General features: G+C 52.3%; 1 protein-coding gene across 13 annotated transcripts; it reads left to right on the top strand.

Moving 5' to 3' along the window:
- Positions 1-57,246: 57,246 nt before the first annotated feature.
- Positions 57,247-254,592, top strand: ZNF618 (zinc finger protein 618). 13 transcript variants are annotated; one of them, XM_071574239.1, is made up of 17 exons: positions 57,258-57,790; positions 145,170-145,213; positions 167,956-168,212; positions 174,195-174,290; positions 177,320-177,397; positions 184,834-184,872; positions 201,046-201,129; positions 206,707-206,796; positions 210,038-210,115; positions 211,080-211,169; positions 219,446-219,634; positions 222,981-223,064; positions 224,093-224,149; positions 231,356-231,400; positions 238,604-238,681; positions 243,993-244,094; positions 245,535-254,592. In XM_071574239.1, the coding sequence occupies exons 1-17, from the start codon at positions 57,728-57,730 to the stop codon at positions 247,046-247,048; spliced, it is 2,988 nt and encodes a 995-aa protein (XP_071430340.1). In that variant the 5' UTR covers positions 57,258-57,727; the 3' UTR covers positions 247,049-254,592. The 13 variants fall into 13 exon arrangements, with proteins under 13 accessions (XP_071430345.1, XP_071430349.1, XP_071430350.1 ...); XM_071574240.1 differs by lacking the exon at positions 231,356-231,400 and having other exon boundaries at positions 57,259-57,790; XM_071574244.1 differs by lacking the exons at positions 174,195-174,290; positions 201,046-201,129 and having other exon boundaries at positions 57,247-57,790.
- The last annotated feature ends 28,296 nt before the right edge of the window (positions 254,593-282,888 follow it).

Genomic DNA, 282,888 nt, shown 5'->3' with positions numbered 1-282,888 from the left:
CCTGTTTGCTCCTATGATGTTCTTCCTTTCCTCCCCTTTCCTTTCTGAGCACTCCCAGGGGTGGCAATGGTGTTTCCAAGAATTCTCTGTAACCATTAAGTCTCTAAACATCCTCATGTTACAGCTTTATGCACCTTTCTGTCACACTTGGCGTGGCCCATGCCCACCCTTGAGTTAACTCTTCCCTGCCCTCCCACCACAGTGCCCACCAGGAATGCCCCCCAGGCTGCCCCGAGTGCCCAGCGGTGCCCTGAGCTGGGCCCTGTGGGGTGGGCTGGTCCATATGGGGTGGGCTGGTCCATATGGGGTGGGCTGGTCTATATGGGGTGGGCTGGTCCCTGTGGGGTGGGCTGGTCTCTGTGGGGTGGGCTGGTCTATATGGGGTGGGCTGGTCCCTGTGGGGTGGGCTGGTCCCTGTGGGGTGGGCTGGTCCATATGGGGTGGGCTGGTCCCTGTGGGGTGGGCTGGGCCCTGTGGGGTGGGCTGGTCTCTGTGGGGTGGGCTGGTCCCTGTGGGATGGGCTGGTCCATGTGGGGTAGGCTGGTCCATATGGGGTGGGCTGGTCCATATGGGGTGGGCTGGTCTATATGGGGTGGGCTGGTCCCTTTGGGGTGGGCAGGTCCATATGGGGTGGCCTGGTCCATATGGGGTGGGCTGGGCTCTGTGGGGTGGGCTGATCCCTGTTGGGTGGGCTGGTCCATATGGGGTGGGCTGGGCTCTGTGGGGTGGGCTGGTCCCTGTTGGGTGGGCTGGTCCATATGGGGTGGGCTGGGCCCTGTGGGGTGGGCTGGTCCATATGGGGTGGGCTGGTCTATATGGGGTGGCCTGGGCCCTATGGGGTGGGCTGGTCCATATGGGGTGGGCTGGTCTATATGGGGTGGGCTGGGCCCTGTGGGGTGGGCTGGTCCATATGGGGTGGGCTGGGCTCTGTGGGGTGGGCTGATCCCTGTTGGGTGGGCTGGTCCATATGGGGTGGGCTGGGCTCTGTGGGGTGGGCTGGTCCCTGTTGGGTGGGCTGGTCCATATGGGGTGGGCTGGGCCCTGTGGGGTGGGCTGGTCCATATGGGGTGGGCTGGTCTATATGGGGTGGCCTGGGCCCTATGGGGTGGGCTGGTCCATATGGGGTGGGCTGGTCTATATGGGGTGGGCTGGGCCCTGTGGGGTGGGCTGGTCCATATGGGGTGGGCTGGGCTCTGTGGGGTGGGCTGGTCTCTGTGGGGTGGGCTGGTCCATATGGGGTGGGCTGGTCTATATGGGGTGGGCTGGGCCCTGCAGGCTGGGCTGGTCTCTGTGGGGTGGGCTGGTCCATATGGGGTGGGCTGGTCCATATGGGGTGGGGTGGTCTCTGTGGGGTGAGCTGGGCCCTGTGGGGTGGGCTGGTCCATATGGGGTGGGCTGGGCCCTATGGGGTGGGCTGGTCCATATGGGGTGGACTGGTCCATATGGGGTGGGCTGGGCTCTGTGGGGTGGGCTGGGCCCTGTGGGGTGGGCTGGTCCATGTGGGGTGGGCTGGTCTCTGGAGGGTGGGCTGGTCCCTGTGGGGTGGGCTGGTCCCTGTGGGATGGGCTGGTCCATATGGGGTAGGCTGGTCCATATGGGGTGGGCTGGTCTCTGTGGGTGGGCTGGTCCATGTGGGGTGGGCTGGGCCCTGTGGGGTGGGCTGGTCCCTGTGGGGTGGGCTGGTCCATATGGGGTGGGCTGGGCCCTGTGGGGTGGGCTGGTCCCTCTGGGGTGGGCTGGTCCATATGGGATGAGTTGGTCTGTGTGGGGTGGGCTGGTCCATATGGGGTGGGCTGGTCCCTGTGGGGTGGGCTGGTCTCTGTGAGGTGGGCTGGTCCATATGGGGTGGACTGGTCCCTGTGGGGTGGGCTGGTCCCTGTGGGGGTGGGCTGGTCTCTGTGGGGTGGGCTGGTCCCTGTGGGATGGGCTGGTCCATGTGGGGTAGGCTGGTCTATATGGGGTGGGCTGGTCCCTGTGGGATGGGCTGGTCCATATGGGGTGGGCTGGTCCATATGGGGTGGGCTGGTCCCTGTGGGGTGGCCTGGGCCCTGTGGGGTGGGCTGGTCCATATGGGGTGGGCTGGGCCCTGTGGGGTGGGCTGGTCCATATGGGGTGGGCTGGGCTCTGTGGGGTGGGCTGGTCCCTGTGGGGTGGGCTGGTCCATATGGGGTGGGCTGGGCCCTGTGGGGTGGGCTGGTCCATATGGGGTGGGCTGGGCTCTGTGGGGTGGGCTGGTCCCTGTTGGGTGGGCTGGTCCATATGGGGTGGGCTGGGCCCTGTGGGGTGGGCTGGTCCTTATGGGGTGGGCTGGGCCCTGTGGGGTGGGCTGGTCTCTGTGAGGTGGGCTGGTCCATATGGGGTGGGCTGGTGTATATGGGGTGGCCTGGGCCCTGTGGGGTGGGCTGGTCCCTGTGGGGTGGGCTGGTCTATATGGGGTGGGCTGGGCCCTGTGGGGTGGGCTGGTCCATATGGGGTGGGCTGGGCCCTATGGGGTGGGCTGGTCCATATGGGGTGGGCTGGTCCCTGTGGGGTGGGCTGGTCTCTGTGGGGTGGGCTGGTCCCTGTGGGGTGGGCTGGTCCCTGTTGGGTGGGCTGGTCCATGTGGGGTGGGCTGGTCTCTGTGGGGTGGGCTGGTCCATATGGGGTGGGCTGGTCCCTGTGGGGTGTGCTTGTCCCTGTGGGGTGGCTGGTCTCTGTGGGGTGGGCTGGGCCCTGTGGGGTGGGCTGGTCCATATGGGGTGGGCTGGGCTCTGTGGGGTGGGCTGGTCCATATGGGGTGGGCTGGTCCCTGTGGGGTGGGCTGGTCTCTGTGGGGTGGGCTGGTCCCTGTGGGGTGGGCTGGTCCCTGTTGGGTGGGCTGGTCCATGTGGGGTGGGCTGGTCTCTGTGGGGTGGGCTGGTCCATATGGGGTGGGCTGGTCCCTGTGGGGTGTGCTTGTCCCTGTGGGGTGGCTGGTCTCTGTGGGGTGGGCTGGGCCCTGTGGGGTGGGCTGGTCCATATGGGGTGGGCTGGTCCATGTGGGGTGGGCTGGTCTCTGTGGGGTGGGCTGGTCCATATGGGGTGGGCTGGTCCCTGTGGGGTGTGCTTGTCCCTGTGGGGTGGCTGGTCTCTGTGGGGTGGGCTGGTCTCTGTGGGGTGGGCTGGTCCATATGGGGTGGGCTGGTCCATATGGGGTGGGCTGGTCTCTGTGGGGTGGGTTGGTCCATATGGGGTGGGCTGGGCTCTGTGGGGTGGGCTGGGCTCTGTGGGGTGGGCTGGTCCATATGGGGTGGGCTGGGCTCTGTGGGGTGGGCTGGTCCATATGGGGTGGGCTGGGCCCTGTGGGGTGGGCTGGTCCATATGGGGTGGGCTGGGCCCTGTGGGGTGGGCTGGGCTGGTCTCTGTGGGATGGGCTGGTCCATATGGGGTGGGTTGGTCCCTGTGGGGTGGGCTGGCAGGAAGAGCCACCCCAGGGAAACACAAGCCAACGTCCTGTTGCACCCACTGAACTGCACTGCCCAGAGATGCTCCCTGGCTCTGCCCCATCACTGTTGTGGGCACAGTGCCCTGGCTCCAGAATTACTCTCTTAAGACATAAAGATTTTTCCTCCTGAGATTTTTCGTGCCATTCAAAGGGCCATTACACCATATAAGGAGCTTTCCTGGTATCCCACAACTGGGAAAACTTTCTTTGAAAGCTTTTCTGGAAATTTAACTACTGAAGGGACGTCTGTTCTTCCCTCCGGGCTCCAGAACTGCTCTGTTGGTCCATTTTGGATGATGTAACACCTTGTTCTGCCTCATACCTGCTCATTTTGTTCTTTATTACAGTGTCTTCCAGATTTCCTGGTAAAAAATCAGGTTCCCCATTTCACAGCTTTCTGTATTTCTCCTTCAAGTCTTTGTAATAAATTGGCAAGGAATTCTCAGCCTTCTAATTTCTGCTGCATAGGTAGATTGAAGTGACAGATTTCCCAGCACAGTTAATAGACTGGAATTTCATTTTTTCATCCCTTTGCAGCTCTTTGGAAAATACCATCTGGTTCTGATGAATTTTTATTATTCAATTTTTAATTTCAAGCCTCCAATATAAAACAATTCCTCATCCCCATCTCTTGTAATGAAAATTCCCTGTGTGGGAACATGACTAAATTCCTGTGTTTATTTAAATTTCCTGCTGTGCCCTTTCACAGTTCTCCCACTGAATTCTGATCTTCCATGAGCTGTACCATGGCACACACTCACCTTCTAAGGCCTGAAAAATAAATGTTAGCATTAGTTTAATGTCTTTAGCAAGTTCTTTCTCTTTGGCCCACGTTAATGTGGGTTTACATTAACTTGCCAGAGTTATCCTTTGAGTTCCAGTTGCTCCTTTTCTGCTGCTTTAGAACTATGGCCACGATGACTTTTGTCCATTTAAAGCTTTCTAATAATGTTTCACAGTTTATTTCAAAAGCATCTCCACCACTTTCAATCATTTTGCCCTTCTAACCATTCCCTTGAAATTCCCTTTTAACTGGTCTCCTCTTTTTTTTTTTTAATTTTTTTTTTTTGTAGTTTCCCTTTAAACTTTATCAGAGCAGATTCTGCTTTCCCCCCCCCTCTCCTACAGAGTAATGAACTTCAGTCTATCACAGCCACTCTTCTGTGCTGCTGGTTTTTGATGGTGAGACCTTGAACCAGATCTCCTGGATTGCTCCACACTAAATCAAAGGTTGCTGCTCCTCTTCCCTCCACTCTGAGGAAACGGCTCTTCTGCTGCCTGGAGATGAGGTCTCAGCCCCTCATCCTTTGTACCAATCACTAATCACCACGGGGGCAATTGAAGACTCCTTTTATTTAAGTGTTTTCAGCCCTGAGAGACCAAGGAACACTCCTCAGGGCTCGATGGCCTCGTGCACCATCACTGAGTCGTCCCACGGAGCTCAGCACAGCCACCACACCTCTTCTGACCATGTCTGCATGAGATGCCTGTCCACAGGAATTGCTGCCTGTTGACACCATGAACTTCTTTACTTCCTGGTGTTTAAGTTCTCCCTGGTGTCTCCTCCCTCCTGTTGTTACTACAGGAGTTACTGAGGAGCTGGGGCTGGTCGTGCTCCAGAGGAGACTGTTCAGAGGAACCTCCCAATGTCCATCAGTGCAGGCAAGGAGGGAGCAGAGCACAGACCAGGCTCTGCTCGGAGTGCCCAGCAATGGGATGAGGCCACAGAAAGTTCCAAACATGAGGAAGAACTTGTTTGTTGTGCAGTGACCCAGCACTGAACAGGCTGCCCAGAGAGGGTGTGGGGTCTCCTCCCTGGGGATATTCCAGAATCACATGGACACAATCCTGTGCCATGAGCTCTGGGATCATCCTGCTGGACCACCCACTGTGGTGCCTCCCAGCCTTGCTCATCCCGTGATTCCATGGCTCTGTGATTCCATGACTGATTCCATGGCTCTGTGATTCCATGACTGATTCCATGACTCTGTGACTCCATGACTGATTCCATGGCTCTGTGATTCCATGGCTCTGTGATTCCATGACTCTGATTCCATGACTTATTCCATGATTCTGTGACTCCATGACTCTGATTCCATGGCTCTGTGATTCCATGACTGATTCCATGGCTCTGTGATTCCATGACTGACTCCATGACTCTGATTCCATGACTGATTCCATGGCTCTGTGACTCCATGACTCTGATTCCATGACTGATTCCATGGCTCTGTGACTCCATGACTCTGATTCCATGACTCTGACTCCATGGCGCTGTGACTCCATGACTGACTCCATGACTGTCTGATTCCATGATTCAGTGACTCCATGACTCTGTGACTCCATGACTCTGACTCCATGACTGATTCCATGACTCTGTGATTCCATGACTCTGATTCCATGACTGATTCCATGACTCTGATTCCATGACTCTGATTCCATGACTCTGTGACTCCATGACTCTGATTCCATGACTGACTCCATGACTCTGATTCCATGACTCTGATTCCATGGCTCTGTGACTCCATGACTCTGATTCCATGACTCTGACTCCATGACTCTGATTCCATGACTGACTCCATGACTCTGATTCCATGACTGACTCCATGACTCTGATTCCATGACTCTGATTCCATGGCTCTGTGACTCCATGACTCTGATTCCATGACTCTGACTCCATGACTCTGATTCCATGACTGACTCCATGACTCTGACTCCATGGCTCTGACTCCGTGACTCTGATTCCATGGCTCTGTGACTCCATGACTCTGATTCCATGACTCTGACTCCATGACTCTGATTCCATGACTGACTCCATGACTCTGATTCCATGGCTCTGTGACTCCATGGCATGTCCCACTGCTCACTGTCTCTCTGCTGGGTATCTGCAAGGCCTGGTGAGTCAATGCCTTCCTTTCCAGTTGAGTGTCCAGTCCACCTACCTTACTTTTTTTACTGATAGGATTCAGTTGCTGCATTCAGGTATCTGGCATTGGTTCAGCTCTTTGGTTTATTTCTGTGATATCATTAAATTCCAACTCCAGCCAAGGTCTGTTTTGGCCATGTGGGATCCTGCCTCTCATAGACCTGTTCCACCAATTCCCAAAATGTATCCTGGCAGGTGCAGATCCTGTTCCCAAACACATTTTTCTCTGGTGTGTCCCTTGAGACTTCCCCTTCATCTGGTTTGTGCCCAGTTGTGAGAGCATTTTGGAAATGATACTGTTGAGATCTTCCATCACATCCTCATTAGCAAACGAAACTGCGTGTCTCAGACTTGTGTCCTGTTCCTCCCTGGGCCCATGGGACTCAACCAGACTCTGCCATGGACCTCACTCAGCAACAGGAGAAGCTTCATGAGATCTGCACCTCTGTGTCTCCCCCCATGGTCCTCCCAGAGCAGCTTCCAACCATCCAGCAATGGGACCCTCCCAGCTGCATCCTCCATCTGGGAATTCCATCCCACAGCCAACACTTTGGGGTGTCCATTGGGCAGCTGGTTGGGTGGTTCCATTGGGCAGGTGTCCCTCATCTCTTGGATCTCCACACACATCTCTGACAGAACAAAGCAGAATTCCAAATCCTACTGAAAAAAACAAAGATTTGGGTTGGATTTGTTAAAAGCTCTTAGGAATGAATGTGACAAATCTGAATTAATCCCCCCAATGAGCAGCTGCAGCTTTCTCAACAGCTCTTGATAAGATTGCTTGAGAATTGGGCCAACTTGTCATTCTTCTTTTCCAGCAGAAGAAAATTCAGAAATTGAGCCAAACCATTGTAGAAAATTCTGTAGTGAACTATTTCTAATAGTTTTGTGAATCTCAGAACCTTAACCAGCCTCTCTAGAGAGAACACTCTTTTCTAATACCTCTATTTTTGTATTTTTAATATTAGGAAATGAACTTGTGGTTTATCTGTCCCAAATACCCAAGGAGCAGAGATTAACCCTGGAGACCAAGCAGCAGAGAGCAGATGAATTTCCTCCTCATGTCAGAACCACAGGAGGATCAGCTGCAATGGAGATGGTGGAGGAACAGGATTCCCAGGGAGCTGGAGAAGCAGCAAATGATGCCCTTAATGTGCCAAAACACTAAGATTTAAACAGAAGATTTTTATAAGTGAAGATCTGTGCACCCAGAGTGGCTTTAGACTGAAAACAAAATGGGTTTAAACTGAAAGAGGGCAGGGTTAGGTGGGATATTGGGAAGGAATCCTTCCCTGGGAGGGTGGGCAGGCCCTGGCACAGGTGCCCAGAGAAGCTGTGGCTGCCCCATCCCTGGAAGTGTCCAAGGCCAGGCTGGACAGGGCTTGGAGCAACCTGGGCTGGTGGGAGGTGTCCCTGCCATGGCAGGGGGTGGCACTGGATGGTCTTTCAGGTCCCTTCCAGGTCCCTTCCAACCCAACCCCTCAGTGATTCTGTGATTCCGTGGAAATTCATGCCCAGACTTGGTGTCAGGAATGGAAATGGTCAAAGACTTGAGCAGGTGGGACGTTGCCTCTCACGAAATCTGCCTTGGTTAAAACAATACTTTAAAATTCTGGTGCTGCCCTGCCCTTTCTGCTGGCCCAGCACCCACTGCCACCTCTCAGGCTGGAGGAGAAACTCTGGGATCCATCCCTGGATTCCTGCAGGGATGCACAAGGCTTGTGGCAGTCCCCAAAGCACCTGCAGTGACACAAGAGCAGCCACCTCCTCCCTTAGTGCTGGGTGCCTTTTCCTCTCCCAAATGAACTCTGAGCAGTTTGGTTTGTATTAATGTGCTCTGTTATTACAAAGGGACTGATCAAGGGAACATCTCTGGAGCCACTGAGGGCTTTGGGACTCCTCCCAGGGGTGTTTTTGTTCCACTGCTCCTCATTTCTGGTGAAAAGCCATGCCCTGGCTCACTCTGGCTCTGTGGATGGGGGACTGGAGTGGGCATGGGTTGGTGAGGGATGGCAGGGTGTTTCCAAGAGGCCAAGAATCCCCACATAGCACAAATGTCAGTCCTTGTGTGCTGGGAAGGGACTCAGGGTGACATTGCTGCTTGTTGGGAAAGAAACTGGGAGATTCACTGAAAATCTCAGCACAATGAAGACAACACCCTGCATACAATCTGGGCAAGAAAAGCTCAATAAAAGCTTCTTTTTCCCCCCTTCCTTTTTAATAACAGCTGATTTTGGCATCAACCAGTGTGGAATTAAAAGGGGTCACCAAAGAAAAACAGGAATGGGATGAATCTGGGTCTCCAGGTGGTGAGAACAAGCCTGATGCAGTCCATGGCCACATCTCTGGGGCTGGGACTTGGGAGGGGACATTTTCATCATCTTGCAGAGTTCAGGAGAGATTCCACTTCAGAGGACACCAAATCATCCTGGGTGGAAGAGGAGGAACCTCTCTAAGCCTGACACCAACATGTGGCAGTGCAGGAGGAAGGTCTGAGCTGGAGAAGGGATGGGAAACGAGGCACTGAGGGCACAGGAGAGCACTGAGAGAGGGGCCTCAGGTGCTGAGCTGCATCCCTGTCCCTGAGACCTGGGCTGGAGCTCCTCAGCCACCCCAGCGGCCACGTGGCACCCAAATGGGGTAATGACATGCCTTTCATTAGAAGGGATCCCTTGAGCCTTGGCACATCCAGGAGGGAAAGCAATTTTCCCAGCAGTTTTCAGCCAGGAGGACCCACTGCCTGGCTGAGACCCAGTCCTGACTCTGAGAAAGGGCTTTGCCCCTGCAAAAGGACAAGTCTTTGATGTTTGGGAAGAGCAGGTCCTCCAAAAGGGAAGCTCTCAGGACAAAGAGGACACTCACCTTCCCTCAGGACTTTGTTTCATCTCCTCCATTGTTATTGTGGCTTATTTAGTCTGAGTTTCTGCAGCTTCAGCTCCAGCCATTAGTTCTTATTATGTCTTTCTCCATTACATTAAGGAGCCCTTCAGTGCCTGGTGCTTTCTCCCTGGGCAGGGACTCAGGTCACCTCTGCCTCTTCCTTTCTGCAATCCAAACACATTGGCCTTTTAAAAATCATTCACTTTAGGGCAATTTCTCCCATTCTCAAATTATTTCTGTGTCTCATTTCTGAACCTTCTCCTCTTACCAGCACAAACACCAGACTGGCAGCTCAGAATCCAGACTTGATGGGAACGTTTCCTGTGGAGGGAAGAAATCTGTCCTTGCCTGTGTTATGGTGCACAACATTAACTCTTTGTGCACTGGCAGCTCATTTGTCCTCAGTGATCTTCCATCCATTTTTGGAGCCACTGTTTTCCAGGAGGTCCTTTTTGCCTTTAGATGTGTTAAGTTTGCCTTTGGCTTCACACCCATCCCTGTGGTCCCACCACTCAGTTATCTGCCAGGTCAGGTGCATTGCAAACATCTGCTGCATCCAGGCAATGTGCCTCCCAAACCCACCTCCAGGTCCAGCAGAGAAGGAAATCAGGCTTGTTTGACAGGATCTAATTGCTATAAAACCATATGGACCAACATTTGTTGATTTTTGAGGTGTTCAATTTGTGCTGGAGCTGTTATTTTGCACAGGACCAGTGCCAGGCTCACCCACCTAGAAATGATACTTATTATCCCACCAACCCAGTCTGAATATCAACAAGTATTAAAAATTCACAAGTGGAAGAAACCTCCTCAACCTGCTATTCTAAGATGCTGAAATACAAAGTGAAATGTTCAGATCTAACAGATGTTGCTTAATATTATCCTGACATGTGAAGGGACAGAAAAACTACCTCTGCAAGCCCTGACAAACACTTGCACTGAGGCATTCAGGGCCCACTCCTGCCCTCTAAGTGCCATTTGGATGTTTGAGTGCATATTGTCTGGGCATCTGCAGAGGAGAAAGGCCAACTGGAGACTGTGTTTGCATTTTATTAACAGTTTATTTGCAACCCCTGGCTGGCACAGCTCAGGGCATGACAGAGGGGGTGTCAGACAGGCTCATGTGCAGGTCATGGTGGGGGGACCGAGACTCTGGAATGACCTGCTGGTTGTGGTCAATATTATAACAACAAATATATATTTATAAGGCCAGGTTGGACAAGGTTGAATTAGACATTGGGAAGGAATCCTTCCCTGTGAGGGTGGGCAGGCCCTGGCACAGGTTGGGCAGAGAAGCTGTGGCTGCCCCATCCCTGGGAGTGTCCAAGGTCAGGTTGGACAGGGCTTGGAGCACCCTGGGCTGGTGGGAGGTGTCCCTGTCCATGGAACAAGGTGTGCTCTAAGATCCCTCCCAACCCAAACCAGTCTGGGATTCTCTGAGCTGAGCAGCTCCTGGAGGATCAGGTTTTCATGCAGTGCTGCTGCTCTGAGTCTCTTCAGACTCCTCTCTCTCTCTTCAAACAAAAAGTGTGTGTATGAAAAGCATTTGTAATTATCACACAGTGCAGCACATTAGCACAGATCTGGCTACACTTCTGTCACTTTGTAGTGATAATGGGGGATTGTTGGTGTTGTGTTTCCCCTACAGTGACAGCACCAGAGGAACATTCCTGCCTGGCAGCCCAGATGCAAAGATACAGCTATTTTCCTACAAATATGGGGGTAAAGGGAACAGCCTTATGGTGTGTTCAATGTACACTGTTGGATTAGAGCACAACAGTCCTTTCCTCCTCATGGCAGGGCTCAGCTGGGGGAGGAAATGTGACTATTCCATGTGTTATAGATCCAAACTACTGCAGAGTAACAGCAGAATGAGGTCAGTATTGACCACACTGATTGCAAAATAAATGCAGGTTATGCAGCAACACTGACAGGAAAGGTCCATGGAGGCAGCTGGAGAGGAGAAAGGCTGTCACTGTGGAGGGGCAAATAAACCCACAGTGACCACACCTCACCCCCCCTGCCAGGCAGTGCCACCAGCTCTGTGCCTCTCTTGGGTCAGGAGGCTGTGGGGTCACTCCAGTTCCCCTTTCCCTTTTGCTCTGCCCTCTCTCTGCTTCTTCTCTCCCTTTCTCCTCCTGCAGTTGGTGTTGTTGGTCACCAGTCAGACTGTGGAGAGGACCCCACTGCTCACCTGGGCACTTCCCTGACCTCTGAAAGGTTCTTCAGGGATCTTCCAGGGCATCTTCTGGGATGGCAAATTCCCACCCCAGTGCTGGAAATCACACTCCTAAACAGGCTGTGGGATCTTCACAGGGTGGTGGAACACCATCTGTGCAGAGCTGCTGCCTCAACTCCTGCTCTTACTGGAACAGCCCCTGCTGAAGGAGAAGCAGCTGCCCATGAGCTCGGGGTGAAGCACAACACGACTGTGCCCATTACCTGCTGTGCCCACGGAGGGCATCCCACGAGCAGAGATTTGTCCTGCAACCAGCACTGCTGTCCATTTACCATCCTGGCACCAGGAGTCCTCAGGGCTGGCACCTGTGGCCTGAGGGAGGAAATTCTAAGCCTGACCCAAGTGGCAGAGTGGCCACTGGTGAACAGGAGTTGCTGCACAGAGCTGGCCCCAGTGCCAGGCTGGGTCAGCTGCAGGACCCCCTGGGACAGCTCAGGAGGACAACACCAGCATGGAGAACCTGCAAGGGAACCTTGCTTGGATTTTGCCAGACTTTCTTTGCTTCTTTTAGCAACAAGGTGAAATCCCAACAGCCCTGAGGGAGCACCTCACACCTCCCTCCATCCAGACCTTCTCCAGCCCAGCCACCACTCTGCCAATGACTGAGGAACATCCACCTACTCTGCCAATAACTGAGAAACATCAACCACATGTTTTTACAACAGGGAGTTCAACTGTGTCTGATCCAAATTTCCTACAGCCACAGAAACCCACCTGGAAGCAGAGACAGAGCATAGAAAACAACAAGCCTAAAGCCTCTGAGCCATGTCCAGCTGCAAGGCTGGAAACGGGGTTGGAAAGGTCAGAGATCAGTAGCCTGGTTGCTCTCCTGGGTGGTTCTACTTGCTCTCTACTCTGTGGACTCTGTTTGCCTGATTTAGGGTGACACAAAAGTCACAATGTGTCGGGTCCTGCCCTTTGGCCACCCCAACCCCCTGCAGCGCTCCAGGCTGGGCACAGAGTGGCTGGAGAGCAGCCAGGCAGAGGGACCTGGGGGGACTGAGGGACAGGAAGCTCAACAGGAGCCACCAGTGTGCCCAGGTGGCCAAGAAGGCCAAGGGGATCCTGGCCTGGATCCAAACTAGCGTGGCCAGCAGGCCCAGGGCAGTGACCCTTCCCCTGGACTCTGCCTTGGGGAGGCCACACCTTGAGTGTTGTGTTCAGTTCTGGGCCCCTCAGTTGAGGAAAGAGATTGAGGGGCTGGAGCGGGGCCAGAGACAGAGAATCCACCTCCAGGGACAGACAATCCACCATGTCTTGATCCAACCCCACTGTGATCACCAGCCCTGGGCACGGAGTGCCCAGGGCTGGTGATCACAGTAGGGTTGGATCAAGAGTTGGATTTGCTGATCTCAGAGGTCTCTTCCAACCCAACTGAGAAGAGAAGAGCAACGAGGCTGGAGAAGGGACTGGAGCACAAGTGCTGTGGGGAGAGGCTGAGGGAGCTGGGGGTGTTCAGCCTGGAGAAGAGGAGGCTCAGAGGTGACCTCAGCACTGTCTGGAACTGCCTGAAGGGAAGTTGTGGCCAGGTGGGGGTTGGTCTCTTCTCCCAGGCACTCAGCAATAGGACAAGGGGGCACGATGGGCTCAAGCTCTGCCAGGGGAAATTTAAGTTGGAGAGCAGAAAGAAATTCTTTGCAGAGAGAGTGCTCAGGGATTGGAATGGGCTGCCCAGAGAGGGGGTGGATTCCCCATCCCTGGAGGTTTTTCAGCTGAGCTTGGCTGTGGCACTGAGTGCCATGATCTGGTAAAGGGACTGGAGTTGGACCAAGGGTTGGACTTGATGATCTTGGAGGTCTTTTCCAACCCAATCCATTCTATGACTCTGTGATGCCATGATTCTAAAGCAGCAGAAAGAGGTGAGGAAAGCAGACAGCTGCTCTGCCCAGCTGTGACATCTCCAAGAAAACCCTCCCCAAACCATCACTGATGGCTCTTGGCTCTTCCCTCTGTTCCCTGTACATTCCCCATCACTGCATCTGCCTGACAACACCATGGGCCATTGGCTGAGGCAAAGGAAGGGAGAATAAGACAACTGAAATCATTTGGCTCTTTGATATTGGGTGAGTTCTGCCTCTTGTGCCCCTTGAGCTGGGTCATCTCTCTGCACCTCACCTGCAAGGGCACAATGAGCTCCTCTGAACTGCTTCTTTATGGGAGTTTTCCATCCCTGAGGAACATGGGAAGATGTCAGCTGAAGTTCCAGGTAAAAAGAGGAGCCTTGGCATCCTCAGTTGTGAAGGTTGTATTTGTTAGTGGCAAATTATGAAGATTGATTGATCTCATTCTTGTGGCATTTTCCAGCTGCTTTGGCACCCAAGGTCACTGGCACCCTCCTGCTGGGCCTTTCTGAGGCACTGCTGCCAGGAAAGTCATCATTCCATGAGCGAGTTTCAAAGCAGGGTCTGGGGTTCCCTTGCTGGGTTTTCCAGCCAGCTGGTGACATTTTCCTCCTCAGGAAAGCTGCAGAGGGAAAACCACCAGGCAGCTCTCCTGGCATGGGCTGTCTGAGCTGCCACAACCTTCTCCAGGTTTCCAGGTTCAGGGAGGACTGAAGGATTGGAGGTGCTCCTTGGCAGACTGGCAGACCCCCACCCTTCACCCTGGCACAGCCCAGCAGCAACTTTCATACCTCTCTCAGTTGGAGCCTGGTGACCTCTGCATGTGTTAAAGATGACCAGGAAGCAAAGAAGGCTCAGATTGCACCTACTGAGGGCTCTGGGGTGCTTGACATCACTCCAGGTACCACGTGACACCACCATCACCACCACCACTATTCCTATTGCCACGGGTGGGCACATTGTCATATTTGAGGACTGTCCCAGAGACCTTTCCCACCCGTGTCCCCCCTGGCTGTTGCCATATTCCAGGGTGCAGCCACTGACTCATTTTGCCAGGCTGGGGGAGATCAGGGCACAGGTCAAAGTGCAGGGCAGGTGAAACCAGCACATGGTGTAAGAGCTACAGAGGTGGCCAAGCTCCCCTGGGACACCCTGACCAACAGTTGTGTCCCAGCAGGTCTTGCAACCTTCCTGACCCCCACATGTTCCACGACTCCCATGTTTTCCCTCCTCCACAGTGCAGTTGTTGCCAACACACACGTCTCCCCCCTCCCTGCCCAGCCACAGCACCCCAGTCCTGGGAGGCTGAGACCTCACCCATTCAACATCTGGAGCAAAATGCAGCTGTTTGGTGCTGCCCACCAGGTTTCCTTGTAACTTTGGCAGAAAGATGGGGCAGAAAGAACAGCTGAGCTGTTCCAGACACCTTTCCTTACCCTCAGGCTGCTGCCTGGGTGGGGTTGGCCCATGTGATGTCTGACTGCTCAGTGTCCTTGTGGGGATGGTCCCTGGAGGGGCAGAGCCTTCTGAGGTCAGGCCCTCACCCCCAAATCCCACTGTGGTATTTGGGGAGCCGGAACACTCAAACCTCTGGGATTCATTTCCTCCCACCACAGACCTGGCCTTCAGCACAGGAGATGCCCTTGGCTGCTCTGTCCTCTCTGTGAGGGGTCAGGTGAAGCCCCTTTGGGGTTTGTCTGTGCTTGGACTTGTGCCCATTTAGCATAAGGTGCCACGTTGGCATGACTTGGTTCAGCCCAAGGGAGGGTGTAGCATGTTCTCTCTCTTCCCCAGCATTCAGAACACTTCAGTTTGCTGGAGATAACTGGGAAAGAGCTTAAGCTCTTTTCAAATAAGTCACTGCAACCACACCAAAAATGCCTTTGCACTGGTTGAATTGGTTTAACTGGACTGGTTCAACTCTCCGTGTTATCAACCACCCAAATCCTCCAGAGGGGGAAGTTTTGTTTCCACAAATCACAGAATCACAGCCTGGTTTGGGTTGGCAGGAACCTTAAAGCCCAACTTATTCCATCCCCTGCCATGGGCAGGGACACCTTCCACCAGCCCAGGTTGCTCCAAGCCCTGTCCAACCTGGCCTTGGACAACTACAGGGATGGGAATTCCAATATTCCAGAGCAGAGGCAAATAAGGAAGGGGACACATCTCAGGGACCTTGAGGCAGATGTACCTCCTGAAAGGACTCTCTAGTCTAGAAGACACTCTACTGAGCCACGGAGTGATGGTGTCCCCTGTTGTGCTCCTGTAATTACAGTGTTTCCATAGTAAACTCAGTTTTTGTGGGCTTTGAACCTTCCTTAAGGCAGTGAGAAGCACTGACCTGTTTCTGCATTCTGAGCAGGTTTGAAGGTCATTATGTGAGTGTTAACTCTCTGCTCAGTATATTGGAATGGAACGAGTCTTTCAGAGTGAAAGCATTCCACAGCATTGGCAAAAATGAGCAGATTCATCTTCATTTTCTTATCCACTTAATTTCAGGAGATTTTATAATTAAATGTTTGGTTGCACTGGCAAATAGAAGAAGCAAATCCTTGCCATCCTGAAGGCAATCCTATTCCATCTGTGTGCTCTGCTGGGGAGGAATGAAAAGAGCTTGCAAAGGAACTTCTCCTTAAAAAGGTAAAGGATGATTTTTCCATACTGGAAGAGCAGATGGGGGTTGTGTCCTCAATGTACTTTCTCCCAGGCCTTGGATCCTGCTCTCCAGATGGTCTCCAGTGATCACCTGCTGGAGAACATGCTCCTTTCTCTGACTGCTGCATTGAGTTCTGCAGCATCAAGAGCAGCCAAGCAGTCCCAGGGATCTTCCACCCTGGAGCTGAAACTGAGCTGGGAGTGAGGAGCAAAGTGGTGACCATGGGGATGAAGCTCTTTATGGGTGCACAGGAGGGCCAGGACACACAAAGTCTTCTGCTTCCCACAGGGGAAGGGTAGGAGCCACCACACACCCCACCCTTCCACAGACAGGTGGCTGCCTTCTTTAGGAAACAAAACTGCCCAGGAGACCCCAAAATCCACTGAGAAGAGTCTGGTTCACAGTCATTGCCTTTTTCCTAGAAAGAGACCATCCTATTTTGTGGAATTCCCTTTGGGGTCATTGCTCAGGTGCACAACTGCAGAACAAATCAGGACAGTGCTCAAGTTCAGCTTCTCTCAGGTGTCTGACTCTGGCTCCACCTTCCCTTAGAGCCAGAATTTGTATTTCTTTAGGAAACCACCACTCTGGAGTGGGAAAAGTGCATTGTTCCCAGAGATCCAGGTCTGCATGTGGTCACCCACCTGTGGCTGGTGACTCCACAGCTGGAAATCATCTCCTGTTGGGGAACTCCTCTGTCAAAACATTGTTGACACTCTGGACATGTGGGAGAGAATGAGAGTCATTCCAAGGCTGGAAAATGGTATTTTAATAAAAAAATAACCACTTGGCCTTTCTTATCAGCCCAAAAGATGTAACTCTAAAGTTTCAAGTTCTTCCATGGGTAGAGGAGCTCCAAAGGGGGATGATTCTTGGACAGAGGAGGAACAGGCAGACTGAGAGCCAACAGTCAGAGCCAACAGTCAGAGCCAACAGTCAGGCAGATGTGAACAGTTTGTAATAGTGATGTTTGTGGAGAGACAGGGACCATGAAAGCAGCATGTGGATGTTTTATCACTTGGAGCCCTTAAATCCAAACTTGCCACCTTTTCAGAGGCATTAAATAGGAGTTATGGATTTGAACTGTGAATTACTGCTGAGAGTCTCTGGCCTCTGTTAAGCAGTTGCTGGTCCTTTGTGGTCTGAAGTCCATGAATCCCTTCCTTTCAGAAGCTTTTTCATCCAATGATGAGCATGTTCACGGCTTCCAAAGGAGCTAAACTTCCTAACCCCTGTTCTGGATTGCTCTGCTGCTACTCCTGGTGGGAGCAGCTGAACTGAGGGACAGACAGACACAGGAGAGGGCAGGAGAGAGCTGCAGGGTGAGATTCCTCAGAAACACGTCCCTCAATGTGCCACAGCAGCTCCAGCCTCCCCCTGCAAACAGAATCTGGGGTGGGGTGGGACAGGAGGTCCCTCCAGCCTCTGCTGCAGTGGGGGCAGCACTCAGGACAGTGGGGACTGCTGTAAAATCATGACTAGGGGATGAGGAGCAGCAGAGAAGGTGACAGGAAAGAGGGTTTGAACGGTGTCAGATGCAGCTGGTGGACTATTTGTTGAACTGGGCTGTGGGTTCTCCTGTGCTGGTTTAAAGGGAAACCTGCAGGAGAAATGAACCCACCACAAAAGAGATTATAAGTCAGAGTTACAATTTAATAACAACATTACAATAAATGCAATGGCACAAAGAGAAATTGGGTTTAACCCCCAAGCCCAGCAGTGTAACCCACCCCCTGGGGCACAAACACAGGGGGGTTTGGTGGCCCCTGTGCTGAGCCCCACGTGGTTCCCTCGAGTGCAAAGGAAAAGGAAGGGACAAACCTGTTGGTGCAGATGATGGCACAGTCTGGTGGAGAGTGGGGGGCTCCTCCTGGCCAGGGGCTGCTCCTCCTCTGGATCCCAGGAGTGGTTCCCCAAGTCCCCAAAGCCCCAGATTGTCTCCCCTGAGGTTTGGGTGGGAGCCCCCAGTGCCTCCCCCAGGGCAGGGAGTTCCACAGTGGGGGATGTGACTGTGGGAGTCAGGGGGGATTTTGGAATGGTTGGTGGCCCCTGAGCAGAGCTGAGCCCTCAGGTGGGTGTGGAGGTGCCAAGGAGTCCCTGGAGGGGAGTTGTCCCAGCTCCTCTGCCAGGCTTCTTTCCCAGCCAGCTCCCAGCCTGAGGGCTCAGCTGTGCCCTGGGCAGCTGCTGCCAATGGGCCATTGGGAACAGTTGCTGGGCAATGGCCCAGAGGGTTTAGAATGCCCAGCTTTGGGCACCCCCACACAGGGACAAACTGGGCCCATCTGCTGAACCGGGACATCCCCTTGCTCAGGTTCTGGAGAACATGCGCTCAGAGCTGCCAGGGAACAGAGAGCCTTTCCTACAGGAATGAGCTGGAAACCTGGGTCTGAGCTGGCAAAAAAGGATTTATTGTTTGTGAATCTGCCTGGGGGGCATCAGGGAGGACGAGGAGGTGCTGTTTCAACACAGTTCTGTGGTGACTCAGGACAGGTGGACTGGCAGGAGAATGGAGCCTGTAACCAGCAAGATCCAACCCCCAGGGAACTGGGGTCATAGAATCATAGAATGGATTGGGTTGGAAAAGACCTCTGAGATCATCAAGTCCAACCCTTGGTCCAACTCCAGTCCCTTTACCAGATCATGGCACTCACTGCCATGGCCAAGCTCAGCTGAAAAACCTTCAGGGATGGGGAATCCACCCCCTCTCTGGGCAGCCCATTCCAATCCCTGAGCACTCTCTCTGCAAAGAAGTTTTTTCTGATATCCAACCTAAACCTCCCCTGGCAGAGCTTGAGCCCATCGTGCCCCCTTGTCCTATTGCTGAGTGCCTGGGAGAAGAGACCAACCCCCAGCTGGCCAGAACTTCCCTTCAGGCAGTTCCAGACAGTGCTGAGGTCACCTCTGAGCCTCCTCTTCTCCAGGCTGAACACCCCCAGCTCCCTCAGCCTCTCCCCACAGCACTTGTGCTCCAGTCCCTTCTCCAGCCTCGTTGCTCTTCTCACCTGGGTTGGAAGAGACCTCTGAGATCATCAAGTCCAACCCTTGATCCAACCCCACTGTGATCACCAGCCCAGGGCACTGCGTGCCAGGGGCTGGTGATCACAGTGGGGTTGGATCAAGACATGTTGGATTCTCTGTCCCTGGAGGTGTTTCAGAGGACACTCAGTGCCACATCCAGTCCCTTCTCCAGCCTCGTTGCTTTTCTCTGGCCCCGCTCCAGCCCCTCAATCTCTTTCCTGACCTGAGGGACAGTCTGGGTGGGACAGGCAAGAAATCAAACTGAGTTCCAGATGGGAAGGAAAACTTTTATGAGCAGGAATGTCATGACCCTGTGTTATGGGTATAGCTGGGTGCAGGCCTAAATTTAGGCTTCAGATTTGAGAGTAGGCCTGAGACATCAGCTGACTTGAGCTGGGCTGGGCCAGGTGACACTACTGGCCAATGGCATCCATACCATATTCTGATAGCATCTTAAAATATAAAAGCCAGAGTAGGAGTGGCTCAGTTCAGTTCCTTAATGGCTTCTCATCTGGGCAGGACACACTGTGCTGTCCCAGGAGGAGCAGGCCAAGCACAGCTCACCACCATGTTACCTTAGGGATTGAAAATGTTTGTTCTTAGTCTTTCTCTCTGCTTGAGTCTGTCCCTCTGGGGATTGAGTTCTCTGGAGTGATCTGTAGCTAAAATAGTGGGATTTGTGTTCGATGGGGAGTTATTTTTTGTTATTTCTAACTTGTGTAAGTGTGTGTGATATTGTAGTTTTCTTTTAATTTTCTCTTTTCTGTCTTGGTTTTTTTGGCTTCCCAGCCCCTGAGCTGCCTCTCCTTCTCCCTCTGCTCCTCAAAGCAGGGGGGAAAGGAAAGGGAAAAAAACCTGAAAGGAACTGAATTAAATTGGAGTATATATGTGTTTTCTAAATGCTTACAATTGTATATGCACGATCTGCAGCCAACACAGGGAGACTTCTGGGGGAAAAGGAAAGGGGAAAGGGAAGGGGTGTTATGGGTTTAGCCAAGTAGGCCAAGAAGTCAGGCTTTAAAGTTCAAATTAGGCCTGAAATTGTCAGATGACTTGAGCTGGGCTGAGCCAGCTCACAGCTGACTTCTTCCAGCCAATAATCTTGTATTCCATACCACACTACATCATCTCAAAGGGTGTAAAATCCAGCCAATAATCTTGTGTTCCATACCATACTACATGTTATGGGTTCACCAAGGTGGGCCTAAATTCAGGCTCTGGAGTCTGGACTAGGCCAAAGCTGTCAGCTGACCTGAGCTGGGCTGAGCCAACAGCTGAGCTGAGCTGGGCTGAGCCAACAGCTGACCTGAGCTGGGCTGAGCTGTCAGCTGACCTGAGCTGGGCTGAGCCAACAGCTGACCTGAGCTGGGCTGAGCTGTCAGCTGACCTGAGCTGGGCTGAGCCAACAGCTGACCTGAGCTGGGCTGAGCTGTCAGCTGACCTGAGCTGGGCTGAGCCAACAGCTGACCTGAGCTGGGCTGAGCTAACAGCTGATCTGAGCTGGGCTGAGCTGTCAGCTGACCTGAGCTGGGCTGAGCCAACAGCTGACCTGAGCTGGGCTGAGCCAACAGCTGACCTCTTCTAGCCATAACTTTGTATTCCATACCACACTATGACATCATCTCCAGGGAAGCAGGAACCAGTGTGGGAGTGGTTAAGGCAGTCACTTCTCAGCCTCCTCTTGGGAGGACTCACGATGCTGCCCCAGGGGGGATGGAGAGGACCAGGCCCACCACTGGCTCACAGGGTACCTCAGGAAAGTCAAATGTGTTGTTCTGGGTCTCTCCTTTCTGCTTGAGTTTGTCTCCCTGGGGAATAAGTATTTTCTTAAGTAATGTGTAGTTAGGACAGTAGAATTTGTGTGTTTGTTAAGAAGTTGAGGTGGGGAACTTGTTGTTCCAGACTTGTGTGAGTGTATATTTGTACTCTCTTCTAATTGTCTCTTTCTTTCTGTGAAAAAATATATGTAGATTTAGTATAAATGCAGTTTGAAGTGTTTTTTTCCTTTCCCCTCTCTTTTCCTCCCTTTCCCTGGTGTTAGGAGGGAGGTTTTTCTCTCTGTGCTTGGGGGGGTTGGCAGTTGCTTATCTCAAACCAAGACACTACATCATCTCAAAGGGTGTAAAATCCAGTGTGTGGCAGTGGCTTGGTCAGTTCTGCCATGGCCGAGGTACAAGCTGGATGTGACCCAGCTTCTGTCTTGGAGCAGGCCTGGCTCTGCTCCTGTTGCCTGTGCTTGCATTTTGTTTGCATTCAGGGAAGTAGAAATATTTTCTTGTTATACTTTCTCTTTCTTGCTGAGTGTCTTTTGGAGTCCTTATGAATTTAGAGTAATGGGCTTTGTATTAACTGGGGAGTGGGGAGTTATTCCTTGTTATATATATATAACTTGTGTAAGTGTGTGTTACATTGTAGTTTCCTCTTAATTTTCTCTTTTCTGTATAAATACATGTAGTGAGTTTCAGCATAAAGCTGGTTTTGAGGGTTTTTCTTTCCCTCTTCTTTTTCCCTTGGCTGGTTGGGGGGAGGAGGAACCCTTTCATTCTGTCCTGGACAGTTGGTGTTTAGCCAGCTCAACCCAGGGCAGGGGGAAACAGGGACAACAGAGGGACAACACAGAACAAAGAGGTACTACCAGACACCCCCACCCACTCCCCAAGCAAACCAGTACAACACAATCCCACCAACGACTCTCAGAAGAAGGTCAGCTCTTTCTCAGGTCCTCTCTCTGATCTCCTGCGTGGCTCTGACAAGGGAACACAAGCAGCAAACTCCCTGCACCCAAACCCTGGCCAGAAGAACAACACCAGCCACTTCCTCTCTCCCTCTCTGATATCCTCCCTTGTCACATGGGAGGGAAACAACCAGGTGGGGAATACCTGGGAGATGAGCCCTTCTCTAGTTACACCTGGTTACCAGGGAAGGGCTGGATTGAAAAAGAAGAGCCCAGACATCCTGGGTTTGTGAAATTTCTAATACTGCTTTGCAAAGTGTTGTTTGCAGGGCAGGGCCATGGACAGCATGAAGTGCTGGAGCCACTTTATTCCAGGACAGATTGTCTGACAGTTATAGAAACAAGTGTACCATGGTTAGAATCCATACATTAAACTAAGCTGGACACTTCAATAGGATGAAATGGGAAAGATCCAAGATTGTGTGGAGTTAGAGCCAAGGTTTGACAGGTTTGACAGGTCATGTCACTGAACAAACAAAAGGCAGAAGTCCAACAGTGATGAAGATGCTTCAAGACCACCCTGAGGGATGAAGTCAGGAGAGCACCACCCAAATTCAAGGCCAAAGGAAAACTCTGCCCAAGATTCTGCCCAGTCATTAATATGCAAATTAGAAGGTGTTAACTGTGAACTTAAGGCTATAAAATGGCTGATTTTACACAAACAACTGGGCAAGTTTTTGCCCAGTCTGAGCTGGCTGTGCCTCCAACGTTGTCAATAAATACTTTGCTGCTATTAGAATAAAACTTTCTCTTAGCAGTTATTTTTGTGGTGTTTTCACTTATCAGGACCGAAACTATCACATCTATATATGATCAGTTTAAGTTTAAACCTGTTTTGAGTTTCCAGGTTTTTTCCTTTCTCCCTTTTCTCAGTGGGAGGGGAGGGAGACTGGCACTCTGTATTGGGCAGTTGGCATTCTGTCAGCTCAGCCCAAGGCACCACAGGACACTCCTTGTGCTGAGGGACACATAGAATCCTACACCAGTTGGGGCTGGAAGGGACCTTCAAAGCCCATCAAGTCCAACTGGCTCAGTTTGCTCAGAGCCCCATCCAGTGTGGCATTGCATGTTCCAGGGATGGGGCACCCACCACCTCTCGTGCTGAAGATCCTTCCATTGTATGTTCTCTGCTCCTAAATTTCCCAGTCCCCACGAACAGAGAGTCCCCTGAAGCAAAGGATCCCCTCCTTTAATGCAGCTCAGCAGCAGAACAGGAGAAGCAAAAGAGACACAGCTCTGACCTCAAAAGCCAAGGGGGTCAGAGATGGGGGGAAAGAAGAAGAAGAAGGTGTTCCTGAGGCCAAAGAATTCAGCACTTCTGCCAAGAAGAACCCACCAACAGGGCCAGGGCACAGAGGTGCCTGTTGGTGGCAGGGCTGGCACCAACCCACCTCCCAGGACAGTCTCCCTCACAGTGATGCTCCCCTTGCACCCTGGACCCAGGTCATAAATGTCCTCCTTGTAAAGGAGATTGTGACAGGACACACATCCCAGCATCTTTAGAACAGACAATTTTACCAGTTTCACCAAGAGAAAATTAGAGTTTTTTGATGTATCTCCAAGACAAAGCACTTCCTGAAAAAATGAAGAGGTTTCCTGACAGATCAGCTGGAAGCAGGCAGAGAAATGCTGGTTCTTCCAGTAAATAAGGAAAAAAGTGTCAGGCTGGGCTGAAAGCAATGCAAAACTCTTTTCCTCTCCAATTCTGCAGCCCCTGTGTTGGTGTGCACAGAGCCCTGAGGTCATAGTGAGGGTTTGCAGGATGAGGGTTAGTGAGTGGCTTGTGAGAATTTGGGTTTTTCCAAGGGAAGTGAGAGGAAAGTGTTTTCTGAGCCCTCCCCTCCACTGCCTCCCACTGCCCTGAGCTTCATCCCTGGAGCATCCCTGCTCTCAGCTCAGGTGGGTGTTTCTGCAGCCAGGGGAAAACACCTCACTGGGCAGAAGTTCTCCTGGTTGCTTGGAAAACAGAGGAGGGAGTATGGAAGAGACTCCCTGTGCTGGGGCTGTCTCAGCCTTTCCTGCCTGCTTTTGGAGGAGTTCCCAGCAGTGCCCAGGATGCAGATGGGGAGCAGGCAGAGAACAGTCTCCCTTCAGCCCCTTATCAGAGTTCACAGGGTTAACTGGAGTATTTCTGCTCCTACAGCTTTAATTCATTCAGAGTAGTTCAGAAGCTTCTGATAATAAGACCTAATTTATAATTAGGCTTTATCAGTAATCAGTTAATTTATAGAACCCTAATTCTCATGAAGGTATTTCAGAGGCTTTGCTTATTCCACTGTGGAGCCAATGCCCACAGACAACCAAATCACAGGGGTGGGGTGGAGACAAATTTCAGGGCAATCTGCTCTGTAACTCCTGCAGTTATTTACTCTGCATTTCAGGCAGTGGTGGAATGGGGGGTACCATCTATGCCAAGAGCCAGGGCCAAGGGACTCCACTCCCATGCCAGGAATGGTGCAGCAGGTGACCTTCCCCCTGCCTTTAGCCCTGCTGGGCATTCCCAGAGGGCTGAGACCTGCTGGGAAAGGAGCCCCATGGTAGGGAAGGGAAGGTGCTGGTGGGGAGGGAGGGAGCCAGGGCTGGATGGTGGGACACATCTCCTACAAGGCTGAACCAACAGCCCAGAGAGAGACACAGGAAGCTTCTCATCAGCCTCTGACCTGGTGGTTCCAACACTGCCAGTCTGGATCAATAAGACTTCCCCAAAATTCCCTGGGGAGGGTCAGGTTGGATCTGAGGGAAAGGTCCTTCCCCCAGAGGGTGGTGGGCACTGACCAGGCTCCCCAGGGCAGTGGGCACAGCCCCAAGGCTGCCAGAGCTCCAGGAGGGTTTGGATGATGCTCTGAGGGACAGGGGGGATTGTTGGGGTGTCTGTGCAGGGCTGAGGGTTGGACTGGATGCTCCTTGGGGGTCCCTTCCAGCTCAGCATATTCTGTGATTCTGTGGGATATTTCTGTGGAACTGACTCCCTAAATGGATGGTCACAGCTCTCCTCTCTCTCCTTGTGATTCAATCCCAAATTGTTCCAGCCTTTCCTGCAACCCTATCTCCCTGCAAACCCATCTCCACTTCCCATCAGCTCTCCCCAGGCCTTCACACCTCCCCACAGCCCTGACTCCTGGTTTCTCACCCAGGGAGAATGTTGCTCTCCCAGCATTTCCTCAAAAGCACTGAGAAAAAAGCCCTCTCTCTCTACTTCTCTTCAAACCCCATCTCAGTCCATTCATGCTTGTTTCTCTGCCAAATGAAGCCCAATCCACAAACATCCTTGCCCTGTTTGTTTTCAGGGAATTGATAACTACTTTAAGACCAAGGCCAGGCCCTGGTAAGCCCAGAGTGGTGTCGTGCAGTCCAGTGCTGGCCTTGGTGGACTGTCATTTCTCCAGTCCTTAAACCCTCTGAGAGCTCCCAGTCAACCAGTTTCAATTAAATTTCAATTAACATATCTGAGCCAAGTGTCCTGTGCTGTGATGCCTCCAGGAAGGTTGGATTGAAGCAGGAGAAGGAGCAGCTCCCCCCTGAGGCTCTCGCTTATAGAATCATAGAATCACTTGGGTTGGAAAAGACCTCTGAGATCATCAAGTCCAACCCTTGATCCAACCCCACTGTGATCACCAGATCATGGCACTCAGTGCCACAACCAGTCTCATCTTAAAAACCTCCAGTGATGGTGAATCCACCCCCTCTCTGGGCAGCCCATTCCAATCCCTGAGCACTCTCTCTGCAAAGAATTTCTTCCTGATCTCCAACCTAAACCTCCTCTGGCAGAGCTTGAGCCCATGCCCCCTTGTCCTACTGTTGGTTGCCTGAGAGAAGAGACCAACACCCCACCTGGCTACAACATCCCTTCAGGGAGTTGTAGAGAGTGATAAAGTCTCCCCTGAGCCTCCTCTTCTCCAGGCTGAACACCCCCAGCTCCCTCAGCCTCTCCCCACAGCACTTGTGCTCCAGTCCCTTCTCCAGCCTCGTTGCTCTTCTCTGGCCCCGCTCCAGCCCCTCAATCTCTTGCCTCAACTGAGGGGCCCAGAACTGAACACAACACTCAAGGTGTGGCCTCCCCAAGGCAGAGTACAGGGGAAGGGTCACTGTCCTGGGCCTGCTGGCCACGCTAGTTTGGATCCAGGCCAGGATCCCATTGGCCTTCTTGGCCACCTGGGCACACTGGTGGCTCCTGTTGAGCTTCCTGTCCCTCAGTCCCCCCAGGTCCCTCTGCCTGGCTGCTCTCCAGCCACTCTGTGCCCAGCCTGGAGCGCTGCAGGGGTTGGGGTGGTCAAAGGGCAGGACCTGCACTTGGCCTTGTTGAACTCCATCCCATTGGAATCAGCCCATCTCTCCAGTCTCTCCAGACCCCTCTGCAGAGCCCTCCTGCCTTCCAGCAGGTCGACACTCCCTCCCAACTTGGTGTCATCAGCAAATTTGCTGATGATGGACTCAATCCCCTCATCTAAATAATCAAGAAAGATGTTAAACAGGACAGGACCCAACACAGACCCCTGGGGAACACCACTGGTGACCAGCTGGATGCAGCTCCGTTCACCAGCACTCTCTGGGCCCAACCCTCCAGCCAGCTCCTAACCCAGCAGAGGGTACACTTGTCCAAGCCATGGGCTACCAGCTTCTCCAGGAGTATATTATGGGAGACAGTGTCAAAGGCCTTGCTGAAGTCCAGATAGACACATCCACAGCCTTCCCCTCCTCCACCAGGTGGGTCACCTGATCGTAAAAAGAGATCAGGTTGGTCAGACAGGACCTGCCCCTCCTAAACCCATGCTGGCTGGGTCTAATCCCTTGTCCACCCTGAAGGTGCTGTGTGATTGCACTCAGGATGAACTGCTCCATAATCCTGCCAGGCACCAAGGTCAGGCTGACAGGCCTGGAGTTGCCAGGGTCAGCCTTGCAGCCCTTTTTGTGGATTGAGGTGACATTGGCCAACCTCCAATCATCTGGGACCTCCCCAGAGAGCCAGGACTGCTGGAAGATGATGGAGAGTGGCTTGGCAAGCTCTTCTACCTCATCACTCTAGGGTGGATCCCATGTGGTCCCATAGACTTCTGAGGATCCAAGTGTTTTAGTAAGTCACTAACTGTATCCTCCTGGAATTTAGGGGGATTATTCAGCTTCCTGTCATTGTCTACCAGCTTCAAAGGCCAGTTGTCCTGAGGGCCACCTGTCTTGTTGGTGAAAACTGAGGCTTCTGGGACCGTGTGGCCACAGGAAAACCTCCCTTTGCTCCCCAAAGTGGGGCTGTTCCCGTGGTGTGGCCTTCAAGGGAAGGGTTGGTGGGAGTTGAAAGGAGTCACCACCCCACCACGGACCACCTGCCCACAGAACTCCTGGACCACCACGTGGGGGTGGCCTTGCCCATGTGGGACAGCGTGGCTGCTGTGCCAGAGCGGGTCCTGCCCAGCCTGGGGGGCTGCAGAGCCCTGCACGGGCACTGAGCCTTGGGCCATGTGTTCCAGTGCCACCCTTGGGCTCCCACATTACCTGGTATTGCCACCTGCAATACTGGGGCAGTTGTGGGCACCACAATATAAGGAAGATCTGAGGCCATTAGAAAGTGTCCAAAGGAGGGACATGGAGATGGGGAAGGGCCTGGAGGGGCAGCGTGTGAGGGCACTGAGGGCACTTGGTGTGTTCAGCTGGAGAAGAGGAGACTGAGGGGAGACCTCAGTGCAGGGACAACTCCCTGGGGAGGGGCAGAGGAGGGGCAGGCACTGAGCTCTGCTCTGTGGGACCAGGGACAGCACCCAGGGAATGGCTGGAGCTGTGCCAGGGCAGGGACAGCACCCAGGGAATGGCTGGAGCTGTGCCAGGGCAGGGACAGCACCCAGGGAATGGCTGGGGCTGTGCCAGGGCAGGGACAGCACCCAGGGAATGGCTGGAGCTGTGCCAGGGCAGGGACAGCACCCAGGGAATGGCTGGAGCTGTGCCAGGGCAGGGACAGGTTGGATCTCAGGCAAAGGCTCTTCCCCCAGAGGGTGGTGGGCACTGACCAGGCTCCCGAGGGCAGTGGGCACGGTCCCAAGGCTGCCAGAGCTCCAGGAGTGTTTGGATGATGCTCTGGGGCACAGGTGTGATTCTTGGGGATGGTCCTGTGCAGGGCTCAGGGTTGGACTGGATGGCCCTTGTGGGTTCCTCCCAACTCAGCATATCATGTGGTTCTGTGACTCTGCCTGGTGAGCGCCTCACTCATCACTGGTACTTGTTTTGCTGTTACCTCCATTGTGAAGAGAGACTTTCATAAAGCCATTCTGGGTCTCAGCTCCAGCTGCTGTGACCCACCACCCATTTCACCTTCCTTCTGCAGGCACCTCTTTCCCCAGTGTCCTTCTCCTGCCCCATCAGCCCATGGGTTATTCTGTTCTGCAATGGCAGCAGAGCTCGTGCTGTTCTCCAGCCCCTGCCTTCTCCCTCTGAACTCCACCATTCCTTGCTCAGAGCCCTCCCACTCCCCAGCCCACTTCTAGAACAGGTTTTCTTTTATCCTCAACTCCATGAGCTGCCTTTTCCTGGTGCCACATCAGCCAATTCTCCTTCCTCCTAAGTGCAGGGGAGCTGCAGTCTGTTGTGCTTTAATTAAAGTGTATTAATTGTGGCATGTTATTGATTTACTACACATTTGCATTAGCTGAGTACTTTATGCTCTTATCTGATGGGCAAGGGATTGATTTGGAGCACGGAGCCTCCCCTGATGAGACATGAACAGGAGATCCACCAGGCCCACCTGGGTGGCTGTGTGAGCTCTGTCTGCTTGGCACTGCCCCCTGTTACTGCCAGACTCAAATGCAGAAGGTAAGGCATGAAGTTTTATTTAGACTGGCAGAACTTCCCAATCCAAATCGTTCACATTTCATGCTCCCGTCTGTATTTCCCAGCTCACAGCACACAAAATGCTTTGCCTTGTGCCCCTTCACACAGGGTGGGCACTGCCCAGCACAGTAAAACACACAGAAATTGCCAGTCCATCCCTTCAGAGCAGGGTCACAGAGTGTGGCAGCCACATCAGCAGAGCCTTATGGGCTTGTGAGCAGGAGAACACCCTCCAGGTGTGCAGGGACATCTGGGATTGTCCCCACCTAGACCAAAAGGTGCTCCTGTGTGTCCCTCCAGAGGAGCCAGTCTTGGCACCACCCCATGAAATGGGGCTTTCTGCTCCCTCCTTCCATCCCAGAGCCTTTGAGAGGTGGGCAATTCTCAGGCAATGTCTCTTCTTGCCTGGTGAATGTGTCCTCCCTTCTCCAGCACATGCCACACTCAGCAGCCTGGTCGTGTGGCACAGGGAGGAAGGGGACATGGCACAGGGAGGGAGGGGACATGGCACGGAGAGGGAGGGGAAATGGCACAGGCAGGGAGGGGACATGGCACAGAGAGGGAGGGGACATGGCAAAGGGAGGGAGGGGACATGGCAAAGGGAGGGAATGGAAATGACACAGGGAGGGAGGGGACATGGCACGGAGAGGGAGGGGACATGGCACAGGGAGGAAGGGGACATGGCACAGGGAGGGAGGGGACATGGCAAAGGGAGGGAGGGGACATGGCAAAGGGAGGAAGGGGACATGGCACAGGGAGGGAGGGGACATGGCAAAGGGAGGGAGGGGACATGGCAAAGGGAAGAAGGGGACATGGCACAGGGAGGGAGGGGACATGGCACAGGGAGGGAGGGGACATGGCAAAGGGAGGGAGGGGACATGGCAAAGGGAGGGAATGGAAATGACACAGGGAGGGAGGGGACATGGCACGGAGAGGGAGGGGACATGGCACAGGGAGGAAGGGGACATGGCACAGGGAGGGAGGGGACATGGCAAAGGGAGGGAGGGGACATGGCAAAGGGAGGAAGGGGACATGGCACAGGGAGGGAGGGGACATGGCAAAGGGAGGGAGGGGACATGGCAAAGGGAAGAAGGGGACATGGCACAGGGAGGGAGGGGACATGGCAAAGGGAGGAAGGGGACATGGCACAGGGAGGAAGGGGACATGGCAAAGGGAAGAAGGGGACATGGCACAGGGAGGGAGGGGACATGGCACAGGGAAGGAGGGGACATGGCAAAGGGAGGGAGGGGACATGGCAAAGGGAGGGAGGGGACATGGCACATCTCAAGGAGCTCAGTGAAACAAATCCTTCAAAAATGAGACAAGTTTGGCAAGAGAAAGTGTGGAAATGGGACACTCTGCTGCAGTTTCAGTTCCCGGGTGGGTGAGGGCATGGAATTGGAGAATCATTGAGGTTGTAAAAGCTCCTTACCCGTGGTCATGATCAACAGGCCCCTCAGCACAAGGAACTTGGGCTTATTCTCAAGGAGGGGTCCCAAAACCAGCATGGGAACAACCTCAGCTTGCCTAGATCTAAGGCACAGGGGGGTTGTGGCTGCTCTGGAGGTTGATCCCAGCTCTGAGCACAGGAACAATCCCCTGCTTTGGGGCCACTTGGCCTGAGGGCACTTGGGGTGTTCAATTGGTGGAGAGAACACTAAGGGGACCTCATTGCAGGGACAACTTCCTTGGGAGGGGCAGAGGAGGGGCAGGCACTGAGCTCTTCTCTGTGGGGACCAGGGACAGCACCCAGGGAATGGCTGGAGCTGTGCCAGGGCAGGGACAGCACCAAGGGAATGGCTGGGGCTGTGCCAGGGCAGGATCAGCACCCAGGGAATGGCTGGAGCTGTGCCAGGGCAGGGTCAGCACCCAGGGAAGGGCTGGAGCTGTGCCAGGGCAGGGTCAGGTTGGATCTCAGGCAAAGGCTCTTCCCCCAGAGGGTGGTGGGCACTGACCAGGCTCCCCAGGGCAGTGGGCACGGCCCCAAGGCTGCCAGAGCTCCAGGAGGGTTTGGATGATGCTCTGGGGCACAGGGTGTGACTCTTGGGGCTGGTCCTGTGCAGGGCTGAGGGTTGGACTCGATGGTCCTTGTGGGTCCCTCCCAGCTCAGCACATTCTGTGGTTCTGTGAAGCTGAAGCTCTGGCAGCTTCAGATCTCCAGGGTTTCACATGCACCTTTTGCCTCAGGGAAACAATTTTGCAGCAGGAGTGAACCCCACCCTGCTGGAAAACCCCATCACACATTTGGGAAGTCCCATAAAGCAGGTTACCTGCACCAAACCTTGTTTGGCACCATTCAGTGGCTCCCTGGAGAGTCTGTTCTGCTCCCTGGCCCAGTGGGCACCTTGCCCACCCCAGGGCAGCCTCCTCCCATCCATGGCATTGCCACACTCACCCTGTCAGTGCCCATCTAAGCAGGCAGGAGATGCCTTAGGCAGTGTCCTGAGCTCTGCCTGCTCCTGGAGACATGGCTGGGAAGGAGGTGGGAGTTGGTGTCCAGCCAATACCAGTCCACAGGTTGGCCAGAGCAGCTGTGGCTGCCCCATCCCTGGAAGAGTCCAAGGCCAGGTTGGACAGGGCTTGGAGCCCCCTGGGCTATGGAAGGTGTCCCTGCCCATGGCAGGGAGTGGAACCAGATGGTGTTTAGGGTCCCTCCCAGCCCAAACCATTCTGGAATTCCATCACTGATCCCACAGACTCTTCTGACACACAAACCTTAGGGCTAAATAAGCAGCAACCAGGTACCTTCCTGCCACCCCCCGAGATGTTCTGCTGCCCTCAGGCAGACCTGTGGGAGCTGTAACATCTCCTGCCTACCCAGCTTGGGCATCTCAGCCCTGTGGTGCCCTCCCAGCTCTCTTTTTGCCAGTTTCCCCTCTGGTCTGCCAATGCACATCCAACCCTGTCTGGTTTGCTGTGACTGTATTCAGACAGTTGTAAATAAACAAATCTTCAGGGTAATTCAAAAACAAGCTGAAATGAGAGAGAGTTGGCCTATATTAATCTCAACTAGTTCTCAGCAAAAATGTAGGCAAAGAGCACATTTCCATATAGAGGCAGCTCTGTCAGCTGACAGAGATGAGGTAAATAACTCAGGTTGTGGCAGCTACTGCAAGTGTTTGGAGTTCAGGGCTATCTGTCCCTGCCCCTTTGTATCAATTCATTTGCAATGGGCCTTTACTGACCTTGCTGCAGGAAGCTCAAAGAACAGAAAAATGTCAACCCCTCCTTAGGAGATGCAGAACAACCTCAGCCAACAAGATGAGCATTATCCCTCCCAGCACCTGGAGCCAACTCCAGCCTGGGGCTGCCTCTAAATTATCCCTTCCCTGGTGTTCATTCCTGGGTGAGGGGATCCCACCCCACTCCCACAGGGAAGCCCAGACTGGGCAGTGCAAATGCACCACTTGGGTTTGCAGTGCACACAAAAACAGGCCTGGGAAAGCATCCAGCCTGGAGCTCTGCTGGGATATTGGCTTATCCTTACCCTTCAGCCCAGCTCACCTTCCTGCTCATCCCTGTGCTGCTGCTCCTCTGGAGCTGCTTCATAGGATGCTGCTCTGCCTCATGGTCCCCTGAGCTGAGCCACCCTCTGCCCTCTGTCCTTCCAGGCAGAGATTCCCCATCCCAGTTTCAAACCCTGCCTTTCACAGCCCATCTGCCATCAATGTTCCAGCTAAAGGAACTCTTTCAGCCTCCATGAGGACGCTCTGTCTTCTCAAATTTGTACCTTTCCCCAAAATTCTCCTCTTGGAATGGATCTATTACATGGAAAGTTGGAGGGAAATCAATTTAGCCACATTTGCATTAGGGAAAAATTCCCAAACCACGACATTAGAGGTTCTTTGCAACCTAAATGACTCTGATTCTTCACAGAATGCAAAGAGCTCTTCAATCCTGACAATCTGCATCCCACCTAAAACATAGAGGAGAAGGACATGGAGCAGAAATGCAGAGGAGGAAGAAGAAACCTGGGGCTGGGCATTGTGACATTGTTTGTTGGACACCAGTGAGATCAACCAGCATTGGAAAGAAACTGTGGAACAGATGAACAAACCTTTTGAGGCCCAGGTGGAGCACGTCCTCCCAGCTCCAGAATTCCATCAGTGTACAGTCCACATGATTCCAAGGATTGCTTGTCCTACCTGGAGCCCAATAAGCAGGTAAAATAGACTAAACCCAGTCCCTTCCCAACTGTCAGAGGGAAGAAGGCAGGGAGGGATTCAGAGAAGCCCCCAGTGATGTGCTGGGCTGTGGGGAGGTGGAGGGGGATGCAGAGGAACCACCACGAGGACAAAGCTCCAGCTGCCCCAGTGACAACAAGGGTGACTTGGCAGATGAACTGACACTGGTGTGTCTGCACAGCAGGGCCCACCCAGCTCACTCTGAGTCTGTCACTGAAGGTTTACATTTAGTTCAAACCAATTTCTAACGGGCTAAACCCCAAGGAGACTTGATCCCATATTTAAGGAGAGGATCTCTGTGCAGACTTTCAGCACTTCAAGTGTTTCCAAGCCACACAATGCTGTGTATGACTGGATTTCATCAGCTTAATACAACTCAAACCTTTCAGTTTGGAAAAAAATGGTTCACAAAATGTGATGCTCCAGCAGAAGTAAACACAGACCTGCCAAATTACTGCAGCTTAATGAGCTCCTGCTCGTCAGCTGAGCTCCAGGAACTGGCCCTGTGTGCACCCTCTTTGAAGTCTGATGTGCTCATGGAAGCACCTTGAGAGGCTTCAGGGAGGGATTCTTGTTTGGGCAAAGCTTCACAATGGCTGGTGCTGGGATTGTCAAGAATTTGGTGGCTGCTTTGCTAATATTTTCCTCCTGTCCTTGCCTCCAGTTGAGTCTCTACTTCACAGCCTGGCTCTGAACAACATCCCTGAGCTTTTATCTGCAGGTGACAAACAGAGGCATACAAACTGGATTGGCAGGAACACAAAGAAGGCTTTCATCTCATCATTGCACGAGGCACTTACAGTAACTTCTCAAGGAAAAAAGAGATTATGCATCAACATTGTGAGCATAAAGACAATTTAAAAGGGATGTTAAGAAACTTCATGTCAGGAAAATATAGAACATCTGCAAACAGACGAGTGTTCAGTAATAAGCTACGTCAAAGATCTTGGGGGAAAGAGGCTGTTTGCTTGCAGTGACAAGCCCCAAGAATACCCCAAAGGGGATCTGAACAAGCCAAAGTGCTCCTTGTGGTCAGAGAAATGAGTTGGCTTCGTGCTGCAGCTGAGGTTGTTTGCCTGGCTCTGTGTCACCTGCTGCAGGCTCTTTCTGTGCCTGTCTCTGTGGGGCTCCCTGCTGGTGCAGGGGGGGGAGGTCTGTCCCAAGGCTGGGACAGGGAACTGTCCCAGAAGATTTCTGGACTGGACACACCCTAACACTCAGTTTCGTGGCAGTTCATGGTATTTTGCCACCAGGCTTGGCAAGAGCAAGTTTCCCAAAGAGCAGCAGGACAGTGGCAGGCTGTGCTGTGCTCCCCTCTGGGTGACACTGTGGCTCTGCAGGAGCACACACAGGGATTGTTATTATTATAATAATCCAGGATGACAGGGAAGACTCACCTACTAAAGAACAAGCTGGTTTAGCTTGTTATTAGTCTCCTAATTAATGGCTAACTAAGGGGCACACGTTTATTCCAAGCTGTCAGAAAACACCACTCACCCTGTGCAGCTGCTGCTTTAGAGGTGCCACAGCCACGCAGGAGGCCCCGAGCTGAACCCACGTCCTACAGCAAACACTGCCAGACCTGCCAGGGGACTCACTGCCTGGGTTTCCCTGGCTGTCCTCACCTCTTCAGGGCTCTGTGCTGCTGCCTGTGCCAGCTGGATGCAGCAGGGGTGCCAGCTGGATGCAGCAGGGGTGCCAGCTGGTGGGGTTCTGCCTTCCCTGAGGTGTGGCTCCATCTGAGCTTGGTGCCTTCTGCTGTGTTACCAGGCAGCAGAGAGCTGGCTCAAAGCTCACTGTGGGCCAGGATGGCACCACTGGGACACCCTGAGTTGGGCAAGGTCCCACTGGTGACTGTGAGAAAGTCCAAAGTGTCCTCCTTGGGTGAATCAGCCAAGTGGCTGCTGCTTTTGCAATGTTGTCCATATGCACTTGCTCTCATCATCAAATCATAGAATGGATTGGGTTGGAAAAACCTCCGAGATCATCAAGTCCAACCCTTGGGCCAACTCCAGTCCCTTTACCAGATCATGGCACTCAGTGCCACGGCCAAGCTCAGCTGAAAAACCTCCAGGGATGGGGAATCCACCCCCTCTCTGGGCAGCCCATTCCAATGCCTGAGCACTCTCTCTGCAAAGAATTTCTTCCTGATCTCCAACTTCAATTTCCCCTGGCAGAGCTTGAGCCCATCGTGCCCCCTTGTCCTATTGCTGAGTGCCTGGGAGAAGAGACCAACCCCCAGCTGGCCAGAACTTCCCTTCAGGCAGTTCCAGACAGTGCTGAGGTCACCTCTGAGCCTCCTCTTCTCCAGGCTGAACACCCCCAGCTCCCTCAGCCTCTCCCCACAGCACTTGTGCTCCAGTCCCTTCTCCAGCCTCGTTGCTCTTCTCAATTGGGTTGGAAGAGACCTCTGAGATCATCAAGTCCAATCCTTGATCCAACCCCACTGTGATCACCAGCCCTGGGCACGGAGTGCCCAGGGCTGGTGATCACAGTGGGGTTGGATCAAGACATGGTGGATTCTCTGTCCCTGGAGGTGGATTCTCTGTCTCTGGCCCCGCTCCAGCCCCTCAATCTCTTTCCTCAACTGAGGGGCCCAGAACTGAACACAACACTCAAGGTGTGGCCTCCCCAAGGCAGAGTCCAGGGGAAGGGTCACTGCCCTGGGCCTGCTGGCCACGCTAGTTTGGATCCAGGCCAGGATCCCATTGGCCTTCTTGGCCACCTGGGCACACTCTTGGCTCCTGTTGACATCTTCACATTCTCCAGCTTCTGTGCTGTGCTGGGGTGACCCCTGGGACAGGCTGCCCTGCACCTTGTCCAGCTCCTCATTTAGCTCAGGGCAGCATCAGTGTCCCAAGCAATGAGAACCTGGTGCATTTTGACCTGTGCTAGTGCAGTGTTTTACCCCTTGGGCTTGGTGCCAGCAGGTGGGCACTGTCTCTGCTCCTCTGGTTTTAAGATGAAACCATGTGAGATGTAGGTCTCAGCACAGTCTGGAGCCTGTCCCACCAACGTGACCATCTGCACCCCAAGGAAGGCAGTGAAGTCCAAGGAACATCCTGCTCTTTGCAGTCCTGTTGAAGGAGGCAGCTCAGGGCTCAGTCAGGGTGTTCCTGCCTGGCACAGCCTCGGAGCTCTGCAGTGTGGGCATCTACCACAGCATTCCTAAATCCAGTCCAGGTGCTAAATTTCAAGCACAGGTTGTTGCCTTGAGACCTGTTGAGCAGCACATGCCCTTTTTCTGCAGAAGACACTGAGTGACTCCAAGTACTGTCACCTCCAGCCACTTGTCACTCCCTGTCTGCCCCTTCCACTGACCCAGACAGAAAGGTGTTTGCAGTGCCCATGGGAGTGATGCCACTGTCCCTGCACCTGGCAGGGCTGGGGCATGGGCAGGTGGCTGGGGCAGTGGCCACAATTTTCATCACTCTGTCCCTCTGAAGGGAGCTCCCATGGTGCAGGGAGGACCTGGAGAGCTGCAGGAGCAGCAGGAGGGGGGTCTGCCCAAACCATCTGAGCACAGGCTGCCTCCTGCACGACTTGGCTCAGCAGAACACAATATTTTCAAGTGCAATGTTTGCAACTTCAGTGGGCATGAAGTGTGTGAATTGCCTGAGCCACAGCAGATGCCTGGTGCTGTTTTTAGCACCTGGATGTTTGGCAGGGATTGCTCCCAGCCACGCCGAGCAGCAGGAGACGCTGCTCCTGGGAGGGGCTGTGTTTAGCACACCCTGAGCACAGCGATGTCCACACCAGCTGCCTCGGGCTGTGCACAGCCCAGGGGTCTCCTGGTGAGAGCCACCTCCTCAGCTGTCCTCCAGGCCCTGCTGGTGGTCCACCCACATACCACTGTTTGTGGGAAATAGCCATTTCTCCCCAAATCTGTTTTTTTTTTTAACAAAAGGAGTGCCTTCCAATGAGCTTGGGCTGCACAAACCCAATCTGCTCCTGAACCAGAGTCACACAATATGCTGAGCTGGAGGGGATCCCTAGGGATCATCGAGTCCAACTCCTGGTCCTGCACAGGCCCATCCCCAGGAGTCACACCCTGTGCCCCAGAGCATCATCCAAACCCTCCTGGAGCTCTGGCAGCCTTGGGGCTGTGCCCACTGCCCTGGGGAGCCTGGTCAGTGCCCACCACCCTCTGGGGGAAGAGCCTTTCCCTGAGATCCAACCTGTCCCTGCCCTGGCACAGCTCCAGCCATTCCCTGGGTGCTGTCCCTGCCCTGGCACAGCTCCAGCCATTCCCTGGGTGCTGTCCCTGCCCTGGCACAGCTCCAGCCATTCCCTGGGTGCTGTCCCTGGTCCCACAGAGCAGAGCTCAGGGCCTGCCCCTCCTCTGCCCCTGCCCAGAAAATTGTCCCTTCACTGAGGTCTCCCCTCAGTCTCCTCTTCTCCAGCTGAACACACCAAGTGCCCTCAGTGCTGCCCCTCCATGTCCCTCCTTTGGACACTCTCCAATGGCTCAATCTCTCCCTTCCATTGTGTCCCCCCAAACTGCCCTCCCCCATTGCAGGTGAGGCCACCCCAGAGCAGAGCAGGGATGCCCCCAGGACAGGGATGTCCCTCCTGGCTCCAGGGCACTGCCAGGCAGGCATGTGCCTTCCCAAGGCTCCCCAGGAAGGCAGGAGCTGTCCATGTGCAGGGTGGGTGTGTGAAATCAGCCCCCCAGCCCCACCCAGCCCCACAGCAGGACAGATCTGAGCTGCAGGAGGGAGGGGGATGCTCAGCACACAGAGATGGCAAAGCTGCACCTTTGCTTTTGACATGGTCTGATCATGCCACCTCCCTCCTGCCATGGTACTTGCTGCTGGTGGGCTGTGTGTGAGCCCTGGGACACAGGGAGACACATCTTTGTGACTTGGGTGACTTAGGACAGGTGTGGTGGAGGAGGGGGAGTGTGAGCAGAGGAGAAGGCACAGGAGCCCCTGTGTGCTCATCTGTGAAGGGCTCCACTGACTCCTGATCATCCTGAGGGCAGCTACTACATAGAAATAGCAACTAATGTCCCTTTGAAACGAAGTGTTTGGCCTGCATGGGAACCTGGACAGCTGGAAAGTCTGTTGTGGAGCAGCTGCTCAAAACATCTGGACCACAAACAGGCATCTGGTTTGGAAAAGTCATCTCACTCCTTGGAGAGCTTCCACCCAACACACACAGGCACCGAAACAAGTGTATTCACCTCCTGCCCTACACTGATTGTTTGGGGCCAAAATGGCACAGATGTAACAGAGAATCAGAGTCATTTAGGCTGGAAAAGATCTTTGAGGTCATCGAGTCCAACTGTCAGCCCAGCACTGTTCACCACTACCCCGTGTCCCCAAGTGCCACATCCAAGTGGTTTCTGAACACTTCCAGGGATGGTGCCTCCACCAGTGCCCTGAAGAGCCTGTTCCAATGCCTGACCACTCTTGGAGTGAAGAAATTTTTCCTAAAATCTAACTTAAACCTCCCCTGGCACAACTTCAGGCCATTCCCTCTCCTCCTGCCAGTGTTCCCTGGAGCAGAGCCCAACCCTTCCCTGGCTCCCCCCCACCCTGGCAGGGACCTTCTCACTCTGGAAGGCCCCCCCTGACCCTCCTTTTCTCCAGGCTGAGCCCCCTCAGCTCCCTCAGCTCCTCCTCATCAGACTTAAGTACATGGTCCTTCCTGCCATCCACTGCCTTTCCCAAGTTTTGCCTGAATTCCCACTGAATGAATCCAGCTTTGTTGTTTCAGGGCTGTTCCAGCAATCAGATAAGACAAGGTGTGAATTATAGGACAGTAATTCCTGCCTGGAGCACTGTCAGGCACAAGGCTGAGAGTCCCTGTGCCTCGGTGTGAATTATGGCACTGTAATTCAGGCTGTGAGGACACACTGAGGGACTGGCCAGAGTCCACCAACACCAACAAAAAAGGGGTGTCCTGGTTTAAAGGGAAACCAGCAGGAGAAATGAACCCAACACAAGAGAGATTATAAGTCAGAGTTACAACTTAATAACAACATTACAATCAATGCAATGGCACAAAGAGAAATTGGGTTTAACCCCCAAGCCCAGCAGTGTAACCCACCCCCTGGGGCACAAACACAGGGGGGTTTGGTGGCCCCTGTGCTGAGCCCCACGTGGTTCCCTCGAGTGCAAAGGAAAAGGAAGGGACAAAGCTGTTGGTGCAGATGATGGCACAGTCTGGTGGAGAGTGGGGGGCTCCTCCTGGCCAGGGGATGCTCCTCCTCTGGATCCCAGGAGTGGTTCCCCAAGTCCCCAAAGCCCCAGATTGTCTCCCCTGAGGTTTGGGTGGGAGCCCCCAGTGCCTCCCCCAGGGCAGGGAGTTCCACAGTGGGGGATGTGACTGTGGGAGTCAGGGGGGATTTTGGAATGGTTGGTGGCCCCTGAGCAGAGCTGAGCCCTCAGGTGGGTGTGGAGGTGCCAAGGAGTCCCTGGAGGGGAGTTGTCCCAGCTCCTCTGCCAGGCTTCTTTCCCAGCCAGCTCCCAGCCTGAGGGCTCAGCTGTGCCCTGGGCAGCTGCTGCAAATGCTCATTTTAACCCCTTCCCTGCTTTACATATTCAGCCCCTGTCACTGGATCCCAGAGCACTTCCCAAGGGCAGCCCAAAGCAGGAACATGGATCTGTTCCCCTGCCAGGGAGCACGGAGAGCTCGGAGGGGCCACGAGGCAGAGGCTGGACAGTGTGACACGAGGTGGGACCTGGAGCTGGTCACACCCCATGGATCTGTGGAGAGTTGTATCTACTGCTGAACCTGAAGACAACCTGCCCCTTCACCCAGGCAGAAAAACCCCAGGGAGGCTTTGGAAAGTGGGCAGTTTGCAGCAGCAAAAGGGACATCCCAACACACCTCTGGCTGAGCTCAGCTGTTGGGCTGCTTCTGCTTTTTACTGCTTTTGGTGCCCACTTGGGTACAGGCCAGAGACTAGAACAGCTTTGCTGAACATTTCAAAGGCTGGGTTTGCAGTTTTCATGTAGTCAGCCCACAGAAAGTCACACTTGTGTAATTTATTTTTTTTTCAACCTGAGAAAACAGGCCCCAGTGATATTCATCCCTTCCTAGGAAGCTGCTACAATTCAAAAATAAACCCACTGGTTCTCCAGGGCCCTGTGAGAGATGATCTGCCTCCAGGAGCCCCCCTGACCACTCTGCTTGGCAGTAGACCTGATCTGGCTTGTCCCTGTTTTGGGGCTCCAAACATACATGTTCTAAATTTTCTTTCCTGGATTTCTTCTGTTGAACAAAGAGGCAAATCCTGACACTTAAAGATGAGCTTCTTTACTTATGTTTCTTGACTTCTCTGTAGGGGTGTCTCCTCTGCAATGACAGACCTGGGACACCCCTGAAGAAGAGGAAGGTCCCTTCATCCCAGGGCAGTTGGTGAGTCAGGGGTGGCTGCTGATTGCAGTGGGCTTAAGGCAGAAGACAATTTAAGGTTATTCAGGGCAAATTTTCAGTCATTATTAGGGCTTCAGTTGTGCAGACAGTGTAGAACTCATTTGGAAATGTCTCCAGGTTAATTGATTGCTGTTTCAGACAGCTATTGATTTTCAAATAATTATTCTAATTATTTTCCATCCAGCTGACTTTCTGTCCCTCTGCTCAGGCAGTCTGCAAACATTCCCTTGCAGAGCCTCAAACAAGAGGCTGATGGTGGGACACTGAGGCAGCACAAGGCTCAAGGAGACACCTCCTGCTCTGCCCCTGGAAGGGACACAGGACCCCCCACGATGTCCACCAGGAGGGGACGAGCCCATAGCCCCTTCCACAGGGCTCTCAAGGCCCAGCTGCAGTGTTGGCACGAGTGGAAGGGGGTGTGACAGCTCTGGGGACACCCAGGACAGATGCTCTGCATGGTGGTTTCCACCAGCCTTGGGAGGACCCACCTTCTAGAAGTTGGAGAGCCCTGTAGGAGACACCAGGTCTATTCCAGCCCTGGCTCTGCTGATGCCAAAGGGCTCCCTGTGGAAATGAGTGTTACAATTGCACATTTATTTGCCATTTCACTTACAAATCCATCTAAATATGCCACACAGAAACAGGAATCCTTTCCCAGGATCTATCCATGCAGAAGATGCAATCCTAAAAGACTAAAGACAGTCTGTTTTCAGCCTAAAACCAACCAAGAGGAAATAATAATGGACAGAAATACAATGGCAATGTTGATTTAAGAGTCAGTTCTATTCAATAAGCTTGATTTTTTAAATCATAGTTTTCATTACACTTCTCAAAATTTTAATTTACTCTAATTGATCAAAAATATTTCAAACCATCTTTATAACTTCCCTCATTCCATGTGGGCTGGGTGGCATTCCCTGCATTACTCCAGTGGGGACACAACCTGCTCCCCTGGCACTGCACAGTGAGGGGCTGGGTGAGCTGGAGAGGGTCTTATGAGGGGTTGGAAAATCTCTGTAAGAAGAAATCCAGGAGGTCATGAGAGTGTGGAAGAAAGATAGGAAGGAATATAAAGAGAAGAAATAGCTGAGGTATCTTCTCAGGCCGTAAATGGCATTGACGGAGAGATCAAGTGCACCCTCAGCAAGTTGGCAGATGGCACCAAGCTGAGAGGGGCAGGGACACACCTGAGGGGGGGTGACATCCAGAGGGACCTGGACAAGCCCAGGAAGTGGCCTATGGGAATGTCATGAGGTTTGACAAGACCAAGTGCTGGTGCTGCACCTGGGCTGGGACAATCCCCGACATGAGGAACACACGTGGACAAGAACTCAGCGAGGGGAGAAGCACGTGGGGGCTCTGGGGGATGGACAGCTGGACATGACCTGGCCATGTGCTCTGGCAGCTCAGGAGGCCAAACACATCCTGGGTTGGTCCCACAGCATGGGCAAGGAGGGGCAGGGGAGATCCTGCCCCTCTGCCCCTCAGGTGAGATGCCACCTGCAGAGCTGCTCCAGCCCTGGGGAACAACAGAAGGACATGGAGCTGCTGGAGAGAGTCCAGAGGAGGCCACAGGGATGCTCCAGGGCTGAAGCCCCCTCTGCTCTGGAGCCAGACTGGGAGAGCTGGGAGGGGTCACCTGGAGAAGGAAAGGCTCTGGGAAGACCTGAGAGCCCCTTCCAGTGCCCAAAGGGAGCTTATAGAGGGAGAGCAGACAGTGGTAGGGAAAGGGGTGTGGTTTTAAACCAAAAGAGGAGAAACTGAGATTAGATGTTAGAAGAAAATCCTTCCCTGTGAGGGTGGGCAGGCCCTGGCACAGATGCCCAGAGAAGCTGTGGCTGCCCCATCCCTGGAAGGGCCCAAGGCCAGGTGGGACAGGGCTTGGAGCAACCTGGGCTGGTGGGAGGTGCTTGGGGAAGGGGAAGGGAGTAAGGGGGGTTGGAATGAGATGAAGTGGCAATTCCTGCTCTTTTAATAAGCAGCAGCAGCCTGGGCACAGTGCAATGTGTTCACTGACACTGTGGGAAGAGGCTGAATGTGCCACCAAACCCCGTGCCCTGTGCTGGGGGCACTTGGCTCTTGGGTGGCCAAAGAAAACTCCCCCTTTTCCGCAGGACATTCCTGTGGGAGGTGAATGCTGCAAATCTCCTGCAGGCAGTAATAAAACATCAGTGGCATCTCAAAAATTATAGATGATAATTTTCCAACACAAAAGAGATGGCACCTAACGTGAGGTAATTCTAGTTTAGATCTTATTCTGATGGATAAAGATGAATTGATCACTGAACTAGAAATCGGTCGTTGCTTGGAGACCAGTGATCATGACCTGATTACATTAATTATGGGATAATAAAAGACAGTCCCAACCAGTAATATATACCTGGAGCTTCTCCCTGGTTCTGGGAAGCTGAATAAAGTGATGAGTGAAACTCACTGGGAAGAAAAATAAACACGTATGTAAATGAGTGAAAAATAAACAGCTCCCACTACGAGTTCTCAACTTGGCTCAGAAGTTCTATTTGTGCCATAATTTTAAAAGAATAGTGTTTGATTTTAAGCTTTTTTGAGGTGAAAATGAAAGCAGCAATTAGGAATAAGAAACAGTGCATAAAGAAAGGGGGGGGGGAGGAAAATCTAGTAATCAAGGTAATTTAACATTTCTGAGTGGTAGGAAATTGATAAGGGAAGCCAAATGCATTAAATAAAAATCTTACTGATGAGTTATAGGCACCAAGAGCTGTTATTATCAACAAGAAAAAGAACCCTAATTGTAGTCTCTACTGACTACTTGAAAAAGATGATAAAAATGATAAAATTAGACCATAAAATTAATAACAGTGTCACAGGGAAGATCCAAAAATGTCAGAGTGTCATTATCTTGGTCAAGCAGCTCATAAACTCCTCGGGGCATTGGAGGAAACTTAAATTTAGAGTGTACAAGAGACTTTTTCCTCTGAGGGCTTTAGGGCACTGTAGCAAATGGTCCATGGCATGGACTCACTGAAATACAGCATTTCCCACCCCTGGGCACGGGGAGAACCTGGCACAGACCCCCCTTGTTCCTGAGCTCCCCCTCTGTTGCTGTGCTCACTGTGTTCAAAAGGAATGTCTTTAAAACTGATGCCAGTTGCCCTCTGTGGCTTTGGATGGGTCTGGTCTGGGCACAGCTGGTGGCTCAGAGCCTGCTGTGGAGAGCCCTTGGTGGAAAGCAGGGTCATGGTTATAGAATCATAGAATGGATTGGGTTGGAAGAGACCTCCGAGATCATCAAGTCCAACCCTTGGTCCAACTCCAGTCCCTTTACCAGATCATGGCACTCAGTGCCACGGCCAAGCTCAGCTGAAAAACCTCCAGGGATGGTGAATCCACCCCCTCTCTGGGCAGCCCATTCCAATCCCTGAGCACTCTCTCTGCAAAGAATTCCTTTCTGATCTCCAACTTCAATTTCCCCTGGCAGAGCTTGAGCCCATCGTGCCCCCTTGTCCTATTGCTGAGTGCCTGGGAGAAGAGACCAACCCCCACCTGGCCACAACTTCCCTTCAGGCAGTTCCAGACAGTGCTGAGGTCACCTCTGAGCCTCCTCTTCTCCAGGCTGAACACCCCCAGCTCCCTCAGCCTCTCCCCACAGCACTTGTGCCCCAGTCCCTTCTCCAGCCTCGTTGCTCTTCTCTGGCCCCGCTCCAGCCCCTCAATCTCTTGCCTCAACTGAGGGGCCCAGAACTGAACACAACACTCAAGGTGTGGCCTCCCCAAGGCAGAGTCCAGGGGAAGGGTCACTGCCCTGGGCCTGCTGGCCACGCTAGTTTGGATCCAGGCCAGGATCCCCTTGGCCTTCTTGGCCACCTGGGCACACTGTTGGCTCCTGTTGAGCTTCCTGTCCCTCAGTCCCCCCAGGTCCCTCTGCCTGGCTGCTCTCCAGCCACTCTGTGCCCAGCCTGGAGCGCTGCAGGGGGTTGGGGTGGCCAAAGGGCAGGACCTGCTCTTGGCCTTGGTGAACTTCATCCCATTGGAATCAGCCCATCTCTCAAGTCTCTCCAGATCCCTCTGCAGAGCCCTCCTGCCCTCCAGCAGGTCGACACTCCCTCCCAGCTTGGTGTCAGCAGCAAATTTCCTGATGATGGACTCAATCCCCTCATCTAAATCATCAATAAAGATGTTAAACAGGACTGGACTGAATGGGGTGGTGATGGAGCACAGATCTCTTACAGTGCTGGCAATGGTGTTCTTGCCTAGACCTGGCATGAGGAAACACCCCTGGAGCCTGCACAATGGTTGGCATTGTATCTGTGACCCCACACCTCTGTCACTGTCCCCCTGTGGTGAGTGCCCTGTTGCAAAATGAGTGAAGGTGGATCCCACCCACAGCAGCCACAAAACTCCTTTGGAGTTACAATTTTAGTACTGTCTTACTTATTGTTTGCATTTCCCCAGTATCAGGAGATCCCCTTGGGAGCAAGGGCCTCCTTGCCAGCCTTGGCACACACAGCAAATAAATGCCCAGGGTTTCAGGGAGCCCCCAATCTCTCCAGCACGTGGAAAAGGAGGAAAGACAACTGCTTCAGAAATTGTTTGCATTTAGTACAATTTACAGCTGCTGATTTTTGCCAAGCTGTTCAGCTGCCTGGGGAACCCAAATGAATCCAGAACATCTCAGGTTTCAGTTCCACTTGCTGCAGGAGGAGCTGGTGGTGATGCTGCCCATGGGTCTCTGCTGGATGCACCTCCCAGCCCAGAGGGAAGTGTCCAAGTCAGCAGCTTGGAGATCCCCAAAGACATCAACTGTGGCTCTGACTTTTCAGCTGGTCCCACATCAGCAAATCATCGGATGTTGGTATTTTGGAGTCCTGCCTTTTTTTGGAAAAGACCTTTAAGGTCAAGTCCAACTGTAAACTCAGCACTGCCAAACCCACCACTTAGCCCTGTCCCTCAGTGTCACATCTATATGGCTTTTAAACACCCCTGGCAGGGGTGCCCAGTATGAACAGGGGCAGAGATGCTTGGCCTGAGCTCCCTGGCCATGGCACAGTGTGGGCCCTGCAAATGCCCCCTGTTCACGTTGTCCTCCATGGGCTGAGCTGGGCACAGAGGTTTGTAAATACTTGTTCTGGTTTCTGAGCTAGTCATTCATAGAATCACAGAATGGTTAAGGTTGGAAAAGGCCTTTAAGATCAAGCCCAGCTGTCAACCCAACACTGTCCAGGCCATCACTAGCCCATGTCAAGTGCCACATCTAAACATCTTTTACATCCCTCCAGGAATGGAGACCCCTCACTGCCCTGGGCAGCTGTGCCAGGGCTTGGCAACCCTTTTGGTCAAAACATTTTTCCTAATACCCAATATAAACCTTCCCTGGTGCAATTTGAAGCCATTCCCTCTCCTCCTGTCCCTGTTCCCTGGAGCAGAGCCCGACCCCCCCCAGTTCCCCCCTCCTGGCAGGGATTGCAGAGCCAGAAGGTCCCCCCTGTGCCTCCTTTTCTCCAGGCTGAGCCCTAATGCTCCAGTCCCTTCCCCAGCTCTGTTCCCTTTCCCAGACACATTCCAGCCCCTCAATGGTTTTTTTTGTCATGAAGGAACCCAGGACTTGAGTTGGGGCCTCACCAGTGCCCAGCACAGGGGCCAGTCACTGTCCACACTACTGCTGGTACAGGACAGGTGCCACTGGCCTTGTTGCCCACCTGGGCACACCTGGCTCACATTCAGCTGCTGCAACCAGCACCCCCAGGGCCTTTTCTGCCTGGCAGGTTTCCAGCTGCTCTTTCCTAAGCCTGGAGCCTGCCTTGGGGTTGTGCCTGTCCTAGTGCAGGACCTGGTGCTTTGCCTTGTTGGACCTCACACAATTGGCCTCATCCCATCGATCCAGCCTGTCCAGACCCCTCAGGGTGCTGCAGAGGCAGGAAAGCTCCCATTTCTCAGGGAGCCCAGCCCTGGAGCCAAGTGCTGCCAACCTCAGCATCCAAAGAAACGCAGGATCTTACAATCACAGAAGGCTTGGCTTGGAAGAGACCTGAAAGGTCATCTTGTTCCACCTCCTGCCATGGGCAGGGACCCCATCTGCTAGACCAGGTTGTCCCTGGCCTTGGACACTTCCAGGGATGGGGCAGCCACAGCTTCTCTGGCCAACCTGTGCCAGGGCCTTACCATCCTCCCAGGAAAAAATTCCTTCCCAATATCCCATCCATCCCTGCCCTCTGGCAGTGGGAAGCCATTCCCTGTGTCCTGTCCCTCCATCCTTTGTCCCTGGTCCCTCTCCAGCTCTCCTGGAGCCCCGTTAGGTACCAGAAGGGCTCTTTGGTCTCCCTGGAGCCCTGTCCTGTGCAGGCTGAGCAGGCTGAGGCTGGAGCCGAGCCGCAGCCCTGGGTTCTGGGATCCGCCCCTAGAGGGGATCGGGAGCCGCGCGGCGCTCCGGGGGCTGCGGGGCCGAGCGCGGCCGTGCCCGTGCCCGTGCCCGTGCCCGGAGCTGCCGCGGGGGCTCCGCGCTCCGCACCGAGGGTTTGCCTGGCTCGGCAATGTGAAATACAGGTTTTACAGAATGCCGGAAAGGTAATTTGAATGTTAAAACATTTGTGATTGCATAAATTGCATGTATTATTCCAATTGAATTGTAGTGGGATTAATCTGACCTTAATAGAATACTACTAATAATTTATATTATTATCTTTAATAATATTAATTCTACTTAATTTTTTTTCCATTTACTTTGTTCATTTAAGGGCAGCTCCATTGAGCTCTGGAGCGTTTAGCTCGTGGTGTGCAGCAGTCACTTATCATTTGCACAAGTGGGGATTCCACCAGGCAATTTTCAGAGAAATAAAGATCATCTTTCAGTGAAAGGAACTTAAAAAAATTACAGTATTAAATGAGTAGATATTAATGTGTCATATTTAGAATATAAAACAACCCATAATCTGTTCTGAAGTCTCTTCCACCTAAACATACACTTTTTTTTCCTTCTAGAGGGATCTTTTATTCTGCTGTTCAACTTATTAGGCACAACCATTCCAAGTGTTAGAATAAAATTGTTAAGATCATGATGTCAGGGAAATAAAACCCCTGGCAGGATGATAGTGCCTTCTGAGCAGAGCATCACAGTTTGTTGGGGATGAACTGGAACTGCACATTTCATTAGAATTTATATCACAAGCCAAGGGATGAAGCATTATTTCATTAAGTATCTGGAAATTTCACCAACCTAATGAAGCTGTCAAAATTCTATTAATAAAGCGCTGGAAAATATTTGTTTGTTTGTTTGTTGGGATGCATTTGCTATTATTTAATGTTGTGTTTGCAGTTTGTTAATTGGTGAGCACAGGCTCGGTGGCGCAGCAGGAGGATGAGCAGCGAGGGCTGGGGCGGGGCTGGGGCTGATTCCGGGGGAGAGGGGCTGATCCCGGGGGAGAGGGGCTGATCCCGGGGCAGAGGGGCTGATCCCGGGGGAGAGGGGCTGATCCCAGGGGAGAGGGGCTGATTCCAGGGGGAGAGGGGCTGATCCTGGGGGAGAGGGGCTGATCCCAGGGCAGAGGGGCTGATCCCAGGGCAGAGGGGCTGATCCCAGAGCAGAGGGGCTGATCCCAGGGCAGAGGGGCTGATCCCAGGGCAGAGTGGCTGATCCCAGGGCAGAGGGGCTGATCCCAGGGCAGAGTGGCTGATCCCGGGGGAGAGGAGCTGATCCCAGGGCAGAGTGGCTGATCCCAGGGCAGAGGGGCTGATCCCAGGGCAGAGGGGCTGATCCCAGGGCAGAGGGGCTGATCCCAGGGCACAGGGGCTGATCCTGGGGGAGAGGGGCTGAGCCCAGGGCAGTGGGGCTGATCCCAGGAAGAGGAGCTGATCCCAGGGCAGAGTGGCTGATCCCAGGAAGAGGAGCTGATCCCAGGGCAGAGGGGCTGATCCCGGGGCAGAGGGGCTGATCCCAGGGCACAGGGGCTGATCCCAGGGGAGAGGGGCTGATCCCAGGAAGAGGAGCTGATCCCAGGGGAGAGGGGCTGATCCCAGGGCAGAGGGGCTGATCCCGGGGCAGAGGGGCTGATCCCGGGGCAGAGGGGCTGATCCCGGGGGAAAGGGGCTGATCCCGGGGCAGAGGGGCTGATCCCAGGGGAGAGGAACTGATCCCGGGGCAGAGGGGCTGATCCCAGGGGAGAGGGGCTGATCCCGGGGGAAAGGGGCTGATCCCGGGGCAGAGGGGCTGATCCCAGGGGAGAGGGGCTGATCCCAGGGAAGAGAGGCTGATCCCGGGTGAGAGGGGCTGATCCCAGGGGAGAGGGGCTGATCACAGGGGTGGAGCCTGAGGGTCCCCAGGGCTGCCAGTGGGGCTGGGGCAGGGGCTTCTCCCAAGGGAGAGGGGCTGCTCCCAGGGATGGAGCCTGAGGGTCCCGAGGGCTGGGAGAGTGGCTGGGGTGAGGAGCTGATCCCAGGGCACGGGGGCTGATCCCAGGGCACAGGGGCTGCTTCCAGGGATGGAGCCTGAGGGTCCCCAGTGCTGGGATTGGGTTTGGGGTGAGGGGATGGACTCAGGGGAGCAGCCTGGGGGTCTCCTGTGGCCGAGGAGCTGCTCTGGCCTATGCTGAGATCACAGAACCACAGAATTCCAGAATGTGCTGAGCTGGAAGGGACCCACAAGGACCATCGAGTCCAACTCCTGGCCCTGCACAGGCCCATCCCCAAGAGTCACACCCTGCGCCCCAGAGCATCATCCACTCGTGGAGCTCTGGGGAGCCTGTGCCAGCAGCATCAGACTTACCTGAGGTGGGTCAGCTGTGGCAGGATTACAAATGACCCCATGTTCCTTTTTGACCATGCTCTCTGTCCTGAATGAGCCCAGGGAAGGGCACAGGCTGTTTCAGAGGCAGCTCAGAGGGTTTTGCTGGCGTGTGTCTGAGGTGGACACATTACTCACAGGTGAGTGGATGGTTTGGAGCACCTCAGGTGAGTGCAAATAAAGGTAATTATACCAGTCCAGTCATGTATTATTTAGAACATTCCATCTGTGACAGTAAAAAATAGTCAGGAAGTCTTTCACTTCTTCAACCTCCCGCCCCATCACCCACATGCAGTGCACTAAAGGGGTTATAGCAATGTCAAAAGAGAGTTTATGCTTGTTAGTCAACCTGTGGCTTGTGGCCTGACTCTCCCATGTGTTTGGATGCTTTGTGGTGATCCAGGGCAGCAAGAACCCTCCCGAGCTCCCTGCTCCTGAAAGCTTCACTCTGGCAGAGCAGCATGAGCAGCCCAGGCTGGACTGGCACTGTGACTCTGCTGTTGGAGCTGGAAGGGAGGCAAATCCTTAAGGAAAACTGAAGGAAGCCCCTGCAAACGAGCCTTGCTTAATAAACTTTCAGTTATTAAGTGTAATCTTGTAAGAGACCATTGTCAGATAAATTCTGAGAGTGAAATTTATGTGTAAGATTTCCGTGAGTATTAATTACCCAGGAAGGTTGCAGGGGCTGCATTACTGCACTAATAGGATCTTCAGGAAGAAAAAAAGACAGGTCTGACACAGTGCATTAGATTTGTTAAAGAACCAATTTTTAATTAGTTTTAACGGATAAGTTAATTAATGAATTTGCAAATACATAGCCAGGACATGTATTGGATGGTCAGAAGTAGATGCTGGGGGTTTGCAGGGAATGAAGGGATGCTGTTCCTGCCTGAAGTGCAGAATTCAACACAACCCTAACTACGGATCCCTAAACAGTGATTTCCATAATTACACAATTAAAGCAGAAAGACTCAATTTTAGGCATGCAAATATTCTTAATTCTGCTTCTGCCATGCCACTGTAAAGAAGAGACAGATGAATCTGATTATGGGCCCAGGAAGCTCCAATTCCTCCCTAATACTCAGTCAGTGGGTGCCTGTTATGGCAGAGCCGAGTCAGGATTTGCTCAGGGAAGTGCCTGCACTTCTTCTAAGTACAACTTTAACTTCCCATTTCTTCCATTTATACTACTTAGCATGGGGATAACTGCAAATCACTTTAATCTAATTTACCCCCAAATAGTGATGATACATCTCTCAGTATAAACTCCTCCTTAACATAACATCTCTCTAGGAATATCAATACCACATACGATTTTTCAATTAAAGCAGAAACTCAACCTTTGCTGTCTGAGGAATGCTTTGTTATCTTTCTCTAAGCTTTACAGCACCTGATGTGTGGATAAAAAATCCGTCTTCTGGGGATTTTCAGCTAAATCTATTATTTAAATCCCATTTATTAAGGTTCTTTGCTTCAGTGTCTGAATTTTCTTGGACACCTTTTTGCTGGCAGACACAATCCTTGGCATAATGTGCATCCTGAGTTGTGCCCCGGGCACACAGCCCTGCTGTGAGTGCAGCAGTGTCCACGTCCCAGCCCTCATTGCCTCCACTCTCAACCAGACACCTGGGGGCTTCTTCTTCCACACAGTGTCCTCCTTCAGTCCAACACGTATTCCCAAAACAAGGCAGAGCTGCCCAAGCTCTGCTTGGAGCTCCAGCACCCAAATATTGCCCCTGGTGCAGCCCCCAGAAGGACAGGATTGCTCCAAGCATCCTCCTTCCATAAAGGCAGGTGGACAAAGACTTGCAGCTGCCACCACCCCTGGTGGACCCACAAGTGGGGATCTGCTGCCTGGCACCTCCAGGTATAATTCTGGAATGGTTTGGGTTGGAAGGCATCTTAAAGCTCATCTTGTTCCACCCCCTGCCATGGGCAGGGACACCTTCCACCAGCCCAGGTTGCTCCAAGCCCTGTCCAACCTGGCCTTGGGCACTCCCAGGGATGGAGCAGCCACAGCTTCTCTGGGCACCTCTGCCAGGGCCTGCCCACCCTCACAGGGAAAAACTCCTTCCCAATATCTCATCTAACCCTCCTCTCTGGCAATGGAAAGCCATTCCCCCTTGTCCTGTCCCTCCAGGTGCTTGTCCCAGGTCCCTCTCCAGCTCTCCTGGAGCCCCTTTAGGTTCTGGAAGCTGCTCTAAGGTAAAGGCAGGGCAGATTCCCTCACTGGGAGGTGTCTGTTGCATTATTTGTTGGAGGCAGAAGGAAGCTCTTTGTCGTAGCAATAACCCTCTGCCTGTCATCAGAAACGTGTTGTGTGGTCACTCAAGGGTGGGTAAGAGGCCCCATGGTTTGGGATTTTATAGCCTTGCAGTGTGCTCTGGAGACCCCTGTGTTTCTACAACCCTAATGCTTTTTTAAAACCAAAGGTTTCTTCTTTATATAGGTAAAATAGGTGCTCACAGGCTTGTAAATGCTCCCACACCCTTGGTGTGCTCCTGAAATGCCACCACATCCTGAGCCATGCACAGCTCCAGCCCCTTCACAAGCCCCTCAGAGCAGGAGCAGCAAAGCCCTCTGCTCATCCCACTCACACCATCAGCTCTGCACTGAGGGGATGCCCTTCCAGGGCTTCCCCAGGACATGGATTTATTGGCATCACCCAAACAGGGCCAATCCAAACGACTGTGATTTGGGACAAGGCTTTGATGCAAGTGAAGAGCTTGTTAATCATCCTGCAGGGAAACACATTGGACCCGAATCCAGACCTTTTGGGGGCTCCTGTTGCACACAGCTGGTTATTCAGGGCACTCAGCCCGTTGCACAGAGTGCCAGCCTGTGCTGGATCTCAGAGCAGTGCAGAGGGACCCACGGGCACTGCCAGCCAGTGCTCAGGGCACAGTCCCGGCAAAGGAGGGGACAAAAGGGACCACAGCTGGAAAAGGAATGAACACCTCGGTGCTGACAAGGACAAATGCAATCCAACACTTCCTTTGTATCACCATTGGCAAACATTTCTGATGAGCTTTAATGCCTCAGAGGGAAGCAAACAGACGGCGCCGGGGTCAGGAAGAGTGAAGTGGGGATTTATTTTTTTCTGCTGGTCTCACAAATATCTTTGCAGATAGTGGTGATTATAAATAGTCCTTTGGCCATTTCCTGGCTCTGGTTTGCAGACTCTGCCTTATTTATGGCAACAATAAAAATTGTTCAGCATTTTGCCCTGGCACAGTTTGGACACAGAGTCCAAACTTCAGCATGGGCACTGAAACAGAGGGATCCCCACATCCCACAGGGATATCCTTCTGGCCAGATCAGTGAGCCTTGTGATGGGATTAAGGGGATCCTGAGCTCTAGATTTACTTAGGCTGCTATCAAGGATGTCCTTCCCCAGACAGTTGTCACATACCCCACAAGGAGATTTCTCACTGGAATCAGCACCCCAACCCCCTGCAGCGCTCCAGGCTGGGCACAGAGTGGCTGGAGAGCAGCCAGGCAGAGGGACCTGGGGGGACTGAGGGACAGGAAGCTCAACAGGAGCCACCAGTGTGACCAGGAGGCCAAGAAGGCCAATGGGATCCTGGCCTGGATCCAAACTAGCGTGGCCAGCAGGTCCAGGGCAGTGACCCTTCCCCTGGACTCTGCCTTGGGGAGGCCACACCTTGAGTGTTGTGTTCAGTTCTGGGCCCCTCAGTTGAGGCAAGAGATTGAGGGGCTGGAGCGGGGCCAGAGAAGAGCAACGAGGCTGGAGAAGGGACTGGAGCACAAGTGCTGTGGGGAGAGGCTGAGGGAGCTGGGGGTGTTCAGCCTGGAGAAGAGGAGGCTCAGAGGTGACCTCAGCACTGTCTGGAACTGCCTGAAGGGAAGTTCTGGCCAGGTGGGGGTTGGTCTCTTCTCCCAGGCACTCAGCAATAGGACAAGGGGGCACGATGGGCTCAAGCTCTGCCAGGGGAGGTTTAGGTTGGATATCAGAAAAAAATTCTTTGCAGAGAGAGTGCTCAGGCATTGGAATGGGCTGCCCAGAGAGGGGGTGGATTCCCCATCCCTGGAGGTTTTTCAGCTGAGCTTGGCCGTGGCACTGAGTGCCATGATCTGGTAATCAATGTGGGGTTGGATTAAATGTTGGACTCAATGATCTCAGCGGTCACTTCCAACCCAACTGATTCCATGATTCTATGATTCTATTATTCTAAGTGCCTTCAGAGAATCCTCATCTCACTGGGCTCTTCCTTCACTGTGTCCTATCTTCATCCTCAGGTGCTCCATCATAGAATCACAGAATCTCCTGAGCTGGAAGGGACACACAAGGGTAGAATTATAGAATCATAGAATGTTGAGGGGTTGGAAAAGACCTTAAAGATCATCTAGTCTCAACCCTTCATGCCATGGGCAGGACGAGGTTACTCAAGGTGTCATCCCACCTGAGTTTGAACACTGTCAGGGTTGGGACATCCACAAATCCCACTTGTCGAACCCATGGCTCTGCACAGACACCCCAACAATCCCACCCTGTGCCCCAGAGGATCATCCAGACCCTCCTGGAGCTCTGGCAGCCTTGGGGCTGTGCCCACTGCCCTGGGGAGCCTGGTCAGTGCCCACCACCCTCTGGGGGAAGAGCCTTTCCCTGAGATCCAACCTGACCCTCTGCACTTTTGTGAAATAGAGTCAGTTGTGCACCGTCCCTGGTTATAGGAGCTGAGTGACATCTCCCCTACTCGCTTGCCCAACTGCCTGCTCCTGTTACCAACACCCCTGGCACCACAGCCCAAGCAGGAGTCTCTGGCACAGGAAACCAACCCCCAGGGTGCTCCATCTCCCAATGGATGCTGTGCAGGCTGGGACACTTGTGCAGAAGAGAAACTGTGAGTGCTGCCTGCTCTACAAACAAGCCAGGGCAGTCCCTGGGAATCCAGCAAACCAAAAGATTACCAAGCTTGCCAAACCAGCCCTCATATGTATGTGCATTATCCCAGCCTTTAATCACGTTATCATATTGGTTATTGCAGACTCCTACCAGCACATGGGAGGTGGGTTTCCTGCCAGGAACCTGCTCCTGGTTCCTGCCAGTCTGCCATGACTGCAGAGCTCTCCTGGGAATGGAGAAGCTTTTCTACTGCCCCATTTTATAGGTAGGAAAGCAGAGAGAAGTCACTGAGGGACTCATGGCAAGGTGAGTGCCATACAGATACTGAGGCCCCACAGGAATTCACAGCTTCCAGGCTGGGAATCCCACAGAGGCTGGGAGTTACTTTCCCCTCTGTCTACAGGCACCAGGAACTGGAATAAGAACTAAAAAGATTGATCTTCTTTGGAAAGTCCGTTATGAAATGTGTGGGGAAGAATTCCAGGCTGGAAAGGGCCTGTCAGTAGCTGTAACCCAAGGAAGGGCTCAGGACACTTCAAATGTAAGGATGTGAGTTTTCAGGCTCTGGTCTCCGATCATTGGAAAGTTTTAAGAGATAAAGCCAAAGCTTGGCACCAGTCAGGATGGAAGAGCTCACCAGATGCCATTGGAGTGGCAAGGCTGGCATGGCCAAAATGTCTGTCCCAAAAAAGCCACCTCATCCTGAGGAACTTCAGCCTGAGTGACCCAACAGATATGTCACTCTGCCAGAACCAAAACATCCTTGGAATTCCTTAGGCTTAATCCATAGAAGTTTCCTAACCCACAATGTCTCAACTTGCAGCATTTCTGTGTTAGACCTCACCCCACGGGAGGAGAAGGGGCTGTTCCTCAGGCAGGAGGGGTCAGCACCTGATGGTGCTGTTGGGTGTAATCAGCATGAAATCAGCAGCAGAAACACCAGTGGGGTTTGGAGGGCCAGTTTCTCCAAGCCAAGACCAACCAGCAACCAAATCCCTCAGGAGGGAGGCTTTGAACTTCGAGATCTGACCCAGAACTGGGAACTCTCCCCTGTGGGGCCCAAGCCCCCACCCAGCACAACAGCCAAATTACCTGGACAGCCAGAACAGGGTGCAAGGTCATTTCACAGAGGGGTCTGAACAAGGTCTGCTCGGTGTCCCTGCAAGTTTCCTGGTTGCCACTTGTTTTCTGTATCCATTCTGTCCTTGATCAGAAGAAATGGGAGAAGGTCTGGGCTGAGGAAGCTTGGAGAGTTCCAACACAGCCCTCCCAGAGGGAAGAGAGACTCCAAAGGAAGGTGAAGGTGTGATTTACCTGCACAGCTCAGGGACATGGGAGGGTACAAGGATCTTCCACGTTACGAACGAACCAAATGGAAGCAAAACAGGCTTTGGCTCAAAGCCAGTCAGGTCTTTCAGCAGCAGAGGTGACAAATGGTTGGCCAAGTTCCTGTGAGCAGTGATGGGTCCTCCAGTGCTGAAGATGCTTCAGAGCTCACAGGGACAGCTCAAAACGTGCCCTCAGATGTCATGGGGCACAGCAGGGTGGGGATCTTTTCCCCTCAGCCTTTGGCTTAGGAAGGAGGGCATTGAGAAGGTTTCCCAGGGGTTGGTGAGAGTATCTCCAAGCTCCTTCTCATTCTGCAAAATCCAACTTACCCAAACCTTACTCAAATGTTATTATTTGTTAAACACTCGATTTCACTTTATTCTGGTCCATGGGGGAGTCCCTCTGCTTCAGGCCAACCCTGGGGCTGAAAGAGCCTCGTGAGTGGGTTTTGCCTCTTGACTTCCCACATCCCTTCTAAGCTCATTGGGAAAACATCTTCCCTTGCCCGACGTCTCCACCAATTCCCCTGCCCCTTTGTTTTTATTTAGCTCTGTAATTACATTATCTGACCATACAGCATTTGGGAATGAAATCTGCATAAAAGATATTAAGAAAAATAAATCTGTGTTTTGCAATACCTTTGAAGTTATCTTTAGGCTGGGCAACAAGAGCAAGATCAGCGTTTGGCTCTCCACAAATCTCTACTTTTGTGGAGATCTTGGGAAAGAGGGTTTTGTGGGCCAGGGTAGGGAAATTCTCAGGTTCAGATTATTTTATTAATACTATTAATAACTATTTTTGGCACTGCTTCACAAGGGAGAAAAACACCAGGTATGCATGAGATGTAATTATGTTCATAGTCACTGCTGTGTGTTTTCCAGGAGAAGAAAAGCAACACTCTTTTTTTTTCCCGTTTTTGAGGAAAATAACGAAGTTGGCTGTGCAGCACTGAGGACTGTGAGTGTGTGGTGAGGAAAAGCTCTTGGAGCAGGGACAGGGTGTTGGGATGAGTTTCACGTGAGGATGGGGAAAGGCTTTTCTATGTTTTGCATTGTAGTGGAACAGCTCTTGGGTGGGGAGGACCAAGAGCTGGAGCTTTGGGGATAAACAGGCAGGGGAGATTTGAGCCATGGGTGTGCTGGGGCAGGGGGGAGAAAGAGTGGAGGGAGCTTGGGCAGGGGCACCACTGCCCAGGCTCTTCATAGAATCCTGGAATCACAGAACATCATCAGGTGGAAGGGACCCACAAGGATCACTGAATTCAACTCTTGGCCCTGCACAGACACCCCAACAATCCCACCCTGTGCCCCAGAGGATCATCCAAACACTCCTGGAGCTCTGGCAGCCTCGGGGCTGTGCCCACTGCCCTGGGGAGCCTGGTCAGTGCCCACCACCCTCTGGGAGAAGAACCTTTGCCTGAGATCCAACCTGACCCTGCCCTGGCACAGCTCCAGCCATTCCCTGGGTGCTGTCCCTGCCCTGGCACAGCTCCAGCCATTCCCTGGGTGCTGTCCCTGCCCTGGCACAGCTCCAGCCGTTCCCCTTCTGCGGCCCATCCATCCCCTTACACCCTTTGGGGTGCCGCTTCACCCCCGGGCCATTCGCCTTCTGCTGTGCCAGGTGTCCCCATGAGGGAGCCGTGCCGGGCTGTGCCCCCCGGGCTGCCCCGCCGGGCCGGGACCACCTCGCCGCCCCCGGGGCCGCGCAGGGAAGGCAAGGGGGGCTCTGCCCGGCGCCGTGCCCAGGGCTGGAGGGGTGTTGATCCGCACGCCCCTCGCACACACACACACACCCCGCAGGACACCCCACCGGGGGCGCCACGGCGGGCGCGGAGCGGAGCGACCCCAGGGCGCGGAGCAGCCCCACTGAGCGGAGCGGCCCCAGAGCTCCGAGCGGCCCCACGGAGCGGAGCAGCAGCCCCACGGCTCGGTGCAGCACGAGCCCCACGGCGGCCCCACAGCTCGGAGCGGCGCCACGGCTCGGAGCAGCAGCCCCACGGAGCGCACCAGCACGAGCCCCACGGCGGCCCCACGGAGCGGAGCAGCTGCCCCACGGCTCGGAACAGCATGAGCCTCACGACGACCCCACGGATCAGCAGCCCCACGGCCGGGAGGAACAGCAGCCCCCCGGAGCGCAGCAGCTGCCCCCCGGCTCGGAGCGGCCCCGCGCCCCCGGGGCGGCGGCCGGGCCGGGCCGCTCTGCGCGGTGCCCGGCGCGGGGGCGGGAGGGCAGCGCGGGGCCGGCCGGGCGGCGGGGCTGCCGCGCCGGGCCAGACTCAGCCCCTTTCTCCCGGCGCCGGCGGCGGCGAGCGCGCTGCGGCTGCGGCTGCCCCCAGAGCGGCTCGTGATGGCGGCGGCGGCGCGGGCTCGGCGGCGGGAGGCGCCCGCCCAGCCCTGCTGTTCGCCGCGCCGCTAGCGGCAGCGCCCGTGCCCGCGGCGGCCGCCCCGGCCCATGCCCCGGGGGGAAGGGGGGGCTGCAGCAGCCCGGCGAGCCGCCCACCCGCGCAGCGGGGGCATCGCCCCCACTCGCCGCTCCTGGGAGGGCGGAAAGGAGGCAGCGGCGGCGGCGGCGCCGGCTTTGTGCGCGGCGGGCGGATCGCAGGCCCCGGCGGCGCGGGGCTCGCCGGCTCCCGCCCCAGCCCCATGAACCGGCCGGACGGCTCCGCTCCGGCGGCGGCGCCGGCGGCGGCCGAGGCAGCAGCGCAGGTACGCGGCGTGTCCCCGGGGGGAGGCGCAGGGAGCGGGGAGGAAGGCACGGGAAGGGAAGGGAAGGGAAGGCACGGGAAGGGACGGGAAGGAGGGCGGCCGGGCGGGCGGTCGGTCGGGCGGCAGCCGCAGCCGCCCCGGCGCGCAGCGCACGGAGCCGGCGGCGCTTTGCGCAGTGCGAGGGGGCAGCGGCGGCTCCGCGGCCCCGGAGCGCTCGGAGCGGGCGGACAACAAAGCGAAGCGGCGCTGAGCGGCCATGGCGGGGACAGCGGCCCGGGCCGGCCCCGCTCCCGCTCCCGCTCCCCGCTCCGCTCCGGCCCCGCGCCCGCCGCGCCCCCGCCCGCTCCGCGCCCCTCCGGCCCTTCGCTTCTCCTTTCCCCTCTCTCCTTTTATTTTCCCCCTTTTTTTTCCTTTCCCTCCTTCTCTAATTTTTCCTCCCGAACGTTTCTTTTTTTTTTCCCTTCAATTTTTTTTTTCCATTAAAACGACGCCACCTAGAGGAGACTATTTCGTAAATTAAAAAAAAAATTAAAATTGAAAAAAAAATATTCTGCTATTTGTAATTTTTTTTTTTTGCAGAAAGTTGGGGCAGGGTCTCTCCTCCAGGTGGGGTTCGCCCCGCAGCCCCCGCAGCGCCCCAAAAATTCCCTGCGTGTCCCTCTGGAGCCAAAGCGCAGCTCCTAGAAATGAAAATTAAGCAGGAATTTGAATGAATTCAGGTTTTTCTCCCCCATTTTCTGGAGGAAGGCAGAGCCTGCGAGCAGCAGAGTGCCGGGCGAAGGAAGTGATCCAAGTTTTTGGGGGCCCCCCCGGGTGAGCTGCAGGGAGGGATTACTTTGGGAAAGTGGGAATTGCTGTTCCGGAGCAATTAGGAATTGGGCTTCATTGTAATTTTGAACTTGTGCAGCTCACGCTCTGCCAAAACTCAGGGTTATTTCATTTTTTTTTTCTCTTTTTTTGCTGCAGTGCTTAAAGTTATTTGTTTGAAATGAGGAGTTTTGCAGGAAAATGAAGAGCTCAGAAAATTTGCTGTGGACACACCCAAATTTTTTTTTTTTTATTTAATTTTTTAATTTTTTTTTTTTGTGATTTTGGATTTCATGCAAAACTGCTCTTAAACAATGAGGTTTTAAACCCAGTCCAGGAAAACACGAGGACAAGCAAAATTGAGAGTCGAATGTCAGTTTTATTTTAGAATTTCTTGGCTTTTTGGATGGTTTCTCCTGGCATAATTAAAACAGTTTCCAGCATTTAATTTCCTAGTTCTTTTGTAAAGAAAAAAAAAATTTCCATACCAGGGTTTTTAGTTGGTTTTTTTTTCCCCTTTCTTTTTTTAAACACACTGTAACAACTCCTGGTTTTGTGGCTCATATAAATCTAATATTTACACAGGTTTATTATAAGGTCCGCCATGATATTATGAATGTGCATAATTAACAATATTGTGAAAAAATAATTGCAGATTTAGTGATTTTGATTTTTTTTTTTTAAACTAAAGTGCCTTTAAAGGATTTAGCCACGATGCTTTTCACAATTTCAAAATCCTTTTTCTCCTTGACTGTTCAAACCTTGCTGGAGTTTGAATTGAAAATATTTTTTTTTTCTCATAATTTTTTTTAAATTTTTGTTTGTTTGTTTGTTTGTTTTAAACGCTGTTCCCTCTCTATTATTTTGCTGCTACAGAGAGCCTGTGAGTTCTGGACTGTGCACACACTGGTTTATTATTGTAGGGTTGCCCTTGAATACTGGGGTCTTGGTATTGATCTTTTTAAAAATAAATAACAAAAGAGCACTGAAACATACATTGTTTCAAGAAAAAAGCAATTTAGGAGAGACCCACGGCCTTTCCACCCCAAAGTGGGGGAGGGAGAGGAAGGGAAGGATTAGGTCAACATTGAGTTTTCCCAACCTTGACACATTCTCCTCTCTAAAATGGGGACAAAGTAGCAAGATGGCTGTTTCACAGCTGCAGCACTTGGGTCTCTGCTGGGTTTTTTTGGTTTTTTTTTATTTTATTTTATTTTATTTTATTTTATTTTATTTTATTTTATTTTATTTTATTTTATTTTATTTTATTTTATTTTTGTTTTTTTTTTTTTTGAAAAGGCATTTTGAAATTCTCCACACTGAATTTTGAGCCCCCACCAGCCCAAATTAGGAGCTGCAAAAAAAAAAAATCAATTTAAATTTCCATCCCAACCGAATTTTTAATTCTGAATTTGAAACCCCTGAAAAGTTGGTTTGGGTTTTTTTTTTTTTTTTTGGTTTTGTGGTTCGTTTTCTTTTTTTTTTTTCGGTTTTGATTTTTATTTCAGTGTAACTCGATATTTGCTGCAAATCACCTGGGAGTGGCTGGTGAATTCAGGTTTCGGGGGCTGGTTTTCACTTTCTCCCCCTTTATTTGTTTGGTGTTTTGTGGTTTTCGAAGGGGAGGGAATGGGAAAAATCTGCAGAGGAGGAGAACTCCTGGGTGGAGGAGCAAATACTCTGCAATGGCAAGCCAATATTTTTATTTTTGCCTTTCTTTGCCCCCCAGCCTCCCCCAAAAGGACCCACCCTCTTCCTGAAGCCCTTTTTCGGCAGCTCATGGAGCGAGTGCCCAGTGCAGCTGGCACAGGGTGGCACAGATGGGGCAGAATTCCACACAGTGCTCCAAATTGGATTCAACAATCCCAGGGAATATTTGATTCCTGCTTTCATCCAGGAAGCTGTAGCCTGGTGGCTCTTCCATGTTCTTGGACTCCAAGAATTCCCTTCCTTGAGCTGCCCCTGGAACTTCCATGTACTCTGTGATTATACCCAGACAGGCTATTTAGCTGTAATTTTTGGGGGGTTTTTTTGAGGATTTCATACATTTTTTCTTTTGATGCTGCTTTTCTTCTGCCTTGGCCCCACAGCTGGAGCTCTGGGAGCAGCCAGAGCTGTGCTTTGGGCCTGGGGGGACACGTTTGGGGTGCTGCATTTTAATGCCAACTACTGACAAATATTCACTTTGGGGCTCACAACGCCAACATTTGACAATGTCTTTCAGTGACATCTTTGAAGTTCCTGCTGCTGTCCTAAACCAGAGGAGCTGAGGCTGGGGAGGCTTTAGTTTGGGTGTGTTTGGGGCTGTTCTCAGCCGGGTGGGTGCTGGGGGAGTTTTGGGTGGCTGTTGGAGGAGGTTTGGGTGTTTGTGTCTCGCTGCAGTGGTGGGGCTGTGCTGGGGGGAGGCTGGCACTGGGCTGTGGAGCTCCAGCCTTCCCTTCTGTAACTCCCTGTGGATCAGTGTCTTTGCAGCCCCGGCTCCTCTCCTGTTCCTCCACTGAGGAAACGCTGCTGGAGGTTGTAATGGGTGGCTGCATCTCACCTTTCTCTGTGTCCTTCCAGCACAAACCTCCTTCTGCCTGAAAAGGATTCCATAATTTTTCATTGCAGTCTCCTTTCCTGGGGATTTTTTTTTCCTTCTTTTTTTTTCCTTCTTTTTTTTTCCTTCTTTTTTTTTCCTTCTTTTTTTTTTCCTTCTTTATTTTCTTTTGTTTTTCTTCTTTTTTTCTTTTTTTTCCTTTCCTTTTTTCTTATTTTCTTTTTTCTTCTTTTTTCTTTTTTTTTCTTTTTTCCTTTTTTCTTTTCTTTTTTCTTTTCTTTCTTCTTTTCTTTTTTCTTTTCTTTCTTCTTTTCTTTTTTCTTTTCTTTTTTCTTTTCTTTTTTCTTTTCTTTTTTCTTTTCTTTTTTCTTCTTTTCCTTTTTCTTTTCCTTTTTCTTTTCTTTTTTCTCTTTTTTCTTTTCTCTTTTTTCTTTTCTCTTTTCTCTTTTCTTTTCTCTTTTCTTTTCTCTTTTCTTTTCTCTTTTCTTTTCTCTTTTCTTTTCTCTTTTCTTTTCTCTTTTCTTTTCTCTTTTCCTTTTTTCTTTTCTTTTTTCTTTTCTTTTTTCTTTCCTTTTTTTCTTTTCTTTTTTCTTTTCTTTTTTCTTTTCTTTTTTCTTTTCTTTTTTCTTTTCTTTTTTCTTTTCTTTTTTCTTTTCTTTTTTTCTTTTCTTTTTTCTTTTATTTTTTCTTTTTTTTTCTTTTATTCTTTTTTTTTCTTTTCTTTTTTTCTTTTTTTCCTTCTCTTTTTTTCTTTTTTCTTTTCTTTTTTTCAGGAAATTTGATCAATATTTTTTCATTTTCAAAATAACTGTTGGCAGCCTTGAAGGGGGCGAAGGGAGGGAACCCAGCTGAGTGATACCAACAGCTTTCTTGTGACATAACTGAAATGTATTTTTTAAAAAAAAAATCCCAAAACCTCATCCTTAGAGAAGTTGAAAATAGACATGTTTTCATCCTTGAATGAAAACAGACATAATATTATTAAAGTGGTAGATAATATTTGCACAAATGCCATATAAAACCTTAGGAGGTTATTGATGTGACTCCAGGATAATTTAAATATCCACCAGTGCCATAATGCAAGGCTGGGAATAGTTCAGTGCATGGTGCAGTCAGTGCTGGTGATGCTCAAGTTTGCAATTGCACAAGTGCAGTAGTGAAATTAGTGTTCTAAAAATTAGATTAATTTAATTTTTTTCCTTTTCTTTGAGACAGAGAGGGTTGAAACCCACTGCAAGGGTCATGCTGATACAGAGTCAGGATTTGTGCCCACTGTGCCAGGGCAGGGTCAGGTTGGATCTCAGGGAAAGGCTCTTCCCCCAGAGGGTGGTGGGCACTGACCAGGCTCCCCAGGGCAGTGGGCACAGCCCCAAGGCTGCCAGAGCTCCAGGAGGGTTTGGATGATCCTCTGGGGGACAGGGTGGGATTGTTGGGGTGTCTGTGCAGGGCCAGGAGTTGGACTGGATGGTCCTGGTGGGTCTCTTCTAACCCAAGATATTCTGTGGATCTCTGAATCTTTGGGTACCATCCCTGGTGAAGGAGATCAATCTTCCCCACCATGGTGTGGCATGACTTGGTATCTGGTGCTGGGTGCTGGTCCTGAGTGGTCCCTGTGGCACAGCCCCATCATGGCACAGCCCCCCATGGCACAGGCCCCCATGGCACAGCCCCCCCACAGCCCCCCCATGGCACAGCCCCCCCACGGCACAGCCCCCCCACGGCACAGCTCCCCCATAGCACAGCTCCCCATGGCACAGCCCCCCATGGCACAGCCCCCCCATGGCACAGCCCCCCCACGGCACAGGCCCCCATGGCACAGCCCCCCACGGCACAGGCCCCCATGGCACAGCCCCCCCACAGCCCCCCCACGGCACAGGCCCCCCATGGCACAGCCCCCCACGGCACAGGCCCCCCATGGCACAGCCCCCCATGGCACAGCCCCCCCATGGCACAGCCCCCCATGGCACAGCCCCCCATGGCACAGCCCCCCACGGCACAGCCCCCCCATGGCACAGCCCCCCCACAGCCCCCCCATGGCACAGCTCCCCACGGCACAGGCCCCCCATGGCACAGCCCCCCCACAGCCCCCTCATGGCACAGCCCCCCACGGCACAGCCCCCCATGGCACAGCTCCCCATGGCACCTCATGGCACAGCCCCCCATGGCACGGCACCTCATGGCACAGCTCCCCATGGCACCTCATGGCACAGCTCCCCATGGCACCTCATGGCACAGCCCCCTATGGCACAGCCCCCCATGGCACAGCCCCCCATGGGGTCACACTGGCTCCGGGTGGGTGAGTGGTGTTGGCAGTGGCACCTCTCAGGGTCCCTGGCATCGCCAGCTGAGCCTCTGGTGGCCTGTGCTTGAGCATCCTCCCCTTGAGCATCTTGGGCATGTCTCAGATTTCGGGGATGGCCCCATGCAGACCATGAGGTGGCCCAGCCCAGGGCTTTGGTGGGCTGGGTGTGTGCAGGGGGAGTGTTGTACGTGCCCAAGGGTTTGGTGCTCCCTCTGTGCCCAGCTGGTGCTGCTCCAGGCCCTGCTGGCATCCACATCAGCAATTCTTTGTGTGCTAATCGTGATGGGGACTGTAACAAGGACAGAGTTGGCCCTGCAGGCAGGGGGAGCCACCCTGAAATGGGAATTTTCACAGAGTTTGGCAGGATTAGGCCCTTTTTGCCTATAATGTGCCAAGAGGGGAGTGAGGGGAAGAGGTGGCTGAGTGGGGGCTGCCAGCACAGCTGGGGGCTTTGGTGAGGGATGTGAGGAAATGGCACCAGCAGATATTTATTTTGTGTCATTTCTAAATTTCCGTGCATGGAGCATTGCATGTGTTTGGAATTTCACATTTATCCTTCGCTTTGGCCACACCGTGTTTTCCGGGGAAGAAGTTTCTAATTTTTAAAGGTCTTTTATGGATTAATTGCTAGTCATCTGCCTCCTTTTTGCTTTTGTTTGGTTCCTTGAATGTCTCTTGATTATTTTGTACTATGTGATGCCAATTTAGTGGTTAACTAGTATGCAAACTACATCTGGACGTGTTGACTTTGCATTAACAATCATTGATTTGTCTGGAGCAAGGGAATAGAAATGAATGCTGCTGTTTACCAGGGATAGGATGTGAAAAATACCCATTTACGAGGTGTCTCTCAGCAGTGGCAAAGGCTCTGGTGTCCCAGCAGCTCTGCCTTGTCTGCTGAGAGCTGAATGTTCAAACCATGGCACCAGGAGTGGCAGCAGGGACTGGGGAAGGCAGTGCCATGTGGTGTGTGGGGCAGGGGTTGAATGTGTGCCCTGGTGCCCTTGGTTAGCTCTGCTGACAGAGGGAGTGGGGTGATGTTGTAGCAGAAAGGGAGTGGAAAGAAATGAATACCTATAAAATCAGTAACATGTAACATACATAATATACAACACGTATATGGAGAGAGCTTTTCACCTGGAGACATAATCAAGAGGATGCCAAGGTTAATAATCATAAATAATAAGCAGCAGATTGGGTTGATGGGGGGGTTCAGTGGCAGCTGGTCCTCCCCAGGAACTGTGGCTGCAGCTGTGGGGTTGGCTCTGGGGGCAGCAGAGTTTGGGGGCTTGCTGTCCCTGCTTTGGGGAACTGTGATGTGCCTGTGGCTGCTGCACGTTCAGGTGAGTTGTGAGTGTGGGCAGCATTGCTACACCTTTTTGTCTCCTTTGGAAGAAGGCTGGAGGAGATGCCCTTTCTGTGGAGAAGGTCTTTTCCCAAGACATGAGTGCTGGAAACATGGAAGCTGCCCTGCACCCACTCCTTGGCTGTGTATACAGAGTGGCCCCTTGGTTGGCATTCCATATTTAGACCTTGAATCCATCATCCCATTGGATCCCCCCATCCCTGGATCTCTTTTGCTGTCTCCTGTTGAGTCTCTCATTGCTGTTGATGGGACTGTGCTGGGGTGTGATGTTGGTTGGGAGTGTCATCCTTGGGGCTGGGGTCAGTCTGGGCTCTTCCCTCACAGAATTGCTTTGCTGACTCCAAAATATGTGATGCTGCTCAGATCCCAAAATGATGGGCACAGGTGACCTCCTGTACTGTGGGTTTTGTCCACCAACACTGCTGAGTGTGTAAATGCCCGTGGAGGTGCTGGGCAGGCTGTGTGGTGGCTTTCTGAGTTATTCAGGTATTCATTGTTGGAGTCCTGGTGCTGCCAAAGTGAGCAGTGTAAGATGTGGTAGGAAAGCCCAGGTCTAGTAGGGAAAATCCTCCCCTGTGCTCATTGAAAGTGCAACTGCACAGAAGCTTCTTATTCTGAACATTGTGTTTGGGGAGGGACACGGCATGGAGGGTGTGGGTTGGGTGGGAGTGGGACAGGTAGATCAGAACTTGTACTCCTCCTAAACCACCTCTGTACCCATTGGGGGATCTGTGCTCTGTGGATTGTAGGGGGTTTGGCAGTGACTGGTGGTTGGCTCAGCTGCTCTGTGAGGGCTGTCCCAGCAGGCTGGAAGCTCCTGCTCCAGCTGGGGTGCTGTCTGAGCAGCCCAGGGAGTGGGGCAGTGTGGGGGCACATGGGACATGCTGTGCCTCCCCTGGGGGGGTCAAACCAGCTGAACCCTGTGCTTGTGCCCCCGTGGGTTTGAATGGCACAGGTGACTCCTGGATGAGATCAGGGACCTGCCAGGTCATGAGACTTGTGGTTGCTGGAGTTGTGCTGCCCCTGGCAGAGCTTGGCCCTTTTGGGATGAGTTGCTGGGCCCTGGGTGAGCCCGGCAGGGCTGGCATGGGGGGCTGTGTGTGCCCCATGGCTGTCCCCTGGGAAGGGCCTGGCACAGCCACACATCCTGATTTTTGGTAGGTCCTGTGTCACCCCACCAGTTCCTCTTCTGGAATAGCTGTCCTTGGGAGTCTCTCTCCTCCACCTTTATTTCCCTCACCTGCATTTCCAAGGCTCTCCAATGAGCACTTAGGAAGGTTTCACTGCTCTCCTGTACCTGCAGAGAAATAATTAGGCAAGGCCTTCCTTGCTGTAATTTACTGCCCTCCTGCTTGTTTCACATCTATATTTGGCTGGTGGGATGTGGAAAATAAGTCTGGAAATGGAAAAGGAGAGACTGGAGATCCTGCCAGTGCTGATAACCCAGGGAAATGTGAATGTTGGTGTGTGGAGCAGAGGCTGGAGCAGCTGAAGACACTGAGGACTTGTCCTATGGATTTGAGGGATCTATAACGTGCCTATATGGGTGTGTGAGAGACTCATTGATGGAGAGTGTGATCTCTGGTGGGTCTGGGGTGATGTGGGGGCTCTTGGTCCCACACCAGCAAGGGGCTGAGCTGTGCTTGGGTCAGGTAACACAGGAGCCATCGGTGTCTGCAATGGCTTAGAAAGGAGGATGTTCTCACACAAGGTTCCACTGGCAGAAGTGAGAACAGCCTCGTCCATCAGACCTTGCCATGGCCAGGGAGCAGAGCCAGGCCCATCACTGGTGTCCTGGTGGCACCACTGTGTCTCCAGACTCTTCAGCTTTTAATGCTTGTGATTTCCTCTTACTAGTTACACACAGGCAGCAGTAATTTTATGAAAGTTAATTTTTTACTCAGTGTGGGTGTAGGTATCCTTTCCTGCCCCAAAATAGCAGCAGGAGGCACTTTCAGGAGAAGCTGGGTGTGCTGCATTGAAGGCCCATCATTTAGGTTCTGCTTCCAGTATGTTGACAGCAATTTTAGTACAAGTATTTAATTGCTTTAGACCTATTTTTAGAAGTATTAAACCTCAGCTTTCAAAACTGCAACCAAAGGCAGCAGCTCTGCTGATGTGGGAGAGCTGGGAAGGGAACCTGGAGGGAAACCTGGAGCAGTGTGGGTTGGCCCCACTGGGGGCAGAGCATGGCCATGGCCCTTGGCCAGGGCTTGGGGGGCTGTGGAGCCCTTGGGGTGCACAACTGAAATGGAGTTGTCTGTGTTTTAGTGAGGTGTTTCTGTCCACTACTGCTCTGCTGACTCGGCTGCATGAGGGGAGAATGAATGAAACCCAGTTTAGCAGATTTGGACAATTTTCTACGTGAAGTCTGCGGGGTGGGGGTGTAGTTTGGGAGCTGAGCTGGGACTGGTTTGGATGCTGAGCTGGGACTGGTTTGGATGCTGAGCTGGGACTGGTTTGGGAGCTGATCTGGGACTGGTTTGGGAGCTGATCTGGGACTAGTTTGGGAGCTGAGCTGGACTAGTTTGGGAGCTGAGCTGGACTAGTTTGGAAGCTGATCTGGGACTGGTTTGGGAGCTGATCTGGGACTGGTTTGGGAGCTGATCTGGGACTAGTTTGGGAGCTGAGCTGGACTAGTTTGGGAGCTGAGCTGGACTAGTTTGGGAGCTGATCTGGGACTGGTTTGGGAGCTGATCTGGGACTAGTTTGGGAGCTGAGCTGGACTAGTTTGGGAGCTGAGCTGGACTAGTTTGGGAGCTGAGCTGGGACTGGTTTGGGAGCTGATCTGGGACTAGTTTGGGAGCTGAGCTGGGAGCATCCCAGTGAACAACATGCAGGCAGCCCTGGGAGGTCTCTGGCTTGAAACCCAAGAACAGCTTCTGCTTTCTGGGTGTAAATCTGTCACTTGAGGTCTGATGTGCTTTAGTCTGTGGGCTGCAAATCCTGAGCTTTCACTGGCATTTGTGATATTTGTAATTTTGAGGGTGGGAAAGGAGGGTTGGGAGAATGTGGGATAATTACTGTCTGGAAATAAAACACCTCTTGAATTTCTCTCTGCATTTTGGAAACCTCTGTAGGGAGGCACAGCTGGATTTGGATCAGGCTGGTGGCAGAAAGGGTCTGAAAATCCCCTTGGAAATCAGCAGGGTTTCTCCTTGCAGTCAGTTGGTGGAAGCCCACACTGGACTGTCCAGATGCTCCAGGGCATCCTTGGGACAACACTCGTGGCAGTGACACCAAGGGACAGGCTGGAACCTGGCAGTTGGTGGCCCTGGGACTGCTGGTGGGTGCTTAGAGGTGGGCATGAGACCACCAGTGGGGGCTGGCAGGGCTGGAGATGGACTTCTGGGCACTCAGCAATAGGACAAGAGGGCACGATGGGCTCAAGCTCTGCCAGGGGAAATTCAAGTTGGAGATCAGAAAAAATTCTTTGCAGAGAGAGTGCTCAGGCATTGGAATGGGCTGCCCAGAGAGGGGGTGGATTCCCCATCCCTGGAGGTTTTTCAACTGAGCTTGGCCATGGCACTGAGTGCCATGATCTGGTAAAGGGACTGGAGTTGGACCAAGGGTTGGACTTGATGATCTCAGAGGTCTTTTCCAACCCAATCCATTCTATGATTCTATGGATGTGGCACTGAGGGAGAATCCACCATGTCTTGATCCAACCCTACTGTGATCACCAGCCCAGGGCACTCCGTGCCCTGGGCTGGTGATCACAGTGGGGTTGGACCAAGGGTTGGACTTGATGATCTCGGAGGTCTTTTCCAACCCAATCCATTCTGTGATTTACCAATGGAGGGATCAATAACTGCCCCCAGCAAGGCTGTCCCAGGGTGTGTCTGACTTGGTTCTGGGACACGTGGCTTTGGCTCCCTGGTTATGGATAACACCACTGAGGCAAAAAGTGCATATTAACTCCAGGGGAGGGATTTTTTTGCCTTCTTATCTGTCTTTATTTTAGAGGCCTTGAAATTTGGCTGATTGGTGATAACCAGTAGTTAGAATTAGCATTTCTCTTTAATTGAGTTGATTAGGATGTGCCAGAGGGACAGCCTTGGAGGGCACTCACTGTGCCACGAGCTGGGGAGGGCACTGGGCAGGGAATGAAAAATTCAAATGTATGCAAATAGTGAGTGTTTGGTGGAGGCACTCAGCAATAGGACAAGGGGGCACGATGGGCTCAAGCTCTGCCAGGGGAAATTTAAGTTGGAGATCAGAAGGAAATTCTTTGCAGAGAGAGTGCTCAGGGATTGGAATGGGCTGCCCAGAGAGGGGGTGGATTCCCCATCCCTGGAGGTTTTTCAGCTGAGCTTGGCCGTGGCACTGAGTGCCATGATCTGGTAAAGGGACTGGAGTTGGACCAAGGGTTGGACTTGATGATCTCGGAGGTCTTTTCCAACCCAGTCCATTCTATGATTCTCTGGATGTGGCACTGAGGGAGAATCCACCACATCTTGATCCAACCCTACTGTGATCACCAGCCCTGGGCACTCCGTGCCCAGGACTGGTGATCACAGTGGGGTTGGATCAAGGGTTGGATTTGGTGGTCTCAGAGGTCTTTTCCATCCCAATCCATTCTATGATTCTGTGATTCTGTGATCCAAGGCGAGTTTGCAAGGTTCAGGTTCAGGTCTGGCAAGTGGTCTGAGGGCAGTGAGGCAATACCTGTCCTGGAAGTGCTGACAGATGTTGGAGGGGTGTAGGCACGAGTCCATTGGGGCATCTGTTGGAGGTTGGGAAAAGGCTCTTCTCCCAGAGGGTGGTGGGCCCTGACCAGGCTCCCCAGGGCAGTGGGCACGGCCCCAAGGCTGCCAGAGCTCCAGGAGGGTTTGGATGATCCTCTGGGGCACAGGGTGGGATTGTTGGGGTGTCTGTGCAGGGCCAGGATGTTCCTCCTGGTGGGTTCCTTCCAGTTCAGGGTATTCTGTGATCCTCAGTGGGAATAGTGGTGTCATCCTTAAATGAAAAAAACACCCCAAAATCGGGAAGAACAGGAGTCCCTTTTCCTGAAATCTTGCATTTATTTAATTTTTTTTTTCTTTTTCCCCCTCTCTTTGTAATCTTATGTCTTTTAGTTGCCAAAAAGTGGATTTGCTGAAAATGCTGCATTTGCTTTTGGTTCCTGATAAGGTGGAGGAGATAAATCCCACATTGGGGCTGTTTGTTTGTATCCCTGGGAAATGTTTGTGCTCCCTGTTTGGAGCTCCTTGGCCTCCTCCAGCATAAACACTCCTTGTGATTGGAGTTCATTTCGTGAGGTTTGAAATGTATAAAATGAAATCTTCCTGTCTACTTTAAGCAGACATATGTCTACGTTTTGCAAATTAACCTAATTAAATATATATGTAGAAATTTATGATATTCAGCTCCCAGCACAAGGTTTGCAACCAGCAGCCATGGAGCCAGGAAGGAATTTTCCATTTCTGCCTTGACTTTTCCTCATAGGATTATGTGGTTTGGGTTTTTTCTTTTTTTTTTTTTAATTTTTATTTTTAATCTTCAATCTTTAATTTTTGTTCTGTTTAGGAATTCACTTAGGAATGAGTCCTGTGAGGATTTAGGCTTGTGGTTTAATTTGCCCACCAGTGGCTTTGAGTGAAGTCAGTGACTGGTCCCTCATTGCTCCAGACTGTCCCTTTGCCTCTGCAGGACAGCAGCAATTTGTTTTGTTAGGAGAATATCAGCAGCAAAATATCATTCTGGAGGAAAAATTGTATTAGAATATTTACATTTTTCAAGCCTCTTCCTTCCTCCCACCCAAAAATAGCAAAAAACTTCTCTGTCTCCTCTGGATTTATGTGATTTTCAAGTGTTTGGCCAACATTGTTTCCAAAACTCTGTCCCTCTACCTGAGTTGTCTCTGGGACAGGAGAGCCCTCGTGCAACAAGTACAAATCCATTCACACAACCTTTCATTTAGCAACATTCTGGCAGCAGAAAAACTGCTTTTTAGTTTCTTTTCTGCCAAAGATTTTTTTTTAATATTTAAAATTCAATGCCATTATAATAGTCTGTTATATAAATACTCATTTGGTCTGTTTTGCATATCAATACTTGACTCCACTTTATCCACAAAAGGCCTTTTTCCCCCCATAAACATCCCCCCTGTTCCAGCCCAAAGTTGCTCTTTATTAACCAAACCAAGCAAGTGGATGACGTTCCCAGCTCAGCTATTTTAATGATCCCACAAACCCAGGGAAGCAGCAGTAGGAAATTTTTCAGGAGCAAACTGCAGGAACAGTTTTTTTGGGGGGACATGGTAACTTTTTGATTTTTTGTCCAATTAGTTTCCTTACATTTTTCCAAGCTCCAAGCTGTAAACTCCAAGAATTTAGGGCAGTTCTTTCCTCCTGGAGGTGGTTTTGGGTGTCAAAGGTGCCCCAACATGGAGTGGAAGAGGCTCTCAAGTGGAGCTGAGAGCCTGACACACACTCTGGCTCCTCTCCTAATTTCTGTGCAAGGCCTATTAATAATTCTGTGTGGGGAAGGTGTGATGTTGGATCATGACCATTTTTCCTCTCTTGGACTCTTGTACAAGTCTGTCCTCCAGGATTTTCCTTTGCCTTGCTGCTGCCATCTCTGGATTTTGAGGCACAGGAGGTTCTGCTCTCAGCCCTGCCCCAGCTCTGTCCCTTTAAATCAGAGAATCATAGAATGGATTGGGTTGGAAAAGACCTCAGAGATCGTCAAGTCCAACCCTTGATCCAACCCCACTGTGATCACCAGCCCAGGGCACTCTGTGCCCTGGGCTGGTGATCACAGTGGGGTTGGATCAAGATGTGGTGGATTCTCCCTCAGTGCCACATCCAGAGAATCACAGAATGGATTGGGTTGGAAAAGACCTCTGAGATCATCAAGTCCAACCCTTGGTCCAACTCCAGTCCCTTTCCCAGATCATGGCACTCAGTGCCACGGCCAAGCTCAGCTGAAAAACCTCCAGGGATGGGGAATCCACCCCCTCTCTGGGCAGCCCATTCCAATGCCTGAGCACTCTCTCTGCAAAGAATTTCTTTCTGCTCTCCAACTTCAATTTCCCCTGGCAGAGCTTGAGCCCATCGTGCCCCCTTGTCCTATTGCTGAGTGCCTGGGAGAAGAGACCAACCCCCACCTGGCCAGAACTTCCCTTCAGGCAGTTCCAGACAGTGCTGAGGTCACCTCTGAGCCTCCTCTTCTCCAGGCTGAACACCCCCAGCTCCCTCAGCCTCTCCCCACAGCACTTGTGCTCCAGTCCCTTCTCCAGCCTCGTTGCTCTTCTCTGGCCCCGCTCCAGCCCCTCAATCTCTTTCCTCAACTGAGGGGCCCAGAACTGAACACAACACTCAAGGTGTGGCCTCCCCAAGGCAGAGTCCAGGGGAAGGGTCACTGCCCTGGGCCTGCTGGCCACGCTAGTTTGGATCCAGGCCAGGATCCCATTGGCCTTCTTGGCCACCTGGGCACACTGGTGGCTCCTGTTGAGCTTCCTGTCCCTCAGTCCCCCCAGGTCCCTCTGCCTGGCTGCTCTCCAGCCACTCTGTGCCCAGCCTGGAGCACTGCAGGGGGTTGGGGTGGCCAAAGGGCAGGACCTGCACTTGGCCTTGTTGAACTTCATCCCATTGGAATCAGCCCATCTCTCCAGTCTCTCCAGATCCCTCTGCAGAGCCCTCCTGCCCTCCAGCAGGTCGACACTCCCTCCCAACTTGGTGTCATCAGCAAATTTGCTGCTGATGGACTCAATCCCCTCATCTACATCATCAATAAAAATGAAGGAGAAGAGGACAATTGTGCCAGCTGGTTTGGGGGTTCCTTGGGAGCCTGCAGCCTCTGCAGGGCAGGAGCTCCTGCACCCATGGCCTGTGTGGCTCCAGCTGTGGCACAGATGGTTTCCTGCTGAGCTGTGGTTTCCACTCTGGCAGTGTTGGCACCCAGCTGTTTCTGTCTCCCCTCAGTGCTGTGCCCACACTCTTGAGGCTCCTGGTGTCTTTCCTAGGACGTGCTGCAGCCCCTCAGGCTGTGGATTTTCCATATCCCAGCATTACTCACCAGAGAGGCAATCACTGGGATAATTGCAATGTCTACAATTTATTTAGGCAAATAGGAAAGTGAAAAATATTTGCTTTCCCGTGGTCCTGGGCTTATTGTTAGGGTTTAGCTTTGTGCTTTGGAAGCAGAGATCAGCCATCCTGTGTCCCTTCTCCCTGCTGGCCCTGAGGTGCTGCTCCTCCCTGTCCATCCCATGGAGTTCCTCTTGCTGGATTGCCCTTCTTGCCCTTCTTTGCTTCCTCTCTTTCCATTCTGTGTCTGGAGTCCCTTCTCAGGTGGGATCACAGATGTCTGTGGGATCCAACTGTGAGAACAACTATTCCTGCCCTTAATTTGCTGTCTTTTAATCAGTGGGTAATCAATGAGGTGACTTCTTCCTTCATCCCATGCATATGAAAGTGTTTTGGGTGCACTTGTCTTACAGCCTTCATAGAGCAAACTTGTCTGAGGCTTTTGGAAATCCACACCACTCACAGAATGTGCTGAGCTGGGAGGGACCCACAGGGAACCTGGAGCCCAACCCTCAGCCCTGCACAGACACCCCAACAATCCCACCCTGTGCCCCAGAGCATCATCCAAACCCTCCTGGAGCTCTGGCAGCCTTGGGGCCGTGCCCACTGCCCTGGGGAGCCTGGTCAGTGCCCACCACCCTCTGGGGGAAGAGCTTTTCCCTGAGATCCAACCTGACCCTGCCCTGACACAGCTCCAGCCATTCCCTGGGTGCTGTCCCTGCCCTGGCACAGCTCCAGCCATTCCCTGGGGGCTGTCCCTGCCCTGGCACAGCTCCAGCCATTCCCTGGGTGCTGATCCTGCCCTGGCACAGCTCCAGCCATTCCCTGGGTGCTGTCCCTGCCCTGGCACAGCTCCAGCCATTCCCTGGGTGCTGTCCCTGTCCTGGCACAGCTCCAGCCATTCCCTGGGTGCTGTCCCTGCCCTGGCACAGCTCCAGCCATTCCCTGGGTGCTGTCCCTGTCCTGGCACAGCTCCAGCCATTCCGTGGGGACTGTCCCTGGTCCCCACAGAGCAGAGCTCAGAGTCACCCTGTCCTACTTGCACACAGACTTGGCAACAAGTGCCCACAGCTGAGTGACTTAGGACTCTGTGCAGGAACCATATTGACTCCTGGTGTTCCTTTTATCTGTGTGAGCACTGACTTTTATTTTTAATTGCTGCTTACAGTAATTTTTCTGCTACAGAAATGAAGTTCTGCAGTTCTTTGGAGCTTTTCTAAAAGCAGAGTGACATTCCTCACTCACTGTTCTGTAGGTATGAGGTGAATTTAGTAGCTTAACAGCTTTCAGATTTTGGGTACTGTTTGGCCCTGGAGATTTTCAGTGTTTTGCTGTTAGTTTTGCCAGACAGGGCTGCAGCTTTTTCTGGTGGCCCCACAGTTTGAGGTGGATGCTCAGCTCATTTCTGGTGAAGGAAGAGCCCAGAAGGGGATTTGCTGAGCCCTGCTGTAAGTGAGCAGTGGTACAAAGAAGTGGAGTTTTATCCTGTGGTTTTATCTTTCTTCAGTGCTTGATTTATACCAGAATCTGGCAGACTTCTGCTGCTTCTGTGTTTTAATTATTATTTTTCTTTTAAATTAGGTTTGATTCCCTCAGTGGCTTGTTTCTCAAAACATTTTTTGCTTTTTTACTGCTTTATGTGTAGCTTCCTTGAGTTTACATTCTCACAATTTTTATTTCTTTCTGAGATTGTTTTTTTCTTTCTAATGGCCTTTTGCCCTCTGCTGTTCAACTGGGCTTGTTTGGTTAACAAACCCCCTTTGGTAGGTGATAACCATCCTCTCCAACTGCAAGGCCTTGCAGCTGCTCCACTAAAACCCTTAACAAATTTTCCCATCTATAGAATCATAGAGTGGTTCCTTCTCTGAGGAAGAACTGAGAGAATTGGGTTTGTTCAGCCAGGGAAAGAGAAGGCTTTGGGGTGACCCCCTCCAGCACCTGATGGGAACCTGCAAGAAAGATGGAGAGAAAAGTCTGGAATGCCAGGACAGGGGGGAATGGCTTCCCACTGCCAGAGAGAAGGTTCAGATTGGATTCCAGGAAGGAATCCTTCCCTGGGAGGGTGGGCAGGCCCTGGCACAGGTGCCCAGAGAAGCTGTGGCTGCCCCATCCCTGGAAGTGTCCAAGACCAGGCTGGAGCAACCTGGGCTGGTGGGAGGTGTCCCTGCCCATGGCAGGGGTGAAATGGATGATCTTTCAGGTCCTTTGCAACTCAGGACAAGGAGAATGACTTTAAACTGAAGGAGAGGAGATTTGGTCAGATATTAGGAGGAAACTCCTGGCTGTGAGGGTGGGCAGACCCTGGCACAGGTTGGGCAGAGAAGCTGTGGCTGCCCCATCCCTGGGAGTGCCCAAGGCCAGGTTGGACAGGGCTTGGAGCAACCTGGGCTGGTGGGAGGTGTCCCTGCCCAGGGCAGGGAGTGGCACTGGATGAGCTTTAAGGCCTTTCCCAACCCATCCTGTGGCTGAGGATGCTGTGCCAGGAGGGAGCTCCTTGGCTGAGGATGCTCTGCCAGGAGGGAGCTCCTTGGCTGAGGATGCTGTGCCAGGAGGGAGCTCTTTGGCTGAGGATGCTGTGCCAGGAGGGAGCTCCTTGGCTGAGGATGCTGTGCCAGGAGGGAGCTCCTTGGCTGAGGATGCTGTGCCAGGAGGGAGCTCCTCTGTGGGACCTTGAGCATCATTCCTGCCTCAAACTCACTTCCACATCTGCAGGTCTCTGTGGGGTTAACTGACTTCTCCTGTGGCTGCAGTTGTGGTTCCTGCCTTGGCACAGACCTGGAGCTCTGGTGTTCTGTGGCATTTGGAGCATCCCTCTGTGCTGCCCATGCTGTAACTCTGCTCTGCCTCTCTCTCATGGCCTTCCAGGCCATAAAAGTTCTCAGACCCTACTGGCATAACAATCATGTTTAATTTATTGCACTTTGTTTCTCTGTCAGCACAACCCCATCATTCCTCTGTAGTTGGATATGGACTGTAATGCCTTGAGCCTTTCGTTTCCTACCTGAAATTTCAGGAAGCTTTTCAGGGATACAGTACATTTATGACCTCATCAATAGAAAATGCTCCACTTAAACTGGATGTTCCTCTGGCCTTGTTTGATTTTCTCAGGCTTTAGTTTAAATAGGCTTTTATATGTTGGCATCTGTTTTCATTTTGGCTTTGATGGGGCCTGGTGGGATTTCACAGAAAGGCACCATGTGGGTCCTGAGTTTGACTTTTCCAGCCTCTGTTGTCCTCTGTGTCCTTCACAGGTGCTTTTTAGCAAAGGGTGGTCCCCACCCTGAAGTGAGAACCATCATCTTGGCTTTAAATTGGTCTCCCTGTAGGATGCAGGACCCTGAGCCCCCTGTGCTGCCTCCCCTCCCCAGGAGCAGCCTCAGCTCCTGCCTGAGCCAGGCACTGCCATGCTAGTGAGAATTAAAAAAGAGTAAAAGCAGAAAAAAAAGGAATAATAAAAGGAAAAGATGACAGTTATCCTTGAGTTAGAAGTTATCAAGTGCAGAAAATTGGTAAAGGAAGTTAAAAACACAAGGGAAAAAAATCTGTGACTGTCAATGCAAGGAACAGTGAGAAAGTATTTGTATTAGGAACAAAAGAAATTCTAATAATGGTTTGTGTAGACTTATCACGACTGAGGAGAGGTAAAATGCATAATAAAGCAGAAAAAACTCGACATGTTTAATAAATATTGCTGTTCCCTATTTGTAAGGAGGACTCTCATCCCCTTCCATGAGCACAGGAGCTGCAGAGCCAGCCCTGACTCAGCTGGGCATTGCCAGCTGGGCAGGTGGGTGAGGTGCCCCGGGGGCTCCTGCCCACTCTGCCCAGACCTTTCTGTCCTTTGTACCTCCTGTGAGATTTGAATAAAGTGGAGAATATTCCAGAGAGTTTGGTGAAAGCTGCTGTTGTGCTGCCTTAGCCAGGCCATGGTGGGGCTGAGAGGATGGAGGAGGAGGAGATGGGAATGTCAGACTGCATTTGGCCTCCAGCAGAAGGGATGGAGAAGGTGTCACTGCCCAGGCTGGCAAAATGTCTGGGTTAGTGCATGCCCCAAACCCCCTCTGGCAGCACCAGGCTGGTGTAAGCAGGTTGGGAAGGGGCCCTGGATGATCATGTGCTTTGGCAGTGGCCCCAGAGGGTCCAGCCCCTGGTTGTGCCTGGTGGGTTTGGGGGGAAGGAGGGAACAAGCCCTGCAGCTGCTCCCAGGGATTTGGACTATGGGTTGATCTCTGCTGGGTGAGCTTTGTTTGGTCTGAGCCACAGGATTTGTGCATCTGCAGAGAGTGGTTTTGGGCTGGGGAGACCAGAGGGGAGCAGAGGGGCCAGGCCAGGCTGTGGGGTGGGAAAGGGGCAATTGCTGCAGCCTGAGCAGTGACCCCCTCTGGGAGTGGGTGATGCCAACCCTGGGGGTGTAGAGAGAGGGGGAGCAGCTCTTCTGTCTTCTGTTTTCAGCTCCATCACTTTTTTAAGACATGTTGAAAAGCTGGAGAAGGCACAGACCATGTGAGTGGAGTGAAGCAACTCGAGGAGCCAAAGGAAATGCTCGTTGGGGTTTGCTCTTAGGCATTTGTGGACGTGCACTGTATTTCTGGAAACTATCTGCCAATAGGAGTCTGAAAAAAAATCTTACTGGTAGATTTTTATCTTCATGGAGCCACTTCTCCATGGGCTTAAAAAAGAGACTAAAAAAGCAGGTAGCAGAGCCCTTCATTTTAGCAAACTCTGTAGCCAGAAACAATACCTGGAAGCTGGATCCAAACATTCAGATGACAAAATGATAAAAATATTTTTCAGAGCAGGAGGTGGAAATTTTGACCAGCAGGGCACTTCAGCTGTTGGAGCAAACCAGGAGGGCAGGCTGTGCCTGTGGCATATCCTGGTGCTGCTGCTGATCCTCTGCATCTCTGGAATATGGGTTGGAGAGTTTTGTGGCAGAGCTGAGCTGGGAACCAGGAGAGAGGGGCTGTCGTGGTGCAGGGAAAGGCTGTTCTGTGCCTTCACCAAAGCATTGTGCTTTCTGTCTCTCTCCTGGTATCCTGTTTCTCAGGGTCCAGCAGCAGATGGCTGGGGAAGGATTATAAGGAGCAGAGGAAATACTGACTGAGTTTCCCTTTAATATACTCTCCAGCTCCTGCTGAATGGTCCCTCAATTATTCTCACTCCCAAGCCCTGTGGGATGCTCCAAACCCTCCTCTGCCAACGTTGGGCCATCCCACGTGTTCACACACACCCTGGCATGAAACCAAAGGGCTTGCAAGTGGTTTTTTCTCCCTAGAAGAGATACAACTCATGAATTTCATAGGTAATCTCCTGTAACACTGAGCACAAAAGGCTATTTGTTTACTTTTTCAGGCAGGAAATGATAATGAATAAGGTAGTTAGGGAACACATGGGACACAGTCATTAAATAATCTGCTTAATATTCCTAATGCAGAAGCCATAGGCAAAGCAGCAGAGAGGGGAGTGCTTAGAGCAATATATAAGAATATGGGTTTTCTGAGTGCTTCATCTACAGGAGACTTCATTCCCTCTCCCAAGAGGAAACCTGTTGTAGGAAAGGGAACCTATTGTAGGAAACGTACTGTAGACCAAATGGGAGGTATTTACAAACTGCTGCAAAGATCAGAGAGGAGATTTCCCCTGGTTAACTCTGAAATCAGGCAAAAAAAAGCAGCAACTGAGCTGAGGTGGCTGAGTGAAGATGTAAACAGTATTAGGAGCAGTAAGCAGTAGGCTTTTGAAAAATATAAACAGTCTGGGAAGGAGTAGGATAGGAAGATCTATTAAAATAAGCAGAAGGCAGTTAAAAGGATAATTAGGGAGGCAAAAAGAAATAGAGAAGATCTAATTGCTAAGAATATTTTGACTTCAAAGGATTCTTTAGATATATTCAGAGCAGAGGAAACTTCTCCACTGAAGGAGATGCTGGGGATTGGAGGCAGGAGATCTGGGAATGGTGTGTTTGTAAATGAGCTTTGCAATGCCCCTGGCTGGAGCTCAGCACACCTGTGGCCAGGCCAGCAGCTCCGTGCTCAGCAAAGGGAGCTGCAGAACACCAGGCACGTTCTTTTGGAACCAGGAGGTGTGTGCAGCTTCCAGGAGGCTCAAAGCCTTTGTGTGGCACAACAAAAATGCCTTGTTGCTGCACTCACCCGCTGAGGGTGGAGGTGACCTCATGCCACAGCCAGGCCTGGAGCTTTTGCTGATGCCCTTCATGACTGAGGTGCATAAATAAACACGTGTGTGTGTTACATATGCATGTTTTTGTATATAGGCTGTGAGTGTGTGTATAGAAATATTCTGCACAGGAGCACAAAGCTTGTGATCCAGAATGGATGTTCCTGGTAAAAATGACTCTTTTTGTGTATGTGTTTTTTTATATCCCTCACCTCCAGAATCACAGGATTACAGACTCAGCAAGGTTGGACAAGACCTCTGAGATAATCGAGCCCACCCTGTGCCCGATGCCCACCTTGTCCCCCAGCCCAGAGCACTGAGTGCCACAGCCAGTGGTTCCTTGGACACCTCCAGGGATGGGCATTCCAAACCTCCCTGGGCAGCCCCTTACAGTGTTTAACAACCCCTTCCATGATGAAATGCCTCCTGCTGTCCAACCTAAACCTCCCTGGCACAACTGGAGGCCATTCCCTCCCCTCCTGTCCCTGTCGCTGGGGCAGAGCCCGACCCCCCCCAGCTCCCCCCTCCTGGCAGGGATTGCAGAGCCAGAAGGTCCCCCCGAGCCTCCTTTTCTCCAGGCTGAGCCCCCCCAGCTCCCTCAGCCCCTCCTGCTGCTCCAGCCCCTTCCCAGCTCCATTCCCTTCTCCAGCACCTGGAAGTCTCTCCTGCAGTGAGAGGCCCAGACCTGGGCACAGCCCTCAGGGCGCTGCCCCACCAGTGCTGGGCACAGAGGGACAAACCACTCCCACTCTGAGTCCAACAGGTGTGAGAATCAGAAGGAAAGGTAATGCCACAACTGAAACACATTCTGGCTGGAAGTTCTTGAGTCTTGTGCAGAAAAACCTGGGGACAATTTGTGCAGTTTCTCGGGCAGCTCACCCGATTTGGATTTTGTAGCTTTGATCAGAGCTGCTTTTCTCAGCAGCTGCCCTTGCAGAGAGCTGGAGTGTTACAGACTCCTTTGTGTGTGTAATTAAAAGCAGTCTTGTATCTTGATATCCCACTGTGGTTAACGTTTCCTACAGAAAAATGGGTTGACTTTAACAGGTTGAGAAACTTGGGGTTCCTTCTGGTGGCTGATGCTGAGACAGATGGTTCTGTGGGCTCCTCATTGCCTGCTTGCCCTGGTTTGGAGAGTGGGATCAGCAATGGCAGAAGATCTTATTTTGTGTTTATAAGGGTGGATTCCGTGTGTCCCACACTAGAGAAGTTTTCCCAGCCTGAGGCAGGGAGACTGTCCCAGTGTGGACACTTCCCCCAACGTGCCTCATTGCTGTGTGGTCACAGGCATTTCTGGAGTCTGAATTCCCACTTGTCACCCAGCTGCCACCACAGGCTGCCTTTCAACAAGTCTGGGAGGAGATGAGCAGTGTTTGCAGAACTGCAGCCCATGCCCTGTGGTTGCACGGGCAGTGCCTCACCAGTGCCCCGTGTCCCCATGTCAGTGCCCCGTGTCCCCATGCCAGTGCCCCGTGTCCCCATGCCAGTGCTCCCCATCCCCATGCCAGTGCTCCCCGTCCCCATGCCAGTGCCCCACGTCCCCATGTCAATGCCCCATGTCCCCATGTCAATGCCGTGTCCCCATGTCAATGCCCCCTGTCCCCATGTTAATGCCCTGTGTCCCCATGCCAGTGCTCCCCATCCCCATGCCAGTGCTCCCCATCCCCATGTCAATGCCCCCTGTCCCCATGTTAATGCCCTGTGTCCCCATGCCAGTGCTCCCCATCCCCATGCCAGTGCCCCACGTCCCCATGTCAATGCCCCACGTCCCCATGCCAGTGCTCCCCATCCCCATGCCAGTGCTCCCCATCCCCATGCCAGTGCCCCGTGTCCCCATGCCAGTGCTCCCCATCCCCATGCCAGTGCCCTGTGTCCCCATGCCAGTGCTCCCCATCCCCATGTCAGTGCCCCACGTCCCCATGTCAATGCCCCGCATCCCCATGTCAGTGCTCCCCATCCCCATGTCAATGCCCCGCGTCCCCATGCCAGTGCCCCCTGTCCCCATGTCAATGCCCTGTGTCCCAATGCCAGTCCCCTCTCTCCCCATGCCACAGTGCCCCGTGTCCCCATGCCAGCCAGCGCCAGGAACCCATGGCAGTGCCCCGTGTCCCCATGCCAGCCAGCGCCAGGAGCCCATGGCAGTGCCCCATGTCCCTGTGGCAGCCAGTGCCGGGTGCCCGCTGTCACCTCTCCCCTGGAGGCCGCACTCCTGCTCGGGAATGTGAGCAGGGCTGATGTTCAGAGATCAGGACTTGTGCCTTAAAACATCCCACCAGTCACACAGAGTGGTTCAGACCCACAGCCTCGTGTGTGTGGTTAGCTGGGGGTTGCCAACTCGTCTGCTTGAATGAGGTGCCCAGCTGTGCCCAGCATCCATGCTGCTCCTGGCACAGCCCACGCTCTCTGTCCTTGTCCCAGAGAGGCTTGTGGAGTCCTGGTTGCTGTTCCCTTGCACAGCCCTTCCTTTCTGTGCAGCAACATCCCTTCCGTGGTATGAAGGAGGTGGGTGGGAGAGCAGCAGCCCCTGGAGTCACACCCTGGGGCTCAGGTGGAACCAGCATGCAAAGAGTTACCCCATTTGGGGATGGCAGCAGGATGGTGTTCTCAAAGCTGTTACATTTCTAATGGAGTGGAGAAATGGCCTAAATATTGAATGCTTAAGTTTTCAAATGGAATTTGAGAGGTTTCATATTGAATGTTATTAGCCCAGATAAGGAGTTACAGTCTTAGGAGTCAGAAAGCTCCTTGTATAGAGAAAGAGCTCAGCAGAGATATTGGGCAAGTTCCAGCAGGTCTGGGGTGGATGTTTTCCATGTGCCCACGCTGTTTTAATATTAAACCCCTTTATTTTCACCTGCATTAAGTGCTAATGAGAGCAGGGTGTCTGTGGGGCTGAATGGGAAACAAAGAAAGACAAGAGAGTGCCACGTCTGCTGTTGTTGTGCTCTGCTTTCCTCAAATCTGATACCCTCCAACTTGCTATTTCAGCCAACCAAATTATGATCAGAGGAAAATGGTAATTTGATTCAAGGGGAGAAAAGTTAAATTAAAGTCAGAAACCAATATGTGGGAGATATTGGTGCAAAAGTAACATAGATCTTGAGGAAAAGCTTTTGTGCATCAGCGGATGTAATTGGTGGCAAAGGAAGTTGCATTTTGTACTGGAGAAGAAAAGGAGGACTATGGAGTTCTGGAACCATCAGCCCAAAGAGGAGGAGAAAGCAGGAGATCCTTCCTGGTGGAGGGAAGGGTTTGCTGATGTGATGGGGTTACCACACCAAGCACTGCTGCTGTTCTCAAATGCCAGCCTGCTATGGGGAGGAAGGTGAGCTCTGGGGAGGAAGGTGAGCTCTGGGGAGGAAGGGGAGCTCTGGGGAGGAAGGGGAGCTCTGGGGAGCAAGGAGAGCTCTGGAGAGGAAGGGGAGCTCTGAGGAGGGAGAGCTCTGGGGAGGAAGGGGAGCTCTGGGAAGGAAGGGGAGCTCTGAGGAGGAAGGAGAGCTCTGAGGAGGGAGAGCTCTGGGGAGGAAGGAGAGCTCTGGGGAGGAAGGGGAGCTCTGGAGAGGAAGGAGAGCTCTGGGCAGGATAGTGAGCTCTGGAGAGGAAGGGGAGCTCTGGAGAGGAAGGGGAGCTCTGGGGAGGAAGGAGAGCTCTGGGGAGGAAGGAGAGCTCTGGGGAGGAAGGTGAGCTCTGAGGAGGGAGAGCTCTGGGGAGGAAGGAGAGCTCTGGGGAGGAAGGGGAGCTCTGAGGAGGGAGAGCTCTGGGGAGGAAGGTGAGCTCTGGGGAGGAAGGGGAGCTCTGGGCAGGATAGTGAGCTCTGGGGAGGAAGGGGAGCTCTGGAGAGGAAGGGGAGCTCTGGGGAGGAAGGGGAGCTCTGGAGAGGAAGGGGAGCTCTGGAGAGGAAGGGGAGCTCTGGGGAGGAAGGGGAGCTCTGGAGAGGAAGGGGAGCTCTGGAGAGGAAGGGGAGCCCTGGGGAGGAAGGGGAGCTCTGAGGAGGAAGGAGAGCTCTGGGGAGGAAGGTGAGCTCTGGGCAGGATAGTGAGCTCTGGGGAGGAAGGGGAGCTCTGGGGAGGAAGGGAAGCTCTGGAGAGGAAGGGGAGCTCTGGAGAGGAAGGAGAGCTCTGGAGAGGAAGGAGAGCTCTGGAGAGGAAGGAGAGCTCTGGAGAGGAAGGAGAGCTCTGGGGAGGAAGGGAAGCTCTGGAGAGGAAGGGGAGCTCTGGGGAGGAAGGTGAGCTCTGAGGAGGAAGGTGAGCTCTGAGGAGGGAGAGCTCTGGGGAGGAAGGAGAGCTCTGGGGAGGAAGGGGAGCTCTGAGGAGGGAGAGCTCTGGGGAGGAAGGAGAGCTCTGGGGAGGAAGGGGAGCTCTGAGGAGGGAGAGCTCTGGGGAGGAAGGTGAGCTCTGGGGAGGAAGGGGAGCTCTGGGCAGGATAGTGAGCTCTGGGGAGGAAGGGGAGCTCTGGAGAGGAAGGGGAGCTCTGGGGAGGAAGGGGAGCTCTGGGGAGGAAGGGGAGCTCTGGGGAGGAAAGGGAGCTCTCAGGGAGGAAGGGGAGCTCTGGAGAGGAAGGGGAGCCCTGGGGAGGAAGGAGAGCTCTGGGGAGGAAGGTGAGCTCTGGGCAGGATAGTGAGCTCTGGGGAGGAAGGGGAGCTCTGGGCAGGATGGGGAGCTCTGGGGAGGAAGGGGAGCTCTGGGGAGGAAGGGGAGCTCTGGGGAGGAAGGGGAGCTCTGGGCAGGATGGGGAGCTCTGGGGAGGAAGGGGAGCTCTGGGGAGGAAGGGGAGCTCTGAGGAGGAAGGAGAGATCTGGGCAGGATGGGGAGCTCTGGGGAGGAAGGGGAGCTCTGGGCAGGAAGGGGAGCTCTGGGGAGGAAGGGGAGCTCTGGGGAGGAAGGTGAGGGTGCTGTCTGTGGTGGCTGCAGCACAAGACCTGCTCTCCTTCCAGCTTCTCCAGCGTGGCTTTGTGGTGCAATCTCAGACTCTGTACCTGCCTGGATGGAGGAAAGGGAGAACTTGGGAGTGTTCAGGTGTGGGATGTGGAAGCCTCAAGTCCTGGTGTCTTATGTAGCTTGTCAGACCTCGGCTGTTTTGGAGGGAAATCACAACTATGTCCTGTGGGCAGTGGAAACTTCACCTTTTGGCAGACCTGATCTCCCATTCTGTGTTTGCCAGCAGGGGATCCTGGGGTGGCCTGGCCATGCTGCCTCCACTCCAAGCTGCAGCTCCCAGACTGGTGCCAGCCATCAGATGGTTTCCTCTGAAAGAGTGAGCAGGAGGTGAAGGTTCTCACCTGACACAGGAACCAGAGCAAAGCAGAAGAGGTGCTGAAGTCATGGTGTGGGGGAGAGGTGGCAGGGCTTGTTGTGTAGCTTGCCCTGGAGGTGCAGCAGTGCAGGACTCTCACATCCAACCTTTCTGCTTCATTACACGGAAAATGAAAATTATGAATAAACCCTAGAGAAAGTTTCAGATATTGTGACCTGCCTTTGTTCTTCTTTGTGGAAGAAAACTTCAAAAGGAGATTACCTGTTTGTGTAGCCTCCTGAGAAGGGCATCCTTAGTATTTGCTGTGGGATTATGACACCAGAAATGTTCTGGGAAGGGGCACCTTCTGTCCATCAGGCGAATGCAGAAAGTTCTCCACCAGAATACCAAGATGCTTTTCTGAGTCCAGCAGGGAACTTTGAGGCTGTTTCTATCATGGTGCACTGAGGCTGGGAAGTTTTATCCTTGTTCACAGATGGACTGCAGGAAGTGTCCAAGGAAATCTGTGTGATTTGGTGAGATCTGAAGACCCTGTGTCTCACAGTAGCCCAAACCTGTCCATGTGTCACTGTAGCCATGAGCTGTGTTGGTGCAGGCTGGGCCACTGAGGTTCAGGTTGGGCAGGCCACCTTGGCAGGTCAGTGGAGGATGAGTTTGTTTCCACCTGCAGATTTGCCTTTCTCAGACCATGCAGAGACTCAACTGGGCCACTTTGTTAAGGCCCAGGTCACCCCAAAGCTCCAGCTCCTTGCTCTTTGGGGCAAGATCCCAACAGAGGATGGATTTCTGGGAGCTTCAGGATCTTTCTGCTGTTTAAGTGTCTGGAGTTGCTGCCAGTGACTATACAAGGTGGGCTGAGACTTCCTTTGGAGTCTGAGTGGTATTTCATCATAGGAAGTGGCATGAAGCAAAGGAAGAAGTGGGAGATAACAGTCTGTGTGTGTCTCCAAAGGGCTGAAGCACAGGATGCTCAGGGGCTCTGTCAGGAGGAGCAGCACACTTGCCATGGTGTGAGGGATCTCAGGGTGGGCAGGCTAGAAGGGATATCCCTCAAGGTGGAGGTGCAAGGAAACTCAAGGTGAAAACTCAAGATGAGCTGGATATGCAACTCTTCCCCAAACTGGGTATGTAATCAGTATTTTTGGGGTCAGCCTTGTCTGTGGAACTCCCTCTTCTCCCTCCACCCACTCTGCAGTTGGGTGCATCGCTGCCACCAGCCCACATGTCAGTGAAGGGTGAAGGAAGGAGATGGCTGGAAGGAGTCACTTCCATGCCTTTGGGATCATGGCAGGTGGCAGAGGCTGCAAGAGCAGCATCTTGGGGTGCAGGACACTGTTGTGACTCACTGCACTCAGGAGCCCTTGCTGTGGAAAAACATGTCCCTGGAGCTCAGGTCCTGGCAGAGAGGAAGCTGCACAGACCCTCTGTTGTAGGAGTGGTTGTGGTGGTTGAGACCACCATGTTGCCTGTGGTGCCTCCCATGAATTGTTCTGTCACTTCTCTGTTTTGTTCATGAGAGATCTTCCAACAGTCCTTCTTTCACACTTAGTTTGTGGTCTTGCTGGTTTTGATCTGTCCCAGTTGCAGGATTGGTAGTGAAATGTTAATCCCAAAAATAAGAAATTCTGTTCTTTTACCTCCTAGAAAGTAATCCTTTTTCCTTGCTGGTTCTTCCAGGACAGGATTGTTGGGAGCCTTCAAAGGCTGGGTAATGTAACTTTCAGTAAAATTCTCACTCCAGTGAGCTTTCATCAGATGACCTGTTCACATCAACAAGTGAAGACCAGCCACCCCCAGCCCCAGGTGCTGCTTGGTGTGACGTGGGCAGTGCCATAACAGCCCTCAGTGCTGTCAGTGCTGCCTTGGGCAGCTCTGACCTCCAGGAACAGCTGATGAGTCCCCTGGAGATGCTCCTGCCAAGCTCCTGGCCGTGCTCTTGTGTCTCTTGGCGAGCCCCGGCAGGCCGTGGCTTTGGCCGGCTCTGCAGCCCCGTTGCTGCTTGGCTGCCGCTGCTGGAGGGCTCTGGAGTCACCACCACATCCAGCCCGTTGCCTCCTGGCTTCATGTACCTTTGCTGCTGCCTTCGTGTTCAGAGGCATCCAGGATTGCCTTTAAAAATAGCTGTGTGCTTTTCACGAGGAGGATTTTCCGAGTGCAGGCTGGAGGCAGAGCAGCACGGCACAGGCTCAGGGCTGCCCAAGAACTCGAGGTGTGAACTCCCTCAGCCCTCCTCAGGTGGATGTGAACGACCCTGAGAGTCACCCCTGGCACGGGGAGGGGGTGGCAGGCACAGCCTGCAGGGTGGGGAGGGAGCCTGGCCAACAGCATTCTGCTGCCAAAAGTGGAGCTGATGCTCCTCTGCCTTCTGGTGCTGGTCTTCTGCTGCTGATCCCGTGGGCTGGTGTTTGCTGGAGCCTTCTGGGAGCTGGTTTATCTCCCTCACCTCGGAAAAGCACATTAAAAAAAAAAAAGAAAAAAGCAGGGCTTTGTGGCAGGTTAGTGAGTAAATTGGCTTATGGAGGGGAGCAGTGAGTGGGGAGCAGGCCCAGGGAGAGGAGGAGGATGGTGTGAGGAGGAAGGCAGCACTGTACCATTAGACCCCTTCAGCCCCTCTGGGTCTCACCTCTTCTGTGGTGTAAGGGGATCAGCATTGTGGTGTTTAAAAGAGGATTGAGGTCCAGCAGTGGTGCAGATGTGAAGGGAGAAGTTCCCTTCTGCAGCTTTCCCTGGTCAGCAGCTCATGTGGCTGTGGCTGAACCTGCTCTGAGGCTGCTCTGGGGTTGCTGTGACCTGGGTGGGGATGGTGCTGCAGAGCCAGCTCCGTGCAGGGCTCAGCTCCTTCCCCCTCATGCTTTAGGGTACAGCAGGATTCAAGCTCAGCACCGAATCTGGAGTTATCATGTCTTTGTGGTCACAGCATGGGGGTGCAGCCCTGTCTGGGGTCACAGCATGGGGGTGCAGCTCTGGCTGGGGTCACAGCATGGGGGTGCAGCTCTGTCTGTGGTCCCAGCATGGGGGTCCAGCCCTGTCTGTGGTCCCAGCATGGGGGTGCAGCCCTGTCTGGGGTCACAGCATGGGGGTGCAGCCCTGTCTGGGGTCACAGCATGGGGGTGCAGCCCTGTTCTCTGGGGTGATGTGATAGCAGAGCCTCCTGGGGTGTTTATCAGTGCTGCTGGCTGAGCTCTGCTCTCCTGAGCTGACTCCAGTCACAGTTTCCAGCCTGGTTACAAAGAGTTGAAGAGTAACAGTTTCTAGCCTGGTTACAAGTAGTTGAAGAATAAACTGTTCCCAGGGTTGGCAGGGCCCTGGAGATGGGCAGCACCTGTGTTTTTTGAGCCCTGGAGCAGTGCCAGGTCCCCCCTGCCATGCCCAACCTCCACCTGGGTTGGACCAGAGGCCCTGGGAGTTCCTCTCGTGCCCAGAGTCCTGGGACAAAGCCACCTCCAGGCAGTGCAGGCACCCTGCCAGCTGCTGCCAGGCCTCCACTGAATTTTTATCCCAGTCACTGTGTTCTATGCCTGCAGACAGGCAGTGTAACCAGGCAGTGGCCAGGGAGGACTTTGCAAAGAAGCAGGTGGACCTTCCTCCTGGGATGAAGAATATTTTGTTTTAGAACATGCTATATAAAAGATTTGTGTCCTGTTGTCCTGCTCCCTGCAGTCATTGATGTGCCAGGTCTTGCCAGGGCTGTCTTGGAGACTCCTGAAAAGACACATGGAAGGAAACCCTCAGGCTCCTTCCCATGCCCCTTTCCAGAAACCCTGCAGCCCTTTGCACCTTGGCCTTGTACTCATCTGCACAAGTGGTTCTTGAGCAGGTTCCTTCAGCCAGTTTGGCTCACTCAGAGCAGAGCTGTTGGCTCTGGGGTCAGAGGGGCTCTCCTGTTCAGCAGCAAGAGCCCAGCACCCCTGTCCTTCTGCACTGCCACCCACTAATGTGGAGCCCCTGGTATGAGGGGGACCTTCATGTCCTGTGATCTGACCTGTCTTCTCCCAAGGCACTGGAACAAGGCTTGCTCTGCACAGCTCCAGCTCTGATGCTCCATTTCTTCCAAAATTTGCAAAATTGACTTTTATATTTTATTTTTATTTCCCCAAAAATGTTGGTGCCCAGAGCTACTTGTGTCTACTCCAAGTGGACAATACCTTAGTATTGTGTCCAGTGTTTTATGAGCATTAATTTACATGAAGATTTTACCCTGTTACTGGGGTTCTTGAGGGCTCAACTGAAAAATGGGTAAAAAGATATTAGTGTTTTAAAGTAATACTGTGCAAAAAAATTGTCTTTTTTACAAGTTAAATGATCTGCTTGCATATTGAAGAAAACATCTCTGGTACTTCTGTGCCCTGTCCCCCTGTGCTCCCCTGTCTGCACCAGGCCCAGCAGAAATCCTGGCACTGTGGCTGGCAGGGCCTGAGTGAGGCACTGGTGAAACCTGATGGATTTCTGTTCCCAAGGTCACACAACACAGAATTCATCCCCTGCTTCCTCTCCCTCCAACTCAAGGGTGTTCCCCAACCAGCTGTTAATGGACTGAGGGGTACAAAATACCAAAATACTGCCCCTCTCTCCAAGTGAAACAGAACCACAGAATTGGAAGGGACCCACAAGGACCATCCAGTCCAACCCCTGGCCCTGCACAGACACCCCAACAATCCCACCCTGTGCCCCAGAGCATCATCCAAACCCTCCTGGAGCTCTGGCAGCCTTGGGGCCGTGCCCACTGCCCTGGGGAGCCTGGTCAGTGCCCACCACCCTCTGGGGGAAGAGCCTTTCCCTGAGATCCAACCTGACCCTGCTCTGGCACAGCTCCAGCCATTCCCTGGGTGCTGTCCCTGCCCTGGCACAGCTTCAGCCATTCCCTGGGTGCTGTCCCTGCCCTGGCACAGCTCCAGCCATTGCCTGGGTGCTGTCCCTGCCCTGGCACAGCTCCAGCCATTCCCTGGGTGCTGTCCCTGCTCTGACACAGCTCCAGCCATTCCCTGGGTGCTGTCCCTGGTCCCCACAGAGCAGAGCTCAGTGCCTGCCCCTCCTCTGCCCCTGCCCAGGAAGTTGTCCCTGCACTGAGGTCTCCCCTCAGTCTCCTCCAGCTGAACACACCAAGTGCCCTCAGCTTTGTGCTGCCAGGAGAGGACCTGTGGCTGTGCCCTGGGCTCTGTGCCAGTGCCACGGTGCTGGTGCTGCCATGGATTCTGCCCTTCCCCACCTTGACAGGAGGCTGCTGTGCTCATCACCATGCCACAGGCTCACATCTTTGCCATCTGAGAATCATGAAGTCAGTAAGGTTGGAAAAGACCTGCAAGACCATCATTTCCAACCCTTTGAAGGTTGGACTTCCATCAAGTCCATGTTGGTGGTGTCCAGGCTGAAGAGGAGATTGCTGTGAGCCCCACCCCTCCCATGCCATCCTGAGCTCATATCTGCAGTGCTAGAGGAGGAATTTCAGCATCTTTCACCCATTTCAGGGTTCCATCTCCTTTCCCAGCTGCTTCCTCTCTGCTGAAAGCTTTTCATTCATTTTAGCTCTGCTGTGAGTTGTCCTGCTCACTGTCTCCCCGGGGCTGATCTAGTTTTGGGACAGGATGGCCCACCCTGCAGGCTGTGGCAGGGCTGTGCAGGTGGCACAGTTGTGGTTTCTGTTTATTTTGCCTTTTTAAACAATTCCTTCCCTTCCCTCTGTGGCTGGTGAGCTGCCCTGAGCTGCTGCTTTCCCTGCACGCCCAGGCCAGCTGAGGTCACATTTGACCCTTTCCTAACACAAAGCTTGGATTTGCTGGATTTTGTCTAATTCTACTCTGATTTGAGCAGTTTGCTTGACTGTAGTGGTTTCTGCTTGTTCTCCCACTGGTGGTCCTTGGTGCCCCTCACCTCCACCTGCACAGCTGTGAGAAGGTCCCTGGGTGGGGTTGCACCTCCGAGAGCATGGGCAGCACAGGGGACCCTCACCCATTTCATCTTTGCTTCCCCTGAGAGGTTTTGTTCAGTCCCATCTGGTCTTGGCAGTTTCTTACTGGTCAGTTTACCCAACTCACTCTGGAACTCGAAGATCTGTGATGGATTTTATGGGCAGAAGTGGTTGGTGCTTGTAGATGTGAGGGGGCAGAGGAAGGGTGAGCCAGGGGAACACAAGCCCCACAGAGACCCAGACCATCAATTCACAGGGTAGTTTGGAGCCTGGTTTGCTTATGCCAAGGAGAGGTTTGGCTTCCAAGCCCCTGGAGGTGGCCAGGTCTGTGTGGGAAGGAAGCATTTCACACCTTCTAATGCAGTAATTAGAAATGCCTTTGGGGGGCTGAAGGCTCATCAGCCCATCTCCATCCACAGTGTCAGTGGCACCGGAGGTGCTTGGGACCCAATGGCTGCCCCATGTCACTGCCAGCTGGGAGAGGACTTGGGCAGTGCCAGAGGTCCTGCTGCTCCCTGCAGCTGGCTCTGGGCTGAGGGAAGGTCTGGGTGATAAGTTGGAGCCCATCCCATCACTGAGCTCTTGGTGGCTTTTGGGCTGGTCATGACCAGACCTTGATCAGGCAGCACACGTGGCTGCACATTCTGGCAGCTGCTTCTTCAGGTAAGACATTTCTTGGAGGGCCCAGGAGACTGGAGAAACCCCCACCTCAGGCTTTGCTCCTGCTCATCCCTGCCTGGGCCAACAAGCTCTAGGTGGCCTTCACAGCTGGTTGCTTTGCTGTAACTTGCCGTTTGCTCTGTTTAAGATGAGGATCATGTGTGGTCACATCAGTGGGGTCCACAGCAGGGGGAAGGTGCTGAGATTTTCTGCGAGGAAATGAACCCTTGAAAACTGTGGGTCCTGGAGTTCTTGTTTGGATTTTTAGGAGGTGTTTGGGCAGGTGAGAGGTGGTGTTGGTGTCCTGCTGCCTGAGCACCCATTCTGGGGGGTGCAGCCCCTCAGGTGTCCCCTGTGTGCTCCTCCATCTCTGACACCTCTCCAGTGGGTTTTGAGGCAGCATCTCAGACAGGGTTGGAAATGCAAACTGCCTTTAGCTGCTGCCCTCAGTGGTGGCTGGAGCCCCCCAGAGAGTGGATGGGTGTTGTTCTGGAGCAGCCCTGCTGGTGGAGGAGCTCCCTTCGGTTAACTTGGGCAGCATTCCTGTGTGGTGCTGCTCTCAGCAGCGGCCCTTGGTTTCCCTGGAGCAGCCTTGTGCTGCTGGGGCTGTGCTGGGCTCACTGGGACAGTCCTCCAAGGGCCTGTTTGTGCCTTCAGGACGTTGGGAGGCACTGCCAGAGGGGCACACACTGCAGGTGTCCTGGGGCAGCCTGGCAGGGCCCAGGTGGCAGGGCAGTGATGGTGCAGCAGGAGCTGCCAGCTTGTTCCACGTGAAATGGGAGTGAGTGTCCAAAGGGGGGAGCTCCCACCAGGTCATCCAACTGCTGCCCTCAGAGACCTCTTCCCTGAGCCTCTGCTGGGCATGGAGCTGTGGGAGCAGGTAGTGAGGGAGCCCCAGAGCACCCCTGAGTGTGCCAGGGTGCTGCCAGTGGGAGCAGTGAGGGAGCCCCAGAGCACCCCTGAGTGTGCCAGGGTGGTGCCAGTGGGGGCAGTGAGGGAGCCCCAGAGCACCCCTGAGTGTGCCAGGGTGGTGCCAGTGGGAGCAGTGAGGGAGCCCCAGAGCACCCCTGAGTGTGCCAGGGTGGTGCCAGTGGGAGCAGTGAGGGAGCCCCAGAGCACCCCTGAGTGTGCCAGGGTGGTGCAAGTGGGAGCAGTGAGGGAGCCCCAGAGCACCCCTGAGTGTGCCAGGGTGGTCCCAGTGGGGGCAGTGAGGGAGCCCCAGAGCACCCCTGAGTGTGCCAGGGTGGTCCCAGTGGGGGCAGTGAGGGAGCCCCAGAGCACCCCTGAGTGTGCCAGGGTGGTGCCAGAGCTGCAGCTGCTGCCCAGCCGTGCTGGTGAAGGGGGTGGCACCTGACCCTGCCTTCCCTTTGGGCATTGCCAGGGGCAGCCTTGCCCAGGGCTGAGCAGGGGAGGCAGCTTGAGGCCATTCCTGTTCTCCTGGCAGAGCAGATGCCTGTGCCCTCTCCCTGAGCTGCTGTGGCTGTGGAGCAGCTGATGGTGTCCTGTTTGCCAGGGCTGGGATGCAGCTTGTGCCAGTTGTAGCTAATCCACCCTTGGTTGCACTTCTGTGCTCTCCCACAGTAGAGAAGATCTTAGATCTTCAGATCTTAGATGGGCTCTCAGATCTCAGCAGATCTCAGGCTCTTTGGGTCTCAGACATGCCCAGGAAAGGGAGTGATGCTTTCCTGCTGACCAGGACATGTTACTCCAGCTGGGAGCACAGCTCACCATGTGGGACCACCCACAACCCTCATTGGAGACCTTGGAGTCTCAGCTCTTGTCCTGCTGGTGCCAGGGGCTGCTGTGGGAATGGTGGTGGCACCTTCCCTGGTGGGAACCAGGCTGCCACCCTCAACCTGCATGCACTTTGTGAGCTCACACTGAAGGATGTGTTGCAGAGGGGGTTTCATGTCTCCTTGCACTGAGGGGTGGTGAATGAGAAGTTGGATAAAGAAGTTGGTCTAGTTGATAAGGTGGAGATTGGTCAAAGGTTGGACTTGAGGATCTTTGAGATCTTTTCCAGCCTGTCTGATTCTGTGCTGGCTGTCCAGAGGAGCTGGGCTAGCAGGGATGGTGGTGAGTGGGGCAGGGAGAGGAGGCATCTGCTCCAGGTGGCTGCTGTTTGTTTGGGAAGGGAAGTGCTCCAGGTCAGGTCCTGCCCTTCAGGAGTGTCCCTGTGTGGGTGAGGGAGGCTGCTGGCAAGGCTGGGCTTCTCTGGCCTGTGCTCTAAGTGCTTGGAAACTGCACTTCAAGTTTTATTTGACTGGAAAGCATTTAGGAAGTGATTTTGAATCCATTTGCTTGATTCACTGCTATTCCTGCAGTAGGATGCAGAGCAGTGATTCTGTAATTAATTTAATTACATGCTTATTCAATCTTTCCTAAACTGGTAAAATTTCAGAATGCTTTTGAATCCAATGAAATGTGATTTTTCAGGGCCAGGAGGAAGGGAAGGCAGGGAAATGTTGAGTTCTGTTTGTTTCCCTTGGTGGTTGTGCCAGTGCTCCCTCCCTGGCACTGGGCAGCCCTTGGCCCCTCTGTGCCCACCGAGGCCTCCTCTGCCCCCACAGCCTTGGGCACCCCCAGCCAGAGGTTGGTTATTTCCCAAATTCCTGCTCTGCTCGGTGCTTCCCTGCCCAAGTGGAACCTTCACAAGAAGCTCCAGGAATAAATTCTGAAAAAGCCTTTTCTTGTCCTCCTTTCCTCCACCTCCTCCATCTTTGGAGGTACCAAATGTTCCTTTCTCTCCCTCCTTTTACTGCCTTTGAATTTGGCCCCAACTCTTCTGTAACTGGGTAATGAGCCCCACCCCACTCTCCATGTCCCACCATGGCACAGCAAGAGCTGATCTCTTCCCACTTTACCTTTTCCCCCCTTTTTTTGTTGTTCATCTCAAAGTATCAGTTCCAAACCTGCCACTCCTCCTCGCTGAGGCTCCTTTTTATTTATTTTTAAACTCTGCTGAAGGCCTTGAATGAGTAACCCAATATCTCCTGGGCTCTGGAATTTAACAGTCTTTGCCCTTTGTTCCACTGGGTCAATGCATGAATTCACAAGTTACTAAATTAAAAAGGAGAAAAAAGGCCAAATGTCTGATTAAGGATTGCATTGGATTTTTTTTTTTCCCTGAAGAAATGAAATACAAAAAGGAACTAGTATTTTCAAATAGTTTAGAAAATAGCAATTTATTTTAAAATCTTGTACCAAGGCCAATTTTTAAGACAGAACTAAACACTGAACTGTTTTTTCCGAAGGGAAAGTGGTCAAATCCAACTTTCTATATTTAAGAAGGTAGAAAATAAAAATCTCCTTCAGCATAAACATGGGGAGACTGGACAAAAGTTTGATGGGCAGAGGTTACAGCTGGAGCATAAAATTATCATCATGTCAAGATGGTTTCCTTAATTTTCTGTGCTTGAAGAGGGAAGTCCTGCCAGGCCTTGCTGCATAAAAGGTCAGTGTGGAGCAGCAGAGCCCCAGAGCACACAGGTCCTGTTTGCCACAGCCTGGCCCAGCTGAACAGACCTCCATTCAAGGTTTTATGAGTGTGTCTTTATAAAAAAAAGAGTGAAGTTTCCATTAAAAAAAAGAATTGAGGGCAGCAGCTCTGGCTGGTGGGAATGGGTCTGGGTCACACCAGCTGAGGGGTTGGCCTTGGCTGCAGCTTTAGCCCTAAACTGGGAGAGATTTCTTGGCCAGGAGGGCTCCCATGTGGGAAAGGGGCTGGAATGGTGATGGGAGCAGGAAAATGGGAGTTGGGAGTGCTCCATCAGCATTGCTGCTGCTCACAGACATGAGGGTGCTTTGGGGTGGAGAGCTGCTGTCAGACCTGCCCTGGGAGTCCCAGGACAAGTTCAGACCTTTCAGAGGGTGCTTTTCCATGCCCTGGGATGGAGAGCTGCTAATCTGACTTTCCCTGGGAGTCCCAGGAGGAGTTCAGACCTTTCAGAGGGGTCCTGCCATTGCACAGGGTGGGCTTTGGAGTGCTGGAAATCTCCCCAAAGTGACTTATTTCCAGGATTCATCCATCTCAGCAGGTGGGTCAGGGGGTTGGGTGTTTCTGAGAAGGATCACTTGAACTTCTGTATCTGCTCTCTCTTGTGTGGTCATGTGGAGTGGTTGCACTTTGTGTTGGGGCTGTCACAGTGGCTGGAGAGCTCCAGCAGTATCTTCCAGGGCTGGAGAGCTCCAGCAGTGCCTTCCTGGGCTGGAGAGCTCCAGCAGTGCCTTCCAGGGCTGGAGAGGTCCAGCAGTGCCTTCCAGGGCTGGAGAGCTCCAGCAGTGCCTTGGAGAGCTCCAGCAGTGCCTTCCAGGGCTGGAGAGGTCCAGCAGTGCCTTGGAGAGCTCCAGCAGTGCCTTCCAGGGCTGGAGAGGTCCAGCAGTGCCTTCCAGGGCTGGAGAGGTCCAGCAGTGCCTTGGAGAGGTCCAGCAGTGCCTTCCAGGGCTGGAGAGGTCCAGCAGTGCCTTCCAGGGCTGGAGAGGTCCAGCAGTGCCTTGGAGAGGTCCAGCAGTGCCTTCCAGGGCTGGAGAGGTCCAGCAGTGCCTTCCAGGGCTGGAGAGGTCCAGCAATGCCTTCCAGGCCTGGAGAGGTCCAGCAGTGCCTTCCAGGGCTGGAGAGGTCCAGCAGTGCCTTCCAGGGCTGGAGAGGTCCAGCAATGCCTTCCAGGCCTGGAGAGGTCCAGCAGTGCCTTCCAGGCCTGGAGAGGTCCAGCAGTGCCTTCCAGGGCTGGAGAGGTCCAGCAGTGCCTTCCAGGGCTGGAGAGCTCCAGCAGTGCCTTCCAGGCTGGAGAGGTGCAGCAGTGTCTTCCAGGCTGGAGAGGTCCAGCAGTGCCTCCCAGGGCTGGGTCCTGCTTTGTGGCTTTGCAATATTTTCCAGGTTGGTTGGAGACATCTCCCACCCTCCTCCCCATGACCTTTGAGTCAGTTCTGTAACATGCCTTCCTCTGCTCCAGCTGCTCAAGGAGATGATTCCCATGCTGCCTCCTCTTCCTCCTCCTCCCTCTCATTGTCACCTCGAGGTTTTTAAGCTCAGAGTGGAGGATTTCCAGGGTTTGAGCTGGCTGGTGGTGGCAGGTGGAGCTGGTGGCCTTGGTGCCCAGTGCCAGTGCCCAGAGGGGTTCAGTGTGATTTGAGGGCTGTTGGATCTGCCTTGAGAGATGATTCAACCCCAAATTTTACTTTGTTTCACGAAGCAGTGGCAGTTGATGTGTGGCAAGAAGAAACTTGGGGCCTGGTTCTCTTAAACTGAAATGCATTTTCATGTATAAAATTGGCAGCTGTCCCCACTTTGGGTGACTTTGGCCCTTGGGTCCCTTAGTGGTGCCTTTGCCTTGGAGAACTTTTTGCATTCTAAATGATAAATGCAACTCGAGGCCTTGAGTGACCTTAATTTCTCCCAACTGGATGTTTTGTGCCCAATGTGACAGTCTCAGAGTTAAAATTAATACAAATTTTGTAAATCAGGAGAGTGACCTTTTGGTGAACTGGAAAGAAATGTCAAATTTCTGTTTCCCCCCTCCCCTTGTAATCAGCAGTCTGTAATGAATGAATTATTCCTAACTTCAAGATTGTATCTCAAAAGGGCACTCAAATGGCTGAAATCCCACAAGAAGGAGTGACCTTTTTGTTGCCTCTGATGAAAATTCCAAATTTCCCCTGAATTTAGCAGTGTCTGATGGACTGCACGGGATGTTCCTGTGGCTTGGTGGGAGCAGCTCCCCATTTATTGCATTAATACATTTAGAGTAGCCCTGGATGATCCCCCAGAGCACCTGCAGTGTCTCTGAGGAGCGTCCAAGGTGTAGTTAAGATGCAGTGCCAAGACTTCTCCTCGGGTACAAAGCAGCTCTGAAATCAGTGATTCCCCTCCTGCTCCAGCAGGAGTTGATTATTGGCCATCCCCTGGGTTGTATTTTCCTGGGCTGCTCCAGGTCATGCTGTAGGATTTGGTGGTGCTGGGAATGTGCAGGAAGGTCCACAGGACTTTTGAGGTCTACATGGAGCAACAAATCTGTGACCCCACGAGACAACACCAATGATTGAGGATCTGGTTTTGCTCAGAAGCTGCTGGAGACAGTTCTGTGTTTGGGAAAGGTGTTTATCCAAATCCAACATGTGCCAACAGACCTTGGGGTTGGTCTGCCTTGGGTGCTTCTTTCTACAAGGGGTTTTTTCATGGCATCATAGAATGATTCTACATCCAGCTCTGGGATCCTCAGCATGAGGTGTGGACCTGTTGGAATGAGTCCAGAGCAGACCATGGAGATGCTCCAGGGCTGGAGCCCCTCTGCTCTGGAGCCAGGCTGGGAGAGCTGGGGGGGGCTCACCTGGAGAAGAGAAGGGTCTGGGGAGACCTGAGAGCCCTTTCCAGTGCCTGAAGGGGCTCCAGGAGAGCTGGAGAGGGACTTGGAATAAAGGGATGGAGGGACAGGACACAGGGAATGGCTTCCCACTGCCAGAGGGATGGGATATTGAGAAGGAGTTCCTGGCTGTGAGGGTGGGCAGGCCCTGGCACAGGTTGGGCAGAGAAGCTGTGGCTGCCCCATCCCTGGAAGTGTCCAAGGCCATGTTGGATGGGGCTTAAGGTCCCTTCCAACCCAAACCAGCCTGGGATTCCATGGTGAGCAGACAAGGAATGACATGCTGGGCCTGCACAGCTTTTTCCACCATCCTCTCCCCTGAAGGAGCTCAGTCCTTTAGACACAGAAACAAGTGTTGTAATGGAAAATGTCTGGGTTTAAATGACAGAGAGAAGTTCCATGAAACTCCAGGAGTTGGGAAACTCTGGGCCCTGGGGTGGGAGGAGCTGCCAGCTCTGCTGGCACCGTGCCCATTGTATTGCCGAACCCAGGGCCACCAAACCCCGCCAGGGCCACCAATCCCCTCCAGGGCCACCAATCCCCTCCAGGGCCACCAATCCCCGCCAGGGCCACCAATCCCCTCCAGGGCCACCAATCCCCAACAGGGCCACCAATCCCCTCCAGGGCCACCAATCCCCGCCAGGGCCACCAATCCCCGCCAGGGCCACCAATCCCCAACAGGGCCACCAATCCCCTCCAGGGCCACCAATCCCCGCCAGGGCCACCAATCCCCAACAGGGCCACCAATCCCCTCCAGGGCCACCAATCCCTGCCAGGGGCACCAAACCCTGCTGGGGCCACCAAACCCCGCCAGGGCCACCAATCCCTGCCAGGGCCACCAAACCCCACCAGGGCCACCAAGCCCCAACAGGGCCACCAATCCCCGCCAGGGCCACCAATCCCCTCCAGGGCCACCAATCCCCAACAGGGCCACCAATCCCCAACAGGGCCACCAATCCCCTCCAGGGCCACCAATCCCAGACAGGGGCACCAAACCCTGCTGGGGCCACCAAACCCCTCCAGGGCCACCAAACCCTGCCAGGGCCACCAATCCCCTCCAGGGCCACCAATCCCCGCCAGGGCCACCAATCCCCTCCAGGGCCACCAATCCCCGCCAGGGCCACCAATCCCCTCCAGGGCCACCAATCCCCGCCAGGGCCACCAATCCCCTCCAGGGCCACCAATCCCCAACAGGGCCACCAATCCCCAACAGGGCCACCAATCCCCGCCAGGGCCACCAATCTCCGCCAGGGCCACCAATCCCAGACAGGGGCACCAAACCCTGCTGGGGCCACCAAACCCCTCCAGGGCCACCAAACCCTGCCAGGGCCACCAAACTCTGCTGAGGCCACCAAACCTTGCTGGGGCCACCAAACTCTGCTGAGGCCACCAAACCTTGCTGGGGCCACCAAACCCCACCAGGGCCACCAATGCCCCCTGGGGCCACCAAACCCTGCACCCCGCCAGGGCCACCAAGCTCCGTCAGGGCCACCAAACCCCTCCAGGGCCACCAATCCCCTCTAGGGCCACCAAACCCTGCCAGGGTCACCAAACTGTGCCAGGGCCAGCAAACCCCACTGGGGCTGGCCCCAGGCAGCGCTTGGGGCCTCCCTGCCTGGGACAGTCATGGTTGGGCATCACTGAACCTTGAGGAGAAGGGCTCCAGATTTCTTTGGGGAGAAGCCAACTCTGGAGTGCACTGGAGAGCTCCTTCCTTACGCTGCTGGCACAGACACAGGTTCCTAAAAGCAAATGAGGCAACACATCCATCTATAAACCTCTCACTTGCATCCCTTTCACAGATGAAACCAGGCTGAGATCACTTTGACTTTCCGTTTTCTGGTTCTCCTCCACTCTACAGCAGAGCATTGGAGGCAGTGATGTGAAAGCAACGTTTACACTTGTACCCAGTTTTCCTTTTAATTTTATTAAGTCATGAAAATATTTCTAGGAGAAATAGTCTTTGAAATGGATTTTGCAAACTGTACAACCAACAGCTTTAAAATAGTAAATATCAAGTGTCACATTCTTTGGCACCATTTCTGAATTGCCCAAATCACAGAATCCCAGAAAATGCTGGGTTGGGAGGCACCCACAAGGATCATGGAGTCCAACCCTCAGCCCTGCACAGGCCCATCCCCAAGAGTCACACCCTGTGCCCCAGAGCATCATCCAAACCCTCCTGGAGCTCTGGCAGCCTTGGGGCCGTGCCCACTGCCCTGGGGAGCCTGGTCAGTGCCCACCACCCTCTGGGGGAAGAGCCTTTCCCTGAGATCCAACCTGACCCTGCCCTGGCACAGCTCCAGCCATTCCCTGGGTGCTGTCCCTGCCCTGGCACAGCTCCAGCCATTCCCTGGGTGCTGTCCCTGCCCTGGCACAGCTCCAGCCATTCCCTGGGTGCTGTCCCTGCCCTGGCACAGCTCCAGCCATTCCCTGGGTGCTGTCCCTGCCCTGGCACAGCTCCAGCCATTCCCTGGGTGCTGTCCCTGGTCCCCACAGAGCAGAGCTCAGTGCCTGCCCCTCCTCTGCCCCTCCCCAGGAAGTTGTCCCTGCACTGAGGTCTCCCCTCAGTCTCCTCTTCTCCAGCTGAACACACCAAGTGCCCTCAGTGCCCTCACTCGCTGCCTCTCCAGGCCCTTCCCCATCTCCATGTCCCTCCTTTGGACACTCTCCAATGGCTCCATCTCTTCCTTCCATTGTGTCCCCCCAAACTGCCCCCCATTGCTGGTGAGGCCACCCCAGAGCAGAGCAGGGTGGGACAATCCCCTCCCTGGCCTGGCCATGCTGGGCCTGATGCCCCCAGGACAGGGATGTCCCTCCTGGCTCCAGGGCACTGCTGGCTGGTGGCCAGCTGGCCATGACCAGGACCCTGAGGGCCCTTTCCCAGCACTGCTTTCCAGCCTCTCATTCCCAGTCTGTCCCTACAGTGCTGGGCAATGGGTTAGAACCTGGTGGCCCATCAGCCTGTCCAGCTCCTCTCTCAGGTAGTGGAGCCACGAGCTGTTCAGCAGAATGTTCTGCTCTGTTCAGTGCTGTCACACTGGGTCTTGAAAAATAACAGTGAAAACCAAAAAGAGCAGAAAGTTTCACGTCCTCAAGTTTATGTAGGTCATTTAAAATTTGCAAAAAATTTAAAAATTGTACATTTTTTGAGCCTCCTCAAGTTGCTGCTGTGTAGCAGCACACTCAGGGCTGGGCTGCTCCATGCCTTGGCTGGTGCCTCTGGCAGCCTGCCAGCTTGGAATAGTGTCTCCAGGCTGAACATTGGGTTCAGAAACATTGCTCAGCTCACCTCCTCACACGTCCCAAGGGTTTGGTGACAGGCAAACGTGCCACAAAACTTTTGGGTTGTGCTTTTGGAGTATGTGCCCCTCTTACAGGGCCAAACCCCAAACTCTGAACCCCCTGTGTCTGTGCAGCCAGTGAGAGAGCTGTGTGTGCCTCGGGAGGAGTGGCAAAAGCAGAGAGAGCTGTGGCCATTTCTGGGACTGAGGGTGACTTTGGCAGTCACAGGTGGCACTGCCAGTGGAGCAGCACCCGGTGCCCAGCTGTGCCCTCACCCTGCAGCCTCCTCACCTGCTGCAAATCCTGTCAGTGCTTCCAGTGATACCCCCAGGCTCAGGTTTGGGTGTTGGGCAGGATTTGTCAGCTGTGTGCAGAGAAGTGGGTTTTGCTGGCTCTGCTTCATGATCTGGCTGTGCAGGAGTGATGGCACTCAGTGATCTTGGAGGTCTTTTCCAACCTTAATCACCCTGTGATTCTGTGATTCTGATTCCATGCCTTGTCCAAGTTGCCTCCCAATAGCTCCTTCCCTCTTTGTTTTTTGGGTGCCATGTGTGGCACTTTGGTGGGTGTGTTTGAAGTGCCTTTGGTGGGAGTGCTTCGAGTGTCTTCCACCCTGCCTGGTTTTGGGAGCCTGGTGTTATGTTTTGTGTTTATAAAGTAGTAAAAAAGCAGCAACTGGATAAATTCATTGAAGAAATTTCTGCCAAGAGCAGCCAAGCATGGAGATGACACCTCTAGACTGTGAGGCCCCTGAGCTGCAGCTCACTGGAGGGTGGGAGATTGTCCTGGAGATGTCAATTTAGGCTTTTCCTGCTTTCACACACTTTTCTAACCCAGCCACAGCCAAGGACAGGGTAGGGGCTCCTGTAGGTCCATGGTCTGAGCCTGCTCAGCTCTCCTCACTTACCCACTCTTACAGAGGGGTGGACCAGCTGCTGTTCCTGTTTCCCAGGGCTGGATCCTGCATGAAGCTGAGTAAGGAAGAGGACACAGGAGCCAGAGCGTTTCACCCTCGCTGTGTGAGGACTGGCAGGTCTGGAGCAAGGCCAGGAGTGCTGGCATCCTGCTGGCACCCTGGGCCAGGCTGTCCACCTGGGCTGTGTAACACAGTCATGATGCTCCTCTTTCTGAGAAAGGCTCTTTTCTTCCAAGAAATGCTGGAACAACCAGAGAGGTGTTTTCCATTCAGGTGTGCTGGGCTGTGCAGCATCTCATGCTTCCACTTGCTCTGCCTACAGCCCTTGGAGGACACTGCTGGAACCAGGGAGGAGCTCAGGTCTCCATCTGTACCCAGGAGAGTGTAAGGGTGGGGTTGGTGTGTCCACAACCTCAGCTGGACCAGCAGCTTTCACTGTGGGACAGGATGTGTCCAGTCACCTCAGTCCTGAGAGTGAGGGTGGCTGTGGATGCAATCACAGCATCACAGCCTGCTTTGGGCTGGAAGAGACCTCAGAGCTCACCCCATCCCACCCCCTGCCATGGGCAGGGACACCTCCCACCAGCCCAGGTGGCTCCAAGCCCCATCCAGCCTGGCTTTGGACACTTCCAGGGATGGGGAGTTCACAACCCTCTCTGGGCAACCTGGGCCTCACCACTCACAGGGGAGAATTTCTTCCTAAATTCATTCCTTCAGTCCATGTACCAAACTCTTTGCTGTTGTCCAGCTGCAAGGTTTTATCTTCTGGGGAGTGTGGATGTGGTGTAGGGCTGAGCTGTGCTCAGGAGGCTGAGGAGGTGGGTGCTGTGCAGGAGTGGAGCTTGGAGCAGAGGTGTGGCCTCTGTACCTATTCGGGATGTAGCCTGGCACCCCTTCCCTTCCCTTCCCTTCCCTTCCCTTCCCTTCCCTTCCCTTCCCTTCCCTTCCCTTCCCTTCCCTTCCCTTCCCTTCCCTTCCCTTCCCTTCCCTTCCCTTCCCTTCCCTTCCCTTCCCTTCCCTTCCCTTCCCTTCCCTTCCCTTCCCTTCCCTTCCCTTCCCTTCCCTTCCCTTCCCTTCCCTTCCCTTCCCTTCCCTTCCCTTCCCTTCCCTTCCCTTCCCTTCCCTTCCCTTCCCTTCCCTTCCCTTCCCTTCCCTTCCCTTCCCTTCCCTCCTTGTATGACAAGGAGCTCCTGCTCAGAGCTGTTCTAACACAGCCTCCAGTTTTCAAGGAGGCTGAGAACTTTGGCTGCCTGAGGGCCCTTTCTGTTGGCCCCACAGCTCCCCTGTGTGCCCCGGCAAGGGGTGTCTGAGCAGTCACAGGGTCACTGGCAGGAGGGCAAGGACCACCCCTGTCCAGCAGTCTGGAGTCCTGATGGCTGCAGGGTCATGGGAGAACGTCAGAGAGGCAATAAAGGCTAAAGACCTTTGAACCAAAGTGTGGCATTCTGAGAACACCTTCTGCTGAAACAGTTTGGGTTGGGTTTTGTAGGCAACTTCATAGTAGTTTCCATCACTTTTCACCTGTTGGAATGAGCAGTGGCTGGAGTGGACAGTGTAGTGTCACTGTGGGACTCCTGGGCCACTGGATGGAGGAGTTTCTCATCTGGTGTTCAGAAGCTTTAAAGACAGGAACTTTGGAGTGCTGGAAGTTGGACTTGATGGTCTTAGAGGTCTTTTCCAACCTTAATGATTCTATTCTATGCTTTTAAGTTAAATACATAAAAACACAGCATGGAGTATCTGACTCTGGAAATAAGTACATGGGCAAGATGCTGAGGAGGGCAGGGCTGTGTGCCTTGGGTAGTTGCCCTTTCCATCAGCTTCTTTTGGTTGATATGTTGTACAGTTCATTAAACACTGGATTAATGCTCATTCAGACTGACATTAGTCAGTGCCACCCAGAGTTACAGCCCCTCAAAGCTGTGGGTGGTCTCAGGCAGTGGGAGCTGCTCATGGTCTTCAGCAGCATTTCCCATTTAACTCAGACCTGTGCAAGATGGCCAAGGAAAAATAACTCTTGTCTCCAGCAGACACAAGTGGGTTGAGATTTATGTGTTGTGTCCAGATTTGATGTTTCCTACACGTTGCTGGAGGAAGACAGAAGTTGCATTGGCTTTGCAAGGACACAGATTAGAGCCTGAAGAGCAGAAGTTGGGATTATGCCAGACCCATGTGTGTTGGGCAGCACTGATGCCTGGCACGTGCTTGGGTGCTCGCCCACCTCTGCCAGTCCTGTGCCTGCTGTTGCTGGCAGAGAACTGTCACTGCTGCCCACAAAAGCTCCAAGTTGGGTTGTGTGGCTGGGCAGGAACTGAGGAATCCTCCAGCTGCCTGCAGAGCAAATCCACTTGATTGATTACCAGAAGTGTCACTTCTGTCCCAAGAGGTTGCTCTGTCAGGGGGTGATGTTGGGGCTGGACTGTTTGAAGATCAGCCCTTGATGGAGAGCCAGAGAATGTGAGCTGGGTGGGTTGGGGGATCCAGGGGGGTCTGCACCCTTTGCTTGATGGGTAAGAAGGAGGGCCCAGAGCAGGCTTTGGGTCTTGGACATTGAAGCATTTTTGCCAAGTGCAGCTGTGATGTTTGGTAGGAGCAGGAAGCTGTGGCAGCTTTTGGATGTGCCACTTGCTGAGTCTGTGGTTCTGCTCACAGCTGCACTGTGGGAACACTGCAGGAAACCTTCAGTGTTTCCAGAGAGCAAACTCTCAACAGATCCCCAGCAGCAGTCCCTGGTTGTGTTGTAGTTGCCTGAGTGTGAGTCTGTATGAACACTTTGGAGAGTGTTCCCCATCTCAGAGTTCCCCACCTGGATCCCTCCATCCTGGAACACCCTTCTTAGCTTTGGAAAGAATCAAGTGACCCTGTTTTCATTTACTAATAATTGCAGCAGCAGTCAGTGGTTTGGAGAGCCCTTAATATTGTTCCTTTCACTGGCCAGGCTGTGTCTCTTGGCTGTTTGATGTTTTGACTACCCAGGAGAGGCCCTGGATGATCCTTGGCACTCAGATAACCTCTCCAAAACAAAGGAATGATTTTGTGAATAAAATGTCAGACTGAAATTCAAGAGATAAGTGTCTGGTTCTCACAAACCCGTTTCTGGGTGAGTTATATGGTCTGTCTTAGATTTTCCAGCACAAGAAATGAAGAGAAATGACTCCATTGGCTCACACTGAAATTGTCAGTATTAACTGGTGTTTGGGAGACAACTGGATGTTTATGATATTTTGGTTGGTGTTTCTCACAGCTTTGAATGGTTAGAGCGATTGAGGGAGATTTTCTTGAGCCTCTGGAGCCCTCTTGCCATAGAGGAGATCTTCATTTGCCTTGTCCTCTTCAGAGGTAGAAAGGCATTTCCATCTGACAGCTTCAAGGTGGCTTTGTCCTGGTAGACCTGAGCAAATTTCTGGGTGCTGTAGGTCAGCAACCAGTGGAGCATCAGCCAGCAAACCCAACAGAGGTGCAGGGGATTTTGGTGTACAGGCAGATCAGTTGCTGTGTCATCATAAAGGTGGTTATTTCCAGGTCAGAGCTGAGGTACCCACAGTAAATTCTGAACACCTCGAGTACATTGTGCTCAGTGTGATAAAGTCCTTCCTTGCTGCCAGGCCCAGAGAGTGCTGGTGAACGGAGCTGCATCCAGCTGGTCACCAGTGGTGTCCCCAGGGGTCTGTGTTGGGTCCAGTCCTGTTTAACATCTTTATTGATTATTTAGATGAGGGGATTGAGTCCATCATCAGCAAATTTGCTGATGACACCAAGCTGGGAGGGAGTGTCAACCTGCTGGAGGGCAGGAGGGCTCTGCAGAGGGATCTGGAGAGACTGGAGGGATGGGCTGATTCCAATGGGATGAAGTTCAACAAGGCCAAGTGCAGGTCCTGCCCTTTGGCCACCCCAAGCCCTGCAGCGCTCCAGGCTGGGCACAGAGTGGCTGGAGAGCAGCCAGGCAGAGGGACCTGGGGGGACTGAGGGACAGGAAGCTCAACAGGAGCCACCAGTGTGCCCAGGTGGCCAAGAAGGCCAATGGGATCCTGGCCTGGATCCAAACTAGCGTGGCCAGCAGGCCCAGGGCAGTGACCCTTCCCCTGGACTCTGCCTTGGGGAGGCCACACCTTGAGTGTTGTGTTCAGTTCTGGGCCCCTCAGTTCAGAAAGGATATTGAGGTGCTGGAGCGGGGCCAGAGAAGAGCAACGAGGCTGGAGAAGGGACTGGAGCACAAGTGCTGTGGGGAGAGGCTGAGGGAGCTGGGGGTGTTCAGCCTGGAGAAGAGGAGGCTCAGAGGTGACCTCAGCACTGTCTGGAACTGCCTGAAGGGAAGTTCTGGCCAGGTGGGGGTTGGTCTCTTCTCCCAGGCACTCAGCAATAGGACAAGGGGGCACGATGGGCTCAAGCTCTGCCAGGGGAAATTGGAGATCAGAAAGAAATTCTTTGCAGAGAGAGTGCTCAGGGATTGGAATGGGCTGCCCAGAGAGGGGGTGGATTCCCCATCCCTGGAGGTTTTTCAGCTGAGCTTGGCCGTGGCACTGAGTGCCATGATCTGGTAAAGGGACTGGAGTTGGACCAAGGGTTGAACTCGATGATCTTGGAGGTCTTTTCCAACCCAATCCATTCAATGATTCTATGATTTTTCAGGGGGGTTGAATTGCCTTCCAAACCAGCAATAAATAATAATAACAATAATAATAATAAAAAGTTGCTTGTATTTTCTGTTCTGACCCCTGACAAAGCCTTTGGAAGAGTCCAGTGTTCTTCCCCAGAGGTCTCCATGGCTACTCCCCATGCTGGGTTGAGCAGCCCTGGCTCATGCAGCACAAACACACTGGGCTTTTCCTCTGGGCTCTAATGAATAGCAAACTGCTGTGGATTCATTAGGAGAAGCAACTTGCAGAGGTCAAGTGCTTGATTTCTGGAGCTGCCATCTAGGGCAGTCAGCAAAACCAAATTGGGCAGCCAAGGAGGAAAAGGGGGTTTGTAAGACAGAAAGTGGGAAGAAAATAATTGCTACCTCCTTCCTTTGTTCCTGTCCTTGGGTTTTGCAGCTGTAAGTCAGGATCTCTAGGTCCAAACTGGGCAGATTTTTGTTAGATGTGACCAGATTTGCTGGAGAACGAGCTTTGTTTCTGACAGGAACCCATCTGACTAATTGAACAAAAATAAACAGACTCTTGGGCTGCAGTGACCCAGCTCAGGGTGGAGAAAAAGGGGCCTGACTTCAGGGTCTGAGCAGCATCACTGTGAGGCCAGACAATGCTCTGTGAACCTTCTGTGGGCTTGGGAAGGCTCCTCATCATCCAGGCCCCACCTCCTGCAGCAGCTCCAGAGTCACAGAATCATAGAATGAGTTGGGTTGGAAGAGACCTCTGAGATCATCAAGTCCAACCCTTGATCCAACCCTACTGTGATCACCAGCCCAGGGCACTCTGTGCCCTGGGCTGGTGATCACAGTGGGGTTGGATCAAGACATGGTGGATTCTCACTCAGTGCCACATCCATAGAATCACAGAATCATAGAATGGATTGGGTTGGGAAAGACCTCCCAGATCATCAAGTCCAACCCTTGGTCCAACTCCAGTCCCTTTACCAGATCATGGCACTCAGTGCCACGGCCAAGCTCAGCTGAAAAACCTCCAGGGATGGGGAATCCACCCCCTCTCTGGGCAGCCCATTCCAATCCCTGAGCACTCTCTCTGCAAAGAATTTCTTCCTGATATCCAACCTAAACCTCCCCTGGCAGAGCTTGAGCTGTGCCCTCTTGTTCTCCTGCTGGTTGCCTGGGAGAAGAGACCAACCCCCACCTGGCTGGAACTTCCCTTCAGGGAGTTGTGGAGAGTGATGTCAGACCCACAGGGTTTGTTTAGCCCAGAGCTTCTCTTTGGAGGGAGTTCTGCTTTCAGGGCAAGGGGAATGGTGTTGGGCTCTGCCAGTTTTGGATGTCCATGGTCTGCAAGGAGGGATGGGCACAGTGCAGGGACCTGCTGGAGCACAGTTGGGTGGTGAATGTGCTTCTTTCTTTCACATCTTGGTTGGGTTTGTTGTGCATGAAACGGAACCAGCACAAACTGACAATGTCACTGGTGGTGTCACCTCCTGGTCTTCTGCTGCTCCATGGCCTCACAGGGAGAGCCTTTGGGGCTCCACACAACAAGTGAGTGGCTCCCAGCCCTTTTCCCAGGAGAATGTCCTTCTGCTACACGTTGCTTTGGGCTTGGGTTTTTTTCCTCATTGCACAATCTTCTGTTTGGCTGCTTAAAAATGCATCTTGTTTCAGTGAGTGCAGCACCCCATCGATCCAGATGGCATTGTATTAGTGACCTGTCCTCTTTAATTATGTGCAGCTAATTTTTAATTTTATGTTCTCTGCAAACATGACTGGGAATGATTTTCTGGCTGCTTGTAAATTGGTGATAGATATTGAATCCTTTCAGGGACTGCTTTCTCCTGGAAGAAATGAGGATTCTCTCATTACAGTTCGTTTTCAAAATTTATCAGATGGCTGTTCTTTAATCCACTTAGTGTGTGTTTACATTGATTTCTGGGTTAGGGCTGGTTTTTTCTTTTAATTTATTTTTTTGACTTAACATCTTGTGCAGTAGTAAGCCCTGCAAAATTCTCAATCTCTTATTCTAAAATAGTTATCTTTGTCAACCAAACCCATAAATCTTATTGGGAATAACACAAAGTCTGTTTGACAGGACTGGTTTTCTTCCTTCTTTCCCCTATGAAGATGCACAGGCTGAATTTCTTGCTAAGCTGCTTCTCTCCAGGTTGCCACAGGATGTTCCTACCTGCAAAACAATTAATTAATTAATCCTTTCCCCACGTTTGTGTGTGTGAGGTGTGTGTTGGACCTGCTGTGGGCATGGCAGTGTCTCTCTTTGTCTGGCACCATCACACAGGGACTGCCACTTCTTCACAATTGTATTTTTTCCACCTTTTTTGTTGAGGAGGACAATGCTCTGTGGTGTTTACAGAGGGTTAAGCTGTGAGGTGTTTGGAAACTCTGTTAAAAGTCTCTCTTATATTTCTTGGTGACCTGACCATGTATTTGCTGTGCCAGCACATGGTAGGGACATCCATCCAAACCCCAGTCCCTGTTTAGGACTCTCCAAGGAGGCTGAGGAGGAGGACCTGGACCGAGGAATTGTTTAAGGACCATGGAGGGGTGGATGTTCCACCACCTGCTCATGGTCAGGGCTCTGTTTGCACAGATGGATCAGCCCCAGCTGTTCCATGGCCATGAACTGTCTGGACATGGGGATGTCATGGCTGTCCCTGAGGCTCGTGGCATTTGGGACAGTCAGAGCACTCAAGAGCTCTTGATTGGATTGGGCTGAGAGTGGGATGGGAAGTTTAAGGTATCTTCATGGCTCCTGCCCAGATCCATGTCTTAGATCCCTCTGTTTGCAACTCCTCCCAGCACTGCTGTGCCACCCAGAGGGGATGGTGTGCGTGGGGGCCAGCTCTGTGCCACCCCCTGGGGTGCTCCATTACGGGGTTTCAGTGCCAGGAGTGAGGTGCCACCTGGCAGCACTCAGGACTTGAGTGACTGCACAGTCATGGGATGGCCCTCCAGGATGAAGTTCCCCCTTCAGTGCTGCTGTTTGGGATTTAGGTGCTTCTCTGGGTGGCCCTTGAAGTGTTTCCTTGGGGAGAAGAGCATGGTTGGTGCTGGTGGGTGATGTGTGACCCACACAGGCAGAGTCCCACGCCCCTGCCGTGTGCCAGGCTCTTGGGTGGTTGGATCAGCACGTTGCCCACAGAAGGTTTGTTAGACAAGAGCTGCCTGTGCCTCAGAGCACGAGTGGAAAGCTCAGGAGCCTTTTCCAAAGGCCATTGTAGTCAAAGGTAAGACTTGATAAGCTGAAAAGGCTCAAGATGAGATTTAGAGGGGAGTAAGAACCTCTGAGTGTGTCTGTCAGAGTTTGGGGGTCAGGCAGAGCTGCAGGTGAAGAAGAGGAGGGATGGGCAGTGGGGATGCCATGGGTGTGTTTGGGAGGAAGGTGAGGAACAGGAGAGTGCAGGAACCATAGCCCAGCAGGCTCCATTTCAACATGTTTGGTGTTTCTCTGGTGGTGCTTTTGGGCAGGTCCTGTCTGTGTTACTGCCCTTGGCAAATACCCAGCTGTGGAGGGCATGGAGGGCCTGTGTGTGCCAAGGGGAGGTGGCAGAGTTGATGTGCTGGAGCAGGGGTGGGCCCTGCAGGGTGTGGGACCTCACAGGTCTGTGGGGAGCAGCTGCCCCAGCCCAGTGCCAGGAGCCAGCCCTGGCTTTAGGTCAGCCCCTCAGGCACCAGGGAGCTTGGCAGCAGGTGCCAGGCTGAGGCACAAGCCCAGTGTGTGTAAATTCTGGGAATAAGCATTTATTTTTTGTGCATTGGGCTGAAATCTTGCATTGCCTTTATGGGTAGGGTGAAGCCTGGTGGTGGCTCAGTCCCTTCAAAGTCACCCCCAGGGCTGTGGATCTGGAGCCTCCTGCTAGAAAGAGTGATGGTAAGAGTGTCAGAAACTTGAAACAGCTTCCTTTGGATGCTGAAGGGCTCTGTGGTTATTAGAGCTCGGGGATAAGAGAGAACCCTCTGTAGTTCAGGGAAGAAGCCAGGCCCCAGCTGTAGTGAACCTTTCAGAGGTTCTGTGGCTCTCTGTGCCTTCCAGCACAGCCACAGGTGGGGCATCAGCTCTGCTGCTGCTGCTGCTGCTGCTCCTTGTCCCCTCGTCCCTCTGGGTCAGGGGCAAAGTCTTGGGAGGTGGGTTCTGGTGAGGCTTTAGAGGAGACATAATTGCCTTGTGGGCTGGAGAGACAGAAGAGCAGGGGGGAGTTTGAAGGCAAAAGCAGTGATTAGTGGGAGAGGAGGCCCTGGAGGCATCCAGAGTGGGCAACACAAAATCCTGATTGGGCAGAACTTTGGTTCCCAGTGACCAGCAGAGCAAGAGCAGATCCGTGTGGAGCAGCACAGTCTGTGGGGGAGTTCCTGTTGTGCTCCTTGGAATGTTGCCAGAGATGGGCTGGATGATGAGGAACTTGGAGAAGGCTTTAAAACCAGGCTTTGAGTGTTTTGTCAATGAATCAGAGGGAGAAATGCTGAAGAATTTAAGAAAAGGAGAGTTGCAACATTGGCATGGCGTGGTATGACGCAGGAGAGGGACGGTGGCCCCTCGTGGGAGCTGCTCAGGAGGTGCTGATGCCTGGGGGGATTCCCAAATCTGTGCCTGACATCAGTGCTAAAGGAGCCTGGGAATGAGCTGAGCTTGCCCATCTCCTCCTGGTGGGATGGAGATGGTGCAGATGCTCATCCTGGTGCTCTTACCCGAGTCATGAACAACACTTTGCCCTATTCAATTTTTTGCTTTACTAAAATGAATATCATGGACTTCTTAATAGTCATAGGAGCATAAAAATCTCAGTGTATCACAATTCATCATGCTTTAAAAATTGAATTTCTGTTGAATTATGCCCAGCCACTGCAGTGCTGGGGAAAAGCTCTTATTATTCAGAGCTATAAATACAGTGATGTCGAGATTTAACTGGTGCCTGAAGGCTTTATATGCTGTGCTTTGGTATTGACAGAGCAAACACTCCCATGGATCTCTCTGAGTTTATGGAGCTGCTGGAAGCAGCTATCCAGGAATGCTCCTCTCCACTCCTGAGCTGCCTGTGAGGAGGCAGGAGGGCTGTGGTCACTTCAGCCCTTCAGGACTGAGATAAATGACCACCAAAGAAAGGGAAATTTAAAAACAAAGAGATAAAATCCCGGTGGGGTGGGTGAGGAAAACTCTTGGTACCAGCTTGGGCAGCTGCTGGAGGACACACTTGAGGACCAGCACCAGCATCAGGGAGTGCCTGGGGCTGGGAGGGGGGAGAGCAGGTCCCATGGACTGAAGGACAAGGAGGAAGAGTTGGAGAATGAGGTGAATGCCCAGAAACTGCCCAAATGATCTGGGTCTTCATCTCCATCAGCACAGAGGATGGACATCAATTAAAGATTCCTCCCTGTAGGAAGGTTCTCACCTGCTCTGCTTGGTGGGCACCAAGGAACACTTTGGTGTTGAAATGTTTGATGTCCCTCCTTGTCCCAGCAGGACATTCAAATGTCCCCATCATGTGAGGACAGACCTGGCTGGGCAGAAATCTGCTCAGGTTTATGTTTTGCTTTTTCAGCATCTATTTTGGGCCTGAAACACAGAAAAGTCCCAGAATTTGCTTCTCAGCTGAGGCTGAATTTGAGGCCTTCACGTGGATTTTACTGTAACACAAAAGAAAAGGCACTTAATCTATTACAGGAAATAATTAACATATGGAAACAATTCTTAAAAGCAGGATTGGGTAAATTTGGCCTCTAGGGACAAGGTGGGAGAGACTCTGATTGGATTTGGAAGGAATTTTTATTTTTTTTTTGTGGTTATAATTAGAAATTTGCACATAGCAGAAGTCTTGCTGTTGGATGTTGGTTATCATGGCCTGTAGGTTGCTTGGAGTTTTGTTTGGTTTATGAACTCTTTTCTTAATATAGCAATTGGGCCTTGCAGAAGTTTGGCAGTGACATGTTTTAACTTTTGCCTTAGTTTGGACATTCAATATTTTTCTTACAAAATAACTCTGATGCATTTTTATTTTTAAGAGCAAAAATTAATAATCTCTTGGGGACTGAAATTCTGTATTTGAGAAATTGCAAAGCCTCCATTTTGGGCTTTGTTCCACTGAAAGCAAGAAACAAAACTGGTGATTTCATGGTGGGTGTATTTTCTACTGCATTTCCAACCTGTAGGCATAAGGAGCTATGGAGAAAATGTTTTAAAGATGAGATACCTCCATGCAGGGCTGGAGGATCCTCCTCTGCTCTGGGGACAGGCTGGGAGAGCTGGGGGGGTCACCTGGAGAAGAGAAGGCTCCAGGGAGACCTGAGAGTCCCTTCCAGTGCCTAAAGGGGCTCCAGGAGAGCTGGAGAGGGACTTGGGACAAGGGATAGAGGGACAGGACACAGGGAATGGCTTCCCACTGGCAGAGGGCAGGGATAGATGGGATATTGGGAAGGAATTCCTGGCTGTGAGGGTGGGCAGGCCCTGGCACAGGTTGCCCAGAGAAGCTGTGGCTGCCCCATCCCTGGAAGTGTCCCAGGCCAGGTTGGACAGGGCTTGGAGCACCCTGGGCTGGTGGGAGGTGTCCCTGCCCATGGCAGGGGGTGGAATAAGATGATCTTTAAGGTCCCTCCCAGCCCCAAAGCAGTCTGGGATTCTGTGATTCTATGACTGTTTTGCCCTTCAGGAGGTCAGAACGTGGGCCTGGGTGTTCAGTGCTGGTTGATGTGCTGAGCCCCTGCAAGGGAAGGGCCTCAGTCCATGTGTTTGCCTTGGAGTTATTTGGAAATCTCACTGAGTGTTCTGGGGGGCTCCTGCCAGCCCAGCACCCTCAGGCCAGGGCTCGGGGCTCCTCTCCATCCTGGGCTGAGGTCTTGGGCTCACCCTGTGCACAGGTCAGGGTTGTTGAGATGTGTCTGGAGAAGGACAGGGGCAGTGTCAATGTCTGGGCAGGAATTCCTGCCTTCACTTTTTCAGGAAGATTGGATTTGTGCATGGAAATGATGTCTACAGAAACCATTCCTGTGCAGGAGGTTCTTTCCTGGTGAATTGAACCTGTTGGGTGGTGACTCCTGAAGCAGAGCAAGGGGGCTGGGCCACTGTAGCCTTAATTTAATGAGATGCTGCTCAACCAATGGGATCCTGGCCTGGATCCAAACTAGCATGGCCAGCAGGACCAGGGCAGTGACCCTTCCCCTGGACTCTGCCTTGGGGAGGCCACACCTTGAGTGTTGTGTTCAGTTCTGGGCCCCTCAGTTGAGGCAAGAGATTGAGGGGCTGGAGCGGGGCCAGAGACAGAGAATCCACCTCCAGGGACAGAGAATCCACCATGTCTTGATCCAACCCCACTGTGATCACCAGCCCTGGGCACTCTGTGCCCAGGGCTGGTGATCACAGTGGGGTTGGATCAAGAGTTGGATTTGCTGATCTCAGAGGTCTCTTCCAACCCAACTGAGAAGAGCAACGAGGCTGGAGAAGGGACTGGAGCACAAGTGCTGTGGGGAGAGGCTGAGGGAGCTGGGGCTGTTCAGCCTGGAGAAGAGGAGGCTCAGAGGTGACCTCAGCACTGTCTGGAACTGCCTGAAGGGAAGTTCTGGCCAGGTGGGGGTTGGTCTCTTCTCCCAGGCACTCAGCAATAGGACAAGGGGGCACGATGGGCTCAAGCTCTGCCAGGGGAAATTGAAGTTGGAGAGCAGAAAGGAATTCTTTGCAGAGAGAGTGCTCAGGGATTGGAATGGGCTGCCTAGAGAGGGGGTGGATTCCCCATCCCTGGAGGTTTTTAAACTGAGCTTGGCCGTGGCACTGAGTGCCATGATCTGGTAAAGGGACTGGAGTTGGACCAAGGGTTGGACTTGATGATCTCGGAGGTCTTTTCCAACCCAATCCATTCTATGATTCTCCTGCTCCTGCTCCTGCTCCTGCTCCAGCAGCACTGGCAGGGCCCAGCACCCACCCCCTGCCCAGCAGACCCTGGGGCTGCAGACTCTGCTTTGGGGTGGCCACGGGCACATCTCTGGGCAAACAGGACATTGGTGCTCCCAGGAGCTCCCACATTGGCACGGGGACCTGAGGGGTGGCAGTGGCAGATGGCAGTGACCACTTTGATGTGTTGGCTGTGTGGGGCAGGAGGTGCTGGCACAGGCCTTGGAAAGTGGCATGTGGTGCCCCCAGAGGTGATTCCTGCAGCGTTTCCCACACAAACCCTCGGGAGATGCCCCACTGAGCTGCACCAAGGCTGGGGCTTCCTGCAAACACCCAGCCTGGCTCTGCCCTTGGAAGGGACCATTCATTTGAAGGAAACAGGAAAAACTGGTTCAGTGCACTTGGTAAACTTGAAATTTAGAGGACAAATGTACCTGTGCCCTGAGATGGGGGTCCCCAAGGGCTGGGCCTTCCCCAGTCCCCCCTGGTCACACCCAGCTTTGCACAGACTGAGCTTCACCCCTGGCTCAGCCCCTGCCACCATTGGGACATTGGGGTCAGCTGAATGGGGACATGGTACAGAAAGAGGGGCTGGGGCTGCTCCCAAGACCTCACTGGGGCTTATTACAATTTTTTTTTTACCTGGGCAGATAGTGATAGGACAAGGGGAAAGGGTTTAAACTGAAAAAGAAGATATTTAGATTAGATGTTAGAAAGAAATCCTTCCCTGTGAGGGTGGGCAGGTCCTGGCACAGGTGCCCAGAGAAGCTGTGACTGCCCCATCCCTGGGAGTGTCCAAGGCCAGGCTGGAGCAACCTGGGCTGGTGGGAGGTGTCCCTGCCCATGGCAGGGGTGGAATGGATGATCTTTAAGGTCCTTTCCAACCAAACCCAGTCTGTGATTCTATGATTTTTTTCAGTAAAAGACAAGGGACTTCTGACTTTCCAGTCTTGGAGGCCCCTGGAGCTGTGGGTGCAGAGGAAGGCTGAGTTGGTCAGTGAATCCCCAGTGAAAGGGGAGATGCCCTTTGCTGTCCCTTTGCTGGGCTGGGGCACAGCAAAGCACAGGGGGGAACACTCTGGTTCCTGTGGGCAGCCCATGGCACAGGGACAGTCCCCAAGGCAGGGACACAGCCATGCCAGTGCTCTCTTCTTCTAAAGCCAGGGGAAGGCAGTGGGTCTGTGCTTTGCTGGGGTTTTCCATGGGAACAGGCCCTTTATCACAGAATCAGCCCCTCTGCGGGTGGTGAGCGCTGCCAGTCCCTTCAGGGTGTCCTTTCCCCTGACTTTGCCCACCAGGGCAGGTGTGTGGGTGGGCCCCCCCAGTCTCCCTTGTTAATGATTGCCCATGGCTGCTCATGACTGGCCTTGGTGAGTGCCTGGAGCGAGCAGGGAGCTGAGCCTGGGCGAGGGGAGCCCGTCCTGGTGCTGCTCCTGCACCCTGAGCAGCTCTGGGGCTGCACCAGCACCCTGGGTTGGTCCATCCTCCTCCCATAATCAGTCCTGGTCCTCTGGGCAGGTTCAGAGAGTCTGAATGTAAGACCCTTAGATTAGCTCAGTCAGTTAAAACTTGGCTGTAATAATGCCAAGGTCATGGGTTCAATCCCCTGTGTGGGCCATTGACTTGAGTTGGACTCGATGAGCCTTGTGGGTCCCTTCCCACTCAGAATAGTCTGTCTGTCTGTCTGTCTGTGAAGGGAATTGGAGAAGGTGGAGAGCTGAGCCTCCCTCAGGTGGTGCCCCCTGGGGTGCTGCCCTGACCCTGGCACATCAGCAGGAGGAGGGAGGGAAATGCCCCTTTGCCTCAACTTGTGGTATTTAATTTAAAGCCAGACTTTGCTCATTGCAAATCTGCCTCTTGCAAAGAAACTCCAGCCTGGAGGCCCAGACCTCCAAGGAGATTTTTTTTATTTATTAAATAAATTGGTTGTTGCTAAAAAGTGCTTATAATTGTGTGTTTCTTATACACCTACATCTGTCTTGGTGCTCTCAGAGTGCAGAGGTGTGTGGTGGGACCCAGAGCAGCTCAGCCACCCTCCTGTGCCAGCACCAGCCCCCCAGAGCCCCCACCCAGCACAGCCTTCAAACTCCACCTCCAAAGGCTTTTGATTTTTGTGCCTTTCCCACCAAAGCAGCTCTTGCAGCTGCTGCTCTGCCCTTCCTGCTGCCCAGTGGCTCCGTGGGGTGGTTTAATGATTGCACACCTTGTGCTGGTTAAATAGTGCTCAACAGGGAAAGGGGGAAACCCACGCTGGGATAATGGAAGAAAAACACGGATTATCAAAATGGCTGGAAGCAAAACCTATTTCGTGGGGTTGTTGCTGCTCCTTTGCTTGGAAAAGGAACAAAATTGGAGCAGTTGTTGTGCTGGTTTCTCAGCAGATGGGCAGTGCCATCAGGGCACCTTCACCCGCCTGGAAGGCAATTATGCTGCTTGGCCCAGGCTTGATTTGCACTTCTATTAGCACAGGCTCAGCTATTGCTGCCTTTGGAGGGAGCTGGAGTGATCAGTTCCCCTCGAAAACAAAACCAGTCAAAATAAAATCAAGCCCATGATGTGCCACAGAAATGTTTCTTTAAAAGAGAAAAAAAAAATTCACCATTTTGATTCAAAATGTTTCAAAAACTGCTGTAAGGTGACCTTAAAATTCAGGTTATTGGTGCCAGTGCAGGAAAAAATTTAAAATAATATAATGATGAGTGGTACTGGCCCCATGGCCTTTTTTACAGCATTGTCAGCCATGGGAAGTTCTCCTGGTGTAGGTCAAGAAAGTCACTGTTAATGTTTTATGTTGAATTCTCTCATTATAGGGAGGGACACCAATCATGACATTGGCACTCCCGTGGTGGTGGGAAGAGCTGGTGGGAAAAGAGCTGCTCTTGGCATGCTCAGGGTCCCCACAACGGGCCTAAGGCAGGGGAGGGGACAGGGCAGGGACAGGCACAGGCACAGGGACAGGCACAGGCACAGGCACAGGCACAGACACAGGCACAGGGACAGGCACAGGCACAGACAGAGGCACAGGGACAGGCACAGGGACAGGCACAGGGACAGGGACAGGCACAGGCATAGGGACAGGCACAGGCACAGGCACAGGGACAGGCACAGGGCAGGGACAGACACAGGCACAGGGACAGGCACAGGCACAGGGACAGGCACAGGGACAGGCACAGGGACAGGCACAGGGCAGGGACAGGGACAGGGACAGGGACAGGCACAGGCACAGGGCAGGGACAGGCACAGGGACAGGCACAGGCACAGGGACAGGGACAGGCACAGGGACAGGCACAGGCACAGGGACAGACAGTCACAGGGACAGGAACAGGCACAGGCACAGGCTCAGGCACAGGCACAGGCACAGGGACAGGCACAGGCACAGGCACAGGCACAGGCACAGGCACAGGCACAGGCACAGGGACAGGCACAGGGACAGGACTCTCTCCTCTCCCATCAGGCAGAGCAGAGTTTTCTCCCCCAAAGAGCCCTGCACTTCTGTCTCTGGTGTCAGCCAAGAAATCCAGGTGTGGGTGGCTCAGGACATGGATCTTTCATGGGGGTGAAGCTCTCGGTCACTTATTTTAGTCTATTTGCCAAAACTTTATTAGGAACTACTAAAAATACCCCATTGACTGTTTTCTTCAGGTTTTTTTTTTTGAGTGCAAGGTTTTATGAGCTTGAGGTATTGAAATCTTTCCTGAAATTCAAATGTGCTGGCATGTGGGGTGGCATTTGCAAAGCACCTGTGCTGGCTCCTGGGTGGCACTGCAGGATGGCAGTGCCAGGCTGTGGGGGGTTGCACCAGGGCTGGTTGGGTCAACTCTTCCCCAAGCCTTTGCTTTCTGCTCTCTGCCAGTGCTGTTGGGAAGGGCAGGGTTTGGTGATGCTTTCAGATTTCTTTCCTAGTTCTCTTTGGAAAGTAAATGGGTGGGAGTTGCTGGTGGCTCCACAAGGTCATGGGCACGTGATGGGGCCGTGATTCATTGATGTGATTCCTTCTTCAGTTCATCCCAAAAGAGTGACAAACAGCAGGGAAAGGCTGGTTTGGAGTTGGTTTGTGCCAGCCCTGCTGCTGCTGGCTGTGCCATCCTCTCTGCCTTGCGTTGCTGCAGGTAGTTCAGCTGGAATGAACTGCTCCCCTGGGCAGCCCCAGGCTGATTTGGCTGCCTGTGCCATGCTGAGGGCACAGGAGGTAGCAGGGGAGGAGTGCATGGGAGGGTCTGCCCAGGGCTGGGTGCTGCTGTGGTGCTGGGTACTGCTCCAGCACTGGGTGCTGCTCAGGCACTGGGTTCCTGCTCCAGTGTGGGTGCTGCTCCAGCACTGGGTGCTGCTCAGGCACTGGGTTTCTGCTCTATTGTGGGTGCTGCTCCAGCACTGGGTGCTGTCCTGGCACTGGGTTCCTGCTGCAGTGCTGTGTGCTGTTCTGGCACTGGGTGCTGCTCTGGCACTGGGTTCCTGCTCTATTGTGGGTGCTGCTCTGGTGCTGGGTAGTGCTCTGGTGCTGGGTGCCCTCTCTGGCACTGCATGCAGCTCTGACTGGGTGCCCCTCTGTGCTGGGTGCTTGCCGTGGTGGCTACTGCTGCTCCAGGTCTCAGGGGTGCTCTGGTGCTGGGTGCCCTCTCCAGCACTGGCTGTTCTCTCTGGCACTGGAGCAGCAATGACTGTGTGTTCCTCTGGTGCTGGGTGCCAGCTTTGGCACTGCGTTCCTGCTCTGGTGCTGAGGGCTGTTCTGGCACTGGGTTGGTGCCCAATCTGGTGCTGGGTGCTGCCTTGGCAGTATATTCCTGTTCCAGTGCTGGGTGCTGCTCTGGCACTGGGTGCCCGCTGTGGTGCTGGGTGCCCATTCTGGTGCCAAGTTCCTGCTCTGGTGTGTGGTACCTGCTCCAGTGCTGGGTGCTTCTTTGGCACTGGGTGCCGTCTCTTCCTGTGCCCTGCAGTGTCCATGCCCTGCTATGTCCATGCCCCCTGTATCTGTGCCCGCTGTGTCTGTGCCCCCCTGTATCCATGTCCCACTGTGTCCATGTCTTGCTGTGTCCATGCCCTGCTGTGTCTATGCCCTGCAGTGTCCCTGCCCAGCTAAGCCCATGCCCTGGGCATGGCCAGCCTTGCAGTGTCCATGCCCTGCAGTGTCCATGCCCTGCAGTGTCCATGTCCCACAATGTCCATGTCTCACAGTGCCCATGCCCCCCATGCCGTGCCCTGCAGTGTCCATGTCCCACAGTGCCCATGCCCGCTGTGTCCGTGCCCTGCAGTGTCCATGTCCCACAGTGCCCATGCCTCCCTGTGCCCGTGCCCTGCAGTGTCCATGTCCCACAGTGCCCATGCCCGCTGTGCCCATGCCCCGGGCATGGCCAGCCCTGCAGTGTCCATGTCCCACAGTGCCCATGTCTCACAGTGCCCGTGCCCTGCAGTGTCCATGTCCCACAGTGCCCATGCCCCCTGTGCCCGTGCCCTGCAGTGTCCATGTCCCACAGTGCCCATGTCTCACAGTGCCCGTGCCCTGCAGTGTCCATGTCCCACAGTGCCCATGCCCTGCAGTGTCCTTGCCCTGCAGTGTCCATGTCCCACAGTGCCCATGTCTCACAGTGCCCATGCCCTGCAGTGTCCATGTCCCACAGTGCCCATGTCTCACAGTGCCCATGCCCTGCAGTGTCCATGTCCCACAGTGCCCATGCCCTGCAGTGTCCTTGCCCTGCAGTGTCCATGTCCCACAGTGCCCATGTCTCACAGTGCCCATGCCCTGCAGTGTCCATGTCCCACAGTGCCCATGCCCGCTGTGCCCGTGCCCTGCAGTGCCCATGTCTCACAGTGCCCATGCCCTGCAGTGTCCATGTCCCACAGAGCCCATGCCCGCTGTGCCCGTGCCCCGGGCATGGCCAGCCCTGCTCTCGCAGCCATTCTGCTCCTCATTAATAGCACCACTCAATGCCCCCCGAGCCCCTTCCTGTGATTTGCTGTAAACCAAAGCCAAACAAACCAACCTTTCTTCCCTCAGCGTCTGGAACGCGCCTCCCCCTCCCAAACAAACAACAAACTCCCGAGCCCTCCTCTCCTCTTACAAACAATGACTCATTCAGCTTTTTTTCTTTGCTGGGTTTTATTTTATTCCTCAGTTTGGCCCGTGCCTCCCTGGGGCGGAGCTGGCAGCGGTGCCAGGATGAGATGAGCGTTGCCCAACTCACCCAGCCCCTGCCTTCGATGCTTTAGAACTCTGCCCAAACTCCTACGAGTGTTTGCAGTGCAGTTTTCCAGGCAGGTGTCTGCCCAAGGGGAGATTTCCTTGGACAAGTCACAGTGAAAACTCCCAGTGCCCTGGCTCAGGAAGGGCTCCAGAGGGAGGTGGCTTTGCCCAAAACGTTGGTGGGGGTGGGCAGGAACCCACCTTTTTGAGCTTTTACCTTTTCCTGTTCTTTAGGAATTTTTTCAGTTTGAGACCTTTTCTCCTCAATGTGGTTAAATGACCCACAGGGCTCAGGTGCCACTTTGGGCCTGGTGCCATCACTGAGCACTTTCCTTCAGGGAAGGAGGAAAACTGGTGGGTGTCAAGTAGGAAACTGGGGGAACATTTTGTGTTTCAGGGATGTGGCCCCGTGCCCAAACACACTGATCCAGCTGGGTGTAACCTCAGAAAGTGCCTGGGCTGTGAATGCTCAGCTGGCCTGAGGGGTGAGCAGAGCATCCCTCCTGTGGCCTCAGGGTCCCTGCAGTGGCAAGGGAAGTGAGAATATGGGAGAGGAAAACCAAAACCAACCAAAAAAAGAGAATACTAATTATTTTGAGAAGATATTATAAAAATAATAAAAATTAACATAATAAATAGAAAACAGTATTATTGACAAACACTGCAGAGCCAGTGACCAGTGACTCGGGGCAGCCCTGGCCAGGTCAGTGGAGCAGCTGGAAATGTTCTTTTAACTCCTGTATTTTCCTTCTCTCTGGATCACAGTGTGTGCTGGAGGGTTGAGGGTCCTGTGGAAGGAATGCTGTGTGTTCACCACCTCAGGGCTGTGGCATCGTGGGGGGCAGGCTGGGGGCACATGGCACAGCCTGGAACTCACCCCCCCATTTGAGCAACTTCTGATTTTGTGATTGTGCTGGTTTAAAAGGAAACAGGCAGGAGGAACAAACCCAACACAAAAGAGATTATAAGTCAGAGTTACAATTTAATAACAACATTACAATCAATGCAATGGCACAAAGAGAAATTGGGTTTAACCCCCAAGCCCAGCAGTGTAACCCACCCCCTGGGGCACAAACACAGGGGGGTTTGGTGGCCCCTGTGCTGAGCCCCACGTGGTTCCTCCGAGTGCAAAGGAAAAGGAAGGGACAAACCTGTTGGTGCAGATGATGGCACAGTCTGGTGGAGAGTGGTGGGCTCCTCCTGGCCAGGGTCTGCTCCTCCTCTGGATCCCAGGAGTGGTTCCCCAAGTCCCCAAAGCCCCAGATTGTCTCCCCTGAGGTTTGGGTGGGAGCCCCCAGTGCCTCCCCCAGGGCAGGGAGTTCCACACTGAGGGATGTGACTGTGGGAGTCAGGGGGGATTTTGGAATGGTTGGTGGCCCCTGAGCAGAGCTGAGCCCTCAGGTGGGTGTGGAGGTGCCAAGGAGTCCCTGGAGGGGAGTTGTCCCAGCTCCTCTGCCAGGCTTCTTTCCCAGCCAGCTCCCAGCCTGAGGGCTCAGCTGTGCCCTGGGCAGCTGCTGCCAATGGGCCATTGGGAACAGTTGCTGGGCAATGGCCCAGAGGGTTTAGAATGCCCAGCTTTGGTCACACCCTCACAGTGGTCTCAGTTGCTGAACCAGGACAATGAATTTGCAGCCCAGTTGTTTTCCAGTGTGTGTTTAATGTGAGCCCTCCCAGGGCTCAGGTTCCCAGTGTGGGGCTTTAATCCCAGGATTATTTGCTGGGTGACCTGTTGGACTCCCCAGGATCCACCAGCCTGTCAAGGTGCATCCCCTTGTTTGCTTTCTCTCACTTTATCTCCTCATTTCCAGGTTCTTTCACGTTTTTCCTTTCAGCCTAATGCCTTAATTCTGGTGCTTTATTAATCTGTCTAATTATGTTGAGTTCAAGTTGTTTGAAATCCACTTATGCTGCTATAGGAAGTACTTAGTGTATTAATCAAAGGATCCAAGGTGGCTTCTCCTCTGAAGTCCCTAATTTGTGCTGTACATATTCCTCCTAATAACAGCCAACTTTGGAACAATGCACATTTCCTCTGTGTTTCCAAGGAGACCCTGAAATACATTAATTTTTTTTGAGTACACCCATAATTCACCCAGGACTGGGAGATGTTTCCTTGTGTGGACACACCAAACACTGACAGCCCCCAAAATCTCTGTGCAGGGTTTTAGAGGGGAAACAGCTGCTTCTCACAGGGAATGGTTTTCCTAAAGATTTCACATACTTTATATATTTAATATAGTGTTATATATAATATTATATAATATTATATAATATATAATATATAGTATATAATATATAGTATATAATAGATAATATATAACATATAATATATAATATATAGTATATAATATGAAATATATAATATATTATATATTATATAATATATATTATATAATATATAGTATATAATATATATTATATAATATATAATATATAACATACAATATATAATATATAGTATATAATATGAAATATATAATATATAATATATTATATAATATATACTATATAATATATAGTATATAATATATAATATATAATATATAGCATATAATATATAATATATAGTATATAATATGAAATATATGATATATAATATAGTCTTACTTGAGATAGCACAATTGCAGTGTTTAACATAGGTGTGTTTAATAATAATTAAATATTTAATATTTGCATAATAGGAAAATTGAAGAAAATGTTTCCTTAAAGATTTCCAAATTTTATTTAAAAAGAAGGTTTTAGGAGCCAGGGTGAGGGAGGGGCTCTGCTTTTGGGTGGAAAGCATCTCTTTAGCCAGCACCATTTTGTTTGTTTTCCTGGGAGAACAGAACAAATGCTGTGGAGGAAGGTTTGCTCCATGTCTGCAGGAGCAGAAGGGTGTCTCCCTCCTGTATTTATTGAATTTCCAGGAATGTTTTCCCTTGCTGGTTCATTGGTGCTGGGGTTTTCCCCCAAGTTTTGTGTCCCGTGAACACTCCAGCTCTGGTGAGCTCTGGGCAGGTCATGAAAGACCTGCAGAAACCAAGTTTGTGAGTCAAACTGGAGGTTTAGCTCTGGCTGGAGCTGGGCATGGTACAGTCACAGCATCCCAGAACATTCTGGGCTGGGAGGGACCCACAAGGACCATCAGGGCCAACTCTCAAGAGAATGGTCTGTGTGGGGATCAGACCCTCCACCTTGGCATTGTCAGCACCAAGCTCTGCCCAGCTGAGCAGCACTGGATGTTTCCCAGATGAACTGTTTTACACCCAAGGAATGGGGTGTCTCACTGATTTGGGCACTGGCTTCAAGGTGTCTCCCACCTGCATTTATTCAATTTCCATGCACATTTTCCCTTGCTGGCTCATTGGTGCTGGGGTTTTCCCCCAAGCATCTCCACTGAATTCAGCTCTGACTCTGTATTGGGCACTTGGCAATTTGCCAGCTCAGCCCAAGACAGCATCATTAACACCAAGCTGTGCCCAACTGAGCTGTGGAACCAGGGAAAGGAAGGTGGCACAGAGCTGGGCTGAGCTGAATTCCTGGCCTGACAAACCCTGTTGGGTTCACTTAGAGGGGACCAAAAGTGCTCCAAAAGCAGCATCTCAGTTGCAAAGATAATGGAGATAACATCAACCATGGTGACTCTGAAAAGGTGGGAGAAATTGTAGAGATTAGAGGTGTTTAGGACACTGGACAGCACTTTAGTGATGCCTTAGAGGTCTCTCCCCATCCAGAGCCACCACTGGGGACACCGAGGAACTGGTGGGACCTTTGGCAGCCTGTGGCTGGTGCTGCAGCCTCTGAAAGCTCCTGCTCTGCCCTGCCCTGCTCTGCTTGGGTCTGGCCTAACAGTTCAAACACAGAGAGCCTTGAGGAGTCAGCTCAGTGTTTCTGAGCAAACACAAACGTGGGGCTGTGCAGGAGCGAGGGTGGCACAGGACGAGTTGGCACCATGGGCATCCTTCTGCCTCAGCACGTGGGCACCAGTGACTTTTTCAGACAGCAGGCCTCAGAATAAGGGTTGGGTACCAATTTTTTTCTCCCCTCGTGCTGTCTGTGCCCCTCTGCCTGGGGAAGGTGGGTGGTTGTGTGCTGGGTGGTGGGCACAGGGTGTTCCCAGCTGGGCTGGTACCCGAGCCCAGCCCTCTCCTGAGCCAAAGTGTGTCACGCCAATAATAGCACTAAGGTTTCAACCTGAAGGAGGGACACTTTTTTTTGTGTGTGGTGGTTAATGATTAATTAGGTCAAATTCTCCCAAATTAGACTGCTGGAGAAGGAATGGGCCAACAATCTGCATTGTGACAAACCTTTGCCACAGAAACCGATGGGGGCTGATGGCGCCTCCTCCCCCTGCACTCCCCATCCCATGCCCCAAACCCACTTTTCCCCAGAAGAGGTTCATTTTTAAAATTGTATCCATTAATATCCCAATTTCCTTTTTTCCCCCCCTTTTCAAATCTTGCATTAAACCCCTGTAGATTCTGCTTTAAGTAGGCAATTAAGCTAACAACATAATTATATCCCTTAATGCTCATTTTAACCGGTTTAGAGAAGAAACAAAAGGGGAAAGCAGCTTCAAATATATGGAAATAAAAGCTCTGTCGTAAAGATATTTTTGATACTGGTGATAATTTGTGCCAAGTGCAGAGTTGGCCCATTAGAGGCTGCAGGGAAGCCTGGAGGTCACATTTAAGAGCCTCAGGGGCACTGTGGGGTTTTACCTTCTGAATGTCCTTTTTCTGAACCCTCTTTGGCTGCAGATTTCGGGGCATCCCAGGAGAGTCCAGAGCACGTCCCCTTCATATTGCAACATAGTGGCTGCATAGCTGTGGCCTGATAGGCTTTGCTGCTTTTTATTGCCTCAGCAATTGGTCACCAGAGACCCATCGGGAGCCTGCAAAGTGCTGCTGCTCCGGCTGCTCCAGCAGCACGTGGAGCTGGAGGGGAGCAGGGGTGAGAGCAGGGAGGCTGTGCCAGGGCAGGGCTGGGGGGTGGCTGTGCCCTCATGGCAGGGAGCAGCATCACTGCTGGGGTTTGTGCACAGCACACAGAAATCTGTCTGTGAGGCACAAAGTTCCCTGAAGCCTCTCTGAGCTCAGGGCCAAGGAGCTGCTTTGGCACTGAGGAACTGCTGAGGAACCCGAGCACTTGGCTGGGGCCCGACTGCCTGAGCTCAGCTGGGGAGAGGCTGATGGGGCAGCACAGCTCTGTGGGCACTGCTGGCCTTGGCAGAAGGGAAGAGAATCGGAATAGGATAATTTGGGAAGGGATATTTAAAGCCCATCTTGTTCTAACCCTCTGCCAGGGCAGGGACACCTTCCACCAGACCAGAGTGCCCTGTCCAGCCTGACCTGCAGTGTTTCCAGGGATGGGGCAGCCCCAGCCTTGCTGGGCCACCTCTGCCAGTGTTCTACCACCCTCAGTGTAGAAACATCTTCCTTATATATGATCTAATCTCCCCTTTTAGTCTAAAACCATCACCCCTTGTGCTGTCACTACAGGCCCTGCTAAAAACTGTCCCCAACTTTTTTTACAAGCTCCCTTTAAGTACTGAAAAGCCACAATGAGGTGTCCCTGGATCCTTCTCTTTTCCAGGTGACCCCCCCCAGCTCTCCCAGCCTGGCTCCAGAGCAGAGGGGCTCCAGCCCTGGACCATCCTTGGCCTCCTCTGGAATCTTCAGCCGCTCCATGTCCTTCTGTGCTGGCCCCAGGGCTGGAGGCAGCTCTGCAGGGGCTCTCAGAGGGGCAGAATGCCCCTCCCCAGCTGCCCATGCTGTGGGGTGAGCCCAGGTGTGGGTGGTTTGCTGGGCCCTGTTCCCCTTCACTCTCCTCTGTGCCATCCCAGTGGAGGAGCCATTCCAGCAGCTCAGCTGTGGCTCCTGGGACAACTGATGTTCCTGTCTCAGAGTGCAGGTGACAGTGACCATCTACAGCTGGTGAGGAGCACCAGCTTGATCACCTTTTGTGGATCATTCAGATCAATTAATATTTATCTTTCTTAAGAAAAGGAGGCAGGGATAACGTGGGCTGTTCTGAGCAGAGCCAGCAGGGCTGTGTTTGCTCCCATGGCCTGGAGGCACCCAGGTTTTGGGGACAGGGAGACACTCAGAGCCTCATTCCTTCAGGAGCTTTGGTGACCTGCAGCGTGCTGGCTGGGGGGTTCACCAGTCTCTAGAGGAGTTGGTGTGGGTGGTACCACAGATACTGCCCTGCAGATCCCACCCTGCAGACACTGCCCACCAGGAGGGCAACCTGGAGCTGTGGCTTCATGGACTGGAGTTTCTGCTGACAGGAGGGAGAAGGCAGCTTGCAGTTCAGTGTGGTTACACTAACAAATAACCATTAGTTTATAAAAATTTTCCATTTTTGGAAAGATATCTGATTTGAAACCACCAAGGTGGGAACTAGAGGTTGTCTGTGTCATTCCTAGACAGGGGGGATCATCTCCCTTAGGAATGGGATTTGAGGCCTTCAGCTGGCAAAAGAATACAGTGGAATTAACTGGATATTGGCCTTCCATCTGTAAAACAAATGCAGGATAAAGATAGGAAGGAATTGGATGGAAGGAAAGGTGCTGCTCTTGCTTGAGCAGCATCTGTTGCATGACTTGCTAATCATCACAAAGTCATGGAAGTGTTTAGGTTGAAAAAGCCCCCTAAGATCTTCGAGTCCAACCATTAACCCAGCGGTGCCAGGCCACCTCTCAGGCCACCATGGTGTGAGAGGAGGGACTATTTGCAGTGTCATGTCCTGGGCTGTCTCCAGTGCCAGCTCAGCCACTGTTGTGGCAGATGTTGAGCTCCTCCTGGCAGGGGCAGGTTTGTCCCTGGCACCCTGCTGGGCTCTTGAACCTGTGCCCCAACAGGCTGGAGGAACCTGCCCTTTCTCACGCTCTGAGCCTGGGTGTGGGTTTCCTCTTCCCCAAAATGTGGTGCCATGGCATGTTCCCAGGTGTGCCAGCCCAGGGCAGACCTCAGAGCTGCTGGAGTTCAGCCTGGGGTGTCTGCTCAGCCCTTTGGGGGGTGTCAGGGGGGTGAGGTGATGGAGAGCTGCAGGTGCCCCGTTTAAGTTGCCATTTCACTAGACCAAGATGCCCTTGAGTGTTTGCAGTGGGGCAGCCCTCTCTGGGCACCTGTCCTGCCCCTGCCCGGGGCTGTGTCTCTCTCCAGAGACCTTCCCCTAAACTCAGGAATGTCCTATGTCGTCCATCAGGTTGAGGACCACGTAGAGGCAAAGAGCATCAAAGCAGAGGTCCCTCACCTGGGATGGAATCTGGGGATTTGAGCACAGTCCCCAGTGTTCCCTGGGCTTTTGTACAGGTGCTCTGAGCTGCCACAGCTTCCCATGGTTTTAATCCCACACTACATTCAGAAAACAATTCCTGAGCTGCAGAAATTTCCCAGATGTTCAGTAGAGGAATTCAGTGGAGATGCTTGGGGGAAAACCCCAGCACCAATGAGCCAGCAAGGGAAAATGTGCATGGAAATTGAATAAATGGAGGTGGGAGACACCTTGAAGCCAGTGCCCAAATCAGTGAGACACCCCATTCCTTGGGTGTAAAACAGTTCATCTGGGAAACATCCAGTGCTGCTCAGCTGGGCAGAGCTTGGTGCTGACAATGCCAAGGTGGAGGGTCTGATCCCCACACAGACCATTCTCTTGAGAGTTGGCCCTGATGGTCCTTGTGGGTCCCTCCCAGCCCAGAATGTTCTGGGATGCTGTGACTGTACCATGCTCAGCTCCAACCAGAGCTAAACCTCCAGTTTGACTCACAAACTTGGTTTCTGCAGGTCTTTCATGACCTGCCCAGAGGTCACCAGAGCTGGAGTGTTCATGGGCACAAAACTTGGGGGGAAACCCCTGCACCAATGAACCAGCAAGGGAAAATGTTCCTGGAAATTCAATAAATACAGGAGGGAGACACCGTCCTGCTTGAAGTCAGTGCCCAAAGCAGAGATAAACCCATTCCTTGGGTGTAAAACAGTTCATCTGGAAAACATCCAGTGCTGCTGCTGAGCTGATCCTTGATCTGAGTGCAGAATAAAGGACCAAGGGGAGTAATTGCCTGTGATAAAGTGTAGGTGAGCATCAGCTTTTCTTTACTAATGGCAGAGCCTGTGGAATGTGGCACACATCATCTTTTCCCAGTCCAGCATCTCCTCCAGCTGGTGCTCAGCTGGACTGGACCTGGTGCCCAGAGGGTTTCTGGAGGCATCTGGGGTAGGAAACAGCCCTTGGTCTGATAGTTTTTGCATCCCACAGGTCCTTTTCAGTGGGTTCATTGCCCCTTTCTCAACTGGGAGGCTCAGCCATCCCTGTCCCTTCAGGCAGCAGCAGCCTGTGCTGCCAGGAACCCCAGGTGCCCTTTGGGAACTGGGCACCAGCACTTGGGATTTCTCTCATCTCTCAGCATGGCCCAGGGCACCATCAGAGTTCTGGGCAGCCAACTGCACTGGCTGTGCCTTCCCAGGATCTGCAGCAGCTCCTGCCCTGCACACTGGCACAGGACTCAGGATGCTGCCTGCAAATTCAACCCCAAAAGAGATCCTGGAAGAACATTTGTACCTTTTTTGCATCACTCTGGAAGTTTTCCAAGACAAGTCTGTCCCCTCTGCAGGGCTGTGCAAATAATAGACATTTTTTGTTTCCTCAAAGCTCTGAAAAATTGAAAGATTCCTTCTCGGGTTGAGACAGAAGAAAAATAGATTGATTTTAATTTCTGTGTTGCCCAGAAAATAAGGAATATCTTCTTGGGTAGCATTGACTCAAACACAATCTGGGGCTTATAAATGCTTCATTTAGATTTTGAACACATCCTGCAGTCCTTGCTTAAAAAATAAATAGGATGTATTTTGCCTGTATGAATCAGAAAATTCTAAATGTCAGAGACTGTGTCACTTCCACTTCTTGCAGATGAGTGTCATGTTGTGCAGTGGGAGTGGTGCAGGAGCAGTGAGACCAATCCAGGCAGTGCTCAGGGTTGCTGGAGCAGCACTTTGGGCTCAGGATCATCTCCCTGCAGCTCTGGGTCCTCATTTGTTTCAGCTCCAGGAATGGTGGAGAGCTGCAGGTTGTGCCAGTTGGGTCCTGGGCATGTCTGTCCCCTAAAAACCTCTGGAAAACCAGTTTTTTAGCCCAAACAATTGCACAGAGATGGTGATGTGGGGTCGATGGTCTGGGGGGATATCCTGCCCTCCCAGTGCTGAGGGCTTGGGGAGCTCTGGGGCAGGGCTGAGGGTCCAGCCCCCTGCAGGTGGTGGGTTGTGTCAGGACCCTCCTGCAGCCTGCCCAGGGTCCATGGGTTGTGTTAGCAGGACCCTCCCAGGGTCCTTGGGTTGTGTTAGCAGGACCCTCCCCAGAGTCCATGGGTTGTGTTAGCAGGACCCTCCCCAGGGTCCATGGGTTGTGTTAGCAGGACCCTCCCCAGGGTCCTTGGGTTGGTTGTCCCAGCAGGACCCTCCCCATATTCTATGGGTTGTCCCAGCATGACCCTCCTGCAGCCTCCCCAGGGTCCATGGGTTGTGTTAGGAGGACCCTCTCCAGGCACCATGGGTTGGTTGTCCCAGCAGGACCCTCCCCACGTTCCATGGGTTGGTTGTCCCAGCAGGACCCTCCCCATATTCCATGGATTTGTTGTCCCAACAGGACCCTCCCCACATTCCATGGGTTGGTTGTCCCAGCAGGACCCTCCCCACGTTCCATGGGTTGGTTGTTCCAGCAGGACCCTCCCCACGTTCCATGGGTTGGTTGTCCCAGCAGGACCCTCCCCACGTTCCATGGGTTGGTTGTCCCAGCAGGACCCTCCCCACGTTCCATGGGTTGGTTGTCCCAGCAGGACCCTCCCCACATTCCATGGGTTGGTGTCCCAGCAGGACCCTCCCCACGTTCCATGGCCTCAGGAAATGCTGCTTTTCCTCTCATCTCCCCCCTCCCCACCGTTCTTGGGAAGCCACAAAGCCACCCTTCCCTGGTGAGAGCAGCAGCTTTCCTGGTTTTTTTGGTCTGGTTTTTAGCTGTTTTTTTTTTCTTTTTTAAAATCTTGGAGGTTTGTTTATTTGTTGATTTAGATCAGCTCAGGAAGTCGATCTGGTGATATTTATAGGATTTGTGGTTGGTTGATGGGAGTTATTTTGCAAGCAGAATTTCTAAGAATTCTACTTTCAGCTTTTTCTCCAACTTCATTTCCTCCCCTTCCTTCTCTTTTTTTTTCCTTTTTACTATTTTTTCTTGCTTTTTCTTTCTTAGTTTTTTGGTTTTTGAGGGAGCCAGGCAGACCAAATTCTTTCTGAATTTCCCCCCTGTAATTACTGCTCTTTTTTAAGGTGGAGAATTATGCAGCTCTGTGTGCCTTCCCCCTCTTGCTTTCAGAGCAATGTGGTTTGCCTTTTTTTTTTCCTTTCCAAAGTAAAATTACCAGCATTTCATGCTATTTAAACAAGCCAATCACACAAACCTGGGAGAGAAGAAGAGGTCCCACAGTTCCCCTGACAGTGGAGAATGTCTCAGTTTCAGCCTCTGTCTCTAAATACTACAAGGGATTTTTAATAAGGTTAAAATTCATATTTTATATGGATAAAATTGATATTTTGCCAATGGACAGCCTTTCCCCCTGGCACTGTGTGCCAGCCTTGGGGGAGACCTTGGCCAAGGCTGAGCCTCCTCATGGTGTGTTCCTAACATGGTCTCACTGTGATATTTATCAAATTGGGCCTTTATTTTTAATTCCAGATCTAATTTTCTGCCTTGGATTGTATTTTTCCAATGTTTCATTTTCCATCCTTTACCTCAGGTGTGAGCTGAGCATTGTCCTTGAATCTGTGCAGTGCTGTTAGTTGGGGGGGGGACCCAAAACCTTCTTCAGAATTTACCAGAAAAGAGGTCAAACCAACTCCAAAATGCACAATTCTGCCCATGGTTGATGTTACTGCCACTGAACCCAGAGGACTTGGACATGAGCTGGAGCAGCTCCTCCATCCATGAGCTGGAGCAGCTCCTCCGTCCATGAGCTGGAGCAGCTCCTCCATCCATGAGCTGGAGCAGCTGGAGCAGCTCCTCCATCCATGAGCTGGAGCAGCTCCTCCATCCATGAGCTGGAGCAGCTCCTCCGTCCATGAGCTGGAGCAGCTCCTCCATCCATGAGCTGGAGCAGCTCCTCCATCCATGAGCTGGAGCAGCTGGAGCAGCTCCTCCATCCATGATTTGGAGCAGCTCCTCCGTCCATGAGCTGGAGCAGCTCCTCCATCCATGAGCTGGAGCAGCTCCTCCGTCCATGAGCTGGAGCAGCTGGAGCAGCTCCTCCATCCATGAGCTGGAGCAGCTCCTCCATCCATGAGCTGGAGCAGCTCCTCCGTCCATGAGCTGGAGCAGCTGGAGCAGCTCCTCCATCCATGAGCTGGAGCAGCTCCTCTGTCCATGAGCTGGAGCAGCTCCTCCATCCATGAGCTGGAGCAGCTCCTCCGTCCATGAGCTGGAGCAGTTCCTCTGTCCATGAGCTGGAGCAGCTCCTCCATCCATGAGCTGGAGCAGCTCCTCTGTCCATGAGCTGGAGCAGCTCCTCCATCCATGAGCTGGAGCAGCTCCTCCGTCCATGAGCTGGAGCAGCTCCTCCATCCATGAGCTGGAGCAGCTCCTCCGTCCATGAGCTGGAGCAGTTCCTCTGTCCATGAGCTGGAGCAGCTCCTCCATCCATGAGCTGGAGCAGCTCCTCCATCCATGAGCTGGAGAAGTTCCTCCATCCATGAGCTGGAGCAGCTCCTCCATCCATGAGCTGGAGCAGCTCCTCTGTCCATGAGCTGGAGCAGTTCCTCTGTCCATGAGCTGGAGCAGCTCCTCCATCCATGAGCTGGAGCAGCTCCTCCATCCATGAGCTGGAGCAGCTCCTCTGCTTCCTGCAGGTGTAAAGGGCAAAGTCTGAGCCTTGGAAAAGCTTCTCCCAAGTTCCTCCTCAACAGCTCCTCCTGGCTCTGAGATCCACTACCCCCAGACTGAAGGATGTCCCACCAATGTCCCACCCTCTGGGGATGCTCTTGCCACCAGTTGTGATGGTGACAGTGAGTCTGTGGATCCTCAGATGTCTGAGGCAATTGATGAAGAAATTCATCTTGAAGAGTTCAAGGTGTGTCCTTGAAAGAGGAGCAGTTTGGAGTGCACCCTTGGGGAGTCACCTGAAGAATGTTACAGACTCACTGTCACCCCCACAATCAGTTGGGTTTGGGTTTAAGTTTTCCTGGTGTGTTGGGCCTCAGTTCCAAGGCACCAGCAGGATGGTCCAGGTGTGTCTGTCCTTTCCAAGCTGGGAAACCCCAACAGGACTTGGAGGTTTATGGGCAGATGAGAGACCCCAGTTTGGAGATGGGTTTTCCTCCGGAAACAGGCTGGGCTGACTCTTCCCCAGGATCCTTTGTAATGCTCAGAGAGCAGGATTTGTGCATCTGTGGGTGCTCCTGAGGCAGGTGGGGCTGGAGCTGAGGGGCCATCAGGTGCTTGTCGTGCCCCCACATGCCCCAGGATGCAGCTCCCGGGTGGTTCCCACCCTGCGCTGGTGCTGGGGTTTGGACACCCCAGTGCTGAGAGCTTGGGCTGTGTCCTGCTGGTCTCTGCTTTGGCCAGACCATGCTGAGCTGGGCCAGGATGGCCTGGGGGCTCTGCCTCCACCTCTCTCCAACCACAGCAAGGCCCTGCTGGGCTGGGGCTGCACAGGAGCATTTTGGGGTGGGTTAAACTGTTGGTGTTCAAGATAAGGTGGTTTTTCAGGGTGTCTCCCACCAGCTGAGCTGTGGTGAGAGAATCATCAAATCACAGAATAGTTGGGGTTGGAAGGGACATTAAAGATCATTTCATTTTATCTCCTGCCATGGGCAGGGACACCTCCCACCAGCCCAGGTTGCTCCAAGCCCCATCCAACCTGGCCTTGGACACTCCCAGGGATGGGGCAGCCACAGCTTCTCTGGGCACCTGTGCCAGGGCCTGCCCACCCTCACAGACAAGAATTCCCTCTCAATATCCCATCTGACCCTGCCCTCTGCCAGTGGGAAGCCATTCCCATTGTCCTGTCCCTCTATCCCTTGTCCCCAGTCCCTCTCCAGCTCTCTTGGAGCCCCTTTGGGCACTGGCAGGGGCTCTCAGGTCTCCCTGGAGCCTTCTCTTCTCCAGATGAACCCCCCCAGCTCTCCCAGCCTGGCTCCAGAGCAGAGGAGGATCCTCCAGCCTTGGAGCATCTCCATGGCCGCCTCTGGACTCTCTGCAGCAGCTCCATGTCCTTCCTGTGCCAAGGGCTCCAGAGCTGGAGGCTCCATGGAGTCCATGGAGAACATGGAGTGCTCCATGTGACACCCCTCAGCAGTGAGGTAGAGGAGGAGAACCCCCCCTTGCCCTGGTGTTGGGTGAGCCCAGGACACAGCCCATGGCTGTTCTCCTGCCCTGCTCCACCTGGGAGGTGCTTCCTCTGAAACCCAACTTTGAGGTCTTTCCCACCCTGGGAAGGGCTGGAGCTGCTCAGGGGATGGTCCCTGGGGCTCCTGCCTTGGGAATCCATGGAGAGGGGCTGTCATATTCCCACCAGGTGGTCCCTGGGGCTCCTGCCTTGGGAATCCATGGAGAGGGGCTGTCATATTCCCACCAGGTGGTCCCTGGGGCTCCTGCCTTGGGAATCCATGGAGAGGGGGCTGTCACATTCCCACCAGGTGGTCCCTGGGGCTCCTGCCTTGGGAATCCATGGAGAGGGGCTGTCACATTCCCACCAGGTGGTCCCTGGGGCTCCTGCCTTGGGAATCCATGGAGAGGGGCTGTCACATTCCCACCAGGTGGTCCCTGGGGCTCCTGCCTTGGGAATCCATGGAGAGGGGCTGTCACATTCCCACCAGGTGATCCCTGGGGCTCCTGCCTTGGGAATCCATGGAGAGGGGCTGTCACATTCCCACCAGGTGGTCCCTGGGGCCCCTGCCTTGGGAATCCATGGAGAGGGACTGTCACAGCCCCACCAGGTGGTCCCTGGGGCTCCTGCCTTGGGAATGCCATGGAGAGGGGCTGTCACATTCCCACCAGGTGGTCCCTGGGGCTCCTGCCTTGGGAATCCATGGAGAGGGACTGTCACAGCCCCACCAGGTGGTCCCTGGGGCTCCTGCCTTGGGAATCCATGGAGAGGGGCTGTCACAGCCCCTCAGACATTCCAAAGCAAAGGCAGGAGCTGTTCCCACTCACAACACCCCAACAAACCATCTGTAGTAACTTGGGTGGGTCTCCCTGAATAAATAAGTCCTATTTTAAGGTTTTTTTCCTCTGTGCACTTGAGGCTTGTTAGATATGTTTGTTTATCAACTTGGAAAAGTGCCTGCAAAATGGGATTTTTTTAAAAAAGTGATTTCCTGAGAGTTTCCTGTGGAATTGGAAGCCTGGAAAATGGGTGGATTTCTGAAATGGCTCCTTTGCCCCTTTTTTCCCCCCAAGTAAAAAATAACAATACCATAACAATACCTTCCTCCCCCCAAGGTTTCATTCCATATACATTTATTCTTTCAAAATATTTCCAGCTGTTTCTTTGCTGGGAAACTCATCCCAGCTGTAAACAACTGCTTGATGCACATAATTCTGTTGTTTTGCCCAGTCACTCCTATTTTCCAGCTTTTATAACCTGGGAGTTCACAAGGAACCAGTAATGCCTTTTCTCCTCTTCACCCTCAATTTGATTATTTTTCTCATAAAGGATGGAGTGAGGAGAGCACTGAGCAACAGGAGATGGGAAAAATATTTTGATTACTTTTCAGTTGCTTATAATCAAGGAGTAACTCTTTAAATCCAGACCAATTTGCTACATTGATTTATTCATAATTTTAATTTCATGACTGTTTCGGGAGACAACAAAGGTACCTGAGGTTGAAGCTTTTTAATCCTGGTTTGAACATTTGTAGGTTTAGGTTAAAATTTATTTAATGTTCCCTTTCTCTGGATACTTCTACTGGCATGTGCTGCTTGAGTCTCCCTGGGCTGCCAGGGGAGCAAAATTGAAATTCAAAGCACAAATTCCTCCAGTGCTTTCAGCAAGTTCATAAAATTCCTCACATGAATATTCCCTTGACTCAGAGGCAACTGCTCACAGCCCTCAAACGTGTCTGTGGCCACCTGGAGTGTGGGCAGAGGTGGGGACAGGGACACCTGCGGCCCCCAGGGCTGGGGCTTTTCCCTTTGGAGAGGGCAGAGCACTGGTGGGGCTCAGCACCTGCTGGGGCTCAGCACCTGGTGGGGAACAACACCTGGTGGGGAACAACACCTGCTGGGGCTCAGCACCTGCTGGGGCTCAGCACCTGCTGGGGCTCAGCTCAGCACCTGCTGGGGCTCAGCACCTGGTGGGGCTCAGCTCGGTCTCTGGTGGGGCTCAGTACCTGGTGGGGAACAACACCTGGTGGGGCTCAGCACCTGCTGGGGCACAACACCTGGTGGGGCTCAGCTCACTCCTGCTGGGGCTCAGCACCTGGTGGGGCTCAGCACCTGGTGGGGCTCAGCTCAGCTCCTGGTGGGGCTCAGCTCAGCTCCTGGTGGGGCTCAGCACCTGCTGAGGCTCAGCTCAGTCCCTGGTGGGGCACAACACCTGGTGGGGCTCAGCTCAGCTCCTGGTGGGGCTCAGCTCAGCACCTGCTGGGGCTCAGCTCAGCTCATCTCCTGGTGGGGCTCAGCTCAGCTCAGCACCTGGTGGGGCTCAGCTCAGCTCAGCACCTGGTGGGGCTCAGCTCAGCACCTGGTGGGGCTTAGCTCAGCACCTGGTGGGGCTCAGCTCAGTCTCTGGTGGGGCTCAGCTCAGTCTCTGGTGGGGCTCAGCTCAGCACCTGGTGGGGCTCAGCACCTGGTGGGGCTCAGCTCAGCTCAGCACCTGCTGGGGCTCAGCGCTGGTGGGCCCAGCCCCTGGCCAGCCTGTGGTGGGATTTCCTCTTGCCTCACTGATTTTGGTGTTTTCACCCAGGTTTCAGCCCCATTTGTGCCCTTTCCAGCAGAAATTTGACCTTTTCTGTTTAAAACTCTTTCCAAAGCCTTGTAACTGTGGGTGCCTGAGCCAGCTCAGCCATGGGCAGGTGCAGCACACCCAGGGTAGTAAAGGATCAGAGAATGGGAAGAGAATAAGCAGTAGACCAGAAGTAGATCCAATGAAACTGAAGGAGAGTAATGTCTAGACTTTAATTGTGGTTTTTAATTAGTATTACTTGCTTACTTACAGTTTTTACCTCCACGCTGCAGCTTTCTCTGTCCCAGATAACAATGTGGGGAGAAGCCTGAGGGAACCCAGTTTGCAAGATTAAGCAAAAAAAAAACAAACCCAAACCCAAAAACCTAAAAAGAAATTAAAATAAAAATAACTTTTCTGCCAATACAAAGAGACTTGAAATCAGCACAGTGAGGGCCCCTGGTTGAAGTCAGAAGTGTCAGTGTGGGAGCAGAGAGGACCATTCCCCTCTTGACTTATCAGTGAGACCCCAACCCCAACCTCTGTGTTGAGCTGAGCAAGGATGGGTTTGTCATTAGTGTTTGTTGCTAATTAGCATTTGGGAAGCATCTGGTGGCTTCTCAGGGGCTGGGAGCTGCGGGAAGGTGAGCAGTGAGAAACATCATCAGCTGTTAATTATCCCCAGTCCCACAGGGGTGGGCACTGAGGTGGGGGACACTCCACACCCCCACGGTGGGGCTGGAGGAGAGCCCTGCCTTCACCTGGAGGTGGGGCTGGAGCGTGTCCTCTGGAGCTGCAGCTGCTCCCAGGTGGGAAGTCCTGGGTGTCCCTGAGGAGTGCTGTGATCCTGCAGTGCCATGGCCTCAGGGACGGGGTTTGCTGCCTCAGGGTCTCCCTTGCCACGTGTCCTGCTTGGGGTGTTTGCACCCACAGGAAGGGGATGTGGCCACGCTTGGCTGATGGTGCAGTGCCATCTGCAAACCACAGAGATACCTTCTTAGGCTGCAAACCCTCTCTGCTCATTTGCATTGGAAATGTGGTGGAGGTGCCCACGTGGCTGCTCAGGAACCGTGTGAACTTTGCTCAGAGTCGCCCCAGACGTGGGGTGGCAGTGCCAGCCCATGGGCAGCGACAGGCCTCCAGTGCCCCCAGTGCCAGGATGCTCTGTGTGCCCAACACCAGTGCTGGGCACAGGTTGTGTCCCTGCAGATCAGTCACCGTGGCACCTTCCCAGCAGTGAACCTGGGAGATATCAGTGTTAAAACCCATCTTTCTAAAGGTTGGCCTAAGTGGTGTGTGTGACTGGCATTAATGAGCAGCTTCCCCTCCCACTGGAGACCTCCCTGTGCCCGTGATGGAGCTCAGAAATGGTCACTGGTCTCACCTGGACAGGGGTTCTGCCCGTGGGGTTTGGTGCCATTGTGTCTCAGGTGCTCCCTGGCTCTGGCAGGGGAGCTGTTGGGCATCCCCGTCAGGTTTGGTTCGTGCCACTGTTGGTTTATGAACCATCAGTGCCTCCCTCACCCTTCTCCAGGGTTGGCAGGAGCCTCAGGTGCCTCTGTGGCCACCATGGGACTCGCTGCCTTTGTGTCCTGCTGACCTCAAGCAGCAAACCCTCCCCTGGGCTCTTCTCAGAGGGTTCAAACCCCTCAGATTTTGTTTTTTACCACCAGATTTCTCCCCTCACTGCAGGAACAAGCTCTGGCCTCAGTCCTGGCTTTTCCCAGGGCAGAACCAGGGCGAGATTCCCTGAACACTCACAGGGAGTTTTGCCACCATTTGTGGAGCTGCCCCAGCACCCCCAGCCAGGTCTCAGTGGTGCTGCCCCTTGGTCAGGACAGGAGGTGTTTCCACCCCCCAGGGTGGATTTTGGGGGATGGGGAACCCTCTCTCCTGGGACTCAGGAAGATCCTCAGGCAGAGCTTCCATTTCCTCCTTGCTGGTATTTTTTTTTATTATTATTTTGGTTGTTTCTTGAGGGGAAGTTGCAGCTGAGGAAATGGGCAACACATTCCTCTGCCCAAGGACTTGTTCCCTCGTGACAAATTCATCCCATTTGGAGATGGCAAAGGTAGAGGATGAGGAGGGGACAAGCCACAGCAGCCTGAAGCGTCAGAGATCTTTGTCCTTTCTGCAGGGGATGTACCAGGAGGTTTAGGTTGGATATTAGGGAAAATTCCTTAATGGAAAAGATGGTCTGGCATTGGCAGAGGCTGCCCAGGACAGAGGTGGAGTCACCTCGAAGTGTTCAGATGTAGATGTGGCACTTGGGGACCTGGCTGAGTGGTGGCCTTGGCAGTGCTGGAGCAACACTTGGATTGATCATCTTGGAGGGGTTTGGGGCTCCTCAGCATCTGCTCTGTTGGCAGGAGGCAGCAAAAATCCCAGTTAAAAAGGGGCATTTGTGAGTCTTTGTGCTCTGCAGATGTTTTGGTGTGATGTGGGGCTGCTTTTTTTCTCTGCCATTTAATAAAAATTAAATAGGAAACTGTCAGTGTCTTGCCCTTTGTTTAAAGGGAAAAAAAAGGCCAAATAAAAAAAGCACTTCCTGCATTTTCTGTGGCTCTGAGTTGCTAACCCCAGGCAGTGCAGGTAGCAGGCCTGCTGTTATTTTTATGGCACATTCCTGTCTCAGCCCTGTTTTCAGTTGCTTTTCCCTTGGCCAAATTTGAATTATTTGGGGTGAAATTTTCCATTCTGGGCACTGCTGGCTCCTTAAAACATTGAGTGTGTCCTTTGTGTTACAGCTAAAAATATTCAGCAGTCTTTGGGGGTAGGAGGGTGTGGGTTTGGGTTTTTCCCCTTTTTTCCTAAGGTAAAACAACCAACTTGGCCCTTTCAGCAGACAGAGAGGGAAGGTGCAGTGGGAGCTGAGCTGGGACAAGGGGGCTCTGCTCCTCCTGCCACCCCCAGGCACAGTTAGGGACATCTCCCCTCAGGATGGAGCTGGAGGCCAGTCATGAGGGGTGACTGAGAATGAATGAATAAATAAATAAATAAATGCATTTCAACACATTTTCTCCCTGGGGAGGGCAGTGGTTGTGGCAGTGACAATGACTGTGACAGTGACAGTGGCAGTGACAGTGGCTGTGGCTGTGGCTGTGGCTGTGGCTGTGACAGTGACAGTGGCAGTGACAGTGGCAGTGGCTGTGGCTGTGGCAGTGGCAGTGGCAGTGGCAGTGACAGTGACTGTGGCAGTGACAGTGGCTGTGACAGTGGCTGTGGCTGTGGCTGTGGCTGTGGCTGTGACAGTGACAGTGGCAGTGACAGTGGCAGTGGCAGTGGCTGTGGCTGTGACAGTGACAGTGGCAGTGGCAGTGGCTGTGACAGTGGCTGTGGCTGTGGCTCTGGCAGTGACAGTGGCAGTGGCTGTGGCAGTGGCTGTGGCAGTGACAGTGGCAGTGGCTGTGACAGTGGCAGTGACAGTGGCAGTGGCAGTGACAGTGGCTGTGGCAGTGACAGTGGCAGTGGCTGTGGCTGTGGCAGTGGCAGTGGCAGTGACAGTGGCTGTGGCAGTGACAGTGGCAGTGGCTGTGGCAGTGGCTGTGGCAGTGACAGTGACAGTGGCTGTGGCAGTGGCTGTGGCAGTGGCAGTGGCTGTGGCAGTGGCTGTGACAGTGACAGTGGCTGTGACAGTGACAGTGACAGTGACAGTGACAGTGGCTGTGGCAGTGGCAGTGGCTGTGGCAGTGGCAGTGGCAGTGACAGTGGCTGTGACAGTGACAGTGACAGTGACAGTGACAGTGGCTGTGGCAGTGGCTGTGGCAGTGGCAGTGACAGTGGCAGTGACAGTGACAGTGGCAGTGGCAGTGGCAGTGACTGTGGCTGTGGCAGTGGCTCTGGCAGTGGCAGTGGCAGTGACAGTGGCTGTGACATTGGCAGTGACAGTGGCAGTGACAGTGGCTGTGACAGTGGCTGTGGCAGTGACAGTGACAGTGGCAGTGGCAGTGACAGTGGCAGTGACAGTGGCTGTGACAGTGGCAGTGACAGTGGCAGTGACAGTGGCTGTGACAGTGGCTGTGGCAGTGACAGTGACAGTGGCAGTGGCAGTGACAGTGACTGTGGCAGTGACAGTGGCTGTGACAGTGGCAGTGACAGTGGCTGTGACAGTGGCAGTGGCTGTGGCAGTGGCTGTGGCTGTGGCTGTAGCAGTGACAGTGGCAGTGACAGTGGCAGTGACAGTGACAGTGGCAGTGGCAGTGACAGTGGCTGTGACAGTGGCTGTGACAGTGGCTGTGACAGTGGCAGTGGCTGTGGCAGTGGCTGTGGCTGTGGCTGTAGCAGTGACAGTGGCAGTGACAGTGGCAGTGACAGTGACAGTGGCAGTGGCAGTGACAGTGGCAGTGACAGTGGCAGTGGCAGTGACAGTGGCAGTGACAGTGGCAGTGGCAGTGGCTCTGGCAGTGGCTGTGGCAGTGGCAGTGACAGTGGCTGTGGCAGTGGCAGTGGCAGTGGCAGTGGCTGTGGCTGTGGCAGTGGCTGTGGCAGTGACAGTGGCTGTGGCTGTGGCTGTGACAGTGGCTGTGGCTGTGACAGTGACAGTGACAGTGACAGTGGCTGTGGCTGTGACAGTGACAGTGGCAGTGGCAGTGGCTCTGGCAGTGGCTGTGGCAGTGACAGTGACAGTGACAATGGCACTGGGGGGTCCCAGCTCCCCTGTCCATGGATGCAAATCCAAGCGATCTGAACAGTTGTTTTTACTCACGATTTCAGTGATCAGGCAGGAAGCCTGTGCTTAAATGAACTGGAATATCATTTCACATCTTTATTGCTTTTAGTAATTTTTTGTTTTGCTGTAACCGTTACAAGGTTGGGGATGTTTTCCCAGTACAGTGCAGCCCTCTGGATAAACATGGATTTCTCGGGTCACTTGGACATCTGCTTGCACCCCTGTCTTTTGACATATTGTCCTGTTGGGAGATGTTGACTGATAAATTTCTTATTTATCACAAGATTTGTTCTTCACAAGGAGCATATGGCCCGAAACCACATTCTGCTCTCGAGCAGTTTCATTGGAAAGACATTTATTAGCAGAAATCTCCCTTAAACACACCCAGTGTGTACAAAAGCAACTTCAGGAATCATATTCTGAACTGTGGATGATTTCAGGGGGGGATTCTGTGACTGATTCTCCTGCCTGTGTTTCAGTGTCCCCTCACCAGCAGATGCAAACTCTGCTGCTCTGCCGTTTCCATGAGGAATGACAAAATCACCCAAAGGAATGACTTGGGTTCTCAGGAGCACAGGAGGTGTCTGTGCCCCTTCCCAGGGATGTGACCTGGCTGGGAGCTGCTCTGCCCCATTTCAGCACATTCTGGTCAAATGGGCATTTCAGCCATTCACTCCTTTGACTTGTTTATGGTCTTAGTTGTCCTCAAATAACACTTCTTAGAGTTTAAATGGAATATTTTATTTCAAATGGATTATGAACAGGCTGAAAGAGCTGGGGGTGTTATCCTGGAGAACAGAAGGCTCTGAGGAGACCTTTGAGCCACTTCCAGTGCCTAAAGGGACTCCAGGAGAGCTGGAGAGGGACTGGGGACAAAGATGGAGGGACAGGACAAGGGGAATGGCTTCCCACTGCCAGAGGGCAGGGATAGATGGGATATTGGGAAGGAATCCTTGGCTGTGAGTGTGGGCAGGCCCTGACACAGGTTGGGCAGAGAAGCTGTGGCTGCCCCATCCCTGGAAGTGTCCAAGGCCAGGCTGGACAGGGCTTGGAGCCACCTGGGCTGGTGGGAGGTGTCCCTGCCCATGGCAGGAGTGGCACTGGATGGGCTTTCAGGCCACTCCAACCCCAACCATTCTGGGATTCTGTGATCAATGGCATGGCCTGCAAAAGGCAGCAGGAACCCTCAACATTTGGTTCCCAATGGACTTACAGCAAAATAAATGGGAAGCTTTGGAATAGAAAACTCAAGTAAATAATATTTCCATGCAGAACTTGCTCCTTCTGACGGATCATTGACACTTCTTCCTCTGTTTTGTTTTCACACCTCAAATAGGCCCCACCAAACCTTGACCAAAGCTCTGCGTGTGCAGCAAAGGGCCTGGGGAGAGGAGGGAGAAGGGAGTTTGCTCCTGCTGCTGAGTTTGAGGGTGGGCCATGGCCTGTTTTACCAGGAGACCATCACAATGTGCAGGGGCAGGTTTGGTGCTGGACTGGTTCATCCTGGAGACTGTGCTGGGGTAACATCCTGCAGAGAGTGAGAATTTGGGGGAGGCTGAGACAGGATGATCTTCAAGGTCCCTTCCAACCCAAACCAGTCTGGGGTTCTATGGATGGGCTTATTTCACCATCCAGAAGCCTTTAGGACAGGTAGATCTGATCTGCTCTGGGCTTGGCTTGGTGTTCAGGTCTAATGGATCATCTCCAGGAGCAGCCTGGCTGTGTCAAACCATCCAGATTGAGACTCTTTCCTCTTGTGGTGCCTTTTTTCCTTCATTTTTTCTTACAAAAAGGGTTTTCCTCAGCTCTCCTGCTGAGGACAGTCCCCAGCACTGGTGGGGTCACTGGGGTCCCTCCCTCTCTGTGCCCCTCACACAGGTCCTGTGCTTTGCTCTGCTCTGTGCTGTGTCCTGAGAGAGCAGATTGCTCATGGAAAGAGGTCAAAACCCAAAAAAAGGGCATTTTAAATAATAATAAAAGAGACAGAGAGGAGAAATCAGGCAGAGCAGACTGGGGAAGGTGAAAAAAGATAATAATAATAATAATAATAATAATAATAATAATAATAATAGTAATAGTAATAGTAATAATAGTAATAATAGTAAAAGTAATAATGAAAAATGCTGTGCTGGCCCCAGAAGGGGCCGTGCAGGGGGTGGGGGATGGTTGGGGCCCCCAGGTCACTTATTTCCAGCAATTCAGTCACTGAAACCCCAGTGCAGATGTGAGAAGCACCATGGAATGGGTGCCATGCAGGGTGGGTGGGGTTGGGCTGAGGGGTGGGTGCCACCAGGGCACAACCACCACGGTGTGTGCCATGCTGGGGCTGTGAGTGGGCACTGGGCTCCTGCACAGGGTCCTCCCAACACTGGGCTTGGTCTGAAGAAGGTCCTGCTGATGTGGAGGGTGGATAACTTTGCAGTCTCAGGGAGGTTGTCACAGCTGAGGTTGGCTCTGTGCTTCCCAAACAGGAATATTTTCATTTTTGGGGAATATTTATTGGTCAGGTGCCATGGAGGTGTTCAGGCTTTGCCCTCAGGGTTCTGTGCCTTCCATGAACACTCACCCAGGTGACCTCTGTGTCCCCCAGAGGGTGGTGGGCACTGACCAGGCTCCCCAGGGCAGTGGGCACGGCCCCAAGGCTGCCAGAGCTCCAGGAGGGTTTGGATGATGCTCTGGGGCACAGGGTGGGATTGTTGGGGTGTCTGTGCAGGGCCAGGGGTTGGACTGGATGGTCCTTGTGTGTCCCTTCCAGCTCAGGACATTCCATGATTCTGTGATTCAGTGTTTTTTTTCCATGGAATTCCAAGGGCAGGAGCCTGGGCAGGTCCCTGCCATGTGGCTGTGGGTGACCTGCAGGGTTGGGTGGGCACAGGCCCTTCCAACAGACAGGACTGTGCCCCATCCTGGGGCATTTCCAGGCCCCAGCACCCCTCAGGGTTCCTGCCCTGGCTCTACAGACTCTCCTTTCCCCCCTTTTCCCCCCTTTTTTTGTACACACAGATCTAATCTTCTCGAAAATGCCCCCAAGGTTTGAGCAATCACCAGTTGCAGGAACCCAGAAAGATTTTTTTCCCCATTGTGTAAGCATGACAAATCATTAATTTTTGATTGATTGCTTTGAATTATGGGTGCTCTGACATCCTTTCTGTAGCTGAACAGCTGTATAACAAATGAACATATCAGTGCTCACAAAAGATTGGAGATCTAACAGAAGCAATTACATTGTCAGCTCCTCCCTCTTGGCTTTTCCCAGGCAATGGAGGGAGGAAATTTTTTAACAGAAATTCCTCAAGTGGCTCACAATAATAATAATCATCATCATAATAAAAAAAATACCTTTTTGTAATTGAATTAGATTTTTATCTCTTCATTTCCAGTGGATTTCATATCCCTTTAGAAGCCAGGATGTGTTTCTGCTTTGTGAAAATTGGAGAATCCCTTTGAAGAAAATTTTACAGGAAGAATTAAAAAAAAATAAAACCAAATTGCAATTTTTTTGGTTGCTATTCCTTTAAGATTTCAGAATTGCACCAGTGCACTAAATGTGACCTCCATAACTTTTAAATTAAGAATTTATGCTGGCTTGAAATTTATGAAATATTTCAGCATGAAAGAAAGCCTTTTTCCCTCAGGAAAATTGAGCAATAAATCACAGCACTCTCGATTTACTGCCCTACAGCCAGCCAAAGATAGGATTTTTTTCCTTCCCCCCTTCATTCTGAAAAAAAAAAATATAAAAAAAATGTAATCATATAAGACAGCTTAGCTGCTATCCTCCCACTCTCTAGAATTTTTAATTTCAGCTGTTTCTGCTTGGATTTATTTCCAATATTCCTGCTCGGCTTTTCAATTTCCTCAGTTATTAAATTTTAATTCAGTGCATTAGCATTTAAATTAAAAAAGGGTTTATTTTATCGAAATCGTTGGCTGGCCCCATCCTGCTGCACAGGAATTGCCTCTTTCTGCCATTTGCACAAAATGTGAAATGCAGCTAATATCTTTTAACTTGTATTTGCACAAATTCAGAAATAAAATTTCTGCGTTTGGAATAATATTGTCTTTCCAAGGAAGGCTCCCAGCAGGAGCTGGGGGGAGGCAGGAGGAGCCCCTGGACCCTCCCTGCCCAGCCTGGGGGGCTCATTAGGCCATCATTAGGACATTGCTAATGAAGGGAGGAGGCTGGTCCTGCCCCTCCATCCCCCAGCCTGCACAGCCTGGAATTGGGCTGGTTCTGCCTTATTTCCCACCTGCAAAGGGCAAGTTCTGGCATGGGAGGGTTTGTTGCTTTAGGCTTGGGTTGCACTAAAGGGACCAAAGGGAATGGACTTGGGAGGTGCCTCCATGGTGGGGCTGGGGCTGAAATCCTGTCCCAGCTCTGACATTCCAGGGTTCAGTGCCCACTGGGCCCCACCAGCACCAGGATGGGCCATGTGTGGAGCTCAGCATGGCCAAACCCTGCTCAGGAGGATCTGGAGAGCACCTTGTCTGCCTCAACCTAAACTGCCTTTCTTTTCCTGCCTTAGGCCGACGAGAGCAACAGCAGCGGGCAGAGCAGCTCCTCCAGCAGGTAGGGATGCTCCTCTGCTGGGGGGCCATGGGGGGACCTGGGGGGGATGTGGCTCTGCCCGGTGTGCCGGAGATGGGGGTGCTGAAGGGTGGCTGCAGCAGAGAGAGGAGTGGGAGCTGGTGGAGCCCAGTGTCTGTGCAGCCACTCTGGGGTTTAGGAGGGATCGTTTTGGCCTTGGGGGGGCTGCAAGAAGGGGTGGTTTGTGTGTGGGGTGGGGTGGGACAGATGAGTGCCCCCAGCCCTGTGCTGGCTGCCCAGCCCATGGCGGGGTGAGGCTCTTGGATGGAGACCTTGGGCCATGTGGTTGGGTGTGGACCCCCCTCCTCCCACACAGAAGGAGAGGACAGGGGTGTCCTGCCACTGCAGCCCCCTCTGGTCCTGCCAAGGGGTGTCTCTGCTGCTCCTGGGCTGGAGAGGGATGTGCTGAGGTGGCTCTGCCCTGTGCTGTGGCCTCTCCATCTCCTGCTGATGCCATGGGATGTCCCACCTTGCTGGGTGTGCAGGGATGCACCAGAGATGGTGTTTCTTGGTCTTTCTCCAACTCTTATTTGGTGGAGTAAGTTCAGAGCTGTGAAAGTGTGGAAGAAAGGGCAGCTTTCCTTCCTTGGCCTGGCACAAATTCCTTCTGGTTGGGTTTCCACTGGACCAGTGATGGGAGCTGAGAGCAAAGCGTGGCTTTGGTGACAGTGGGATTTACTTGGTCTTTTGTGTGCTTGAAGCCAATTCCTGGTTGTCTGCCAAGTGGCAAATTGAGCTCCCAGGTTTGAAAGGTTGTGTGGTAAAAACAGGTGGAGATTTAGGAGATGAGAGATGAGAGGCTGGAAACAGGAGCAGCACTGAGGATGCAGCAGGGAGAGCAGTGTGTGACCTGGGAAGGGCAGTGGCTACAACACAGCATGGGAATGTAAGAGCTGGCAGGAAAATCCAGGAGGTGCCATCATGTGTGGGATGATGCACAGCTGGCACTTGTTGTGGGGCACATCAGTGTGGAAGGGGGACAATGGACAACAGCAAAGCAGAGCCAGTTTGGTGCTGTGTGTGGTGTGGGGCACTGCACCCCATCCTGCACCATCTCCAGCAGCTCCTCAGTGAGGACCCAGAGGCTGCCATGGCACAGGTGGTGCCAGCGGGGTGGGGTGGCATTAACCCCTGTCTGTGCATCGGTGTGATCTGCACCAGCCCTGGGGCACCAGCAGCACCAACCCTGGGACACCCAGGCCACGTCTGCCAGTCTGGGGCTTGGCACCACTCCCCTGCCCAGGGCATGGAACCAGTGCTCAGGGACATGACCCTGCAGGGACACGAGGCTTTTCCTGGGACACCCACCACCTTGGCAGCACAGCAGGAGCAGCACTGAGCACCAGTGAGCACCAGTGAGCACCAGTGAGAGCCAGCGAGCACCAGTGAGCACCAGTGAGAGCCAGCGAGCACCAGTGAGAACCAGCGAGCACCAGTGACTACTAGTGAGAACCAGTGAGAACCAAAGAGCACCAGTGAGAACCAGTGACTACCAGTGAGAACCAGTGAGCACCAGTGGGCATTAGTGAGCACCAGTGAGAACCAGTGAGCACCAGTGAGAACCAGTGAGCACCAGTGAGAACCAGTGAGAACCAAAGAGCACCAGTGAGAACCAGTGAGCGCCAGTGAGAACCACTGACTACCAGTGAGCACCAGTGAGCACCAGTGAGAACCAGTGAGTGCCACTGAGCACCAGTGAGCACCAGTGAGCACCAGTGAGAAGCAGTGAGAACCAGTGAGAACCACTGAGAACCAGTGAGCACCAGTGAGTACCAGTGAGAACCACTGAGCACCAGTGAGAACCAGTGAGTACCAGTGAGCACCAGTGAGAACCAGTGAGTGCCACTGAGCACCAGTGAGTACCAGTGAGCATCAGTGAGCACCAGTGAGCACCAGTGAGCACCAGCGAGTACCAGTGAGTACCAGTGAGCACCAGTGAGCACCAGTGAGCACCAGTGAGTACCAGTGAGAACCAGTGAGCACCAGTGAGAACCAGCGAGTACCAGTGAGAACCAGCGAGCACCAGTGAGAACCAGTGAGTACCAGTGAGAACCAGTGAAAACCAGTGAGAACCAAAGAGCACCAGTGAGAACCAGTGAGTACCAGTGAGCACCAGTGAACACCAGTGAGAACCAGTGAGCACCAGTGTGTGCCAGTGAGAACCAGTGAGTGCCAGTGAGCACTAGTGAGAACTAGTGAGTACCAGTGAGAACCAGTGAGGACCAGTGTGTGCCAATGAGTACCAGTGAGCACCAGTGAGCACCAGTGAGCACCGGTGAGTACCAGTGAGCACCAGAGAGAACCAGTGAGCACCAGTGGGCATTAGTGAGCACCAGTGGGCACCAGTGAGTACCAGTGAGCACCAGTGAGAACCAGTGAGCACCAGTGAGTACCAGTGAGCACTGGTGAGCATCGGTGAGCACCAGTGAGCACCAGAGAGAACCAGTGAGCACCAGTGAGTACCAGTGAGCACTGGTGAGCATCGGTGAGCACCAGTGAGCACCAGTAAGAGCCAGTGAGCACCAATGAGTACCAGTGAGCACTGGTGAGTACCAGTGAGAACCAGTGAGAGTCACTGAGTACCAGTGAGCACCAGTGAGAACCAGTGAGCACCAGTGAGTACCAGTGAGCACCAGTGAGCACCAGAGAGAACCAAAGAGCACCAGTGAGAACCAGTGAGCACCAGTGAGCACCAGTGAGCACCGGTGAGTACCAGTGAGCACCAGAGAGAACCAGTGAGCACCAGTGGGCATTAGTGAGCACCAGTGGGCACCAGTGAGTATCAGTGAGAACCAGTGAGCACCAGTGGGCATTAGTGAGCCCCAGTGAGAACCAGTGAGCACCAGTGAGTCCCAGTGAGCACCAGTGAGAACCAGTGAGTACCAGTGAGCACTGGTGAGCACTGGTGAGCACCAGTGAAAACCAGTGAGCACCAGTAAGAGCCAGTGAGCACCAGTGAGCACCAATGAGTACCAGTGAGCACTGGTGAGTACCAGTGAGAACCAGTGAGAGTCAGCGAGCACCAGTGAGAACCAGTGAGCACCAGTGAGCACCAGTGAGCACCTGTGCTCCTCTCAGCTCTGCCACCCTCCTTCGGCTCAAGGGCCTTTCGTGTCCTCCCCATGGCACAGCCAGTGGCAGCTCTCTGGCCATGTGACCTCCGTCCTGTCCCTGCAGGGACCTGAAAGGCTGCAGAAGGTTCATCCCTCAGGGGAGCAGGTCCTGCCACATGGGAAGCCCCCTCTGTCCTCATCTCCCCGCGCTGGGCTGGGGGTCCTGTCCCATCCCCTGCTGCTCAGTGTGCTCAGGCCCTGCCTGGCTTGAGAGCTCCTGCTGTGCTGGCTGCTCCCTGCCCAGTGCCCCAGCCTTGCCAGTGGTGTGCCAGGATGAAATACCCACAGTCCTGGCAGCTTTTTGCCCTGGCATCAATGCCTGGCATGGAACACCTCTGGGGAGCACTGGGGGTCTGTGGCAGAGGAAAACTTCTCCTGCCCAGTTTGGGGGATGGCTCCTCAGGGTGGTCCAGCAGTGCTGGCACACAGGGCACTGGGAAATAGCCCGAGGGAAGTGCCAGATGGAACACTCAGCATAGTCTGAGGAGCCAGGGCAGAGGAGTTGGGCATTGCTCCCTTTCCCTGGTTCTTTATTCCAACTTTAACTCCAGGGCAGAGGAGTTGGGCATCTCTTCCTTCCCCTGGTTCTTTATTCCAACTTTAACTCCAGGGGAGAGGAGTTGGGCATCTCTTCCTTCCCCTGGTTCTTTATTCCAACTTTAACTCCAGGGGAGAGGAGTTGGGCATCTCTTCCTTCCCCTGGTTCTTTATTCCAACTTTAACTCCAGGGGAGAGGAGTTGGGCATCTCTTCCTTCCCCTGGTTCTTTATTCCAACTTTAACTCCAGGGGAGAGGAGTTGGGCATCTCTTCCTTCCCCTGGTTCTTTTTTCCATCATTAACTCTGTTTTGCTGCTCTCACTGAGGGTTTCCTGGAGCAGGTGGGCCAGTGCAGCTCCCATGGGGGGGCTGGTCCTTTGGGTGTCCCTGTGAGTGCCCTCCCTGCCCAGGGGTGCCCCTGGGGCCGAGCCCCCTCCTGGGGCTGGGCAATGCCCTTCCCAAGGCCAGGGACAGATCTCTTGGCAGAGTGGGGGAACTCCCTGCTGTTATCCTGTTCCTTTGGGATACAGAGGAGTGGGAGGCTGATCATTGCTGTTCTCTTGTGGAAAAGTGGAAACAAAATCCACTTTATCACCTACCAGAGTGAACAAAAGGTGGGCAAAGAAAGGAAGGTGACCAAGTCTGTTTAAAAATTATAGACACAGAATCCAAATGTAACAGTTCAGGAAAGCTCTGTCAGGGGTTGAAGGTTGAAATGTGGCTTTGACTAAATCTCTGAGTGTATGGAGACCAAAAATAGATGTTTTTCAAAGTTATTGCTGCTTGGAACTCTCTCTAATTGCAAACTCTTGAGTAAGCTTTTAACAAATACTTTTATTAGTAAAAAATTTAACAAAAGACAATATATTACAATGTAATATAATATATTTTGATATAATGAAGATAAAGTTGCCAGGACTTTCTTTCTGCACCTACTTTACTTTCACCATAACATGCTTGGTCTTAAGTGGTGACTACAGTACTGTGTTGATTTTAGTTTTATTTTTTTATTGCACTGAATCGATTTTATTGTGTTTCAAGTAAACACTGAAAGCTCTGAAGGCTCAGGGGTTTATGATGGCACCACCCCCAGCTCTGCTGGGCTGGAGGTGCCTTTGGGTCAGTGTGGGCAGCAGAGTTGGAGGTGGCAGAGAACACTCACTGTTCTCCCTGATTAACTTTGTGTGGCTCCTACACCTCACTGAATACTCAGTACATTTTAAAAGGTGAAGAGAATTCTTAGGAGCAGAGAAAAAAAGCCCTTCCTTGAAGGGAGCAGGAAGAGAGATGGCTGTTTGCCTTGGAGGAGATGACAACTAAGAGACAACATGACAAAGCTGTGCGTGTTTTTGAGCACTCCAGAAAAGGTAGATCAGAGGCTTCTTTCTTCCTTTTGCAAGGAAAAAAGAGACAGTCAACAATATTAAAAGGCAACAAATTAAAAGCCAATAAAAGGCAGGGTTTTTTCTTGCATGATGGGCACTGATCTGTTGGAGTGTGATGCCAAGAGCTGGGTGCTCAGGGGGGCTTGGAGGGGGCTCAGATGGAAGATGGATCAATCAGTGACAGGGCTCTTGAATTTATGGAATCAGAGGATAGTTTGGTGGGAACGGACCTTGAAGATTGTCCTGCCATGGGCAGGGACACCTCCCACCAGCCCAGGTTGCTCCAAGCCCTGTCCAACCTGGTCCTGAACACTCCCAGGGATGGGGCAGCCACAGCTTCTCTGGCCAAGCTGTGTCAGGGCCTGCCCACCCTCACAGCCAGGAATTCCTTCCCAAGATCCCGTCTCACCTTGCCCTCTGGCAGTGGGAAGCCATTCCCTGTGTCCTGTCCCTCCATCCCTTGTCCCAAGTGCCTCTCCAGCTCTCCTGGAGCCCCTTTAGGCACTGGAAGGGGCTCTCAGGTCTCCCTGGATTCCTTCTCTTCTCCAGGTGACCCCCCCAGCTCTCCCAGCCTTGCTCCAGAGCAGGGGGTCTCCAGCCCTGTGATCCCCTCTGGACTCATTCCAACAGGTCCATGTCTTTCTTGTGTTGGGGCCCCAGCCCTGAACGTGGTCTGGCCCCATCCTGGGGCTGAGCACATGGCTGGGGATCAGTTCCCTTGCTGTGTCCACTGGAGAGCTTCTGAAGCATCTTCAGAAGCCTCTTCTGCACATGGTGGACCAGATTGAGTGTCCCCCCCTGGTGTGAGTGCGTGTGACAGTCCCAGAGGGGTTGGTGGGACAGGAGGGCAGTGTGAGGACAGCACTGGGAGGAGCCTCAGGCCTCGGGGTGAGCGTTGGGAGTCTCATCAAGGCTATTGTAAAACAAACTACTTCCCAGTAATTAATGTCAGCATTCAGATGGTGGGCTCTGGATCTTGACAAGAAATAATTGAAAAACCAAATGTGCAATTATGTCTGACAAGCAGCGTGTGCTTTTCTTGGTCACCAGAGCCTTGTGTAGTCATGTGTTAGACACGGCTTTATATAATTATTATTGTTTATATGGCGGGTGTCAGAGGAAGGAGGAATTTTAGTTTCAACTCCTCTGTTGGCTATTTATTTTAAAGTCATTAGATTTGTTTTCAGACTTAACTACACTTAATGTGTGAGACTCCTGCTGAATAAATCAGCCCCTGATATGGGAGCTACATCTGTTTGCGGAGGGAATGGAGCCAGCTGGAAGCTGAGCCCCGTCTGCACCGGGGCCGTCACCAGCAGGGAACTGCTCCCGGCACAGATGGAGCTGAGCAGAGTGTGCTCTGCCCCGGGAATGGGGTGGGATCCCACAGTGCCCAGGGGGGAGATCCCACACTGCCCAGGGGGGAGATCCCTCAGTGCCCAGGGCTCAGATCCCACAGTGCCCAGGGCTGAGATCCCTCAGTGCCCAGGGCTCAGATCCCACAGTGCCCGGGGGGAGATCCCACAGTGCCCAGGGCTGAGATCCCTCAGTGCCCAGGGCTCAGATCCCACAGTGCCCGGGGGGAGATCCCACACTGCCCAGGGCTGAGATCCCACAGTGCCCGGGGGGAGATCCCACACTGCCCAGGGGGGAGATCCCACAGTGCCCAGGGGGGAGATCCCACACTGCCCAGGGGGGAGATCCCACAGTGCCCAGAGCTGAGATCCCACAGTGCCCAGGGCTGAGATCCCACAGTGCCCGGGGGGAGATCCCACAGTGCCCAGGGGGAGATCCCACACTGCCCAGGGGGGAGATCCCACACTGCCCAGAGCTGAGATCCCACACTGCCCAGAGGGGAGATCCCTTAGTGCCCAGAGCTGAGATCCCACAGAGCCCAGGGCTCAGATCCCATACTGCCCAGGGCTGAGATCCCACAGTGCCCGGGGGGAGATCCCACAGTGCCCAGAGCTGAGATCCCACAGTGCCCGGGGGGAGATCCCACACTGCCCAGGGGGGAGATCCCTCAGTGCCCAGGGCTGAGATCCCACAGTGCCCAGGGCTGAGATCCCTCAGTGCCCAGGGCTCAGATCCCACACTGCCCAGAGCTGAGATCCCACAGTGCCCAGGGCTGAGATCCCACAGTGCCCAGGGCTGAGATCCCACACTGCCCGGGGGGAGATCCCACACTGCCCAGGGGGGAGATCCCACAGTGCCCAGGGCTGAGATCCCACAGTGCCCAGAGCTGAGATCCCACAGTGCCCAGGGGGGAGATCCCACAGTGCCCGGGGGGGAGATCCCACAGTGCCCAGGGGGGAGATCCCACAGTGCCCGGGGGGAGATCCCACAGTGCCCAGGGGGGAGATCCCACAGTGCCCGGGGGGGAGATCCCACAGTGCCCAGGGGGGAGATCCCACAGTGCCCAGAGCTGAGATCCCACACTGCCCAGGGGGGAGATCCCACAGTGCCCAGGGGGGAGATCCCACAGTGCCCGGGGGGGAGATCCCACAGTGCCCAGAGCTGAGATCCCACAGTGCCCAGAGCTGAGATCCCACAGTGCCCGGGGGGAGATCCCACAGTGCCCAGGGGGGAGATCCCTCAGTGCCCAGGGCTCAGATCCCACACTGCCCAGAGCTGAGATCCCACACTGCCCAGGGGGGAGATCCCACACTGCCCAGGGGGGAGATCCCACACTGCCCAGGGCTGAGATCCCACAGTGCCCGGGGGGAGATCCCACAGTGCCCAGGGCTCAGATCCCACACTGCCCAGGGAGAAGATCCCACACTGCCCCGGGGGGAGATCCCACAGTGCCCAGGGCTGAGATCCCACAGTGCCCAGGGCTCAGATCCCACACTGCCCAGGGCTCAGATCCCACAGTGCCCGGGGGGAGATCCCACAGTGCCCAGGGGGGAGATCCCTCAGTGCCCAGAGCTGAGATCCCACAGTGCCCGGGGGGAGATCCCACAGTGCCCAGGGGGGAGATCCCACAGTGCCCAGGGGGGAGATCCCTCAGTGCCCAGAGCTGAGATCCCACAGTGCCCGGGGGGAGATCCCACAGTGCCCAGGGGGGAGATCCCACAGTGCCGGGGGGAGATCCCACAGTGCCCAGGGGGGAGATCCCACAGTGCCCGGGGGGAGATCCCACAGTGCCCAGGGCTCAGATCCCACACTGCCCAGAGGGGAGATCCCTTAGTGCCCAGAGCTGAGATCCCACAGTGCCCAGGGCTCAGATCCCATACTGCCCAGGGCTGAGATCCCACAGTGCCCGGGGGGAGATCCCTCAGTGCCCAGAGCTGAGATCCCACAGTGCCCAGGGCTCAGATCCCACACTGCCCAGGGCTGAGATCCCACAGTGCCCAGAGCTGAGATCCCACAGTGCCCAGGGCTCAGATCCCACAGTGCCCAGGGCTCAGATCCCACAGTGCCCAGGGGGGAGATCCCACAGTGCCCAGGGGGGAGATCCCACACTGCCCAGGGGGGAGATCCCACAGTGCCCAGGGCTCAGATCCCACAGTGCCCGGGGGGAGATCCCACAGTGCCCAGGAGGGAGATCCCACAGTGCCCAGGGCTGAGATCCCACACTGCCCAGGGCTCAGATCCCACACTGCCCGGGGCTGAGATCCCACAGTGCCCAGGGCTGAGATCCCACACTGCCCAGGGGGGAGATCCCACAGTGCCCAGGGCTGAGATCCCACACTGCCCAGGGCTGAGATCCCACACTGCCCAGAGCTGAGATCCCACACTGCCCAGGGGGGAGATCCCTCAGTGCCCAGAGCTGAGATCCCACACTGCCCAGGGCTGAGATCCCACACTGACCAGGGCTGAGATCCCACAGTGCCCAGGGCTGAGATCCCACACTGCCCAGGGGGGAGATCCCACACTGCCCAGGGGGGAGATCCCACAGTGCCCAGGGCTGAGATCCCACAGTGCCCAGGGCTGAGATCCCACAGTGCCCAGGGCTCAGATCCCACAGTGCCCAAGGGGGAGATCCCACAGTGCCCAGGGCTGAGATCCCACAGTGCCCAGGGGGGAGATCCCACACTGTCCAGGGAGGAGATCCCACAGTGCCCAGGGCTGAGATCCCACAGTGCCCAGGGCTCAGATCCCACACTGCCCAAGGGGGAGATCCCACACTGCCCAGAACTGAGATCCCACACTGCCCGGGAGGAGATCCCACACTGCCCAGAGCTGAGATCCCACAGTGCCCAGGGCTCAGATCCCACACTGCCCAGGGGGGAGATCCCACCGTGCCCAGAGGGGAGATCCCACAGTGCCCAGAGGGGAGATCCCACAGTGCCCAGGGGGGAGATCCCACCGTGCCCAGGGGGGAGATCCCACCCTGCCCAGGGGGGAGATCCCACAGTGCCCAGAGGGGAGATCCCACAGTGCCCAGAGGGGAGATCCCACAGTGCCCAGGGGGGAGATCCCACCGTGCCCAGGGGGGAGATCCCACACTGCCCAGGGCTCAGATCCCACACTGCCCAGAGCTGAGATCCCACAGTGCCCAGGGCTGAGATCCCACAGTGCCCAGGGGGGAGATCCCACCCTGCCCAGGGGGGAGATCCCACAGTGCCCAGAGGGGAGATCCCACAGTGCCCAGGGCTCTCTGTGCAGAGTGTGCTCTGCCCCTGCAATGGGGTGGGATTTCACCCTGCCCTGGGCTCTGAGCTGCCTGTCAGGGCACACGGGCTCTCCTTTAGGGCAGGTCCCCAGGAGGGTCTTGGAGGTGGAGGTGCAGCAGGAGGGCTCTGGGTGCTGCTCTGGACAGGGGCAGAGCTCTGTGCAGGTGGCAGCATTGCCAAGGGGTGCTTTGAAGAGGGGCCTGGAGGTGTCCCAGCTCTGACATGGTGCAGTTTTCCCCAGTGCCCCAGACCAAGCCTTGGTGCCTCTGTAGTTTGGGGGTTTCAGTGTCTGTCTGAGAAGATGTGACCTTCATAGAATCACAGAACCACAGGATCTCCTGAGCTGGAAGGGACACATGGGGGACCATCCAGTCCAACTCCTGGCCCTGCACAGACCCCCAATAATCCCACCCTGTCCTTGAGTGTGTTGTCCAAAGGCTCCCTGACCTCTGGCAGCCTTGGGGCCATGACCACTGCCCTGGGAGGCCTGAGAGGAGATGGTCTTGAGAAGTGGTTGCACTTACTTTGCTCCTTCTCAGTTCACCTTTCTCCAGCCTCCCTGGTGGCATCTTTCCCTCTCCTCCCCACATTCCTTGCTCTGTCCTTGATGGACATGTCCTCCCCAGCAGCTCCTGTCATCCAAGGCAGGGTCTACCCTGGGATGGCAAAGCTCTTCTTCAGGCTCCTTTTCCTGTCCTCACCAGGTCCCCAGCACTGGGGGAGGACAACCAACCTCTGTGGGTGCCCACGCTGGAGATGATGGTCCTCCAAACCTGTACACCCTGTGGAGGGACAGGCCTGGGGCTGAGTGTTTCCAGGAAGCAAAATGACCTGAATTGTCCCCTGTTTAAAAGGCAACCTGTGGGATTTTCAGTCCCAGAGCATGAAGAACTTGTGTCATCCTGTCAGAAAGGGAGAAAATTATTGATAATTGGTCAAGGAATTTAATAAGTCGTAGTCCTCACTGAGGAGATCTCACCAGCCATCTCCAAAGAGGAACAATCCAACCCCCAGACTCCACTCTGGCCAATTTAAGAGCAGTGGATAGTTCAGTTCTGGACTACAACCACCACAGAAGCTTTGGGAAACCTGGACAGGTTTCCTTGAAACCCAAAAGAAGGTGAAATGCCCATGTACAACGAGATGACAGTGCTCAGGCACATCCTGGCCCTGTGGGACTGGTGGAGTTTCTGTGTCATCTACACCCATTTGGCAAATGCTGGAGTCTTGGAGAGCTTTGGATGGTGTGAGATGGAGAAACTTCCCTTTCTGGAGCCATCAAGTACCGAGACATGGCAGCTGGAATTCCCTCAGGAAAGCTGAGCTATCAGGAGATTGGTGTCCTTGGGTCACCCCCTCAGCTGGGCACCCTGGACTCGTTCTGGTGATGGTATAGAGCCTCGTGGCTTGTTGATGGCAGAACATGGTGTCATATCATCGCTGGGTTGGGTTGGGAGGGACCTTAAAGTTCACCCCATCCCACCTCCTGCCATGGGCAGGGACACCTTCCACCAGCCCAGGTTGCTCCAAGCTCATCCAACCTGGCCTTGGAGACTCCCAGGGATGGGGCAGCCACAGCTTCTCTGGGCACCTGTGCCAGGGCCTGCCCACCCTCACAGGGAAGTTTCCTCCTGGTATCTGATCTAAGCCTACTCTCAGTTTAAAGTCAAGTTTAAATGCCTGTGTCTCTCCAGCAGCGGCAGGTCCCTCATTGCCACCTCACCTGTATCACTCCCCAGATGGGGAGTTGGCCCCATCCCAAGGTCCTGTCTCCTGCTCTGTCCACCCTTCCCTGTGCTCCCTCCATCCAGGTCATCACCATGGGTAGTTTGGTGGCCCAGCCCAGCACAGGCTCCTCATGGCCCTGTTGGGACCTGTGGCCATTTCAGGCAGTTCTCACCCCCTCATTTCGGTCCTCACCCCCTCAGTCATTTCTCAGCCAAGCCACACAGAGCTCTCTCACTGATATAAATAAACCCTTAATCTATTCTCTTTGTTTTCCCCTGAATTTCTTTGTCTCTGTTGACATTTCCACGCTTGAAAATTTAAAGACGCTGGCAGCTGTTCCATTAGCATCTTAAATTCAGTTTTTAACCTGCATCATTTGTGTGTCACATTTTTATCTGACTGAATTCTTTTGCTTTTGGCAAAGAGAGTCTGGCTGGTTTTTGTTGGATAAGCCAAATTTTTTTTATATTTGGTTAGACTTTCCTCTTCAAACCATCCTCAAGATATTCCTAATAAGGACTGAAGGGAATTTGTTTTGCTAATACCTTAGGAATTCTTTGTGGCTCTTGACTATTGTTCTGGTTTGTGTTTTAATGTTTAATTTCCAGGGGAGAGCAGCCTGGTTTGGTGCTGGAATTTACCTCTCTGAAGGCTTTAGAGCTGCTGAGTGTCCCTTGAGGAATGAACACACAATTCCTCTTGGCCTTCCCGAGGCACAGTTTGCTGTCAGGAGAGGTTGTGTGTTTTAGTAGACCCAGAGAGCTGGAAAATTAAGTATTCTGCTTTGTTTGTTTGTTTTCCCTGGATTTTAGCACTACAGCACACAAACCACAGAGTGCTGCATGAGGTGTGTCAGGGTTTGGAGAGCTGTTACCTCTGTGTTTAAGGGCTGGCTGCCCTCACAGGCAGGTGCTGATACTCCCTGAGGCATCTCTCTTCTCTAAAGCCTTCAGGTCCTTTTAAATTTATGAACTCCTTAATAATACTGGTATTTATTGAGCAGATTATTGCCAGGAAAATTGAAATGGCAGTTGCTGTCACACTTGTGCCTGCAGAAAGATGCAGTCCTGGGTTCTGATTGCAGTTTATTTGGGGGGAGAGAAAGCAGAAAATGTCCCAGACAGGGACAGGGCTTAGGCTGCTTCTCGTGCCTCAGAGATGTTCTCTGTATGCCCAGTAAGTGTGGTGGCCCCAGATCCAAGTGCTTGTCTTGGAGCAAGGGCCTCACAGCCCTGGAGAGCTGCAGCTCCATCCTTGGCCAGGGTGTGAGGGATCAGCCTGTTCCAGAAGGTCATGGATGGCAGAGAGGGGACCCACCAGCCTTGGGAGGAAAAGCAGCCCATCACCCAAGGGCACAGCCACAGGCCCATGGACAGAAAGAGCACATGGACTGGCAGCAACTCCTGCAATGTGGAGAGACCTTGAAGTCCTTATTTCATGAGCTTCTCAAGAGCATGTTGCAGGTGGAAGGTGTCCAGGAGCTCTGACCAGTTCTTCCTTCTTTTGTGTTCTTCAACAGTCTTTACTCACTGCTGCTGATGGAGGAGGGAGCTCCCATTGCCTAAAATAGCATCAGGACATGAGTGAGCAGGTTTTCCTCTGAACTCTCCTTTCAGAGGTTAAACCCACACTTTGGGAATTCCCAGTAGCATCTTGGAACACTGTGAAGAGAACTGAAGTCTCCTGGTGGAACACGAGTGACCATGAACTTGCCCCACTCTGTGAGCAAATGCAGATCCGGGTTCCAGACTCAGCACCAGCCTGTGCTGCCATCGTGGGTGTCACCAAGAGTGGCACACTTGGTCCTGCCAGGGTATCCATGCTTTGGAATGTGGATGGGCTCCCAAGGGGTCACGGATTAGCCAAGGATTGGAAGGGATGTTTTACTGAGCACACAGTTACATGAAGGAAGTGTTTGCTTTGCTTCATTCAGGAGACAGCAGAAGGGCTCGTTCTCTCCTGTGGAGGGGAGATTCCAGTAGGAGCATTTCTTTTCCAGCCAAAAGATGACCAAAGGCAGCAGTTTCCTCACTGGAATTGCAGTGCCTGTTTCAGAAAATGATCCCTCAGAGGAGGGACCTGCAGTGTGATGGTTATTCCAGCACTTTAGACATCAAAATCAAGGCAGTCTGTCTGGAAGAGGCACCTGCTCAGGCTGCAGAGGCAGTTTTGGCAGAGGAACATCTCTGTGAGCTGTGACATGCCAGGGTGGGTCATCTCTGTGCCTTTCAAGCTTTGAGGCAACACCTGAGCCTGGCCTGGAGTCCTGGGCACTGGGAGCAAAGAGCTCAATGGTAACACTGGAAAAATAGCTCCTGTCTTTTCTCTCTTTTAACCCTGAACTTGACAATACTCTTGCCTGGTGATGTCTGCAGAAGAGAAGTCCCCAGTGAGGACACCAGGCAGTTCCTCTGCCTCCTGCCCTTCTCCCCTTCCCTATTCCTGGTGGAAGGCACATGGCCCACCCTGGGCCAGCCCCTGGAGCAAATGAGAGCTATGGGGACAGGGTGGGAAGGCACCACAACTCATTTATCACACAAGCAGATTTTCAATGTACATCTCTCTTTCTCTGCCCTGCCTTCATCATCTCCATGTAACATGAGAGTTCATTTACATCTGTTCTGCCTATTCTCCTTCCCACAGCTCCAGTCATGACAGGAGCCTTCTGGTTCTTGCAAAACCTCAGCAGACACCTCTAAATTGAGCCCATTTTCAGCCTCCCCCACTTTTTGCTTCCTTTGCTTTCTGACAGCTGAGGCCTTTCCATTTGGCATGGGATGAGCAACTTTCCAGAAGACAAGTTGGAACTGAGGATGCTGTCCTGGTGTTCCTTCAGGGCCCCCTGCACAGCCCTCCTGACTGTTTGGCTCAGTCCTTACTGAACCTCTCTGGTGCTGCAGACCAGAAGAGCTTTCCAAGGACTACTCAAGAGGATGTTTCAGTACTTTATCTGGGCACACACCATCCCCTGCCAAGGGGCAGGTGGGTGTCACCATGGAATCACAGCATGGTTTGGGTTGGCAGGACCCTGAAGACCATCTCATTCCACCCCCTGCCATGGGCAGGGATACCTTCCACTACAACAGGTCCAAGTCCTGTCCAACTTGGCCATCACTGACATCATCAAGGCAACAGTGTTGTGGTTTTTCCATCTTGAGGGATGTCCAGGAAAAACCTGAAGATGCTCCACATTTGCTGTGGGGGGAAGAGTGTTGTTTTTGGGTTGGTTCAGTGTGGTGTGTCCTCCTCCTCATTGGTTTCCTTTTGCTCTCCTTTGGAGGAGCTGACGTTGAGGAGTGACACTTCACTGAGCTCACTTTGCCCCTCCCCAAAAGCTCAGCAGGATGTGCTGCAAAAATAGCCTCATTAGAAGCCATCTGAGTACACTTGCAATCACAGATCACTCAAAGGAGCACAGAGCAGGCATGTTTCTGTTGCTGTCTTCAGAGAATTACATGACAAATTATTCCTAGCTGGAAGAAATGTCCTTTTATAATTGGGATTTTTTCTCATTCTTTCATAAGGGAGGAGTGTGTGTTTTTTAAGTAGCTTTTAGTCACTTTCATTATTTATGAGGATGCTACTCCAGATCAGAAAAAGCAAACTGCAAACACAGTTTCTTTGGCTGCAGCAGCTGATGGGCCCCTTTGCTTTCACTCAGTGCTGGATTTGCTCATCACAGCCCGAGGGAAATGCTCTCCAGAGATGGAAACAGCACCAATGGCAGCCCTTCAGCCATCACCCCTTCTCCTCTGCTCCTTCCACAGGAGAGCAGCTGGAAAGGGCCGTGTGATCGTGCAGGGGTGACTGGTGTGAGCACCCAGCCCTCTCCTTTGTGCCCCCCACTCTGGAAGAGCTCCTGGCATTGCCCTGGCAGTGATGCTGGGGAGGCTGCCCAGCTCCAGAGCCAGAACTGCACTCCTGGCAAATACAGCTGTGCTGCCTCCTCGATGCCACCACGGCTGAAGGGCCAAGGCAGCTGCACCTCAATGGGCCCAGGAACCCATTTCTACCCCTGCCTTTCCAGTTCCCCACGAGGAGGCTTCATTAAGGCCTCCTTAAATCTCTCCTGCCTTCACACACTTGTGTTCAACATGAAAGTGGCCGTAACGTCATGGAAGATGAAAGTGTGCTGATCAAAGGAGGCAGCAACGCTGAAATGAGCATTGTGAGGAGGCAGAGCTGGTAATACAGTAATTGGCTGTGTGGCCTACTTAGTCAGAGCAGTGATACATGTGAGAGCAATGTTTGTTTGCCTCTTTCATGTTGAAAATCCAGAGAGTCTGTTCTGGAAAGTGAAACAGGACCTCACCTGTTGGAGCAACCAGGCACAGCTCAGAGTGACAGTGAGAGCAGTGTGTGATCCCAAGGCTTCTGCCTCCTCTCCTCAGCAAGGAAGAGCCTCTTGGATTGCCAAGGCCCACAGTTCAGTAAAGACAAGCCATGGAAGAGTGAAGGAGGTTGGTACTCCCCAGGAAGGGTCAGAGCCATGGAGAAGGTGCACCCTGGGGAAGGAGGTTGGGGTTATGGCAGGTGTGCCTGTGCACTCTGCTCCTCCCTGGGCTCATTTCTCTCACCAGTTTCTGTCCTGTGCAAACAGTGCTTGGTTTGAGGAATGTCTCCTTCCCAGGAACACTGGGCCATGGGTTGGCCCTGCAGAGGGACCTGCAGCTGATCCCTGGAAGGCCACACTGGAACAGTAAAACTCCATTGTTTCATTCAGAAAAGTGTTGACATGAGGCTGGGGACTGTGCCCAGAGTGCCCAGCAGAGGGGTGGCTGAGGGACCAGCAGTGGGAGATGTCTCTGGCAGGTTCTCCCCTGGTTCCTGTGCACTGCTGTCTCCACCAAGTGGAGGTTCTGGCCATCACTGGTCCCAGTGTGCTCCCAGCAGGGCCCTGCAGGGATTCAGAGGCTGGGGCTGCTCTCTGTGCTGGCACAGTGTGAGCTCTGAGCCTTGTGGGCACCTCCTGGTTCATGCTGGGCAGTCCTTCAGCTGCCAGGACCCACTGCCAATACTGATGTCCTGAAAACTGCAAGTCCTTTTCTCCCCATGTGCCCTTCCCCAACCCAGTAAGACCTGATTTCACCTTTGGGATCTGCAGATCTGCAAATTCCTTGCTTTTCTTCCTGCCTGTGTTTCTGACCCTTCCCAGCAGTTCTGCCTCAGCTCTGGGGGTGCTGCAACGGGACAGGAACGAACCAGGTGTGGACAGCAGTGCTGGGGCCTGATTTCTTCCCTCCCCCAGGCAAGGTGTTCTCTGTCAGTGCCTCAGGGGGAATTTCTGGAGAAGAAGTGTATTCCAGAACAACTGCTTCAGCTCTGGCTGGAGGCTCTTTGTGCTGCTCAGGAGCAGGGGAGGCAAAATCCAGCACAACACTGAGCAGGTGCAGCCTCGTGGGCTTGCAAGGGGTGCAACATCCACGGACCAAAGGGCTGGGAATGAAATGGGCCTTCACAGGGTCCCCTCCCGTGGGTCAGCACATGTGTGGTGGAGGCTGTGGTGGCTCTGCCTCCCCAGCAAACCTGGCACTGGTGTGGCTGTGTGTGTTCCCCTCTCCATCCCACCTGAAGTTTTCCAGTCACTCATTTCCTTTTCTTTCCCATTTTGCTTCAGGATGTTGATACTCTTTCCCCAGCCAAACCAGGAGGTTTCAAACTGTGCTGTCCCCTGAAGATCATTCCCTCAGCCCAGCTCCCCCTGCTCCTGGGACAGTTCTATCCCATTCAGCAGCTGAGCTGCAGAAGCCTGGGCTGATCCTGGTTCAGCTCCAGCCTCAGGAGCCTGCCTGGATTTCACGTGAGCCCACAAGGAAGTGATGCCTCTTCCTGCTGGGACAGTGGTCATCCACCATCACTGCCTCCTTCTCCTGCCCAAAGCTGTGCAGCCCCAGCAGAGGCACTGAGTGAGCTTTTGGAGAGCTCAGACCTGCTTCCAGGTGTTCAGTGTTGCTCCCTTGGGCCCTGCCACCTGCACAGCAGCTCTGTCACCCCCTGTGTCACCTGGCCTGGAGAGGGGCTCACCTTTGTGCTTGGGGAGCTCTTTGGTGTCAGTGTCCAGGAATGCTGAGAGGTTTATCTGTCACAGGGTGATCCCTGGGCTGTGGGGATGCTGTCCCTGTCCCTGCTGGCAGGAGCCCTGGGGGAGCTGATCCCATCACCTGTCAGGGGCTTGTTTTGTGGTGTTCAGGCAAGTTCTCCTGCATGGACTGCCCATCAGTCCTTTGGAGGCTGTAAGGACTGAGGTGAGGGAGATGTTCTCTATGTGCAGGGAAGGTGGGAGGGTCCATCACCTTCACCTGCCACTGTCAGCAGCTGGTGATGCCCCTCTTGTGCATCACTTGAATCAGTCAGAGCCTTCTGGCTCCTCTGGCCCCTGCACATGCAGAGGAGGAGCAAGGAGGGCTTGGGACTGTGCTGCTCTTTGATTACATTTATTTTAAGGTATTCTGCAAAGCCAGCATGTTCCTCTGGACACTGAGCTGGAGAAGGTGTGCAGCTGAAGTTTGGCTGAAGCCTGACATCAGCCAGTGGCTAGAAAATCTCTGCAAGATAGGAAATAATAAGAGCAATGTGAGAACACAGCTCTGCCTTGTGAAGGGAAACAGCAACTGCCATGAAAAGGGAGCCCAGAGTGTGCTGGTGGAGTGGGACTGGTGCCAGCCTGGTGCTGGTCAGCAGCAAAGTTTGCATTTGGGGGGAGGTTCCTGCCTGTTGGCTCACAGAGCCCTCGGGGCTGTGGAACAGGATCTGGCTGGTGCAATCCAACACCAGCACCTCGGGGTGTCAGCAGAGCATGCACAGCCTGGGGAGAAGGGGCAGGAGCTGGGTGGGACCAGGGAAGGTGCCAGAGACAGAACTATCAGCCCTTCTTGGGTGGGCACACACAGATCTGTGTGTGTGTGTACAAACACACACGTCAATACACGTGTATTTTTATAGACAGGTTAAACCAGGAACAAAATCTTAATGCTTGTAATTTATTCCCTTTCACCACCTCAGAGCCCTGCCCTGGGGTCTGAGCTGCTGTGGCTCTGCAGGGGTCTGTGGGCACCTGGCAGTGCCCAGCCCTGTGTGGGGCCAGTGGGTGCTCTGTGGGGATGTGGGTTCTTCTCCTGGCCATGGCACAGGTTCAGCCATGCCCAGGCTGAAACCTCCAACCCTCCTGAGGGTGTCTGAACACAGAGAAGGGCTCTGTTTGTTGTAAAATTGGTGTAGAAATCCAGTGGTGCTTTTTTATGATGGTTTTACTTGGTTTTGATGGGATCAGCAGGCTCCTCTCAGCGCTGGTGAACCCTGAGATCCTGCAGAGGACACTTGCTGAAGCCTTTGGGGCTGGGCCTTCTGGGCATCAGGGACCTGCTCAGGGTTGGAACATACTGGGCAATGAATTGCTTTCAGTTCATCTTTGAGGTTTAGGTCCCACCCGAGGGCAGACAGCTGGGAAGGCACTTCCTTGGCAGAGATGGATCCAGAAAGTCAGTGTGTGTGAAGGGCAAAGGTTTGGAGGGTCCTTTGGCCTGATCTAATAATTTATATACTCCTGCAGCTTCAGGCCACCAAGTGTGGCCAGTTCCTGTCTGTACTGAGCCCAGGAACACAGGCCAGCCACTCACACACCTCTGGGCTTGAGAACTTGGGGCCATTTGTTCTCCCTGAGTACATCCTGTGGAAAACAGTTGTTCCAGAGGCCCACCATCCGTGCTACCATTTTATGCCTCATTTCAACTGGTTCCAGTGCCCAGCAATGAGCTCGGAGTCTTCTCTTTTCTGCCAGATTAAGGAAAGACAGTATTTTCTCCCCACAAAAAATGATAATGTGCTGCAATCAAATCATCTCTCAGTCTCCCCTCTGGCATGAGAAATGGATGTGAAGTAGTTTAGTCTCACAAATTTGTAAAATAGCTTTTCTGACCACCTTTGAAACAGGAGGGTGCTCAGCCCGTGGGCACAGGGGGACTGGCTCCACCACAGCTTCCCACAGGGAGACAGTTTCCTCCTTGTTCCATCTTGGGTGTCTGTGCCTGACAGCTGGGTCAGTCCTTCAGGTCTGTGTGACCTGCCACAGTGTGGGTGCTCCTTGTGGGTGCCCCCGTTCCTGGACTGGTTTGACTACACTACAGCCACTGGTCTTGGGCAGAGCCAGCTGCAAAGAGAGGGATCCATTGGTGATGTGTCCTGTTCACAGTCTTTACTCTCCACCCCATGGGTCACCCATAACTTGTAGCAACAGTGATGTTCAGTTTAATTTCAGAGCATTAATAAATCTGTCACACCCCAAGCATTTCAGGGGTGCTGTGGACTTGCCTCTGCTCAGGAGCAGAGGGCAGAGGGCAGGGTTTGCCCCACAGCACGTGGCCTGGTGCTGATTTGGTTTGTGTTTGAATGTGACTGATCAAAGCTTGGGCACCATCAGAAAGGCTTTATATTCTTGCCCCATTTATAATCCCAGAAAGCTGCAGCCTCTGCCTCACTGCTGCTTGTATCAGCTTTTAATTCCACACCCCTTGGCTCCTGCATGGATTTCCATGTTGTTCTGTCCAGGATTGGCAGCTACAGGTTGCTGTACCACCCATAACTGAAGTGTTTTCCCTTCCCCTGGGAGCAGAGCTGGCTCTCCCTGCCTGCTCCCACCTTCCACCCTCCCAGGGGGAACTCAACTGCTTCACTTTGTTCTTCCTCCACAGTCCTCATGGAGGAAGCAAAGTTTTTCCCATGCACCTACTGCTGCTTTTAGCAGCGTTTTGCATTTCACACCTCCTTGGTTTGATAGCCTGGCCAGCAGGGCCAGGGCAGTGACCCTTCCCCTGGACTCTGCCTTGGGGAGGCCACACCTTGAGTGTTGTGTTCAGTTCTGGGCCCCTCAGGTCAGGAAAGAGATTGAGGGGCTGGAGCGGAGCCAGAGAAGAGCAACGAGGCTGGAGAAGGGACTGGATGTGGCACTGAGTGTCCTCTGAAACACCTCCAGGGACAGAGAGTCCACCATGTCTTGATCCAACCCCACTGTGATCACCAGCCCAGGGCACAGAGTGCCCTGGGCTGGTGATCACAGTGAGGTTGGATCAAGGATTGGACTTGATGATCTCAGAGGTCTCTTCCAACCCAAATGAGAAGAGAAGAGCAACGAGGCTGGAGAAGGGACTGGAGCACAAGTGCTGTGGGGTGAGGCTGAGGGAGCTGGGGGTGTTTAGTCTGGAGAAGAGGAGGCTCAAGGGAGACCTTAACATTCTCCACAACTCCCTGAAAGGATGTTGTAGCCAGGTGGGGATTGGTCTCTTCTCTCAGGCAACCAAGAGTAGGACAAGAGGGCAGGGGCTTAAGCTCTGCCAGGGGAGGTTTAGGTTGGATGTCAGGAAGAAATTCTTTGCAGGGAGAGTGCTCAGGCATTGGAATGGGCTGCCCAGAGAGGGGGTGGATTCACCATCCCTGGAGGTTTTTAACCTGAGCTTGGCCGTGGCACTGAGTGCCATGATCTGGTGATCACAGTGGGGTTGGATCAAGGGTTGGACTTGATGATCTCAGAGGTCTCTTCCAACCCAACTGATTCTATGATTGATCTGCAATTAATCCCACCCTTTTCTGATCCCTGACTGTTTTGTACTCCTTGCCTCCTCCCTGGACAGCTGCTGAGCCACTCCATCTAGGGTGAGATTGATGGGCCCTTGGGACATCCAGTAATATTTCTGTATAGATTGTCCAGTTTTCAACCACATTTTCTCTGTCTTAATTAATCTTTCTCACTTGTGAAAGCCCTGTATGAATTTGGGAGCAGAGGGGAGTGTGTGTGGGGAGGCAGGAAATGAGTGGGAAGGCAGGTCAAGGCTAATTCTCTCTGTTTAGGGCTATTAATTGTGCATTTCATTCTGCAATGAGATTGAAGGGACGAATAATAAAATATCTGGTGATAGGATGGGACTGACTTGTTTTGAAATAGCAACAACTCCATGTCTGTGTAGGAGGCTGGGCAGTAATTACTGCATGAGATTGTTCTCTTGGTTCTGCTGCTCCCTCATCCCTCTCCTCCCAGGATCACCCACGGGGCTCCTTCACCTTCAGGTGTAGTGTCTTGATTTTTCTGCCAGCTCCATAACCAGTGTCAGAACCCATTGCAGGTGTTGGTTTTCTGACATTTTAATTCATACTTTATTGTGACTTTTCAATGTTCCAAGCAATGGGATTTCCTTCTCTGTTGCTGTTGCATGATCTAATGATTGTCCATAAGTTCAGCCTATTTTTCACTTTATTTTGCCTATTCTGCCTAAAACATTTTCAAACACCTTTGGCTGTTCCCAGTGCTTACATGACCCTAAACATGTCACAGTCTTTTCTGTTTCTGGGTAGTCTAAGCTATTGCATGTTTAGTTCTTCTGATTTCTGCACAAACTGAACTAGCAATTATTTTATCTTTGCATTGCTGTTGGTGTTCATTAATAACCAGTATTAAAAACTGGGAGCCCCTAAGGGGTGGTGGGATGGTGTGTCTGGGAAAGGAGCTCCACTGGTTCCAGGTCCTGGTCTGTCATGCTCAACCCCCTTTGCCTTTTGCCACCACAGCACTTGTTGAAGTTGTTTTGCAGCTTTGAGGTGCAAAGTTTCCTTTTCAAGGGGTTTCAAATATTTGTATAGATTGATTTCTCCCATGAATTTCCAGCTTTCTCTTTCCAAGATGAAAACACATGCTATTTCCTTAATCTGCTTCTGAACACAGTGGATCTCCTCTGCCCCCATCACAGTGTCAGCCCTGATAGTTGTGTTTGTCCATAACGTGTTAGTCTCCCCAAATATCCTCATACACAAATGATCCCCTTTGATCAGCACCATAAATGTGAAATGAAGCCATCTGAGTATCACAGAATGTCAGGCTGCTTGAAGAGATGAAAGAGAGGATGCAGTGGAGGAGTGCACGAGGGTGGGGAGAGCTCCAAATCAAAATGCCAGAGAATCAGAGACTCATTTAGGTTGGAAAAGACCTTCAAGATCAAGTTGAACCATTAATCCAGCACTGAGCCACGTCCCCAGGTGCCACAGGAGAATATGGCTTTGCTTTTGTGTGTGTGGACTAGTCTTTGTGCAATGCCTGCAGGCAGGACTGCTGGACCTGTGCTCTTGGTGAAGTTCTGTGCTCTTGTTTAGGTCCAGCTGCTGCTGCTTGTGATGATGAAGGTTATTTTCATTATTAGCAAATGGTTTTGTTGCTTTTGTCTGTTACATTTGAATTTCTTCCCATGTTTGACAGACACACGTGCATAAATAACCTGCATAAACCAAGGTGCCCTGCATTGGGTCCTGGTGATGGCCAAGCAATGAGGGTTCATGTTCTCTCCTCTTTCCCCCCATGCAGGGAGTGTTTGAAGAGGAGCCCGCGGAGCCCCAAAGCAGAGGGCTCCGACTCGGTGACATCTCAGTCCTCCCCCAGTGAGGAGGCTGGAATGATGACTGAGGTGAAGGTGAAAACAGAGGTACCAGATGACTACATTGAGGAGGTGATCTGGCAGGACGACACCAAAGATTCCAAGAAGAGCATCAGCGACGGGCCCGGGGATGTGCCCGCGGAGATCTGCGTGGTCATAGGGGGGGTCCGCAACCAGCAGACACTCGGTAAGATTCGGCACAAGGCACCCGGCCTGGCTGAGCTGGCAAAATGCCAACTGCCAATACAGAGTGCCAGTCTCCCTCCTGCTCCCGCTGAGAAAAGGGAGAAAGGAAAAAAACCTGGAAACTCAAAGCAGGTTTAAACTTAAACTAATTATATCTATTTGTACAGAAAAGAGAAAATTAAAAGAAAACTACAATATGACACACACTTACACGAGTGTGCTGGTTTAAAGGTGAACCAGCAGGGGAAATGAACTCACCACGAGAGAGAGATTATAAGTCAGAGCTAAAATTTAATAAGAATATTACAATAAAAACACACACAAAAGGGAAATTGCTTTCAACTCACAAAACCCCAGCAGTATAACCCAGGGTCCTGGGGCACAAACCCAAGGGGGTTTGTTTGCCCTTGTGCTGAGACCCCTGTGGCTCCCCCAAGTCCAGAGCAAAAGGAAAAGAAAAACCTGTTGGTGCAGGCGAGGGCTGTGGTCTGGGTGAGAGCGGGGATCTCCTCCTGTCAAGGTCCTGCTGCTCCTCTGGATCCAACGAGAAGTTACCAAAGTCTTCTTACCCACCACTTATGTACCCTCAGGGAGCTCTCAGTCCCTCCCCCTGGGCGGGGACTCACACAATGGGTGATTAACTCTGGGAGCCAGGGGGTGTTGAACTGTTGATGGCCCATTGGCAGCCACGCCCCCCCCAGGCTGGGTGTGAAGGTGCCAATGACTCCCTGGGCAGCTGCTGCTAATGGTCCATTGTCCTTGGGGAATGAATAGAGGGGGTAGAATACACAGCTTTGATCACCCACACACAGTGTCAACTGGTCCCTCCTGCTCAACTAGGACAACGAGTCAGATATAACAACAATTTTCTGCTTTCCACTGAAAACAGATTCCATCACTCTACATTCATAAAGCACCCCAAAGGACACCCAGCAAGGCAAAAGAGAGAGAATAACAAAAAAATGGTTTACTTCCCTCAACTCAAATAAAATGCGAGGCAGCAGCAGCCAAGGCCACTCCAGCAGGACAGCAGCTGCCTGTCTTGCCTCTACTTCGGCCATGATGGGAACTGAGAAACTGCTCCTACCCTACTGTATTTATATCTCAGTTTTTCGTCTTCTGGTATGAAATATTTCTTTGGTTGCTTAAGTGAGGTGATGCTTGTCCTCTCTAATCTACATCAGATTATCAGGGCCTGCTAAAATTAAGGTTTACATCTAGACCTAACTAAAACTACCCCAGCACCCCCCAGTGCCCCTGGCTGTGTGTGGGGACAGGCAGAGCCTGGGGAGCTGGCCAGGACACTCAGCCCACAGTCAAGGTGCACATCAGTCTGGGGTCCTGCCTCAGGATTACTGACCTCCTGTAACTTCTGCTGTTTGCATCTGCTCACCCCCAAATGCTCAGCCAAGATCAGAAAGAAAAAGCTGATGATCTTCTTTTGGCCTGTTCAGTGACTTGTCCATCAGTCACCTGCAGAGTTGGTGCTGAGTTCTGGGCTGGTGGTGTGTTTGGCAGAGATGAGGCAATCAGGAGAAAAGCTGAGAAACTGCTGAAATGTTTTCAGGAAAGTTGCCCTGAGGAATGTGGGTGCTCTGTATAAATAATTGGATTTAGCTCAAAAGCAGGTTTTACAGGTTGCTGTTTGTTTTTCTGATCACCAGTCACGTTGTAGGAATAATTCTGACTTTGGGCTGGCTGTGGTGTGCCCCTTCCAAAACAGTGCTGCCTGTCCCCACCCCACCTCCAGCTGGGATAAGAAGATGCTTTTTCTTTTTTCCTGTGAACATCAGACTTCCCTCTCCTCCTGCTCCAGGGAAAGGGGCTTCCTGTGGGAACCTGCTAAGGCAGCACTCTGGCACTTGCCTCTGTTGGCTTTGACCTGGAGCAGGTCCCTGCAGTGTCTCTGAGACCCAAACGCAGTTGCTGATAAAAAGAAGGAAGAGCAGTTGGACCACGTTTCCTTTGAGGGCCTCAGAAGAAAGCCAGTTTGAGCTGTCCTGTGTCGTTGTTGGGGTTGGTGTGTCTTGCAGGGGGAGAGAAAAGAGATATTGACACTGGATTTTCTCCTGTTTTTTGCTTGATCATTGTCCACAGTGCTGGAAAGAAACCCAGGAGGTGTCCTTAGCTGGGGGATGTCTCTGACACATCATTGTTCTTCCTGTCCTCCTTTTCCCCACAGGACAGCCACCAAGAACAGCAGAGTGGGAGGTCACTGCTGTCTGTGCAGGGTCAGAGCAGGGAAAGCCTGAGAACTCCATAACTATTTCTGACTTAAAAATTTTAACATTTGGAGGAAATATTCAGCATATTCTCAGAGTTTTTGTGCCTCTACAGTTCTTGAGAGGTTGATGGGCAACCCTGAGAAGCATCCCCTGGTGCCCTGGGTGAGAGACCCACTGATGGGAAGCAGTGGAAGCTTCTCCTTCAGTCATGGTCACCAGCCCTTGATAAAAGCACCTGCAGGTTGGATGTTTGCTGTGCAGCAACCCCTTCTCCCCACAGCCTGTGGTGGGGTAGCAGGTCCCCTGGGAATGGTGGTTTCCTGCTGAGGTGGCTGAATTGCTGTGCACTGGGGAGGGGGTTTTGCTGTTGGCTGACTTGGGTGGAGTAGAGAGGAAGGCAGTGAGGAGCTGCTGAGGGCACTGGGTTTGTTCAGCCTGGAGGAGACAGAGGGGAAACCTCACTGGGGTCTGCAGCTTCCTCAGGGGGGCAGCTCCAGTCTCTGCTCTGTGTGACCAGGGACAGCACCCAGGGAATGGCTGGAGCTGTGCCAGGGCAGGGACAGCACCCAGGGAATGGCTGGAGCTGTGCCAGGGCAGGGTCAGGTTGGATCTCAGGGAAAGGCTCTTCCCCCAGAGGGTGGTGGGCACTGACCAGGCTCCCCAGGGCAGTGGGCACGGCCCCAAGGCTGCCAGAGCTCCAGGACGGTTTGGATGATGCTCTGGAGCACAGGGTGGGATTGTTGGGGTGTCTGTGCAGGGCCAGGGGTTGGACTGGATGGTCCTTGGTGCTCCTTTCTCCCGTCCAAACGCAGGATATTCTGTGATTCTATGTTGTCCCCATGAAGAGCGTTGGGGACAGGCTGGTGTGAGGAGGGACATGGATCAATGGACAGACACCATGGGGAGAGGGACAGAGTGATGTCCTAGTCAACAAGTGGTGGTTGAAAGCCTTATAACTGGAGAACTTCTGTCTGGAAGGGCCTTCTCAAATGAAACACACATCATACTGGTTGGTTTGTAGACTAGTGCTGGGTTTCTTTAAAGGCCCCTTGGTCCTGATGTGATGGGCAGTTGGTGGCTGATTCCTTTGTGAAGAGCCCTCTAAGTGCCCCTGTTTATTTGCTGCTCACACAACTCTTGTTTGTTGGGGAGGTGGCTCTGAAGAGCTTTTCTGTTTGGCCACCAAATCCTCTGTGTGGACAGACTGTGGTGCTGAGATATCAGCTCCTTCTGGTTTCTTGAAGTGGCTCCCAGGTCTGGTCCCCTCCATCTCCCTGCCAAAATCACACACAGGCCCCATTTCCATCACTGCACACACTGAGGTAACTCACCCAGGAAACATCACAGGATCCCAAAATAGGCTGGGTTGGGAGGCACCCACAAGGATCATTGAGTCCATCCCTCAGCCCTGCCCAGGCCCATCCCCAGAAGTCACACCCTGTCCCTCAAAGCATTGTCCAAACCCTCCTGGAGCTCTGGCAGCCTTGGGGCCGTGCCCACTGCCCTGGGGAGCCTGGTCAGTGCCCACCACCCTCTGGGATAAGAGCCTTTCCCTGACATCCAACCTGACCCTGCCCTGGCACAGCTCCAGCCATTCCCTGGGTGCTGTCCCTGCCCTGACACAGCTCCAGCCATTCACTGGGTGCTGTCCCTGCCCTGACACAGCTCCAGCCATTCCCTGGGGGCTGTCCCTGGTCCCCACAGAGCAGAGCTCAGTGCCTGCCCCTCCTCTGCCCCTGCCCAAGAAGTTGTTCCTGCACTGAGGTCTCTCCTCAGCCTCCTCTTCTCCAGCTGAACACACCAAGTGCCCTCAGTGCCCTCACACGCTGCCCCTCCAGGCCCTTCCCCATCTTCCTTTCCCCCTTTTTGGCCTCTTAAGGTCTTAATATCTTTCTTACATTGTGTCCCCCAAAACTTCCCCCCCCCCCACCCCATTGCAGGTGAGGCCACCCCAGTGCAGAGCAGAGCAGGACAATCCCCTCCCTTGGATCCCACGCCCTCTGCCCCTCTGGCCACTTCATCTGCTGTGCTGGAGCTGCCAAAGGGCTGAACTGCTGGTGCCACTGGTGCCTCCCGACTCCAGAGCAAAGACTTCATGCTCTGTATTGCTGTTCACCAGCACTTCCAGGAGTTTTGTCCCTGCAGCCTTTCTCGTGGTGTGCTCTGAGCCCTGTGTGTAAATCATTTCTGCTGTGCAGACAGGGCAGGCTCTGGTAGGTTTTATTCACCTTCACTGGGGAACTGAGATTGGAGGTGTCGAAAGTGGTTGCTTTTTATAGTAATTGCTGAGGAAGTGGTGAATTGGGTGTGAATGAATCCCTGTCCCCTGCTGGAATTGCTGCCCCCCAGACTCTCCTTCCAGGGGGTGCTGGTTAAACGGGGGATGTGCTGTCTGAGCCAGGACCAGGGTGCCAAAGGCTGAGGGCACAGGTGGCCCAGTGACAGCTTTCCTGGGGCTCAGCCTCAGGAGTTGGCTGAAATACACACTGCAAGATTTATGTCTCTTTTCTGAGTCACATCTCCTCAGGAGCCTGCTATATTTATATTTTCAGTTGTTACTTGGAGCAATTTATAACAGGGATTCCCAGCTTAGTTGCTGCTATTCCCTTGCAGTGTTTTCATCACATTAGGCCTTGTGTCTGTTGCCTCCTGTTTGCTTACACAGGCACATGTCTCTTGCTGCACTTTGGACTTCTCCAGGCTGTTTCCATCCTTCTGGAGCAGCCCAAACCCTGTGGTGGCTGAAGTGGCTGCAGTGGAGCAGGATGGGTGGTGACAGTGGTCACGGTCCCCCAGCTGAAGAGCTGATGCTCTCTGTGGCTTTGGACCATTTCCCTTTCAGCTGCTTTTCCACAGTTCTTGCACTCCCATGGGATCCCTCTTTAGCATCCCAAGCAGAGAAAGCCAGTGGAGAGGTTGGCTCTTACCTGGATCCAAGTCAGCAGCTGCTGCTGCAGCTGTGGATGACCCTGCACCCACCTGTGCCCCCATGGTCCCCCTGGGTCTCCCTGTCCCAGTGGGTGTTCCTGCCCTACACAAGCTCAGAGATTCCATATTTTCCCTTCTTTTCTCCTTTCCTCTTGCATCCCTCACACCCTGGCCCCAGGATGTTACTCGGGGCAGGGGAGACAGAGCACATGGATGTTATTCAGGGCAGAGAGGCAGAGGAGTCCCACCATGGAGCTGCCTGGAGAGAAGAGGAAAAGCAAATGGCACGTGTGTTGTAAATCGGGAGAAAGGTGGGGAGACTGTTGGTCAGATGTGGATCATTTCCTAAATTGGGAATACCAACAGGTCAGTCTGCATTTTGGAGGACTAGTTATTGGTGAGCTGATCGGGACAGGTTTTATCCAAGACTACTTAAGGTCTCAGTCTTGGCTGTTCTTTATGAGAAACATTTTGGAGAGGACTTTTCAAGAAAGCATTCAATCAGAAATGTTTCTGATGCAGAGTGAAGAATTGAATCCTTCTGCTTTGACACTCTGTCTCACATGCACAGGCTGGGTTCGTGCCGTGGTGCTGATGCTCAGTTGCTGAGCTGCTCAGCATAAGGAATTCAAGAGCATTTTGGATTCTCCCTGGTGAAGTAAAATAGTGCTGCAGAAGCCTTAAGAAATTCTGTGTGACCTCTGACATCTTGTTAGCAAGTCACAGGGCAGATGGGGCTTGGAAATTTTTAATAAGCTTCAGCCATCATTATTCTTTGGAAATGCATCCACTTTAAGGGCTTTTTTCTGATTTCTCTTTGCACAATTTAGATGGAAAAGCAGTGGAACGTGGCTCTCCTGTTGGACATACACGCAGTCGCTATTCAGGGACGTGGATTTTTGACCATGCCTTGAGATACACGGCCGGTATGTGATGGAAGGATGTGAAAGGCTAACCAGGGATCAGGGAGCAAGGGAAAGCACTGGATGCAACAGGTGTGTTGCCCAAATTCCAGCTGCGAGGCTCAGGAAAAGCCTGGCACCAACTAACCAAAAACCTTCCCCATGTCCCCTCCTACTACAACCTGCATGACACATCCTGATGTGGACAAAGCCCACGGCCATGGTGGTGTCCAAGGCCACATGGGTGTGTTCTTTTCAGGGCCTTAACACACAGTGAGATTTTTTTTCCTCCACTTCATCTTTCCTACACTCTTATAACGTATTTTTTGTGGCAAAAACTTCTCACACCCCTTTCTCCAGTGTGAGGATCTGTGTGCTCAGCACACAGTTGTGGCTGCTGAGTTGTCTCTCAGAGCCTGCAGGACTTCAGGTCTGTGACACCTCCCTCACACCCTCCACACACTCACGTCCTCCTCAAGCTCTACCATCCACAGGTAGGAGGTGGGTGAAGATGCCCCTCTTGAGCTGACTCCAGCTTTCCCTGGGTTGTCTTTGAGGCCTGGTTGCTTCATGGCATCTGCACAAAAGCCAAGGAACAGGTGGTCCCTCTCCTGCCTCAGTTCCTGCCCCTGCTTTCCAGCACAGCCCTGGCACAAGGGCTGCAGCACCGTTTGGGTTCACATTGGAGAGGGAAGACACTGCACAGTTACCTGGACAGGTGATGCTCTTGGAGAGCTTCTGCACAGCCCAACACATTGATGTGCCATAGGCTCCATCCAGAGGAAGGGGGAAATGTAAGAAAAAATAGGGGAAAAAATTCAACCTAGAGCCCCTCACTGTGTTTGACCTGTTTTCATAGACTCATATACCCATAGAATGCTTCAGACTGGAAGGGACCTGACCATGGGCAGGGACACCTTCCCCTAGCCCAGGTTGCTCCAAGCCCTGTCCAACCTGGCCTTGGACACTCCCAGGGATGGGGCAGCCACAGCTTCTCTGGGCACCTGTGCCAGGGCCTCACTGCCCTCACAGGGAAAAATTCTGGAAGGAATATCCCATCTAACCCTGTCCTCTGGCAGTGGGAAGCCATTCCCTGTGTCCTGTCCCTTCATTCCTTGTCCCAAGTCCCTCCCCAGCTCTCCTGGAGCCCCTTCAGGCCCTGGAAGGGGCTTTAAGGTTCCCTGGAGCCTTCTCTTCTCCAGGTGAACCCCCCCAGCTCTCCCAGCCTGGCTCCAGAGCAGAGGGATCCAGCCCCGTGATCAACTTAGTGGCCTCCTCTGGACTTGCTCCATCTTCTTCCAGTGCTCCATGCGCAGCCAGTGCTGTGTTGGGATGTGGGTGGGCATCAGTCACGTTCTGCTGGTGCTCAGCTGCCCCTCAGCTGTGCCCAGGGCTCCTGCTGGCAGGGCCCAGAGGGGTAAGTGCTCTCCCCTGCTGGCGGTGCAGCTCCTGGGCTCCAGCTGGAATAGTTTTCAGGAAAGAATTGGGAAGGTTGGTGATGGATGTAATCAGTCCTTGAGCGTGGAAAATCCACACTGAAATGCAGGATTTCACTTAGGAAGGGCTGTGTGCAGTGAGCACAGGTGATGACTGCCCATGTATGTGTATCTGGAGAGAAAATCCAGTGAGCTCTGACAATAAAAATGCTCTGGAGCAGAGCAGACCCAGCAAACTGCCTGTGCTCTCAGTGGGTCTGAGTGTTCTCTCAGGTGTGTGCTCTGGTGTATCCGACTGTGGCAAATGGCCTCTTTCAGCATCAGTGACAAAGGAGCCTCCCAAGCTCCCAAAACATTCCTGAGTGATGCCAGCAGTGATGGACAGGGAATTCAGGGCTGGTATAGACTGAAAGAAGGGTGGTTTTCTTCCCATGGGTATAACATGTTCAAACAACACCTTGATTTTGTTCCTGGCAAGAGCTCACTTGAGTAGTGCCAGGTAAGTTCTGGTGTGAAATGCTGTTTGGGAATGTTTATTTGGAGGTGTGTGTGACTGTTTTGTTCTTGTCTGTGGCTCATCCCTGAGCTTTGCTGTTTGGCATGGCCAGGAAAGGATTATTTCAAGATTGTGTGAGGAAGTGTCCATGGAAGTGAAACTCTGCATTCATTCACACCTAATCATATTCAGCCCTGTTTTCTCTCACCTCCTGTTCTGTAAGTGCTGCTCTTGCCCTCCCAAAGAGCATTGAGGGGATCCCAGTTCAATAACTGCTGGTGGACAGCTAAGAAATGCAGTGCATTGTGCAAATGAGACCTTGGGAGGTGTATTCATAGCCTGTCCACCAGAGTGGAGTGGGGAAAAAAAGAGATTGAATCAACTGAAATAACAAATCTGAGGAAATTTCTGTCTGCCTGTTCAATAAACAGAAGAGCTGAAATCCAGGGCATAATTTCATCATCACAAATGGTTCTCCCAGCTCTGCTCCTCTGGTTTCATTTCAAATGACTGTTTGCAGATGTGTGTTTTCTGGAATTAGAGACACAAACTGAGAAGAGAGACTACTGTGGTCATGTGCTTTTCCTTAAAAAGGGCAAAAGTTCTATTTGTATCTATTTGGTTTCCTCTGGGTGGATATTTACCAAATCTCTGTGGGTTTCTTGGGAAATTTGTACATTGTGCATTTCTTGAGAAATTTTGAAAACTCGTTGCCTCCAGATAAAATATTGCCTTCCTTTTTCAGTTGAAAGGCTTTTTTTCCCAGTTACGAGGAACTTACTGAAAAGTAATTCAAGGTTATTTCTGTCCATAGGAAACATTAGTCATTATTATAAAATTATAAGTCAGGCTATTTTGAGAGTGGCACTTTCACATTAGCAAAGTTGAAAAGATACTCTGAAAATGTAAGTTCAGGGTAATATGCCAAGGAATCTTAAATAAGGCTGAAGAAAGAATAGAATCTGGGATAGTGATTTCCTGCATTTATCTCCATGAACCTTCCAAAAATGACTTTGCTGCAAACTGCATTCTTTTGCCCACAGTGTATGGATCAGTGTGCAGGGAGGCTGTTTTTCCTCATCTAATATGGTGATGTATTTCTTCTCTGTCTTGTTTTTCAGGATCTTATGAGTGTGGAATATGTGGGAAGAAATACAAGTATTACAACTGTTTCCAGACCCACGTGCGAGCACACAGAGGTATCTCACTGCTCAGATCTTTGGGGATCCTGGGGAAATTTGCAGGTTCAGGGTCAGGATGGATCTCAGGGAAAGGCTCTTCCCCCAGAGGGTGGTGGGCACTGACCAGGCTCCCCAGGGCAGTGGGCACAGCCCCAAGGCTGCCAGAGCTCCAGGCGGGTTTGGATGATGCTCTGGGGGACAGGGTGGGATTGTTGGGGTGTCTGTGCAGGGCCAGGGGTTGGACTGGATGGTCCTGGTGGGTCCCTTCCAGCTCAGGATACTCTGTGATTTTATGTCTATTTTCAGGAAGGTCTTGAAGGTTTCTCTGCTGCTTCCCTGGTCACCAGTAAAGCATCTTTGGGGTGGCCCTCTGAGAGGATAAACTTTGGGGTTGTTCAAAGCTTTGTGTCTCTCTCCTCCAGTGATATTTCTTCCAAGCTCAGGAGCAGCTCCTGTGTTTGATGCAGTATTTATTGCACAGGACTCTGGGGGACATCGCTGTGTGCTGGGGGAGCTGCAGATGCCACAGTTCCTCCTGGCACAGCCCAAGTGGTGCCAAGGTGTGCTTGGCATCTCCCTGTGGCACTCTGCATTCCTGCCCCGCCAGGGTCACATCCATCCCGGATAAGTCAGGATGGGAGGATATAAAGTCAGATATTTGCATTGCAAATGCTGGTTTTTTATGTTAACATCAGAATGCTCTGTGAGCTCCCCCCTTGGCCCTGCTGGCAGCTGAGGGCACTGCCCAAACACACTGTGGGGCTGAAATCACAGAATCACAGAATCGATTGTGTTGGAAAAGACCTCCGAGATCATCAAGTCCAACCCTTGGTCCAGCTCCAGTCCCTTTACCAGATCATGGCACTCAGTGCCACGGCCAAGCTCAGCTGAAAAACCTCCAGGGATGGGGAATCCACCCCCTCTCTGGGCAGCCCATTCCAATCCCTGAGCACTCTCTCTGCAAAGAAGTTTTTTCTGCTCTCCAGCTTCAATTTCCCCTGGCAGAGCTTGAGCCCATCGTGCCCCCTTGTCCTATTGCTGAGTGCCTGGGAGAAGAGACCAACCCCCAGCTGGCCAGAACTTCCCTTCAGCAGGAAGGCAGGAATGGCTTTATTTGCATTTTCTGTAAAACTGGACAATTCCATGTTGCTTATTGGCAGAAATGTGAACGTTTGTGGTGCTTTGTACAAGTTTGTAGGATTTGGAGAATTGCATATCTGAAATACCAGAAGAACAGGGGCTGAAAAGCACCTCCTGAGCCTTTCAGGGGGTTTATTTGCTGTCTCCTGAGGTGAGCTCTGAAGTTTGTATGTCAGGCTGGCAGGAGCATCTGCTCGAGCTCCTCAGTTCTAACCAGCAATGTCAGTACACCTGGAATGTCTAAAGGAGCGTGAAGGGAACTGCCAGTGAAAAGTTTGAAAATCCAGGGATAATGAAGGCTAATGCAATATTAAATTTTAAATGCATAAACTCTCAGGAGCCAGCACATGCCCAGCTCAGAAGGGAATGTGTGTCCTTAATTGCTCAGTTTGTCCCAGTCCCTCACACATCCCTTACCTGCCTCTCCCTCCCGTGCTGTGCAGGGTCACAGAGCTGCCTCTGTGCCCTCACATACACCCAGTTGTTTTTCACTACTGCTATTTCTTCTCTAAATATCAACAAAATTCCTGAAAGTCCTTCAAATGTAACTACCAAGTAGCTTCACTCTGCAGCTCAAGGAAAAAAAATCCCTAAAATAATAGGGGTGTTCTTTGCCATTACACCACAGCATTGCAATAGTTTTGCAATAATAATTGTAGTATTTAAAGAATTGCTTTTATTTTACTTCTCTTCCCCAAGCACTCTGGGATCTTTAATTTGGCATGAATTTTAGGAGTTAAATTAGTATGAGATCACCTCCTAGTGTGTGATCAAATTGATTTGTATTTAGTTATGTTTTGATAATGAAATTAAGCTATATATTAAATTACCTGGGTGCATCACCCTGTACGATTGATATCCACAGTTTGACAGGAGCTCAGTGGAGGTATGACTATTGCTCTCAAAGCCTTTGTCATGGGTAGTTGTAGATGGAAATTTTCAAAATTTGGCAAGTGGAAATCTATCAGTGATTTTCACATCAGTGGTGGAGAGGCAGAATTTATATATACTTAGAAAATGCTTTATGTTGCTGTAAATGGATGCATGTAGTAGTAACATTTAAAGTGCATTTGCATTGCCTTAAGACAATAAAAATCCAAATGAGATGTTTATTCTTCAGCAAGAAATCGACCTGCAAATGTGATGCAGCTCTGTAAGTGGGATGTTCCCAGGCACAGATCTGAGCTGCAGGAAAAGCAGTGGGACAGTGTGTGACCTCCTGCAGAGGAACAACCTGCCAGAGACAGGGCATGTACAGGATGGCTTGGAAAGGAAGGAGGGATTCCCTAGGGGAAAGCTCTGTGTTGTATTATCCAGTGAGAGCTGCACATGGTCTCTACCAGGAACAGTGCAGGAATAGCATAGGAAGGGCATTTTTGTGAAAGATGCTTTTATTGCTCCACTTCATGGAGGAGGAGTGGCTGGTGCTGCCCCGTGGTGACAAAGGTGGGGGTGACACTGCCCTGGGGGTGTCACTGCATGTTCTCACTGTGCATCTCCAGCCTGTGTCTTGGATAAAGTGCCAAGGCCCTGGCAATCCAGCCCTCCCAGGGCAGCTTTCCTCGAAGCACTGGAATGTGAGCTCCCTTGGCCCATTAAGTGCAGTTAATCAGCTGCCAGAAACTCAGATCCTGAATCCTTCAGCTGTTTCTTTTTCCTGGGCAAGGGAGAAGCTTGCACTGGCAGGACCTGGCATTCCCTCTTTGCAGGATGGATTTTCTGAGTGTCACCTGTGGTTTCCCCAAGGTCTGAGCCCCCCATCACTCCTGGAACATCTGCCTTTCCTGAAGGTTGGACTGGGAAACTCCCCAGCTCAGCAAGAGTAGGGGATCAAACTTAGGCCCCTCTTTCTTCTCTTTAGGATCTTCCTTCCAGGCTTTTTGGGCATTCCAGCAGAAGTCCCTGCAGTTTGGGGTTTGCTGAAGGACACACCCCTTCCCCCTGAACAGTCCCCTGCTCTCTGCTTCCTTCTGGGACTCCGGTGTCACCAGTGGGCCTTGGCCAAGCTCTGGGCTGATCCTGCAGATGGACAGAGCAGGTGACACCCATGGGGGAGCAGATCAACTGGAGCTGGTCTGGTTTGGGCCTTTGGGGCAGAACAAAACGTCTGTCTCTCCAGCACCACTGTTGCCACTCAGTGGCACAACATCTTGCCCTGGGATGGGAGGTTTTGAGGTCTCCAGCTGTTCTGCTTTGACCTGGGTTATTTCTGAGCTGGTTTTTGTGTGCAGTGCCCACTGTGGAACTGTGGCAGGACAGCCTGGGGCTTGTGGCCAGTGTGAGGGAAGGTCTGTTGCCCTCTGCTGCAGTGGGTCTGTCCTTGTCCACCCAGTGCAGAACTTCAATGTCTTCTCATCCTTTGTACTGTTCAGTTCCACATGAAAAGTCTTGTGCTGGCGACACCATGTTTTCCTTTGCAATGAGCATTTTTTTGAGAAATTTTCTAGGGTTTATTTTTATAACCTCACCTGCCTCCTCTTAGCTCTCCATGGCAGACAGGCTGTGTTCTTTAGGCTCATTTCTTTTCTTGTCTGCCTTCAGCAACAGGGGAGTTTATATTGCAAAAAAGGGCATTTTCTTAGTTTATTGAGCTTTCCCTGTGGTGCTCAGCATTGGCTGGAGAATTTCAGGCAGCAGTTGATCTCCTGCCACTTTGCAAGTGCAAAGGGCTGAGGCAGCTCTGGTTTAGGATGTCAGGATGGTTTAGTTCCCATTCTGCTTTCCTCTGAAAGCTGAGATGCAGGCATGGAAATCCCCATGAAGAAATGTAGGTAAGAAATTTCCTCACTACATTTTATCAAGGAAGAAAGGACAAAGTTGTGTTCCTTCCCCTTTCACCTCCCTGAAACACACCAGTAAATTAAAAAAAGAGACCCAACAGCCAAAGTTATGTTGTGGAGCTGAAAGGCTCCTTTGTGAGCTGATCCCTGCAGGATCGTGGCTCCTTCCTCCTTCCTCCTGCCGAGTTCAGCTGGAGCAGAGGGGCTGTGCATTCCTGGTGCCCATGGAAGGCTCTGTCCCCACTGTTACTGCTTCGCCTACACACAACCCAGGGCTTAAAAATGTTTTGCTTACAGTGCTTTTATTTTAGCTGTGTGGGGTTTTTCAAGTCATTAAAAGATTTGGATTGCCTTCAGGAGTTAGTCAGCTAGAAAGTTCTGCTTTGTACGGTTGGGTCGTGTTCGAGCAACATGAGCAGCAAAACATCCGCATGTTTTGAGTCAGGAAAATTATTTCACTTTTAGATAACTCAGAAAAAAATGGCAGAAATTGCTTTATTAGACTTTCAAACAGTAAATTTATAAACCTCTGGGCTGAGGCCAAGCAAAGGAGATTTGTACCCAAAGGAGAATTCTTCAGAAAGCAAAGAAAGAAAATAGCAAGGCTCGAGTTTAACTCTCGCAGGATATCTCGCCTCTGGCCCAAGAATTGGTGGAAGTTCTCTGTTTCCAGATAAGCTTTTCTGGGCAGAATGATGATTTTGCTCAAGTTATTTTCCATTATTTTTTATTTACATTATTTAGTCCTTGCATTGCCCCCCTCCAAAGCCATCAGCTCCCTCCTGTGTCCTCCCGGCGTGGCTGTCCCAGCCAGGGCTGAGGTGCCCTCACCAGAGCAGATGCTGAATGCACTGCCTGGGACTGGTTTCTTCAGGCCAAGTCTCCAGTTTCACCAATTGTTAAAAAGCTTTTGAAAGCCTTTAAAGTTTCAGATTAATGTTTTCCAAGAATGGGTTCTACTCCATGCAAAAAATATGAAAAGGAAGATGACTCATTCCGATGGTGAATATGGAAAAATGCTTTTTTCCAAGGCACACATTTTTGGAGGCTGAGAGAGAGCAGCTCTGTCACTGAGCACATTTGGAGGTGTGAAGTAGAAAATAAAGAGTGCAATAGCCATGCCTGAGGAGAGTGTTCCTGACCTGTAGAAAGTTGGGGTTCCTTTGTTTGCTCATCTGCTACTGAAAAATCAGAGGGTTTGGGGAGGTCCTTTGCCCTCTGCTCTGCATCCCAAGATCCAACTTTTCCTGTGCACATTTCCCAGTCTGCAGCAGATACTCATTGTCTTGGGACACAGGAGTTGCTTGCCTGTTTTCCAGCTCCCCTGCCCACCTCCCCACTCTTACTGACTTCTGCAACTTTCTCAGAAATTGGTCTTTTATTTCAGAGCTGTAATTACTTGGTCCCAGCCCAAAGGTGATGCAGAGTGGGTGGACAGGGGATTTTTGGTTCAGCGTTTTTAATTCATGAAGACTACTCTGTCTTTTGACTAAGTAACAACATTTCCTGGTGCAGTTCCAAAACAGCTGCTCCTTAAACCTTTGTGTGTTGTCTGATTCTTGTTAAATTTGACTAAAGTACTTTTTAAAGCTATTTGAATAGTGCATATTTTTTATGGTGTATTTATGCCGTTGCCTGTGAATGCCAGGACAGCACTTTGCAGAAATCCATTGTGGCATAGCTGCTTTTCCTTGAGTGATAGGTGGGAAATCAAACAAGGAGCAGCTGTGGAAAAATCCAGGGCTTTGCTGTCGAGGTTCTGCATCTGATACTGAAGCTTTCTGATCTGGCCCCTCAGCTTATGAAATTGTGCCAAATTAATATCGCTGCCTAGAAAAATGATCTAATCAGGCAGGTTAATCAAGTAGAAATGTACAAATTCACAAACCCACAATCGTTTGTTTGTATTATTTTTAAGAAATAGGGAAATTAAATGCAAACAGTGTTCATTACTTAAGGTTGCACCTTTTAAATTCAAAAATGCTGTGCCATTCTGCAGCTGTGGTTTCCAGAGCAGGGCAAGCATGATTCCAAGAGACATATGGAATATTTTGCAACGTAGTTATGTTATTAGATAATGTGACATACAGTACATGCAATTTAGGATGAATATGAAACACTTCAAAATGGCTTGGAAATCCTAATCGTTTATGATCCTTGACTTGTAACTTTGGGTTTTGTTTTCCAGCTTGTAGCTTTGCCCATTGCATTCATTTAGGGCTTGAACGTGATCTCTCCTCTGTGCTTCTTGCAGTCCCACATGCCACGGTGGAGGGAGCTTTTTCTCCCATCTTTCCACATCCGTTTTCAGTAGGACCAGGATAGCATCACCCTGGGGCATGTCCTGGCCTGTATCCCACAGTGGCTTTGCCATCCCTGTGGAGGGGAGGCTGAGCTGGGTGCTCTCTTCACTGCTCACTGTTCTGGCTGACAGCTCTTGCCCAGAAACTGCCTGTTGGAGCAAGTCCAGAGGAGGCCACAGGGATGCTCGGAGGGCTGGAGGATCCTCCTCTGCTCTGGAGCCAGGCTGGGAGAGCTGGGGGGGCTCACCTGGAGAAGAGAAGGCTCCAGGGAGACCTGAGAGTCCCTTCCAGTGCCTAAAGGGGCTCCAGGAGAGCTGGAGAGGGACTTGGGACAAGGGATGGAGGGACAGGACACAGGGAATGGCTTCCCACTGCCAGAGGGCAGGGATAGATGGGATATTGGGAAGGAATTGTTGGCTGTGAGGGTGGGCAGGCCCTGGCACAGGTGCCCACAGAAGCTGTGGCTGCCCCATCCCTGGAAGTGTCCAAGGCCAGGTTGGACAGGGCTTGGAGCAACCTGGGCTGGGGGAAGGTGTCCCTGCCCATGGCAGGGGGTAGAATGATATGAGCTTTAAGGTCCCTTCCAGCACAAGCCAGTCTGTTATTCTATTAATTAAGCACCTGCGGGATTTCAATAACGCTTCAGCAGCAATTAGGAAGCTGATGGTCATGAGCTCCATTAACGGCTGCGGGACGGGTGGGATGTGTCAGTGCAGTCCATACACGGCTCCCGCAGGGCCGGGGCAGGGGCAGAGCCGGGGAAGGGGAACCGGGCAGGGCTGGGGGACCGGGCCAGGCCGGGGCAGGGTGACCGGGCAGGGGCAGCAGGACCGGGCAGGGTGACTGGGCAGGGGCAGCAGGAGCGGGCAGGGTCCGGGCAGGGGGACAGCCCCCTTGGGACTCCCTGGGCCCCTCAGAGCGGGTCCCTTCAGCCACCCCATGCCGGCCCCAGGTCCCAGTGACAGCCCGGGAGCCGGAGCCCCGCACCGAAGGGCCAGGCTGGACAGGGCTTGGAGCGACCCGGGCTAGGGAAAGGTGCCCGTGCCCCTGACAGAGGTGGGGCGGGAGGGGTCCCCTTTCACCCTGAACCAGCCTGCGGTTCTGTGACCGCGGGCATTTGCGGTTTAACAGCGAGCCGTCGTCGGCCCTGCAGCCCGGAGAGCCCGTGAGGGAGCAGGGCGAGCGGGGCGGCGCTGGGCCCCAGGCTAAGCGCGGCTCTTTCTCTTTGCAGACACCGAAGCTGCCTCAGGGGAAGGAGCCTCACAAGGCAGTAAGTACAGCGGGGCGTGCCGGGGCCGCGGCTGGGACGGCAGGGCTGGGGGGGGTCCCAACCCAGAGGGTCCCGCACGCCGAGACCCCCCGGGCCGGGGCGGAGACGGGGCGGGCGGGGCAGTCCCGCGGGCGGCCGGCAGGGGGCGGGCCCGGCGCGGACATGGCGGCGGCGGGGCGGGAACGGGAGCGGGAGCGGCCCATGGGGCGGGGGCCTCTCAGGGCATGGCCGCGGCCACGGCACGGCAGCCTCTCAGGGCTCGGGGGTCCCGTCAGGGCTCGGGGGTCCCGTCAGGGCTCGGGGGTCCCGTCAGGGCTCGGGGGTCCCGTCAGGGCTCGGCAGCCCCTTGAGGGCTCGGGTGCCCCTCAGGGCACTGCAATCCCTCACGGCTCGGGGTCTCCTCACGGCCTGGAGCCCCTCAGGCCTCGGCAGCCCCTCACGACCCAGCAGCCCCTTCAGGGCTCGTGTGCCCCTCGGGGCTCGGAGTCCCCTCACCGCCCGGGTGCCCCTCACGGCCCGGCAGCCCGCGCGGGTCTCCCCCGAGGGAATTAATTTTGGTTCTCAGGGAGCCGCAGCGAGGGCACCACGGTCAGAGCTCCCACTCCTCACCCCCGGAGCGGGCAGGGCCCTGCTGGCCTCTCTGCAGCGGCATCCACGCCTTGTAGGAGTTTGAAACAATAAAGTTACACCTTAGCAGAGTGTGCTCTGTGGGCAGAGCCGGCCCAGTGCTGAGCACAGAGGGCATGGAACAGACTCATGGTCCCTGTGAGGGGCGATGGGGAAAGGGGAGCCAGGCAGTTCCCAGCGACAGGAGAGCCTGGAGATAAAGGGCATCAAACGGGAAGCAGAGAGGTTGAGGCTGTGCTGGAGGAGAAGCCTCCCCCGTGCTGTGGAGCAGCCTCTCCAGAGGTTGTGTCCTGTATCCTTGAGGGTTCCTTCCCACAGCCAGCCTGGATAAGGTCCCAGGTCACCAGGACTGAACTCAGTGCAGACACAGCTGTCATCAGGTCAGACCAGAGGCCTCCTGAGGTCTCTGCTCATCTGGGGTTTGCTGTGCTCATGTTAGGTGGGAGTCACAATTCCCACTGGAAAGGTAAGTGACCAACCTTGGTGGTTACAGAGGGCAGCTTGGAAGCACCAAACTTACCCTAGGTGGGTATAAAAATGTTAGATAAAGAGTAAAAAGTAATAATTGAGAAGTACAACCAGGCCACCCTTTTTGAGCCCTTTCTTTGGCCCATTCTGTGATAGGTGAACAATTGGCATTAACATGGGAGAGTCTCGATTTTCTGTGTGCAAAAGGAAGCAGGACTGACTTCACTGCAGGTGGGGATGAAGATTCTCAGCCCTGAGCCGAAACATCTCAGTAGCAACCAGCCCTCACACGGTGTGTGCACACAGTGTACCTGCTCACAGGGCAGCTGGGCTCTGCAGCTGAGCCTTCCCCTTTCCCTTGGCAGTGCCCAGCTCTGTGCAGTGCATGGAGCCTCCTGCCCAGGCTGTCACCTCCTTTGGGGTCTCTATTTCAGTCACTGCTCTGTTGCCCATTGGTGTTTCCCTAATCCCGAGGCTTTCCAGGCTCATCTCCTGGCTCCCCTGCTTTGCATTTTGATGGTGGGCACTGCTGTGTTCTGGGCCAGGCTTTGTGCATTCTGGGCTTGCTGTTTGAGTATTGAGTGTAGTGTACTTTTAGCCAGAGCCTGGGAGCTACCCTGTTCAAAGAGATGAGTTTTTTCTGTAAATCAGCTTCTCCCCCTTCCCTTCCCATTGTTGTGGGAACTTTTTTGGCTGAGAAGGATAGGACAGAGTGAGGTGTGAAGAGTAAGAGGGGAAAAGACATACAGGCTCCTGCTTTTGCTGTGTAGGCAAACTCCATGCCATTGGAGCCATGGAAGGATTTCTGTGGACATAGATGACTTTTCTGTGGTGGCTGCATCGTGGGGAGAGGGGACGACAGGCAGGAGTCTCAGCTGCCGAGCAGCTGCTGCTGGGAACAGTGGAGACAGAGCAGGGAGCAGTAAGAGAGGCAGGAACTGCTTCCATCTCCATGAAGGGTGGTCCAATTCCAAACCTGTCCCCAGTACAGGGATTACTGCCCCCTCCTTTTTACCTGCCACACTCACTGCTATCTCAGAATAGTCTCATCTAGCTAAAAATGCTGGGGGTAAGACCAGGCCACCTGATAGTGAGTGGTGGGGTGGGGAACAGGGCAGGAGGATCCACCCCAGCCATGCCCCTCTGGAGGGACAGCCCACACATCACCTGTCTCAGCTCGGCCGGTGCTGCTCTGCCTGAGTACAGATGGTTGGAATTTCCTGGCCAGGTCATCTTCCTCCTCCCTCCCTGCTGCTGCAGTGGAAAAGCTCAGCTGTCCTTTCTTCTCCCTGCGCCTTCCCCTTTGGGGCTGGGTTAAATCCCTGGCCTAGCCTGGTTGCTTCTGCACGTCTCTTCTCCTTTTTCCACTCAATGGCTCTCTTGTTTCCTTGTCAGTCTGTTTGCTTCCGATATATTTTAGGAATTTTTTATTTATCTTTCCTTTCCTGCTATTTTTGTTTTGCCTGCTGCTCCACTGCAATTCCTCTGTGACCCGATTTGGCTCTTTACACCCTCCCTGTTACAGACATCTGTATTGTTCAAATCTTCCTCTGCTATTTCTGTCTCATTGGGAGCCTCTACATTCATGGTCTCTGCAGGGGTGGTTTGCTGCCCTCTTCCAAAATTTCTCAGCATTTAAGGGACACAGCAAGATCTTGTTTTCTCTCATGTGCTTCTCTCTGGGGCATGTATTGCATCCATCCTGAACTCTGTGGGTGAGGAGTCTCGTGACCAGCAGTGGTTCCCTGGTCTTAGTTCACAAGTCTACAACTGCAGGGTTGAAAGGCTGTGTGGGTTTTCTCCATGGGGACTTTCTGAAGCCACCTGTTACTCACAGCCCCAGCACTCACCTACAAAGTGTTGGTGAAGGCAGCCTGTGTGTCGGGTGAGGAGACACCTCAGCTGGTCCCAGCCCAGCTCTGGTGGCAGTGACCTGTGCTGTGCTCCCAGGACTTACCCCAAGCTCAACCAGCTCTGTTTGGTTTTGGGAGGCAGAGTTGGGTGTGAGAGTGAGCCGTGCCTGGGCTGTGAGGAGGATGAGGTACTGACCTGGTGGGTGAGGCTGTGCTGTGACGTGCCCTTGCCTTCAGGCCCAAAGGCATGGGGTAAGAAGGGGCTGCTGCAGGAAAGGCTGTCCTGGCATTTTTTTTCCCCTGGAAAGAGGGGAGCCATGGGGCAAGCTGGAATGGGGCTGAGGCCTGTTTTTTTGTTTGCTGCCTGCTTAAAGAGGAGACAGTGGTGTTTAGACTTTCCATCTGGGAGAGCACTTTGAAGACTCCTTTGATGAAAAGCTGTTGCATTTAGAGTTGGTTATTTTCAGCCTCTGGGGTTTTTAGTCTATAGATTGTGATTCTGGGACTCCCTTTATTATTTGGGACCCATTGTTGAAGATGCACCACAGCTCTGTGGTACTGAGAAGAGGATGTGCTCATGGGGACATGGCTACATGGCTTTGGGAGCTTCTTTCCTGGCCTTGGCTCAACGTCCAAGACCAGAATTCCCACATGTAAAGAGAAGAAAACAATGCAACCCACAGTGCTAATGTGTTAATGAAGGGACTTGTCTGACTGCTGCCAGCTTTGACTGGCAGAGAGGAGGAAGAGAGGAGAGAGATTTTGAAAAAAAACCCCTGTCTATTTGATATTTTTCCTAGCAAGGGGTGGTCTGTTTGACATCCAGGTCACTGACTGTTCCTGTAGAAGAGTCTGGCCATCTTTTCTGAGATGCTCATATGCCTCTGTGTTTTGCTCTGGACTTTGGGAAGTGCTCAGGAAGGTGTTAGGGGCTAGATCTGTGCCATAATTTTCTATAGAAATTCCAGTCATGTTTGGCCCGAACAGTCTCCCTCCTGCTGCTCAAATACCACAGGAAATTCTTGGCAACTGGTCAAGTCTCTGAATAAACCTGGGGTAAGGGGGGGTCCAAGGCCCTGTAGCAGCACTTGTGGCCTGAGCAGGTGTTTCCTCCATGCCAGGGTGTGAAGCAGGTTATGAGGGTGGGTTGTGTTGGGCGGGTTGTGTTGGGTGTTAAATGGGTTGTGTTGGGCGGGTTGTGCTGGGTGTTAAATGGGTTGTGTTGGGCGGGTTGTGCTGGGTGTTAAATGGTTTATGTTGGGTGGGTTGTGCTGGGTGTTAAATGGTTTATGTTGTGTGGGTTGTGCTGGGCGTTAAATGGTTTATGTTGGGTGGGTTGTGCTGGGTGTTAAATGGTTTATGTTGAGTGGGTTGTGCTGGGTGTTAAATGGTTTATGTTGAGTGGGTTGTGCTGGGTGTTAAATGGTTTGTTGGGTGGGTTGTGCTGGGCATTAAATGGTTTATGTTGGGTGGGTTGTGCTGGGTGTTAAATGGTTTATGTTGGGTGGGTTGTGCTGGGCGTTAAATGGTTTATGTTGGGTGGGTTGTGTTGGGTGGGCTGTGTTGGTGGGTTGTGTTCAGTGCACATGTCCCGGGTTGGGGACACCGTTCTAAGAGCTGGGCTGGCACTGGTCTTGGCCCAGCACTGCCTGTGGCAGGGCCTGTACCTGGGAGCTACTGCTGGGTTAGGAAGAAAAGCCAGGATGGTCTCCACGCTGCCAGCCTGTTTCTGGGCACATCTCCAGGGGGTTGAAGGGAGCTCCCACCAGAACAGCCGTGGTGTCCAGGGTGTGGTAGCCTTCACTGTTTGCAGATCTGTAACTCTGCCAGACAAGCTGGGAGAGCTGGGGGTGTTCACCTGGAGAAGAGAAGGCTCAGAGTCCCTTCCAGTGCCTAAAGGGGCCCCAAGAAAGCTGGAGAGGGACCTGGGACAAGAGCCCAGAGAGACAGAGCAAAGGGGAATAGCTTCCCTCTGGCAGAGGGCAGGGTTAGATGGAATATTAGGAAGAAATTCTTCCCTCTGAGGGTGGGCAGGCCCTGGCACAGGTTGCCCAGAGAAGCTGTGGCTGCCCCATCCCTGGAAGTGTCCAAGGCCAGGATGGACAGGGCTTGGAGCAACCTGGGCTGGTGGGAGGTGTCCCTGCCCATGGCAGGGGGTGGAGCAAGATGAGCTGTAAGGTCCCTTCCAGCCTAAACCATTCTAGGATTCTGATTCTGTGATTGTAATACTCAGGCTATTGGGGTTTGGGATCATTCTGTTCCATAGGAAAGAGGAACTTCTACACAAGAACTTCTCCAGAGTAACCATAACTGGCCTTCAGAGCTTGAAGAATGATTGGGTAAAGTAAACAATTTTTCGTGGAGGAATAAGGGACACCATGCACAGACCAACGTGATCAAACGAATGCCAATATTTAATACACACTGCAAATGGTTTATGTAGGGTCAAAGCTACATGCTAATTGGCTAAAGTAATCTCACACCATTAGAGTACAATTCTAATTGGTTATAGTCCATATCTTGCAAGTCCAATGTTTTGATGAAACATCCTTGCTGTTCCCAGGTGAATCTCCAGTGTTCTGTGAGAAACTACTGTGTGAACTCCTGGGGAGTGATTTCTCCTTTACCAGCCAACAGCAGCTGTGGCCTTGTTTATTCTTCACTGGTAGCTGCTTCAGTCTCACAGAATTGATCATGTTTCATTTCTTTGTACCAACAATTGGGTTTTATGGTTGCTCATGAAGTTCATCTGGGAGTGTGTAAGCACCCAAGCTTTGGTCTGTGTGCTCTCTATGGCTCTTTCCTGCAGTGCTCTGCCTCTTTGTCCAGCCTAGGGTGGAATTCAGGTTCCTCTGGCAAATGTTAATGTGACACTCCCCTAATTTCACCTTCCCAGTGGCCTTTCAATGCCTGTTTGCAAAATACCAAATGTTAACAAATACAGCAAACAGTGCTTCTAATCCATAACAGTTCTAAGCCTGGCTGAGCCTTGGATCAGTTCCTGGAGGAGTTTGGAATTCTACAGGCAGACAGGAGGTAGCAGGATGGAAAAAAAGGGACTTGCCAGAGACAACCAGTAGGCAAGTGGCAAGGGAAGAAAGTGTGAGTCTCTGGGCTGGCAGCTGGTCCCTGAGTGCTGGGCACAGCCCTGAGCTGTGGGATCACAGCTCTGAGCCCTGGGAAAGAAACCAGACACAAATGCACAGAGAAATAGGGGGAGAAGGATTGCTGGAAGCTGAAGGTCTTTCCAAGTACAGCTGGTGCACTAACATCAGGTATGTCTGTTTGGTGATTTGGGACAGTGAGTGTTCCTCTTCCCAGGGCAGACATCCTGAGTCTGAGAATGCTGATTGATATTGTGGGGACAAATCTGACCATTCCTGGGAACTTTAAATACAACACTGTTAAAAGTGGAAGGAGCAGAGCAAGGTGATTTGGGGAGCCTTGAATTGATCTCCAGCCTGTCAGTCAGGTTGGCTGTCAGAGCAGCTTCCTGACAGTGGGGTTTGCCCTGTTCTCTTTCCCAGTGACACCTTTTTTGAGGCCCATAAGAAGGAAGGTGCAGTTCAAAGCAGGCTGTGCTTATGGGCAGTGCTGGCCATGGGGATGTTTCTCTGTTGGACTGTTCACCTGCCACCAGCCAGCTATTCTTGGATGAGCAGGAAGACAACATGGAAAAACAAGCCAGTTCAACTGTTCTGCCTACTTTAATTCCTGGGGATGTTGGAGTTTGTTACTATGGCAATTCAGTGACGTTTGCTGGAGGTTAGAAGACCACTAATGGCTGTTTTCTGGTAGATCCTGCCCTTTCTGTCTCTATTTCCTGCTTCTGTGTACATGCAGTACTGTTGAAGAAGCAAAGCTGGAATTTATCCTGTTCCTCAAAAGCAGGTCCCAGTGCTCAGGCTGCCAGCAGGTCACTCCTACACGGCTCTCCAGTGATCTCCACCATTTGGGAGATGCCTGAGGGCCCAGCAGACAGATCCTGTCTGGAAGCCCAGATCACCTGACAGCCTCCTCTCGTGCCTTAAATTCTGCCATAAATAGGAGCAGCTGTCAGCAGACATTTATGCTCACTGTGACTGGACCCACAGGCTGACAACTCCTGGGCCAGATCCCAAAAAATCCCAACGATCCCAAGTAACACAACCTGGTTTTTGTTTCCATCCCCTTGTTTCTATTGTGTTGAGCCCATTTTACCTGCTTGCATGTAATTTTTGAAAATCACTGTGACCATCTCCCAGGTGATATATCCAGTGTTTCAGACAGCCTCGAGTTGCAGCAGGAGCAAAATGTGGTCATTGGCATTTGTCTGATGATGTTACGCCACCTCCACACAACCTGATGAGTGGCTCTTCCCAGTCCATCGTGGTGTGAAATTTTGGCACTAAAGAGAGACTGTCCTGCTTGACTCTCTCTAGGGAGGAGACAGGAGTCTCTCCATGTTGCCCTTTGCAGGGGACAGAGATGTGACTGTATTTCCTGGAAAGAAATGGATTTCCCAGAGCCCCCGAAGGTGTTGTGATGGATGACTGGGGAGAAAGGTGTTTGGGAACTGGCAGAATCGAGGACGAGCAGCAGCCCTGCCGTGCCCGAGGCAGCGGCACAGATGGGACAGGGGCAGTGTCGGAGCCATGGGCAGCAGGAGAGGGGCAGTGTCGGAGCCATGGGCAGCAGGAGAGGGGCAGTGTCCGAGCCATGGTCAGTGGGACAGGGGCAGTGTCCGAGCCATGGGCAGCAGGACAGGGGCAGTGTCGGAGCCATGGGCAGCAGGACAGGGGCAGTGTCGGAGCCATGGGCAGCAGGAGAGGGGCAGTGTCGGAGCCATGGGCAGCAGGAGAGGGGCAGTGTCCGAGCCATGGTCAGTGGGACAGGGGCAGTGTCCGAGCCATGGGCAGCAGGACAGGGGCAGTGTCGGAGCCATGGGCAGCAGGAGAGGGGCAGTGTCCGAGCCATGGTCAGTGGGACAGGGGCAGTGTCCGAGCCATGGGCAGCAGGACAGGGGCAGTGTCTGAGCCATGGGCAGCGGCAGAGGGGCAGTGTCCAAGCCATGGGCAGCGGGACGGGGGCAGTGTCCGAGCCATGGGCAGCGGGACAGGGGCAGTGTCCAAGCCATGGGCAGCGGGACAGGGGCAATGTCCGAGCCATGGGCAGCGACAGAGGGGCAGTGTCCGAGCCATGGGCAGCGGGACAGGGGCAGTGCCCGAGCCATGGGCAGCGGCAGAGGGGCAGTGCCCGAGCCATGGGCAGCGGCAGAGGGGCAGTGTCCGAGCCATGGGCAGCGGGACAGGGGCAGTGTCCGAGCCATGGGCAGCGGCAGAGGGGCAGTGTCCGAGCCATGGGCAGCGGCAGAGGGGCAGTGTCCAAGCCATGGGCAGCGGGACGGGGGCAGTGTCCGAGCCATGGGCAGCAGGAGAGGGGCAGTGTCCGAGCCATGGGCAGCAGGAGAGGGGCAGTGTCCGAGCCATGGGCAGCAGGAGAGGGGCAGTGTCGGAGCCATGGTCAGTGGGACAGGGGCAGTGTCCGAGCCATGGGCAGCGGTGTCCTACCCCCACCCAGGCTGGACTTCCAGAGGAGCAGGAGCTGCAGGCAGAGCACAGCCCCAGTGCTGAGTGAGGAGCAGCAGCTCCTGTGCCCTGCGCAGCACAGCAAAAGGCCTGTGGGCTCCTTCTTCTCTTCCACAGAGAGGGTGGGTTTCAACTGGGCTTTGTTGAGAGAGGCAAAAACACTCAGTGCAGGTCTTACTGGAGGAGCTGCTGAGTTTGGGAGCCCACTGTGGGGAGAGCTGGAAGGGCTCAGGGTCTGCTGCAAGGCACTGGCCTGAGTTAACTGGGATTCATCAGGCCAGATGTGAGGGCAGGGAGGGCCTGCCCATCAGAGGAGCTGCCAATTGCTCCTGAAACTGGAGTTCCTGACTGAGCTAGCACTGGAATGCACTTTTCCTTCTAGTCATCTCAGGGGGGCTGCTTCTTGCACAAAGGCAGGGGGAAAATGACTACATTGGATTGTATCAGAATTTGTACCAGCAGTGGTGTGGCAGCAGGACCAGGACAATGACCATCCCCCTGCACTGGGCACTGCTGAAGCCCCACCTCGAAACCTGGCGCCTGTTTTGGGCCCCTCACAGCAAAAAAGACATTGAGGGGCTGGAATATGTCCAGGGAAGGGAATGGAGCTGGGGAAGGGTCTGGAGCAGCAGGAGTGGCTGAGGGAGCTGGGGGTGCTCAGCCTGGAGAAGAGGAGGCTCAGGGGGGACCTTCTGGCTCTGCAATCCCTGCCAGGAGGGGGAGCTGACGGGGGTCGGGCTGTGCCCCAGGGCACAGGGACAGGAGGGGAGGCAACAGACTCCAGTTGTGCCAGGGGAAGTTTAGATTGGATATTAGGGAAAATTTCTTCTCTGAAAGAGTGGTCAGGCCTTGGCACAGGCTGTGCAGGGAGGGGGTGGAGTCACCATCCCTGGAAGTGTTCAAAAGACATGTCGATGTGGTGTTTGGGGTCATGGTTTAGTGGTGGGCCTGGCCAAGCTGGGCTAATGGTTGAACTCAATCTTAAAGGCCTTTTTCAACCTAAATGATTCTGTGATTCCTCAGCCCCTCAGACATGAGGCCTTTCCCAATGCTTTCCCTGCTACCCCAGGTGTGATTTTATTCCAGTAGCAAATTCTGACTCCTCTTTGCTGCATTTAGTCTGAAGTTGTCTTTCTCTCTATGACCAGACTTGATCACCTTCCCAGTTTATAGCAACTTTTTCATATATTGTGTGTTGCTCTCCCTGTTCTAGTTTTGTTACTGTGTTGGAAGTACAAAGTTTGTGTAATGGAAGGTTCACACAGGCACTGGAGTCTACAGAGAGAACAGCACAGATGAGTCTTCAGGGAGGGCACAGGGAGTCCTTGGGCCCTTTGGCTGCAGGGCAGGCCGTGGGATCCTCTGCAGTCCAGGCTGGCCCTCGTGGGGATGTGAGACAGGGGCTGCACTCTGCTCTCCAGTGACACACTCTTGGAGTCAGACCAAACTCACACTGCAAGCTGCACTCAGAAAATGCTGAGAAGTGTTTCAGCTCCAAGGCTGCCAGTTCTGCCTGAGCAATCTGGGCAAGGAAAGGCCAGTCAGCAGGTTTTGCTTGGGCGGTGGGACACCAGAGCAGTCCCAGGGAAGGCAGGAGTGCACTGTGCCTGCTCAGGGTCACTGGGAGAAAAGTAACTGCTTTGAGGGGCAAATAGCCTTATAATGCAAGAGGTGCTGAAATGATCTTCAGAAGAGGTATGTTATGGGTTCACCCAGGTGGGCCTAGATTTGGGCTCTGGAGTGTGGACTAGGCTGAAGCTGTCAGCTGACCTGAGCTGGGCTGAGCCAACAGCTGACCTGAGCTGGGCTGAGCTAACAGCTGACCTCTTGTAGCCAGTAACTTTGTATTCCATACCACACTATGACATCATCTCCAGGGCAGTAGGAACCAGTGTGGGAGTGGTTAAGGCAGTGGCTTCTCAGCCTCCTCTTGGGAGGACGCACGATGCTGTCCCAGGGGGGATGGAGAGGACCAGGCCCACCACTGGCTCACAGGGTACCTCAGGAAAGTAAAATGTGTTGTTCTGGGTCTCTCCTTTCTGCTTGGGTTTGTCTCCCTGGGGAATAAGCTTCTTCTTAAGTAATGTGTAGTTAGGACAGTAGAATTTGTGTGTTCGTTAAGAAGTTGAGGTGGGGAACTTGTTGTTGTAGACTTGTTTGACTGTATATTTGTACTCTCTTCTAATTGTCTCTTTCTTTCTGTGAAAAATATATGTAGATTTAGTATAAATGCAGTTTGAAGTGGTTTTTTTCTTTCCCCTCTCTTTTCCTCCCTTTCCCTGGTGTTAGGAGGGAGGCTTTTCTCTCTGTGCTTGGGGGGGTTGGCAGTTGCTTATCTCAAACCAAGACAAGGTACTTTTGAAAATGAAAAATAAATGCATATATTAGATATAACTATATCTTGAACTTTATTTTCTCCTTCCCCATTTGTAGTACTGTCATACTTCCTTACTATGTGCCAGATGTTCACCTGGGTCTGAGGATGTTGCAGGCTGCAAACAGACATTTTTCTTTCCAGTTCCTTAAGCAGATACAGTCAAAGCCATCACCAGGTACATCCACGAGCAGTCGTGTCTCCACTGCAGTTACAGGGAGAAGAAAAAGAAAATGGCATTATTTTTTTTTCCAAAATGGAATACACAGTAAATATTTCACAACCCCATAAATAAAAAATGATTGATCTGATCTTTTAAAAACATCTTTCTCTTTGGGATCTGACTAAGCATGAGGAAGTTCAGCCTGAGAGGGAGTTTATTTGGAAAAGCAGTGAAAGGTGAGAAGCAGGGACGTGGGCAGGAATAGCCTTGCAAATGTTCTCTGTGGGGGCACAGAGCTAACACCTTGCATGTGCAGAAACACTTGGAGGGCTGTGAATTTAAACCAAGACATTAATAGAGTCAAATTTGATGTTTTCTTGCCCACACCTTACTCATACAGGATATGAGTTTGTAAAGTTCTGACAGGGATAGGAAGGTGGAGGGGGTTTGCTGGTGTTAATTTAAGGTTAAGGCAGAACTTTTAGCATCTCTGTTTCTTGATTCATTTAAATATTCAAATTTGCAGTCTTAATGTTTTCTTAAAGTAAGTTTTAGCTTTTGATCTCCTTTTTTGGGAGATACCAGAGCAAAAACTGGGGAGTTTCACTGTTGTCCTTACTAACACCTTCCACAACTGTGTGTGTGACAGCCAGGGTGAACTATTAGTCATTTACAACTCTGTGATTCATTTTGCCAATGTTCTTATTTAATAATTCTCCTGCTCCTTGGGGAGAGCTACAGAAATGGGGTTTATTTTCCTAATGTGTTTGCATTTTAAGTAGCTAAAGTCTCTTTAGATTCCCATTGGCCAAACAAGGAGATAAATTTGTTCATCTTCACATTTAAACGACCAGTGGGCTAAGACCAAGAATGATAAACATTGGTGCAGGAGGAGAAATTAAGAAAATAATAAGGGACTCAGTTCTGGGATCTACAGTGTGAAGAACTTTTGAGCTTAAGGCCTGAGATATTTATCCCAAGATTTAGGGAGAGTTAGGCTGGATCTCAGGGAAAGGCTCTTCCCCCAGAGGGTGGTGGGCACTGACCAGGCTCCCCAGGGCAGTGGGCACGGCCCCAAGGCTGCCAGAGCTCCAGGAGGGTTTGGATGATGCTCTGAGGGACAGGGTGGGATTGTTGGGGTGTCTGTGCAGGGCCAGGGGTTGGACTGGATGATTTTTGTGGGTCCCTCCCAGCTGTGGCCACTGTGTGGTCTGTCCCCTCAGAGCTGGAGCTGTGCCTGTCCCAGAGCAGATTCCTCTGTGGCTCTGGGGCCTGGTCACTCATTCCCCTGGAACAACAAGGCTTCTTTGTCAAGTGCTGTCCTGTGCACCCTAACACAGGTTACTGCTGTCCTACTCTTAGATTTCTCCCCTGTGAGTGCACTGCAGGTCTGGGATCGGAGAGTTCATCTCTGCACTTTCCCAGGTTTTGGGGAACGTGAGGATTCCATCTGCTGTCATGTGCTAGTCCTGACCCAGCCTTCACATGGCAGCACCAACCTCTTGTCTGAGGGGGTGAAACTGGGGACAGTTCCAGGAGCTGTTAGAGGGTAAATCTGCAGTTGCTCTTGTGACAGAACTGTTATACTGAGGGTTCTTTTGGGATATTGAGGGACTGGAGCGGGGCCAGAGAAGAGCAACGAGGCTGGAGAAGGGACTGGATGTGGCTCTGAGTGTCCTCTTAAAAGCCTCCAGGGACAGAGAATCCACCACGTCTTGATCCAACCCCACTGTGACCACCACCACTCTGTGCCCTGGGCTGGTGGTCACGGTGGGGTTGGATCAAGGATTGGACTTGATGATCTCAGAGGTCTCTTCCAACCCAAATGAGAAGAGCAACGAGGCTGGAGAAGGGAGTGGAGCACAAGTGCTGTGGGGAGAGGCTGAGGGAGCTGGGGGTGTTCAGCCTGGAGAAGAGGAGGCTCAGAGGTGACCTCAGCACTGTCTGGAACTGCCTGAAGTTCTGGCCAGGTGGAGGTTGGTCTCTTCTCCCAGGCACTCAGCAATAGGACAGGGGGGCACGATGGGCTCAAGCTCTGCCAGGGGAAATTGAAGTTGGAGAGCAGAAAGAAATTCTTTGCAGAGAGAGTGCTCAGGGATTGGAATGGGCTGCCCAGAGAGGGGGTGGATTCCCCATCCCTGGAGGTTTTTCAGCTGAGCTTGGCCTTGGCACTGAGTGCCATGATCTGGTAAAGGGACTGGAGTTGGCCCAAGGGTTGGACTTGATGATCTCAGAGGTCTCTTCCAACCCAATCCATTCTATGATTCTATGATGTTCTTTCTTGGGTATCCTGTCCAGTGTCTTGCCCAAGGTGTGCTCAGGAACATGACACACCTGCAGTCACTCTGGAGGCTTTGGTGTCCCTGCAAGTCCTGCAGCTCCAGAGCTCTGGAGAGGACCAGAGTCTCTTGTAGTTTTAGTCTGAGGTTTTAGAAGAGAAGGTTTTCAGGTTGTCCAGAATTCTGTGATCTTTCCATGATCCTACACAGAAAGTTGCTTATACGCCCACAAAAATTAAATTCCTGCCCCTTTCCCAGGTACTGACCAAACAGACCATGTTTACAGAGACCCAGAGGTTAATACTTGCAAACAAATCTCTGAGAGTTATTAGGCAGGGAGACTGATGGAGAAATGAATTTATTCCAATAAAAAGTGTAAGAATTTTAGTAATCCCAGACTGTTGTGGTCATCCATCAGTTTGTCCTGAAGATGCCAGGCGAGTTTTGGTGAAGACAGAAATACATCTCCCCCCATCCAGTGAGGGAAACATTTTCCATCTTCCACTGTGGGTTGAAATTTAGCAACAGAAAAGGTGTATAAACAGCAATGCCATTAATAATTCCAAATTCTTCTTTCAGCCTGACCCTTTTTTGTCTTGAGCTGCTTGTTGGCATCTCAGCAATGTTGAACCTGAGTAGCACACAACAAACCCAAACACTGCAAGTATTTTAAGTATTCAAGTTCTCAGGATTTTCACTGCTAAGGATCTTCATAACCAGGAAAGGCAGAGGAATATGAGGATCACCTTCCTGGCTCCTTTTCCTTCCAGCCTCAGCAGGAAGTTTGGTGTTCCCAATTACCTTGAGTGTTTGCAGAGAGGAGGGTTCTGCATTCCTCCTGGCTCACTTTAATTTCATTTTGTTCTCTAAGAAGTTTTCTGGAGTCCGGATCTCTTCTCCAGCCCTGGACAGACATTTAACTGGGACTTTTCCTTTCCTTTTGGGAAACCAGGCAGTGATATCCACGTGAATTTTTGTCTGGAAATCACAGTTTGAACAAAATTTCTAGTCATGGACAAATGAGTCAGAAAAAGTCAAGCTGCAGTTTGTTTTTCTGAAACTCTCATTTGGTCTGACCAGTTGTGAGGACACAGGTGGTGTGTGCCCATCAAACCCACTTTGATTCCAGAGGGGGGGAAGGTAAAATGGCCTTTATTGTGTGTTATGCAGAACTCCACAGTGTGGGCTGGATGGAGTTTTTCCCTTGAGACAGAGATTCAGATCCTTACTGATATTAAAAATAAATCTTCCTTCATCCACAGGTCACGCAGGTACAGATACACCTCTTTTTTAAATTGTGCAAGGTGGGATAGTTCCTTGTCAGATTGCTGGTAGTAGCACCTTAAGATGCTCATTTCACAATTCTTTATCTTACACTTAGTGACAAATAGAACAAAAAAAGGACCCAGTCCTGCCCCAAAGTGACACCAGAATGAGCAATTGTGAAACAGCATCTGCTGGTGTCAATGATATTGTCTGGTGTGTCTGAATTCTGTCATGGAGGCTGAATATCCTGGTCCATGATGCTGCTGGGGGGGATAATTGTAAAACATAATATTTTTGCTTTAAATTGCTGATATTTTCTATCTGTTTGGATTCAACTTGAGCCTACTTTTAACTGAGGGAGAAGGAAATTCAATGCTGTGTAGCATCCTGAGAACACCTGGGAAGTCTTTGCTCTCCCAACATCCAATAAGTAGTGACCAAAACACCTTTTCCCCAAACAGCTTTTCAAAAACATTCTAGAGTTTGTGGCCATCAGACTGTTGTGAACAAGGGTTCTGTCTGGCAGAAATTAAATCAGGATATTTCCCTCTGTAGGGAAGTTCTTGGTAGTCTGGCATTAGGTTTCCAAACCTGGTGGGATTGCATTTAAATCTCCTTTGAGATACATTCACCTGACATGTGGTTTTGATAAAGTACCACAGAATTCATAGAATTCTTTGGCCACTGAATTGAAAGCAGCTTAAAAATGGCTGTGAGGTGAAATCAGTCTTGTAGCTGCTGATGCACCTGCAGCAGCTCTTCCCAGGATCTGGGCCTGGCTCTGGAATGCTGCAGGGAGGAACCAAACACCAGCCTGTGGCTCTGTGCCCTCTCAGTGCCATTTAGTCCCTTGCCAGCTGGAAGGGGAGCCAACACCTGGCACCACGTGTTGGTCATTTCAGGGGACGTGCCCCCTCTCTGAGGGTTGGGATTCCCTTATTCCTGGCTTGGCAGGTTGGATCCTGGGGACCCCCCTATGGGAAGCACCGTGTTAAGCCAGTGTGTTCTGAATGTCTCGGGTGTTCTGACCAGGGCCAAATGTTTGTGGGAAGGAAGTAAATGATTGTGAAATGAGTGATCTTGAACGGTTTGCCCATGGGGAGAATTTTTTCCTGACTCCCACCCAGGAGCTGGCTTGAGCCTTTGTGTGTGAGGGTTTCTGTCCTTTCCAGACTTCTGGATTTGATTATTACTTAATCCTTACTGACGTAACTCTGGATACTTTAATCCTCTTAAGGGGTTGCTGCTGACTTTGGGCTCAGTCCTGCTCCCTTTTCAAGGAATTTGGCCATTAGACACCTTTAAGCTGAGCTCTGATGCAAATTGCAACTGATTTTACTGGCAACTCCGTCCTTGGCTGTGAGATGCAGTTGTAAAGCTGTACCCTCTGTGCAAGGCACAGCTGGAATGGAGAGGAGGTGAGGCCGTGCCCTGCCTGCAGACAGCTCTGTGCCCCCCTCACTGCCAGCCCAGGCTCCAGAGGGCATCCCCCAAAGATACCAAAGGATTGTGCGTGACCTGCGCCGGGAATGTCCTGCCAGCTTAGGAGGCCATAAACCTGTTCCTTTCCATCTAGGTGCCCCTCTGGCTGCGGAAAGGGAGAAGAAGCCTCTCTCCAGAGCTGTCTTTGTGCTGCCCTGGGTGGAATCCACAGAAACAAGTGAGGGTCCCAGATGTTTTTTCTCCCTGATGTGTTGTAAGGAAGCAGTAGCTGCACTCTGAGTCTCCTGGGGAGCTGCTCAGGTAGTGTGTGCTCTGGACACAGCCTGGAAAGGCATTTCCCAGTGGGAAGCATGCAGCATATTTCTCAGAAAATGCCAGCCTTTCCTGTCTTTGCATCAGGTGGATTAGTCGTGGTCACTGGCTCTTCCTGAAGTGCTGGTGTGGTTCGTGGTTCCTTTCAGGGAGGCAGATATCCCAGGGAAGGGGAGGCTTTTTCCAGGTACTGCCACACAGCCATTCCCAGCCCTCTGGGTTTGTCACCAGCAGGACTCGTCAGGACTCCAGCAGATTCTCAGGAAACAGTTAAGGAATGTGAAACTGAGGATCAGAGATCTCATGGGCTGTCCTGTGATCCACTGGCTGAGGCTGGAGGGACGATGCTGATACTTTGTGGTCACTTAAGCCTCACTCAGAAAGCCTTTTGGAGGGAGAAATGTCACTGCCTCAGACAGAGAGGTGACAGATAAATGTACTGCAGCTGTAAGAAATCTCCTTTCAGAGCTGCTGCTGGGCTTTGTGAAGTGTTTGGGAAGCCTTTTTCCCCAGGTGAACCAGGAATGTGGAATCACCATAGAAGCACAGAATATATGTTTTAGAATAGAATTCCTGGTGTTGGATGCCTCCTTTGCCATTTTCAAACCTCCTGGTGTAAAGGTGCCACCATGACCGTGGAGCAGGACAAGCAATGCTGTCCAGAGTGCCTTCTCTAGTTTTCCTGCTTGTTTTCTTGACTGGGACTTGTGACACTTTAGGATTTTTCAAACAATTCACCTGTCCCAGCTATTTCTGGAGTGCTCTGCAGGAGTTGGATCATGTAGGTTTTGAGGGTGTCTGCAGAGGGCCGGTTGCTCTGAGAGGTCCTCCAGAAGCTTTTGTGGCTTCTGCCATTTGAAAGGTCAGTGTAGTCCTGGGTCAGATGAAAATTGTTCCTCACCTTGGAGAAGTCCTTAAGGAGCTCCTGCAGTTCTGGACCCTTCATGGGCTCTGCTGTCAGCATTGCAGGGATATCAGCTGGATGGTGTATGGAACTGCTTCCAGTTTGGGTTTCTGGGATGCTGTGCAGAGCTCTTGGAGCTCAGTGGAAACCAGTTTGTACACAGTTTGTGTGATATTGGATTCCCGCACTTATGAGGGTGGGTTAAGTGATCTGTATTTTCAGCTTGTGATACAAAGATCCTGACCTTTCAACACATTTCTGATTGCTCTTGTTCCCTGCCTGGGTTTCCAGAGCAAAATCCACTGTGACCAGGTGCCCAAGGAAAGAAGCCTCTTGTTCTGCTGCCACTGCTGGGCATGTGCTCTCTGCCCTCCCTCTTCCTGCCAAAATGAAACATGTACTTGAATCAAACCAGCAAAATAGTCTGAGAATCTTTAGTGCAGCACTGGGGAGGAGAGCTGAGCTGGCTGCACAGCCCCAGGGCAGGGGGAGCAGCAGCTGCAGGTCAGAGCTAACCCAGACCACATGAAGGAGCCAGCTGGCAGCAGCCCCTGGAGACAGGCAGGGAAGAGCAGCCTGTTCCCTCTCTTCTATTGGGGTGAATTTGGGAGCAGAAGGACCAAAAATGCTTTCAGACCCTGTAGAGTGATCGTGGGGCATGTGGAAAACTTGCCTGTTTTTCATCTCAGTCCATCAGTCCTCCTTAGCTGAGGAGCTGCCTTGGAACAAGGCTGTGCCTTGCCTTTTCTGCTAGTAGGGTGTGGTGCTCTATTTTGGTGTGTGTTTTGGAGTTTGGTTGTTGTCTGGATGTCTTTGGAGCATTTTGAAGCCCTGAGTTTGCAGCAGGATGGTTGCTGAGCCTGCAGCAAGGATGTGTCCTGTGGGCCTGTGGCCTGAATACCAGTGAGGGACAGCACTGAACCTCTGGGCTGGAGGCCTAAGGAGTTTCTTTTCCTCAAGTCCTGGTAGTGCCTGTTGGTTGTGCTTTTGGCTGAGCTGCACTGCATTAATGTCTCCCTGGAGAGAGCAGAGAGCTTGAATTTGAGCAAACCTGTTGAGGTAGTACCATCTCCAGAGGTTTAGGGATGGGGGTTCAGTGTGGGCTTGCAGCCACTTTCCCCTTGGAAAGCTATGCTGTTCCACGTAGTGGATATGATGCCCAGCTGGATGTAGTAGCCACAGCCCAGAGCAGGGAAGGGACACTGGAACAGCCTCGCCAGTGCCATGGCCACAGCCTGGCAGAGCTCAGGGAGCATTTGGACAATGCACTGAGGATTGTTGGGGCTGTCACTGGACTCCATGGTCCTTGTGGCTCACTTTCAGCTCGGGAGATTCTGCCATTCTAAGCAGTAGTGCACAGACTAATTCTGCTCAAGGAGTTTCCTCCTAAGAGAGCAGTTGCTGCTGGGATCAGCACTGGCAGTGTGGGAAGGCTGTCAGCAAAGATGGCTTTTCTGGGTACGAGGGAGGGAGTGAGTGTGACACTTGGGGGCAGCCCTGAAGAGGGGCCGTTGTTCAGAGGTAAAGCTTGGCTGCATGTGGGCAGCTCCTGGTGCTTTCTGAGTTCTCTGTAACTCTCCTCATCTCTGAGGCTTGGCACCATTTGCTGGGTGTTCTCTCATAGTGCCAGTACCAGCTGGAACAAATTCCCAGTTCTCTGTAATCTCTGGAGATCATTCTGCCTGCAGGAGAACAGTCCCCTGACAGAACAAGCAAGCCCCTGTTTCTCTTGGGGTGTGCTGTTGGTGTTGTTACTGTGTTCCCATTTTCCCTGCACAGCCCAGGGAGGGAAGTGCTCACATCCAGCATGTGCCACTCAAGGTTCCGCTGCTGGCAGAGGGTTCCCCACTGTGTTAGAGAGCCCACAGCCAGCTGTGCCTGAGCCTGGAAATGGGGTGTTAGTTTTCCTCTGTTCTAACAACTCTCCTTATTTACTGAGCACTTCTCTTCCAAACTTAGGCTGTAAGAGTTTTCTTCCTCCAAATACTTGGTCTTTGGGACTCCTTTAAAGAACTAATCTTCAGTTTATCTCCTGAATGGCTCATTGCACTTCAAAAAGCAGATTGATTCCTTCTTTTGGGGACACCCAGCGAGGTGGAACTGATGACTGGTGCCACGTTAGGAGTTTTCCCTGCTATTACCTGACTGGGTTTTTTGCAACAGCTAAGTAGGATGAAGGGTGAAAAGTGGTTCTTCATTTAGTGCTGAACCCCTGCGTGCTGCTGGACTGAGTGGTGAACCCAAGTGAGGAGTTAGACTGTACCAACACACCCTAGCTTAAAATATGCAGTTATCATTAAAATAAAATGATGGAGAAGTAAAATAAAAGCTTACTTAATATGCACACCATGGTGTGTTTGAATATGGTAAGGAAGAGGTGAAAACAAGGCTTTAAACTTTGCTGACAATATGGATATATGGGATACAAACAACTGAGCTGCTGGATGGCAGCTCTTCTGTGGAGCCAGGGTGGCTGATGCCTGCACTCCTTGCTCCTGTTGGAGGGTAAAACACCTCAGTTTCAGGATCCTCTGTGGCTGCTCCAGCTGATTGCTCCACTTTGTTTGCCATGGGCTCGTAGCACCAACCCATCAGCTGCTGCAGTTGGCTGGGAAGGGCAGGGCTGCAGGGAGGGGTGAGTGCCCGGGGGTGTCAGGCTGTGCCCCAAAGTGGTTGTCAGGCTGTGCCCCGGGATGGATGTCAGGCTGTGCCCCAGGATGGATGTCAGGCTGTGCCCCGGGATGGATGTCAGGCTGTGCCCCAGGGATGGATGTCAGGCTGTGCCCCAGGATGGATGTCAGGCTGTGCCCCAAAGCGGATGTCAGGCTGTGCCCCGGGATGGATGTCAGGCTGTGCCCCGGGATGGATGTCAGGCTGTGCCCCAGGGATGGATGTCAGGCTGTGCCCCAGGATGGATGTCAGGCTGTGCCCCAGGGATGGATGTCAGGCTGTGCCCCAGGATGGATGTCAGGCTGTGCCCCAGGATGGATGTCAGGCTGTGCCCCGGGATGGATGTCAGGCTGTGCCCCGGGATGGATGTCAGGCTGTACCCTGGGATGGATGTCAGGCTGTGCCCCAAAGCGGATGTCAGACTGTGCCCCAGGATGGATGTCAGGCTGTGCCCCAGGATGGATGTCAGACTGTGCCCCAGGATGGATGTCAGGCTGTGCCCCAGGATGGATGTCAGACTGTGCCCCAGGATGGATGTCAGGCTGTGCCCCAGGATGGATGTCAGACTGTGCCCCAGGATGGATGTCAGGCTGTGCCCCAGGATGGATGTCAGGCTGTGCCCCGGAATGGATGTCAGGCTGTGCCCCAGGGTGGATGTCAGGCTGTGCATGGGATGGATGTCAGACTGTGCCCCAGGATGGATGTCAGGCTGTACCCCAAAGTGGTTGTCAGACTGTGCCTCAAGGTGGATGTCAGGCTGTGCCCCGGGATGGATGTCAGGCTGTGCCCCGGGATGGATGTCAGGCTGTACCCCGGGATGGATGTCAGACTGTGCCCCAGGGTGGATGTGAGGCTGTGCCCCAGGATGGATGTCAGGCTGTGCCCCGGAATGGATGTCAGGCTGTACCCCGGGATGGATGTCAGACTGTGCCCCGGAATGGATGTCAGGCTGTGCCCCGGGATGGATGTCAGGCTGTGCCCCAGGATGGATGTCAGGCTGTGCCCCGGAATGGATGTCAGGCTGTACCCCGGAATGGATGTCAGGCTGTACCCCGGGATGGATGTCAGGCTGTACTCCAAAGTGGATGTCAGGCTGTGCCCCAGGATGGATGTCAGGCAATATAGGGCAGCAAACCCCCAGCAAGCTGACAAGGGAAATCCTCTTCCACACTGATGTGAGAGCTGAGACAGAGACACTCTTGTCTCCATTCAGACAAACCAGATTCTTAAACATTTTGAGCAGTTTTGTACCTGTCTGTCTGCCCCACACAGCTGTGTTGAAGGGAGTCAGTTGTTACTGGAATGAAGTGGGGGGCTGTAAGGTACAAACATACCTGAGACCAAGCTTCATCAGTCCTGCTGTCACTGAGCATCTCACTGTCCTGCATGTCTTGGGTTGTTGACTCTTGGTTTTGTTGGTTCTCTTTAGTTTTGTTGGCTGTAACAGGATCCTGGATGCAGTCAGGAGTCAGAAAGCAGCAGCAGCGAGAACTGAGTGTGCAGTCACATCCAGTGCATGTTGCAGACTTTGATCTCTAAGAGCTCATGCATTGACTCTGTGTTTAGTTCTGCCACTTTGTCCCTGTCCAGAGCAGCACTTTCCTGCCGTAGTCCTGAATTTCCAAGGAGATGTCAGCAGTGCCCTCTGCTCTGTGTGTGCTCTGTGTGAGGCCTGTGGAGGCTGCCCTGGAGAGCAGAGCTGCCTGAATGGGCAATAAATGAGAATGTGCCCCCAGCCATAGAGCACAGGGCATGTGGGGGCAGCACGGGGTTGGCTGTGCCTTAGAGACCTGACAGGGCCCGTGGGACGGGTGGCAGTGCATGGGGGGGTCTGGCTGAGCAGCGTGATTGCAGTGCTTGCCTTTCACCTCAGAGTTTCTAAAGTGGCCTGTTTTCTTCTTCCTACAGACAATTTTAGGTACACATGTGACATTTGTGGGAAAAAATATAAATACTATAGCTGCTTCCAAGAGCACAGAGACCTACACGCCGTGGATGGTGAGTAATGTTTTGACACTCAGACACCCCAAGTAAGATGGGAAATCTTTGAGGGAGCAAAATGGGATCCTGCAGGTCTGTGTTGCCCATGAAGGGCAGGACACTGCACAGCCTGCCTTTGTCATGGAGGCACAGTGTCCAGGCTCTGCAGGAAGGACTTTGCTGCTCTTGATTCTCTTGGTGTGCATCAAAACAACACCCTGTGCAGGGACCTGGGGCCCTTGCAGTGCTGTCTGCAGGGAGGGCCATGGTTAGGGTGGATGTTCTGGGTGTCCCAGGGTGAATGCTCAGCCTGGCTACTTGCTGGGAAAGAGTTGGTTGCCTTTTGCTTTCTGACTTTTCAGGCTTGTTACAAACACGCTCCTCTGAAAGAAACCACATTTCAGAGCTGGAAAATGTTGTTTCATTATTGTGAGTCACTGTGGTAGTGATTTGATGCTGTTGTCAGTGGCCCTTACAGGCTAATTTTTCCTCTGTGACTGTTGATGGGACCAAGGCTGGTGACACTCAGAGAGAAGCAGATCTCCACTGCCCGGTGCAGTGTTTCTTTATCCTACAGGGGGGGCAAATAGAAGCATCAGTGTCCTGACTTTGGCTTGGCCCCTGCTTTACTGGGTGTCTGAAGCTCCTCTGAGCCCACAGCCCCTCACTGTGTGTGCTGCAGGCCTGTAAGTGCTGCCCCTCACTTGGCCAAGGATGGAGCCCTGCCGGAGTTCTAGAAAGAAGCTGCTTGGAAAAGAGCAGGTTCTGAGTGGCTGCACCGTCTCAGAAAAGCAAGTGGTTTTTCACAATACATGGTGTCCAAAGAAAGGCTGTGTTTAACTGGAAGGTGTGGACATGTGAACCTGCTCTAAGGACAGCCAGTGTTCTCCTGCAGGGCACCACTGCCAGCTCCCTTCCTCCTGTGGGGAGCCTGAACGGAGTCAGTGGGACTGACTGTGAGGGGAATGTGTCTGCTTCAGTCAGAAGTGTCTCATGGCCATGGTTCAGGGCTTGGAAACTCCCTCCACATGTGCCCCACGAGGACACTGTGGTGTTCAGCACACAGAGGTGAGAGGTGCTCCTGCACTTCTGTGTGGCCGTGTCAGTGTCAGAACAAAGGCCTTGAGGATCTGTGTGTATTAGGGCTGGGCATGCTCAACTGGTTCCCATGTGGATGCTGCTGGGAAGAGGAGGGACTGGGGCACAAAGCCTGGTTTAGTCAGTGGGGCTGAACTATGCTGAGCAGTATGTGAAATGCAGGAAGAAAACAAGACCTTTTAAGAGGATTTAATTTCTGTTTTGTTTCTTCCCCTCCTTCTTCTATTCTGTGTTAGTTTTTAGTGTGGAAGGGGCCCCAGAAAACCGGGCAGGTAAGCCGAGCTCCTTTGTGTGCTTCATTTCACCAACCTTTTCAAGCGTTCAGTGGTTCAGACACAGCAGGTCCAATTCTGAACTTGGAAGAGTCAAGAGAGTTTTGTCATGGCTTGCAGGGGGACAGGGAGTGTCCTCTCTCCCTCCCCCAGTGTCTACAGTCAGTAGGTTGATGCCCAGCCCTAGCAGATACCAGGCTTTTGTTGCACATGCAATTGATCAGGCTTCGGTGATTTAGTGAATTGCTCAAGGTATAAATTACATTCTTCTATAAACTGGGTTGGGTTCTGCTTTATTGCTAGCTGTGCTGTTAGCTGGTAGAAGTCACAGGTCAGTATTTGTTGGGTGACTTGACTGCAGCCTGCATTGCTCTGCCCACTCTCAGCCAGTACAGTGGTGTTAGAGGGGAGATGCACTGGAAGGAAATCAGAAAACATGGATCAGACATTGCAATGTGTTTGTTCAGTTCTTCCTCTGTACTTTTTAAACATTAATACCTACAAGGCACATTACTAGGCTGGAAGCAGGGATAATCCTGGGACACCCAAGGAGGAGGAGGAGGAGGAGGAGGAGGAGGAGGAGGAGGAGGAGGGCCAAGTCAGACAGAGGGGTCATTTGGTTCATAATTGCTGTCTTCAGGTCTTGTTGCAGATGGCAGTGCCATTACAGGTGCAGGAGCACTGAGTGCCCGTGCAGTGTGGGGGCACCCTGGGTGTGTCACAGCTGTGCCATTACAGGTGTAGGAGCACTGAGTGCCTGTGCAGTGTGGGGGCACCCTGGGTGTGTCACAGCTGTGTCATTACAGGAGCACTGAGTGCCTGTGCAGTGTGGGGGCACCCTGGGTGTGTCACAGCTGTGTCATTACAGGAGCACTGAGTGCCTGTGCAGTGTGGGGGCACCCTGGGTGTGTCACAGCTGTGCCATTACCGGAGCACTGAGTGCCTGTGCAGTGTGGGGACACCCTGGGTGTGTCACGGCTGTGCCATTACAGGAGCATTGAGTGCCCCCCTGGGTGTGTCACAGCTGTGTCATTACAGGAGCATTGAGTGCCCCCCTGCGTGTGTCACAGCTGTGCCATTACAGGTGTAGGAGCACTGAGTGCCCATGCAGTGTGGGGGCACCCTGGGTGTGTCAGCTGTGCCATTACAGGAGCACTGAGTGCCCATGCAGTGTGGGGACACCCTGGTGTGTCACAGCTGTGTCATTACAGGAGCACTGAGTGCCCATGCAGTGTGGGGGCACCCTGGGTGTGTCAGCTGTGTCATTACAGGAGCACTGAGTGCCCGTGCAGTGTGGGGGCACCCTGGGTGTGTCACAGCTGTGCCATTACAGGTGTAGGAGCACTGAGTGCCCATGCAGTGTGGGGACACCCTGGGTGTGTCACAGCTGTGCCATTACAGGTGTAGGAGCACTGAGTGCCCATGCAGTGTGGGGACACCCTGGTGTGTCACAGCTGTGTCATTACAGGAGCACTGAGTGCCCATGCAGTGTGGGGACACCCTGGTGTGTCAGCTGTGCCATTACAGGAGCACTGAGTGCCCATGCAGTGTGGGGACACCCTGGGTGTGTCAGCTGTGTCATTACAGAAGCACTGAGTGCCCATGCAGTGTGGGGGCACCCTGGTGTGTCACAGCTGTGTCATTACAGGAGCACTGAGTGCCCATGCAGTGTGGGGACACCCTGGTGTGTCACAGCTGTGTCATTACAGGAGCACTGAGTGCCCATGCAGTGTGGGGGCACCCTGGTGTGTCACAGCTGTGCCATTACAGGAGCATTGAGTGCCCCCCTGCGTGTGTCACAGCTGTGTCATTACAGGAGCACTGAGTGCCCATGCAGTGTGGGGGCACCCTGGGTGTGTCAGCTGTGTGCCTGCTCTGCTCTCTTGCAGACCCCTACGACCAGGCCGTCATCGCCACCGATGAGGTGAAGGAGGAGGAGCCGGAGCCCTTCCAGAAGATTGGCCCAAGTAAGAGTTGGGATCCAGCTTCAAAGGAGGGAGGAAGCACGGGGGGGGTCACATCTGCACTTAGGTGGAGCTCCTCTGGGAAAACCAGGAGGCACTGTGTTACACAGAGCTCTTGGGAATTGAGTCATGCTCAAAGGTGTGTTCAGGTTCAAGTGAGCATCAAACACCAACAGCCCTGGCCCCAAGAACTGTAGCTTTGTGATGTTTTCTGCTCAAGAGCTCTGCAAAGGGAAGAAGGAGAGGGCTCAGTGGAAAAGCAATCAGGCAGTGATGAGAGAGGGCCTTAAGGTGCACTGACAGAGCTGGCAGGTGATCATTCTCACTGCCTTTGAGGTGGGTCATCCGAGCAGAGGGAAACGGGAAGAGCACCAGACTGCCAAAGCATTTCTCAGAATTCTTCACTTTGGAAATGGTTGATTATCCCTGGGTTTTCCTTTGGCTTGCAGCTTGCTGTCAGTTCTGTATTTCCCAGCAATGACAGGAGCAGGAGGTGTCAGTATTTGGTTACACTCCACTATTTCCAGTAACCCAAAAGCAGAAATGAGCACTGCTGCTCCAGAAAAGCCCCTTCTGCTGCAAGAGAACTCTACAATCCCAATATAAAAGTTTTCTAACACTTAAACTTGACTACTCGTTTCCTAGTTTGACTGTTTCTGTTGTTCACACATCACAGAAATGGATTCTCTCCTTTGTTGTGCACTTACTTGCTGTAGTTTCGGGGTAATCTGCTGCAGTTTGTTCAGTTCTTATGGACTTTTTATGCACAGTCCATCCCTCTGGTTACTGCCTTGAACTGTTTCCTTTCTTGGTGAAGGAAGTGTGGATTTCAGGGGAGGTGAGTTCCATGTGCATGAGGAATATGCTCAAGTGTGTGTCACCCAGCCAGTGTAAAAAGCCAAGAAACTGGGGGTTATGTGAGAGGGCTGCACTCCTTCCTGATCTTTGTATTTGTGTCATTTCACAGAAACTGGCAATTACACCTGTGAGTTCTGTGGGAAGCAGTACAAGTACTACACTCCCTACCAAGAGCACGTGGCCCTGCACGCCCCCATCAGTGAGTATCTGCTGTTCCTCTGCAGGCTCTGATTCACAGGGGCTGTGCTGAGCACGAGGGGTGCAGGAGAGAGTTCACCCCTGTGGATCCTTCACTGGAGCTGTGGGATTGCAGAGGGCAGGGCAGGGATCATGTGCTGCCCTGGGCAGTGTAAGGCTGAGCTGGGAGGAGCTGTTAAGTCTGTAATGTCACCAGCTTGTACCCCAGTCCATGCAATTCTACACATGTTCCTTGGGGGTTTGATGGTTTGGTTTGTTGTGTGACTGAAGTGATGCAGAAAATTTTTAGACTCCCCTAAAATAATAACTGAATGTACTTGTTGGGGTAGAAGCATCTTCTTAGGAGCTTCTGGGAGTTTTTTTCAGACTGTGAGTTAAAGCTGGGTTTCCAAATCATGTAAATGACCTCAGCAGCTTGCTACTAAATCACAGGCAATAAACTATTTATTTCAGGGAGCTCTGGAAAGGCAGTTCTCCCTGCAGCCTGCACTCTGGGGGACACTACAGCCTGCCCTCCCCTGGAAAGGGGGAGGTTTTAATGAGCAGTTCTGTAATTCAGTGCAAAATACGAGTAAACCAGTTGAGAGAAATTCTTGCTATATGTTGGATTTGAATGCTTTTAAAAGTATGCAGAGAAGTTCCTTATACCTGAACTTCCTGCTCCTTTCCCGGCATTGCCCTGGGCTTTGTTGTGAGGCAGCGTGGCTGTTCCTTGCCGGGGTGTGTCCTGCTCCACCTTTTGGAATGCTGGAGGGGAGGGATGGGCCGAGCTCATCCCTCGGGGGTGCTGCGGCTGCAGCCAGCAGGGGGAGCGCCTCCTCCCAAACTCACCTTAATCGAGTTCTTAAGGGATCTCAATGAGGCACCTTTGTGTTTATGGGAACACAGTCCACCAGGATGGCACTTTTAAGGTCAGTCGAGGTTTGGTGGCTCTTGGCAGCTCCCGTGCAGGTTCTCTGAAGCTTGGAGATGGACCAGGATCATTGTAGAAGGTGCAGGGCATAAAATGCCTGTAACCACCAACATCACAAACTTAATCCTGTTATGTGCCATCTGCTGAAGGACCTGCACCCAGAACAGTTATTCCTAAGCTTCCCTGCACCCCCAAGCTCCACCTCTTAATGCAGGTGTTTTCAGCCCTCAGCAAAGGTGTTGGTGACCAGCAGTGGGTCAGTCTCCTTCCACAGGTGGGCCCTGAGACACGAGTGCTCTGGGATCACTAGTCCCTCCTGCACAGAGCTCAGGAGGATGGGCATTGTCCTCTGAGGATGGGCACTGGAGCCTTGCTCAGCTGTGGCAGGTTCTCACCTTCCCAGCACCTCCCATTTCAAGAGGATTTATTGCCATGGGTATCTTTGCCCCCTCCCGGCCATCTGTAGTAACAGGTGAGCTGCTGGTTCCAGTCCAGTTTCTCCTGCAGAAAACAAACCCACAGCAGCTGTTCTGGGAGGGGTTTGCCTGGAGTGGACCCTGCAGGAACAAGTGGCTCCCCCAGGCCCTGCCCCTCTCCTGGGCAGCTCAGGGGCCTGTCCAATCCCTGCTTTGTGGTTGCTGGGGACCAGTTTTGGAGGAGGAGGAAGAAGAGTGTTCTTTGGAATGCTGGGGTTGAAGCCATTCCTGCCCTTAACCATAGACTATAGAGAGAGAGATGTGCAAATGAGTTTCCAGTCCTTTCAAATATCTTTAACTATGAGGACACTTAAGATCAGATTAAGAAAATGCTTTCATAATATTTAACCTGCTCCCCATAAACTTTTCTTTTTCAACCTTTTTTTTCCTCTCCTAATTCCCAGGACCAGTAAGATTTATGATTTACAATGACAAGCCACTAACCCTGGTGAGGATCCAGGAGAGGGCATGATGAGCTCCCAAAGCAGTACATTCTTCCCTCTTTCTAGTGCTCAGACTCTGCTCTTCCCAAAATCCACAGTCCTGGAAGGCTGCTCAACATATGACTTTGAAAAGCACAACTGGCTTTTTTGAGTCCTTACAGTCAGAAGAAAAGCTGAGACTGTGTCTTTACCCTGGCCTTGTTCTTCTGGTTATAAGGCAAATGCTGAAAAGTCAGTCATAGTGGGAATGGGTGAGGAAACCCCTTCAGCATTTCCAAATCAGCTTTCTAGGTCTCTGCTTGAGTGCCAGCTGTCCCTCCAGAGCCTGTCTTTCTGGTTTTCTGTGATAATGGATAAAAATTCATTGAAAATGGGCTAAAACAAGGACTGAAATCCTGCAGGGTCACAAGGAACCTTGCAGGATAATTTTTGGTCAGTGCTACTGGATAGGTGTTGTCTGGAAAAGAACTCTGCTGTGAGGTTTCCTGAAATTATTAATGCCAAATGTTTCCTTCCAAAGTTCCCTTCTTTGAGTGAGGAGTAGTGGCTTTTTCATAAACTTAGAACTGGGCTATTCCTCCTTAAAAGTACATATTTCTCTGCAGTTTCTGTCAACATATTCACTCTTTTGAAGAAGGGTGTCAGAGGCTGTTTCCAAAACAAAAGTGGGTTGTAGGCACATTCTTTGTCCCAGTTTTAGAAATGTCTCTGAATGGAGGTGCACAAGGAGGCTTCAGAGATGTTTCTGTACTCCTTCAGGCTCTGGCTGCTCTGTGAGGGACTGATTGAACCACATTTGCAGGTGACTGGGCTCTTGGGATTGCTCAGAAAGGTGGAGAGGGACCACTCACAGGAGCCTGGAGTGCCAGGACAAGGGGGGATGGCTTCAAATGGACAGAGCAGGTTTGGATTGGATATTGGGAAGGAAATTGCTCCCTGTGAGGGTGGGCAGGCCCTGGCACAGGGTGCCCAGAGAAGTTGTGGCTGCCCCATCTCTGGAATTGTCCAAGGCCAGGCTGGACAGGGCTTGGAGCAACCTGGGCTGGTGGGAGGTGTCCCTGCCATGGCAGGGGAAGGAGTGAGATAGACTTTAAGGTCCCTCCCAACCCAAACCAGTCTGTGATTCTATGATGTGATTGCAGTGCACAGAAAGCTTGTTGCACTGGGGATGTGGACTGGATATAAACCCACCAGGAGTGGGATATAGCTTTTAGTGGGATTTGCTGAGTCCAGGCTTGGGAATGTGCACTCAACAGACCCTCCTCTTGTACCTGCAGGAAGGGCAACAGACTCCCATGGCATGGAACTGTGTTGAGAGCACCAACATTGGCACAGCTCTCCATGTCTTTTGCTTCCAGGCTGAAAATCTAAAGTGCTGTCAGGGCCCTGAGGGCACTCAGAGGTCCTAAAGGTCCTGAGCATCCCTCCATGGGGACTGTGCCCAGGGCCAGATTCCCTTTCTGGCTCAGCTCTGAGCCACCAGGCCCTGCCTGGGCTGTGCTGTGGCATGTTGGGCTTCAGCTCAGTTGTAGACATGCCCATTCCTGGCTGTGGATCCCATGGGTCTGTACCCCAACCCACAGATTGACTTCCCAGGTTGATGTCAACCCTGTCCCATCACTCTGGACCTCCCTGAGGATGGCTGGTGTGTGTCTGGCCCTGGTTAACCTCACCAGAGCTGATCCTGCTGCTGATCTGTGGATTGACTTCCCAACCTGAGCACAGACTTGTGTCATTGCCATAAATTTCCTGAAGATCTGGACTCGAGGTTGCAGTTGGCTGCCATCCATGGTTCTGGCTCACCTCTCCCAGGGTCTGTGGGATGAGCCCTGCCTGTTGAAGACTCTTTCCTGCCAGCCCTGACATCATTCTTGGCTCTGTAGGGGACAGAGAGATCTACACCCACCCAGCACCTGAGATTCTCAAGGAAGTTCATGCAGCCTCTCTGCTCCATTCCTTTGTGTATCGTGAAGGACACTGGATACAATTTGTTCATCAGAAGTGCTTAAATGCAGCATTTCATGAAGGCAGCTGCCAGCAGGGCTTTTCCCTTAGGGAAGGGGATCCTTTTTGGTAGCACATCTGGTTTCCACACAGGTCCTGCCAAACCAAGAGAAAAAACAGCTCCAGATTCCAGCTGAATGTTGTGTCTTTGCTTCCTCCAGCTCAGGGAGGGAGATCTGTGAGTCTGGGTGGTTTTCCCTCTCTCTGATCCCACAGTGCCTTGGCAACAGGCCCCACCTGGCTGTGTGTGTAAAGGCACATGTTAAGAATTTGATAGCTTTGAGCAGAGGGGTTTTCCTGTGGAAAGACCTGTTTGCCACAGCAGAGGTGTCTGCTCAGACTATTGAATTTCAGGCCAATGTTAAGGAATCACTTTCCATCATTTTCAGTAAAGATAACTTTTATTCTCCACAGGTGACAGTATAAATCCATCTGAACCACCCAAATGGCTCCTTGCCCATCCAGACAAGATCTTTCTGAACAAATGCCATGCACAAATTACTAGCCAGAATTTTTACCTGGAAAAAGTGATGTTACTGAGATAACCTGACCTCTGTTGTGGTGGTGCATCATGGTAGTGAGTGGATTTATATGTGCCTCAATTTCTCCTTGCTGCCACAGCTTGCCATTCACAGGGCTTTAAGGTCTCCACAAAAACAGGAAAGCCAAGAGGGGCCACTGTGATCTCTGGACTGCCCAGAGAAACACATTCTGTAGGATTGCCTTGATTTAATTGCTCACAGATAAGTTTTAGAGAGACATCTAATCTTGCTGTTGAGTGACAGAAAATACAGCAATCTTTTAAGGTAATTATTTTGATGAATTATTACCTTCATTAAATTCAGACTAAAAATATACAGCTGTGGCTTGACACCAAGTCCCATTTATAACTTTGCCTGCTTGGTGAAGGAGGACTAAGTTCCCAAATTTCTGCCCTTTGTAGGCCCTTGTATATCCTGCTCTCAGGTCCTGAATCTCCCAGTTAAGCCAGAGGAGTGACTTGTGTTTCCATGGTAAGCTCTGCTGATCTTGTTCCTCCATTACCCTCTTGTCTTCTGCTCTGACTGCTCTCCAGCCTGGCACCCCCTGGAGCAGGGCAGGGCCACCATTGGCTCCTGAAGGAACTGAGAGCTCACACTGTTCTCCTGAGGTCCTTGGAAAGTGCCCCAATTCACACCCAGAGAGTACCTCGGTGTTTTTAGCCCTGGGAGCTGCTCTCCTGCCACCCTGAGCAGGCACAGCACTGACCAGGCCTTTTGCTGCTGCCAAGGTGGAGTCCCCCTTCCTTTCAGCATCACCTGTATTGTGTGTCCTTGAGCACACCACGTGCCATTCAGCACAGCTGCAGCACAGAGCTCTCTGTGGCTGGAGGTCATGCAGTGAGGATTACCCTCCACATCACTCCTTTCCTGCTCTCCCTTCTCCACCTTCCACTGGAATATGTCTCAGCTGCTTTCTGAGAAAGTGTAAAAACTCCAGAGCAGCAGTTTATGGGATTGTCTGCCCACAATGTTCTTTCCAGTCTTGCTGTCTAGCTGCAGATTTTAAGGAAGGAGGTTCTTGTGACTATTCAGCAACTCAGTATTTTTATTTTTAGAAATATCCTGGCCTTTGTGTCAGCCCGAGGCAGCGAGTTCCACAGTGAAGATGACTTTTCAAGAGTAGAGCAGAGGAGCTGCATGATGGTCTCTCTACCTCTGTTGCTCAGTTTTCAGAGGAAGTTTGTCATCTGATGAACTACAGGCTGAAAATGTTTTTCCCAGTGTACAATTATCATGCTCCAGACTGCTAGAACTAATATTCCTTTGTCTGTCTTGCATTGCTGGCTCAAACTCTCTCTCTGCCTGCTGTCAGATGGAGCAGCCTTCTCTTGGGGGTCTCAGTTCGAAGTCATAGCTGTTTGTTTAAGTGGGGAGGAAAAAGAAGTAGTTTTGGAGGTCATCATGGCATTGAGACTTTTGTCTTCAGGTCTCAGAGAGCAGTGCCTGGGCTGCAGAGGATGTACAATGGTGTTCTTTGAGGGCTGGCTGGTTGCTGATTCCCTTGGTATGAACGGGGAATGAAGCAGCAATTGGTGGGAATGGCTCTCATGGGAAACCAGATGGCACATAAGCAGGAATTTCCCTGTCTGACCACATTTCTGCTGGCAGTTTGGCAGCAACTGGAGAAGGATTATCCATGGAGATGAAAGCAAGTATAGGGAACAAAACAAGCCTCCTGCCTATTTGGCTGGCCAGAGCCCAAGCAGAGAAGTATCCTGACCTACACTATGAGAAAACCTAGTGCAGAACTACACTGGCATTTAAGGGAATGTCAGCTTGGGTTGGTGTGTCAGAGCAAGTGAAACAAAACACCTGGAGTTACAAGCCCCTCTGGATCTGCACACCCCCACTCCCTAGGGCTGCTGACAGGGGACATGAGAGACAGGCACTTTTGAGGACTCTGATGTCTCCTGGGATTTTGGAATGAGCATCCAGTGCCAGTCTGGGGTACTCATGGTCAGGCTGTTGTGCTGCCATGACAGAATGCTATTCCATGTGGATAAGTATTTCTTACACACTATATAGGATGGGCAGGTGCTGGTGTTGTCCATCCACCTTTAGGCATCTTACAGCATCACTGTGTAGAAATTACTGGTAGAGAGCTTGGGCTGTGAGTTAAAACCTTAGTGATTCTTCATGACAGAGGGTTGGAGTGGGACTTGGGTTCCTGGAGCTGTGTCCAAACTTCCATAGAAGAAGCCCCTGAGGAATGGAGGGGATTCTTAGATAATTTCTCCATTTTTATAATTGTTTTGCTAATCCGTGTGGCCCAGACAACAGGCTGTCCTCCTGAAGGTTTTTCAGATGACTTTTGGCATTGAAAATTCCTAATGATCCTCACTGTGCATTGCAGAGACCAAAATGTAGGTGGATTCAAAGAGCATATCCCAGTAATACTGAGAATTTCTCCACGTGACAGCCGTACTGCTCTGGAGATGGGGACCAAAAGGCCTTTACTCACTCTGCCTCCTAATTCCATTCCATTCCCAACAGCCTCCTTTCTTTGTATTTGGTTGAAGAGACAAGGAATGTAGCTGGAGATTGCTAGGATTTGTGCAAGGCTCAAGGAACAGAGATATAAACTTCTCCCTGCTCAGAGCTCTGAGCTTCATATTAGAGACCTGCTCTCAAAATCCAGTATGTAGCAATAGAGGCCAGAGCTGCAGGTCCACCCAGCCAGGCCATGGCAACCATCCTGCAGGGATGGGGTGATTCCTGCTGGAGGAGGAATGGGTTGGTCACGTGGCCGTTAAAGGTGTGAAAGGGAACTAGCAAGCTCCGAGAGCCCGTCCCCTCAGATGAGTGGGGAAAGCAGTGTTATTCCATGGGATCAGAGTAGTCCCACGGGATCGGTGTTGTCCCATGGGATCAGTGGTATTTCATAGGATCAGTGTTACCCTGTGGGGTCAGCGTCATCCTGTGGGATCAGTGTTGTCCCATGGGATCGGTGTCCCGGGGGGGATCAGTGTTGTCCTGGGGGGATCAGTGTTGTCCCATGGGATCAGTGTTGTCCCATGGGATCAGTGGTGTCCGGGGGATCGGTGCTGTCCCATGGGATCGGTGTCCCATGGGATCAGTGCTCTCCCATGGGATTGGTGTTGCCCCATGAATCAGTGTTGTCCCATGGGATCAGTGGTGTTGTTCCATGGGATTGGTGTTCCATGGGATTGGTGTCCCTGGGATCGGTGTTGTCCCCTGGAATCAGTGTTGTCCCCTGGGATCAGTGTCCCATGGGATCAGTGCTGTCCCATGGGATTGGTGCTGTCCTGTGGGATCAGTGTTGTCCCATGGGACTGGTGTTGTTGTACCATGGGATCAGTGTTGTCCCTTGGGATCGGTGTTCCCTGGGGTCGGTGCTGTTTCCTGGGATCAGTGGTGTCCTCTGGGATCAGTGCTGTTCCATGGGATTGGTGTTGTCCCTTGGGGTCGGTGTCCACTGGGGTCGGTGCTGTCCCCTCGGGTTAGTGTCCCATGGGATCAATGGTGTTCCCTGGGGTCAGTGGTGTCCCCTGGGGTCAGTGGTGTCCCCTGGGGTCGGTGGTGTCCCCTGGGGTTGGTGTCCCCTGGGGTTGGTGTCCCCTGGGGTTGGTGTCCCCTGGAATCAGTGGTGTCCCCTGGGGTTGGTGTCCACTGGGGTCAGTGGTGTCCCCTGGGGTCGGTGGTGTCCCCTGGGGTCAGTGGTGTCCCCTGGGGTCGGTGGTGTCCCCTGGGGTCAGTGGTGTCCCCTGGGGTCGGTGGTGTCCCCTGGGGTCGGTGGTGTCCCCTGGGGTCGGTGGCTCTGCAGGGTGGCCGGTGCCGGCGCAGGGCATGGTGAGCGTGGCTGTCACAGCCCCTCCCGCAGGCCTCGGGGCTGACCCGCCCTGGCTGTGCCGGCACTATCTCTGAGTGTTCACATCCAGAGTTCTCTCGATCTCCACTCTTCGTGGCAGTGAAGACCCAGGCGAGCCAGTCCAGCAAGAAGTCCCCTGCGTCGCTGAACCGCTGCTCGGCCCTGCTGCACCGCAGCCCCTCCGGCGTCCCGCCCGCCTCCCAGGCGCAGATGTTCCGCACTCCCAACTCTGCCTCCCCGGGGAGCAAGGCCATCACAGGTACAACTGCCTTTCTGCCGTCAGCTTTCTTAACTGCTCACTTAACTTAGCGTGCAGCCCCGGGCTGGCTTTGGACCCTCCTGGACTCGGTCTTCTCCATGCCCGATTGTCCCAGAAAAGCTGCTCCCAGGAGCAGCTGAGGGGATCAGATCCTTTGGCACATTATAAATAAAAATTTCCCTCAGCAGTAGGTCTTTATAACCTCTTGCCAGTGACAAGCTGGTTTCATTAAGCATCATGGTAACTGTATGTATGTATGTATGTATGTATGTATGTATGGCGAACGAAGCTTTGGGCAGGGCTGTCCCCACGTGCCCTTCCAGCCTGTGCAGTGGATTTTAGGTGAGGCTCAGCCTGCGCAGAACTGGCCCCACCGTTTCAGTCCTGAGGTTCATCTGCCATGGCCGAGAGAGCTTGGACAGTGCCAGTGAAGTCCTCAGGACTAGAACCTCCAGCACCCGGCATTGCCCAGGAGGTCTCCCATCCAAGTACTAATCCAGGGCTGACCCTGCTGAGCTTCCGAGATCTGACAGGATCGGATGGCAGGGAGGCTTGAACTGCCCATCATGGTAACTACAAGGTTATGAAAGACCCTGTTTCAACTCCTGGTGTCACAAGCTGAGGAACAGCTTCCTGACAGAAACTGGTGTCATGGCTTGGCAGGAATGGGGATCTTGGTTGGGTTTGCAGCACTGTTTGGCATCTTGTGTTTGTTTCCCTCAAGGTGGTGTTTTCAGGCTAGGCCTGTGCCTTTGGAAGTGAGATGGAGTACAGGTGTTTTCACAGTGCCCCACTCCCCACAGGAACCTCTGAGACACAAACTGAGTTCTGGCAGAAAAATTATAGGCACAGAACCGTTACAGAGGTGTTAGAAAGCTCAAGTTAGGACTGATCTTCCCATAGTCTGTTTCCTCCTTCCAAACAAGATCAAACCTTTAAAAAAATATAAAAGAAAGCAAAGAACACTGAGAAATAACAGTTATTCATTAGGATGATAGACATAGAATGACATGCAGGCAGCTGGGAAGCATTCTCCTGAGTCTGTGGGATTGATGGATATATATATTCCATTGGGGTACAGAAGAAGGGCTGATCAACTGGGGTGTTTACACACCCCTGAAAAACAGGGAGCTCTCCTTGGCCACAGTCGCCTGAGTGGGAAGTGGGAGACATTTTTGAAGAGCACTCTTTTCCCCCACTCCTCTAATGAAAGTGGATCCAAACACTAGGTGTAAACTCAGAGCTGTTCTCCTGCTGTGCAGAGAAAGGAAACACTGGTGCTTGAGTCTCAGACTGATCTTCAAGAAACTAATCCTAGTCTGGATCCCTCCTCACCTATGTGGTGGCATCATTTCCATGGGGTCTTTCACAGCCATCTGAGGGCCTCTGGAATTTCTGATGTAAAGGACAGTCTCCAGAAGGGATGCCTTCCATGTGCTGTAGAGACTTCCACATGGGCCTGGATAGCTCCAGAGATGGGGGTGCCACTGCCCTGACAGGGTTTGCACAGAGCCTTGGAACAGTGTACAGGTCCTTTTGCTTTGCATGCAGAAGGTTCAGCTAAAGAGAGAGAGCAGGTGTGAGCTGCCCTCTCCTATGTGGGAAGGGCACAGTAAGACCAGTAAGACCAAACAGATGCATTAAACCAGTTTCTTATTGCCAGACTTACTAAAAAAAAAGAAAAAAAAAAGAAAAGCCAGGGATGAGGGAAAAAGAACTATGCAAATTTTTTCCAAACATTTTTGTAGACCTCCAACTCACTTCCACTTGTGACATAAACCAGGATTTGAACCTGAGTCTCTTTGGGGGTAGGTTGACCAAAACCATTATGTCATGGTCTCTTTTTCCACTGTGCCATCTGATGTTCTAGTTACTTAAGGCCTCTCATTCTTATTATCTGTCAAGTGGGGTGCATAATCTCTCCAGTTACTTTTCAGCCCTGTTTTATGTGTTTCTGTTTTGATTTGCTCACCAAGTTTTCTTGTTCTCCTGAATTTTAGAAGGAGTCAGGAAGGTAGTAGATAGAGAGTTTGAGTAGCCTGCTCAGGACTTGGAAGTGTCTGCTGAGGATTGGTTGGACTAAAACCCATGGGCTGGGAGCCTCATGCAGTTCAGGTCTTTTGAGCCCTACAGCCCACATGTGTGAGCCACACTGCAGCACTGGGAGCCTGCAGAGGGCTGGGTCCTCTGGGCAAGTCCTGGCAGCAGCTGTGACCATTCCATGGTCCTCAGAAATCCAGACTGAAATCATGATCTGATATCAATTTTCAGCAGTCCCCATCACTCCTGAATGAAGAACAGTCTGCAGAGCTGGGCCATGTCCATGTGAACCCCTTCAGTGACAACGGACTCCTGAATGAGAGCACAGGGGAAGGGTCTGTCCAGCACAGACCACACACAGTATTTTGGCCAGTTCATATTACTTATTTCTAGTTTATTCTTTGAGTCTCTGCAGTAAATCCATTTGCCCAGATATTGCAAATCCAGTGGAGAGAGACAAGACCTTGCACTGTTTGCACTGTTGAGCTTGTGCTGAGGGACACCAGCTCAGGCAGGATGGGAGGCCCTGAGCTGTGCTGTGCAGTGATGGTCAGGACACTACAGCCACTTCCAGGGTCAGGAGCCTCCTCTGCCCATGGGAAGAGGCCTCCCAGCACAGGGAAGCTGCCCTGCACTGTGGCTGAAGTGTGTGGAGAAGGTGCCCTGCCAGGAGCAGGGACTGGCACCACACTTGGAGGAGCAGGACCTGCTGCTCGGCCCTGGGGAGGCTGCACGAGTGAGGGCACTGTTGGGAAGCACAGAGGGCCAGAGGATCTTTCAGAGCTTTTCCAGGGCTCTGAGATAGCCCTCCAGGCCTCCACTCAGAAGTTTCCATGAGGGTGTTTAGGAAGGGAGTGCAGGTGGCTGGGAAGCACAGGGAGAGCTGGCATAGCACCTCTGTAGGTGACACTGTGGTGTTGTGATGAGGACACTGTGGGGTGTGGTGTGCAGACCTGGCCACCTGTGCCAGAGGCTTTAGGGGCTGCTTGTTGCCATGAGGAAGAGTAAGATCAGGGTTGGGTTTTTTGCAGGGAAGGAAGTCATGACCTTTCTGGTTCAGTCAGGACTGGTGTTCATGGGCTCCCTGAGAGCCAATCCAGGCCACCTCAGCCAGAAGGCATTCAAAAAACATACCCCTCTGTTACCCTTCACTGAATCTGGCCCGTTTGCCTCCAAAATGAGGGGTTTGCCCTTTCTGCTGCATTCAGGGTATGTGATGATGTGCACAGGAGCATGTCTTGCCTCCTGTCTGCATGGTTCTGCATCTGGTTTGACCAGTCACCATCCCTGCTTGTTCTCCACCCAGCAGAAAGTGCTTTCAGCAGAAGAGTGGAAGGCAAAGTGCAGAACAACTTTGAAGAAGCAAACAGCAATTCGCAGAACTCCAGCGGTAAGTGTGTCCTCTGCCTCCTGCTGTCGCTGCCACCTTCCTCTGCAGGCAGGATCCAGCTGTGCTCAGTGGTTGTTGGTGTATTTGGGGTACCTTGTTTAAGCTCACAGGCAGCCTGCCCTCCTTGGGCAGTGCTCTTTCTCCCTCCTCCCCAGGTTCCTGACATTCCAAGCCTGTAAAAAAGGTGTTATGGGAATCCTGCTCCCAAGGACCAGGTATAGATTTTTCAGTGGGGAGCAAAGATGTGGAGAAAGGATGGATGGAGATAAAGCAGAACTTGCTGAGCTTGTGTGTCAGTGCAGTCCTGGTGAAGCAAAGCCATTTGCAACAAATGAGAGAAGCTAAGCTGAGTTGAGGACTGAGTGATGCTCAGTGGTGCTGAGTGTGGCACTGTATTTACATGTCACTGTGACCAGCATCCAGGTGTTTGTGGGTTCACTGCATGGAGCTCACAAGTGTACCAGATGTGGGAGCAAAGTGTATCTGCTGGAAAGAATGAAAATTTACTCCAGTTCAAGTTTCATTTGAATTCCAAGTGGTAGTACCTGAACATAACCCCTGGCCTAGACAATGTTTTCTAGGTACACTGTTGGTAGAGTTTTGCCCTGTGTTGGCCTGTCTTCCAGTGGGCTGGTACAATTCTCCTGTGCTCCCTCTTTGGAGCATAAGTGACAGACCAGATGAAATGTAATTTTGGCATCTTGATGCAGAGATAATCACATGCCAGCAGAAAAGCCTGAGCTCCCTCCATTCCTCATCCAAGAGTACCAAAATGTGTTGTTTTCAGTGCTTCTGGCTGGAATGGAGCAGGTTACAAGTCTGTCATGGGGTGTTATATCTGCCTCTGAGGCAAATAAGGGGCTTTCTGTAACTATGTTAAAAAAGAAAGATGTGGTGTTGGAAAACCCCCTTGTGGTAGCAGAGTGGGTGATGGTAAATGAGGGGAAATGTTGTTTGTTACTGAAATGCTGCATGTCATGATTTGGGAAACAATCCTGTACTAATCCAAGCATTCACCACAATTACAGCTGGTCATTTGGGGACAGAAAAACCTAAAGAAAAGAGATGTAAGCAGAACCCATCAGGTGAGCTTGTCTCTGTGTTTCAGGCCCTTGAACCCATTAGTCCTGTTCCACCTGGGGAGTCACAGCCAGGAGTCCTTGGGCTGTTGTCAGTCCTTGGGCTGTTGTCAGTCCTTGAGCTGGTGTCGATCCTTGGGCTGGTGTCGGTCCTTGGGTTGGTGTCGGTCCTTGGGTTGGTGTCGGTCCTTGGGTTGGTGTCAGTCCTTGGGCTGGTGTCGGTCCTTGGGTTGGTGTCGGTCCTTGGGTCGGTGTCGGTCCTTGGGCTGTTGCCGGTCCTTGGGCTGTTGCCGGTCCTTGGGCTGTTGCCGGTCCTCGGGCTGTTGCCGGTCCTTGGGCTGGTGTCGGTCCTTGGGTCGGTGTCGGTCCTTGGGCTGGTGTCGGTCCTCGAGCTGGTGTCAGTCCTCGGGCTGGTGTCGGTCCTCGGGCTGTTGCCGGTCCTCGGGCTGGTGTTGGTCCTCGGGCCGGTGTCGGTCCTCGGGCCGGTGTCGGTCCTCGGGCCGGTGTCGGTCCTCGGGCTGGTGTCGATCCTTGGGCTGGTGTCAGCTGGCCCAGCCTGGCTGTCAGACACGGCCCAGGGCACTGTACCTCACTGAGTGCCAGAGGTACCAGCCTGCCTTGCTGCCCTCTCAGCAGGTCTGCTCCTCATGTCTTGTCTTCTGTGTTTACTAGGAGTGGTTTGAAGGGTTTCAAAGCCTTCAAGGGCACATCTTAAAATGCCAATATACCATTTGGTTTCCTGACTCCTCTGGGGCCCTTTGAAAGCAGCAGTCTGAGACTGTGCCTTTTTTATTCCTGTAGATTTTACCTTTTTGATTCCTGTGAAGCCCTGTACAGCCTGCAGGGAAAGGGCAGAATATCTTCCTTCTATCAAACAGCTCATCCCTAGAGCCAAGAAAGCTGCAATGTAAAACCTTCTGGCTGCAAACCTCCTCTTGTAAAGTTTGGGAAGAGAGGAGATGAACCTGTAGCATGGGAGGGGGTCCAGGGACCACTGGCAAGAATCACACAAGAAAAGTGGCTGCGTTTAGTCCAAGACTTGAGTTCTGTCTGAACTATTAAATTCTGACCCACTGTTGCTGTGACATATCTCCCAGACTCTCCCTGCCATCTCCCTGTACCAGCTCACACATCACACTCATCCTTCTCAATCTGTTTTTATCCAAACTGCAACATTTAAAGCACATGAGTAAAAGTTCACAGTAAAAACCAAAGCAAAGCCAGAAATTCTTACAAACAGTAGCAAGGTTCAAGTGATTTGCTGGTGTTATTTCATTGTAAGGAGTGTTTCTGTTTATTGTAGTGACTCAGTCTAGGGCCTGGCAGGCTGCAGGGGAGTTGAAAGGTGCTCACCTTAACTTTTGTTTGGGCCAGGAAACCTGAGCAACTCATGTGAGCTGCCTTAGGTTTGAAGGGAGTTGGGCTTTGGCTGGAAGCATTTCCTTCCTGCATTAAGCAGGTGACACAATCCTCAAAGCCAGGCATGGGATGTGTAAACCTTTTCCCTTTTCCCCTTCCTTTATCTATCCTGTATCCCCTTTTCTTCCACAGCCCTTTTTTCCCTCTTTGACTCCATTGTTGTGGTACTTCCTGTGTGTCCCATTCAGTGCTCTTTTCCAGCTCTTGCTCCAAGCCATTTCTCCTCTTTTATTCCTTCACATTCTCAGGAGTCAGTCTCATTGACAGCAGCCTGGGTGAGCTTCACCAGTCACTGTGAGTGTCACTGGTGGTCAGAGAGGCCTTGGAAAGCCCTCAGGCATCTGTTGTGCTCTGGTGTCCAAGCAGAGCTCTCAGTAACTGCCTTTTGGAAGAGCTGATGTGTCCTTGCCCTCCCCATTTTCCTTCTTTCCATGGCTGTTTCAGTGGGTGGCACAGACACCATGTGGCTCAGTGTCACATGCGGGATGTGAACTCCTGGGTGATTCTGGCACTGCTGGCTTGTCCTCCCTTGAGCCCCAGCCAGCCGATTGCACCCAGGCAGGGAAGGAGCTGGGGATAACATGGTGGGGAGTGACAGAAGGATGGACACTTCCATCCTCACACTCCCATCTGCTGCTTGTCACCAAACTGCTGCTGCTGTAAGGAGCAGTCCCCAGGTTTGGGAGGTAAATGTAGGTGCCAGCTGGGCAGCCCAAGCTGTGTGAGTTGGCCTTGTTAAACACTTGATTGCACTCGCTCTCTGGATGTGAGTTGTGTGTCACAGGCTTGGCTACAGAGATGTCGAAGACAGCAGCAGGAGTTTTTTAGGCCACCCAGCTGGGGACATTCTGTTCTTTCCCTGTGCCACTGTGCTGATTGCAGGGCCACAGGCCCCTCCATGCCTGGAGTGAGGGGGAGAACAAGCAGAGTAGGAAGGTCAGCATCTAAAACCACCTAACCCAGACTTGGATGCAGTGTCGCTGGAAATCCTGAAGGGGAATAAGGCAACTAGAATGGAAAACACTGGATTTCAGGTGTCTCTTCCCTGTGCACAGCCCCAGGCCTTGCATGGTGAATGCAGGTACCTGGTATCCTTATCTGAGTGCCCTGGCATCCTATTGCCCATGGAACATCATTCTCCTTGGATGGCACACTCTGCTCTGTGGCTGATTTGAGTCTTACCCAGTAGCAGGTTTATCTCCCAGCAGGGTGGGATGGAGTGGATGGAGAAGGACTGTTCAGCTGTCATCCATGTTGGGATTGGAAAGTGTCCTTTGTATGCATGGAAAGAGTCTCCACCGCCCCTTGAACTTCTCTTTGGTGAAACCTGGAACTTTCAAAGTGCTTTAAAAATAATATCCTGCTAAAATGTTCCAATTGCTCCCTTGTGCCTCCAGGAGGTCCCAAGTCACATCAGGCTTTTGTTTACCCACTGCTGAACTAAGGAGAGTCCAGAAAACAGTGCCATGACCTGATCCTGAAACATGGAATTGTCTCACTGGGATGCAGGAGCTGTTATTCCATGAGGTGCCATAAAGCTGCTTTCAGGGAAACCATCCCTGCTGGGAGGCTTTTTGCTGAGTCTTGACACGTGCAGGGGTTTTCTGGACTAAATTCTCCAGAGGCCAAACAATATTTCAAGGCCAGTTAGTGCAATGCTCTTCTGCAAAAGCCAGTGTTGATCAGCCTGAGCATGGGAAGGGAAAACCCCAGGAAGGGACAAAGCTGAGTGTTTGTTCCATAGTGAAGGTCCTTGCTGGCCCTGTGCAGGTGCACTCTGGAACCACACAGCTCCCAGGCTTTGGGATCTCCCTGTTGTCTCCCTTTCTGTCTGACTCCAGAAAGCCTCAGGGACAGTGACCATCTCTGCCTTAAATGTTTACAGCCTAATCCAGCTTGAACTGTTGTTTGGGACACTCTAGATGACTCCTTTGTCAAATGAAGGCCAAGGAAATTGTGGGAATTCAAAAGGAAAAATAAAAGCAAAAGGGAGAAAAAAGGCTCTTTGGTTTTGACACCTCAAAATACAGCCATCAAAGGAAAAATCTAATTGAAATTGCCAGTGTTTGTTGAAGTCTAAACTTGCTTGATGTTATGAATGTGAAAGAGAACAGTTAAAATTATGTAGGGAATTGGGAAATATTTTGAACTTTTGAAGTTGATTTAAGCTGTATAAATATGTCTCAATTTCATCTGCTGCATTAGGGAACTCTTACTGTCAGAACTTCCAGTGCATCAAGTTTTAACATTTACAGTTTTGAAAATGTCAACACTTTTCATTCCTATTCACACAGGGAAGCTTTGCTTTCCAGCACAGTTTATTCCAGACTGGGTAGAGGGTCAAGGGAAGTGTCTTGTTTTGAATCATGCCAGGCTGAGGTGAGATTGAGCCCAAAAAAATCGATTTCCTCCTTCTGATTTGGAGTATAAACTCTTGGGAAAGCCTGAGAATGGGCAGTTCTCAGAATTTAAAGGACATAGGACTAAATTTTAAACATAGTTGGATTTTCAGAAATTACAGACTTGTTGGTCTGTCATTACCCTCCAACATATTGCTGATTCCCATCCAGTTGTAGCATTGGACTATTTCAAGCAAAAGGATAATTAGAACTGTCTCATTCACCACTTGCCACATAAACCCAGTATGTTTAGCCTGTGTTAGACAGGATGGTCCCTTAAGTAAGAAGGTCTTTCTTGTTTAGCAGCTGAGCAGAACTATCCTTTAATTTTATGGAAGCAGCAAAAAGACAGAGTGTGAATGGTGTTAAACTCATGATTAAGTCTCCTGAAGCTCAGTTTGGGGGTGCTGGGAGCAGACTGAGTGCTCCCCACAGCTCCTGGTGCTGCACCAGGAGTTCAGGACCTGCTCTTGCCCTGCAGGGCAGGTGCCCAGTGCCCCCAGGTGCATGACCAGACTGGAACACTCAGCGGTGGTTCCTCTTTCTGTCCAAACAAGCTGTTTTGTGCTGGCAGTGCAGGTGGCCATGGGACACATGTTGGAGGAGTTGGCTCAGGAGTGTCACAAACACTGGGATCTTCCTGCTTCCCTGTTGTGGCCATACATGCCCTTCTGCTCATCCTCTGTAGTCCAGTGATCACACAGCCTCTCTGGGGGGATTTCTGCTGGAAGACACGACTTTTAGGCCCTCATTTTTGGTGGGTGAGTGCAACTTTAGTGCTTGGGGCACAGCAGTTCTTGGTTATTGATTACAGTGTGATGCTGGCACAGGCAGCCCCTGTGACTCTGCCTGCTGAGTGCACCCAGCTGCCTCCCAGGGTCTGCCAGCTGCCAGGGCACAAATACAGCTCCCATTAAAGGGGTTCAGCTCCTGCTAAATCTGTCTTACGTAGTAGCTGGTCTGTGACTGGTACAAACTTCCATGGAGTTGGGGAGTCCAATGGCCAGATTGGAAGAGTGAGGAAATAAGGGGCAGCTGTTCTGTGAACTCCCACAGTTGTGCACAGCACAGGGAATGCTGATGAGGGGGGGACACAGTTGCACAAATGCACGGAGCTGCAAAGCAACCTGAAAATGCTGTGCCCAGAGGAAGGGTCACCATGTGAGTGCAGTTCTTCCCAGGAGAAGGAGAGTAATACAGGGAGAGGCCTCAGCTAAGGAAGTGTCGTTTTGCTTGGTTGCATAAATATGTCATGGTGTCTGCTGGGCATTTGTGTGGAATTGAGGTTCCTAGGAATGAACTGTTTATTTCTGGTGCCACGTTAATTTAAGCTGTTCCAGCCTTCTCATGTTGAACAGGCAATTTGCAGGCAGGAAGAAAGATATCTGGATTAAAATAACTACTCAGCAGCCAGTCTCTGTGGGTGATATCCTGCCAATTGCTCAAGAGCCCTGGGACACCAGGAAAGACATGAGGCAGTACACAGAAAATGTTGAGGCAATGAGCAGTCAGCAGAACTGGGACAGCCAGGGATTGCAGGCTGCAGGCACAGATACTGGGCTGGCCTGGGCATGGCCAGAAGAGTCACTGCGAGAACAAAGTATGGGCAGAAAAATGTGAACTCTCAATTTTGCCTGGAGAATCTCTGGAGTGAAAGATTAGCAAATCCCTGTGCAAGGTGATTTATCATTAGTCACTCAAACTTTGTGATTGTTCCCTGCGTAGGTGGCTTTAGTGAAGGTCAGTGTGCTGTGGCAGGGTCATGACTGTGCATGCAGAAAAAATGTCCCATAATCAATAAAAAGACCAGAAAAATCCCAGCAGTCTTTCCTCACACACAATAGCATCCTATCAAGTGCCTGAGCTCCTGTTGCAGACTGACAGTGCTTTTCCCGTGTGTAGGAAGCCAAGCATAACAAGGAGCCTGAGTTAGCACTTCTGGCTGGAGAGCAGCCAGAGATGATGTTCAGAATTCCTTGTGGTGTTTTAAGTGGTTTGTGTCAGTGCTGTGGGCTGTGTGCCTGCTCCAGATCAGGTTCATTTTTGGGGGGACAGTAAAGTGTTTGTGTTTGCCCCTCAAAAGCTTTTGTACAGCTGAAAGAGCCCTTTAGTGCCCGGGGCCACAGGGTAGTGCAGTGAAGTGCCCCTATGGCCCCTGAGAGAGGACAGCACTTCCCAGGGCAGAGACCAAGAGCACAGACAGTGAGAGTGGTGCCCGGAGGAGCCTGAGCTGTGCAGCTGCTGAGCAGGACCAGATCAGGAGTTGTGTCAGTGAAGATCTTGCCCAGGTGCAGACCCCCAGCTGCAGTGGCACTCGGTGCAGTGTTGCTGACAGCACTGAGTGAAGGGATCAGCAGCGTTCCCTGTCCAGCTGGTGCCTTCCATGCATCCCCTTCCCACAGCACTGTCTACTCATGTGTTTGCCAAGCATCATCCATGCCTTCATCTTCATTCCTTGCTGGCTGGGCCTGCCAGCTGGAGCCTCTTCAGCAGCTCAGGTCCTCAGTACCTGGGGATGTGCAGCACAAAGGCTCACTGTGCCTCACCCATGTGGTTAAAGAGGCCAGTTCTCCTTCCAGACAAACCAGGCCAAGGCTGTCAGGGAGCCCCGAGAGCCTCGTTCATGGATGTGTCAGTTCACACATTCTGTAAATGCTCTGAATTGGTGACTGAATAATTCTAAATACACTAATGATTCCTTACCCCCTGCAGGGGTCTGACACTAAAGGCCTTCCCTTTGGAACTATAAGAAACCACACGTGCTCTGAGGTGCTGGGAACCCAAACACTGCTCCTGTTCCAGGCACTGTGGGCTGGATGCAAACAGCTCCCAGTTGCCCAGGGGCTCATTGAGCATCCAGGTTTCCATTCCTTTCTGTCACACCTTACAGAGAGGCAGATGTGCATCGAAATGTGCATTCTCAGCCTGAACTGCACTGCTTAGGAGCTCTCTCCTTTGGTATCCAGGGAGGCTGGAACACCCTGGTTTTCCTTCTCAGCTTCAGTTTGAGGAAGCTGCACAGTGAATCTGGGAATTTCCATCTGGAGCCCCAAAGAAAGCATTTGTAGGGGTTTTCTTGCCCCCTTGGCTTTTCCTCTGCAGCCTCCTCACTTGACTGTTTCCATTCCTGAACTGTAGGGTGTATGTTAAAATCTCTGGACATTTCAGAGCGAGAAGGAACAATGCAGAATCCAGGCCATGAGAAACTCAGCAAAACAGGGAGAGAGAATTCCCAGCTGGGCCTGTCGGATTTGGTGGTAGATGGAGCCTCCCATCCTGCCCCAGTTAACTCTGCAGAGTGTGGGTGAGGATCAGGGAGCAGATAGGCAGAGCTGTGCAGCTTGCAGCAAGGTCTCTGCCAGTCTCAATATTTAAATCTCTTTCTTTTTTGCAGAAACCGCAAGTCCCCTGATTTCAAATCCTTTCCCGCTTTTACAAAGTAAGTGTGATGGGTGTCTGTGGGACTGCCCCCCTGCAGCCCTGCTGCCCTGCCCTCCTGGCATTTTTCATCAATAAATGGGCCTTTTATTACAAGTTCAGGTGTTGAAGGACAAAATGTTTCAGTTCTGTGGCTCTGGTTTCAGGTTTAAATGCAGCAGAAATCCTTCAGGGTGTTTCTGTGCACTCTGAAGCTGTTGGACCACTTCATTTACAGCCTTTGGGGTTTTTTGTGAAATACACCAATAATACTTGTTCTGAGACCAAGATTTGAAAACAAACCCATAGCTGAGTTACATTTACACACAGAAAAACCTGCCATCATGTCTCAGCTCAATAAACACCTGTGCAGAGCCAATTTGGCCTGGGAGCACAGATGAGAAACAGGAGCCCTGCAGGGAGCAAGCAGGAGGGGAAGGAGAGCAGGTTTGGGATGGGCAGGCACAGGAGGTCTCTGCTGGAGATTCTGTCCCATGCCCTTGATGTTTTCTGCAGGTGGAACTTCTTCCTTTGCCTTCCTGTGTGGTTGGTCCCTGCTTGGCTTGTGTCAGAATTTTAGGGATTATGTCTTTTTGCACCAACCTGGTAATCCAGGCCAGCCCTGAGTGCTGCACCCTGAGCATGACCACAGTGAGAGAGGATTTGTGTTCTTCCTCCACTTACAAACCTGAGAGAGAATGGAGAGCTTTATTCAGAACGTGAGAGTTCACAAAGGAACAGAAATCCAATTAGTGCCAACACTTGTTAAGGGTGGTGCATTTGAGCTTCCCTATTTTAGAGCTTCAGAACACCTTGTTACCCAGCACCTCTTACTGTCTGAGCTGGGTGGAAGTGACAGACTTTCTGTTTCCAGGAAACTTCCACTGATGTTGGGGTGTAATGGCATTTTTAGGAGCCTGCTGCTGGTTCTGCTGTCCTGTTTCATGGTTTGTGTCAAAGGGATGGCAAGATGCAGTTCCACTGCTAGTGAAGCTAAAGCCAGTGGAAACACTGGGTGGGAGTGCTGAGAAGTTTCTCTCACAGTTCTTCTACATTTGTTTTTCATCAAGTTGTGGACAGAAGTGTTGAAATGTGGGTCTTTTCTGCTGAGGAAAGAGCTGCCTGGAGGCTCTCCCTGCACTGTGGATGTCACTGGCTGTCACTCAAGCACCTCAGGGCACTTTGTGTTGAAGCTTTCTATTAAAGCTCTCAACACATACTCTCTGCTGGCCACAGACCAGGCTCTGCTGTTTTCCCTGGCTTAGATGTGGCAATGAGTTAACATGGGAATTAGAATGATTTATTTAAGCTAAGCACAAGTGCTGGTTTCCCTCTGCCTTGGCTCACACAGCTGCTGCCTGGCTCTGGGGCCTTGCTCACTGTGTGTATGTAAAGCACTAATAAACGTGTCTAATGATAGCCCTGGGGAAAGATGTTTTAACTGTGCAACCAAATGTGAGCATTAGTTCTGTGTGGCTCAGGAGACTGAGGAGGTTTCAGCAGCTGCTGGTGCTTTAGGGTTCTGTGGAAGTGTTTTCAGGGAGGACCTGGGCAGCCAGTCACCAGTAAGGGTGACATGATGGCATATCTTGGAGCAGAGAGGGACCTGCCTCACACAGGAGGTTGTTTTGGGGGGGGAGAATGCTTTGGGAGAGAAACTTAGTGCTCAACAGCCAACACCCAGCACACCACAGGCACAGCCACTTTTTGTGGAGGATTCTCTCTGGTGCTTGACAGGAGACCGAAGCCATTGCCTGGGGCTGCTGCAGTGCTGGAGCTCAGGCAGTTTGCCAGAGGCTCTTGCAGGTGCCCTGGGATGGGGGTTGCAGTTCCAAAGGCACTGCTTGCTCACTGCAGATTTCCTTTGCTCTCCACTGCACAATCCCTCTCGATGGGAAAAGAGGGTGAGAGTCAGACTTCTCTGAGATCAGCTGCCTGTAGGATGGTCCTTTCTTCTGGCAGACAGGACACAGATCAGAGTGATTGCCTCCTCCCAGATTTTCAAATGTTTTGCCTCAGAAGATGGCAACATGTTTGGACAACACTCTGAGGCACAGGGTGGGATTGTTGGGGTGTCCTTTGCCCAGGAGCTGGACTTCAGTGATCCTTGTGGGTCCCTTCCAGCTCAGGATTTTCTGTGATTCTATAACTGCTGTTCAGTCAGGACCCAGGCTCAGCATGGCACAGTCCACAAGAGGAGCAGTGCTTTGGAGACAACCAGGTAGGGATGGAGCTGGGAGCACAGGGACAAGGGACAGAGGAACAGGGAGCACAGGGACTGGGGACAGAGGAACAGGGAGCACAGGGACAAGGGACAAAGGAACAGGGAGCACAGGGACAAGGGACAGAGGAACAGGGAGCACAGGGACTGGGGACAAAGGAACAGGGAGCACAGGGACTGGGGACAAAGGAACAGGGAGCACAGGGACAAGGGACAGAGGAACAGGGAGCACAGGGACTGGGGACAAAGGAACAGGGAGCACAGGGACTGGGGACAAAGGAACAGAGAGCACAGGGGCAACACAGGGATAGGGAGCACAGGGGACACAGGGACAGGAGACACAGGGACAGGGAGCACAGGGACAGGCAGCAGAGGGCAGCATGGCACCAGGGGACACAGGGACAGGGAACAGAGGAACAGGGAACACAGGGACAGCATGGATTAAGAAAAACCTGCTGCATCTGTGCCACAGGCTCTGAGTGCAAGGGAGAGGAAGTGAGGAAGGAGGAAGAAGGGACTGGAGAAGGAAGCAGATGGGAGAAGATGTGGATGGAGGTAGCGAGGGAGCTGCAGTGGTGCTGTGCAGTCACCTGCCATACACTCAACATTGTACCCTCTCGCCTCCTCTGATGCCACATGGACAGATCTGGTCCACACAACATTGGCCATTTCATAGAGATTTTGCTGCCAAATTGAAGATGCAGGATTTGCAGAAGGCTCCTGAACATGCAGCAACAACACAGAGCCAGAGGGACAGCAGGGCCCATGAGGCAACCTCAGTCCAGGAAGCACAGATGGTCATGATTTCTTTTCCTTTTTGGACATTTTGGAATTTGAGGGGGAGTGCTCTGGAGGCAGCTCCGTGAGCTCTCCCTGTCCCCTCTCACCCAGCAGTGGTTACTTGGTGGAGCTGTGGAAACAAGGAGAGGAAGGAGAGGCTTCTCCTGCAGCCTGGTGAATTTATCCTCTGCTCCCTTGAGATCCAAGTGTGAAGGAAGGCTGTGTGGGTGCAGTAGCCCTGCTGGGAATGGTGGGGGTTTGGGATGCTGTAGCCCATGACCTGCACCAGCCTGGGAGGGCTCAGGATCTGTGGTTACAGGTGGGAACTGGAGTCCCAACCACAGCCCGAGCCAGGCAAGGGCACAGCAGGAGCCCAGCTGGCCCCAGCACGTGCTCAGCATCTACAGAGAGGGGAAGCTTGGGGAAAGCAGAGCTCCCTCCTCCCCAGCCTGAGGGAACAGCTGGAATGGTCACAGCACCTGGCACTGCTCAGAGGCAGGGAGAGCTGAGGGCCTGGCTGAGCAACAGGGTAAAGGGCTGGGTTTCCTCACTGAGAGAGTCTAGCACTGCTCCTGCCACAACTCCCACCCCTCAGGTGTGCAGCAGCAAGAGGAATTAGTTACTGAGACACTGAAGGGCTTACAAGTGGAGGGAGAAGGTTTCCAGCAGTGTGACACGGGCTGGCTGGGCAGTCCTGGGCAGGCTGGAAGCCTCTGAGCCATGTCATGGGCTCCTCCTGCTTTGCTCATGCATGAAGCCTGTCATGCCCCCCTAACTGCTGGGGCTGTGGGGAGCACAGATGCAGCACAGCAGGGCCACAGCTTTCCTTTTACCTGCACCAGCAGAGCTGAGAGCAACAGGAGAGGTTTGTGGTTTGAGGCACTCATGGGAAGACCTGTGAGCACCTTGCTGAGCTCAGCCCACCTGGAAGAGAACAGATTCCTCTTGATGTGGAAACAGCCTGGGCAAGAAAGAGGGGGGCTGGAATTCCCCTGAGGAAGGAAGGGCAGAGATCCTGCAGTGGTGTGGAGGGAGCTGTGCTGGGAAGGAGGATGGACACAAATGTGGTTCACAGGAGCGTGCAGAGCAGTTCTGGCAACTTTTCCAGTTCAAGTTACAAGAGAACTCAGGGGGAGGGGGATTTACTCACTGTGTTACCAGCCCAGGGAAACAGTTTTTTCCAGCAGTGACTTCTTCCTGGTGTTGGATACAGATTGCCTTTTTCTTCTCTCCACCTTCCAGATCCCACTTCCTCTTCTGCACTGACACATCCCACCCTCCTTCCAACCAGCCTGACTGTTCCCAACCCTGTGCTCTGGGGCATCAGGGGCTTAAAAGCTGAAATCTCAGAAGTATGAGGATTGAGAAAGCTCTGGGAAGTAAAGTGACTGAGTTCATTCATTCCCACAGGGATTCTGCACATCCTCCCAAGCATCCCTTCCTTGCTCCCGGGAAAGACTTTGGAATTGTTGGGTGAATTTAAACTTCTCCTTAGTTTTAACTTAATTCATTTTCATTTGTGGCAAACTGTAGACTTTGTGTGACTCTTTGTCTCAGAAGTATTTAGAAAATGTTTTGACGTTTTCAGAATGTGAATTTAGTTTTTTTTAAGTAGATGATGATTTTATTTCCAGAGTTGGACATCTGTGGAGTAGAGCAGAAGGGGCAGCTTTTGGAAATAGGATGAAAATCAACCAGTTTTTCTGAGAAGAATCCCAAATGAGAGCTCTTTCAGAGCTGAGTGCACTGAGCACACAGGGGGTTGTATGCCAGAGGGAGGAGCTTGAGGTGAAGATCTGTGGAGACCTTGTGGTTCAGAGCATGATTGATGGAGATGGGAGAACCCAGGAAAGACTGGTCTGGGGTGGAGTCAGACAAGGAGGGAGCTGGAAAGACAGCACAGGTTTCTTGTGGTAGGATAGCTGAGAATACAACAGGAAGAAGGTAAAGCAGCTCAGTGAGACAATCAGTTGAGAAGGAAATGTGAGTGAAAGAGGAGAGCAAAATGAATATGGGAAATGTGCTGCTTGGAGAGTCCTGGCTGGGTGTGAGGGATTTGCTTCCCAGTGAGATGCCCTGTAACTGAGCTTGGGAAGAGCTGTTCTGGTGGCTGCTGGAACCTCCTCCCGAGGCAGCTGTGGAGTTTGTGTTGGAGCAGAGAAGGGCCCTGGGACTGCAGAGTGAGAAGTGGCTCCCTCATCACAGCTTGCACTGGCCAAGGTCACTACAGGCACAGCCCTGCTGATGTTCAGATGGCCCATGGAGAGCTGACAGTGTCCCTGGAAGTGTGGGGTGACATCTCCAGCTGTCAGCATTCCTGAGGCCACTCAGAGGTACAGCAGGGTCCATTCTCCCCACTCTGTGTAGGGGCAGGGGCTTCAGCAGAGCTGTGGGGCAGAGACAGGGGGGTTGCTCTGTGAGCTGCCCTGGCTGCAGCATCACAGCCCTTCTGAGCTGCCAGCAGGCTCTGAGAAGTGTTTCTGCTTTCACTACATTAAGGAAATGTTGATCTGGACACTTGAAGGGGAGTCAAGTTTGAGGCCTTTCCATCTGAGCTGCATGAGCAGCAAAGAGATGGGTCTGTAACAGGTCATCTGACATTGAAATAGATATGGAAGAGGGATGGCTTGCACCTAAGTGGGCTCTTTTCCTCTCTGATAATTACAAAATAAGTCTAAACAATTAGATTGCATTGTATCTCTTAGGATATTTTGCCACAATATTTCAGCACTGATCATTTCAGCAGAAACAGCCAGTCCCTGTTAATTCCTAAGGCCTGAAATCCCCAGGTGCCACTCAGCTGTCCAAGTCTTCCCCTTTTTTCACAAACACAGTTACTTAAATCCAGTATTTCCAAACTTCCTTGCTACAGCAAAACCCAGGAGTGGCATCACAAGCAAACACCATGAATTAAAGCATTGAGCACAACCCCAGATGGACCTGGCTCTGTCATTTAAGAGGCTGTAGGTTCTGTGGGAAAGGTTTAACCTCACAGCATGTCAGTACAGCTTATACTGACTGCTCACAGTCTTCTGGATGTTTTTCCTTGCAGATTTGTGTAGCCATCAGATGAATTCTGAGGTTTGCTACCTGACAGAGATTTCTTAGAGAGTACAGCCAAGGCAGGCTTGTGCTTTCCTGTGTTTAAGGTCTTCCACCCTGGCTGCTGGTGCTTCTGCTCATTCATTGATGCAGAATATGTTTTTCCCTTTGAATGTAGATCTAGATTTCTGGAATGTTGTAGCAACAGACCCTGCTCTGTGCGTGTGCCAGGCATTTGTGTGCAAAGTTGTTTCTATGCCATTCTGCTGCTCCAACCAAAATGCCACAGTGTCAGAAGTGGCAGTGCTGGTGCAGCTGCAGGGATAGAGGCAAACTGCAATGTTACCTTATCTCAGCATTGTAGGTCGAGATCACATCTGTCAACTAATGCCCTCAACTAATACTGTTTAAAGAGGCAACTGCAAACATTTGCTATGAGGTTAATTCAGTGGAAAAACTACACTTTGAACATACTGGCTAGAACAGAGCTAAATGTGTCCTCCAGCTCACGAGGGAGCTCTGTACTGGCTCTGTCCTGACTCCAGCTCATCCATACTCCTCTGGCACATGGCTCTCCTGCTCTGCTCTCAGCCTTCCAGCACAGCCCTGGTTTCTGTGCTTCCTGCCCTCCACCTCTGCTTCCACCAGTGACCTGCTGCTGCCCAGCCCCCTGGGCTCACCAGGCCCTGTCTGCCTGCACTTGTGGGCAGCCACAAGCCCCAGCTGAGTTCCCCCATGGCACTGCTCCGTGCCCCAGCTTCTGAGCTGCAGGAGTTTTCACAATCCAGTGCTCCTTGTCTTACTCAGGAAAGGCAGCAGAGACTGGAACTTGAGAGAACTGGATGTAAAATGAATTCACCAGGCTTTGCTCACAGCCTTAAAAAGAACAGGGATATGCTTAAAGCAGCCTGAGGAAGTGGCAGTGTGCAGCCTCCCACACGTGTGCAGATCCACAGAGATCCCCACACATACCCCAGCAGGTGCTTCCCTCCAGTCCCTGTGCCATCCTGGGCCTTCTCCTGGCAGTAAGTGAAGCAGGTGGAAGGATGCCCAGCCCCAGCCTGGGCAGCAGTGACGTGCCCGAGGTCTCCCCAAGGCGCTGCCCTACAAACTGCAGTATGCACCTGTGCTGCTTCCCTGCATACTCTGTGTAATTCTTCTGAACTGATTTCTCCCAAACAGAGCCTTACACCTGTGGAGCTTGTGGAATCCAGTTCCAGTTTTATAACAATCTCCTGGAGCACATGCAGTCCCACGCAGGTAAGCCGGGCACCTGGACTCGCTGCAGGGGCAGAGTTACGCTCTGCGCTGCTGCCTGGTGCTGACCCCGCTGTGTGTCCATAGGGCTCCCTGTGCTCCCTGATCCCAGAGCCCCAGGCATTTCACCTGCAGCAAACAGGGATTCTCAAAGGCTACAGCCCAAAGGCTCAGGGGACATCCTAAATATTCCTCCTTTCCACAGGAAGAGAGGGATCGTGCCGTGCTAGCGCAGAGCACGTCACACTATTCATGGCCTTTATCCAAAGGGATCTAGAGATCCTCACTGTGTGAGCTCCTACAGCAGGTTAAATCCCTCCTCCTCCTCCTCCTCCTCCTCCTCCTCCTCCTCCCAAAGGGGTAGTTCTCATGGAAGCAAACAGACCAAAAACACTTGCAGGGCAGCAGAGCCTTTGCCCACACAAGTCCTGTCCTGTGTTTGTGTCTCCTGGAGTCCTACAAAGGACTGAAATGTGTTCTCAGAAGAATTTGCCATTTCAGCAGTTGTGTTGATTCCCCTCTCAGCTCCCTACAAAAGAAAATTCTGAGGAGTCATTCCAGTGCTTTGTTTCTAAGTCACTGTTTTTATTTTCTGTCTTGATATGTAAGAGACTATTTTAAAATTTCAAAGCCAAAGCTCTTTCAAAGACAGCATTCAGCTATTCAAAAGTGTAGAAATGGGATGTTTTTTATATTGGCAGATTTTTTCCTTTTCTTTTTCTCTTGAATAAAAATTCAAGGGAACTAACACAGGTTTAAAAACAAATGCCCTTTGACAGACCTGTGGTCTCCAGCAGGCAGCTGATCTGTTGATATGCAGGTTCCATGCAGGCCCTGAGGAAAGTGGCAAGGGGGGACAAGTGGCTTGAGAAAAAGAGTATTTTCCATTCTGTAACAATAATTCTAATACAAGTTCTTTCTTGTGTTGTGGTTTAGCTTTAGTCCTGGCTTTAATAGTGTCTCTTGAGTTCTTCATCCATGAGGTTCCTCTATCCAATTCAGTTCCTGTTGGCAAATCTTAGTGCAGGCCTTGTTGTTCAGCAGCTGATTTATTTATCATCTGTGTAATGTTACAAAGAGTCTTTTAGGGTGATTTGTTAGGAGAGGGTGTGAGTTTTGGTTTCTGTTAGGGCATGAGCTGGTTTCATGTGCAGTAGTGGCACTCCTTGTCACCCCCAGGAGTGGTGGAGCTCCGCTCAGGGCAGGGTTGCTGTCACTCTGTGGTCTTGGGCTCTGCCCTTGCTGGTTGTCCTTGGCAGCTTCTGCTGCCTCCACACTGTATCCTGACCATCCCGTTCCTGCTCTGGGCTCTGGTGCTGGAATGCAGCATTTGGAGTTACAGCTCTTGGTGACAATGAGTAGAGGAGCTGCAGAGGAGGGACAAGGTGAGGAGTCCAAGGGAGAATGGCAGCTCACAGGCAGGGGGTGAGCTGTTCAAGCCAGGGCTGCCTGCAGCTTCCTCCTTCTCTCTTCTGTACAAGTGACCCATGAAGATAGTGTGAGGGCTCCAGGGAGGTTGGGCAGGCCCTGGCACAGGTTGCCCAGAGGAGCTGTGTCTGCCTCATGCCTGGAAGTGTCCAAGGCCAGGCTGAACGGGGCTTGGAGCAACCTGGGATAGTGGAAGGTGTCCCTACCCATGGCAGGGGGTGGAATGGAATGATTTTTAAGGTCCCTTCCACTCCAAACCCATCTGTGGTTCTATCATTGTTCCTCTGTGTTGCTCTGGACACAGAACAGGGCTGGAGGGAGCAGGTGTATCTGTTATCTGACTCCTGTCCAGTCGGGTCCTGCAGAGCTGGATGAGAGGGTAAATCCCTTCTCCCCAGCTCAGGATTACTCTTGTTAAACTCTTTTCTCATCTCTCCCTGCTCTGTCCACAAGTCCCTGTCTTCTGCTTGGCTGCTTCTTCCCAAGTGTCTCACTGGTGCAGTGACAGAGAGCCTGTCCATGTCTTCTTTGAGTGTCCCCTTTGAGAGGCTGTCCCTGTGACAGCCACTGTCCCCTCCTGTGCATCTCTGCCTGTGGTGCTTGGCAGCCTGTGCTCACAGCTCTTCCTCTGGAGGGGGCACAGCCTTTCCCCGTGTGTGCACTTGGGGCAATGATGTGAAAACCATGGGCAGCGTTGTGGGTGTCTGGTTCTGGTGTTGTGCCTGAGCAGGGGACTCTGGGGATCACACAGGCCTTGCAGTTACTCTGGCAGAGCTTTGTTGCCTTCTACTCTGACAGGAGGTTGGAACCAGGTGGAGTTCAGTCTCTTCTCCCAGGTAACAAATGGCAGAACAAGAAGAAATGGCCTTGAGTTGTGCCAGGGGAGGTTCAGATTGGGTATCAGGACTTTTTTTTTTTCACTGGAATGGTTGTCAAGATTGGAACAGACTGTCCAGGGCAGTGGTGGAGTCACCATCCCTGGAAGTCTTAACAACAAACATTTCTATGTGGCACTTGAGGACATGGTTTAGTGTAGTGGTGAACATGGTGGTGGTGCTGGTTGATGTTTGGATTCCATGCCCTTATAGGCCTTTTCCACCCTAAATAATTCTGTGATTCTGTTACTCCCATACCTGAGAGCAGTGTCAGCCTGACAGCCCTGAAGTCTGGGAGGGCAGGGCCCTGGCAGTGGGCAGAGAACTGGTGGCACAGGACCCACAGGCTGGGGATGCTGCCACAGGGGCAGTTCAGCCCAGTCCATATGCCTGGCTTAAGGAATGTTTCATTTTTGGGATGCAGGGATACAAGAAACCCATCTGGGTCAAATACTCCCTCAGTTAATACGTTCAGGAGCCCAGTTTGGCTTGTTGTGTGTGATGCAAAGGGCTGATCTCCTCCAGCTGACTGTGCTGCCTGCCCTGAGCCCCTCACGAGGGACTGAGGCCAGGGAAGGTGCTGCTGGCCTGCAGGAGCCAAACCAGGGACAGACTGGCTCTGGAGTCATCCAGAGAGCTGAGCCTGGAGGCTGGAAGGTAATAAGGAGAGATTATAGCTCCATAAAGCAGCTACACAGTGAGGAGAAGCAATTAGAATGTAAATGGAGTGCTGAAAGGCAGAAATAGAACAGCAGAACACCAGGCAGAGGAATTTGTTCTGTAATTACACTGTACAATATACAGCTTTTACTCCCTTTAGAGTACTTTGTTCAGCTCGAGTGCTGCCATATAATGCCCTTCCTACAATCTGGGCCTGAAAAAATAAAGGATGACTAGGCTGAACCTGGATTAAAGGATTGGAGGCATGAAGAGAAATTAAAGAACCATGATCTGTGTAGTTCACAGACTGCCTGATAAGGAAGATGACGCTGAAATGCACAAATCTCATTAATGCCATACTGAATGCCAGCAGATATTTGTATATAATAAATCCCTTATTATTAGGAAATAGATAAAAGAGTTATGGTGAGGAAGTACAGAGGGTTTCTCCCCCTACCCATCCCTCACCAAGACAAGGAAGGCCTGAACCATGAGCAAAGTTAGTAGGCAACGTCCAGCATTTTCCTTTGCCACAAATCCACCCACAGATGTTTGGATTTGAGAACTCTGGTGACATTAGCTCCAGAGCAGTTGGTCTGGGCAGATTCTGGGGGAAAGGTGGTGTGTCATATCTGTCACTCCTGGAGCTCTTCCTGTCTCTTCCATACCTGCAAACACCAACCTGTGGCTGCTGCCCTGAGCATGGCAGTGCTCCCCATGTTCCCATCTGGACACACACAGACCTTGAGGCAGTCCCAGAGTCTGCTCTGGTCCTGTCATGTCCTGGATTGCTCCCAGGTATGGATCCAGCCTGTGCCAGTGCAGTGCCCAGACCCACTGGTGGCTGTGCAGCCTGTGGCTGTTGGTGTGCAGGTCTGTGAATGTCAGAGCTGCTCAGATGGACAGGACTTCCCAGTAAGGAGGAGAGCACTGCAGCTCCATCACATCACTGCTGCTCTCCCTTCTCTCCCAGGTCAGTGGCACACATGGAGAAGAGCAGCTTTGCCCTCTCCTGTGTGCTGATGGACAGAGCAGCCTGGCTGCAGAGCCGCATGTGCTCTGGACCCTGCTGGAACTGCAGGGGCTCAGGGCAGGAGTCACTGCACTGTGTGCTGGTGTGCCCAGACCAACCTGGACCCCCTTTATAATCAGTGGAAGGGGATTGGAAGTCATTGACTCCAGGGGAGTTCATACCACGATGGATCTTACAGTACAAGAGGATCTAGTTTTGCCTGGGTAAAAGAGTCACATTTGTGAGCCTGTTTTGCATCACTGAGTGCAAAAGAAGCCCCCAAGGGGCCACTTTGAAGAGAGGTGTCTCTAACAGATCTCCAAAATTAGGTGAGACAAGTCCAGCTGTGGTGAGCAAAGAACCTGTTTTATTTTCTTTGTGTTTAATTCCATCCTTCTATTCAGCCTGGTCATCAGTCTCTCCATCTTTCTGCTGCTTCTTCCACCTCATTTCATTGTGCACTTCAGTGTTGCTTCACAGCCTGTTTCAGAGCACCATTTCGTAGTGAAGCATCCTAAGAACTAGAAAATTTCCTCTAGAGGATGGGGAAAAGTTCTTGGGGCACGGAACAGGAAAGAACATGGATACAATAGTGCATTTACTGATCTTGTCTGCATTTCCTTGAAAGATCCCATCAGATTGGCAGTCAAAGCTGCAGCCAAAGTTACAGACATAGAAATGGGAGCACAGACACAAAGACTGGGGACAGGTGGTGTCTTTGCAGCCATAGGGTGGGATGATCTTTGGTCACACTTGGCCAGACACTTGGCTATTTGGCTTTGTGTTTGCAGTCTGAGGCAGCAGTGAGCAGCCCCAGAGGAGACTGGCCCTTGCTTTTCACAGGGAGGAAACCAGATATGAGTATTGTAATGAGACCCTCAGATCTAGAGGAGTTGAGCACAGCTTGAAAAACAGGGCAGCCACCTGCGGTGCAGGAAGAGGCAGTAAGGGAAGAGAAGGATCAGTGTCTGTTCCACCTCCTTTCATTTCAGAAACAAAATTAAACAAGTCAGACTGCACAGGGAACTGCCATTCCTCCTGGGGTGCATCTTCAGCTCATCAGGAGACATTTCTCAAGATGTGCTGATGGCATCAATGTCCCTGAAGCACAGAAAAAGCCATTTCAGCCACGTTTGTGGTTGTGAGTCCAAAGACAGTTTCTGAGGGTGCTGTGCCAGCTCACTGAAACTGCCTAGAAGCTGGAGAGTGTAGTGGCTTGTTGTCACCTTAGTTAAGGTAACCCAAAGTCAATGCTAAGCACATGGGCAGTTTCCCTTTCTTTGTGCTTTAAGCATTATTATCTTGTGCTTCTAATGCCCCTCTGTCTCTTGCCCCACAGCTGACAACGAGAACAACATTGCCTCCAGCCAGCCCAGGTCCCCTCTCCCTGTGGTTGAAGAGAAGTGGAAGCCACAGCTCCAAAGAAATAACGCCAATCACAGTACGTAGCAACTTCAGTTTCATCATGGGCTTCCCTTTCCCCTTCCAACAGTGACTCAGAGAGGGTGCAGCAGTGCTGGGCACTGCACAAGGCCCTTGTCCTGACTGAACTGCCCTTGATTTGATCCATAATTCATGTCCTACCCTGAAGAGCAGAGCACCCCTTCCCATTACAGGGACACTTGTGAGCACAAAGAACCCTGGGGAGCTGGTTGGAAAGGTTTGTGAGGAAGATGTGTTTGGGAACTCCTGGAAGAAGTTAACTTCTGATCCAAGTCAGACTTCCCAGCCTGGAGTTAAAAACTAATCCAGTCATCATGAGGCATAATCTGTCACTCCCTGTGCTGGCAGGCAGCTGCTGTCTGGCTTTGTCCCCAGGGAGCTTCACCATGGGAAAAGGAAAAACACAGCCCAGGGGAAAGGAGTTGCAAAGCACCTGAGCTGAGCAGCCAGTGGGAAGAGGGATACAAGTCCGTGGTGCTTTGGGGTTCTGATATGACCAAAAATGACATTCCCATTGTTTGAAATCAGGGTTGTTGGAGGTCAGAGTTAAAAATGGGGACTTGGGTTTCAGCACTGTTTGAGATGGTGGAAGATGTCGGATGTTTCACTGGAGCAACTACTCTTAAAATACTCTTAAACTGTCTCAAATCAAAGGCACAAATCACAGCAATGCAAACATGTTCTCCTATGGAGACAGGCTGGGAGAGCTGGAGGTGTCCAGCCTGGAAAAAAAAGGGCTCCAGGGAGAACTTAGAGCTCCTTCCTGTGCCTAAAGGGGCTCCAAGAGAGCTGGAGAGGGACTTTGGGTGAGGACCTGGAGAGACAGGACAAGGGGCAATGGCTTCCCACTGCCAGAGGGCAGGGATAGATGGGATATTGGGAAGGAATTCTTCCCTGGGAGGGTGGGGAGGCCCAGGCCAGGTTGGACCAGGACTTGGAGCAACCTGGGATAGTGGAAGGTGTCCCTCTCTAAGGCAGGGGGTGGAACAACATGGTATTTAAGGTCCCTTCCAACCCCAACCAGTCTGTGATTCTATGTCCATTTTTCCATCTGGGCTAAGCTGTGACCATCTGCCTATAGACATGGATAGCAAAGAGCACACCTGATTATAGTTTACCTGGGCAGTTCCTCAGAGAAGAGCAGAGATGCCATCAGGTGAGGTACTGGATTAGGGGCAGTGTGTGCTCTGTCTCTGTCCCCACACCAGGAACATCATGCAGATAAACATCTTGCTGCTCTGAGCAAGATCTGTCCCTGCAGCTTCCTTGTCCAGAAACCCTGGGGAAGAAGTCCAGGGCTGGACATGTCTTTTCCATCATCTGGGCATGTTCCACCTCTTTGGAGTCTCTGAGGGTTGTTTTGTGACTTCCTCCTCTCTGCTGTTGCAGAGGAGCAGTGCTCATATGGTGCTTTCTCTCCCCTCGTGTTTCCCTGCAGCCTCCGCGAGCGGTTCCGTGGGGAACAGCGCGATCCCGGAGAAGGAGCGGCAGAACATTGCCGAGCGGCTGCTGCGGGTGATGTGCACGGACCTGGGCGTGCTCAGCGTGGTGAGCGGCAAGGAGTTCATCAAGCTGGCACAGACCCTGGTGGACAGCGGGGCTCGCTATGGTGCCTTCTCCGTCACTGAGATCCTGGGCAACTTCAACACACTGGCTCTGAAGCACTTGCCTCGCATGTACAACCAGGTGAAGGTGAAGGTCACCTGCGCCCTGGGCAGCAACGCCTGCCTGGGCATCGGGGTCACCTGCCACTCGCAGAGCGTCGGCCCCGACTCCTGCTACATCCTGACAGCCTACCAGGTGGAGGGCAACCACATCAAGAGTTACGTCCTGGGAATTAAGGGTGTAGACATTCGAGACAACGGTGATTTTATCCACCACTGGGTACAGAATGTGCTGTCGGAGTTTGTCATGTCGGAGATCAGGACGGTGTATGTCACAGACTGCAAAGTGAACTCCTCTGCGTTCTCCAAGGCGGGCATGTGCCTGCGCTGCTCGGCCTGTGCCTTGAACTCGGTGGTGCAGAGTGTGCTCAACAAGCGAACGCTACAGGCTCGCAACATGCACGAGGTGATCGAGCTCCTGAATGTCTGTGAAGACCTGGCGGGATCCACGGGCCTCTCCAAGGAGACCTTTGGCTCCCTGGAGGAGACCTCTCCCCCGCCCTGCTGGAACTCGGTCACCGACTCCCTCCTGCTCGTCCACGAGCGCTACGAGCAGATCTGCGAGTTCTACAGCAGGGCCAAGAAGATGAACCTCATCCAAAACCTGAACAAGCACCTGCTCAGCAACCTGGCAGCCATCCTGGCCCCGGTGAAACAGGCTGTGATCGAGCTGAGCAACGAGAGCAGGCCCACCCTGCAGCTGGTGCTGCCCACCTACGTCAAACTGGAGAAACTGTTCACTTCCAAAGCTAACGATGCTGGCGTGGTCAGCAAACTCTGTCACCTCTTCTTGGAGGCGCTGAAGGAGAACTTCAAGGTTCACTCGGCACACAAGGTAGCCATGATCTTAGACCCTCAGCAGAAGCTGCGGCCCGTCCCACCCTACCAGCATGAGGAGATCATTGGCAAGGTCTGCGAGTTGATCAATGAGGTGAAAGAGTCCTGGGCAGAAGAAACAGAGTTTGAACCTTCAACCAAGAAGCCTCGTGCAGCAGGGGAAGCCACAGCAGCTCAGGAAGAAGATTGGTTTGGGAAAAATGAAGTGTATGATTATTTGCAAGAACCTCTCTTCCAGGCCACCCCTGACCTGTTTCAGTACTGGTCGTGTGTTACCCAAAAGCATACAAAACTAGCCAAGCTGGCCTTTTGGCTCTTAGCAGTGCCTGCTGTGGGTGCCAGGAGCGAATGTGTAAATATGTGTGAGCAGGCACTCTTGATCAAAAGGAGACGACTACTCAGTCCAGAAGACATGAACAAACTCATGTTTTTGAAGTCCAACATGCTTTAAGACTGTCTGTTAATTAAAACAAAACTTTAAAACACTGTTCCAAACAAAGAAGAAGAATTTTAAGTTCTAAACACTGTGGACCTCATTATGAATGCCCCTGGAAACCAAGTGCTTTTTATATATATATAAAAATATAAATATATATAAAATTAAGTTTGAAAGGAAAGCTGAGCACGGGAGAGAGACAGCCCTCTGCCAGGAACGTGCTGCTTTCCATAGATAGTGTGTGGACTTGACAGACTTTCTAATGTTTTCAAGTGGGCAGACGAATGGGAGGCTGATGTTCTAAAGTCTTCAGGCAGCTGAGATCTAAAGTGACTTGAAGTTTCTTTTGTTTCTCCTCCACCCCACCTTTCCTCTTGTCCCCTGGGCCATCTTGCCATGGATAATCAGACTCCATTCAACAGGCCAGTTCTGCACTGGGCTTTGCTCCTTTGAATAACTGTACACCTTGAGGGCACTTGGCTGAGGCCTTTCTGGCACCTGGTGCACACATCAGGGCAGCTGTGTTCTACCAGCACCAGGCCCCAGAGAAAGCAGGGAGGGAGACTTGATGGTTTTGGGCTTTAATTTTATTTTCAGCCTTTACATACAATATTTTTTTCAAAAAAGCAAAGTTACTCTTCTCTCTTCTGTCTCCACTCCCAGTTTTGACTTTAACATGGTAGCTGGTGATTATAAATTTGATTTCAAACTAAGAGCTCATGGCAGAAAATGTTTGTAATTGTCAAGTTTCCTGACTTTATTTGTCTACAGCAGAACTTCTTTCCTCAGCTCCTGGTGTTGATAAGTTTTTCTGTGAATATTGTACATCAGGCATTCTCAGACTTGTTCTAGAGCAGCCGATTTGCAATTAAATAGTATCCTTATGGGAACCACAGCAGTCATTTATGTGGAAAAGCCTAGAAACCAGGAAAAGGCAGTGGTGACAGCACAGATGGCTGTGGGCCACTAGTGAGCTTGTCAGGTCTGCCAGAGAACCCTTGCACCTGAACTTTTTTGTTAAAAAGTGTCTCACAGACAAACCAGCCTTCCCAAAGCCAAGGACAAACCAAGGTGTATGATTTTTCAGGGGAACAAAGGACATCAGTTTTGTCAGACTGGGGTTTGAAGGAAGCTTAAAGAAGTGCATGGGCTCAAAGATCCTTCTGAATGTAAGTGCTCCTGATTGAGTGCAAAGAATATCTTCCCATTTTTATTTGGAACGGTTTCCTCTAGTGGCACGAATGTCTTTTTGATACCTACAGTGCATTACACTACTTGTTCTTTTGCTGACTGGTTCTGGCTGGGAAGGCTACAGGCCCCAAAATGTTCTCCCTTACTGGCTCAATTGGAGATGATCAGAACCCAGACCCACCTCAGTCACTCTGCTGTCCCCCGAGGCCAGTGCTCTGTGGTGTTCCCTGCCTGCAGGCACAGCTCCTGGATCTCTCTCAGGTTTGGTGCCTCTTGGACTATTCCCAGCCTCTGGTGCCAAACTGTTTTTCACTACTGGGATTTATATCCTGGAGGGAAATGGAAGCAAATTGTGATTTTTTGCAGTAGTCTCTCCTGCTTCCAGGAGCATGCTCTGGAGTTGCAGTGCCAGTGGCACAGAAGGGTCTGGAGGAGGGACTGGCTCAGCTGGAGCCCCTCAGCAGCACGAGGTGTTTGCTGATGGCTGACAGTGCAGGGGGACACTGGGGGCCCTCTTTGACGTGCTGCTGTTGTTCAAATGTTAAACCAAGATCCCACCTGCCCATCTCTGGCTGAAAGAGAAGTTGCACCTTCCAAGACATGAGAAATAGCAAACCAAATCTCTCAGGCTTTGTGTGCAGATGCCTTGAACCTCACAGGCACTGACAGCTGCACTGGCACAGGACTCAGGGGCACAGTTTGGGTGCTGGAACCTTCCCCAGGTCAGGGTCACTGAGGATAGCTCTTGGCACCCAACTGTCTTCCATTGGCTTGAGTCTGAGTTGACTTTTCAGCACTGTTACTGGCATCAGGGCAGAACCAGGTGTCTTCTAAATGTTAAGTCTTGCCTGTGGACAGCACACAGTCTGCCACCCCCCTGCCAGCTGCAGGGGTAGCAACACGTGAAGAGGAGCTGCCAAGGCAAAGGCACCTGAGCATCTGATTTCCCTGGCAGTGGCTGATGGAAGTGTTGGTGGTAGGGCCACCTTTCTTTCTTGCTGGCTTTCTTCTCTCCTGTACAACTCCTGCCCACCCAGCCACCAGCTGGGCCTGTGGTAACAGAGCTGTTTGCACTTGCAGGGCAGGAGGAGCCTGTATCAGACAACAATAAAGTGTCAAACAGAGTCCCTAAGTGTGCCAGTCACAGTGCTGGGTGTGCTGCTGGGCCCACTCAGCAGCAGGGCAATGTGGCTGGAGGAGGACTGCAAAGCAGCTTGGCTTTGGAGGCACAGACTGTACCCCACAGCTCAGCTGATGGCACAAGGACCAGGAGTTGTAGTTCTTTCTCTTGAATGGCACGTTCCACCTTTTTGCATGGCTCATCTGACCCTGGGAGCTCCCAGGCTCTCGAGGCTCAGAGGAATGTGCAAAGCCCTTGCACTCCTTTGGAAAGGCAGCTCCAACCCCAACACTCCTTTGCAAGGGGCAGAGCAATGACTTCTGTGGAATTTGCCAACTTGGGCTCACTGTGCTGTCCCTCTGTGAGGCACTGGGGGTGGGAAGCAGGCAAGGCAGAGTTGGCACAGGTGTAAAGCTCTGGCATTGAGAATGGAGTAAATTGCAGTTGTTTGTGCCCAGTGGTGGGCAGGGCTGTGGCTGCACAGCCACCCTGACCTCCCAGCCCATCTCTCCTTTCCCTCACACTGTGGTTTTGGCACCAGACTTAGAGTTCTCTTGCTGTGCTGACCAAAGAGAGAGATGGACTGGCCCTCTCCCCCATCCCAATAACTGTCCCCTCCAAGGCAACTTGGGTTGTAGTTGCACTAATGATGGATGTTAAGCAAACATGCTGTGATGTCGGGTAGATGTGATTCTCCCAAAGACCTAAAAACTCAACTTAGCTGAAAAAGCAAGATAAAAACTAGGGCCTGAATTGGAGCCATCTTCTCCAGGACTCAGAGTAAGAAGCTGCTGCTTTTCATGACTCCTAAGCGTGGTTACAGGGTGTTCAGCTCAGAGGAGCTGTTCGTGCTATGTCTGCTCCCAGGCTCCCTTTTGTCTGCGACACTTGGGCTTCACTAAAAGCAGAGAAGCACATCTCTAGCACAGGTATTTACCCTAAATGCCAGGCTTTTGCTGCTGTTCTTCCCTCCCTCTTTGAGGTTTGGATTCACATTCTAGGGAGCAAAATTACTTCACCAAGGTCTGAATTTTGGAAGTTCTTCTTTGCCAGGTTGCCCCAACCCAAACTGCCCTGTTCCTGTTCTGTGGTGGTGCTGTGGAGCAGCACATGCTGGAGGGAGCACTGCCCATCCTGGGGTGGGAGGCTGTAGAGTGGAGACTGAGTTTGGCCACAGCTGTCATGAGATACTGCTCCCTCTGAGCTGGGAGAAGTCCCCAGAATTGGGATCATCCTCTGGTAGGTCATGTTGGGAATTTGCCTTCTGCTTGTTGGTTTCCTTTACTCACACCTGAGAAATGTGTTGGGATACAGAACTGGGGGTGTGTCCTCCAGGCATTCAGTTGTTCCTTCTGCCAACTCTGGGCCAGACCTTGCAGCCTTCTCCTTCTGACTTCACAGCTGGCTTTGGAAGGGTTCTGACCTTCAAGGTGGGGGACAAGCACCAGCAGATGAACTGTAAGAGTGAAGGGCCTTCCAGTCCTGTCTGAAGATCCTTGTTACTAGAAGACTGATAGTGGGGTGCAGGGTCAGAGCTCTTCAGGAGGTTGTTTCTGTGTGAGTGGAGCAGCCAGAGGGTCAGGAGAACATGGAGCCTGAATTTGTCTCCTGTGTCTGTCCCCTCCTCATGTCTCCAGGAATAGGCAGTAGTTGTGGTCTGGCTTGCAGGGTGGGCTTTGGTGTCTTGGACCTGGGTGAGGTTCAGGTGGAAGTGAACTTTCCTTTCTGTCCAAGCTCTCTGTCTGTGCTGAGGGAGCTGCTTTGGGTGTATCTGAACTAGTGCAATCTGGAAAACTTCCTGTGAAATCCAGCAGTGGGCTCAGGTTTTGTATAATTCAGTTGTTTGTTCATGGCTGTTTAAACCAGTTTAACCTTGAGCTAAACTGGTTTAAGCATCCACATGAACCACCTGCACTGGTTTGTCTGCACTTGCTGGGCAGAGAACACGTCCAGCAGCAGCTCAGGGAGTCATGACCCTTTTGTGAATTTTGCAAATGAATTTGCAGCAGATGCTCTCAAGGCTTGGGAATGACTTAAAATAGCAGGGAGACACTTCTGGAAATGGCTTGAGCTCTAGAGGTGAGCTCAGCTGGTGCTAATAATGCCAAGGTCACGGGTTTGAGCCCCATACAGACCATTCACTTGAGAGCTGGACTTGATCATCCTCGTGGGTCGCTTCCAACTCAGAATCCTCAGAACATTCTGTGACTCTAAATGGTGGGGTTGGAGCTCACAGTATTCAGTGAGATGGCTCAGGGGGTGGGATGTTTTTTCTCCAGTTGTCTGCAATAACCCAGAAGGTTTAGCATGGGAAGAAATTACCACAAATGTTCATGTTGGTGGCAGAGTCTGCTCAGCTTCACCCAGTCTGAGGGGCCAGTCCCACTCTGGACCCCACAGCAGCCACAGGAGCCTGGACTGGGCCATCTGCTGCTCTAGGCAGCACCAAGTTGCTGAGGAATCAAAGGACACTAAAAGAGCAGTCAGAAAGTTACTCCAAGGCTTGGAGTTCTTCTCTGTGCTAAGGAAAGGCTCAGATCACTCATGGCACCTCTCTGGCTGAGGGAGAGGAGAGGAGCTCCTGTGAGCATTCACATAGAAAGGGACAAATTGTTCCCTATGGAGTAATTAGGAATAAAGGGATGAAAATAAACAAAAAGACACTAAAGGCAGATTCTGGGAAGCCTCTTCAGGGAGGAGAAATCTGTTCATCTGGGAGGAGTTTCTTTTAGGGGAATACTTTTTGAGTCCTGTCACTGAAAGTAAGGCTGCAAAGCTCCTGGAGTTCATTCTGTGGGGCACGAGGCTGCTCTGGACCTTGCTGAGAGAAAAGGGACTGGGTGTAGGGGTGGGAAATGTCAGTCCTGCCCCAAAGGTCCAGGAGGATTCACAGGGCATCTTCCTCCCCATCCTCCCACTCCTCACTGGCACCAAACCCTTCCCAGCACTCCAGTGTACCCATCAGCCGGGAGGGAGCTGGCAGAGGGAAACGCCAGCTGAGGGGCAAGTGTCCTGTCAGCCCTTACACTGCCGAGGTGGAGAATCAGGCTGGGGGAGAGTGTCCAATATTTTGCTGCTTCTGCTGTGCATTTTCTGTGCTGCTCCATGATCTTGAATCTGTGGGATCCGTTGGGAATGCCCAGAGCCATCGGCTGAGCCCCAGGGCCCATATCAGGTATCTCTGAACTGTCTCTCCGTAGCAATAAGAACTTCCTGTTCCTGGGGCGTGGGGTCTGTCCCTGTGCCACAGGCCACCGTCTGCCTGGGCCTTCTGGAGGTGTCACTGAGCAAACTAAAGCCCAGCTCTGCTGGAACAGGCTCTCAGGCCTGGGGGAGAGTCTGCCTATGCTAGGCCAGAAATGGTGAACCAATGACAGTGGGTTGCCCTGAAATTTAATTTTATGTAGTGGATGTTTGCGTGATTTCTGTTTCATTTTGGTTTGGCTGCTTAGTTGGGTTTTCACTCCTGCTGTTAAGAGTCCTTTGTTTATAACTTGAGGGAAGAGTTTTGCTCACACAGGCAGTGGCATATCCATAGACCCTTGGGGGTTCCTGATCTGTAGGCAGCTGACTTGGAATTTTTTAGGTTATCTTCTGAAATGAGTTTCTAAATGGCACAACATCAGCCAGTGGCTGACAGGATGTTCTCCCCCTGTCCTGTGGCATTGCTGACAGGGGGACTGGAGGAGCAGCTCGGCCTTAACGAGGGGAGTGTTTTAGGGTGGAGTCGATGAGCACAGACACGTCCAACCCTTGATTTTTACTACCAAAGTTCCTTAAAAAGACACTTCCAGCCTCATCGGCCTTGAATCCTTGTTCTTATCTCTCAAGGGTTCTCATGGTGGTCTTTGCAGTGTCTGTGCATAGGGTGGGATCATTTTCTCCTGTGAGCCAGGGAGGGGAGGAGGGATTATTTTTCCCCCTGCTGTCTATGGAGAAGGACCTTTCCACTCAAGGAAGGAGGGATGTATTCTGGAAGGAGCAACAGTCTGTTTTCCATGGTCCCTTGAAATTTACTGGGACTTCAATTTTTTTGTTAATTCTTTGAAAGGAAAACTGGTAGTGGATGAACTGAAGCCTTGGTGGCAGGTCCAGGAGGGGCACACCCTGCCCAGGCTGTGAGGATTGTGGTCCACGCCGTGGCCAGACAGTGCCAAGGGGACGAACGCAGCCGTGAGGGATCCTGTTTGCAGCCAGTCTGAAAGAGAAGCTGTTCCTTTTTCCCAAACCTCCTCTGGGGGGCTGAATTCTCGTTGTTCCATCAAGCAAAGATTAAGGTTCTCCTGTCCCTCCTGCCTCCCTCCCTCAGTAACTCGTGTGCATTTCCCTCCTTTCTGTAGATGCAGATGTTCTTTCTAGGCAATACCACAGACGCGCCGCGAGCGCACTCATGGCATCTTAAAAAAGACAAAAAAAATAATACAAAAAATATACAAAAAATATCTTTTTTAGGCCAGAGTTTTCTACAGGTATTAATGAATATTTTTCTTAATCCTTATAAGTTTTATGTGTTTAGTATTTCTTAATACCGGTAGCATTAATTTATACTTTTGTAGCAACACAATATTTTTATAAACCGCCACCGCTGGCTTTGTCTTCATACCGGGAACCGTCGGGCGCTGCCCCGCGCTGTACCATGTACTATATTTAAAAGGTTATCTAATGTCACACTTGCTGTGTTAATAAACAAAACAAAACCTGTTTGAAGTCTCATGTATTGTTGGTGTGGATCAAATGACTCACTAGAGAGCAATATTGCACGGGGTTGAGTTGCTGATTTTCATTGTGATATATGAACGCTTGAGGCCAACTCAAGTTCTGAGGTTTTTCTTTTTCTTTTTAGGATTTTGTTTTGGTTTTGGTTTGGTTTTTTTTTTTTTTACAGCTAAATAAATTTCAGTGCTGTTTGAAACTTAGACTGACGTCAAATGAAAAGGATTATTAAATAAAAAAAAAAACAAGGTGTTTAAATGTTGCTGTTTTTACAAGTCTGTTGCTGTCTGAATGGAAATATTCCCCAAGAGGGGAGGAATAGTTCCACTTGGCTTCCAAAGGGGCCGAGCACTCCAGGCCAGAGCTCGGCTGTTTGGAAATACCTTAGAGACATGTTCCTGCAACATTCTTTTCAGCGTTGATGCCAAGGCAGAAGACAAACTGTAACTGTAAGAAAGCATCCGTTGCTTGAGGATTTTCATGTCAGTGTTGTATTTATGGTTTTACAATAAAACAACCTTTAGGAAAAAGAGAAGTGTCTGGGCTTTTCTGTTTTTCAAGCATTCTGACTGGGATGTTCTCCAGGGCTGATGTCCTGCTGTGAGGGAAAACATCTGTGGAAGTGACCTGGATCCCAGCAGTGGTTTCTGGTGGATCTCAAAGGATCATGAAGTGGTTTGGGTTGGAAGGGACCTTAAAACTCATTTCATCCCACCCCCTGCCCTGGGCAGGGACACCTTCCACTATCCCAGGTTGCTCCAAGCCCTGTCCAACCTGGCCTTGGACACTTCCAGGGATGGGGCAGCCACAGCTTCTCTGGGCACCTGTGCCAGGGCCTGCCCACCCTCTGAGGGTGGAATTTTCCCCCGTATCCCATCTAACCCTGCCCTCTGGCAGTTCACAGCCCTGTGAGCTCAGCAGCCAGAGAACTCCACCCTGGGCACCCAGACCTCCCCAGAGCATTTCCTGGAGCATCAGTGCCATGAGCTGCCCCTCTCTCACTCAGAACATGTTTGTGTCCTGTTTGTGCTCTGACCCCCTGGGCACTGGGGGTGGTTTGGGGGCTGCCCCACAGTGTTGTGTTCACACCACCGGGCAGGTTTGGCTCGGCTGGGCTTTCTCTGTTGAAGCTGTGCCAGCTGGTGCTGGGCAGCCTCAACTGGCAGTGCCAGAGTTCAGCCCTGCTGGGTCAGGGATTTCTGCCTGTATCAGCAGATCCACCCCAGGGCTGGATTTCACCCCAGGGGAACAGAGGCACTGGGGCACTGGGTGGGCACTGGGCAGCCTCCCTCCTCCCCAGGGCACAGCCCTTGGCAGCTGTTTTTGTGGGAGCCAAAATGGGCACTGGGATTTGGGCTCAGGCCGTGACAGGCTTGACTTGCACGAGTGTCCCAAGGGGTCCCAGAGATGTGCTGGTGAATGGGGCCCTGGTGGTTCTGAGTGCAGGGACTCACTGATGCTCTCAGGAGCTCCAGGATCCACCTCCAAACAAAACAGAGACCACCAGGAATTGTCCCAAGTGGAACAACTACACAAACCAGGGTTCAGAGAAGGAGTCCAGACCTTAATGCTGTAAAATCCAAGGTACATTGTCCATCACCCTTTATGGTCTCCTTTTCTTTTTGGCCTGTTTTGATGTCCTTTGGGGTTTTCTAACCCTGAACCCACCACCAACCCCCTGCAGAGAGCAAGCAAAAAAAATTTGCTAGAGAATTAGGAAATTTGTTGGCTGAGAAAAGCAAACCCCAAAGACATGGAATGATGATGGGTCTGACCATTGGATAAAACTCCTGGCTGGTGGTCAAGTGTGAAGATGAGCCAAAATAATAGATGCAACTCTCAGTATATAATGTAAGAATGGCTGGGACTTCTCAGGAGGTTTACAAAGGGATTGCACTAAACAGTCAGATCAGATGCCCTCAGGTCCTGCCAGACAGGAGTTGGGATTTTTTTTGAAAATCTGAATAAGTGAAGTTGATAATGTAAAGCCAGGATGGATGCCCAGCAGAGTGGAGGATGGTGCTCTCTGGCACTCCAGTGTCTCCTGGCATTCAGTTGTCCTTTTTGCTAGAGCCATTTAAAATGATAAAAGTGACTGCTAATGGGAATGTAAGAGGCTTAAGCTAATCCTGGTGTTCCCCAGTTCTCTAATTTCTGCCCTAACAGGACACAACTACTTTGGGATTAGCAATAAAGGAACTGGTAGCTCCAAACTGGGGCTGTGCTGGAGGTATCCCCCTCACCTCAGAGGCACTGATGGGTCTGACAAAGTGGGTGGAACTCAGCAGCCCCAGTCTCAGCTTCAGCAGTTTGCCTGCCTTGGAGTTTTCTCATCCTGAGATCCTGTATGTGGGAACAGTGAGGAGCAGGGAGCAACAGCCCAGGTGTGTGGCAAGAGCAGTGCCAGTGTGTGTTTGTGGCTGGGGGAAGGGAGGGGGGGAGGGTGGCCCTGTGCCCCCTGAATTTTGGGGAACATCATGTCGTGTATCATCTCAGTCCCATCATGCTGTGTAACATCTCAGTCAGGGTAGTTTCATAAAACTGCTCAAAATGATCCCAGCAGAGAGAGCCAAGGGCACTCCAAGGACTGCTCTGGCAATCTGAGGAGGCTGAGGGGAGATCTCACAGAGTCTGCAACTCTTCACAAGGGGCAGCTCCAGCCTCTGCTCTGTGGGGACCAGTGACAGCACCCAGGGAATGGCTGGAGCTGTGCCAGGGCAGGGACAGCACCCAGGGAATGGCTGGAGCTGTGCCAGGGCAGGGACAGCACCCAGGGAATGGCTGGAGCTGTGCCAGGACAGGGACAGCACCCAGGGAATGGCTGGAGCTGTGCCAGGGCAGGGACAGCACCCAGGGAATGGCTGGAGCTGTGCCAGGGCAGGGACAGCACCCAGGGAATGGCTGGAGCTGTGTCAGGGCAGGGTCAGGTTGGATCTCAGGGAAAGGCTCTTCCCCCAGAGGGTGGTGGGCACTGACCAGGCTCCCCAGGGCAGTGGGCACAGCCCCAAGGCTGCCAGAGCTCCAGGAGTGTTTGGATGATGCTCTGAGGAACAGGGTGGGATTGTTGGGGTGTCTGTGCACGGTCAGGGATTGGACATGGTGATCCCCATGGAGATTCTGTGATTCCACAATTGTATCCTGAAGTTCACTCAGCTCACAGGGCAGGACAGGAGTGTGGCACACCCTTGGGGCTTTGCTGCCCTGGACACAGAAAGATCACCAGGGCTCAGGTTCTGCTCCCTGTGCCACTGCCTGTATTTGTTAACTGGTGGTGCCTTCCCAGCACCGCTGCCACCAGCCAGGGTGGGCGGGACCCACCTGAGAGCCTCTGGCACCTCCTGCAGGGAGTGGGCAGCCGAGTCCTCCCCAGTCCAGGCCTCCTCCTGTGCTGGACACCTCATGCTCTCCTTGCTGTGGAACTGTGACAACCAGCCCTGGTGCCTCTGATTCCAGAGTCCTCCCTGGCCAGGGGTGGCTTGGGCAGGTGCTGCTTGTTCTTCCAGTGATTCCATCCCACTCAGACTGGGGCAGAAGGAGGGTCTCACTCTGGTGGGGAAGCTGAAGCAGAGGTTTGTGTGAGCTGCCTGCACACTGATTTTTTTGTTCCCTTTTCTCCCAAACAGCCCTTGTGGGGCTGCTCCTGATTTTGGGAACATGGAACTCTGCTCTGCCAGCAGAGTTCAGCCCACTGGAGCTCCCAAAAAAGAAGCCAATTCCAGCTTAGACTGCCCCTGTCGTGGGAGACACTGGAAAAGAATTGGGTGTTGTTTCTGTAGGAGCTGCTCAGCCTGAGAGTTTTGGTCCACTGGGCTTTATAAATTCCACAGCCACGTGGTAGACTCTGCTCAGGCACACACAAAGATTATGGGGTTTTCCTTTGGGAAGAAGGTGCTGCAAAAATGAGTGTTGCTCATTCACTTTACTAAGATGCAAAATGCTCTACAACACAAAGTAACACAGCCAAGCTTGACTTGGGGTAGAGTTTTGGCATCTGAAAGTCATCTGGAGGTGGAGAGAAGGGGCAATTCTCCAGCAGAGATGGCCTTCAAGGTTGTGCTTGACTTGGATTTGCTAATAATCTTACCCCAAATGGGATATTGAACTGGAAACCTCCAGAATTCAACACTTTCGTGAATCCCTGTGGTAAAGACCTGGAAAACCTGTTTCAGGTGTGGTAGGAATTGCCAAATCTCACGATAATTTTAAAGCAAGGATTGCTTGTCACAGTTCCCACCAAAGGTAATAGGATGAGGTTAAAGCACCAGCCTGGAATGCTGCAGACCTGGGGGCAGAGATTCGTTCCCTCAAAGTCTTCCTGCAGCTCAAGAGAAGTTGCCCAATCCTTGTGTCCCAGCTTCCCACCCACAGGAAAGTTATGCCACCTCTGCCACTCTCAGCAGGTGACCCACTGCAGGGACCCCCTTTTTTCAATCTCCAGTTTCGGTTTTTTGGTTACCTAACAAGGAGAGGTCACACCAAGCACTGCAAAGACCTTCCCCAGGAGTGCTTTGATCCCACAGATATCTGAGCCCATGTGGGTAACTGCTCTTCCTTCTCACATCTCCCAACCACCAAGCTCCAAGGAACCAAATCCCTTCATCTGCTCTTCTGCAGAGGCCTCACCTGGACACACTGCCCTGGGGATGAACCTGGGGACTATGGCTGGTTTGTTCTGGCAGCAGATTCTGTGAACAACACTCTGCAGGAGAGGCCCCAGGGGGGTCACTGTCTGCAGGACGATCCCACAGACCAGGAACATGTGTTCAAATACCACATAAACCAGCCCTGGTCCCTCTGCAGAGACACCCCCAGGGAGCAGCCCCCAGTGGGCCACCCTCTGGCGCAGCAGCTCCCACGGCCTGAGACCTGCTTGAGATGTCTCCTGGGCTGGGCTCATTACTCTGCCTTTTCATCTAATCAGGCACAAAGCCAAGCTGTGCCACAGGGCCACGAGTCACAACCCTGCCAGCTGTTAGTGCTCTCCAGGCAGGGTGGGATTAGATGGACCAGATATTGGGAAGAAGTGTTCCCATGAGAGTGCTGAGGACCTGAGAAGCTGTGGCTGCCCCATCCCTGGAAGTGTCCAAGGCCAGGTTGGACATGGCTTGGAGCAACCTGGGCTGGTGGGAAGTGTCCCTGCCCATGGCAGGATGTGGAATCTTCAAGGTCCCTTTCACTCCAAACCACTCTGTGACTTTATGACTTGCTCCATGTTTCTAATATGAGAACAGGTCAAATACCTTCAAAAATGTATTAGAACAAAATTACTGGTTTTATCAAGCAAACTCCATATTTCAATTAAAAAAAAAAGAAAAAAGAAAAGTGGGAAGATCAAATTCCCACCAATTCATGGCATTATTTCTGTTTTCCTGTCATCTCTCTCAGTCTGTATCAGCTCTTTCATTGGCTCACTCAGGGCTGATCCTGAGCTACAGACACACTGCTCCTGGCTGTTTGCCTTTCCCACTTTGCATCGTAACCACCTGTGACCGTGTGGTGTGAAGGCCCCTCAGGACTGGCACCACCCTGGGGCAGCCCCAGTGCCAGTGGGTAATTTTTGTCCTGTGTGTCAGATGCTCTTGGTAGGAAAGGTGACCTTGAGAGGAGCTCAGCTGGTCAGAGCAAGGTGTTTAAAACATCAGGTCAGGAGTCTGATCCCTGCATGGACCTTTCACTGAGGAGATGGACTCAATGATCCTTGTGGGTCCCTCCCAACTCAGAACATTCTGTGATTCTGGTGACACCAACAGCCTTTGGGATGACTGGTCTGGTTTCAAGGTAAACCTGCAGGAGAAACAAACCCAACACAAAAGAGATTATAAGTCAGAGTTACAATTTAATAACAACATTACAATAAATGCAGTGGCACAAAGAGAAATTGGGTTTAACCCCCAAGCCCAGCAGTGTAACCCACCCCCTGGGGCACAAACACAGGGGGGTTTGGTGGCCCCTGTGCTGAGCCCCACGTGGTTCCCCCGAGTGCAAAGGAAAAGGAAGGGACAAACCTGTTGGTGCAGATGATGGCACAGTCTGGTGGAGAGTGGTGGGCTCCTCCTGGCCAGGGGCTGCTCCTCCTCTGGATCCCAGGAGTGGTTCCCCAAGTCCCCAAAGCCCCAGATTGTCTCCCCTGAGGTTTGGGTGGGAGCCCCCAGTGCCTCCCCCAGGGCAGGGAGTTCCACACTGGGGGATCTGACTGTGGGATAAAGTCAGGGGGGATTTTGGAATGGTTGGTGGCCCCTGAGCAGAGCTGAGCCCTCAGGTGGGTGTGGAGGTGTGTCTTGGTTTGAGATAAGCAACTGCCAACCCCCCCAAGCACAGAGAGAAAAGCCTCCCTCCTAACACCAGGGAAAGGGAGGAAAAGAGAGGGGAAAGAAAAAAACCACTTCAAACTGCATTTATACTAAATCTACATATATTTTTCACAGAAAGAAAGAGACAATTAGAAGAGAGTACAAATATTCACTCACACAAGTCTGCAACAACAAGTTCCCCACCTCAACTTCATAACGAACACACAAATTCTACTGTCCTAACTACACATTACTTAAGAAGAAGCTTATTCCCCAGGGAGACAAACCCAAGCAGAAAGGAGAGACCCAGAACAACACATTTTACTTTCCTGAGGTACCCTGTGAGCCAGTGGTGGGCCTGGTCCTCTCCATCCCCCCTGGGACAGCATCGTGCGTCCTCCCAAGAGGAGGGCTGAGAAGCAACTGCCTTAACCACTCCCACACTGGTTCCTACTTCCCTGGAGATGATGTCATAATGTGGTATGGAATACAAAGTTATGGCTAGAAGAGGTCAGCTGTTGGCTCAGCCCAGCTCAAGTCAGCTGACAGCTTCGGCCTAATCCAAACTTCAGAGCCCAAATCTAGGCCCACCCAGGTAAATCCATAACATTCTCCACCCCTTATTCCATACCATATTATGTCACTCATATCTTAGGTTCTCATGCTTAAACACTTATTTTTTCAGGGCTGATTTCCACCCCTCCATAATGTGGCTAAGAGTCCATTAGGATGGGGTAGATATTTCAGATGGAAACAAAGCAGGTCAACTCAGGTCATCTTATCTGATGGTTCATGTCTTTCAGTAGGGTTACCATCCTCTCCTCAGGAGTCTTTAGTTTCCCACTGGGGTTAGAATAGTGTTCACAGTCAGATCCACCCCTTGGCCTCATCCACCTACAGGTGGTCTGAGGCATCATAGGCCCATTGAGCCAGGAACAACCCTCCCCCAGCCAGTCCAGGGTGTGATGTTCTTCATTGGCTCGGCTCTTGGGCACATCAACACTCACACGATGGATTTTCAAAGATTCAACTCAAATGGCAGTGTCCCACCACACGTCAACAGCATATGCAGGCTTCTCTTCATGTCTTTCTCCTTGGTCACACAGAAGTACTACAGTTCACCATGTGACCCATCCCCTTAGCAGCAGTCCTAACAGCTTTGGCAGCCTCGGAAGCAGCCCCGACAGCAGCACAAGCAAGCAGCAGAGGCAGAAGCAGCCCCGGCGGCTCGCCAGCCCTGACTCGCTCGCAGCCCTGGCTCGGCTCGCAGCCTCTCATGGCTCGCGGCCTCTCATGGCTCGCAGCCTCTCACGGCTCGTGGCCTCTCATGGCTCGCAGCCTCTCAGGGCTCACAGCCTCTCATGGCTCGCAGCCTCCCGCGGCTCGCTCGCAGCCCTGGCGGCAGCCCCGCCAGCGACAGCTCTGGCTCCTGCGGGTCGCTCAGCACTGCGGGCGCTGGTTCCGGGCGCCGCATCTGTTGGGTTCTCTGCAGGGGGTTCGCAGCTCCTCTTTTCCCTGTTCACTGGGGTCTCACAATGGCAAACACGCTTCACAGCTGTGGATAACCTTAAGAATAGTGTTCACGGTTAAATCCACCCCTCGACTTTATCCACCTACAGGTGGCCTGAGGCACCATGGGCCCATCGAGCCAGGAACAACTCCTCCCCATGCCAGTCCAGGTGAGATGCTTCTCATCAGCTCGGCTCCTGGGCACATCAGCATTCACATGATGAGTCCTCAGGGATTCAAATCAAACAGCCGTGTCTTGCCACACATGAACAGCTTACATGGGCATCTCTTTTCTGCAGTGGCTACATTCACAGCAGGCACCAGTCAAGCTGTTTGAACTCACAAAGACAGTGAAACAGTGAAAACGAGCATTCAACAGCAAGGGAGAGTTGTTTACATTTTCTGTTCTGGATGTACTTAAACAAGGCACTTATCAATCTATGTTTCTACAACAATCCTCCCGGGAAGCCTGCCAAGATCCTGGGACACCCGCCAAGGTCCTCCGTCGCTCCCGAGTTTCCCGGCCAATGCACCATTAACTGTCTTGGTTTGAGATAAGCAACTGCCAACCCCCCCAAGCACAGAGAGAAAAGCCTCCCTCCTAACACCAGGGAAAGGGAGGAAAAGAGAGGGGAAAGAAAAAAACCACTTCAAACTGCATTTATACTAAATCTACATATATTTTTCACAGAAAGAAAGAGACAATTAGAAGAGAGTACAAATATACACTCACACAAGTCTGGAACAACAAGTTCCCCACCTCAACTTCATAACGAACACACAAATTCTACTGTCCTAACTACACATTACTTAAGAAGAAGCTTATTCCCCAGGGAGACAAACCCAAGCAGAAAGGAGAGACCCAGAACAACACATTTTACTTTCCTGAGGTACCCTGTGAGCCAGTGGTGGGCCTGGTCCTCTCCATCCCCCCTGGGACAGCATCGTGCGTCCTCCCAAGAGGAGGGCTGAGAAGCAACTGCCTTAACCACTCCCACACTGGTTCCTACTTCCCTGGAGATGATGCCATAATGTGGGATGGAATACAAAGTTACTGGCTAGAAGAGGTCAGCTGTTAGCTCAGCCCAGCTCAAGTCAGCTGACAGCTTCGGCCTAATCCAAACTTCAGAGCCCAAATCTAGGCCCACCCAGGTAAATCCATAACAAGGTGCCAAGGAGTCCCTGGAGGGGAGTTCTCCCAGCTCCTCTGCCAGGCTTCTTTCCCAGCCAGCTCCCAGCCTGAGGGCTCAGCTGTGCCCTGGGCAGCTGCTGCCAATGGGCCATTGGGAACAGTTGCTGGGCAATGGCCCAGAGGGTTTAGAATGCCCAGCTTTGGGCACACCCACACAGGGACAAACTGGGCCCACCTGCTCAACTGGGACAATGACAAAGCCCTTGAGCTCAGGATGCTGGTGGTCACCAGCCCAGGACACTGTCTGGCTGAAACCATCAGACCCACAAGGGAGAGGCACTTCCCGAAGGTGTTTGTGGAGTGCTGGAGCAGCAGCTGGAGCAGCGCTCGCTGGGCTTGGGCTCTGGTGCCACTCTGCCTGGAGAGGGGAAAGGACAGCTCAGCTCCAGGGATGGAGGGCACAGGCTGAGGGGGCAACATGAAATGGGAGCAAGAACTGTGAGGACCATCTGGAGATGAGCACAGGTGAGGGAGTGCAGCTGAACCCCTCAGACACAGAGAACAGCCTGAACCAAGAGGAGCAGCCAAGAGGGTGAGGTGGGACAGATACTTTGAGGTAGGAGGAGAACATGGTTTGGAAGACTTTGACCTCATGGCTGAGAGGGAAAGAGAGGTCTTACCTTCCAGATGTGTTTCATGAAGTTCCACAGACTGGACCTCGTGTGTCTCAGGTGAGACCCCCACACACAATGGCTGGTCCATAGAGAAAAGCCAGGTGAGCCTTGTTGGCCACGTTCTCAGGGATTTCCTGACACTGAGGAGCAACAGCAGCCCTGGCACAGCCCTGGGCCCCCACACTGAGCAGGGCAGGGCAGGGCAGGGCAGGGCAGAGGTGCTCACAGGGCATGAGGTAGTGAGAGGCACCGAGAGACTCAGCACAGACTGAACTGGGACCAGCCCCCAACAAGAATGTTGGAACAACTTAAACAGGAAGCTCTGAACTCTCAGGGTTCACTTCAGGCTCACAGCAGCACAAGGTGGTATTCTGAATAAATCCTGCCTTTGGCCCTGTGATAACTGTAAGGAATAAAACTTTTTTGCCCAGTTTTCACACACTTTTAGACCTTTACACCCCACCACCCTGCCCAAACACATCAGGTTTTGAGAGGCTTTAGCTGCTTCATGACTCAAATACACCAACCTCCCACCAGCTCAGCAAGCAGCACAATCTGGTCCTGACACAGATCTGAGCAGTGGTTTGCACTGGAAAAGACATGAAATAAATATTACTGTCCCATCAATCCCCCCAGTTCTCACAGCTCCTCTGCACACTCCCAGAACTGCATCTCCTGGTCCTCATGCACCTTCTTTATGTCTCCCAATATCTATTCCTTCCCATCCTGTCTCCTCCCTCAGGATGCAGCCAGCAGGCAGGTGCTGCCTTTGGATTTGCTGTGCTCTGGTTAAGGGTAATTTTTACAATCACAGGTGTTCTGCTCAGTGGTAAGCACGGAAAAATCTGCCCAGGACCTCCAGGGGTCACCCAGTTTCAAAACTGCTGCTGCCTCCTCTCTCTCCAGCAGGACCCTCACCTGTGGCTGCCCCTGCTCCCTCCCAGGACCAGGGCCAAGGTCCCTTCTGTCCAGTGCCAGAGATGGGTGCCCTTTGCCAGCCTCACTTGCATAGAGAGGCAGAGCCCTCCGTTCTCCACGGCACATTTGGCAGCCTGTGATGGTGATTATGAAGATAAACAGCCAAATTACTGCACGTTCCCATTCGGGTGATCGATGAGCTGAAACGCCTCCTGGCAAGAAGTGCTGTAGCTCTTGGAGGATCTTTTTTTAAATTACACCAGTTGTAAGTCAAAGCAAATTAACAGATTCTCTTTAAGAGCCCAGAGCAGATGTTCTCCCCTCGAGCTGCTCACGCTCCGTGTCTGGGGAACATATGCCACGTTCTGGGTGTGTGGTCAGAGCTCTGCCAGCAGCAGGGATGGCACTGCCAGGGCCTGGTTCACTGGCAGGAGGTGTCCCTGAACTGGGCTACAGGAAAGGAACCAGGTGTGGACATGCCCCACAGAGGGAGGGAGGCAGGGAGGGGCAATTGTTGTGGCAATTTGTTGTGGTGGACAAAGGGACACAGGCTGTAGGTGTCCCACACCAGCTAATTTATTAAACTGCCATATTACAGCAGAAAAGAAGATGAAGATGAAGAAAAATGGAAAGGGACCTGGGGATTTGGACTGACAGGAGATTAAACATGAGCCAACAGTGTGCCCAGGTGGCCAAGAAGGCCAATGGGATCCTGGCCTGGATCCAAACTAGCGTGGCCAGCAGGCCCAGGGCAGTGACCCTTCCCCTGGACTCTGCCTTGGGGAGGCCACACCTTGAGTGTTGTGTTCAGTTCTGGGCCCCTCAGGTCAGGAAAGAGATTGAGGGGCTGGAGCGGGGCCAGAGAAGAGCAATGAGGCTGGAGAAGGGACTGGATGTGGCACTGAGTGTCCTCTGAAACACCTCCAGGGACAGAGAGTCCACCATGTCTTGATCCAACCCCACTGTGATCACCAGCCCAGGGCACTCTGTGCCCTGGGCTGGTGATCACAGTGGGGTTGGATCAAGGGTTGATGATCTCAGAGGTCTCTTCCAACCCAACTGAGAAGAGCAACGAGGCTGGAGAAGGGACTGGAACACAAGTGCTGTGGGGAGAGGCTGAGGGAGCTGGGGGTGTTCAGCCTGGAGAAGAGGAGGCTCAGAGGTGACCTCAGCACTGTCTGGAACTGCCTGAAGGGAAGTTCTGGCCAGGTGGGGGTTGGTCTCTTCTCCCAGGCAACCAAGAGTAGGACAAGAGGGCAGGGGCTCAAGCTCTGCCAGGGGAGGTTTAGGTTGAACATCAGGAAGAAACTCTTTACAGAGAGAGTGCTCAGGCATTGGAATGGGCTGCCCAGAGAGGGGGTGGATTCCCCATCCCTGGAGGTTTTTAAGCAGACGTGACACTGACTGGACATGGCACTGAGTGCCATGATCTGGTGATCAAAGTGGGGTTGGGTAAAGGGTTGGACTTGATGATCTCAGAGGTCTTTTCTAACCCAACTGATTCTATGAAAGAAAAATGAGATTTCTCAAACCACAAGTTACACAATACAGATCCTAAATTCCACCCATGGTCAGTTTTCACACGTTTATGACCATACACTTTATTGCAGCTTCTGATTGGATGTTACTCACTGTCCAGATGCACTTTTGTTTCATGAGAAATTATCTACACACATTCCAGTCTTATACCTTGCTTTTCTCAAATCCCTTCTTATCTCAATTTATTTTAGTTATTTTGCCAGTTTTCTCACAGTTTTAATTATCTTTCACTGTTCCCATCTGTACCACTCTACCCTGGGCCTGAAACTGCCTGCAGCTTCAAACATTCATAATTCAAGAAATCCTCATAATCCTCACAGACAATCCCTACCTGGATGTGTGTCCACCAGCTGCTGCCTGCCCATGGAGCACCCACCCCTTGGTGGGGATCTGGCACTGCTCGGGCACTGCCCAGCTGGGATCAGCCCCTTGGCAGTGGTGCCACAGCAGCACCAGCCCATTCACCTCACAGGATGGCCAGGGCTGGGCCCTGGTGAAATCCAGCACTGTGGAGGCACAAAGGATGTGGTTAAAAGCCACAGAACCAAAGGTGCCACTCACCCCCACCCCTGTCCTGAGCCACAGTTCCCAGATCATCTTTGTGGGGATATTCCTGTGGCACAGCCCCAGGCTGGCACTTCTGCAGCCTGCCCAGTGCTGAGGAAGGACCAGCAGCTTCTGAATGTCACAGCAAAGGGTTTGTTTAAGTTGGATTTATTTCAGTTGTGTGTTTTCCATATGTTTATAAAGGAACCAACCTGGCTGGCTGCTCTGCTGCCTCTTTAACCTGGTTAAAGAACTAAATGGCTGCTGCATGAATGGATCCTCCTCCAGTTTCAATGAGCTAAAAGGAGAAGCTTTTAGTTCTGGATGTGCAAAGAGAGTACAAGCCATCACTGCCTCTCAAGCTCAAGTCATTCTCTGCTATAACATTGCAGTGTCATGTGTTGCTTTAAGAACAGATCACTCCACTGAAGTGAATTTTGGCATTTATATTTACTGGATTGTCAGAAAATGCAGCTTCTACTGGATTGGAAAGCTGTGACTTCATTATTTTTTTTTCTGCTGTGGAAATGAGCACCAAGGAGAGCACAGAGCATTTCCTTCTTACTCAGCCTTGTACATGTGGGAGGTGAAATAAAGGGAGAAATGATATTTCTCTTTCAGCCAATGAAGATTGGAGGGGGCAGGAGGCACTGTGGTTTCTGACTGATGAAATCTGGTGCCTGGGGTGGGCTGCATCTCCTTACATTTCATCTGCCCCCACACAGACACAGAATCACAGAATTGCTCAGGTTGGAACAGGCCTTTAATGTCACCAAATCCCACCATTCCCTCAGCACTGCCAAGCCCAGCACTGAGCCATGTCCCCAAGTGCCACATCCACACATCTTTTAAATCCCTCCAGAGTGGTGACTTCATCACTGACCTGGGCAACCCCTTCCAAGGCCTGAATACCCTTTTAGTGAAGAAATTTTCCCTAATATCCAACCTAAACCTTCCCTGACACAGCCTGAGGTTGTTCCCTCCCCTCCTGTCCCTGTGCCCTGAAGCAGAGCCCGAGCCCCCCTGGATCCCCCCTCCTGGCAGGGATTGCAGAACCAGAAGGTCTCCCCTGAGCCTCCTTTTCTCCAGGGTGAGACCCCCCAGCTCCCTCAGCCCCTCCTGCTGCTCCAGCCACTTCCCCACCTTCCTCCAGCCCCACACTGGACTCTGGGGCTCTGCCTGGCTGGGGGTCCCAGGGACCCCAGTGCTGCCCATCTGAGCTCTCCAAAATCCCACTCCAGCAAAGGACCTGTGTGAGCACAGATGGCTTTCAAGTCTGTTTAAATCAACCTGTCCCATTTGGCTGGAGGGGAGCAGGGCAGGTGGCTGCAGTTTCCTTCTTTTAACACCTCTGGATAACAATGACTCGGAATTCAGATGTTTCAGATGAAATGGCACATCTTGGTGACTGTTTGCCTGTGTCCAGAATATTCTCCCTTGTTTAGTGGGCAAACACATCATTGCTCAGTACTAGGAACCAAATTTTCATTTCAGAGCAGCTCCTGACTATGTAAGGGGGAAAATACAGTATTAATATTTTTTTTCTTTTCTGAAAATAACACACAGAGGAAAAGGAATTGCTATTTGGTGAGATCAATAAATTGTCCATATGAGATGGAATGTTTCTTTCACTTTGGGACAAAAAGCTGGTTTTGTAGAAAGACTGACTTTTGCTGCCAGTCAGTGTTTCATTGCTACCCCAATCAATCCAAATCCAACTAAGCTGAACTTCTCAGGACAAGAAGGAAGAAGCACAAGGCAAAGCAAAACTCAAGGTAAGTGAATTGGTGATTCAAACCCATTATTGCAGAGAGATCAAGTAATTGCTCAAGTGAACTTGAAGACATTTTTCCCACACAGGCAATGCAAACCGTATCTAAATGGTGGGTGTATGTGAAGAGCTTTCCTGAATCCCAACCAAAAGTTCCTTTCAAGCCTTAAAAGGAGAAAAATATTCCCATTGAGAAACTCTTCTGTCGTGTTAAGGGGACACGTTTCAGCACTGATGTGGTATGAGCTGCCAGTGCAGAGCACAGGATCATTCCTGGAACCTGACAGCTCCTCAGGATCCTTCCCTGAGGGACCCAAGAGAAGGCGCAGAGTTCAAAATCTGCTCTTATCTCCTGCCTACAGAACACAGGAGGTGTGGGTGAGTCAGAATCAAGAAAGGAGTTATTTAACTAAAGTCCCAGTTGCCACCTAATGCAGGGAAGGGCACTGGACCCCTGTGTGGCAGTCCCTGTGAGCACTGGCACATGCACAACCCGGGAGGAGAACCAGGGAGTTGCATGAAACACGGGAGTGAGTGGGGAGGAACAACTTTCCCCTAATGAAGCAGCTTTTAATGAGCACATTTGGGGCACTATCCTTTCTGTGGCTGCTCTCCGTGGGTTTGGGGCATGGGCACCTTTTCCAGCGCGTGGAATGCTGGTGCATTTTCCATCCCCTCCTCGGCACTGCCAGCCGAGGGAGGGGCACTCGGTGCAGCCGCCCCGGCCGCGCCCGGTTGGCCCCGAGGGGAGGGCAGTGGAGTCCAGAAGTGGCCTTGGCTGTCCTGGGAGCGAACCACGGCCAGATGTTCTCCTGTGGGAGCACGAGGGGGTGGAGGTGCAAAACCAGCATCCCCAGGGGAGAAGGTCGGGCAAGACACTCATCCCTTGGCTCCTTCTGAACATTTCCTCTCTAGTGGTGGCAGTACAGAAACGGGGATGCTCCGGAGAAGCGATTTAACCACGAGATGGCACCAGGCAGCTGCCAGAGCCGGGCACGGGCGGCTACACGGGCTGTGGGAGGGAGGGACAGGGGACAGGATGGATAAGGGGCAAGAGGGACAGGGGGCAGCAGGGACAGGGGATGGGAAGGACAGGGGGCAGCAGGGACAGGGGGCAGGAGGGACAGGGGGCAGCAGGGACAGGGGCAGCAGAGACAGCGGGCAGCAGAGACAAGGGGCAGCAGGGACAAAGGGCAGGAGGGACAGCAGGTAGCAGAGACAGGGGATGGGAGGGACAGGGGGCAGGAGGGACAGTTGGCAGCAGGAATAGGGGGCAGGAGGGACAATTGGCAGCAGGGACAGCGGGCAGCAGGGACAGCGGGCAGGAGGGACAGTTGGCAGCAGAGACAGAGGATGGGAGGGACGGGGCAGGAGGGACAGCGGGCAGCAGGGACAGGGGGCAGGAGGGACAGTTGGCAGCAGAGACAGCGGGCAGCAGGGACAGGGGCAGCAGGGACAGCGGGCAGCAGGGACAGCGGGCAGCAGAGACAGCGGGCAGCAGGGACAATTGGCAGCAAGGACAATTGGCAGCAGGGACAGGGGCAGCAGGGACAGCGGGCAGCCGTTCCCTGCCAGGCTGCCGACAGCTGTTCACTGGCTGCCGAAGGGGCCAGGTAGAACTGGGCTGGCAGCTGCTGAAGCAGAAGCCCGGACTGTGGTGGTCATGCATTCACTGCCCCGGGCTCAGAAGACATCCCAGAGCAACGAGCCAGCTCGTCACACCCTGAGTGCCAACCTGCAGAGCTGGGCAGCTGCCCAGTGTGCCAAAGAGCTGCTGCAGCACAGAACCATCACCGTTCTCCATGCAGGAGGTGACTAATTGATCGTGGTCATCTCCAAACCATTATGGTTTTGACCCTCAGCTCCGGTTTTTGAGGTCTGGATCCTGTTTTTTTACACAAGATAAAAGGCACCTTCACAAAAATATTTAAAGATTTAGAATGTTTTTCCTGTGAAGGCAGTGACACAGAGAAGGGCAATTGCATCATTTAGCAAGAACTCCTTTCCTGTCCCTTCACCTGGGAGGTGCAGAGGAGAGTCCACAGGCTCATACATTCCAGGAATCTCCCACAGTGGAAGCTGGAAGGAGAAGCCCTTTATCTCTTTGCTCTTGAACTCCAAGGACCATCCACACTGCAGCAGCAAATCCTTTCCCCAGGCAGGGACTGAGAGTGCTGAGAGCAAGAGCACTGACACCTGCTCAGCAAAAGGGAGATCTTTGGTGAGGTGGAGGGAAGCCTCTGACTCTGCTCAGCTCCACGCAGGGAGTGGAGAGTCAGTGCTGGAGTCTGTAAGTTCCCAGGCAGACACCCTGATGACAAGTGACACAGGGTGAGCTATCCCCCCAAAACCATTTTCCTTGATGGAAGTTTTGTGGTTTGAGCAAAGAAAAGGAAATCCTGGAATCTTTCCCAGCCTTCAAGCCTAGGAAGGATTATTTCTGATATCTGGCTGAAATGAGCTGTACCCCAGAGCACGGAGATCCCTCCTTTCCTAGGACACTGGCCCTGTTGTCTCTGCAGTCTTTCTGGAAGGCTTTCACACACTTGCTGGCAGCAGCCACAGGGGAGGGGAGGCACCAGAAGTGCACCTTCCCCTGCCCCACGTAAGAGGGATTCATTCTGAAGCATCAGCATTTTCTTCTATGTCTAACCCATCTCTTTACCTGACCTGAGTTTCAGGCAAAAGGGCAAAGGCAGGGAAAGTGTTTCTGCCTGTTGGAGGCGTTAAGGGGTCAGCAGCAGAGTGAAAACACAGAGGAACAGCCTGGCATGGGGCAGAGCAGAGTCCCACAGGCAGAGTCCTTGGGGCTGGGTGTCCCCAGGAGCAGCTCTGCAGCCTGGAACTCTGCCCAGCAAAGTCTTCAGATGTTTTCACTCCAAGGAGGTCCCATCTCTAGAGCTTTGCCTCATACAGGCAGTCTGGAGCTCTCCTGCCTTGGAGACCTGCATCAGTCCCCACAGCCAGACCTTTGCTGGGCTGTCCAAGAACTCACTCAGGACTCCTGAGTGCTGCTTTTGCCTCCAGCCTTTGCCCTCTGGAGCCAACAGAGCCAGGGGAAAGTCAGGTCTTTGCTCTGGCTTGTGCATCAAATCCAATGTCTCTCCACCTGGGAGGACAGTTTTCTGGACTAAGATACACTGAAAAGCTCTGCTGCAGGTAAGTATTAGAGCACTAACAGCCACCTACTTTTTCCCTTTTTAATTTTAATTTTCACATTTAATTATCCAATGTGGTTTAGGAAAATCAAATTACAATTGTAGCAAGAATGGCACAGGGAACTTAAAGAGCTCCAGGACCACTGGGCAGTTCTGGGCACTTGCTGGGAATGCAGACTCTGGGCCAGAGCAGCTCGGACGACTCTGGAGCAGCTCTCAGCCCACTCCCACAACCTCAGGAGAGAATGAAGCTTTCCTGCATGCTCAGTCCCAGGTTTTGGAAGGTGTCTTATCCCAAAGGAGGAGTCTGCAAAGTCTGAGTCAAGTGATTTTTGTTCTTTCATCTCCTGTGACTCACTACTGCTGAAGTGGGGCTGCATTTCCAGACTTTTTGATAAGAGGTTCCAAAATAAACTAGACACTCACAAACCCAGAGGCTACAGGTTGTTTAATTGTCTTACTGATAACCTTCCTGGCACTGGGACACTGCTGTCACTGCCACTAGGAATGATTCCACCTGCACATTTCAGCCAGACCCAGAGGACAAGGTGCCAGAAACCAGGCAGACAACCAAGAGAACTATAACAGACAGACTATAACACTGTTCAGGAGCAGCTCAGAGAGTTGGCAGCATGAAAAGAGGATTAATAAGTGACTGGATCCCTTCCATGCAGAGAGGACAATCTATGCCATCTATGATGTCTACCCTTCTTACCCAGCTTCTGTAGAGCCTTCAATAGGGTCCCACACAACATCCTTATCTTCACATTGGGGAGCTGTGGATTTGACTATTTGATGGATAAGGAATTGGCTGGATGGAGGCAGACAGACAGTTGTGGTCAATGGCTCAGTGTCCAGGTAGAGGCCAACAATGAGCAGTGTCCTTCAGGGCTCTCTAATGTTTGATTTAGTCAGAAGAATTGTGCAGGTTCAAGAGGCAACCACAGAAAAGTTGTGTGTCATGGAGATAGTGTCAGAGAGTTCTGGGAGAAGCAGCAACCTGAAATACCCCCACAGTTCTGAGGAATTGCAAAGGACAAGAGACAGAAATGGAGTATCTGGCTGGACCCAAAGGAGCAACAAAAAGGGTGAGTTCAGGCAGGGTGAATGCTTGAATAACTCACATAAAAGGTTCAGGTAAATATATATGACCTTTTAGAAAGCTGTTCTAGGAGAAGAATGCCATGGAGTTACAGAGGAGACTGAACACAGAGATCCCTGTGAGAGGGATGGACTGTGAGTCCTTTCTGGATGGGAAGAGGGAAGAAAACAGAAACTCTGGCAAGTGAAGGATCCAGTCAAAGAAGGATTTCCAAGAGCAACATTCTAAGGACTTAAAATTATACAAAGAATACATCCATTGCACAAAAACAGAGACTGAATGGGTGGTTTGGGGATCAACAGAACATTGAGTTTCAGTTCTGTGCTGGACAAATCCATTAGAGACTGTGGTGAAGGAGCTGGGGACACAGGAATTAATGTGCTCTGTTGGGAGGGGGCAGCTCCTGCGTGCACAGGGATGGCCACAGACCCCAGGAGTGAGCAAGTTCTGCTTTGTCCACTTGGCTGCTCAAAACACTTCTAAGGGATGTTGCAAAACATCCTTAAATAATCCTGAAATAACAGGGAGGACCTCTCTGCTTTTGCAATAGAAGAGAAAATAAGAACCAAGGAGAAGGAATAGATGCTCAGCTGTTACAACAGAGAGTATATGCAATTATTTCTGCAGAACTTGGGAAATGGGATAAACAGATGTGTAAATGATCTGATTAAGATGGTTCTAAAATATTCACTATGGTAAAATGTAAAGTTGAGTGAGAAGCCCTGCTAAAGAAGCCTTGCAAATCTCTCAGTGACTGCCAGGCCAACAGCAGAGGCTGCCAGGGAAGGGCAGGGCACGTGGCTGGACCCACTGGAGAGCACTGGCTGTTAATTGGGACTCAGAAAGAGATCTGAGTCCTCCTCCACTTGGTCTGTGGTTGCATCTGCTCATTGGTCCATTTTGCTACACCAGACAAATGCATGTAAGGAATGATTAGCAATAATGATTTTGTAGGCATAGTGATCTAAAAGGATAAATGTAGCAAGGCCCATAGAGGACAATAATAGTTTCTATCAGATGAGCTGATACAGCTGGAAAAAAAGTGGATGAGCTTTCAAGGATAATAGCTCTCCTTCAAGAATAATTAGGAATGCAACTTGGAACAACAAAAATCAGAATCATAGGAAAGTTGGGGTTGGAAAGGACTTTTGAAACCCACCTAGTCCAGACCTCCTGACATGAGCAGGGACATCTCAACTGGCTCAGGTTGCTCAGAGTCCTGTCCAGTCTGACCTTGACACCTGCACATTTGGTCTCTCACAAGGTGCATGTAATGGTTGTCACCTCACCCTGGAGGGGACACAGAGAAAGGAGCAGAGTGAGCAGAAGCTGCAAGTGGCACAAATAGAGTAGACTCGAAGCACTGAAATTCAGAAGGTGACTTTACCCAGTGACTTTCGTAGTTTCTGAGCTGACCAGCCTGTGCCTCCATTGAGCACTTTCATTTTAAGCTCATTTTGTCCCCTCTTTAAAGTTTGAAGGAATTTATGAGTAGGCAGAGCTCATCAAGCAGGAGGGAAAACACAAGGACTAATGGGAGACAGGGGAAGCCCCGGGGTGTTGCTGGATAAACTCAGCAGCAAAGACTTCCATGGCATGGAGTCCAAGGATTGGTTGGCCTGAGCCTCTATGAGCACTCACCCTCTCTGCTCTGCTCTTTCCCCCCAGGTATCTTACACATCTGTCTTCTAAGATGTTCGAGATACCTTACACACATCTTGGGCATCTCACAGGTGCAAACAGGAGAGCCCAGGCATCCACAGCATTCCTGGTGGGACCCACAGGGGGGCATCTGCTGATGAAACATTCACCACCACTGATGAAGCTTCAGGGGTTACTCAGGCCATGGTTGGTGGGAGTCTGTGGGGTCCTCTGCTTCCCTGGGCATGGGTTGGGGCAGGGAACAGGGTTGAAACAGTCCTTGATGTATGAAGGCTGCCCAGAACCCCTGGGTGCTGGAGACAGAGACCCTGAATGATGGACATGATGGGCCCGGGACAGGGTGCTGAGGGTTCCTGAGGGGGTGGTGGCAGGAGCACCCACGGCCTTGTTGAGTAAGGCAGGACCTCCACAGACACTCGGGGTGTGTGGCTCTGCCCAGTGTCCTCCTGCTCCCTGGGGTGCCTGGCTCAAGGGTGCTGGAGATGGGCAGTGCTGGGATGAAGCTCATCCCATGTGAGCAGGGAGAACAAGCCCTGCAGAGATTTCCTTCTCATTCCAAACTTCTCAAGAATGCTCGACAACAACTTGCAGGGGACTGTCCTGAGGCAACTGGGACACAGAAAAGGAGGAAACCAGGACATCTGAGCCCAAGAAACATAAATGATTCTGTAAATTATGTAAACTGAGTACAATTAGGCATTAATGAGGTAACTGTGGCTTCTGCAAGTTATTATCTCTGTATTTAATTTTAGGATATTCTGAGAGTTTTAAATTGTACATAACCTCAGTGACACAAAAGCATTTGTTTGGGGTTGGAAGCAGTGCCTGTGGCTACAGATGCTGAACACCTTTGACCAGGTACAAAACTCCAATTGCAAATCTTCTGAGTTTGGTGAAGTGCCCACCTAAGGCTGAAATGCTCCCCGCACAGGTCTGACACATCCAGGAGCAGTGGCTGTGGCAGAGAGGATTCATCTGCTTCAAAAACTTGAAAGCCCAAAGTTTAACTCTTCAGAAAAACAAATCAAGGAGAAATGTGGGATTTAGCTAATATTAGATATCCTTAAACTGTCTGGGACTTTCTAGAACAACACTGCATTGGATCAAGGTTGGGATTTGATGTGGGGACTGAAATGGGAAGGAGGAGGATGAAGCCCCAGAGAGTTGGGTTGTTGGCCACAAAGACCACAACATAAAATACATATTAAGCTATTAGAGAATGTCCAAAGGAGGCCACAAGGTTGAGGAAGAGTCTGGAGGGAAAGCTTATGAGGAGCAATTGAGAGCATTTGGTTTGTTCAGCCTGGAGAAGAGGAGACTGAGATCACACCTCAGGGGGGTCTTCAACATCCTCCTGAGGGTCAGTGCAGGGGTAGGTACCAATCTCTTCACTCTTGTGACCAGTGACAGGACAAGAGGAAATGGCTGGAGCTGTGCCAGGGCAGGGACAGCACCCAGGGAATGGCTGGAGCTGTGCCAGGGCAGGGTCAGCCCCCAGGGAATGGCTGGAGCTGTGCCAGGGCAGGGACAGCACCCAGGGAATGGCTGGAGCTGTGCCAGGGCAGGGACAGCACCCAGGGAATGGCTGGAGCTGTGCCAGGGCAGGGACAGCACCCAGGGAATGGCTGGAGCTGTGCCAGGGCAGGGACAGCACCCAGGGAATGGCTGGAGCTGTGCCAGGGCAGGGACAGCACCCAGGGAATGGCTGGAGCTGTGCCAGGGCAGGGACAGCACCCAGGGAATGGCTGGAGCTGTGCCAGGGCAGGGTCAGGTTGGATCTCAGGGAAAGGCTCTTCCCCCAGAGGGTGGTGGGCACTGACCAGGCTCCCCAGGGCAGTGGGCACAGCCCCAAGGCTGCCAGAGCTCCAGGAGTATTTGAACAACACTCTGAGGGACAGGGTGGGATTGTTGGGGTGTCTGTGCAGGGCCAGGGGCTGGACTGGATGATCCCTGGGGGTCCCTTCCAGCTCAGGATATTCTGGGACTCTCTGACTCTCTGACTCTCTGACAGTTTACTCCAAGCAACCCCACCCATGTGCTTGTCTTTCCAGGAAACCCAGAGTAAGACTGTGTTGTGCTTTCCAGTTGTGCTGACTTGTAAGTAGATTATAGATAACTTTAGGGAAGAAGAAGAGAAAAACCCCAATATTTTCTTCAAAACAAGCCCTGTTTAGCCTTGTCTCATCATGTTTTTACTTGAGGGGTTTTTTTTGGCTGGTTTCATAACAGAACTTGTGTAATCAATCTTTCTGTCCTCACCAACAAGCTTCTGATTTTCTAGCAAACATGTCAAAAATGACAGGAGGGGAGGTTTGTCATCACATTCCTGTGATCTGGATTTTTTCAGGCCCTAGCCCATGAATTATCTGTTCTGGTGCACATTGGAGCAGAGTCCAGTGCCACTCAGCTCCTGCCCCTACGTGCCACATTGGCACAGCTGGGCCAGCTCAGGCTTTTCTTGCTTGCTTGGCATCCTCCAGAGCTGCTCTCCAGGCTGTACATCTCTCCTTTATCGTATTTGGTATCTTTGAAAGTCTCATCTGGCAGGCTGGAAAACACCTCTCTCATTTTTCTGTTCTCCCAGAGCCAGGAGCATCCACATGGGAGCTGCACGGAGCAGGTTCCTCTGGAGCTCCTGAAACTGCAAAGACACAAACATTTCCCAGCAGCAGGATGAGGTGCTCACTCACTCACTCACTGCTGGGGGCAGATCCAGGGCTGGACCCCAGAGAACAAGGGTTGCTCTGAGCACTGTGGTGGGCTCTTGGGAGAGGGAGAGGAACCTGGGCCTGCAGCCAAAGGGGATGTTTGCTGCCTCCTCCCAAGGATGGGTTTCAGAGGTGGGAACTCTTGCATGTTTCTGCACCCACCACTGTGCAGACCATGTCCTGGTTTTGAGGATGCTTGTCTCTGGAAGGATTGCAAGTTCCAGAGTGCCATATTTGTCCCTGGCCCCTTTTTCCTTCCCCTGTTTCAGCTTCATTCCAGCTCAAAGAGGTTGGACACGCCCAGAGGTCCCACTCTCACCTTGATAGGGCACAACAAAGTGTCACCTCTGCCCACCAATGGCACCTGTGACCACCTGGCCTCCCCTGGGGGGAGACAGCTGGGAAAGCTCATGTGGCCCCTTCCCCAGGGAGTTTGGCTCTTCCATCTCACTTCCACCTTCTTCAAATGGTGGGATGGTTTCTGCCAGAACCAGGTGCTGCACAGGCACAAACCCCACACCTTGCATTGCACAGGGCTGCAGGTTGTTGGTGCCACAATGGGATCTGGTGTCCCAGTGACCCCAGAGAGTCCCTGGAGGTTCAGGAAGTGAGTCTGACATCCCAGCTGTCAGCTCTACCTTGTGAAGGCAGGCAGCCAATCCCATCAGAGAGCTTTCCCATGGACACCCAGGCTGCTGGGCTGAGCTCCAGCACGGTGGGTTGAGCACGGTGGGGAGCACCAAGGGCTGGGGGGGGGGCTGATGTTCTCCATGTGCTCCATCTCCAGTGATTGCATCCCCATGTCACTTGGCCCCAGGCTCCAGCATCCTCAGAGGTGAAAATGTGCAGGAAATCCCCAAGCAGTGCCCAGTCTCCCTGAGCTCCTTTCCAGCCCGTTTGGCAGCAGTCCCAGGGGACTGGAAGTCCCTGAGGATAAGTTGTCCCATCTCCTGGGACACAGTGTGCAGGCAGCTGAATCCCAGACACCTCCTGGCTGGTTTTCTAGCAGAAAATTGGAATTTTTTCAGAATGAATTTTTGCCTACAGCACATTTCAAACATGCAAATGCTGTTTTTTCCCTTAGGAAATGATTGCAGTTGAAATTCTCACTCCTCCTACTGTACATCTGACTGCATGTTCCTGCACATTCCATTCCCTCTGGTTTTTGGTTTCTCCCCATCTTTGCCTCTGGACATTGATGTTCCAGGTCCCATTCTCTCACCAGTCACCCAGAATATCTCCCTGCCCACTCAGAAACCTCGGGGTATCAGAACCCAGCCTAAGAGTTTGCATCTTGTGTTAACTCCTGTCCGTGTCCAGCTCCTGGAACAGAGGCAGAACTCTGGGGGTTGGTGGGAATGCTCCTGTGCACAGGAGGTGCAGTGACACTGTAACCTGGCAGTGGAGGGGGAGAGACACCTCAGTTCTCATCACCTGCTGCAGGATGCTGCTGCAGCTCCTTGTGGTGATAGCAGGGATTCCAGATGTGGTACACACTCTGCTCAGGAGGGTGGCAAAGGCCCTTGGAGGCCTAGAGCTCATTCCTGTGGGGAGAGCTGGGTAAAGACAACACAGATGCCCACAGCAGGCACCTCTGTGGTGCCCCAGTGCTAGAGCAGGGAGCTGTGCTGCCTGCTGACTCCACCAGCCACATCTCAGTTGAGACTATGTTGGGCTGAGCTCCTCTCTTCTGGAAAAGCATTTAGGGAGTGCACAAGGCCTGCTTGGGGACTGCACTCCATCCTGAACACCAACTGGAAAAGAGCCGGGGACAGGGCTGGGATGTACAACTGCAACAGCTCAGGCCAAAGGGCTGCTCAGACACCGTCACCTTGCCTTCCACCCCATTGCCCCTGCACGTCCCCCACCACAGAAAGAGTGCCTTTGGGCACCTTCCTCTGCAGACTCCAGTCACTGCCTGTCAGTCTGGCTGGGTGGATGATACCATGACAAGGACATCCTCCTGCATCCCAGCTCATCCTGCTGCATCCCAGCTCATCCTGCTGTGTCCCAATTCATCCTGCTGTGTCCCAGCTCATCCTGCTGCATCCCAGCTCATCCTGCTGCATCACAGTTCATCCTGTTGCGTTCCAGATCATTCTACTATGTCCCAGTTCATCCTGCTGCATCCCAGTTTATGCTGCTGTGTTCCAGTTCATCCTGCTGTGTCCCAGCTGTTCACACAAATCACATCCCCCAGAGGACTGGCAGTGGGGAACACCTCAGCAGTCTCCAGAAGCTGTGGGGTGCCCTGCACTCCCTTCCTCGTCTCCTGTTCCTGCCCACCTCGACCTCAAGCTGGCATTTAGTGCTGTTCTCTGTCCCTGACTCTGGCCATCTCTGCTTTGTGTAGAGTAAGGAGCCTCCAAGGGCATATTCCCTCTGCCTGCAGAGTACCCAGGATATGGGGATATTCTGGAGAGTGTCTGGACACCTGCATAGTCAGAACAGGAGGTGTGATGATGACACTGGGCAGCAGGTTTCAGCCAAGGCAAGGAGATGGTGGAGGAGGCAGGGGTTGCCTTGTTCCAAATCCACTGCCCTGGTGACCCCATCTGTCCTGGAGCCAGCTGGAAACAGCTCCTGCAGTGCTCAGGGCCCTGGGGAAACACCTGTACAGAGACTGTGTCAGTGCTCCTGGAAGGCAGCAGCTCCCACTGCGTCCACTCCCACCTCTGCTGTGCCAGATCATGAGGAGTTTTTCTCCAAATATTCTCAAGAATATTTCCTCCATTTTTTCAGCCTCTTTGTAAAGAATGTGACCCCCAGACCTGTGGGCAGCTTTCCTGTGCAGGGTTCCTCAGTGCTTCCTATAGAGTTGTTGCTGCCAGCTGCTGCTCTGACTCCTCAGGGTGAATCCAAGGACGACACTGCCACCTTTTTGTTTGGAAATTCATGATCTCTGACCCCCAGGTCAATGTTAGGGACCATCTTTACAACCAATGTCTCTACTGCATCTGCACTATATATGGCTCTACACTGAAACTCCTAAAATACGTTCCAGTCCTCTGCTTATCAAACAACCCAAGTGATTTGGCATCATTATTTGCTGTCTCACGGATTTTGTCATCAGTCATTGTTTCCAGAGCAATGGTAAGAATACTGAAGCATCAACCACATTGCAAATCCTTTTATCCCTGTAGGAATACCCACACCCCATGGCAGTTCTTCACCACCAGGTCTGGAGACCTGCCATGGCCACTGATGTGCTTTAATCAGTTTTATATCTCAGATTAACTTGTAGCTTACATAGGAAGCATTTTCCAGCCTGTGTTAGAGCTGTGCAGTTACTGCTATCAATTCAATATCAGCTTTCTCAGAGGAGGAATTTAGTTTGTATTGCAGCTCCACAATCAGTGGCACAAATTGCATATTCCCAATACTTGATTTCCTCTTTTATGAAATTCCCTATTATCTTTCCCACCACTGGGACTTAGGCCTTACCCCGAGGCAGATGGGATTTCCAGCAGGTTCAGTGCTGCTCCCCTGAAGTCTCCAGGTTTTACACTGACTTACTCTGGCCACGGGAGGAATTGCAGCACTCACCGGCAAGTGGACACCACACCAACACCCGTCCCACGCTCGTGTCCAACTCTCCTGCATGCAGAAGGTTCCAGCCATGAAGAGCAGGATCACATTATGCACCTGCTAACTGCCAGCAGGCAACGGGGGGCAGTTTTTACACCAAACCGTGGCCAAGAAAGTTGCTGTGATAAGCCAGAAGGCAGTGACAGGGGAAGCAGAGACCATTCCTCACTGCAGAGTCCTCACAGGCATCAGCTGGTGGATGTGGTTGTACTCACCATGTACACAGCTCCCATTCTGAGAAAGCCCTGTATGCATCACCTTCAGAGCATCAAAGAGCCTGAGGAACAGCGAGAGGGGGAGCCGTGTGGTGACAACATCTGTGCTGGCTGAGCCGGCTGCCGGGAATTGTGATCCAGGCTGTTCCTGGTGCCAGGACAACATGGACGGTGGAAGGCATGACCTGAGAAGGAAGCAGACATTTTTCAGATCTCTGCAACCGTGCCAGGAACAAGAGTCTCTGGAGACAAAAAATGAATGGAGGCACAGAGGGAAGAGCCTGCCTCCTGAGCATGGTCATCCCAGACTCCTGGGCAGCACAGGAGAGGCTCAATAGCTGCACTCCTTCTTCTCCCTGCAGGGAACTCCAGGTTTGTAGGAGGAAAGAGCTTTTGCACTCTAAATAACATTTCAAAGACTGCCTTTTTGCTTTGTCTTCTCTGCCAAGCCCCCTGCTGTGGCCAGGTCTTGGCTTTATTATTCTATTGGTATCACACCCATGAGGATCTGGGTTTGTGTAGCCCACTCCAGAAGAGTTTCTTCCCAAACAACCTGCTGCAGATACACATCATAGGGAAGATGGAATGAAGTAAAATCTAAAGGTACAGATGCAACTCTCTTTGACTTGCACCCTTTGTCCCTCCAAGACAGGATTCAGGTCCCTTGGGTTGGACAAATCCACACCACATGAAGCCATCAAGGCCCTCTGCACCGTGTGAGGAGGAGTGGGGATGTTGCAGTGACACTAAGAAGGGTTAAGCGCGCCTGGAAGTCTGTGCCAAGAGCACAGCAGGGTCGGTGTGGAGCTCCATGCCAAGCACTGCAAGAGTTAAGGCAAGGTGGGGCCATTTTCCTTCTCTCACTGAGCTCATCACAACCTCCGTGGGTTTCCCAAGCCATGGCTGCAGCTTCCCGAGAGGGTCTCAGGGCTGGAAGGGGCTGTGCAGCCCCCAAGCCCCTCGTCTGCCGAGCCCCCGTGGCGTTACACAACAGCCATTTTGCTTCTGCAGCTTCTTCCCAGTGCATGTGGGCAACGTGGGACACAGGCAAAATGGTTTCCATGGCAACTCGCACTTCAGAGATGCCACTGAGAAAATTTGCGTTGGGGGGAAAATATTCTGCTTCGACTCACATTGTGAGCAGGCACAGAGGTGGGCTGAGCAGTACCCCAGAACCGGTGGTGTAAAAATATCCCTGGTGGTTTGGGCTCTGCAGTCCTCAGCCTGTTCCCTGCTTGGGCTGGCTGTGCCACTTGTCCCATGCAATGACAAAGCAACACCTTGTCACCACCTGCAACCCCTTCGGTGTTCTCCAAAAAGGCCAAAGCAGCAGCTTTGGGGAGCAATGTGCTATTCTGACCACCTCACCCCTCTGGCTCTGGAATGAGGCAGACATGGTCCAGGAGGACCATGCCTTCATATATCCGGAGTTTATTTGCTACAGAGCCCACTGTTTCTTGGTTCCCTTCCATATAAATGGATACCAGGAAATGGGTGTATTCATCTGGCCCCTGCTGTGAAAGGGTCCACCACATCTGTGATGTGCATCTGACCTTGTCAGGCTCATTATTGGTTTGCCTGCCCCTTCCAAAAAGCACTTCTATCAGTGCCATTTCCCTCAGACATGGAATGAACCTCCAACCCTTTCAGGGGTGGACTGTCCTCCAGGTGTTAGCCACTGGCTGCTGTGCCTCCATTTCCTTAAGGAAGGCTAGTGGTAGCCCAGCAGCAGGTAGATGACGGGAACCCCGAGAAATCTCCTCAGCAAAGAAATCTTAAGGTCATATTCCAGAGTAATATGGTGAACTTAAGGGAGAGAAGTGGCTAGTTGCCCTGTGAGCTAATGTCTGGAAGAGTGGTGGCTCTGTCTGGAGAGACAGAGTGAAGTCAAGGAAGCAGGCTGAGCATCTGCTGAACATCTCTGGCCAGGAGGTTTGCTGGTCAAGGCAGATTTCTCAGGACTGGAGCAAACGCAGACCATGACAGTGTCCATGTCACACACAGCTGTCCCCAGGCAGC

Source organism: Pithys albifrons, chromosome 20 (assembly GCF_047495875.1).
Source record: "Pithys albifrons albifrons isolate INPA30051 chromosome 20, PitAlb_v1, whole genome shotgun sequence".
NCBI classification, from domain to species: domain Eukaryota; kingdom Metazoa; phylum Chordata; class Aves; order Passeriformes; family Thamnophilidae; genus Pithys; species Pithys albifrons.
This window is presented reverse-complemented; position numbering and strand designations above follow the sequence as displayed.

What these genes read in the sequence shown, in the direction of transcription:
- ZNF618 (XM_071574239.1), top strand. Translation starts at nt 57,728, where the DNA reads ATGAACCGGCCGGACGGCTCCGCTCCGGCGGCGGCGCCGGCGGCGGCC. An exon ending in GGTGGAATCCACAGAAACAA is followed by an intron (nt 201,130 to 206,706) that starts GTGAGGGTCCCA and finishes TTCTTCCTACAG; the next exon opens with ACAATTTTAGGTACACATGT. An exon ending in GGGGAGCAAGGCCATCACAG is followed by an intron (nt 219,635 to 222,980) that starts GTACAACTGCCT and finishes TTCTCCACCCAG; the next exon opens with CAGAAAGTGCTTTCAGCAGA.